Here is a 255,000-nt window from a genome sequence, read left to right as displayed (position 1 = left end):
AGCCGCACCCTTCAGCCCTGCCACCCCAAAGGGTCCCCGAGTGGACGTCAAGGTGGCCTCAAGAAGCATGTTGCCTTTCGTCCCCTTGGAGGCCAACCGGAAGCTGGAGGACCACATCAAGAGGAAGATCATTGAGAGGCAGTGGGGGGTTCCCCAAAGGGTGATGAAGTCTCTCCAGATGTTCATGCCAATGCCCCCCAGTGTAGAGGAGATGGACACAGAGAGCGAGGAGGAGAAGGTTGCAAGGAGGTCACCTTCTGTGATGGATTCAGGTCTCCACAAGCTCCCCCAAGCCCTTCGGAAGCACGTGGCCCAAAAAGCTCTCAAGATTCACCTGGGAGAGCCTGGTCCGTTTTCCACGCTGCTTCAGATGGCTTCTCTCCGAGACAGAGAAGACGGCGCCCTCCCCAGAATTATCTCCCCTGGGACAAGGACTTTGCAGCTGCGACCCAAGGAACTCTGCTTCGTGGAGATGATGGCCCTGGAGCGTGTTGAACTTAACATCAGGCACAAGGACTTGGCTCGCAAGTGGGGGGTGGTCACTTTGTACCAAAAGTCCCTCTCCCACATGTTCACAGGTGTTGAATTTCAGGTCCCCCCTCCTCCCTTACCCAGAAGGGCCCTTGGGTTGGATATCAGCTCATCAGATACAGTCTTCATCAGCCAAGGAACCCGGGAAGATCTGGAGTGGCATGTCAGAAGGAAGAAGATGCAGCACACCTGGGGGCTGGTGAGTCTCGTCAAGAAATCCCTGCAGTTGTTTTTGCCAACTGCCCCACGCTGGCACGTTGCAGGGCACACCGAGGTGATCACCCTCCCAGCTGAAATCACTTTCCTCGGGGATGCCAACCTACATGAGCTAGAGAAGAACATGAGGAAAAGAGTCGTGCTGCAGAGATGGCACCTGCCCAGGAGGCTCCGGGAGCCATTGAAGATGCTTGGCTCAGAGATGGCAGTGGTCTCAGGCCCACGTCAAGAGGTGAAGGAGCCAAGAAGGAGGACGGCTTCTTCTCCACGTCAGCTGGAGGTCTTCCACCTGCCACCACAGGGGAAAGCCCTGGAGGAGGTGAAGGTCTCTCTGGAGAAGAAGCACATGGAGATATTGCTGGGGGTGATGCCTACAGTGGCCAGACTCTCTTGGCAGCATGCAACCTCCACACCAAGGAAGCCCCTGCCCAAGCTGATCCCTCCTGGCCATAACTTCCTCCAGCCACGTTGCCGTTTCTTGCCCTTTGAACGCCCAGAAGATGTGGACCAGATTGAGCAGACCCTGAAGCACAAATGGCTGATGTTCCTCTGGGGCCTGACCACCCAGTACCTCGAAGCCCTGGGAGGGATGATGCCAAGACCACCTGAGGAGCGTCCTCTCCAGCCCAGATTGGCAGATCGCTTGGTCTTCTTAGAAGTGAAGACCCTCTTCCTCCAGGAGAATGTCAGAGGAACCTTTGAAGGACACATCCGCAGGAAGTGGCTGCAACACGAGTGGGGGCTGCCGGACGTGATCCGGAGGTCGCTCAGGGGCTTCATGGGAGGAGTTCCCTCCCCACTCTCCCCACACAGTGTGTCTCAAGTGCAGATTCTACACGAGGAGTTGACCTTCCTCCCTCAAGATTCCCGCCGGTTCCTGGAGCTCCATATCCATAGAAGAAAGCATCAGCATCAGTGGGGGTTGCCCAAGAGGGTGCTAGAAGCCATGAAGGGGCTGGGGGTCGAGTCCATCACTGGTCCTCAGTCCAAGGAAATGCAAGAGGTAGATCAGAGTCAGGTGGGCCTGGGGACCTCTGAAGCAGTGGCCACCAATGGGGAGAAGGCACCTCATCACCCATCTCCAGAAGAGATGTCCCCGTCCGAGACCCTGTTCTTTAGTGGTGAGGTGGAGAAAAGGATCCAGATGTTCTCCCTTAAGAAGTGTGTGGAGGTGCATACGGGGGTCTTCCCAGGGGTGGCCAGGCAGTCCTGGCAGCGTCTCCCTCCTTCCAGAGCCCCCCTCCCCAAACCGGCTTCCCCGAGCTCCTGGACCCCACAGCCACGCAGAAAGCTCCTGCCCTTCGTGCACGCCGAAGACATTGACCGGTTGGAGCTGGGCATTTTGCGCCACCGCTTGGCCTCCCTTTGGGGCCTGGGCAGGGCCTACACGGGAGCCATAGCTGCCCTGCAGCCCAAGCTGCCCTCCAGCCACAGAAGACCCGGAGGAGAAGAGCTCTCCGAGGAGCAGGTCCTCTCTCTGCAAGCGGAGGTCCGAGAGGCCCTAGAATTGCACGTCAGGAAGAAGAGGCTGGAGCACGGATGGGGCTTCCCCAGACTCATCCAGAAATCCCTGCAAGGCTTTATGGACAGAGCTCCTGCCCAGCCGAGCCTTCAGAAGACGGACAGCTGTGCCCGCATCCTATGCAAGGTCCCAGCCTTCCTTCCTCCGAGCACCTGCACCCACCTGGAATCCCACATCCAGAGGTGGCATCTACAGCGACAGTGGCATTTGCCAGCAAAAGCTCTAGAGTCCCTTAAGCTTCTCCATCCTCGGCCTGAGTTAAGCCCGTCTGACATGAGGAGCAGTGAGGATGGGGACATTTCCCCCTACTGTTGTGGCCAGGGGGCTGTTTCTGAGCACCCCGCTCTGGATTTGGGGTATTTCCAACCAGGAGGGGACATGGGAACTGCTGGCTCAGTGGAGGGCACCCCACAGCGGGCTGAGGTTCTGTCTAAAATAGACGCCAAAGAGGTGAATCAACTTCAAATCTACTTGTGTAAGAAGAACGTAGAGGTCCAGTTGGAAGCAGTCCCAAATATTGCCTGGACCCGGAGCTCTTCAAGGCAACGCCTCCCCAAGCAGATCCCTCCTGGCCTCAGAATGTGGCAGCCCCGATCCTCCTCCCTGTCCTTCTTCCATGCAGGGGAGGTGGAGCGGATCGAAATGGCCATTCGTTGCCACCATCTCCTATCCTTGTGGAACTTGGGAATGAGCTACGTGGATGTTCTGAGTGCTTTGCCCTTCGCGCCATTCTCCAAGCCTTTCAGGCTGAGAGGGACCAGCATTGAATTCTCAGAGGTCCAAACATCCTTCCTCCAGGAGCAGGAAAGGCAAGGGCTAGAATGTCATGTTGTGAAGAAGAAGATCCACCATGCTTGGGGCCTCCCGGTTCTTGTCCAGAAATCGATGAAGGCCTTCATGCAAGAACTTCCAATGCCCCCCACCCCACAAAGGAACCCAACTGATGTCCATGTTATGCACCAGGAGCCATCTTTCCTTCCCCAAGTTGTCTACAGCCGCTTGGAGTTCCATGTCCAGAAGATAAACTTCCAGCGGCGATGGGGGCTACCCAGGAAGGCATTAAAATCCCTCGGGATGCTCTGCCCAACAGGTGATGATGCTGAGGCGGAGAGGCCACTAACGTCCCATCTTGATCAAACCTGGAGGAACCTCCCCAGAGGTCCTAGCTTGGAGACTCCTTCAGTAGGTTGGCCTGGAGGAGCACAGAGCACGGAACGGGCCCCCGGGAGGAAAAGTGATGTATTAGGGACTTTGGACCCTCTGAACCTGAGGAGGCTACAGATTCATCTGGCTAAGAAACATTTGGAGGTCCACTACGGGGTTCTTCCAACTGTTGCCAAGGCCTCCCTTGGCCTTGCGGATGTCTATTCAAAGCAGCCCCTTCCTAAGCCGATCCTTTCTGGCCAGGGGCTGCTACGGCCTCGCAATCTTTCCCCGCTTACTGTGTCTCCAGAAGACAAGGATCGCTTGGAGTGGGTGGTCCAGAGAAACCGTTTTGCTTTCTTGTGGGGGATTGGCCTGAGATACAGGGAGGCCCTTGCCGGAATGATGCCCCCATTTACCTCCCCATTCCCCAGGCCCAGGCTGCCACAGGCGGATTTCTCAGAGACGCAGATGTTCTTCCTCCAGATGGAGGACAGAGAAGCCCTAGAGGACCACATCAAGAAGAAAAGGATACAGCACATGTGGAGCTGCCCGATTCTTGTCCAAAGGTCCATGGAGCGCTTCATGTCAAGAGCTCCCTTGTGCCCCAGCCCCCACACGGTAGAGACCAACACCCACATTTTGCTGCATGAGGTGCATTTTCTACCCCCCAACACCCAAACCCACTTGGAGCACCACCTTCAGAGGCGGAAACTGCTACAGAGGTGGGGGCTGCCCAAAAAGATCCACCAGTCTTTAAAGATCTTCCTCCCAAGAGCCCCGATGAAGGCTCCGGCTCCCCCCACTAAGGAACTTTTGGAGGGACCAAAGAATCAGCAGTGGAAACAGCCAGCAGAATCGCTTCCAAAGATGACTTCATCAGCCTCTTCTTCACGGCCAAGCAGGAATCACACCTTCCATTTCCAGGTGTTGGAGACGCCGTACCTACAAGACGAGGAAAAGGAAGTCCTGGAGTATCATATCAAGAAGAGACTCCAGCACCAGTGGGGACTGCCTGTTGTCATCCAGAGATCTCTGCAAGCTTTTGCACCCCCTTCCCTTGGACCAGTCTGTCCCCCAAAGAAGGCAGGTCCAGACGTGAAAATCCAGGTTCAAAGGCCACGTTTCCTCCCTCTGCATTCCCAGAAGAATTTGGAGGAAAGCCTGAAGAGGATAATCACCCATCAGCAGTGGAGACTCCCAAAGAAAGTCCTGGACTCTCTACGGGCGTTCTCTTCCACCACCCCAGCCAGAAGGCCACAGCCCGGTCAGGAAAAGGAAAGATCCGATCATGTTGCCAAGAAAGAGCACCTCAAAACACACCTCAGGAGAAAGTCAACAGAAATTAGCTTCCAGTCCAGGACAATCCCTGACATTTTGCTTCCTGAGTCTCTTCACAGTGAGAGGGGCCCCACAAGCACCACTCGGCCACCAGAGTCAACCTCAGCCATAAATGGTGAGGGACCCAACCAGATAACTTCTCAAGCTGAGGCCAAAGACCTTCTGGAATTCCACATCCTACACAAGAAGATTTGTCACGAGTGGGGCTTGCCACGAATTGTGCAGAAATCTCTCTCGGCTTTCTGCCCACCTCTTCCTAAGCCACGAGCTGACCAGGGATCGGTTGGGGAGCATCTGGAGACCGTGAAGGAAGATGGTGCCACCCCTGAGGAAAGCATCCTTCAAGATGATGAAATGAAACTCTTGGCGGAAAGCCAACAAGCGACAAAGGAAGAGGTGAGTGAGACCCCCCAAGACTCCAAAAGAGGCAGTGTTAGCACCAAGGCCGCAGAGATGGAAAAACTGACCCTTGCTGGTGGAATGCCAGAGTCTCCAGAAGAAATCATCTCCACTGGTGGGGACAAAGAAGAAAGCCACAGACACTCGCCAGACACAGAAAAAGAAAACGGGTTTTCTTCCAAGACTCCACAGCACCCCACAAAAACCAGCCCTCGGGTTGAAAGTCCTCAATCCGTAACCATGTCCACTACCCACCCACAGAGTCCATCAGCCTCAGAAGAAGTCAACATCACAAGTAAGAGGCTAGAAGCCATTGAGGAGGAGACACCTAAAGTAACAACTACTCTGAGTAAGAGTCTGCAAGCTGCCGAAGAAGCCAATGTGGCCGGATTGCAGATTGATGATTTGGTGGCCACTGAGACTCCATGGTCTACGGAGGCAAAAGGCCCGTCAGGCCCATGGAATGTGAATGTGTCATATGAGACCCCACAGACAGCAGAAGAAAGCAGGGCAACGGAGACCATCTTGGGGGGAGATGCTGCAGCAGAGAATGGAAGATACTCCCCAGGTACTGGTTCTCTACAGATGGAAGAGGAAGGGATCCATGGGGCTGCAGAAGAGGAAAGCACCACTGTCCATGGCCTAAAAGTTGGACCAGAGGATGTTGCTTCGGACAGCCTTCATGCCACCGAAGAATCCACGGAGGAATTAGGCATCAATAGTCCACCGTCAGCTGAAGAAACATCCATTACCAGCAAAGGTTCCTGAGCTACAGAAGGATTGGTTGAGCTACAGAGCACAGGAGAAGTTGTTGACATGCCACAAGCCACAGGAGAAAGGGCCAGAGCCAGCAAACTCCCACAAGATGAAGAAGAGAGTGAGAACGCGACGTCTCCTAAATCAGAGACCACACGGAGTCCCACCTCTGAGATTTCACTGGCCGCGGAAGGAGAGCGAGCCGTGGCAGAGAGCACAGTGGGTGGGAAAGCGAAGGATGCTGAAGTCACAGCAGCTGCTGAAGAGAGTGAGTTTCCTGGGGGGCCACATGGGGAGAAGCCACACCCCATCAAGGATAGGAGCCTTGCTGATGGCAGGAGGTCATCAACTCTGAGTTCAGAGGCTGCATCCAAAGAAGCCATCCCTTCGGACGGCCCCTCGGGCAAAGAGGGAGGAAATGCAGAGATGGGGGCCCTGTTAGCAGGAGAGGAGGGGAGACTCTCTGAGCTGCATCCGCAGTGGGTCACAGCTGCAGAGAGACGACCTCCAGCAGGAGAAGGAACGCACGGTGGAAGTGGGAGCTGCCAGGTCACCGGCAGACTGAGCCCCATGGCGGAGGACCCCCCAACTTCAGAGAGAAAGAGGATGGGTGGCAGGACTTGGGCGCAAGACACAATGGGCCACTCGGCAGCCTCCTTCGCAGGAGAAGCTCCCCAACAGACCCAAGAGTCCTTCCGGGCATTTCTGCCCCAGTCCAGATTTCATAGCTACCATAAACAACCCAGAGTCCATTTTCTTACAGAGGCCGAACTGGACTCTCACTCAGGCTCACCGAAGAGCCTCCAAACCTACCGGTCTGAAGTGCGACTCCAATTGGAGCCTGGAGGAAGAATTGGCTCCTGGGTGTCTACCTGTTCCTCTTCTCCAAATGCTCTTCCTGCCTTGGAGGCATCAGAGGGAGGAAGCAGCCAGAAGATGCAACTTGAAGAAGGTGAAGCCAGAGCCCCCAGCTCTACAGGAAGATCTTCATCACCAGAGCTGAAGGTCCCACACATCCTGTTGCAGCAGGGAAGCCCGACGCAGGACTGGCTCGCTTTTTCTGAGCCAAAAGATTATGGAAGCCCATCACCGCTTCCTCCTCAATCCAGCTATGACAAGTATGATGACGCCTCTAGGGAACGCCAAGTTTCCCACCCCTCAGAGTTTGTCTCTAGGGAGGGCGGTGCAGAATCCATGCCAAGCAGTTCCATCGAGCATTTGCTCTGGGATAAAGAGAGCTTCTCGCGGCAGCTGGAACGCGGCATGGAAGGAATGGTAAGACGCAGTGCATCTCCATCGGGAGTGAGACACCCAGGAATGCAGCTGGTGACCCGTTCTCCCTATGAGTGTGGCGCTACAGTTTGTGAAAGAGAGGTGGGTCAGAAGTGGGAGCAGAGAGAGGAAGCTTCCCCCATGGCCAGAGATGCAAGAGCCAAGTCCGTAGCATCTCAGGAAGACCATGAGACCCAGAAAAAGACCCGTCGTGCAGGAAGCATAGTACAGGATCATCTCCCAGAGCAGGAGAACCTTCTCAAACCTTCTGAGGTGGCAACCAACCTTCTGCTCAGGTCCCACGTTGTCCAGAGAGCCTTGAGTTCCTTCGTACTTCCTGCCTGTGTCATCTCCTCATATTCCACCTATGAGGAGGTGGAGGTGGGACTCATCCGGCAGGTGGGCAGAAAGCACCGGCAGCGGTTGAGTGGCCAACTAGTTGAGGAGAAGCCACTTCTTCAGAAAGAGTCTCCACCAGAACAAGGACAGGGTGTTGGAGGTGAAAGACCACTGCGGTCTGCAGCTCCATGTACTGGAGAGCCTAAGGATTGGGCTTACAGGGAGCCACCTGCACCTCCTCCATCACTTAACCTGAGTACCATCACTCTGGACCAGCAGGACCACGAAGCTTCCCAGGTAACTGGTGAGGCTTCAAGTGAAGGTTCTGAACTCTCAAAGCTATCAAGCAAGAACTTCTCAGCTGTATCTTCTTTGGAAGCAGGAAGCGAATTGCCAGCTCCCCCGTCTGATTGGCTTCGGTCAGAAACAGGAGCAGAGAGCGGGTACGAGGATGGCAGCAGTCTGGTCATCAGAGATGTTCCTCAGACCCCAGACCAGCAATCAAGGGAACAAAACCCGACGTCTTTAGAAGACCAGTCCCAGTTCAGCACGGAATGGGAGTGGGACAGAATAGGGGACTGGGCCACTGAAGACATGAATAGCGAAAGTCTCACCATGGAGGAGGAGGAGGAGAAGGAGGACAGCCATCTGACCATGGAGGAGAGGCCCTCAGAAGGGTCTTCATGGAAGGCTGAAGCCAGCTCAAGACCACAGAGTAAAAGCGCGTCATCCAGCTCCAGGAAGGAGAAGATCAAAGGTCTCTCTATCATTGGATCGATTCTGGAGAGGAAGCTCGCCTTGAAACAGGGGATGGACGTTTGGCTTCATAGCCAGGGCTGCTGGTTGACAACCTGGACACAGGAGGACAGAGAAGGGACTCCCAGGGTAGGTGGGACTCATGTCCCCCAGAGACAGACCTTTCCCACTGGACGACCGGGCTTCCACCACAGAGGCCACACTTCCACGGGCTCCTTCTCCACACATGAGAAAGCGAGCGGGTCCTCCTCAGAGGACTATGCCCAGAACAAGATCCGGGGGCCAGAAGGAGCTTTGGCCTGGGATCGGACTGGGCTCAAGACCTCAACCGCGACTTCGGTGGCCAGAAAGAGGCAGAATCTCAAGGTCCAAGGCCTAGAAAGGGCAGCTGAGAGGGGGGCTGGAGGCAAGACGCGGGGACTCGGCAGAAGGAAAATGAGGCCTGGCAAGAGGGACTTGGACACCAGTGGCCGTGGGGAGAGTTCCTCCAGCAGCAGAGAAGGGAGGGACAGCAGCGGCACCTCCAGCAGTGAAGGGCAGCCGGCCGCTCAAGAGGCAGCCAAAACGAGGGAGGGGAGACTATATAGGAGAAGGGAGGAACCCCCCCGGTTTGAGAGGACCACCCACCAGCCCCTTCCTCAAGCAGAACAGGACTACAGGGCTGGGCAGCCCACCGCTTGGGGGTCCGCCCAAAACAGGGAGGGCTCCCCAGGAAGGGGCCTTTTAAGACTGAGCCCCCGAGAATACCAAGCTGCAAGGAGGGAGGTGCCTCGCCTTGAGGACCCACCAGGAGGCGGGGGGTTTTCTGAGGCCGCAGCCCCACCAGGCAGGCCCACGGGCCCTCTTCCCCATGGGGAGCAGTTCCGCAACCTGAAAGAAAGGATCCGGTTGAGGCGGAAGGAGCTCTGGAGCTCCCCAGAGAGCCAGGACGAGAAGCCGGCGTAGCTTCTCTTTGGAGCGGCCGTGGGTGTGTAAATAGTTGGTGTTATTTTAAAAAATATCCATTAAACTTTTTAAGCGTGCACTTTGAAATGAGACTGAGGTGGCCATGCGTGTTGCATTTCGCCTCTTAATGGCCTCTCCAGATATTCGGCGATACCTGGGGGGGGGTTTCTCTTCACCTCCCTCTCTCTTTGCATTGTGAAGTACCCGTGGTTCTCCCATGAGGCCAATGTTGAGAAAAGACACGGACACGAGCTTTCTTGGGATGAGGCGACCCAGATTGGGGTCTGGTAGACCCTTTTATTGAGATAGGACAAAGGCAGGAGGAGCAATCAGCATGTGATTTAAGACAGCCTGTCAAACTACAATTGCTAATCTACTGCTCAGGGAAGTTCTGTCTATATATGGTCATATCTTGGTCAGGATGTTTTATCTTTTGGGACTGGTTTTTTCCTGTGTGGTTCAGCGTGGCTGCGCATGCCCTGTTATGCACTGGGCCATGGGTGACCGCCACACCTACACAAGGAGTTATATGACAACATTGCATCTCCCCTCGGTTTCTTTGACCCTGGAGGGAATCACTGATGTTCTCTCAAAGGGGGAAGAAACCCTCTTTTCCAGCCACCCCCCCCTGAGTTTCCAAGTCCCTCCCAATGGCTCAGTGGTGGGATTCACATTCCTTTACTACTGCTTCTGTGGGCGTCGCTTGGTGGGCGTGGCAGGGGAAGGATACTGCAAAATCCCCATTCCCTCCCAATCAGCTGGGACTCAGGAGGCAGAGAATAGATGCGGTGGTATTTACCAGTTCGCCAAACTACTCAAAATTTCCACTATCGGTTCTCCAGAACTGGTCAGAACCTGCTGAATCCCACCTCTGCAATGGCTCCTCATTCTGTGTGCCTCAGGCACCCCAAATATCTGGGCATCTCCATGCCTTTCCATTGTTCACCCCCCACCACACACACACACTTGGGAGTTGCGTCTGAAACAGGGGGAGCAATAGCCCTTAGACTTATATTCCACTTCCCAGTGCTTTACGGCCCTCTCTAAGCGGTTTATAGAGTCAGCCTCTTGCCCCCAACAATCTGGGTCTCATTTTATCCACCTCGGAAGGAGGGAAGGCTGAGTCAGTTTTGAACTGGTCAGGATCGAACAGCTGGCTGTGGGCAGAGTTAGCCTGCAATACTGCATTATAACAGGAAGGAAGGAAGGAAGGAAGGAAGGAAGGAAGGAAGGAAGGAAGGAAGATAGATATCAATAGCACTTAGAGTTATATACCGCTTCACATGGCTTTCCAGCCCTCTGTAAGCGGTTTACAGAGTCAGCCTCTTGCCCCCAACAATCCAGGTCCTCATTTGACCCACCTCGGAAGGACAGAAGGCTGAGTCAACCTGGAGCCAGTCAGGATTGAACTCCTGGCTGTGGGAATGGTGAGTTAGTCAGCAACACTGCATTCTAACCACTGTACCACCAAGGCTCAGAGGAAGGAAAAAGAGAGAAAAGGGAAAAGGAAAGAAGGGAGGGAGGGCGGGAGGGAGAGAGGGAGGGAGGGAGGGAGGGAGGGAGGGAGAGAGAGAGAGAGAGAGAGAGACAGAGACAGAGACAGAGAGAGAGAGAGAGACAGAGAGAGAGAGAGAAGGAATGAAGGGAAATATTGCAATAGCACAAGACTTACATACCGCTTCGCAGTGCTTTGCAGCCCCTCTCTAAGCAGTTTACAGAGTCAGCCTCTTGCCCTCAACCATCTGGGTCCTCATTTGACCCACCTCAGAAAGATGGACGGCTGAGTCAACCTTGAGCTGGTCAGGATCCAACTGCTGGCAGTGGGCATTCTAACTACTGCACTACCATAACTCAATAACGAAATTGCAGAGTTAGAAGGGAATTTCTCCTTATTTCGGGGTTGCGTCTCTACTGGATTAGTTCCCACCCATTGCTTCTTGTCCTGCCTTCAGGGGCTTTGGGGGTTGAGCCCCTCCTCTTTGTGGCAGCCCCTCAAATACTGGAGTCCTGCTTTCATGTCCCTCCCCCCCCAGTCCTCTTTTTCTCTGGAGAGACCCAATTCCTGCAGCCGTTCTTCCTACGTTTCAGTCCCCAAGGCAATGCTTCGGACCCCCAAGGCCTGCCCCTCCAAGCTCTTCTCTTGGCTATTGCGCCCCCTTCCTTCTGGGAGGACCCCCCCACCTTCCGGGGCTGAGATTGGCAAGCCGAGAACCCCCTGCTGATGTGGAGGATTTGGGGAGCCACAGTGTCATCCTGGGAGGAGACCCCACAACCGCCTCAGCAGGAAGTTTCCCCAAGAAGGAGAGGGAGGTGTGAAGAGCTTCTGCCAGCGTTTCACCGGAGGAGGAAAAGATGGTTTAAAAATAAACAAGCCAGGTTTACGCTTCTCCTTACGGAAGCCCTGCAGGTGGGCGCGGATTGAAAGTTTGGGCCTCACGAAGCCCACCCTCCCGCTGGCCCCCACCCAACTGCCAACCTGATTGCAGAGGCCGCCACCCCCACAGCTGGAGAGAGCCCACCGGCCACTGGAGAAAGTGGCCAAAAAGGGCTTGTTGAGGAGGCAAAGGGGTCCCCTCATTGGCCACAGAAGTGAGACTCGTCATATCTAAATTCAGGGCGCAGCATCTAGGGAAGAGCCCACATCTGGCTGCCCTTTTAGCTTCACTGGCCATTCTCTCTCTCTCTCTCTCTCTCTCATCAGCCCCTCCCTCTTTCACCCCCCTCTTCTCCTCTCTCCCACCCCTCTCTCCTTCTCTCTCTCTTGCCCCTCCCTCTCGCTCCCCCTTTCCCTTACCCCTCTCCTTCTCTCTTCCCCCTCTCTCTTCTCTTTCTCCCACCTCCTCTCTCCTTCTCTCTCTCTCTCTCTCTCATCAGCCCCTCCCTCTTTCACCCCCCTCTTCTCCTCTCTCCCACTCCTCTCTCCTTCTCTCTCTCTTGCCCCCTTTCCCTTACCCCTCTCCTTCTCTCTCCCCCCTGTCTCTTCTCTTTCTCCCACCTCCTCTCTCCTTCTCTCTCTCTCTCTCTTGCATCATCCCCCCACCTCAATTCCCCCTCCCTCACTCCCTCTCTCCTCTTTCCCCCTCTCTCACTCCCTCTCTCCTCTTTCCCCCTCTCTCACTCCCTCTCTCCTCTTTCCCCCTCTCTCACTCCCTCTCTCCTCTTTCCCCCCCTCTCACTCCCTGTCTCCTGGCCTGGAGGACTGAGAGTCTCCAAAGACATTGATTCAAGGGGTGAAAAACAACATCTTCTCTTTTTGGCAACTGCCTTGCTTGGGGTGTCCCAGCCCAGGCAGGTGAGGCAGGTGGAGTCCAAGTTGTCCCCAACCTGGAGAGGTTTCTGCCCCAGACAAGCCCTCTTGGCATGGCCTTTTTGGCTTCATTCTGCCCCTGGGCACAGAGGCTGGCTGGCTGCATTTTGCAGAGCTGGGCAGCCTGTGATGGTGTCTTCTGGCCGCACCTGGATTTTGAGGGACCTCCTGATGATCTCTGGAAGCCCCTTGAAAATACTCCCCAACGGCCCAAGAGAAGATGCCACGCGAAGGCCGTGCACCTCAATGGATTTATTGCGTTGGGCAGGGAGGGGTCAGTGCTCAGCCTTGGGCGACCTCACAGCCATCTTGGGGGTCCGGGGGTGGGAGGGTGGGGGTTGGGTGGAGAAGAGGGAGCGAAGGGAACCACGTTTCTCCTTCGGTGGTCACAGGGAGCTTCTGTCCAGAGGGCGGGAAGCTGCGGAGGAGAAAGATTGAGTCAGCCTCCAAGGGAAGTTTCACAGCACCCTACTTGTAGGCTTTAATGAGGACTAGCAACAGGCTGGATGCAGACCGTCCTCAACTTATGATTGGGGCTCTAGCTGTAGTGCTGACGGCCACTCTGTTATCTCATGTGGAAAGTGTCACCCGTGCAACGCTGGCCTTTGACATCAATACTGGTCAGCAGCATTCATGATAAAACTATGCAAAGGCAGTTTGTAGCTCCTGCATACAAAAGGCACAAATAAACTTGGCTCAAGCAGATTGTGAGGTCTCTGCTTGCCAATTGGGCCACGGGGAACTTCTTCAGCTCCCTAATTATTTCCCCAGGGAAAGACCAAGCGCTGGGGGGGTCTTCATTCAACAGAAGAAATCTGCACGAGAAAAACCACGGGAGTGCCGTTGAAAGAAGAATTGAAAGAGGAATTAAATGTGTCTCAACCTCCAGAACAGCCTTTCCCAATCTTGGCAACTTTTAAAGGTGGCTGGACTTTTGACTCCCAGCCATCTTAAATTTGGCAAGATTGGGAATCGCTGCTCTAGAATCACAAATGTCACTCTGTGTGTGTGTGTGTGTGTGTGTGTGTGTGTGTGGGGCGTGTGTGCAAACCCCCGTGCCCCCCCCCCCATGGAGAACTCACAAATGTTTTCCACTTTGCAGATATTTCTCTGTAGGATCCCTTGGGGGGTCATGCACGTCCGGGCACGGTCTTCCATTGTGTCCTGAAAAATAAAAGAGGGACTGAGCAGGGTGGGGGTGGGGGGGGTCCCCCAGCTTGGCTCCATCACCTGTAACACCCCCGCCCCCCCCCCCCAAGCAGTGGAGGGATTCAAGTAATTCAACAACCGGTTCGCCCAGAGTCAGGCTGGCCATCATGAGGGGCGTGGCCCATCCCTGTCCTCCAGCTCCACCCTCCATGCAGAACGAACTTCCCGCAACGGCCAACCGGACCAATTAATTTAATTTTAATTGTTAAATTAAAACACACACCCACACACACTATCAAAGTGGATCCTGGGCACTGCACTCTATAGAGAAACGGGCAACAGAGCGGCCAGCATGAGGGGAGGAGGAGGAGGAGCAGGGAGAGGAAAGAGGGAAAACGCCTTCCTCTTTCCCTTGCGCTGGCCGCTCCGTTGCCCGTTTCTCCATTGCGATGCTGCGCTGAGGAGCTTGCCCCACCCGCCACCACCGCCCAGATGCCCTCGCTTCCCCCGAGCATTTCTTTGCCCACCTGATTTCCACGTCCATCACACTTCTCTGTCAGGTTTCTCGCCCGTCATGTCAGAGGTGGGATTCAGCAGGTTCTGACCAGTTCTGGAGAACCGGTAGCGGAAATTTTGAATAGTTTGGAGAACCTATAAATTCCACCTCTGACTGGCCCCGCCCCAGGGGTGGGCTCCAGAGTCTGTTACTGCTGGTTTGCTCAGGGACGCGCTCCATGCATGTGTGTGCTTGATGCACGCAATGCGCGCATGCGCACATCGCAGTAGTGAAAAATTGCTTCTGTGCATGCGCAGAAACAAAACCAATAGCAATAGCAATAGCAGTAGACTTATATACCGCTTCATAGGGCTTTCAGCCCTCTCTAAGCGGTTTACAGAGAGTCAGCATATTGCCCCCAACAATCTGGGTCCTCATTTTACCCACCTCGGAAGGATGGAAGGCTGAGTCAACCTTGAGCCGGTGAGATTTGAACCGCTGAACTGCTGATCTAGCAGTAGCCTGCAGTGCTGCATTTAACCACTGCGCCACCTTGGCTCTTGGCCAACCAAGATGGCGGCACCTACACCGCCGCCAATTGAACCGGTTTTTGGGGGACATGGGCAGCCAAGTTACTACCTACTCTGCCGAACCAGTCTGAACCGGTAGGAACCCAGCTCTGCCACGCCCCCATTTAGTCTCTGGCTCCCGAATCCCAGTTGATGGGGAAGGAACGGGGATTTTGCAGTATCCTTCCCCTGCCACGCCCACCAAGCCACGCCCACAGAAGCGGTGGTAAAGGAATGTGAATCCCACCACTGAGCCATTGGGAGGGACTTGGAAACTCATGGGGGGTGGCTGGAAAAGAGGGTTTCTTCCCCCTTTGAGAGAACATCAGTGATTCCCTCCAGGGTCAAAGAAACCGAGGGGAGATGCAAAGGGAGAGGGAGGCGAAGAGACACCCAACCAAGCCAGGCCCACAGAACTGGAGTAAATTTTTTTGAATGCCACCACTGCGTCATATGCAGGAAAACAAGTTTGTGGGACTAAGAAAAAAGGTTAAACCAATCAATTCCAACTTTGCGAGATCTTTTTTTATTTTGTGAGAAGTTGGAATTGATTGATTGACCTTTTTTTTTTTCAGTCCCACAAACTTTTCTTTCCCTGCACAGGACAGAGAGAAACGTGATGGAGCCGGAAGTCAGGTAGGCAAGAGATGCTTGGGAGGAGCCAGGGCATCTGGGCGCCAGGCGCTGAAACGGGCCCGTTCCTCTCCAGCAGCTGCCCAGGCCCACCGGAGGGAAGGCCGGCTTCTACCGGCACTTAAATGCGGCTGAGGAGGGGCAGCCAGCACCCTCCGTGACCTTCTAGCGCTCCGCCGATGCTTTGGCCCCGCAGGCCAGAGGGATTGAAATGGACGCTATTCGGGTGGTTTGCCGAACTCCACAAAAAATTAGCTCCTGGTTCTGCCGAAGTGGTGCGAACCGGCTGAATCCCACCACTGAGCCCAAACCTCCAGGGACCTGCCTCTTCCTCAAATGCAGGAGGGAGGGGCCGGAAGGACCCTGTTTCTCAAGGTGTTTGGAATGGGGAGGGGCCCCTTCTGGGTGCCCCCTTGAGTTGAGCTGCGAACCCCCTTTCCTTTGGACTTGACCCACGGGGAGAGAGAGAGACTGGATCAGGAGAGGATCGTTTCATCCCCAAGAAGGACCTTGCAGAAAGTCCTCAGCTTATAACCATCTGTTTAGTGACAGTTCCAAGTTACAACAGCACTGGAGAAAGTGACTTCCGTTGGAGCCCCTACAGCTGTCCTATCCATGGTCACGGGATCAAAGTTCAGGCGCCTGACGGTCGCAGCATCCCCCTGCCGGTCACCCGATGATCCCCCTTTGCAACCTTCCCAGAGGCTTCCGACATGCAAAGTTAATTGGGGAAGCCAGATTCACTTAAGAACCGCACGATTCACTTAACAATAATTTGGAAACGATTGTGGCAAGAAAAGTCGTGAAATGTCTTCCTTAGCGGTGAAGATTTTGGGTTCAGTTGCAGCCGCAAGGCGAGGACCTCTTGTGTTCAAGCAGGGGCAGAGAGCCCAGGAGGGCTGCCCCTCCTCTCTCCCAGGGTGCCCACACCCCTACGCAAAAAAACTCGGCCCCTCTGATCTCAGCCCCTGCCTTAACACCTTCCCCCCCAGCACCACCCAGTGGAGGCCCCGGGCACTGCAGCCTTACACTCCTTCGATGAATCCGATCCGGTTGTTTTGTCTTGATCATTTCGGCCGCCGGCATCTCCTGGGAGGAAGAGCAAAGGGAGGGAGACTTTGAGGGTGGAAGCGCCCGAGAGGCATTTCTGCAATCTGCAATCGGATTTTTCAAAACCAAACACTAGTTGAAACAGCCCCGGGCAGGGAAGCTGAAAGCAGATGTGAGCCATAAACCACCCCCTGGCCTGGCCTGAACAAAACAAAGTATTGATTATTGTTAATTTTAATTTTAATTCTTTTAAAAAAATGCGTCGTTGTTAATTTTAATTGGGTTTGGGGATATCCTATTTAATTTCTTTTTTAACTTTCGTAGTATGTGTTTCTTCTAATGTTGTACGCCGCCCTGAGTCCTTGGGAGAAGGGCGGCATATAAATCGAATAAACCTCAAACCTCAACCTCAAACCCCCAGGATTTCAGGCCCCCTTGCCTGCCTTGGCCAAAATCCGATCGGAGCTGGAAAGGTGGAATGGCGGCTCGGATGCAGAAATAAACAGAGACAACCATTTGCCCAGAATGGTGTGAAGCAATGATGGTTAACCTTTTCAGCACCGACTGCTGAAACTGGAGCATGTGCGCACCAGAGCACCGGAAGAGAGCAGCTGGCTGCTGCATATGCGCAAGACGGAACCAGGAAGAACAGTTGGCGATGGCGCACGAGCCCACAGAGAGGCCTCTGCATGCCACCTCTGGCACACTTGCCATAGGTTTGCCATCCCAGGTGTAAAGGATCTTCTGCTTGAGCAGGAGACCTGCAAGGTCCCTTCCAACTCCTATCCTATCCTCCCCTCTTCTCTTCCTTCTCTCTCCTCTCTCCTCTTCCCTTCTTCCACCCCATTATTTCAGCCAAATGCCTACTTCAGCCATAAACCTCCAGTGATGGAGCACCCACAGCTTCAGGGGAATGCTTGTGCCAGGCCTGCCTGCCGGAGTGACGTGGCAGCTGCCTTGAGCTCTGCCTGATGCCCTCAAGTCCTCTCCAGCTCTCCAAGGGCCTGACCGTCCACAGAGCAGGGCCCCTGACCTTCACAGAAGGGCCCCAACCACAAGAGCCCTCAAGGCAGGGGAACTTCTCCATCTGCTGGCTGGGGCTGCACCCCATTAGGGCTGAATGTATTAGGAAGGTTGGAGCTGGTGGAACAAATTGGCTGCTGGCAGCTCCTTTCCATGTTATTCCCAACCTCTCCTGCTCAAGTGGGGAAACAAGGACACTTCAAGCATTACCTGAGCAACTTCAGTGTTTTGTTCAGCAACCCATTATTTTTACGTCTGTGTGGGCCTCGCCCTGTTTAAGCATAAGCTAGAGCTGATGGAAAGAGCTAAGGACAGATGCAGCTCAGGCGTTTCAAGAAGGGAAGGCTACACTTAGAAGTGAAGGGCTGGAAGGGACCTTGGAGGTCTTCTAGACAAGCCCCTGGTCAAGGCAGGGGTCCTCATCCTATCCCAGACAGAGGTAGGTCCAATCTTTTCTTGAAGGGATGGAGCACCCACAACTCCATGAGGTAAGCTGTTCCATCCATCCATCCATCCACCCCTCCACCCCTGCATCTCTGCACCCACCCATCCGTCCATTCATCTTCTATCTTGTCTGTCTATCATATGCCTCTTCTGTCTCATAAAATCCTAGGGCTGGAAGGGATCTTGGAGATCTTCTAGTCCAACCCCCTGACCAAGGCAGGACTCCTCATCCAATCGTTTCTTGAAAACCTCCAGCAAGAGGTTTCCAACTTCAAGAGGCGAACTGTTCCACTGACGGATGGTAATAGCAATAGCAGTAGACTTATATACCGCTTCATAGGGCTTTCAGCCCTCTCTAAGCGGTTTACAGAGAGTCAGCATATTGCCCCCAACAATCTGGGTCGTCATTTTACCCACCTCGGAAGGATGGAAGGCTGAGTCAACCCTGAGCCGGTGGGATTTGAACCGCTGAACTGCTGATCTAGCAGTAGCCTGCAGTGCTGCATTTAACCACTGCGCCACCTTGGCTCTTGGATGGTTCTGTGAGTTCACTCGACTCTCTCTGGAGTCTGGACCCTTCCCAAGGGGGTCCCAGCAGCCAACCAGCATGGCCCCTTCCCTGAATCCCAACTGCTGAGGGGGAAGACCAGTAAGGAGACCAGTAAGGACCAGTGGCCCCATCGTAGGGCAGGGCTGTTGCGGCCAAGCAACCAGAAGGGGGACTGGGCTCTAGACCAGCAGGAGACCCAGGAGGTAGCCTTGTCCGGAGAAGGAAGTTCTGAGATCTCCACCCAAGGTGGACATGGAGAGGTTCTCCATCCTGGCTGGCAATTTCCAGCAGGGTTTGGGTGAGGGATGTGTGTAAGTTACAATGGAGTGGGTGTCACCACACGGCCGTGAGTTCCTCTAAGGCAGCAGTTCTCCCCCTTGGTGACTTTAAGAGGGGTGGACTTCAGCTCCCAGAATGACCATGGCTGCTGGCTGGGGAATTCTGGGAGTTGACGTCCACCAGCAAGGTTGGAAGCGCCTGCTCTATAGGGAGAGCTGAGCTTTCTTGCATTCTGCTAGTTAGCCAAAGGAGGGGAAACCCAGAAACCGAGAATCCTGTCCATGAATTCTGGCTCGTTTTCTTGCCTTCTTTTCCCCTCCTCCTGCTCTCTACAGGAAGACGGAGCTTCACGCGGAGACCGGCTGCATTTGCCGCCTGCAAAGAATAATTGCTCTTCATGCTTAATTGACTCCTAAGAAAACATGGTGGGAATACTAATTAGAGGAAGGCAGTTGGGGGCACCAGGCTCCCCACAAGAGCGGCTGCCTTGCTGAAACGGCCGGGACTCCAGAAGGCTGTGGCTGTTTCCGTGGTCTCCAGTGCTTGGAATCGTGGCTTTGGACATGGCACAGGCCCTGCCACAGAAAAAGAGCCGGCTGTGTCCTTGGTGCTGGTTCACAGGTGACTAAAAACCCATCCGTTGCCTGAGCTGGTTGCAAAATGGTTGCAATGCCCATCTTTATCTGTGCGTGACTCAACATTCGGCTTCTGTTGATTGTTGTTGATAATCTTGGTTAGTTGCTGACAATCTTAATTCAGAGACATCTGCTGTGGGGCCAAAGAGTTCCCTGGTCCAAGAATCCAAGAGGGGATAGAAAGCTGCACTCCTGTCTCCCCCCAAGGAGACGTAGCCCAGCTTCTACCAACCATCGGCTCAGGGGGGCACACTGGAATTCCTTCCTTCCATTACTCCTTCCTTCCATTACTTACTCCTTCCTTCCATTACAGTACTTCTTCCTTCCATTACTCCTTCCTTCCTTCCATTACTCCTTCCTTCCATTACTCCATTTTTCCTTCCTTCCATTACTCCTTCCTTCCATTACTCCATCCTTCCTTCCATTACTCCTTCCTTCCATTACTCCTTCCTTCCATTACTCCTTCCTTCCATTACTCCTTCCTTCCTTCCATTACTCCTTCCTTCCATTACTCCATTTTTCCTTCCTTCCATTACTCCTTCCTTCCCTTACTCCTTCCTTCCTTCCATTACTCCTTCCTTCCATTACTCCTTCCTTCCTTCCATTACAGTACTTCTTCCTTCCATATATTACATTATATGTAATGATTGTGGAAGAAACGCACAAAATGTATTTGTAACCAATCGACACGCTTTCTACAAGATGTAACGAAAGATGATTCTTCTTTTTTGTGTCTTTTTGTTAATTAAAACAATAAAAATTTTAAAAAAAGAAAAGAAACAGAAGCCAAGACAGGGAATAAACTGGCAGGACCAGGTGAAAAACAGAATTAGAGAGTTGGAAGGGACCTTAGAGGTCTTCTAGTTCAACCCCAGTTCTAGCAGGATTCCAATATTTGAGGCGCTGCCACAAAGAAGACAGGCTCCACCTATTCTCCAAAGTACCAGAAGGCAGGACAAGAAGCAATGGACGGAAACTAATCAAGGAGAGAAGCAACTTAGAACTGAGGAGAAATTTCCTAAGAGTGAGGACAATCAACCAGAGGAACAGAAGTTGCCTTCAGAAGTTGTGGGTAGCTCCATCACTGGAGGTTTCTAAAAAGAGAGTTGTCTGAAATGGGATAGGGTCTCTGCTTGAGCAGGGGGCTGGACTAGAAGACCTCCAAGGTCCCTTCCAGTTCTATTCTGATTGATTGATCCGCTTGCTCGAGTGGGAGATTCTATACCTCTTCAGAAAAAAGAGGGTCCAATCTCTTCTTGAAAAACTCCAGTGATGGAGAAGTATACTACTTCGGAAACCAGTATTATAAACTGCTGGTCTAGCCAAACAATTACTGAACAACTTCAAGAAATTCTGAATAAATGTCACCCCCCCCCTCCCCACTCTCCAAAAGAAGGGAAAAGGGAGATCCAGCCCAGATTTCCGGCATCAATTCCCAGATCGTAAGAAGGTCACTTGGTGAGGCCCTTGAAGACAATATGGTAATTGCTGGATGACCCTCAGAAAAGGGAAGGAAGGAGGGAAGGAGAGAAGAAAGAAGGGAAGGAAGGAGGGAATGTAGGAGAGAAGGAAGGGGGGAAGGAAGGAGGAAAGGAAGGGGGAAAGGAAGGAGAGAAAGAGAGAAGGAAGGAGAGAAGGAAGGAAGGAGGGAAGGAAGGAGGGAAGGAAGGAGAGAAGGAGGGAAGAAAGGAGGGAAGGAAGGAGAGAAGGAGAGAAGAAAGGAGGGAAGGAAGGAGGGAATGTAGGAGAGAAGGAAGGGGGGAAGGAAGGAGGAAAGGAAGGGGGAAAGGAAGGAGAGAAGAAGGAAGGAGGGAAGGAAGGAAGGAGGGAAGGAAGGAAGGAAGGAGGGAAGGAAGGAGAGAAGGAGGGAAGAAAGGAGGGAAGGAAGGAGAGAAGGAGAGAAGAAAGGAGGGAAGGAAGGAGGGAATGTAGGAGAGAAGGAAGGGGGAGGGAAGGAGGAAAGGAAGGAGAGAAGGAGAGAAGAAAGGAGGGAAGGAAGGAGAGAAGGAGGGAAGGGGGGAAGGAAGGAGGGAAGGAAGGAGGGAAGGAAGGAGAGCAGGAGAGAAGAAACGAGGGAAGGAAAGAGGGGAGGGAGGGAAGAAGAAGTAGGACCGTTGTAAGATAAGATGGATCTATGGGATGTTAAGAAAGCAATCTTCACGTATATTGTCAACTGTAGGGAAAAAATTGTTATAAATACATATTATTAATAACAGGGATGAGATCATATAATTGTGAATGTATATGTGAAATTGATAAAATAAAAAATTAATAAAAAGAAAGAAAAGGTTTTCTGGCTTAAATTGTCTTGTTTTTGATTGAGCAGCTTTCTTCGTACATTGTGAAAATGCTGCATTTATCCTGCATTCCTGGCCTAAAGCGGAGCTTTTGATAAAGGGCCCCTGATTTCCAAAGCAAGGTACTGTAAAGTGGGATGACATGACAGCTCAATCAAAATGCAGCTGGCCTGAGAGAATGCAAGGTTCCTAAGCGGATCCTCCCTCAAACGAGAGAGATCCATCAAGGTAACGTCACAGGGATCGGCCCCTTCGCTTCAGTGTTCTGGGGTTTTTTCCTTTAACGGTTTGAATAATGACGCGCAAGGAAGGACTATTAATTTGCCAGAGGATACAAAAGTGAGAGAGATAGCTCATGCCCCAGGAAAAAAGAGAAATTAAATTAAAAAAGAATCAAAACCAAACTGATAGAGAAATAGGCTGAGCGTAATGAAACGAAATTGCACAAAGCAAAATGCAAATCGGGCACTTAAGGGCATAGAAATGAAATAGATACTATGGGACGGAACTGCCAGGCTTGGTAGCTTTCAACAGTTCTCAGAATAATGGCGGTGGTTAAATGGAGTAAGAGCCAGCTGGGTGATGCCACGGCAAAGAAGGCAAATGCAATTTTTAGGCTGCAGCTACAAAGATATTCTGTAATATCTAAATCGTGGGGAGGAATTGCTCCGCTGACCTCTGCCTTGGTCTAAACCAGTGTTTCTCAACCTTGGCAACTTGAAGATGTCTGGACTTCAACTCCCAGAATTCCCCAGCCAGCATTCTGGGAGTTGAGGTCCAGACATCTTCAAGTTGCCAAGGTTGAGAAACACTGGTCTAAACCCATCTTAAATTCCATGTCCTTTCCTGGGCATAAAAGGCAGGAAGGAAATTCGAACGGGTTCAGAGGAAGTGGAAATCAGGAACAGGAACTCAGCTGCGCGAAGGGGCCGAGGACCAGAGAGGGGGGTATGACAACTCTCAAGTCTGCCATCATCGTCGCCTTGCTGGCATTGCCATCAAAGGCTAGGAAGGAAGAGTGGGAGATGGGGAGGGGAAAGAAATCGGCAACCAACCTGCTTGTGAACGGAAATTGTGAGGCGGGCGGGGGGGGGGGGGGATGACAACTTGACAAAGAGCAGGAGAGCTCAGAAGTGGTTCGTTCCAGCACCCAAAGCCGTGAGAAAGAATGTGAATTACCTTCAACACTTCAGCATCCTCAAAACACCCAGGCAAGACTCTTATTGGCTGCAGGCAGATGGGTCACGGGGAAGGCCCAGGATGCGGGGAAACATTCTGCATCTTTTGAGAAATTGAGTTCTGTTGTGACTCAGCAGAAGTTTGCTGAGAGTCGAGTCGGGATGTAGGAATAACAATGCAGCTGGGTCTCCTTAGTGTGGTCTTCTGGAGATAAAAGGACTGAGGGTGCCACGCCCTGGTTGCAGAAATCAACGTTCATCGTTCATCGGTCGTGGTTTGTTTGTGAGAGGCACTTGGATAAGTGATTTGCTTTCTGTAACCCTGCATTGCTTTGTAAGAGATCTTTGTTTTGGCATTCTGTTATCTTCTTGCCAGAGACTTTATTTATGTTTATTTTTGGGCTCGCAGCCAGCGTGAGTCGAGGCTGATAAATTTATTTCCTTTTAAGCCTGTCTGACTGTCGTCTTTGAACGAGGAGTGAAGGGGGTCAGAACAGAGTTCTAGCCTGACTCTATGGCAACCAGCGTCTTTTAGGAAAAGCAGCTACCATTTCAACCCAATGGAGTCGAGGGTCTTTCTTTTCGAAGGGATCAGACTCGAGCAGGCCTGACAATAATCCTGTGATGTTGCACGGAATACGGTCAGGATGGGTTTTGCCTTCTTCTAGAGGACATGAAAGAAGGCAGAATGACAGACGTCGGACTCCACCTGAATGTTACCAGAATTGGAGCTCCTGGATAGAAGAACCAATCACCTAGTTTGTGGGTGTATGTCTGTTTGTGTGGCTCTGTGTCTGTGTGTCTGTGTTTGTGTTCCCCTTTACTGGATGCATTTAGGAGGCAGCTGAACAGCCAAATGTCAGGGATGCTGGAATTTGGATTCCTGTGTTCCAGGATGCTGCAGTTCACAAAGGGTGAACAGTCTCACCTACCAGCTGCTTGCAAGATGCCCCCTTCCCAAATGCCCGCTCTCTTGTTTCCTTTCTCCATTGTGGCTTCGGAGGGCAGCTGCCCACCCAGCCCCCAAATGCACGGCAGTTAACTGCCTTCCTAAAGCACATGGAACGTCCTTGTCGATGACCAGGCTGAATCCGAGGGAGGGGTCAAGCACGCCATCCGTCTGGGGTCCCTGCGTGCCCACAAGAGAGCCACGCCCAGCCCTCCTTGAGTCCCCTTGACTCGCTCTGAGCCTCTCAAGGAGAATCAGAACACAAACCAAAGTGAAACGGAAGGTCTCCCTCGGGAGGAGGCCGAGATCTGCTCTTAGGAGCTTCCCCCACTTACCAGAATGTTCTTCTCGGTGCCCAGCCTGGACTTCCCTGGAGCCACCTCGGGCCTTGGCACATGTGCAGAGCTGGCCTGGAGAGGGGAGGAGGACATAAGGGGGCGGTCACCAGGCAGGGGGAATCCACCCTTGCAGGAGTGGGGGTGAGGGGCTTCTGGTCCCATCCCTGGCTGGAGGGGGCAACCTCCAGGGGCTTCCACCTGCTCACTGACTCCTTGTTGCCTCAGCTGCTGCTCCCGGAGGGCCTTCCTCTCCTGCATCGCCCTGGCCAGCTTCTTCTTCTGAGGAAGGAGGGGAAAGGGGCTTAGCAACCTTGGCAGGGGGTGGGGGGGCACCCTCTGGACCAAAGAGACCCCTGATCAATCTGGGCCAGTGGGAAGGAATGGAGGAGCAACCAATGTTCCCTCTAATTTTTTTTCAGTGTGTGCGGAAAAGTATAGTATTTGAGCAGCACATTTTCATGCCTGAGCACCTGAATTTTTTTCACAGATGCTTCACAGAGCAATTGATTTATAGGATCCGAATTGGAATGGAGAAAAATGGTTTGTGTGTGTGTGTGTGTGTGTGTGTGTGTGTGTGTGTTTGAGTGAGCTTGAGGGATCCAGTAAGGGAACTGCGCCTATTTAGGAAAGAAGGTAAATTATTGCAAACATGATCAATCGAAGATAAGTATGGGGACAGGTTGGGCAGTAGAGAGAAAGTGATAAAAGAGTGGGAGAGAGGAAGAAAAAAAGAGGGAAGAGAGACAGAAAGAGACAGAGAAGGACAGAGAAAGTGACAGAAGAGTGGGAAAGAAGGAGAGAGAAAGAGAGACAAAGAGAAAGAGGGTGAAAGAGACAGAAAGAGACAAAGAGGAGAGAGAAGGACAGAAAGTGACAGAAGAGTGGGAAAGAAGGAGAGAGAAAGAGACAAAGAGAAAGAGGGTGAAAGAGACAAAGAGGAGAGAGAAGGACAGAGAAAGTGACAGAAGAGGGGGAAAGAAGGAGAGAGAAAGAGAGACAAAGAGAAAGAGGGTGAAAGAGACAGAAAGAGACAAAGAGGAGAGAGAAGGACAGAGAAAGTGACAGAAGAGGGGGAAAGAAGGAGAGAGAAAGAGAGACAAAGAGAAAGAGGGTGAAAGAGACAGAAAGAGACAAAGAGGAGAGAGAAGGACAGAGAAAGTGACAGAAGAGGGGGAAAGAAGGAGAGAGAAAGAGAGACAAAGAGAAAGAGGGTGAAAGAGACAGAAAGAGACAAAGAGGAGAGAGAAGGACAGAGAAAGTGACAGAAGAGGGGGAAAGAAGGAGAGAGAAAGAGAGACAACGAGAAAGAGGGTGAAAGAGACAGAAAGAGACAAAGAGGAGAGAGAAGGACAGAGAAAGTGACAGAAGAGGGGGAAAGAAGGAGAGAGAAAGAGAGACAAAGAGAAAGAGGGGGAAAGAGACAGAAAGAGACAAAGAGGTGAGAGAAGGGAGAAGGAGGGGGAAAGTGACAGAAGAATGGAATGGAGGGAGAGGACGCCAAGGCTGCAGGGCTCCCGCTCCTTCCTCTGGGACGTTGGCGTCGGGAAGTCCGTAGCGCGGTCTGGAAGGGATGCCGCAGTCTGGGTGACGGTGGGCGCAGAAAGCCAGCCTGGATCCCGGAGAGAGCGAGTGGAAATGGTCCCCTGGGAGTTTGGGTCCCGCCTGAACCTTCATCCTTTGGCCGCCCGGCGGGAGGGACCCGCTCGGGATCCTTTCCCTTTCCCTCCCTTTCCTTCGGTCTCCCCTCCGGTTATAAAGGCAAGAATACATTTGCATTCCCCCAACGCGGCTGGAAATGGAAGCGAAGGAAGAGGCTGAAACACCCCCCTTCCTCCCCTCGGAAGAGATTGCGGAGGATCGCCTTTTCCCTCCTCGGAGGATCCGACCTCCGTTCTTCCTCCTCCAGGGCCCTGGAAGGCGCGCAAAGGAACCCAGCGCTCTTTCCTCTCCCCCAAACTTTACGGACAGAAGGCGGAGTTGTCCTGGGCGGATTTGGGCGATCCTTTCAGTCGCTGAACGCAACCTAGGGGCTCCGGTCGCAGGTGCAAAAGGCCTCCCTATTCGGGCGGGGGGGGGGGAGACGATGCCGCTGCGCCCGGGACCCCTCCCGTCCCTCGGGGCGGCGCTGAGGTCTCTCTTGTGGGGCGGGGGGTTGCGGGGAGTTCCTGGAAGCGAGGAGGTGGGAGGGGGGGAGATAGCCAGGGTCCCGTTTGGCTCTTTCTCCCGGCCTCCAGCTCTTTCCCCAGAAGGAAACGTCTTCCTTCCTCCGCGTTACGCCGAGCCTCGTTTCAAGGCTGCGGTTTTGAGCCCAGGCAAGACGGGAACCAAGGGGGGTTTTGCACAGAGCTTCTTCAGCTCCGACAGGATTGGGGGGAATGGGAGGATTTCGATGCCTTGCGGGCAGCTGGGCATTTGCACCCCCCCCTTCCTCCCTCCTCCCCGTTGCAGCCACTGTTGGTCCAAGACGGTTTCCCTCCCCTGGGATGGGGGCTCCTCTCGTCCACCCAACTCCCAGCCGCCCCCTTCCTGGTCTTTGCCCGCTTCCCTCCTGTTGCCGCCTTCGCAGGGCTGCTCGGTCCTCCGGAGCACCGAGTTCTCTCCTCTGCTCCGCCCCAAGGCTCCCCTGGAAGGCGCCTCCCAAAAGCCACTGGGCGGCGCGCACCTTACAGGGAACAGTGGGGGGGGGGATCCCCTCCTGGGATCCGCTTCTTTCCACCTGGTTCCCGATCCCCCCTTGGGATCCCTGGCATTCCAGTGGATCCCCCCGTCCCTCCTCGTCTCCCAATGGCCTCCCGGGATCCCCTCGGGCTGAGCTCCGTCCCTTCCCGGGATCCCTTTGGCTGCTGGGCTCCTGGCCCGGCGGTTCTCCTCCTGGGCGTGGAAGGGCCTTTTCCCCGGGGTCGCCCGAGACCCCCGGGGGGAGCCTGGCAGGAGAAGCCGGGGAAGGGAGGACGCGGGCCTTCCCTTCGGAGCCTCCCCTTCAGCTCCCCGGGCGAAGCTCCGCCGCCCCCGCCAGGAGCCTCCCGCGCCCAAAGGAGCCGCCCGAAGGGAAGGGGCGGCGGGAGGGGCGGGGCCACCGCGGCTCCTCCCACCGAAGCCCCTCCCCTCCCTCCGCCTGTCCGTGTGGCTGGCTGGGGGCGGGGCGAAAGGAGGGGCCGGAGTGGGGACAGACGCGCAAGCGCAGAGGACGCTGGGAAAGCAGCTCCCTCCCAGCGAAGGAGGTTGGTGGGCGGAGCTACGGAGGCCGAGAGGGACCGTTGCTGAGGCGGAGAACCAGGCGCGGAAAATGAAATAAAAGAAAAGGAACGTGGCGGCGAAGGGAAGGCTGGAGCCCAATTTGGCGCTTGGGGGTCACCGCCGCAGGAGGAACCGTGTCGAACGACATCAGGAAGGCTGAGAACCGAACTGTTCTAGCGGGTCCCTTTCTCTCCTTTGGGGGAAAATCCACGAGGCGGTGCCTGGAGAGGAGAAGGCGGGGCTTCGCAGGAAGGAGGGGCTGGTATATGGAGCGCCTTCCCTTTCGGAACCAGAGAGCTGACGGAGGGAGCGGTTCCCTTCGGAGGCGGAGAAACCGGAAGTAAGTAGAGTCTGCTGGGACGGAGTGGCAGCCTGGGAGGGTCTCCTTCGGGTCCTCGGGAGGGGAGGCCTCGGCCTGGGCCTCTCCTGCGGTGAGGGGGACGCCGCCGTGACCCGCCTCTCTTTCTCCCCTGCAGGAGGACGGAGCAGCCCCGGGAGACGGCGGGGAAAGGCCGGGGGGGGGCCTCCGGAGCTGCAGGAGGGATGAGCCCAGCGGGAGTCCGGGAAAGGCGGCTGCCTGGAGGGCGATGCGGGGAGGAGGAAACGGGCGGAGACGCCGAGACGGGCCTGGAGGGCGGTGGGTCCTTCGGAAGACCCCGGAATCCCCAAAGGATCCAGGAGGAAGAAGAGAGATATCAGTGCCCGGAATGTGAAAAATTCTTCAAGAGAAATGTGTATCTACGAAAGCATCTAAAGGTCCATTCAGGAGAAAATCCTCATAAATGTCTGGAGTGTGGCAAGAGCTTCAGTGAGAGGAGCAACCTTTATACACATCAAAGGATCCACACAGGAGAAAAACCTCATAAATGTCTGGAGTGTGGCAAGAGCTTCAGTGAGAGGAGCAGCCTTTATGCACATCAAAGGGTCCACACAGGAGAAAAACCTCATAAATGTCTGGAGTGTGGAAAGAGCTTCAGTCGGAGGAGCAGCCTTTATGCACATCAAAGGATCCACACAGGAGAAAAACCTCATAAATGTCTGGAGTGTGGCAAGAGCTTCAGTGAGAGGAGCAACCTTTATGCACATCAAAGGATCCACACAGGAGAAAAACCTCATAAATGTCTGGAGTGTGGCAAGAGCTTCAGTGAGAGGAGCAACCTTTATACACATCAAAGGATCCACACAGGAGAAAAGCCTCATAAATGTCTGGAGTGTGGCAAGAGCTTCAGTGAGAGGAGCAACCTTTATGCACATCAAAGGATCCACACAGGAGAAAAACCTCATAACTGTCTGGAGTGTGGAAAGAGCTTCAGTCGGAGGAGCAGCCTTTATACACATCAAAGGATCCACACAGGAGAAAAACCTCATAAATGTGTGGAGTGTGGAAAGAGCTTCAGTGAGAGGAGCAGCCTTTATACACATCAAAGGATCCACACAGGAGAAAAGCCTCATAAATGTCTGGAGTGTGGCAAGAGCTTCAGTGAGAAGAGCAGCCTTTATACACATCAAAGGATCCACACAGGAGAAAAACCTCATAAATGTCTGGAGTGTGGAAAGAGCTTCAGTGAGAGGAGCAGCCTTTATAGACATCAAAGGATCCACACAGGAGAAAAACCTCATAACTGTCTGGAGTGTGGAAAGAGCTTCAGTCGGAGGAGCAGACTTTATACACATCAAAGGATCCACACAGGAGAAAAACCTCATAAATGTCTGGAGTGTGGCAAGAGCTTCAGTGAGAGGAGCAGCCTTTATGCACATCAAAGGATCCACACAGGAGAAAAGCCTCATAAATGTCTGGAGTGTGGCAAGAGCTTCAGTGAGAGGGGCAGCCTTTATGCACATCAAAGGGTCCACACAGGAGAAAAACCTCATAAATGTCTGGAGTGTGGCAAGAGCTTCAGTGAGAGGAGCAACCTTTATAGACATCAAAGGATCCACACAGGAAAAAAACCTCATAAATGTCTGGAGTGTGGCAAGAGCTTCAGTGAGAGGAGCAGCCTTTATGCACATCAAAGGATCCACACAGGAGAAAAGCCTCATAAATGTCTGGAGTGTGGCAAGAGCTTCAGTGAGAGGAGCAGCCTTTATACACATCAAAGGATCCACACAGGAGAAAAACCTCATAAATGTCTGGAGTGTGGCAAGAGCTTCAGTGAGAGGAGCAGCCTTTATGCACATCAAAGGATCCACACAGGAGAAAAGCCTCATAAATGTCTGGAGTGTGGCAAGAGCTTCAGTCAGAGGAGCCACCTTTATAGACATCAAAGGATCCACACAGGAAAAAAACCTCATAAATGTCTGGAGTGTGGCAAGAGCTTCAGTCAGAAGAGCCACCTTTATAGACATCAAAGGATCCACACAGAAAAAAAAACCTCATAAATGTCTGGAGTGTGGAAAGAGCTTCATTCAGAGGAGCCACCTTTATGCACATCAAAGGATCCACACAGGAGAAAAACCTCATAAATGTCTGGAGTGTGGCAAGAGCTTCAGTGAGATGAGCAACCTTTATGAACATAAAAGGATCCATTCAGGAGAAAAGCCTCATAAATGTCTGGAGTGTGGCAAGAGCTTCAGTCAGAGTAGCAGCCTTTATGCACATCAAAAGATCCACACAGGAGAAAAGCCTCATAAATGTCTGGAGTGTGGAAAGAGCTTCAGTCAGAGGAGCAACCTTTATAGACATCAAAGGATGCATTGTGGAGAGAAAGGGATGAAATGCCTGGAGAGTGGAGAGCACTGTTCCGTCTAAGGTGCGGCTGCGCCGCCGCGCACATTGCAAGAAAACACCGCGCGGCCGTTTTTAACTTTGCGCAGTGATTTCTGCCACAGGTTCCGGAAGATGAGGGGAATAGCTGCTGCCGGCCCTTCCTCCAACAGCGCTGCCAGATTTGCCGCCAACGCTGCAGCCGAAGTGAAGCCTCCAAAGCTCCCGCAGGCGCCCCCGCCCATGGCAGCGGCGGCGGTGCCTCCCCCTCCGCTCGGAGCACCTCAGCTGGGCTCTGGGTTACCCCTGCCGCAGCCTCCACCTCCGCGGTTTTTCAGAAGCCATGAGGCCTTTTTCCCTGCTCCCCCCCCTCCGCCGCCTTCCTACTATCTCCCGCTGCCAAATGGCTCCTCAAAAGCGTGGCGGAAGGGAGAGGGATAACACAGGGGCCAGCTCAGGTGCTCTGCGTGGAGCCTCCACACACAACCGGTGTGCTCCACAAACATTCTTGCTCACTAGCTCAAAAGGGCCCTCGCTGTTTCTCCAGGCAGCCCTCGCCCCTCCGTCCAGCCGAAGGTCGCTCCTGGCAAGGCTGGCTCTCCTCCTCCTCGTAGTGCCGTGAAATCCTTGGGTGGCTCCCAGCTCCTCTGCAATACAGCCAGTCCTTGACTTAGTCTCCACGCAGAGCACCTGAGCTGGCCCCCGCGTTATCCCTCTCCCTTCCTCCTCCGCCGTGCTTTTGAGGAGCCATTTGGCAGCGGGAACTAGTAGGAAGGCAGCGGGGGGGGGGTTTCAGGGAAAAAGGCCTCATGGCTTCTGAAAAACCGCGGAGGTGGAGGCTGCGGCAGGGGTAACCCAGCGCCCAGCTGAGGTGCTCTGAGCGGAGGGGGAGGCACCGCCGCCGCTGCCATGGGCGGGGGCGCCTGCAGGAGCTTTGGAGGCTTCACCTCGGCTGCAGCGCTGGGCAGCAAATATGTTGGTGCTTTTGGAGGAGGAGGAGGCAGCAGCAGCTATTTAGTGGCAGCGGGGGGGTTCGTTGGCATCTTCAGTGGCAGCCCTGCCTCCTGTAAAAAAAAACCGAAGATGGAGCAGATCCACGCAGATGACGTCGTTGCAACATGACTGGAGGAGGAATTCTGGGAGTTGAAGTCCACAAGGCTTAAAGCTGTCAGGTTTGAAGACCCCTGGGGTTTTTTTTTTCCTAAAGGGCTAGGGGTGCAAAGGTCTTGTAACTTGACAGCTTTAAGACTTGCGTGCTTCAATGCCAGAGTTTCTGAGCCAACATTTTGGTTGCTAAGCAGGACCGTTGTTAAGTGATACTGATATTATATAACACTTTTAATTAAGCGGGTACCTTGAATAAACATAACTTGAGTTTCAAATAATACTGATTTCATTGTAGTCTTAGGTGACATCTGTGAAAAAAATTCAGGTGCTCAGGCATGAAAATATGCCGCTCAATCACTATACTTTTCTGCTCACACTGAAAAAAAATTAGAGGGAATATTGCCTTGGGGAGGGGGTGGCAGCCCCCCTTGGCCAAGTTGTTATTCCAGCAGAAGGCTTTAAGGATTTATGAGCCAGGAAAACTCCCTGGTTTGGTTCCTTTATCTATGGGGCCTGATATTCCCCTGTAACAATTTCTTCTATGCTTTCAAGAATGTGCCTAGCTTTGAAGCCAAGAGATAGAAGCATAATGCAGCAGTGAGATAACATTTGCAGTAATGTCATCCAGTATATTAAGGTTACAATTTGCTGGGCTGGAAAACAAGTAATTTCTGACCGTATGCAATAATATAAGCAGAAGCCGACAGCAAAGCTCAATTCTTAATAAATGATTTCTAGCAGTATCTCATATCAGAAGCAAACAGCAAATATTGGTTTAATCAGTAACAATTGTATAGTAACATAAGCAATTCATAATAAAAGCAAATAGCCAATATCAATTCATATACTTCTTCATTACTATTCAGGAAACACGAAGTTTATTGCTATAGAAATGTCCAGTAAGCATCATTGTGCAAAAGGAAACAATCAGGTCTGTATGTTATTACCTTATTCTACTGTATTCATACCGTTTTCTTTCCTTTTCATCTTTACCCTATCCTTCTTCCTCTTTCCTTTCCCCTTCCTAACTTTCCCATTATTTGCATTTTTCTTTATCTTTTACACTTTGATAAAGTAACAAAAAGAAAAATCAGGTATCTAGTTATTAAGAAAATAACTGAAGAAGAGGGTGGGAGGAGACCTTGGAAGACTTCTAGTCCAACCACCTGATTTAATTTGTCAGTTTAAAAAAAGAGAGGAATATAGGGAAATATCCATGAAATCACCCAGAATGCAGGTCACCTTAATGGAGCGTCTTTTTCATTTGTTTTAGAACGGAGGTTGGTGACTATGGGCCTTTTATGACTTGGGCACTTCAAAGCCAGCATGGTTGGCTCAGGAATTCTGTGTCATGGCTGCCTCCGATCAACCCCCAGGGAAGAAAAAACTTGGCTCCATAGATTCAAAGAAAAGGGACTTTTACTGTGAAAAAACAAAGGAAAAGGACAAATTGAAACTAACCCCAGTAGCCAGGCAACCACAGTCCAATCATTGGCCAGGAATATGTTTTGGGAATGTCTCTGGTTCAGGTGCTCCGTGCCGCCCTCTTGCATGCCATTTCACGGACGGTTGGCCTTGAAGCTGTTAAACAACCCAAGCTGCCCTCCCTGATTCCAAGCCTCCCTATGGCTTCTCAGCAATTCCACTCTCACACCACCTGCACAATTCCCTTCCCAAATGCCCATCGCTCCCTCCCTCCCTCCCTGTTTCCAAGGCAGCCGGCAGCAAGCTGGAAGGAAAGCAATGTTGCTGACTAGGCTGACATTCTGGGAGTTGAAGTCCACAAGTCATACAAGGGCAACAGTTTCCCTGTTGCCCCCTGTTTTAGGGGGCAACGCAACCTATGTCAGCACAACTGGCTGATTATGGTGGATCCTGAAGAAGCTAAGAAGGGTCAGGTTTGGTTGGCAATGAGATGGGAGACCACTATGAAGCCCCAGGCCGCAGGCTGGACTGGGACCCAGAAACCCTTCCCTTTTAAGGGGAGGGGTCTCTGCCATCTGCTTTGGAGCAGACCCTGCCCATACCAGCCAGGGCTTCCTTTGCTGCATTTCCCAGCAGCTGCTCTCGGAGAGGCAGAAGGAAGCTTGGCGAGAGAAAAGCAACAGCTTCAAGAGGCCCTTCAGCAGGTGGTCCTCCATCTCTCAGGGGGTCTCCCTGGGCACTTTAGCCCTTCATCTGCTCTCCAGCGTCAAGACGGAGAGAAGCTCCGAGAGGCACATTCGGAGCCCTGGGCTGTTCGGTCTGCTGAGGCATGGCTTGAACGAGAGGTAGGGAAGTAGGACAGGCTCCAGTGGAGATGAAGAGGAGGTCACTAAACAATCTGTTGTAAGTCGAGGACTGAATATTCCACACCATCTTAAGTTGTGAGTGAAGGGGGGGAGCAGAGATGTGGCCTGGAGTGGCAGAAAGAGTGGTGGGGGGCAACTGGAGGCCCCCTTGGGTGAAGCCGGCTGGTGGCCTGAAAAACCTTGGCCGTCTCCATCTGACCTCCCTGCCAAGTGCGGAAACTCTCCTGAAATGGGAGGGTGGAGTTTGGGAGGTGGAGGCGTAGCCGGTGATGACATTTCTGCGTTGATGTCCTCCTCCCAGGAGTCCCGAAGGGCTCAGATACGATCAGGGGCCAAGGGAGGCGGGAAGCAGATCGCTGGAAAGCCTGTTGATCTTGGACGGGTCCATGCCTGTCCCTTCATCCTTTGGGTCAGCAGGGTTGGGCTCCGCTTGGAGACCCCAGCTTTCGCCTGCCGTGAAGGAGCCCTCCTCAGTCTCTGGCCTTCTGGGCCTCCAGCCACGGCCTGTCAGGCTTCCAAGTAGCACCCAAAAGTAAATCGGAGTCCGAGGCAAAGGATTCCTCAAAGTTCCAATTGATGAAGAGAGCCATGTTGGCCCATCTGGGAAAATCTGAATCTGAAAGCTTCCCGGTTTTCCCCACGCAGTTGAAAGTTCAGGATCTTGCCCCCCCCACACCCACAAGTCCATTCCATGGTCCAATCTCCCACTGCCATGCTGGCATCTTCCACCCATCCAGTTCCGGTCAGGTGCGGAGGTGCAGAGACAAAGGATAATGACCTTGGTTTTCTAGAAAGAATGTTGTTATGGCTGCATATCATCTAACTCTGTACAATCCCTCCCTCCCATTTTCCCACCATAGAAAAGGCATAGAGGAAGAATAGAAAGTGTGGCAGCCCAAAGATTCGAAAGAAAAGAGGGCTGCAGGCCTGACATGGCCTTTGCCTTGCATAAATATAAATAATAATACAAATAATAAATATAAATATAAATATAAATATAAATATAAATAATATAAATATAAATATAAATATAAATATAAATAATATAAATATAAATATAAATATAAATATAAATAATATAAATATAAATATGGATATAGATATAGATAGATAGATATAGATATAGATATAAATAATATAAATATAAATATAGATATAGATATAAATAATATAAATATAGATATAGATATAGATAGATAGATATAGATATAAATATAAATATAAATATAAATAATATAAATATAAATAATATAAACATAAACACAAACATAAACATCATAAACATAATAATAAAATAATGGAATGGAATAGAACAATACACAGCCTTTCTCTGCACCCTGTTCAAGCAGCAACTCAGGTGGTGGAAGTCGTGAGAATTCAGCACTTGGGACAGTGGCAGATCAATCACCAGCCGCCAGCTCTTCCCCCATCCACCCACCTCTTGCCAATTAATTAGCCGCCACCGGTCAGCCGAGCCAGCCAAGCTGCAGCTCCTCATCACAGGGGCCTGGAGGGCTGCTGAGGGCGGCCTAGAGATCAGGGCACTTGGGGTCGAAGGACCCTTTCACAGGGTCGCCTAAGACCACCGGAAAAGACATATTTTCAAAATAATACGGAAAACATAACATAATTTTATGGTTGGGGGTCACCACAACACGAGGAACTGTATTAAAGGGTCGCGGCATTAGGAAAGTTGAGACCCACTGCTCTGGAGCTTCATCCTCAGCACATCTGGGGGCAAATCTGGTGACCTGGAGGTTGGCAGGGCCATCCTTGGGGTGGGGGGGATTGTGTCTTTGGCCTGACTTTACTCAGAGCGTCACCTGGCTGGGTGGCCTTTAGCAGCTGAGGAGTTACAATCAGCAGGAGAGATTTAACCCACCCTGGACCAGGCAGGAGGCTCTGGATGAGGACCTCAGAGCCACGACAGACTCCCTTCCTTTTCCCTTGGGCTTCATCGGTCTTTCCGTGTCTCTGCATGGACGTTTGAAGACGGCTGCACTTCCACTCTCAGAAGGTGGCGCAGTGGTTAGGGTGCAGCACTGCAGGCCACTTCAGCAAGCCCTATGAAGCGGTATATAAGTCTAACTGCTGTTGCTATTGCTATAATAGCAACTGCTGTTGCTATTGATCTATCTATCTATCTATCTATCTATCTATCTGAGGTGGCACAGTGGTTAGGGTGCAGTACTGCAGGCCACTTCAGCTGACAGTTATCTGCAGTTCAGCGGTTCAAATCTCACCGGCTCAAGGTTGACTCAGCCTTCCATCCTTCCGAGGTGGGTGAAATGAGGACCCAGACTGTGGGGGGGAAATATGCTGACTCTGTAAACCGCTTAGAGAGGGCTGAAAGTCCTATGAAGCGGTATATAAGTCTAACTGCTATTGCTATTGCTATAATTCCCCAGCAGGCTGAGCCCATGGAGTTGCAGCCCCCCCCCCCAAAATCTTAAAAGGACGAAGGTTTCAGAGCCTTGTTTCAAGGCATCGCAATAGTGGCTACAGGTAATCCTCGAGCTACGACCACAATTGAGCCCAAAATGTATGTTGCTAAGTGAGAAATTTGTTAAGTGAGTTTTGTCCCATTTTACGACTTTCCTTGCTGCGGTTGTTAAGTGAATGTGGCTTCCCCAGGGCCTTTCCTGGTCAGAAGATTTCAAAAAGTGACCACATGTCCCTGGGATACTGCAACCGTCATAGATATGAGTCGGTTGCCAAACATTTCAATTTTGGTCACTTGACCATGGGGTTGCTGCAATGGTCATAAGTGTGGGAAATGGCCATAAATGACTTTTTTCAGGGCTGTTGTAAATTTGAAGCCACTAAATGGACGGTTGTAAGTTAAGGACTACCTGTATTTCATATTCAGATCCATCCTTCATTCCTTCCTTCCTTCCTTCCCTCCCTCCTTCCTTCCTTCCCTCCCTCCCTCCCTCCCTTCTCCCTTCCTTCCCTCCCTCCCTTCTCACTTTTTCCTTCAATCTTTCCTTCCCAGAGTCACAGACTTGGAAGGGACCTTGGAGGTCTTCTAGCCCAACTCATTACTCAAGCAGAAAACTCTATAGTAGTTCAGGTTGTCCAATCTCTTCTTAAAGAACATTGGACAATTTCTTCTTCTTCTTTTTTTTTTTTTAAATTATTTTTATTTTTATTTTTTTTTAATATATTTTATTCATTTTTCACATTCCATTTACAATCACTTATATACAGGGTATTTACTATAAGAAAAGAAAAAAAAAGAAAAGAAAAAGGGAATAAAACGAACGAATAAAAAGGAAACACAACTCATCATTCACAACCCCACCTAACCCTTCCATCCTCCATACACCCCATCTACCCCCTCCAACTTTCCTTTCTCCCTCTAACACTCCCCTCCTACTTCCCTTTCCCCACAAACCTTTCTCCCCTTACTCCCCAGACACCCTCCTTACATTCCCCTTACTCCTTCCTTACTCCTCCCTCTTCTTTCCCTCTACCTCCCTCCTCGGTGTATGCCTTTATTCGAGTGTTGTTTGATCTGATAAAAGTAAAATGAACCAAGAAAGAAAAAAAAAAAAGAAAAAACCACCGTATATAAGTACATTCTTATTCTTATTAAGACTATTTTAACACCCCCCCACCCCACCCCCACAAATCCCCATCCCCAATCCTCCCGACTTCCCAGGGCCCACACCTGGCACTACCTTCTGTCTAAAATATCTTGTATACATATGGATTAAAAAAATAAAAGTAATATGTCAAAAGAAAGAAAAACAGAAAAAAAAAGAAGAGAGAAAAAAAAAGAAAAAAGAAAAGAAAGAGAAAAAGAAACCACTCTTTGTGTTGATCTCAGCCCCCCATCTTTATCTATGCTTAAATAGTATAAATCATTCTATCTATATTTTATTCTCGTCTCTTACTTCTTTGCTATTTACCCCAACCTTCTGTAGACTCTCCCGTTCCTCTTCCTAAACCTCATGATCCCTTCCGATAAGATTTAAGCTACGTGGTTCATGTCTTATATTCAAATATAACTTTACAGACGAGTAATCAAACTTTCCCTTCTAGTAAAATTTAAACAGCGTAGATGATCTTTCTTAACCCCCTTTTCAAACATAGTTCAAAATAATCTAGCCAAGCTTCCCCTTCTTAGTAAAATTAAGCAGCGTAGATCAAATATTACTTTACACAGGAATCAATTTCTATCTTAAGATAATTCCAACCGACTTCCTCTTCTAATAGGATTTAAATGACGTAGTTCATTCCACATGCATTTTACCCTCATCCCTTACTTGTCTGATATTTACCACTATCAAATTTATACTAGCATTTGTTTGAAATGTAACTCAGAGCGATTTCAACCAACTTCCCCTTCAAATAAAAGTTAAATAGCATGGATCAAGCAGCGTAGATCAAATATTACTTTACACAGGAATCAATTTCTATCTTAAGGTAATTCCAACCGACTTCCTCTTCTAATAGGATTTAAATAACGTAGTTCATTCCACATGCATTTTACCCTCATCCCTTACTTGTCTGATATTTACCACTATCAAATTTATACTAACATTTGTTTAAAATGTAACACAGAGCGATTTCAACCAACTTTCCCTTCAAATAAAAGTTAAATAGTATGGATCATTCCACATATTCAAATAATACTTTCAGCAAGAGTCAGTTAACCTTCTATTTTAGAATAGTCCCTTCTAACAAAGTTTAAACAACATAAATCATTCCACATTCTTTTTACACTTATCTTAAGATAATCCCAACCAGCTTTCTGTTCTAATAAGCTTTAAACAACGTAAATTTTACCCTCATCCCTTGCTTGTCTGGTGTTTACCACTATCAAATTTGTGCTAACATTAATTTAAAATCTAGCTCAAAGTAGTTTCACCCAGCTTTCCCTTCTGATAAAAATTAGTCCGCTTTTTCTACCGGAGAGGGGTCTCAAACCCCCATTCAGTCCTCAGCTTTAGCAAGCATTTTAAAATGTCTAAATTCTCGATCTCCATTTTTCTGCTTCTCCGAGGGAGGAGGGGCTACCCCCTCCATCTTGCCGCCACATGGCCGGCCGCTTGCTTTCTCCTTCCGCTTGCCTCTCCTCTCTTCCAAGCGCGTCAGGAAGTCCCGCCTTCAGAGTCCTACAATAGAAATCTTGAGCCTCCGAAACAGAGTTAAGACGAAATCTTTGATTCTCAAATGTAACCGTGATACCGGCAGGGGCCTCCCATCTGTATCGAATCTGTTGACTCCTAAGCTCCTTAGTTAAAAAGGTGTAGTCCCTTCTTGCTTTCAGCATCTGAAAAGGAATATCTTTGAAAACAATCAGGTCCTGGCCGTCAACTCGGAAACTGTTATTATAAAACTTTTGTACAATCGCATTTCTAGATTCTTTTGTAGAGAAATGTATAATTATGTCCCTCGGGAACTGTCGCTGTTCCGCTATCAATGAGTTCTGGCGATAGATTTTCCGAATCTGCCAATCAAAGTTAAGTCCCGGGCTTCCCAGCGCATGGCTGAAGGCTTCAGCAAAGGTCTGTTTCAAATTCTCTTGCTCCTTTTCACGGAATCCTCTGACTCTTATTGCAAATGCCTTCCTATTAAAATTTATCATCATAAGCTGTTGTTCAGTGTCTCTAATTTTTTGTTGTAAAATTTGAATATTGGTAGTCAAATAAATTAGCCTTCTCCAGACTTTCCAATTTGTTCTCTATTTCAGCAGAGTAATCTGACAGGGCAGACACGGCTGCAAACGTATTCGCCTTCATCTGATTAACTTTAGACTTTAAATCATCATATAATTCCAATACAAAATCATTAATTTCTTGTTTAAAGGCATTAAACATTTTAAAGAAATATTCCTGTGTTAAAAATTCTCCAGTAGAGGGCATAGGAGACAAAGGCTGTGTTTCCAGTAAACATTCTTTAAATTCTTTAGACACATTTGTAGCAAGACGCTTCTTTGACCTGGGTGCCATAATAAATAAACAAGTAAGCAGCGCTTCGCTCCCCTCTATTTCCAAAGAAGAAGAGTTTAGTTTGTTAAGGAGCGGTCTGCAGGAAGATAAAACCGGCTAAGTACATCCAATATCAATCATCCACGGAGAGAAATCGCCATTTTGAAGTCCATTTAGACAAAGAACAAAGAAGTCTCTAAGACAAATGGTGCTGGTATTTAAGATCGTAATAAAAGCATAAATCTCACAGGGGTGGGACCCGCCCGTATCAATTCTAGCTTGAAAAAACTTTGTTTTGTCCTGGGGGGGGCTAGCCTGTCTAGGGCTGCCTAGAAAAAAAAAAAAGGCAGCTGAGAAGAACTGGCTGGAGATAAAAAGCTCCGCTCCGGCTGGGTCTAATCTCTTTCCACAGCCCAAAAAAAGAGAAAGGCTGTGGCTTACGAATAGACCCTAGCCTACGGAGCTATCCTCCCTGCCCCTTTCTTAGCCAAAAAGGGGTGCTATCTATGATTTTATTTAGATATACAGACCAGATCTCTGAGGAGCTCGGTGGAGCCCTCCTCGGCAACAGGCCACGCCCCCAGGAAGTCCAAATTATTTTTATTTTTTATTACACAAACAACAATGGGAAAAGGAGAGGATGGGGGAAAAAAAAGAAAAAGGCGGGGGGAAGGGAAAACCCATCTTCACATACAATATGTCGTTTAATCACAGGTGCGTCCCTACTAAGTTTATACATCCCGTATCTCTCTATTGTATATTTAATAAGCACCACAATAAGCTAGGGTTTAAAAAACAAAAAACAATAAAATAAAACAAGGGAGAGAGAGAAGAAAAAAAAAAGAAAAAGAAAAAAAGGGGAGGGGGAGGGGGGAGGCCAAAAAGGGGGAAAAAAGGGCCAAGAAGGAATAGAAAAAAAAAATGAAAAAAGAAAAAAACCATCATCACATGCAGCATGTCGTTTGATTACGGTTGTTTTAACATCTACATCTTCAAATAATGTTTACCATCTCAGATATTTCCTCTAATGTAACTAAAGGTCTCATTTTCCTTCTACCATATATATTCAATTAACATTAGCATTGTTTTCCCCCAGAGAATATACTTCTATTCATTGTTAATCTTGCATTTCATACCTTCAAACAGAAATCTTATTCCTTCATTGTTCAACAAGGCATCGCTGCCTATATATACCAGTTTTCATTTGTTCCTCTATTAGAATTGCCTTATCAGCAGCGAAATATCATTATAATAAGTTCTTAACCTTATACATTATATCACCAGACCTTATATTAGTACTTCCTTATATCATTGTTGAATTATTTCACATCATAATTATATCATCATTTACTTTTTCCAATTAAGGCATAAGTGTATCATTTTTCATTTCCAAAATTTTGTTTTTTTCCCCTTAGCCATTGATAAAACAAGTCCCATATCTTATAAAATTGTTCATCCTCTTGCTCTCTAATTTCAAATGTCAATTTACTCATTTCGGCACAGTCCATTATTTTTCGAATGATTTCTTCCTCTTTTGGTATTGTTTCATTTTTCCAGTTTTTTGCAAATACAATTCTGGCTGCTGTTAACACATTTACAATCAAATATTTTAAGTCTTTGTTGTAGGTTTCTGGTAAGATTCCCAATAAAAAGACCTCTGGTTTAAAGTCTATTTGTTTGTGTATCATTTTCTCCAACCACATGTGGATTTTAGTCCAGTATCTTTTGGCTTCAGTGCAAGTCCACCACATGTGGTAGTATGAGCCAGGTATCTGGTGACATTTCCAACACTTTTCTGATTTATTCTTGAACATTCTTGCGATTCTGGTCGGGGGGAATGCCGGACAATTTTCTGTTGCTGCTCTGGCTCTGTGGAATGAGTTACCAACAGAGATCCGGACCCTCCCCACCCTTGCAGCCTTCCAAAAGGCTGTTCCGGCAGGCCTGGGGTTGCTGACTCAAATCAGGTCAACCCCCAATTAACCCAGATGTATGTTGTGTTTTTAAAATGTTTGTATTATTTTGTATTATTTTACATTCTTCCCCTGTATGTTATTTTATTTTATTCATACTTGTAAGCCACCCTGAGTCCCCCCTGGGATTGGGCGGTATATAAACCCATTAAATTGACAATTGATTGATCAGCCATTAGGTTGCAACCTATTGGATTGCAACCTAATTTCTTGCCCTTGTGGGCTACAGGGGGCTATAGGGCAGTGGAAAGGATTTGCTAAGACTATGATTATTTCCACCTGCATCTCTTTCTCTCCAGTAACCCCACCCGCCTCCTCTGCTATTGGGCTTAGCAAGATCTGCAGGCAGGTGGCTCAGTTTCCCCTTCTCTGAAATGGGCCCCTGTGCCCTGCCTAGCTTGCCTTGACGTGGCTCCCCACCTAGTCAGTGCAGGTGTTTCTGGCCGTGACCCGTCAAAACCGCGCCCGATTAAACTGCGTCGCTGACGTCATCAACAGGGCGACAACAGCCAGCGCGGAGAAAGAAGGGCGCTTTAAATAGCGCTTTGAAAGCAAGCCGATTCAAGTTAAGGTAAGGGTTAGGTTTAGGGTTAGGTTAAGGGTTAGGGTTAGGTTTAGGGTTAGGTTTAGGGTTAGGTTTAGGGTTAGGTTTAGGGTTAGGTTAAGGGGGGTTAGGGTTAGGGTTAGGTTAAGGGTTAGGATTAGGGTTAGGTTAAGGGTTAGGGTTAGCGTTAGGATTAGGGTTAGGGTTAGGGTTAGGGTTAGGGTTAGGGTTAGGTTAAGGGTTAGGATTAGGGTTAGGTTAAGGGTTAGGGTTAGGTTTAGGGTTAGGTTAAGGGTTAGGATTAGGGTTAGGTTTAGGGTTAAGTTAAGGGTTAGGTTAAGGGTTAGGTTTAGGGTTAGGTTAAGGGTTAGGATTAGGTTAAGGGTTAGGTTTAGGGTTAGGTTTAGGGTTAGGTTTAGGGTTAGGTTTAGGGGGGTTAGGGTTAGGGTTAGGTTAAGGGTTAGGATTAGGGTTAGGTTAAGGGTTAGGATTAGGGTTAGGTTTAGGGTTAGGTTAAGGGTTAGGATTAGGGTTAGGTTTAGGGTTAAGTTAAGGGTTAGGTTAAGGGTTAGGTTTAGGGTTAGGTTAAGGGTTAGGATTAGGTTTAGGGTTAGGTTAAGGGTTAGGTTAAGGGTTAGGTTTAGGGTTAGGTTTAGGGTTAAGTTAAGGGGGGTTAGGGTTAGGGTTAGGTTAAGGGTTAGGATTAGGGTTAGGTTAAGGGTTAGGGTTAGGGTTAGGTTAAGGGTTAGGATTAGGGTTAGGTTTAGGGTTAGGTTAAGGGTTAGGTTAAGGGTTAGGTTTAGGGTTAAGTTAAGGGTTAGGTTAAGGGTTAGGTTTAGGGTTAGGTTAAGGGTTAGGATTAGGTTTAGGGTTAGGTTAAGGGTTAGGTTTAGGGTTAGGTTAAGGGTTAGGGTTAGGTTTAGGGTTAGGTTTAGGGTTAGGTTTAGGGTTAGGTTTAGGGTTAGGTTAAGGGGGGTTAGGGTTAGGGTTAGGTTAAGGGTTAGGATTAGGGTTAGGTTAAGGGTTAGGGTTAGCGTTAGGATTAGGGTTAGGGTTAGGGTTAGGGTTAGGGTTAGGGTTAGGTTAAGGGTTAGGATTAGGGTTAGGTTAAGGGTTAGGGTTAGGTTTAGGGTTAGGTTAAGGGTTAGGATTAGGGTTAGGTTTAGGGTTAAGTTAAGGGTTAGGTTAAGGGTTAGGTTTAGGGTTAGGTTAAGGGTTAGGATTAGGTTAAGGGTTAGGTTAAGGGTTAGGTTTAGGGTTAGGTTTAGGGTTAGGTTTAGGGGGGTTAGGGTTAGGGTTAGGTTAAGGGTTAGGATTAGGGTTAGGTTAAGGGTTAGGATTAGGGTTAGGTTTAGGGTTAGGTTAAGGGTTAGGATTAGGGTTAGGTTTAGGGTTAAGTTAAGGGTTAGGTTAAGGGTTAGGTTTAGGGTTAGGTTAAGGGTTAGGATTAGGTTTAGGGTTAGGTTAAGGGTTAGGTTAAGGGTTAGGTTTAGGGTTAGGTTAAGGGTTAGGATTAGGGTTAGGTTTAGGGTTAAGTTAAGGGTTAGGTTAAGGGTTAGGTTTAGGGTTAGGTTAAGGGTTAGGATTAGGTTTAGGGTTAGGTTAAGGGTTAGGTTAAGAGTTAGGGTTAGGGTTAGGTTTAGGGTTAGGTTAAGGGTTAGGATTAGGGTTAGGTTTAGGGTTAAGTTAAGGGTTAGGTTAAGGGTTAGGTTTAGGGTTAGGTTAAGGGTTAGGATTAGGTTTAGGGTTAGGTTAAGGGTTAGGTTAAGAGTTAGGGTTAGGGTTAGGTTTAGGGTTAGGTTAAGGGTTAGGATTAGGGTTAGGTTTAGGGTTAAGTTAAGGGTTAGGTTAAGGGTTAGGTTTAGGGTTAGGTTAAGGGTTAGGATTAGGTTTAGGGTTAGGTTAAGGGTTAGGTTAAGGGTTAGGATTAGGGTTAGGTTTAGGGTTAGGTTAAGGGTTAGGATTAGGGTTAGGTTTAGGGTTAAGTTAAGGGTTAGGTTAAGGGTTAGGTTTAGGGTTAGGTTAAGGGTTAGGATTAGGTTTAGGGTTAGGTTAAGGGTTAGGTTAAGGGTTAGGTTTAGGGTTAGGTTTAGGGTTAGGTTTAGGGTTAGGTTTAGGGGGGTTAGGTTTAGGTTTAGGGGTTAATTTTAGGTTTAGGGTTTACAGCGTGCTTCTCTCTCCGCGCTGTTGTCGCCCTGTTGATGACGTCAGCGATGTGGTTTAGTCGGGCGCGGTTTAATCGAGTGCGGTTTTGTGGTGGAACCGTTTCTGCCTCCCACCAGCCTTCCAAGCCGAGGCTGAGGGCTCCTCCGTGTCCTGCAGGGAGCCCGGCTGCTCAGAGGGGCCACCTCAGCTCAGGGGCTCTGGGCTGCCCCGCCCTGAGAGAGGCAGGTGTGGATTCTGAGCAGGAGCCCCAGGTAGGGAGGTTGTTTGGGGGGCCAGGGGGCATTGAGAGGGCAGGCTGCAGGGGTCCTGTCTTGGGACCTGGCTAGGAGAGTCTCAGATCCGCCATCGAATCCCTTCAGCCCTGCTCTGCTTTGCCATAAAATGCAAGGAGGGGGGTGGGAAGATAGGGAGGGGGGATGACGGGAACCAGGGGTGCTATTGAGAGAAGGACACAAGCCCGGGGGTGGAATGCAGAATGCCCATCCAAAGAGATGCCGACAGGTGGGACTGTTGCCAAAACCCCTAATTTGAACCTTTTTGGCCCTCTTGGCAAGAGGAAGGGAAGGCCCGGGAGAAAGGAAAGTGACTGGATTACATGGGAAATAGCAATAGCAGTAGACTTATATACCGCTTCATAGGGCTTTCAGCCCTCTCTAAGCGGTTTACAGAGAGTCAGCATATTGCCCCCAACAATCTGGGTCGTCATTTTACCCACCTCGGAAGGATGGAAGGCTGAGTCAACCCTGAGCCGGTGAGATTTGAACCGCTGAACTGCTGATCTAGCAGTAGCCTGCAGTGCTGCATTTAACCACTGCGCCACCTTGCTATCGGACCTGGCTACCTGAGAGACCGCCTCCTGCCAGTTACCTCCCAGAGACCTATAAGATCGCACAGACTAGGCCTCCTCTGGATTCCATCTGCCGGTCAATGTCGGCTGGCGACTCCCCGGGGGAGGGCCTTCTCTGTATCTGCTCCGGCCCTATGGAACGATCTCCCCGTTGAGATCCGGACCCTTACTACCCTTCCGGCCTTCCGCAAAGCGATTAAGACCTGGCTGTTCCGGCAGGCCTGGGGCTGTTGATTTATCCAGCCCCATCCTAAGCTATATGAATGTTGTGAAATTTTTAATGTTGTTTTTATTTTTTGTATATCCCCCCCCCACACACTTCCTTTTTTACCTGTAAGCCGCCCTGAGTCTCTTTGAGAGTGGGCGGCATACAAGCTAATTAAATAAACAAACAAACAAATAAATAAATAAATAAATAAATAAAATCCTCAGATCTGTCTTGGTGACTCTATAACTGCTGGCCTTTAGTAAAAATACCCCTTCCACAACAAATGGAGTCGAGGGTCTTTCTCTCCTGAGGGTTCAAACGGGGGCCGATCTGGCAGAGAGGCCGATCGTGGAAGAGGTTTTCAGGAAAACAATCTAGGAAAGTATAGACACCAGGTCAGAGGTGGGTTCCTACCCGTTCGCACCTATTCGGTAGAACCGGTTCGTCAAATCTACCGAACCGGTTAGAAGAGGTTCCACCAGTGGACCCAGAAAGCAGGCCACACCTACAGAAGAGCTTCCAAACATTTTTTGAAACCCACCACTGGTCCTTGGAGATGATTATTCTACACTATCATGCTCATATTTATAAAACTCAGGGCCTCTGTGAAAGGTAAGGATGACTACTGCGTTTGTGGTGCAATCAGAACATTGCGTGTGTTGAAGTTGTTTTAACGCAAACCAAAGATGCCTTTTAAAAAACAAGTTTACATCATATTAGTATGCAGGCCAGTGCTGTGTGTGAGGGGATTGGTTCCACCACAAAACCGCACTCGACTAAACCGCGCCCGACAAAACCGCGTCGCTGACATCATCAACAGGGCGACAACAGTGCAGAGACAGAAGCACGCTGTAAACCCTAAACCTAAAATTAACCCCTAAACCTAAACCTAACCCCCCTAAACCTAAACCTAACCCTAACCCTAACCCTTAACCTAACCCTTAACCTAAACCTAACCCTAAACCTAACCCTAACCCTTAATCTAACCCTAAACCTAACCTTTAACCTAACCCTAAACCTAACCCTAAACCTAACCCTAACCCTTAACCTAACCCTAAACCTAACCCTAACCCTTAACCTAACCCTAAACCTAACCCTTAACCTAACCCTAAACCTAACCCTAACCCTTAACCTAACCCTAAACCTAACCCTTAACCTAACCCTAAACCTAACCCTAAACCTAACCCTAAACCTAATCCTTAACCTAACCCTAAACCTAATCCTTAACCTAACCCTAAACCTAACCCCCCTTAACCTAACCCTAAACCTAACCCTTAACCTAACCCTAAACCTAACCCTAAACCTAACCCTAAACCTAATCCTTAACCTAACCCTAAACCTAACCCTTAACCTAACCCTAAACCTAACCCCCCTTAACCTAACCCTAAACCTAACCCTTAACCTAACCCTAAACCTAACCCTAAACCTAACCCTAAACCTAATCCTTAACCTAACCCTAAACCTAACCCTTAACCTAACCCTAAACCTAACCCTTAACCTAACCCTAAACCTAACCCTAAACCTAATCCTTAACCTAACCCTAAACCTAACCCTTAACCTAACCCTAAACCTAACCCTTAACCTAACCCTAAACCTAACCGTTAACCTAACCCTAAACCTAACCCTAACCCTTAACCTAACCCTAAACCTAACCCTAAAGCTAACCCTAAACCTAACCCTAAAGCTAACCCTAAACCTTACCCTTACCTTAAGTTGAATCGGCTTGCTTTCAAAGCGCTATTTAAAGCGCCCTTCTGTCTCCGTGCTGGCTGTTTTCGCCCTGTTGATGACATCAGCGACGCGGTTTAATCGGGCGCGGCTTAGTCGAGTGCGGTTTTGACGGGTCACGGAGGGGATTTAAGGTGGTTCTGGCAAGTGTCGCCGGCATCTTCATATCCGGTCACATGGGCAGCAAGCCACTCCCATCCGGTCACATGGGCGGCAAGCCACTCCCACAAAAGCGGCCACACCCAGAGAGTAGATTCGAACAATTTTCGAAACCCACCACTGCACCAGGTGCACCTGTGTGCATCCAAACACTCCCTTCTTGTGGCCTCACGCTTCCTCCCAGAAGGCTGGGCCTGAGCCTTTGATGCTGGCAGACCCAGGTTAGGCTCAGTTCTGCCTCCATCCTGGGAGCTGACCCTGCTGAGCTGCAATCCTTGAGTCGTCCACACAAGCCGCCCTCTGCCCAGGTCACTGCCCCGTTTCAGACCCCCTTCCCTTCCTCCAGCCCAGAGGGGCTCATGGCCAAGAGGCCCAGTGCCAGCTGTCGGGCAAAACAAACCTGCTCCTAGATCAGTGGGTCTCAACCGTCCTAATGCCGCAACCCTTTAATACAGTTCCTTATGTTGTGTTGACCCCCCCCCCCCCGCAACCATACAATTATTATAGGTTTTCCATATTTTTTTGAAAATATGTGTTTTCCGATGGTCTTAGGCAACCCCTGTGAAAGGGTTGTTTGACACACACCCCCAAAGGTGTCCCGACCCACAGGTTGAGAACCACTGCCCTAGATCTTCTTCCCAGATGCACTGCACTCCAGTATCCATAATCCCCAGCCAGAAGGATGATATGCAAATCAGAGGCGGTTGACAGAAGCCAGGCAGGAAAGAGGAGCTATGAAGGCTGTTTTACCCTATTGAGAACCTGGAGTGTGTGTGTGTGTGTGTGTGTTGCTGCAGATGGTGGCCGAGATCATCAGGGCCAAAGAGGAGCCGTGCGGGTGAAATTGGCCAGGGGGCAAAGCAGAGACTGACCTCCAGTTCCCATCATGGCGATGTTGTCCTGCGGTTTCTTGACAAATGGGACAAATTCTGCAGAAAAGGCTTAGCAGAATCAAGTTTGGCGCCAGGACTGTGAACTAGAACAAGGCGACATTGGAGCTTCCATCCCCTTGGACGCTCTGGGCTTTGCCCCCTCCCACCCTGACGGAGCGGCTGCTCGGGAGTTTCAGGCCACCCCAGACGCTCCCTGAAAAGCACGACGCATGAACTCCCTCCTTGCTGGACAGCTTTATTGGACTCACAGGCTCCGGAGGCTTACCAGGATGGCCTCCTGAGGGGGTCCCTGCAATGTGGCCCAGGTGCAGCCAGCTTTTGCGGTTTCCTCCTCGGGGTGAAGCTAAGGAAAGGCTCCCCTTTGGGCTGCTCTTCAAGGGCTACCCACAAGGCCCACGGACCATGGGTCCAAAGGGTGAGCATGAGCAGAACTGCAATGCACATGCCATGCTCCCCAGCACATAAAAAGGACCCACCATTTCAATGTGGTTGGCAGCCCCTGCGGATGCCTCTGCCATCCACCCATGGTCAGTTCTGGAGGAGGAAGATCCTGGCTGCCACCTGCTTCCTTAGTGGAGGCATCCACCTCTTGGGAAGAAGGCTTCATCCTGGCCCTGGAGCTGGTGGGCAGCATCAGCCGCAGCTGCCAATAGACAGTTTCACTTGGTTCGCCGCCTGCAGTCCAAAGAGATGCGAAGTCTCTCAAGGGCCCCATTGCCACCTTGAAGGAAGAAAGCAGAGATGTTGTCACCAGGAGGGAAAGAAGGTGAGGACGACCCCTCTGGGCAGCTGGGCCGAAGAGGGTGCGCTGCATGTGAAAAGGGTCTGGGGTCCTGGTGGATCGCAGGCTGAACATAAGCTGGGGGGGGGGGCGCTATGAGGTGGCAGCAAGAAAGGCAAGGACAGTTCCGGGCCACATTGACAGAATCAGAAGGTCAAAATCAAAAGACACCTTTGATCTTCTCGGTTCTGCATGGGGAAAACCGCTCCAGAATGCTGCACCCCCATTTCAGGAAGGGTTTGGGTAAATGGGGGGGGGGGGGAGAAAACAAAATAAGCAGAGATGGGGGGGGGGAACGGCCGATTTGCTGAGTCTGGAGAAGGAAGTCTGGGGAAGGGGGGGGGGGGCTGAAGAGGCAGAGATCAAAGCCAGGCACAGAGATTTTGGGCTTCAATTTCCAGGGAGATGATTTTGGCTGGGTATCAGGAAGAATTTCTTAAGGGCAGAAAATGCCCCCCAGTGGGCCCAAGGGAGCTTTGGGGAGAGAAAGAGCAAGAGGCTGCCAGGAGGTTCTCAGGATGGATTTTGCTCTACAGCACCCTGAATGGGGTGGGGGGGGAGAGAAGGGGCCCCAATGAGATCCAGAGTCCTTGTGTCACCTTCCGTAATGTGGAAGGAATCAGAATTCCCAGATCTGCGATGCGGGAGAGGAGTCTGCGCTTTCTCCCTCCCTTCCTGGAGAGGGTCTCTTGGCTTCATTAAGGGGGTTGCGTACCCATTGTGGGAGGGGTCCTCAGGACTGGCTGCCCTCTCGCAGATGAATCTGTACTTTGTTGATGATCTTTCTGACCACAGTTCCCCATTGTGCATGAACGCGTTGTAGTCGTAGTAGCTGTAGTAGTTGTTATATAGAGTTTCACTTCTGGAATGTTTAAAAGACACTTATGAAGAAGCCCCAAAGTCAACATCTTCACAGATTTATTTCTTTCTCTGCTGAATGTGAAACACAAATTCTGCAGCAGCCGAATTCCCCAAGTGGACTAAAGCTACCAGCAGGTAAAGACGCCAGAGATGGCGGCAAGAGAGTTTCTCTGCCAAGGAACTGCCAAGACCCAAATGGGGATCTTCGTGCCATGCAAACACGGGACTTGTGTTAAAAGGTGTGCAACAACAGCCCTCTCCGTGGGCACGGGGCTTCCCTTCAGATGTGACAAGCTTTTCACTTTTGTGCTGCCTTTGAGCCGCTCTTGACACCTCCCTCTGCTGCAGTTTCAGAGGGGCCCTGGCCTCCCCCTTCCCAGTGCTGAAAGGGGGCACCCACTTCAGGTCACCTGAAGCAAGACTACGTCTCCCCGTTCCCAGTCTGAGGCCTTGAACCAGTGCAGCAAACTGGCTCTCGCCTGGGAAATAAAGGTAAAAGTTTGCCCCATCTGGCTCCAGGGGGCGATGTTCCTTGCTGTTTCTTGGCCGAGGGAGCCAGCATTGTCCAAAGACATTTCCGTGGTCATTGGCCAGCATGGCTGTCGCCTTGAGGCCCATGGAACGCTCCTCAGAGTCTCACTTGCTTGGGGGTGTCAACCCTGACATTGTCACAGGAATGGCACCTATTTATCTAGTTGCATTTTCATGCTTTCAAATGGTTAGGTGGGCAGGAGCTGGGCAAGAGTGGGAACTCACCCTGCCTCATGGCGCTCGGGCATTGAACCCAGGCTGCCACCTTCCCCCTGACAAGCTCAGTGGCTTTAACCACTGAGCTGCTGGGCCCCCATCACCTGGGAAATAGAGCAATGGAAAAACACAGTAAACAAGTTAAACAAGGAGGGAGCAAAGGGCCTTTCATGGGTCCCAGAGAGATCGGGGGCACTGACAGCTGTTGAGGTCCTCCTTGCGAAAGAAATAGAAGATAAGAAACGACAGGAGAAAAATGCACCAAGGAAGAGCAGTCGAGCAGTTGGAATACCTCTCGGTTCATAAAACAGGCCAAACTCGGCATCTTCCAGGCGATGCAGATAAAACAACCCGCCCTCAATCCCTCCAAAGCAGCCTAGGAAGGAGCCCGGAACCAGGAAATGCAAACCTGGGCTGGGTGGTCCGGGGGGGGGGGTGTATGGAAGGGGTCGGGGGGGGGTTAAAAGTCTCCCTGCAGAGCTGCCTCCACACCTTCACTCCCAGCAGCCGAGCACTTCTGCCAGAGACCTGGAGGGAGAGCCAGGATCTCCAGTAGGCAGAGTGACTGCCTGCTTCCCCAGAGCAGCCTCCTCCACCACTCACCCTTTGTAGAGGGAACCGTCCACCCACTTCCAGACCTTTTTGTCTTTCTGAAGTCCGACCCAGAACGAATTTGAACGCGAGGAACTCTAGAAAGGAGTAAAAGTAATAAACTGGTAGCCAGCAGGGGTTTGTTAAAAACAGATCATGCCAAACCAATCTTTATTTCATTCTTCAACGTAGTGACTGAATTAGCAGACCAGAGAAATGCTGTGGACATAATATAGTTATGTAGTTTCTGTAGCTGCTCCGGCTCTGTGGAATGAGTTACCAGCAGAAATCCGGACCCTTCCCACTCTCGTGGCCTTCCAAAAAGCCACCAAAACCTGGCTGTTTCGACAGGCCTGGGGTTGCTGATTTTCTTTTTTTTTATTTTTTATTTTTTATTACACAGACAACAATGGGGAAGGGAGAAGATGGGGAAAAAAAAAAGAAAAAGGGGGAGGGGAAACCCATCTTCACATACAATATGTCGTTTGATCACAGGTGCATGATTGCTGATTTCCAAATCAGGTCCAACCCCCAGTTTAACCCTAATGTATGTTGTGTTTTTGAATTGTTTTTTTTTTTTGTTCTTTCCCCTATTTGTCATTTTATTTTTATCTTGTATTTGTAAGCCGCCCGGAGTCCTTCGGGATTGGGCGGCATATAAACTCATTAAATTACAAATTACAAGTCAACCAAGAAGACCACAACCTACTTCTTGGTAAGCTAGAAAAATGGGTTCCACCACAAAACCGCGGACGACAAAATCGCGGTCGACGAAAGCGCGTATGTGACGTCATCACAGCGCGACGAAAAAGATCGAAAAATGTAAAAATAAAGCGAAAACCTTACCGTAACCCCCCCAAACCTAACCCTAAACCTAACCCTAAACCTAACCCTTAACCTAACCCTAAACCTAACCCTTAACCTAACCCTTAACCTAACAAAAAACCTAACGCTAACCCTTAACCTAACCCTTAACCTAACAAAAAACCTAACGCTAACCCTTAACCTAACGCTAAACGTAACACTAACGCTCTAAACCTAACCCTAACCCTTAACCTAACCCTAACCCTTAACCTAACCCTTACCTTTATGTGAATCGGCTTGCTGTAATTTAATTTTTATTTCAATTTTTCGATCTTTTTCGTCACGTTGTGATGACGTCACATACGCGATTTCGTCGACCGCGCTTTTGTGGAACGCGGTTTTGACGGGTCACGAGAAAAATGGGGGATAGACAGCATCACCACCAGGTGGATTCGTAACTGGCTGACAAATCGTACTCAATGGGTAGTCCTTAATGGTACTACGTCTACATGGAGGGAAGTAAGCAGTACCAAAAGGCCCAGCACTCAATATCTCCATAAGTGACTTAGATGAGGGAATAGAAGGGGAACTTGCCAAATAGAGCCGAGGTGGCGCAGTGGTTAAATGCAGCACTGCAGGCTACTGCTAGATCAGCAGTTCAGCGGTTCAAATCTCACCGGCTCAGGGTTGACTCAGCCTTCCATCCTTCCGAGGTGGGTAAAATGAGGACCCAGATTGTTGGGGGCAATATGCTGACTCTCTGTAAACCGCTTAGAGAGGGCTGAAAGCCCTATGAAGCGGTATATAAGTCTACTGCTATTGCTGCTATTGCTATAAATTTGCGGATGATACCAAGCTGGCACGAATAGCCAACATCCTAAATGATAGGCTGAAGATCCAGATGGATCTTGACAAACGTGAACTCTACAAGGTTTGAAGAGGCAAAATTTCTGCTCATACATTCTAAGCATAAGTTGGTGCTGCTCCGTTGAGACTGGGGGTGTGAGGGGGGGGGATGTCCTTATGCCGAATCTTATGGAGGGAACACATCCCCCCCTGAGGCTCTTTGCTCCGCCTTTCCTCACCTGGGTGAATGCTTCACCCACGGCCTCCCAGAGCTCTCGCACCGACCAGGGCTCCTGGAGGACCAGCAGCTGCGAAGACTTCTTCTCACAGGCCAACTTGCTCTGCCACCACGGCTCCCAATTTTCCGACGCCCACAGGCACTTCCAGCGGAACAGTGTCCATCCGTCGGGGCAGCACCCTAGAGGGAAGGTTTGGAGGGGTGAGTGGTGTCCGCTGGAGATTCCTCGGGTCCGCTCCACCCAGGGCCACTGGAGGCCAAAAGGGGAGGAGGACTGGGGAAGGGTCAGCGCTGCTCTCACTCCATCCCGCTGCTCTGAGCTGCCATCGAAGCAGCTGTAAGTTGGCCAGGGGTGCGGGGGTGCAACCAGCATCTCCGGGGAGTCCCGTGACGAGGAGGCGGCATTTGCAACAGCTTAAGAGGAAGCTGGTCACGCTCTTGTTCCCCTGGTCCAGGCTGAGGAACCGATACTTTGGGGACGGGGTGTAAGATGCTCAGTGACGCCAGGCTCAGAATCTGGGGGCTGCTCATGCCAGGAAGTTACCAAATGTGGAGAAGCAAGCCCCCATCCCCACCCCATATGTGGGATTTGCCCACCCAGACCTCGCCTCCTGCTCAGGGGAGCCCCCCAAGGTCCCCAACCACGCAGGCTCTTCCAATGGCAGGAAGAGGGGAGCCCAGACAGAGCCCAGATCCTACCAATCTTCCGGCAGGAGGAGGCCTGGCTGAGGTTGATCTCCAGGCTGGCCCGCTCCCTCTGCAGGAGAGCCAGGCTGTGGTTGGCCTGGCCCAGCAGGAGTTCCTGGTGCTGCAGCTGCCGCCAAGTCTGGTTCTTGGCCGCCTGGCTCTGCCAAAGGGCCTCCGTGGTGGAATTGAGCTCTTTCTTGGTGGAGTTGAGTTCCTTCTTGGTGGAGTTGAGTTCCTTCTGGGTGGAGTTGAGCTCCTGCTCGGTCAGGCGCAGCCGGTGCCGGCTCTTCTCCAGGCTGGCTTGCAGGTGCTGGGTTCTTTCTCCCAGGAAGAGGCTCTTGGCCGCGTGGTCGCGAGATACTTGCTGGAGCTGCCGGGAGGCCTGCATGTCTGGAGGGAAAGTGGGCGCGGGTGAAGATCTCGTCTCCGGGATCCTGGGCTGCCAGGTGGGAGACAGTTCTCAGGTCAGCAGCCCTGGCTCTCCCGGTGGTGGTGCCTCCTCTGTGGCGATGAGCAGGAGCTGAGTGTCCTCAGAGCAGCAGTCCCGCACAGGCAGAGGCTGCCCCACAGCCTCCCATAGTGGGGCTACCCTTGGCTTGCGTGGGGACCTGCCCTCCCTCAAGTGCAGAGGGAGACACGATGACACCTCCAGGAGACCCTTCTTCTCTCCCCACCCAAGAATCTGGGCGTCTGCCCACTTGTTCCCCGGAGACTGCCGGGGTGCCGGTTTGTGCGTAAAGCAGCTGCTACTCACACTGGACGCCAAGCGTGATGTTGGTGGCCAGAAGGAAGAGGCAGAGGGCCAGGGCTCCCAGCATTGGGCGGGTTGTCACTGAAAGAAAAGTCCAGATCCTTCTTAGTGCAATGCCCCCCGCCCCCCCCCCCCCCGGCTCGGAAAATTGTTTCTTCCATAATGTGGAATAGAGGAGGGATCACCTGGTGTCTTATTAAAACAGTTGCTGCTGTTATCCCGCAGCTGAGTAAAGCTGGAATAACGTCCAGTGACATAAAAAATAATAAATCTGCAAACTTTTCTCCAAAATCTGCCCCCCCCTTTTTCGTGTAAATGTGTTTTATTTTCCATTTTCGTATAGTCACACATATACTGTACAGAACCGGGGCCATATAACATTAAACAATAAACACAGCCATTCCTCTTGTCGACAACGGTTCCACCACAAAACCGCGGAGGACAAAATCGCGCTCGACGAAAGCGCGCATTTGACGTCATCACAGCGCGATGAAAACATCGCGCTGTGATCGAAAAATGTAAAAATAAAGCGAAAACCTTACCCTAACCCCCCCAAACCTAACCCTAAAGCTAACCCTAAACCTAACCCTTAACCTAACCCTAAATCTAACCCTAAACGTAACCCTTAACCTAACGCTAAACCTAACGCTAACCCTTAACCTAACGCTAAACGTAACCCTAACGCTCTAAACCTAACCCTAACCCTTAACCTAACCCTAACCCTAACCCTTACCTTTATGTGAATCGGCTTGCTTTAATTTTAATTTTATTTCAATTTTTAATTTTTAATTTTTTTCGTCACGCTGTGATGACGTCAAATGCGCGCTTTCGTCGAGCGCGATTTTGTCCTCCGCGGTTTTGACGGGTCACGGTCGACAATACCCCCCAAAATAGAAACCCAATGTACCTCTTCGACCCTCCATACACCCTTTCTTTCACCCCCCTTCAACTTTCTCTCTTCCCACCATCATTCCCCTCTACCCTACTTCCCCTCCCCCTCTACCACTCCTCTCTCCCAGTACACTCCCTCCCTTCCTTCTCATCCTCCCTCCAATCCTCTCTCCCACCCACCCCTTTTTCTTTGTATCTCCTTTCTCCCCTTTTCTGTCGCAAACACTTTCTCCATTTCCCTCTGCTGTCTCTAGCCCCCCACCACCACCACTTGCACACCTAAACTGGACCAGCTCCAGAATAATGCCCACTTCAAACACGGCTGTGTTTCCGCTGCCAAAATAGCCTTTTTGTCCTGTCCCAAGCAGAACAATGCAAAGTGTTGACTTTAAAAAAAGTTCATCTAAGAAGCGGGAGGTGAGAAACGAAACGGGAGCTCTTCCCTCCCCATCAGTGAGAGGGTTGAGGGTCTCCGCATCCCCCCCACCCCCACAGCAGCTTCTCTTTACAAAGGCTTTTTCCTTCTCTCACTTGCTCAAAAGGAAGGAATTGGCTCCTTCAAATTTCTCACCCTCATCCCCAAAATAGGAAAAATACCTTCGCCTTTCTATTATCCAGGCTCCCTTTTTCTTTCTCTCTTTCTAGCCCACCCAATGATTCAGTTTTTGGGTATCAGAGAGGTTGCCACAAAGAGGGTGTGGGCAACCTATTCTCCAAAGCACCAGAGGGCAGGAGAAGCAGCCACGGATGGAAACTAACCAAGGGGAGAAGCAACCTAGAACCAAGGAGAAGTTTCCTAATGGTTAGGACAATTAATCAGAGAACAGTTTGCCTTCAGAAGTTGTGGGTGCTTCATCACTGGAGGTTTTCAAGAAGAGACTGGACCTCCACCTGTCTGAAAGGGTACAAGGCAGGGGTGTCAAACTGAAGGGGCCTGGATCTGACTCGTGGGGTACTTAGATCTGGTCTGCGGGTACTGACTTTACAGTGGTAGAGACCAATTTGATTCTGCACCTGATAACTGCAGCAAGACTGTTGGTGGCGCAATATTGGAAGAAGGAAGACTTGCCTACAATCCAAGAATGGACATTGAAAGTCACAAACTTAGCCGAGATGGCTAAAATATCTGCATATCTTAAAGATCATTCAAATGAGAGATATAAACGAGACTGGAAAAAATGGATTGACTATATACAAAATAAATACGGGACTAAGAAATTCCAGTTAGCCTATGCTTAAGATCAGAAATGATTTAAACTGTTAAAAGTCAGTTCAGTAAGAAGAAGCTAAGGTCAATCTAGAATGTCATTAATTTCTTTATTTCTTTTTTCTCAATAGATTTTAGACTGTGTTAGTTAAAAATCCATACCGTGTACGGGTTCTGGGAAGTCGGGGGGGGGGGAAGGAGGAGGGGGGGTGGAGGGAGGGAGGGGCACACACAACAAAAAAAATGTACTTCAATGTCTTAATGATTGACAAATGATGACATATTTGTGTTTTTTTTTTTTTTTAAAGAAAAATAAAAAAGTTCTGTTTTAGATCTGGTCTGCGGGGCTGCCCCGGAAACAGCAAAGGACCAGCCCGCAGTGCTTCTGCCATTGCAAATGGGCTCCCATTCACCCGGCCCTCCCGAGCTCCGTTTTCACTGGCAGAGGGTTGCAGGAGGCCATGGCAGCCGGAAACGGAGCTCGGGAGCCTGTTTGGGCCACCACAGGCGCCCACCCTGGCCACACCTGTTGTTGAACTGGCCACACACCCTGCCCACCCCCCGAGGTCAAACAGAACCCTGATGTGGCCCTCCATGAAATCGAGTTTGACACCCCTGGTCTAGAATCTCCTGCTTGAACAGGGGGTTGGACTAGAAGACCTCCAAGCTCCCTTCCAATTCTATTCCAATTGATTGATGCTCGAATAAAGTTTGGCTAGTTTTCCTCAACAATTTGATCCTTTCTTTGATGAACAAAATTGCAGAGGGTTATTGAATTAAATCTTTCTTTCACCTTTCATGTGAGCGCTCTCTCTCTCTCTATCTTTCTCTCTCTCCCTACCCCCTTCCCCCTCTCCTTTCCCCGGCTTTTCCTCTTTCGGTCCTTGCTGGTGGCTCCTTTTTCTCAGGTGAAGTGAGCGTGTGGCTTAGCCTTGGAGAGAGGAACCAGTTGGGCATGTGCCAGCTGCAGCCTCGTGCCAGCTGTCCAGGCATAGGCAGGAGAGGCTTCTGCCAGCCTGGAGCTTGGGGGGGGGGGGCACAGCTACTCACCTGGTCTCCAGCGATGACAGAAGGTGGCCCAGCAGGGCAGTTCTGGGGTGTTCTTCAGGGTGTCACCCTCTGCCGCCTCTTTCTCCAGGCCAAGGGGTACCTGGAGGTTCTCATAGGTGAGCTCCCCCTCATTGGGCTCTGGAAGACAAAGGGGGTCAGGAAGGAGGGGATGGAGGGGAGCCTGGAAGGACCCTAACCAGGCTGACCCTTACCTTCCCCATGGCTCTTCTCTGGAGGGCTTCTTGCAAAGCGCAGGTCAGCGTAGGTGATACCCCCAGCCATCCGGCTGCCCCCAAGGCAGCCCCGGAGCGGCCGAAAAGGAGGAACTGCAGGGCAACAAGAGGCGTCTGCTCAATGCTCTCCTGGGGAGGCAGAAAGCAGAAGTGGCTCTCTGGTGGGTGGGGAGCAGCTGGCTAAGCCCAGCCCCAAATTCCCGCAACTCTGGCCCTGTGGGGAGCCCCAAAGCTCCGTCTCCAGGGACTGAACTGCTGCCTCTGTGGACTTTCCCAGCCCAGCGAGACACGAGCGCTCGGCTTCCCCCCACTGAATGGCCCATCCCTGCAGCCTCCCAGGTGAGCCAGAGGTTCTGGGAGGGGAATCGCTTGGTTCTGCAGTGCCGTTGCTAGCTCTTAGTGACCACATCGACCTTCTCCGAGACCACCGTCCCTCCCTGGTCCTCCAGTCTCCCCCAGGGCGCTTCCATTGTCCTTCCCCCGGGCTGCTGGCCCCCCTTCCTTCCACTTTTCCCAGCCTCAGAGCCCTCTCTAGGGATCTGGGTCTTTGCAAAATGGGTCTCAAGTCATAGTTTAACTATGGCATCCCAGGGATTGCCAGGCAGAACTCTGATCTTCGGAGCGAGCTGATCCAGGGGTTTCCCAGGCCCCTCCTTGACGGCCCTTCATGATGTTTGTAGGTGGAGGCAATCAGGATAGCTGAGAACCTTCTCCTTCAGGCTTTTCCTGCCAGCTTCTCGCCTGCAGCGAATTCCTTGGCTGCCCGATTCCTTCACAATCACCCCTGCAGGATCTTCTATGGCTGGTTCTAAGGCTGTTACTGGAAGTTGCATCTCGGTCCCGTTTTTACTCTGCTCCATGCAGCCATCAGAATGACAGCATCATGAGCAAATACAGGGTATAAACATTTAACAACCATAAACTAAACTAAACTAACTTTAGCATCATCCCTCGCTTGTACTTTTAACTCCCCTTTTGTAAAGCTAACTTTAGGTAAGTTGTAACATTCCCTGTTGATTCATTCATAAGCTATCTGGAGTTTCTTAGTCCCATATTTACTTTGAATGTAATCAATCCATCTTCTCCATTCCAGCTTGTATTTCTCATCTGAATAGTCCTTGAAGTATGCTGATATTTTAGCCATCTCTGCTAAGTTTGTTACTTTTAACGTCCATTCTTGAATAGTAGGCAATTCTTCCTTCTTCCAGTACTGCGCCACCAACACTCTTGCTGCCGTTGTTAAGTTCAGAATCAAATTGGTCTCTATAAGTGTATAGTCTGTAATTATATCTAATTATACAATTTTTCTTGCTCCAGTTTTAAATCATGGCACTCTTGCTCCAGTCCAGTTCCCCTCCATCTCCCTTCTGCACCTGGGTGGAATAGGTTAGGGGAGAGTTTTCAGCCGTGTCTTTTTTGCTCTCTTAAAAGGAAGGCATCCTCAGAGGGTCTTCTGCCCCCCCCCATCACATTACCCTCAAAAGGAAGGGTGCAGTGTAGCTCAAACTCCAGAAACAATCGGCATTCTCTGCCCTGCTGCCCCCACCCTCTGCTATCAAGGATGATGAAAAGTGCTTGGTGGCGAGGGGAGGAGGAATAGGAAAGAAGAAAGATGGGTAGAGAGGGATGGGAGAGAGAGTGGGGGGGGGGGAAGGCGAAAAGGAAGGGGGGAGTGGATGGGGAGAGAGGAGTGGTAGAGGGCGAGGGGAAGTAGGGTAGAGGGGGATGATGGAGGGAAGATAGAAAGTTGGAGGGTGGTGGAAGAAAGAGGTGTATGGAGAATGGAAGAGGTATATTGGGCTTTTAATTTCTGGGGCACTGTCGACAAGAGGAATTGATGCAATTATTGTTTAATACTGTATGGTGTATACATGTGAGTGTATGAAAATGAAAATAAAATATATTAAAACAAAAAAATAAAATAAACGAAAAGTGCTTGGTGTCAGAAGTGGGATTCAGCTGGTTCTGACCAATTCTAGTGAACCACTAGTGGAAAATTTGAGTAAGTAGTTCAGAGAACCAGCAAATACCACCTCTGGCTGACCCCAGAGTGGGGAGGGAATGGGGATTTTGCAGTATCCTTTCCCTGCCATGCCCACCACGCCACGTCCACAGAACCGGTAATAAAAAAAAATTTGAATCCCACCACCATGGGAACAAAAACGTAGCTGATCTTGTAAGAGAGGATGTGGGTGTCCTGAAGGCCACCATGTGATTTCCGAAGTCCCAGCTCAGCAACTTCTCAAAGGGAAATGACCACGAAAAGAGAAGAAAGGCAAGAAGACGGAGTTCTTAGAGGAGATTGGGGGGCGACGCTGGGGGCCCTGGGAATGGTCCACCGCTGTCATGGTTGCCAGGAGGGAAGGCAAAGCCCCCATCAGGGGGGAGCTCCAGGGCCAAACCAGCAATGAAGCCCAGCAGCCATTGGGGAAGAGGCTCTGCAGCAGGGATGATAGACAAGGGGGGGGGGGGAGTCCTGCCTTGTCCACAGAGCCCCACCCAGTTATCTGCAGGAAAGCCTCCTGGATGACGTTTGTCAGCCCAACCTCTGCCTCTTCGGAGGGCCAGTGCCACCTAGGCCCATGAACCGTTCCGTGCTGGTCTTGACTTCCAGGCCTTCTGCCAGGTTTGCCATCTTCTGCTTGGAGCCATGCTGGCTTCCTGCCCTCAAAGACTAAGGGGGGTGGGAGGAAGCACGGGGGGAAACAATGGCAAATAAAACTGTATTAGTTGTGCTGGTGAAGAGGGCGGGGGGAGTGACCTCTTGATGAAGACCAGAGGAGTTTGGAACCAATGCGTGCCAGCATTCAAGGCCAGGCACACTGAGAAAGCATATGGACTACACTCAACATCTCACAGTTCTCAAAACACCTGGGTGAATCTTCATTGGCTGAAGATGAGCTGGTCATGGAGAGGGGGTGGGGGCTGGATTGAGGGGAACCGTTTTTGTATTCTTTTAGCATATAAAGTATATTTTACTAAAAAAAAAAACTTATCACTTCAACCAAATGGAGTCGAGGGTCTTTCTTTCCTAAGGAATTGGAGTGGGCAGGCCTAACACCTTCTCTCTTTTAGCAATTTTATAAGATATGGGACTTGTTTTATCAGTGGCTGGGGGGAAAAACTTGGAAATGAAAAATGTTTTACTCATGCTTTAACTGAAGGAGTTAAATGATAACACAATCATGCTGTGAAATAGATTAACAACGATACAATGAAAAACTGATACATCTATGAATTGAATATTTTAGAACTTTTTGCTTTAAAAAGGATAAGGTTAACAACGATTTTATGTATACTTGATAGAGGATTGGTGATATAATGCATAACCTTAAGAACATATTACAATGATATCTTGTTGTTGATAAATAATTTTAATAAGGGAATAATTAAAAAATTGCTATATATATGTAGCGACCACTTAGAATATTTTGTTGAAAAATGAAGGAATAAGATCTCTGTTTGAAGGTATGAGGTACAAGGATAACAATGAACATAAGCATACCTGATAGTTGATTGGTGGAATTATGCATAATTGAAAATAGTGATATACAAATATAAATGGTTGGTTTAAAAAAAAATTCTCTCACATTGGGATTATATGAAGGTATACTGTTATCAAATAGACGGTCAAGAATGTAAAGGAATTATGTTTTATTGGAAAAAAATAATACTAATTGTAATGGAACATACACTGTACAATGAAAGTGAGGCATTTAGTTATACTAGATGAAAAATCTGTGATGGTAAATGTTATTCGAGAATATGGATGTTAAAACACCTGTAACCAAACGACAGGCTGTATGTGATGATGCTTTTTTTGTGTGTTGTTTTGTTTTGTTTTGTGTGTTTTTTTATCGTTGTTTGTATGTATTGTCTGTGTAATAAAAATAAAAATATTTTTTTTAAAAAGGTTAAGGGTCCTGGAAGGGGAAAAGCTGAGGAGGAGGCAGCGCCTGTGGGGAGACACGGAGGGGATGAATCCTGCCTGAAAAATGGGAAAGCAGGCAGATGGTGGAGAGGAGGGGACAGAGATTGCTGGGAAAGGAAGGGAGATTACAGATGCACTGGGGAGGGGAGAAGCATGGGAAAAAAGCTGGATGTAGAAGAGGCTGCCAATAAACAAAAATGCATATAAAGGAGATGTTGCAAAAAAATAATAATAATTGTGCAATGTTTATCGAGTTGTATATAGTTGCAAAGATTCCAGTAAAGAAGGAAAGAAGCAACCAAGAGATAAAAACTTAGGGAAATGTTGATAGAAATTAAAAAAACGACTTTGAAATCGTCCAGGAGGAGCCTCCAGCGGAAGGAAGGGGTTTCAAAATAAAGAAGGCATGGCAGGATTTGGGATCAGTCTGAAGCTCCCCAGCTGTGGCCAAGCAGTCTTCAAGAAACATCGGTGGGGAAGGGGGATTGTGCTCAGGCCAGCCCTGCCGGCCCCTTCCTGACCTCGGTACACCCATGTTACACCTATCCTCCGCGAGTTGCACTGGTTACCGATTGGTCTCCGGATACGCTTCAAGGTGCTAGTCGTCACTTATAAAGCCCTTCATGGTGTTGGGACCTGGGTACTTGAGAGACCGCCTGCTGCCAATTACCTCCCAAAGACCCATCAGATCACACAGATTAGGCCTCCTCCGGGTTCCATCTACTGGCCAATGTCATCTGGCTACTACCCGGGGGAGGGCCTTCTCTGTGGCAGCTCCGGCCCTTTGGAACGAACTCCCCGCAGAGATTCGGACCCTCACCTCTCTCCAGGCCTTCCGAAAATCCGTTAAAACCTGGCTGTGTCGGCAGGCCTGGGGTCGATGAGTTCCCTTCCCCTCTCGATTTGTGTGTCTGTTGGTTATTTTAAATGCTTGTATTTGTAGTTCTTGTGTTTCCCTTCCCCTCTTGGGTTTGTGCGCTGCCCTGAGTCCCGCTGGGAATAGGGCGGCATATAAATAAAACGAAACCTAAACCTAAACCTCCTCTAGCTGACAGGAAGGGGCTGTATCTGACAAAGGACCAGCCCTGCCCTCTGGGGCTACCCTTTGGCCAAAACAGCCAGGATCCCCCTTTGTCTTTGGGGCCTGTTAGCCCAGGAATGCCCGCGGATTGCTCCTTGCCCTTCCCTCCCTCTTCGCCGCTAAGGCCAGGATTCTCTCCTTCTCCCGACAACTCTGCAGGTGCACGAAGGTGCCCAGACCACGAAGAAGATCAGAAGATGACCCTTTGATGAGAAGATGACCCTTTGGGAGAGTCTGCTGGAAGGAATAACCCCCCCCCCGCCCCGATACAGACCAAGAGAACGACAGAAAACAGTAGGAAAGACAGGATGGAGAGGAGAAAGGAGAGGAACAGGAAAAAGGGAAAGGCAGAAAAAGGGGGGAAGGTTAAAAAGGAGGAGAAAGGAGAGAAGGGAAGGGAGAGGTGGAAAGAAGGAAGGAGAGAAGAAAGAGAAGATAGGAAGGAGGGAGGGAAGAAGGTAGGGAAGCAAGGAGGGAAAAAGGGAGGGAAGGAAGGAGAGAAGGAGAGTAGATAGGAAGGAGGGAAGGAGGGAAGAAAGGAGGGAACGTAAGAGAAGAGAAAGGAGGGAAGGAAGGAAGAAAGGAGGGAGGGAAGGTATGAGAGAAGGAGGGGGATGGAGAGAGGAAAGGGAAGGGGAAGGAAAGGAGGGAAGGGAAAGAAAGGAGGGAAGGAAGGAGAGAAGGAGAGAAGGAGGGAAGGAAGGGGAGTGGGAAAGAAGAAACAAGGGAAGGAAAGAGGGAGGGAGGGAAGAAGATACCTAACCTTTGATGTCTATAATGATTTTGATATCACGGGAATGTCTTGAAACGTAGTCAAATGTAAAGCAAAACAGTGGATGTTGTATTGTCTTTTACCAGCTATTGGTTGTTGTATTTTTCTTTTACTAATAAAAATAATTAAAAAAGAAAAAAAAGAAAAAAAGAAAACAGGGACCCAACGTAGCTTCTACCATCCAACCTACCCAACTTTCCCCCCCTCGCCCCCCAGAAACCAACACAAAAGTGGTGCAGGGTGTGGCAAGAGCACATTTATGCAACAATCACAAGCATTTCCTCATCTGAAACTTATTTTTAGATCCTCAACCACAAGTCAACCGAAATGGGGGCGATGCCATCGGAATCCTTAAAAGCCTGCTGTCAATTCCCCGGTGTCCCCCCCCCTCCCCCAGAACATGGAGTCCCTCCTGCTTATGGCCCCCCAGCCAAATTGATCAAGCAGGTGACCAGCTGCTTCCTTTGGCTCGGGGCTGCCCCAGGGACCCCACCCTTCTGCTCAGCAGCAGCCACTTCCCCTTTCAGCCTTTAAAGCAATGGACATCGGACAGTCAGGCGGATGGAGGGAGCACAGCAGGGATTTCCTAACAGGGCTGCATTTCTCTTTGCGGGGTGGGTGGGGAGCCCTGGAACCAGACCACGGGGGTCTGCCGCATGAGCCCTTCCCAGCAATCATCAGGGAACCTTTGTCTGAAGAGGGTTTTACATTCGGAAGCTTGTGCTTGACGGAGCCCCAACAATAGCAGTTAGCAGTTAGACTTATATACCGCTTCATAAGCGGTTTACAGAGTCAGCATATCGCCCCCACAGTCCGGGTCCTCATTTCACCCACCTCGGAAGGATGGAAGGCTGAGTCAACCTTGAGCCTGGTGAGATTTGAACTGCAGAACTGCAGTCAGCTGAAGTAGCCTGCAGTGCTGCATTTAACCACTGCGCCACCTGGGCTTCTAACAAACATCCAGGGCTGCTATGAAGAATCCCCACCTGGGTGGAATCGGGACTTAAAGACTTTTATCAGGAAACAACCCCCCCCCCCCAAATTGTCAGTGAAGAGCTGCGGCAGAAGCCCAGGGAACATCTACGTTTCAGGACTGAATGATGAGCAATGATGCAAAGGAAGCTTCAGAGTTCGTTGTGCTGGAGGCCTCTTGAAATTCTGCCGGACAAATCTTGCAAGTGTTTCTTGACCTGGGAGGAGAAAATGGATCTTATTCAACCTAAATAGATTTTAGACATTTCAGCCCTAATTCAACTTATTTAATTATTATTTATCATTTATTTATTATTATATTATTTATTTATTATTTATTTATTATTTATTTATTTATTATATTATTTATTTATTATTTATTATTTATTTATTTATTATTTATTTATTATTTATTATTATTATTATTTATTATTCATTATTTATTCATTATTTATTTATTTATTATTTATCATTCATTATTTATTATTTATTTGTTGTTTTTATTATTTATTATTTATTTATTTATTATTTATTTATTCATTATTTATTATACATTATTCATTTATTTATTTATTATTCATTATTTATTTATTTATTATTTATCATTCATTATTATTTATTTATTTATTATTTATTAATTATTTATTAGATTTATAGGCCGCCCAATCCCGGAGGACTCCGGGCGGCTAAACTAAACTTAGTTTACATCTGCCAATCCCAAACCACTCTGCCCTTTCATTTAAAAAAATATATATTTTTCTGCTTCAGGATTTTAAAACCACAGGATATGGATTGATAAAGGAAGGTGTGCTCTGCTTCCTTGGCTGCTCTGCATTTCTGGAAATAATTCTGACTTCCCTGCCCTGAAGGTCCCCACGGGTGCTCTGAGGAAAGGTACACCCGGAGGACAGGAACTGTGGAGCGCCCCACAGGGAGACCCAACAAACTCAGTAAATGCCAGGGGCCCATCAGCTGGTCACCCGAGGGCCACATCCCTTCTGCTGCCATGGTGGTCTCCCACATACCCACCCCCCACCCCACCCCCCATTATCTGGTCAGGGTCAAAGCCTATTGCTACGTGGGGGTGGAGGGAGAGGGCTTCACAGGGCTCGCGGCAGCCTCCGAGGGAGCTCTGGCCCAGGATGGAGGGGCTTGGGACCACCCCACCCAGACCAGCACAGCTGCTCCCTCTCCTCTTAACGCATTTCATGATGCCAGTTTAATTTCGGTTATAATAATTTTATGGTTTGGGATTTTCTCTTAGTCTGGAACCCAGGCAAGAGATGCAGTCCAGGTTAGATGGGTGAGGATTTAGCAGCTTCTCTGCCCTTGTGTCCCACCCAGGGAGGGGCAGAAAGCCAGAGCAGAGGCCTCCCTGCTGCCCACCTTGTAGCCCAGCTCTTTCGTCTTCTCCTCCAGCATCGTGTATTTCTCCTTGTTTCGGATGAGATGCTCCTTGTCCCCCGTCCCCTCCACGTGCTTCAGTTTCTGGTGGGAGATCTCCAGCTGCTTCTGATAATGGTGGTGCTTTTCCACTTTGGCTTCAAAATGTTTCAGTTCTTCCTAAGATGCAAAACATGCCTCCATCCAAATGGGCCCCTCATCAGTCATGCGGCCACCCAGAAAGCCAGCCACTCTTAAGCCACACCAGCACTTGCCACCTTCCGCAGGGACAGCAACACAACCCCACAAACCGTCTCAGCTACAAACAGAGCAACCACTCAAGCCCTTTTCAAAGTGTCTGTGTGTGGGGGGGGGGGGGAGGCAGCCGCTCTGGTTACGGAAGACTTCCTAGTCCTGAGCCTCGGTGGCACAGTGTTTATAGAGTACAGTGCTGCAGGCTACTTCTGCTGACTGCCTACAATTTGGCAGTTTGAATGTCACCACTCTCTCGGCCTTCCGAAAGTCTGTTAAGACCTGGCTGTTCCGGCAGGCCTGGGGCTGCTGATCTGGATTGACCTTCAGCCCCACTAAGACCGAGTGCATGTTGTGTCCTGTTTTAATTTGTTCTGTCTTATATTTTTAATTTTTAATATCTTCTTTTTTAAAACTGTCTTTTATGTAAGCCGCCCCGAGTCCTCCGGGATTGGACGGCATACAAATCTATTAAAATTGACAAATTGACCAGGCTCAAGGTTGACTCAAGGACCCAGATTGTTGGGGGCAATATGTGGACTCTGTAAACCGCTTAGAGAGGGCTGTAAAAGGGTTCCACCACAAAACCGCACTCGACTAAACCGCGCCCGACTAAACCACGTTGCTGACATCAACAGGGCGACAACAGCGCGGAGATAGAAGCACGCTGTAAATCCTAAACCTAAAATTAACCCCTAAACCTAAACCTAACCCCCCTAAACCTAATCCTAAACCTAACCCTAAACCTAACCCTTAACCTAACCCTAAATCTAATCCTAAACCTAATCCTAACCCTTAACCTAACCCTAAACCTAACCGTAACCCTTAACCTAACCCTAACCCTAACCCTAACCCTTAACCTAACCCTAAAGCTAACCCTAAACCTAACCCTTACCATAAATTGAATCGGCTTGCTTTCAACGTGCTATTTAAAGCGCCCTTCTTTCTCCGCGCTGGCTGTTGTCGCCCTGTTGATGACGTCAGCGACGCGGTTTAATCGGGCGCGGCTTAGTCGAGCGCGGTTTTGACGGGTCACGCTGTAAAAGCCCCGCGAAGCGGTATATAACTCTTAAGTGCTATTGCCGTGCCAGAGAAAATACACGAGTAAGTCAGCTGAGCACTCCAAATGTGCAAACTTACAAGTTCCAGAACGTTCCCCGGACAAGGGCATTGCCTGGACATCCACCTGTTGGGGACACCCTCCAGTGGGACTCTGCACTGACCGGGTGGCTGGATTCAACGGCCCCTTCCTTTCTAGGGATCAGCCACAGGGCCGCGGGTGCTTTCAGGAGCCATGGGAAGAGTAAACGGCAGGGGCCTTTGGAGTACCTATGCCTGTCCTTAGTCTGTGGAAAGGGGCCCTGGGCGGTGCACCCTGGCGGCCACGAGCAGCCCAGCCCCGTGAGAGAAGTGCCCTCTTCGAAGGGCAGAGGTCAGGGGCAAACAGAGGCAATCAATGCACCCAGGCTGCCTACCCGAAGTGATTCGAGCTCTTTCTCTGTGAAGTTAGTTGACTGAGCCAAATCCCACAAGTCCATCACACGGGGCTCCTCGAATTCTGGAGGAGGAAAAAAAGACGGATTTTCAGGGCTGAACACAACGTCGGCCGACTCAATTATCTCTGTGTGTGTCTGCAGAGACTCCCGCAAGATGCATTTGGGAAAAAAGGCAGAGGGAAAGTGCCGAACCCCGTGGGTGACTGGCAGGGGGGGTCAGAACCGGCCTGGAAGAAGGGCTGAGACCGCCTGGCCTTTCCTGGCCAATCAGAGGTCCTCCCAGCCGGCGCCCCTTCCAGCCTCAGAGCAGCTGCAGACACACCTGGGGCTTCCTTCCAGAGCCTCCAGGCAGCCAGCCCCACACTTGGCCCTTAGGCCAACTAAGAGGGAGGAGTCCCTGGGCCTGCTGCTTGGCCGCCTCCCCCGCCCTGCCCACCACCACCTGGTCAGCCCAAGGGAGCCCCAGAGGGGGAGGGAGCGCCTACCGCTGGCAGAATCGTAGCCCTGGTGGCTGACTTTGCGCAGGCGCTCGAACCCCTGGTTGATGCTGTGCAGCTGCTCCTTGAGCTCCGAGTGTTTGCGATGCAGCAGCTCCTTCCAGGCCGCGCTCTCTTCCTCCAGCGGCTGGTCGATTGTGTTTTTGTGGACATCTGCGAGGAGAGGAGCTGGCACCAACCCAAGGCCCACCTGGGGCCCAGACCACCAGTCTCACAGCACACAGGCCTCACTAGCCCCGCCCGGATCAACATTCACGAAGGTAGAGAGAAAACACGGGGTCTCTTGCTCAGAAGAGCCATGGGGAGGGGGGGGGGCCTCCTGCCAATTCGCCAGAGAAAGGCCCTGCAAGTGGAGAGGGGGGGGGGGCTGGATCTTCAGCAAAGGTGGTGAGGACAGAAAGGGGAGCAGAGGCTCCCTTGGGCGTCTGCCCTCGTGCCAGCTCTTCTTCCTACTGGGCAGGAACCTCAGAGCCAAAGGGGAGACACGGATTCCTCCTATCAGACTGGAAAGCAGTCCCAGTCACTGGCTTCCTGCTTAGAGACTGCTTCGCTTAATGACAGAACTGCCAGTGACAACTGTAACTAAACAAGGGCCACCTGAACCAGCCGCGCGCCTATCACAGCTTAGGGGGCCCTCCCTGCCATGCTCTGTACCTTCTGTCCGACTCATGGTCTCCAGCAGGATGTTGTATTCGTGGACTTTCTCTTTGTGGTGCTGGAATTCCCTCCACAGCTTCTCCAGTTCCTCATCCGAGAACTTCCCGGAGCTTCTGGCCTGGGAGGGAGATCCAAGGGGAAGCGGGAGGGGGGGGGGGGTCACTCCCAACTCTTTCCCTGCCCAGTGGAAGAATCGCTTCTGAAAACTATTCAGTAGGATATTGAAGATTAAGATTTCCTGGGGGGAATCTAACCATTTAATATTTTAGCTTTAATTAATATTAAAATTAAGCATTAACACGAGTACTTTTAATATTGAATTTTTAACACTGCTTTTATATATTTATATGATTCTCAACAGATGCTGTATGGGATTATTGTACGGCACCCAAATTGCCTTTGGTGAGATCAGCAGCCATTTAAAGTTGATAATTAACCTCCTTGAAATTCTCTTCTCTGGAAAGAGATTTTGCTACTGGGCATCACTCCCGCCCCCCAGTTCTAAGGGAAGGGGGAGCTGCTACAGAAGGCGGGCATTCTTCTGGGCCAGCAGCAGGCAGCCCAAGGGGGACCTCCCAGAGCAGGAGGAGGGCAAGATCGGCTGCCCCCAGCCCGGTTACCGGAGTGTCCCTGTGGGATGAGAATGACGGGCACCACCAGGAATAGGCAGCCAATCTCTGCCAAACGGGGCTTTGGAGAGCACAAATCTGGGTGGCGGGGGAAGAGCATTATTGTAGCCCCTTAAGGCCCTAAACAAAAAGAGGACTCACTGTCCCTCCCAACCAGGTTATAGAGGGCAAAATGGGTGGGAAATCTTCTCTCCGCAATGCAACACAAGTTGTCCCCACAAGTATGGCTCTCCAGAATTCCATCTTGGAAACAGTAAACGAATCTCTGAATCAATGAAAACCGGAAGTCCTCCTCTAAGTCGCCCCCCCCCCCCCCCCAAGGCTCCAGACAAACCTTGTTCCAGAGTTTCTCCAGCCGGGGGTCACCAAGGCCATCCTGCGCGAAGCCTTCCTTGATGTGGTTGGTCTCCCACTGCTGCCCCTCCTTCTTCCCACTCAAGCCGTATTTAGTCATAATTACTGGAGGGAACCAAACAAGGAGGCGGTTTTTTGCACAGATCACTAACGTTTATTTTCAGTTTTGTGAAACTGGGAGTGAGCAGCCAGTGGACTCTTTTGCGGGGGGGGGGGGGGAGCATCTAGTGCTTTCTATATTTTGGGAAATTCCACCCACCAGCCATAGAGTGGACTGACCCTTAATCTGATCCACCAAACGATGTATTTTTGACAAAAAAAAGTGCACATTCAGGACCATTTCATATAGAAGGTGGCAGCTGCTGCCTTCCAAGCTACACTTGAAGTGACTGTTCTGGAAACATCCTGCTTCAATTTGATTGAATTGAATTTTATTATTTGTATGCCACCCTTCTCCGGGAGGGACTCAGGGCGGCGAACAACTCAAAAGGGGAAAAGGGGAACATAGAACAGAATACAAGTAATTAAAATAACCAAGAATCACACAACCATACAAGTCGAGAGGGGAAGGGAACTCATCAACCCCAGGCCTGCCGGCAAAGCCAGGTTTTAAGGGCTTTTCGGAAGGCCTGGAGAGAGGTGAGGGTCCGAATCTCTGCGGGGAGTTCGTTCCAAAAGGCCGGAGCTGCCACAGAGAAGGCCCTCCCCCGGGTAGTAGCCAGGTGGCATTGGCTGGTAGACGGAACCCAGAGGAGGCCTAATCTGTGGGATCTAATGGGTCTGTGGGAGGTAGCAGGCGGTCTCTCAAGTACCCAGGTCCAATACCATGAAGGGCTTTATAAGTGACAACTAGCACCTTGAAGCGTATCCGGAGACCAATCGGTAACCAGTGCAGCTCGCGGAGGATAGGTGTAACGTGGGTGTACCGAGGTGCACCCACAATCGCTCGCGCGGCTGTGTTCTGGACGAGCTGAAGTCTCCAAATACTCTTCAAGGGCTGCCCCATGTAGAGCGCATTGCAGTAGATTGGACGCAGGGGTCAGCGATGGGAGTTAAGGGGGGGACAACTTGAACTTAGGGATTTTGGCAAGTGATTCTTGGTTCTGGCTGTGCTTTACTGCAATACACTTGACTTCTATTAAACAATGCCTCTCTCAACAATTAGAGCCAAGGATCGTTTCTAATGTTTAAACTGCGGCAGGTATGACAACAATTAATGATCAACCGGTTCAGGCTTTGGAAAAAAAAATGCAGTTCCTCTGATCGCACAGCAACACTGAAGAGAATCAGTCTTAGGAGGGTCCTAAACAGCTGGAAGAATGGTTCGAGGTTCATTTTATTTATATGCCGCCCTATTCCCAATGGGACTGAGGGCAGCACACAAACCCAAGGAGGGGAAGGGAAACACAAGAACTACAATAAAAAGTACAGGGCATTTAAAACAACCAACAGCCACACGATTCGAGAGGGGAAGGGAACTCATCGACCCCAGGCCTGCCGACACAGCCAGGTTTTAACAGCTTTCCGGAAGGCCTGGAGGGTGGTGAGGGTCCGAATCTCTGCGGGGAGCTCGTTCCAGAGGGCCGGAGCTGCCACAGAGAAGGCCCTCCCCCGGGTAGTGGCCAGATGGCATTGGCTGGTAGACGGAACCCGGAGGAGGCCTACTCTGTGTGATTTAACGGGTCTTTGGGAGGTAATTGGCAGCAGGCGGTCTCTCAAGTACCCAGGTCCAGTACCATGAAGGGCTTTATAAGTGACGACTAGCACCTTGAAGCGAATCCGGAGACCAATCGGTAACCAGTGCAGCTCGCGGAGGATAGGTGTAACGTGGGTGTACCGAGGTGCACCCACAATCACTCGCGCGGCTGCATTCTGGACAAGCTGAAGTCTCCAAATGCTCTTCAAGGGCTGCCCCATGTAGAGCGCATTGCAGTAGTCCAGTCTTGGACGGATGCAGCCGGATAAATTTAGGGAACAAATGCAAATTCCCAGATTTGGGCAGGGAAATATAAAGGGAGTGGACATAAATAAATGGAATTCATCCAGAGCGGCAGTGTGCAAAACAGACCTGGGTGCCTTGGGGATCAAAAGCCATATAGAAGCCAACAGCGAATGCATCAGCATTTAAAAAGCACAAAGCGACCCCAGGTGGGTCCAGATAGGCAGAAGGCAAAGGCCTTGCGAGAGAAGTCTCCCTTCTGCTTTGCTCAGGCCACAGCAGGAGACCCAGCCAGTTCTGGCAGGAAAGACTTTGGCAAACTGAACCGCCCAAAACAGAGCCCCACCCCCCCAAAAAAAGTGGGGCCAGGAAGGAAAAATGGAAAAGACAGGCTTCAGTCCAGTTGAACTGTGCATTTAGAGCAGTGTTGTAATATAGTTCCTTGTGTAGGTGTGGGTCACCCATGGCCCAGTTCATCCCGGACATGCAGAGCCACGCTGAACCACACAGGAGAAAACAAACTCCTAAAACTCCATAACATTCTGATAGTTCATAACATAACATCCTGAGATGTGCCCTACCAATTACGCCCAGGATTTGACCATATATAGACAGAACTTCCCTGAACAGTAGATTAGAAATTGTACTTTTACAGGCTGTCTTAAGTCACATGCTGATTGCTCCTCCTGCCTTTGTCCTATCTCAATAAAAGGGGCTTCCAGACCCCCAATCTGGGTCGCTCCATCCCGAGAAAGATCGTGTCCGTGTCTTTTCTCAACATTGGCCTCATGGGCGAACCACGGGTACTTCGCATTTTTTCAAACTGGACTTTGCTTTTCCTTGAATTCATTTCGCTTCTCATCCAAGAAGCTTCCTCTGTCCTGACTGAATTGTGAGGAATGAAAGGATTTCTATTCCTTGCATTCATCTGGTCATTAGCCCTCTTTCTGAGACTCCCCAAGGGTGCTTGGAGGTTTGTATGTGCTCTTAGGGTCAACAGAATCAGAGTGCAAAGGGGTCTGGCGCCTTCTTGGAACTGATGAAAGAACTCTCCACTCTTTCAAACCAGTGGTCCTCTCTGCCCAAAGTATTGTGACAATGAAGCCCAAAGAGAAGAGCTTGTCACAAAAGAAAACAGCAAATATGAGCTAGGTAAATAAAGACATAATCCAATTATTGCTGGGAAAAAGAGACTTTTGCTGTCCTGTATTTACTTCTGAGTTACTGCTCGATTTTCCTGCCTCTCTGACCTTTAGCACCGGATGACCAATAATGAAAGACAATGCATCCTATAGTTAAACAGAACTAATTACGTTAATAGTTAATAGAACTAGTTAAAGACTTTCATCCCTCTGTTGTCTCTTAATCTTGGTGACTTTTTTGTATAAAATGTTTAACTTACACTGTTGTAATACTTTAATTACTTATCTACTTGCTCTTTTTATAATCTGTAAGCCGCCCAGAGTCCCCTTACAGGGAGATGGGTGGCAGAAACATTTAAGCAATAAGTAATAAAATAGAGCCGCCGCTTGTTCCTCGTACAGCGTCTTGAGAAGAAGAGGAGGATAGAGAATCGCCATACATGGGAGGGGGAGACCGACCATGGAGAGAAGGGCTCCATTTAAACAGGGGCGCCGAGTTGAGAGCAGCCCAAAAGCATGGGAAGGGGGGCGGAGGGACGCAGAATCCAGGAGCCCCTCAATGGGAGGGAAAGGGCTGACCTGGAAGCGGCCCGGCGGGGAAAGGGCAGCCGGGGGACTCGGGCGACGCTGGGGAGCCCAACTGCGGGGTTAAAGGCCAACCACGAAGCCCCCTCCCTCCCCGCCCATTAGCCTCCCCGGAATTAATAGGTGAAGAAGGCCGGTGAGGGATTAACTGGGAGGGGCACCTGCCAGAACCACCGGAGAAGAAAGAAAGAAAGAAAGAAGAGAGAGAGAGAGAGAGAGAGAGAGAAAGAAAGAAAGAAGGAAGCCCCCTCCCTCCCTCCCCGCCCATTAGCCTCCCCAGAGTTAATAGGTGAAGGTCGGTGAGGGATTAACTGGGAGGGGCGCCTGCCAGAACCACCGGAGGAGAAGAAAGAAAGAAAGAAAGAAAGAAAGAAAGAAGGAAGGAAGGAAGGAAGGAAGGAAGGAAGGAAGGAAGGAAAGAGGAAGGGAGGAAGGAAGGAAGGAAGGAGGAAGGAAGGAAGGAAGGAAAGAAGGAAGGAAGCCCCCTCCCCTCCCCCTTGCAAAGGACGCGAAGAGCAAAGGGGGGGAGGGGAGAGTCAAGACACGCTATCCCAGGGGTCTCCAACCTTTGGCCCCTTTAAGGCTGGTGGACTTCAACTCCCAGAATTCCTCAGCAAGCAAAGCAACGCAAAGCTGTCTGAGGAATTCTGGGAGTTGAAGTCCACCAGCCTTAAAGCGGGCCAGGGTTGGAGACCCCTGGACCAGGCCAAGGAGCTCAGGCGTGGGGGGGCCAAGGAAGGTGGGGGGGGGGGGTTAGCGGCTCCTGTCTCACCCTCCAGGCGGCGCCTCAGTCGGGCCTCCCGCTCCCCGTCCTCGTCCATCCCGGCCGCCTTCAACTTCTTCCAGCTCAGCTCGTCTTTCTCCTGCAGCCGCAGGTCGCTGTGCAGCTCGGCCAGGCGCACCGCCGGCAGCCCCACCTGCCCGCAGGGAGGGAGAGAGGCCGCCGCCGCCCCGTTAGCCCCGTTAGCCCCGCCGCCTCGCCTCCCTTCGCCGCCCCCCCCACGCCTGAGCCCCTTGGTTTGGTCCAGGGGTCTCCAACCGCCCGCCACCCAGCCAGCCACTCACGCGCTGCGCCTTCTCCCACAGCTGGTTCAGGCGCACCAGGCGGAACTCGGCGGAGGGGGAGGAGGCGGCGGCCTCGTTGGCCTCCCGCGAGTAGAGCCCGCCGCCCGCCTCCGTCCCCGCCAGCAGCAGCTTCAGCAGCAGCAGCAGCAACGGCAGCACCGGGGCCGCCATGACGCTCCTCGGACTACGCGTCCCAGCAGGCGCCTCGCCCCCTCCGCCTCTCAAGCAGGCCCCGCCCCTCATGCTGGGCGGAGCCTCGGCGGCCGCGCCACTTTCTAATAGGAGGCCGCGAAGGCTGTCGGGAAAAGGGGGAGGAGCCTCATCGCCGTGGGCGGGGCAGAAATCCCGGGAAAAAGAAGCCCCTCCCCCGGCGGCGCTTCGGGGCGGGCAGGGAGGCCCGTGGCCGGTGGGGGGCGCGGATCTGCTGGCCTTGCCGGAGTCCCGCGGGCGGAGTCCGGGGTTCAGGTCTTTGCTCCACGGGCGGAGGAGCCGGGCTGCCTTGCCTGCCGCCTCCTCGAGCCGCTGCGAGGGAAGCGAGTTGAACGGACTCCGAGCCCCACGGCACCTCCCCGGGATTGGGGGCTGGGAACGGCACCCCTCCGCCCACATCCACCGAGGGACCCTTGGACTGCCCGACCCATCAGCCACATAAGCCGGCGTGACCGGCCGCCGGGGTAGAAGAAGCACCGTGTCCGGGGTGTGTGTGTGTGAATGGGTCAGCGGGGGTGGGGGCTGCCCCTTCGGCCAGAGGCGTCGCAGGAGGCGGAGGGAGGGAGGGAGGCAGAGGACCAGAACCTTCCGTTTGCATCTCAGTTTAATTCCAAGGAAGAAGAGCGGCGGAGCTTCTCCTGGGCGTCCGCTGACCCTCCTCTTCCTCCTCCGTTCCACAGGAGGCTTTGGGGATCGGAGCCCCCAATTCCCAGCCTTTCTTCCTGGAGGGGGGGGCGGGGAGGAGCCGAACGGGGCCCTTTTCTCCCCTGCAGCAGCTGCAGCGCGGGAGCCCTGGCACTTGGCGGCCGCTGCCAGGTAAAGACCGGCCAGCCGAGGAGCCCCTCCAGCGCCAGGCACTCGGAGTCGGTCCCGTGGGGAGGGGGGGTTGGAGCGGGGAAAGGAGCGGTGCCCGGGAAGCTTTCCAGGTGTGGGAGGGGCTGCCTATCCCAACACCTGGAGCTGGGGAGGAGGAGGCCGGCTCTCCAGAGGCCAGGGGAAACTGCTGGGGAAATCTTGCCCTGTGCAGGTGGGGGTCGGGGGAGCAGCTGTCTGAAGCCCCCACCCAAGCCAAAACTCAGAGGCGCTGATGTTCTGGCTGCGTGGGTGGTGGGTTTCCCCTGCCCTCTGGGATGGAGGCACTGTCCCCTCAGGCGGGGGGGGGGGGGGACACCGGCCAGACCAGGTGGGGGGCTCCCTTATCCAGTTCTGCCAGCCTTCCCAGACTTCTGAAGCCGGAAGCACGCAGCTCCTTTGCCCCTCTGAGGATGGAAAGGCCTGGAGCTTGCAGGGGGTGTGTGGTGCTCCACCTCCCTCCAGAATGGATCTTGCAGTGTAGTCTGTGCATATTGGGGAGGGGGGGGCACAAGGGAAGGTGGTGGGGGGAGCCTTGTGAAGTGGGAGGAGGAAGACTCCTCTTCTGCATCATCCCTGGGCACCCAGGCAGGTAGGCACGTGACAGTCTCCCCGTCCTTGGCATCAGAGGCCCTGGGCCAAGAGTGGAGCGGTCCATAGTTGGCACAGAGTCCAGAGCAAGAGTGGTCCGGCTTGGGGGGGGGGGGGATGCTCTCGTCCTGGCCACCCGTCTGTCTGAAGTCCCCCTCGGCCCTTGCCCTGCATCAGCTAGTGCAGACGCTGGTGATGGAGACGCCCGTGCCGGCAGTGCCCGGATCCACCAGGCCAAGCTCCTCCTGCTCGTTGATGCAGAGCTGGTAGCCGCAGCCCTTCCGGCGGGGCAGGGCTCCCTCCAGCCCCGATGCCTCTGCCTTGGCCTGGGGTGGCAGCAAGAAGCCCACGCTGCCAGCGATCAGCATGTGCCAGATGCTGTGGATGTAGAAGTAGTTCTCCTCCGTCTCCACAAACGCGTAGAGCAGCACGGCCATGGCGGCAATCAGGGCTCCGGGCAGGAGGCAGAAGGTCCAGCGCTGCCAGGTGGGCGGGTAGCAATGCCGCCGGCGGATGCTGCGAACCGTCTGCAGGCGGAAGAAGGTTGGAGCCAGTCCTGGGGGGGCAGCCTGGCCGAGGAGTGGCTGCTTGTGCGTCTCAGCCATTCTGGGGGGCTCCGGCCCTCCCCGCCCTGCCCTCCCCTTGGTGCTCCCTGCCACAGGAGCCCTGCCCACAATACTTGCCGGAAATCAAGTCCTCCTGCCTCTCCACCCCCATGTTTGGGGGAGCAGGCGTGGCTGGGAGGGCGGGAGGCTGGGGCGCCCTAGGCTCAGCCCCTCTTTTTTGCAGGGCCAGGAGGGGGCTGTGCCCCCGAAGCCAGGCTGCCTCTTAAGGGGCGCTCCGATTCACTTCGGGTGTTCGGGGCCCTTGCTGAGCATCCAAAGGGTTTTCCATCCAGAAGCCCCACCGCCAGGCTGGGCAGCTGAGCCCAGGCAGCCCAGCTGGGGGCCCAGGGGAGGGGAGGGAGGCCGGGGTCCCTTACCCAAGTGACGGCCATGACACCCACGGCGAAGAGGCTGGGCCCCAGCAGGTTCCAGAGGCCGTGGCGGTCCAGCTGCAGGGCCATGGAGAGGAGCATGGCTCCCAGCAGGTACAGCACCTGCCCGGGGAAGCAGAGGGAGTCCCTCCTGGGGTCAGTCTGCCAGCTCAGAAGCCCCGTCTCAGGAGAGCTGGGCAGAGTGGCCCCCGTGCCTGCCGGTCCTGGCCCCTCGGGCCCTCCGCTCTCCCCAGGTCGGCAGTCCTCCCCAGCCCTCCCTGCGGCAGAAGGGCCAGCCCAGCAGGCGAGCCCCGAGCCCCACAGGTGGCTGGCAGCAGCAGCAGCACCCCTGCCAACCCTACACTGGGCTGCCTTGCTGATGTGCCAGCTCAGCACTCCTCCTCGTCCTGCCCTGCAGGGCCTGAGCCTGGAGGATGCTGGGCAGTGGTGGGTTTCAAAAATTGTTGGAACCTACTCTGTGGGTGTGGCCTCCTTCATGGGAGTGGCTTGCCACCCATGTGACCGGATGGGAGTGGCTTGCCGCCCATGTGACCGGATATGAAATTATGAATTAGTACTTAGGTCGGTCCAAGTAGCTATTCAGAAACTCTGGCATTGAAGCATGCAAGTCTTAAAGCTATCAAGTTACAAGATCCTTGCACCCCTAACCCTTTAGCACTGGTGGGTTTCAAAAAAATTTTGAACCTCTTCTGTAGGTGTGGCCTGCTTTCCGGGTCCACTGGTGGAACCTCTTCTAACCGGTCCAGTAGATTTGACGAACCGGTTCTACTGAATAGGTGCGAACTGCTAGGAACCCACCTCTGATGCTGGGGCTCTCCTGGAAGGGAGGAGGGCCCCACAGCCCCTTCCCCTTCTGACCCTGGGAAGGAGACAACGGGGTCTATTCCACACACTGGCACAACAGTACAGGGAGGGGCGCTTGCCCTGGCACCTTCGTTTACTCTTGGGGGGGGGGAGAAGGGAGGTCAAAGTTGAGATGATGACAATTTCTTGCCTTTCCTGTGGGAGCCTGGGCAGCATCCATAGTGATCCCTCTTTCCCACACAACAACCCTATAAGGCTGGGCTGAGGGCTCATTGACCTGTTTGGGGAAGTGATCTTTGGCCTCCTGGCTGAGTCCCTTAGGCCCTCATCCTTTGCCAAGATGGTCCCTATTTCCTCGGGTGAGGCATCGTCCTGCAGGGCCCTGCGTAGCCTCTCTCGTGCTCTCTGCTTCCTGCCCCAGAATCTGCCGGGATCACCGGCTCACTGCAATATGCCTGGAGGAGGAGGAGGAGCTGCTGCTGCTGCCACCCCAGGCTCTCTATGGCTCCTGCCCAGGGCCCCGAGGGCACTCCCAGCACAGCTCCCGGGGCCCCGCCTGCTTCCAGCCTGGGGAGCCCTGTCCCCTTCCTTCTCTCTACCTGTTTGATGACGGGCTGTAGGCGGGCCATGGCGATGACGGTGACCCAGACGGACATCAGGGAGCCCAAGAAGTCGCAGAATTGCAGCACGTCGTAGTCCATGATGCAGAAGACCACGATGCCCGGCTGGTCACAGGCGTGGTAGAACTGGCAGAGACAGCAAGGGTCAGTCCATCAGCAGGGGGCCTGGTTGCTTGCCCCCACCTGGGCCAGCCCCTCCAGCAGCCCTGCTGTTGTAATATAGTTCCTTGTGTAGGTGTGGGTCACCCATGGCCCAGTTCATACCTGGGCATGCAGAGCCACGCTGAACCACACAGGGGAAAACAAACTCCTAAAACTCCATAACATCCTGATAGTTCATAACATAACATCCTGAGATGTGCCCTACCAATGACGGCCCAGGATTTGACCATATATAGACAGAACTTCCCTGAGCAGTAGATTAGAAATTGTACTTTTACAGGCTGTTTTTAAGCACATGCTATTGCTCCTCCTGCCTTTGTCCTATCTCAATAAAAGGGGCTCTCAGACCCCCAATCTGGGTCGCTCCATCCCGAGAAAGATCGTGTCTGTGTCTTTTCTCCACATTGGCCTCATGGACGAACCACGGGAACGTTACACCCTGCCTCCTAGCCGGCTGGCCTTGCCCTTGGGGCAAGACCCCAGAGAGTGCATGAAGCAGGGGGCTTCACCTCAGGGAGGGGCTGAGGGAGCAGCCAAGTAACCTTGCAGGAAGGTCTGGCTGCTCTTGTGGCAGGCGGGGGGGTGGAGGATATAGAGCCCCCTCCTCAGGACTCAGAGTTGGAGCAGAGGGGAGAAGGAGGTGCCTCTTCTGATATGCCAGGCAGCTGAACTGGCCACTGTGGCAGCTGGTGGAGGGGGGGGGGTGCAGCTTTGTCAGTCAGAGAGTCTTTGGCCCAGAGGGCTACAGGGTTCCTTCGGGGCTCATCCAACTAAGAGGGTCACTGAGAACTAGAAAGAGGCTGGGAGCCCCCCCCCCTTCCACCCAGGAGGCCAGGTGGCTGACCAATCCCTGGTTTAAAGCCACTGGGGCAGAAAACCAAGTTAGAGAAGTTTGCACATCAGAGCAGGAGGCGAGTCAGAACCTCCCACCCCCACCCCGAGTGACTGAAAACTTCCAGGGAGCCCCTCGCACCTTCCTGCCCTCCCGCTCCCCCTGACCCTCCCTCTTGAGGGGGGAGGGCATCCCCAGCAGCCCTCACCGTGGAGAAGAACATGGTGAAGATGTAGACAGCAGCCTCCAGCAGGTAGCCAGTCCGCAGCGCAATGGCCACCGGTGGGACGAACATGAGGTTGCTCAGGCAGAGGAGGAGGGTGGAGAGCAGCTGGAAGCCGTAGGAGAAGGCGGCCGCATTGTCGGTGCAGCCCCAGCCGCTCCAGCCTGCGGGCGAGATCTGGCATCGGGGACGGTCTCTGAGAGGAGGTGCTCTCCCACCGCATTTCAAAGCCCATCCCCAGGGACCCTCTAGTAGGGGTCTCGCTCCCTCCCCAATCCTAGGAGTGACCAGGCAGGGGGGCGGGCTGGCAGTTGTTGGAAGAGCGGCAGCCTGGAGACTGGGCAAGGTGGGAACGCCCCCCCCACTCACCCGCTTTGCACTCGCAGGCTGCGTACAGGTAGTTGTTGGTGCGCAGAAGCTTGCACTGGCCGTAGGGGCCGCAGTCGTTGATGCAGGGTGAGAGGAAGGCACGCAGGTACACCTCCGCCGTCATGTTCCCACAGGACGAGGGCCTGCAGGGAGGAAGGCAGGTTGGGTTTGGGATGGAGGCAGCACCCTGGTGGCATCCCACCTGCTTCTTGAGGCCAATCACCCGGCCCAGCTGCCCGGAGGGAGAATGCCCAGCCAGCCAGTGGAAGAAGAGCCAAGCCTCAGGGGCAGGGCAGAGGCAGGTAGTGGGGGTGATCCAGAGCCTCTTCCAGGTGTATGGAGCGGGGGGGATATCACCCAAGAGCTGCCAGACCTCCCACTGACGGGAGCAAGAAAGGGGCCTCTTTGGGTAACAGGGAGAAACAACCTGTTGTTGTTTCTAGTTTCTTTAAAGGAAGAAAAAATGGTGTGTATGGAATAGAGAACTCGGAGAATTGTATAGAAAAGTGAACTTTAGTAAGTAAAAAACTGTTGGAATCCATTCCGTGTGTGTGTGTGTGTGCAGGGCAGTTTCTGCTGTCTGAAACACACACACACAGGGATGCAAAAACATCGCACCAGAAACATCTTTCCAGCCTAAACGGCCAGGACTCACTATGCAGCCTCATGTAACATGGACTATGTGAGCCAGCTACTCCCACACATGCCCTTTCTCCCCCCCTATGCTGTGCTGTAACTTTCTATTCCCCCTTTCCCCTCCCAATGCCATGCAGCTTGTTGTCATATAACTCCTTGTGTAGGTGTGGCGGTCACCCATGGCCCAGTGCATAACAGGGCATGCGCAGCCACGCTGAACCACACAGGAGGAAACAAACTCCATTATAGTGGCAAAATCCCACCTCTTGAATATTCAGTTAGCTATTAACAACCGATGCTAAGAATATCATGGGATAATACATGGTACATGTTTAGTTTCTGGGCCTCCTCCTCCCTAGATATTTGATGATTGAAACTGAGGAACACATTCCAAACCCAATTTGTTTAAAGTGTATGTAAAGTGATTCCCCCCCCCCATTGCCCCCTTCTCCTTGAGGAAAACCGATCCTTTGCTTATGCGTGAATAAAAGAGATCACTCCACCTTTCCGGCTGGGATGCTATTTTTGACCCACTAAGGGTCTTCGCCCGCTGGGCCAAGACCCCTGACTGTGGGAGAGCTCCCAGCAGCTTCTGTGGGCCCACGTGGCTGCCTCCTGCTAGACCAGGGCACCAGGCGCTTCCCCCACAGCTGAGCCCCTCCCTGGCAGCCCCACGGAGAGGCCCGTAGGAGCCAGGGAGCCTCCCACCCTGACAGTCACAACATGGACATCATACTGGGGCATTCTGGAAAGTTTCCACCACGTGGACTCCGTCACTCCTTCAGAGTGACCCCAACCCTCGTCCCCCAAGCAGCTGGCAGAGGGGCACCTCAGGCCAACTGGGCTTGCCTTGTTCTCTGCTGCTTCCTGGGGGGGGGGGGTGCCCAGCCAGTCTGCCCTACCTTCCGTCCGTGGTGCAGAGCGAGCGCAGACTCAGGTACCAGCTCCCCGTCTGGGGGTAGGGAATCCGCAGTCGGGTGAAGGGGGAGGCGGCGTTGATGGACAGCAGGAACCCAGCCAGCAGCTCTGCCAGGGGAGAAGCAGCGGCTGAGGGCAGCTTGCCTGCCTGCCTTGCCAGGGCTGCTGCCCCTCTGGCTGTGCAGCAAAAACCACCTGCGAGGGGAGTCCCTGCAGATGGGGGGGGAGGGGCTTCTGCCTTTACCTGTCTGGCAAGTCACCGAGGAGTCCCCTCCTGAGGCCAAGGGCACCTCGTGGTTCAGACACGCGAAGATGGTGGCATTCGCTCCCCGCAGAGAAGACTGAAGGAAGAGAGACGAGGCTGCATTTCAATGTCTCCCCTCGTCCCCACATTCAGTTCTTGTCCCTTGCTACCTCGGGGCTCCCTTTGGGGCAGAGGGTGGTTGGAAGAAGTCGGTCATGGAGGCCGTCTCTCCACCCTTGCCTGCACCTGTGCACTGGGCTCCCACCCCCTAGCCGCCCAGCTGCTTCTGCGCCTACAGCCACTGACCACTGGAGCCGAGGTGGCGCAGTGGTTAGAATGCAGCACTGCAGGCTACTTCAGCTGACTGCTAGTTCGGCAGTTCGGCTGCTCAAATCTCACCGGCTCAGGGTTGACTCAGCCTTCCATCCTTCCGAGGTGGGTGAAATGAGGACCCAGACTGTGGGGGCGATATGCTGACTCTGTAAACCGCTTAGAGAGGGCTGAAAGCCCTATGAAGTGGTATATAAGTCTAACTGCTATTGCTATATCTATCTATCTATCTATCTATCTATCTATCTATCTATCTATCCGAGGTGGCGCAGTGGTTAGAGTGCAGTACTGCAGGCCACTTCAGCTGACTGTTATCTGCAGTTCAGCGGTTCAAATCTCACCGGCTCAGGGTTGACTCAGCCTTCCATCCTTCCGAGGTGGGTGAAATGAGGACCCAGACTGTGGGGGCGATATGCTGACTCTGTAAACCGCTTAGAAAGGGCTGAAAGCCCTATGAAGTGGTATATAAGTCTAACTGCTATTGCTATTGTTGAGCTCCCACCCCAGACCTGCCGAAAGGACGCACCACATTCAGCTTCAGCTCCAGGTTGAGGATCCCTCCGCTGTCCAGCACGGGCAGGAGGTTGATGGCAAAGACGGCTGGCCGGTCAGGGGGCACCGACACGTTGGGCCCAAAGAAGATGTAGAAGTGCACCGAGAAGGTGTCCAGCTCGTTGCGCAGAGTGGGCCGGGTGGGCCAGCAGTGGTCCCCCCCTCTGGGTGGTGGTGGTGGGGCTGGGGGCTGGGAGCTGCTGGGGAGGGAGGGGGAAAGGAGGTCCGCCAGGCCCAGCCCCCCTGGGGAGCCGAAGGAGTGTGGCATGTTCAGGTGGGAGGCAGGTAGCTGGGCTTCCCCCAGGCCAGTCCGGGAACAGTCTGCAAAGACACAGGAAGGGGGGGCATTTGCATGGTGGTCCACCCAGCAGCCGCTCATTCCAGCAGCCCTCCCCCACCCTCAATAAGACAGCCTCTTTCGTTCCCCAGGAGACCTTCTGTGTTCCTGGATCCAGTCCCAGAGAAACCTTCTGCCAAGGGATCCCTTCCACATAAGGGGCAGAGAAGGGAGCCAACCGAGAACCTTGGGGTTCCCTCCCTCCCTCCCCTCATCAGGCTCCCCCACCTGAAGCCGCTCTGCCTGACTTGGGAGGAGGGAGATCAAGCGCTTTGCCACTTGGCAGTGCCAGACGGGCAGCACCCCCCCCCACTGCCCAGGCCTTCTCTGCAGGACAAGGATGGCCAGCCTCCTCCCTCCACCCTCCCTGCGTTTCTCCCAAGAAAGAACAAGATGCCATCCCTCAAGCCCCCCCTGGTCTCCCTCCCTAATCCTAAATCTGCTGCCTGGGCGGAGGGGCTGGGTGGGCCCTGGAGGACTTCCCATCCATCTCCTGGGAACAGCCAGGGGCCCTCGGTCTAGGAAACGCCCCCCCCCCAAAACCAGGTGGCCTTGCTCAGTCCCCCAAAGTCTCCCAAGAAAAGCGATTCTGCGCTGCCACGTTCCCTGCCACGTTCCCAGATGTCCCTTGAGGCCTGGAGCCGGTGCTTCCCAGCCCAGCAGCTCCGTCCCTCGTGGGCCCAAGCTCACCCTTCAGCTGCACCCCCAGCTGGAAGCCGATCCGGTCAGGCAACGGCAGAAGCTTCTCCACCAGGATGAAGTACCAGTTTTGCCAGAAGGGGCGCTCCAGCACCAGGCGGCAGGGCAGCTGCTCTCGGCAGTCCACGGCTGTGGAGTTGTGCAGAGGGGGAGCCTTGCCACGCACTCTCAGCCCCAGCGGGCAGCCTGGCGCACTCTGGTTGTCCCTGTGGCAGCTTCGCAACTGCACAAGCACCCTGGAGGTGTAGCTGGGGACAAAGACCCTGCGGGCAAAGGGCAAAGGAACCTCGTTGCCCCCCCGTCAGCCATCTTGGCTGCCCCTCCCAGAGGAAGCCTTTTCTGCATGTTGGGAGCACTGGGGGGGAAGGGAGGGCTCCCTCGGCCTTCCTTCCTTCCGAAGCCCCCTCCCGCCCAGCAGGGACGTGCAGTCACTAGAGGCAAGGGAGGCGGGGCCTCACCAGTCTCCTCAGGGAAAGGAAAGGATTTTAAATAATTTTCTTAAAATAATTAAAGCCAGGGTAGTTGCTACCAGATTTCAAGTCACAGTGGCTTGGCGTCTGCTCTCAGTATTAACTAGGAGGAGGCCAGAGAACTAGGGGCCTCTTTTGCATAAGGAATTTTTCGCCTTTTAAGAGTTAAGCAAGGGTTAATAAGCAAAGAATTCCTTATGCAAATGAGGCACGTATTCTCTTGCTTCCTGTAGAGGGCATTTTTAGAGGCTTTTTAGAGCTCTCTGGGAGCAACTAGCTCAGTCTGACAGAGCTCTGGCTTTTCAAGAGGGGAGGGCAGGGCAGGGAGAGGCAGAGTTGAAATCGTCTCTGAAACAGCTGGAAAAGGTGCGTGTGGGGAGGGGGGAGGAATTCAAAAAGTTTGATCGGAAGGCAGGGAATGGGGGGTGTATGGCAGAGGAGCTGCTTTCAAGCCTTTGGAAAATATATCCAATCCAACTTCTGTGTTTGTGTTTGAGAGTGAGTGAATGAGAGAGGGATCGAAGTTCTCTGTGTGCGTATGTCTGTTTGAGAGAAGGGGGGAGGGAGGGAGGGAGGGAGGAAGGAGGGGGAGGGAGAAGAAAAAGAATGGGAAAACTTATTTTGCAAGGGGGGGAAATGCTGTCGCTTTAAATCGGAACTGAGCGTGCCTGGCTGTGGAATTCTGGGAGTTGAAGTCCACAAGTCTAAAAAGTGCCTCACCAGGGCTAAAGCTGACCGCACGTCACTGCCCCCCAGTGACATTAGGACTTTCCCAGCAGGCCTCTTGCTGCCAACAAAGTTGACCCCAAATGACTGTCTTTCCAGGCAACTATTTTTGATCTGGGAACCTGGTGGGAGCCTGATGCCCCGGCTGGGTCTGCGGGGGCATCACTGGGGACCCCCGGCTGGATCAGTGGAGCCTCCTTCATTCAAACTTCTTGGGGGCACCCCTCAAGCCCCCTCGGCCAAAGGCACACGGGGAAAGAGTCAAAGGAGGCGGCTTTATGGGGTGGGAAGGAGCAGATCCCGCAACCCCTTCTCTGCAGGAAAGGGGTGTTTCTACCTCACGGAAGGCCCCCCCCTTCCCTCTTTCCTGGTCCTCTCCTGGGATTTTATGCTACCTTGGAAACACCTGGGACACCCCATTATTCCCTTGTGGCCCCCCTCAGAATGCCCACTCCCCACACCGCCAGAGAAGCCCCATTCCTTGGCCATGACACTCACTTGTAGAGCAGGGACCGATTGTGAGGGGAGAGGATGTGCTCAGTTTCATAGCCTGGGTGCAGCACCCCAATGCCCACCAGGCGCTGGACGATGAGCTGCGGCTGGAAGAGATACTGGCAGTCCTCTGCAAGTCCCTACGGGGGGGAAAGGGGCCCTGTCAGAAGACCCCAACCCAGGCCAGCTGTCCCCCATCCGTATGCCCAGCCTTCCAGGAAGGCCGGAAGCTGCTCTATGGGCCTCACCTAAAAGCCAGGGATGGCTCTTGAGAGAGGAGCGATGATGCAATGCCCTCCTTGTGGCTTCTCCCCTCATAAGGAACCCCTAATGTAATCCCTGCACCCCTCCTCAAAGGCAGAGAACTGCCTCTCATTCCCCACCCAAAGCCTTCATTCTGGGCTGTCTCCATGGAGGAGCAAATTGAGTGGGTCAGGGGGCTCACCCGTACGCCAATTACCCCTGCCCTGACCAAGCCTTCTTCGTACAGCCATCTCCTGGGGCTTCTCCCTCTCCAGGCATCTTTTATGGAGGGGGTTGCAAGCATCTTCTTTGGCCTTTTTCATTCCACGGGGGGGCCGTGAACTGGGCCACAATCTCCATCATCTCCACCTCGTGTAGCAGAATACCTGCCCTTCTCTCTCTCTCTCTCTCTCTCTCTCTCTCTCTCTCTCTCTCCCTCTCTCCCTCTCTCCCTCCCTCCCTCCCTCCCTCCCTCTCTCCCTCTCTCCCTCCCTGGGACTGGCTCTCCCAGATCCTCCTGCTGCCCGCACTCACCTTGACGGAGATCTTGCCCTGCTCTTTGGGCAAATGGGCAGCCAGGAACCAGTCCCCCGGCAGCGGGCTGGTGATGTTGAAGACTCCGGTGGTCCGGTTGGGCAGCGTCCAGGTGAGTGTGAGGGCAAAGGAGCCGGGCACGGCTGTGTCCCGGGGGAAGTGCATGCCCAGCGGGTTAATGACCGGTGGCGCTCCTGAGCGGAAATACCTGCTCAGAGAGACAAAGGACACAGTTGGAAGCAGGCCCTGGGTTGGGGGAGGGGTGGCCTGGTGGGAAGGGGCTGCAAGAGGAGGAGGAGGAGGAGGGAGCTCTCTCTGCTTTGGACCTGGAAAGCTTCCCTTGCCCACTTCCCTGTCCTGGCACTTCACGGGGTGCAGAGGATGGCGGGGATGCTTCTGCCACCCTTTAATCTGCCCAGCCAATTAACAAAACCAAGCATCCGGCTCCCTTCCTTCAGCGCAAACTCCCATTTCCAGAGTCTTCGGAAGCTCGGGGCCTAAAGCTTTGGGCGACCCGCGAATCCTGCAAGGAAGGCCCCGGCCATTCTCTTGAGGGCATGGAGGCCGGTGAAAGGTTGAAGATCCCCCGGACAGAAGCGGCAGCGTTACAGCGAGAAGAGAGTCTGCGAAGCCCCACAGCCGGGCTTACACCCTCGCCCGCCCGGACTCACACGGTGATGCTGCGGTCCGGGCATCGGTCCCCGAGGGTGCCGCCCTGCTCTTTGAAGGTGACCAGGTTCCAGACGGCCACCGCGGTGTCCTCCGGGATGCGGAAATGGAAGAGCTCCAGGCTGGTGAAGGAGCGGAAGGCATTCAGCTTGCGGGGCGTCCGGGTGAAGTAGTCGGTCACGAACAGCCCAGCTGGGGAAAGAGAGGCAAGGCGGGGGACGGTCGGAGGCTGTTGGGCAGGGCAGGGGCGCGAGGCCGGCCCGAGCGGCGAGGGGGCAGTTGGTTCCCCAAAGCGCCGGGGCGGGCGGCTCTTGTTCCACACAGACCTCTCCTCCCCGTGACACACGCGCACACCCCCACCGCATTCCTGTCCCAGAGAGATGTCACCCACCCATCCTGCAGGCCTGGAAAGCCTCTGGCAGCTGAAGGACAGCTAGGCGCCCCTCCCTCCCCGAGCGCGGGCCGAAGATGCGGTTAAGCGCTTTTGTCACCTGCCTTCCCCGCCTCCGCGAAATGGGTTTGCAGCGCTCCCAAGGCGACCCAGCCGAAAGTTCTGTGCGGGGAAAACTTCGGCCCAGAAGGCTCAGCAGGCCTAAGATTGGAGACGCTCCCCCACCACCAGCAAGCACACTTAGCGCCCCCCCCCCCAAGGATCAAGTGGGCCTGTATTGGCAGCAGCAAAAGGATCCTGGAAATAGCCTTTCCGGGGAAGCTTAGCAGCCTCTAGTCCCATTGCAAGTGAGGTCTCCCTAGCCTGCCATCTTCTGAGCTGGCCAAGCACCCACTCAACTCCTCTCAGCTGTCTATTTCCTCTCGCCCCCCCCCCCCAGCAACTCCCCCCAACCCTCTGGCTGCCCCAGATTATCTGGGTGGAAGGCAGGGCCTGTTCCTTTCTGCAGGGAGAGCACAGATGACGTCACCAGCCCAGAAGGTGGGAGGGGCTGCTCCTTGGGTGAGTGGGCATTCCTCACCCTCTGCCAAGACCCAGAAAGGGGACCGAGGGCAGAGGAGCCCGCTGGAGGTCTGCACACCCTGTCTCATGGCAAACTGGAAGAAATCTGTGTAGAGAGAATAGCAATAGCAGTTAGACTTATATACCGCTTCATAGGGCTTTCAGCCCTCTCTAAGCGGTTTACAGAGTCAGCATATTGCCCCCAACAATCCGGGTCCTCATTTTACCCACCTCAGAAGGATGGAAGGCTGAGTCAACCCTGAGCCAGTGAGATTTGAACAGCCGAACTGCAGTCAGCTGAAGTAGCCTGCAGTGCTGCACCCTAACCACTGCGCTACCTCGGCTCTTGTCAAGAGCATTTGTATATATATCATCATTTGTTTATTTATCAATATGAATATGCATTTAACCACTGCGCCACCTCGGCTCTATCACAGGGCAAATCACAGGGCAAATCCTTTGCCTCTGCGAGATTCTGTGTCCAGGAAGCCCGGCCTGTTGCCCCAGGTATCCCTCGATCCCCTTGGGACCCCCCCTTCCTGGAGTCAGATGGAGGTGCCTGTCAGGAGCCCTGCTCCGCAGAGAAGAGTGTTCTGCCTCCTCCATCCAGTTTACCCTCCCCCCCCCCACAGGGCCCAGTTCCCTTTTGTGCCTGGGTAAAAGTCTCAAATAGGATTGTGATCTCTATTTAATAGCCCTGAGATTTGGTCTGAAAGCTGCTTCTCTGTAACCGGGATCCATTGCTTTCTGGAGTCAGAGAGAGCAGGCAGCGCCCATCTTAGGTAGGGTTTCTCTGGGGTCAGTTTCTCTGTGGGGCTGGGGGTGGCTTTTAAGCTGTGTTTTAATGACTGTTTTTGGTCTGGGATAGGGTGTTGTTTATGGTTTAACATTCTATTGCAAGCCAGTCAAAGTCTTTTGGAGAAGGTGGCTGTAATAAATGTGAACAGCTAATGTGGAAATGGTTATTTTATTTCCCCCCGCCCCCCTGTCCTTTTTCAAGGCCAAACATGCCCAGCTTATTCAGGGAATCCCCCTTCAGGCCTCCAGCTGTGGTCACTCGCCTCCCAGGTGCTCCTGTCGGCTGTCCCAGGAGGAAGCTCCATGAGGCCTCCTCCTTCTCGGTGGTTGGAGTCTTTCGTGGACTGAGGACGTCTCCGTTTCAGAAAAGTGAGTGGGCTACAAAGAAGGGTGGGCTGCTGCATCTGCAGATAAAAACCCTCCCAGGTTCCCACCAGGTGAAAGGGTTCGAGTGTCCCTGGGGGAAGCTGAAGGGGTCATTAATCCTGGAGTCCTTGGTGTCCGCATGCAGATATTTCACGAGCTGATTAAGAAACCTTGGTTCCACCACAAAACCGCGTTCAACTAAAGCGCGCTCGACGAAATCGCGTAGCTGACATCATCACAGGGCGACAACAGCGCGGAGACAGAAGCACACTGTAAACGCTAGACCTAAAATTAACCCCTAAACCTAACCCCCCTAAACCTAATCCTAAACCTAACCCTTAACCTAACCCTAAACCTAACCCTAAACCTAACCCTTAACCTAACCCTAACCCTAACCCTAAACCTAACCCTAAACCTAACCCTAACCCTTAACCTAACCCTAACCCTAACCTAAACCTAACCCTTAACGTAACCCTAACCCTTAACGTAACCCTAACCCTAAACCTAACCCTTAACCTAACCCTAACCCTAAACCTAACCCTTAACCTAACCCTTAACCTAACCCTAAACCTAACCCTTAACCTAACCCTAACCCTAAACCTAAACCTAAACCTAACCCTTACCTTAAGTTGAATCAGCTTGCTTTCAAAGCGCTATTTAAAGCGCCCTTCTTTCTCCGCACTAGCTGTTGTCACCCTGTTGATGACGTCAGCGACGCGGTTTAATCGGGCGCGCTTTAGTCGAGCGCGGTTTTGTCGTGCCACGGGAAACCTCATCAGGGCACAGAGCACTGATGATGTGACCTCACCAGCCTTCAAGCAAACAGCCCAACACAGAGAGCGGCGGGAGCCTGGAGTTCAACTCTCGGCTAGGGAGGTTCCCTTCTGTGGCTCACCTACACTCCAGTGGCCAATGGGAGAGAAAGGCAGCCTGTCCTCAGGAGCTTCATAAGCCTGGCTTAGACTCACGCCCACCACAAGGCTCGGCCACAGTAGGCAGGAGCACCCTTGGACAGGCAAAATCAGGTTTCATGGGAAGCCCAAAGCAGGCAGAAGAACCAGGCTGCTCTGTTTCTACAGTTGCTGTAGAAACAGAAGCAGCGTTTGATTCGTTTACGCCTGTCCAGCCCAGGGGTCAATCTGAAAAAGAGACAACACTCAAATAATCTAGACCCAACTAGCTGGCTGTCTGGCAGTCTGGAGTGACATATTCACGAATAGCTGGAACCAGGCTCATGAAACCCCATTCTGATCGTCCCACAGCATCCATGGGCTTTGCAAAGCAAAGGATTCTGAGGTCATCCCTTGGCTCACACCAGGCAGTGGCGGGATTCCCACAAGATGCTGAACCACAAACTCCCCAAGGCCACTTCAACCTGAAAGGAAGGGACACGCAGGGAGCAAGCAGGCAGGGACTCCAAGCTCAGTGTTGCCACGTGCCCTGACAGGGAGGCAGCCTGGCCCTGAATTCCGAAGGGTCATTCAGGCCTGGCCAGTGCTGTCATTAGTCTTAGCCTCAAGGCCATGTGGGACCTGGGATGTCTGTCCGTGCCAATTACTTCCACTAGACCGATCCCACAGATTAGGCCTCCTCCGAATCCCATCCGCCGGCCAGTGTCGACTGGCGACTACCCGGAGGAGGGCCTTCTCTGTGGCTGCTCCCACCCTCTGGAACGAACTCCCCGTGGAGATTCGAACCCTCACCACCCTCCAGGCCTTCCGCAAAGCCCTCAAAACCTGGTTGTTCTGACAGGCCTGGGGCTAAAGAGCTGTTGCCCCCCGTCTTGAATGGTATGACTGTTGTGAGTTTTAAATTATATATTGTTATACTGTTGTTTTAAATCTTTTGTCTGTATCCCCCTCCCCGGTTCGAGTTGTGAGCCGCCCTGAGTCCCCTTCGGGGGTAAAGGGCAGCATATAAATTTAATAAACTGAACTGAACTGAACTGATGGGGAGTGGGGAGAAGCACAGGCAGGGAGGCTCTGGGGTACTAGAGGGCTCCCCCTTCCACTCCCAGCCATCAGCAAGGCATGGGACAGGTAAGCCACTGGCATCACTTCTCCAGGTGCTCCTCCTTCCACAGGTGCTCTAGAAGAAGCCCAGAATAATGGAATAGCCTGCACAAAGGCTGGAAGGGAAGCACAGAACATAGAATCCTAGGCAGGAAGGGGCCTCTAGAGGTCTTCTAATCTAGTCCAGCCCCCTACTCAAGGCAGGAGACCCTATACCCTATAGGGCGGCCTATAAATTTACTAAATAAATTTACTAAATAAATACTATCCCAGTCAAACGGTTGTCCAGTCTATTTTTGAAAACTTCCAGCGATGGAAAAGCCACAACTCGGGGGGAGGCAAACTATTCCACTGATTAATTGTTCTTGCTGTCAAAAAAATTCTCCTTACTACTAAGTTGGATCTCTCTTTAACAAGCTTCCACCCCTTACTTCTTGCCCTGCCCTCTGGTGCCCTGGAGAATAAGTCAATCCCCTCAAGTACCGGAAGATGGCTATCATGTCACCCCTAGTCCTTCTCTTTGATAGGCTAGAGTTACCTAGCTCCCTCACCCATTCATCCTATGATCTCGCCCACAATCCCTTTATCATTTTTCTTCATCTTCTCTGGATACTTTTTAGGGTCTCGGCATTCTTCGAGGTGGCACAGTGGTTAAATGCAGCACTGCAGGCTACTTCAGCTGACTGCAGTTCGACTGTACAAATCTCACCGGCTCAGGGTTGACTCAGCCTTCCATCCTTCCGAGGTGGGTGAAATGAGGACCCAGACTGTGGGGGGCGATATGCTGACTCTGTAAACCGCTTAGAGAGGGCTGAAAGCCCTATGAAGTGGTATATAAGTCTAACTGCTATTGCTATTGCTATATCTATCATCCATCTATCATCCATCTATCTATCTATCTATCTATCTATCTATCATCTATCTATCATCTCTATATATATCTCTATATGTATATGTATATCTATATATCTCTATATATTAAAAAGAGCCGAGGTGGCGCAGTGGTTAAATGCAGCACTGCAGGCTACTTCAGCTGACTGCAGTTCTGCAGTTTGGCTGTTCAAATCTCACCGGCTCAGGGTTGACTCAGCCTTCCATCCTTCCGAGGTGGGTAAAATGAGGATCCGGATTGTTGTTGGGGGCGATATGCTGACTCTGTAAACCTCTTAGAGAGGGCTGAAAGCCCTATGAAGCGGTATATAAGTCTAACTGCTATTGCTATTGCTATTGCTATTTTTGGTCATGGTGACTAGAACTGTATGGAGTCCTCCAAGTGTGGCCTCACCAATGCAGTATAGAGTGGTACTATAATTTCTCATGATGTTGGTGCTATCCTTCTATTGATGCATCCCAGGACTGCATTGGCTTTTTTGGCAGCTGCAGCACACGGCTAGCTCATACCAAAGTGGTGGTCCACCAGGACACCCAGATCCCTCCAGGCCTTCCGCAAAGCCCTTAAAACCTGGCTGTTCCGACAGGCCTGGGGCTAAAGAGTTTTTGCCCCCCTTCTCAAATGGTATGGTTGTTGTGTGTTTTTTAAATTTTGTATTGTTATGTCTCGTCTTTTTTATTCCCTTGTCTGTAACCCCTTCCCTGATTGAATTGTGAGCCGCCCTGAGTCCCCTTCAGGGGAAAGGGCAACATATAAATGTAATCAATCAATCAATCAATCAATCCCTCTCACTACTATCAACCCAGGTATCTTCTATATCTATGCATTTCATTTTTCTGCCTAAGTATTTTCTCACAGTTGAACTGCATCTTGTTGGATAGGACCCAGGTCAGGTCTGGTCTGCCAAAATCCTTCTGGATTTTGAGTCTATCATCAAAAGTGTTAGCAACTTCCTCCAGCTTGGCGTCAACTGCAAATTTGCTGAGCTTCCATCTTCTCATCTGGATCATTTGTTAAGATATGGAAGAGTCCTGGGCCTGAAGCAGAGCCTTAGGCCACCCCACCATACTCCCCTCCATGTAGATGCAGTCAGCCAGTTGGTTAACCAGTTGGTCCGCCAGTTACAAATCCATCTGGCGGTGATGCTGTCTATCCCACATTGTTCTATCTTGCCAAGAAGTAGGCGGTGGTCTATTTTATCAAATGTGTTACTGGAACCCAAGTATACTTTGCCACAGTATTTTGCTGGCCCACTAATTTAGTCACTTAATCAAAGAAGGATATAAGACAGTGTTTCTCAACCTTGTCGACTTGAAGATGTCTGGACTTCAACTTCCAGAATTCCCCAGCCAGCGAATGCTGGCTGGGGAATTCTGGGAGTTGAAGTCCAGACATCTTCAAGTTGACAAGGTTGAGAAACACTGATATAAGACTTGTCTGGCATGATCCATTTTTAAGAAACCCATGATGGCTTCTAACAGGCTGACTCCTTCAGAGATACATGTCTGTAATGGCTGCATAGAAGCTAAGAAGGGGAAGGTGGGGCGGAATCAGGGCCCAATCCATGATATCTTGGTTTGGCCTCAGGGTTGCCTTTCAGTTTGAGCAGTCTAAGAACTCTCAATGTGGAGTTTGAAATGCTCCCGTCCCCCATGGACTACTGTAACACGCTCTACATGGGGCTGCCCTTGAAGAGTGTTTGGAGACTTCAGCTCGTCCAGAATGCAGCCGCGCGAGCGATTGTGGGTGCACCTCGGTACACCCACGTTACACCTATCCTCCGCGAGCTGCACTGGCTGCCTATTGGTCTCCGGATACGCTTCAAGGTGCTAGTCGTTACTTTTAAAGCCCTACATGGTATCGGACCTGGTTGCTTGAGAGACGCCTCCTGCCAATCACCTCCCAAAGACCTATTAGATCCCACAGATTAAGCCTCCTCCGAATTCCATCTGCCGGCCAATGTCAGCTGGCGACTCCCTGGGGGAGGGCCTTCTCTGTGGCTGCTCCGGCCCTCTGGAACGAGCTCCCCAGATAGAGCCGAGGTGGCGCAGTGGTTAGGGTGCAGTACTGAAGGCCACTACAGCTGACTGTTATCTGCAGTTCAGCGGTTCTAATCTCACTGGCTCAGGATTGACTCAGCCTTCCATCCTTCCAAGGTAGGTGAAATGAGGACCCAGACTGTGGGGGCGATATGCTGACTCTGTAAACCGCTTAGAGAGGGCTGAAAGCCCTATGAAGCGGTATATAAGTCTAACTGCTATTGCTATTGCTATCCGGACCCTTACCACCCTTCCAGCCTTCCGCAAAGCAACTAAGACCTGGCTGTTCCAGCAGGCCTGGGGCTGTTGAACTATCCAGCCCCCTTCGAGGTTATGACTGTTGTTGTATTTTAAATTTCTGTTTTCTATTTTTATTTTTGTACCCCCTCCCCTTCTGATTGTTAGCCGCCCCGAGTCTTCCGGGAATAGGGTGGCATACAAGTCAAAACTTAAACCTAAACCTAAACCTAAACCATGCCTTTTCCAGGGAACAAGTCGGAGGCCTTCAGTTGGACAAACCCAAGTAAAACATGCTGTGGTAGGTAGGGGGTTTGTGCATTCAATATCCTCAGAGAGGTCAAAAAGCTGATGCAGAAATTAGGACAATCCCACAAGCCTGCAAGTTTCCTTAGGCACCAAAACAGCACCAAGAACTATCCAGGGTCATAAGAAAGATGGGGAGGGGCTTCCCCTGAAGGAGGGGGGCTTTTCCTGAAGAACCTCCACGCCCTGCAGACCCATCAGTCACATCCTTTGGAAGGGTGCTGCAGCCAAGGACTGGACTACTGCAACGCGCTCTACATGGGGCAGCCCTTGAAGAGCATTCGGTGACTCCAGCTTGTCCAGAATGCAGCCGCGCGAGCGATTGTGGGTGCACCTCGGTTCACCCACGTAACACCTATCCTCCGCGAGCTGCACTGGCTGCCTATTGGTCTCCGGATACGCTTCAAGGTGCTAGTCGTCACTTATAAAGCCCTTCATGGTATTGGACCTGGGTACTTGAGAGACCGCCTGCTGCCAATTACCTCCAACAGACCGATTAGATCCCACAGATTAGGCCTCCTCCGAATTCCATCCGCCGGCCAATGCCGACTGGCGACTACCCGGAGGAAGGCCTTCTCTGTGGCCGCTCCGACCCTCTGGAACGAACTCCCCATGGAGATTCGAACCCTCACCACCCTCCAGACCTTCCGTAAAGCCCTTAAAACCTGGCTATTCCGACAGGCCTGGGGCTAAAAAGCTACCCCCTTCTCGAATGGTATGACTGTTGTGTGTTTTAAATTATGTATTGTTGCGCGTTGTTTTAATTTTTTGTCTGTATCCCCCTTCCCTGGTTTGAGTTGTGAGCCGCCCTGAGTCCCCTTCAGGGGGAAAGGGCAGCATATAAATAAAATAAAAATTCAAACATTCAAACATTCAAGGGCACAGGGCAAGAAATGTGAGCAGCCCAGCCATGAAACAATTTCTGCAAGTTCAAGGAAGCACAGAGAATATTCCTTCACCTGAAAATGAGCTCCCTGCTGGAAGCCATCAACTCATTAAAAGTCCTGAGAGCTGACAGGCATCCCTTTCCATTGGTTGGTAGATAGGGGTACCTCTCTCTCACCCCCTGCCCTCTCTCTCTCTCTCTCTGGAGGACAGGAAGAAGTAACACTCCGGGCCTCTGAAGCTGAAGACAAGGAGGGCAGGGCCAAAGGGGAATGGTACCCCGCTAAGGTACCAGACGCTGCCTGAGAACCAGGGACTGTATTCAGGCAACGTGGGTGGAAAGGCACGGGGCCTCCTCCTCCTCCTCCTCCTCCTGCTCCAGGGCTCTTCGGGCTCGGTGGATCGGTTCTCACTCACAAACCCCCACCACTCCGCCTCCGCTGTCCTTCCCCCATGCTTCCCGCGCGCTCGCTTTTAGCCCCGCGGGGTCTTTGGCGGGCCGCCGTAGGGCTGGAAGGCCATTCCGCCTGCAGGCGCAGGGCCGCTGGGAGGCAAGATGGCCAGCCCGTTCCAGAAAGGCGCGGGATCTGCTGCGAAGCTGGGCGGAGGATGCTGCCGGGGCCCGCAGCGCCGCAGCTCCCCCAGTTTCCCGCTCCGGCGCGGCTCGCGTTCAGCACCGCGGCGGGGGGAGAGCTCCGAGCTCCTTCAGCACCAGGAGCCCCGGACAGCTCACGCCGGGCCCGCTCCCCCCGCCCCAGGGTTGCCCACCCGCCCGCCCTCCGCGCACTCACCAGCCGGCGGGCGCAGGCTGAGCCCGGCGAGCAGCTGGAGCAACAGCTGGAGCCGCCCGAGAGCCGCGCCGCCCATACCGAGAAGTCCGCGCCGGGACGGGCCGCCGCGCTCGGGCTCCCGCAGAAGTGGCCGCAGCCATGACGTCGTCGGGGCCAGCTGCCGCCCGGCTGCCGCGCCTTTCCCATTGGCCCGGTGCGAGAGGCTGCCCGGGAAGGCCGCGGGTGCCCATTGGCCGCCACAGCCGCCGCTCACGCACCCGCCGAGCAGGAAGGCTCCGCCCCTGCCACGGCCCGGGGGCCGCTGGGCTGACCTCCTGTGCGCTTGCCCGACGTGGAAGCGGCGGCGGCGGCGGCCTGGAAAGCCACGATTTGACCAGCGCGGAGCCTTTGATGCCCGGAGCGGCGGAGCCTCGGAAGAAGGAGCGGGCGGCGCAGGAGCTTGGAGATTGCCTTCCGGCCTCCCGGGGACCCTGGCAGGGAAGCGGCCACAGCGGGGGCGCAGCAGGCCTGGGGAATGGCCGCTGGTACCTTATGCAGCTTAAAACCCCATCTCCAGAAGTGGGGTCCCCCTCAACAAGGCTTTCCCCGAAGGGCTTCAGGCAGCTGTTGACTTTCCTTGACGGACTTTCACTTGTATTCAGCCACATTCTTCCCGCATCCCATTGACCTCAACTCACCTGAAGTTTTAGCATAAACGGTGACGTCATGCCAGCCCATAATTCCGTCAATCACACTGCCTGGGTGGACAGCAGAGAAACACGGATTTCCTGGAAGTGACAAGGAAACTATCCTGTTTTATCACCACAGTCTTCCCAGTCTGAGGAGGGAAACTTCCATCTCCAGAATCAATCTTATTGTGAGTAAATAGTCTATAGTCTTTATTGTCATTGTACAAAATAAATACAACGAAATTGTTTTTAGCCTCACTGGTGCAAAATTATAGCGGAAACGAAAAAAGAAAGAAAGGGGGAAAATAGTCATATGTTTCCACATGCGCATGGAGAGATTGTGGCTGTATTTAAAAGTCTGACAGCCCAAGGATAGAAACTATTTTTAATCCTATTTGTTCAGCTGGCTATTCTTTGATGTCTTCTGCCCGATGGTAGAAGTGCAAAGAGACACAGACCAGGGTGTGAATCATCTCTGAGTATCTTCCTTACTCTGCTAAAGCAGCAAGATCTGGCGATGTCATCCAGTGGTGTCAGAGAGCAACCAATGGTTTCTTCTGCCGAATTGATCACTCTCTGTAGTGCCTTCCTGTCTGCAGCTGCTAAACCAGCATACTATACTATGATGCAATATGTGAGGACACTTTCTATGGTGGACCGATAGAAAGAGGTCATCAGCCGTTGTTCCACCTGATTTTTTCGCAGGATTCTAAGGAAATGAAGTCTCTGTTGGGCCTTTCCAATCACCAGAGACGTGTTGTTTTCCCAGGTGAGATCTTGACTAATAAGCACTCCCAAGAATTTAAAAGAGGAAACTCTCTCCACACAGCCCACCTCGATATACAGTGGGGCAGGTTCCTCTCTGTGCTTCCGGAAATCTGGCACCATCTCCTTTGTCTTACTAGTGTTTAGATATACGTTGTTTTTGGAGTAAATCAGTGGGCCAAGAAAATGCGGTCCAAAGAGTATATTTAGACCTCAGTAAGGGACCTGATGAAGGAGAGCGCAGCCTGGGAACCAATCTAGCTCAGTCACCGGGACCGGAGGTGTCGTCTTCCGAGCTTGCTGGTGCCCCTCCCCAGGGAACTTCTCTCTACTTCTTGGTAAGGTAGAACAAGGTAGGACAGACATTGCAAGCACCGGATGAGCCTGTGGCCCTGAATGGAGTTGCATCTACATGGAGGGGGGGCTCCTCAATTTGCCCAGTGCTCTTCAGCATCTTTATCCATGATTCAGACCAGGGGTCCCCAGCCTGGGGGCTGTGAGGGGATTGCAACCAGGCCACGACTGGCAAGCGTGTGCGCACATCCTCACTTGCGTGATCAGCAGGCAAGCACGTGCCTGTGCACTCCCATTTGTGTGAGCGGCAGGTGTGCATGCATGCCACTTGTGCAAATGAAGTGCATGTATGTGCGGACTGCTCACCAGTTACTTCCCCTCCCCCCCCAACCAATTCTCAAAGCAAAAAACATTGGGAAATTCTGATTTACAGGAGATGAAGGGATTGAAGGGAAACTCATCAAAAATGCAGTTGACACCAAGTTTGGGGGACTAGGCAACGCTTTGGAACATAGGCTCAAGATCCAGAAAGATCTTGGCAAACTTGAGCATTGGACTCTATCCCACAAGATGCGGGTCAGTGGTGAGAAAAGTCACTTAGGCAGGGAAAAAACACACAAATGGTGGAATGACAGGTTTGAATAGTCTTCATCCAGCGAGTCTATCTTCAACTCTGAACAAAACAACAGTTACAAGCCCAAGAAGTAAAAGAATTTGAAATAAACAGTAAAAAATCCAAGATTTTCAAGTAAGCTATAAATGAATTAAGAATCCAGGTAAATTTGAATATTGACTATTACTACTAGTAACTTTTGGAATTAGTAAACAACTTTTACAAAAAGTAAACAATTCCCATGGGAAATAGAGTTATTTTGGTTATACTGGCAATTGCTTTTGGTGTAAGCGATGATTTTGGAAACCAGACAGTAGGGGGGGGGGGACTAAGGATTCTAAGCAGAAGGGGAAAAATAGAAATCTGAGATCAGGATATACAGGATGATACAAAATATTATAATAATATTGGAAATTATTTGAAATATTCTTCAAAGTTTTGAAAAAATGGAGCCAGAAGTTGCTAACTACCATATCGACGGTGTCAGTAAGGACATCTGCTTGTGGGGTCCTTTGAGCTTGTTTCAGTGGTGGGTTGCAGGAACTACGCCCCAGTATGGGCATACTGGTGCCAGCTGGGAGCACCGGGTACCATTCTGGTATGGTGCTCCGGAGGGCCCACCCGCCCGCCTGAGCTCCTTACCTGTATTTGAGCTCTTATGCGCACGGAGCGTACGTCGCCTACACAATGCTCCACCGAGCAGCTGGAGCATCACGGAGGCATGCCGGAGGTAAGGATACGTGTGCGCGCATATGGATGACGCTTGGCCACGTTGCACCATACCGGTTGCAGCGGGATCCAGAACCCACCAGTGGCTTGTTTGATTTCTTGCACACATTTCATTACCCAAATAGCAATAGCAATAGCAGTTAGACTTATATACCGCTTCATAGGGCTTTCAGCGGTTTACAGAGTCAGCATATCGCCCCCAACAATCCGGGTCCTCATTTCACCCACCTCAGAAGGATGGAAGGCTGAGTCGACCTTGAGCCGGTGAGATTAGAACCGCTGAACTGCAGATAACAGTCAGCTGAAGTGGCCTGCAGTGCTGTACCCTAACCACTGCGCCACCTCGGCTCTTCCAAACTAGGAAGCATCATCAGGGCTAGAAAGGAAGGCACTTTGCTCTCTGTTTATATGTGGGGAGGGGGTTTGCCCTGCTGCTGGTGGGAGGGTTCCTGGTGGTTCCTTGATTAGGCTGCTTGCTAATCTTGCTAAGTGCTTCCTGCTCAATTGTTTTGTCTGTGTTGGAAGTTCCTTGAGCATTGTTTACTTCTTGACTGCTGGTCTAATGTTAATCTTGGTGCTAAGTTCAGCTCAACTGGGTGTTGATTGGTGGTAGGGGGGTATTTGGATCTCTTTTCTTCTTTTGTGGCTTTTTGATTGTGTTTTCTGAATGGTATGTAGGCACTGTTTATCTCTATGTACCGTATGATGGACGATTGAGGGAACTAGATATGTCTAGTCTGCACTCTACATGGGGCAGCCCTTGAAGAGCATTCAGAGACTTCAGCTCATCCAGAACGCAGCCCCCCGAGCGATTGTGGGTGCACCTTGGTACACCCACGTTACACCTATCCTCCGCGAGCTGCACTGGTTACCGATCGGTCTCCGGATACGCTTCAAGGTGCTAGTCGTCACTTATAAAGCCCTTCATGGTATTGGACCTGGGTACTTGAGAGACCGCCTGCTGCCAATTACCTCCCAAAGACCCGTTAAATCACACAGATTAGGCCTCCTCCGGGTTCCGTCTACCAGCCAATGTCATCTGGCCACTACCCGGAGGAGGGCCTTCTCTGTGGCAGCTCCGGCCCTTTGGAACGAGCTCCCTGCAGAGATTCGGACCCTCACCTCTCTCCAGGCCTTCCGAAAAGCTGTTAAAACCTGGCTGTGTCGGCAGGCCTGGGGTTGATGAGCTCCCTTCCCCTCTCGAATCGTGTGACTGTTGATTGTCTTTTAAATTCCCTTGTACCTTCTTTGTTGTATTCCTTCGTGCTTACCTCCCCCCCCCTTGGGTTTGTTAGCCGCCCTGAGTCCCTCAGGGAATAGGGCGGCATATAAATAAAATAAATCTTCAAACCTCAACAAAGAGAAGGTCTGTGATATGGTCGCACTTGAAGGGCCGTCGCAGAGAAACAACCTGCAAATAAGGAGAAATTTCCTGGCAGTGAGAACAATTCACCAGTGGCACAGTTTGCCTCCAGAGGTTGTGGGCGCTTCATCACTGGTCCTTTCAGCAGTTCCAAGAAGGCTCCACCCCCCCATTTGCACAACTCAGGTGACCCTGAGGACACAGACAAACCTCCAAGTGGCCTCAAGGACCTTCTAAAACAGTGTTTCTCAACCTTAGCAACTTGAAGATGTCCGGACTTCAACTCCCAGAATTCCCCAGCCAGCGAATGCTGGCTGGGGAATTCTGAGAGTTGAAGTCGGGACATCTTCAAGTTGCCAAGGTTGAAAAAACACTGCTCTAAAAGGATGCGAATGAGCAGATGTCTGCAAGGAATATCTTGGCTGAGAAGTGAAATGGCTTCAAAAGAAAGCCAGAAAGTCCAGATGCCTCTTGAAAAAGCACCTTTGGGACAACCGTGGCCTGGAGGACGGAGGGGAGCGCTGCGCTCTCTCATTCACTCACTCATAAACCTGCTCTCAACCCCCTTTCGCCCTTTCTCTCCAGAGGCATCTGGACGAAGTGGGAGGAGGTTAAAAAGACGGGACGGGGGGGGGGCAGCCATGGAGGGAAGCCTGGTCGGCTTATTATTAACCTTTTCGTTTTTGCGGGCGGGGGGGGCAGCTTCCTGAAAGGCTGGGAAGGGAGAAACCCTGACCCTCACCCCTCCTCTCCTTGACTAAACATCAAAGGAACGTCCTCTCTCTTCGTGTTTCAGAGGCCGCCCACCCCTCGGAGCGCGGATTGGCAGCCAGGATGCGCGTTTAAACGTCCCACGCAGCCCAAGGTCCCTGGGAAAGGATCCCTCCGTCAAACGCCCGGCATGAAGAAGCGGGGTTTAGAGTGCTGGCGGACCAATGGCGGGAGGGGAGCGCCCATGGAGCCGAGAGAGGATGCCCGCGTTGGGCCAGCCGCGGTGGAGAGTCCGAGGAAAAGCCCCCAGCCCCACCCACCCCTTGCTGCCGAACTGCTGGTCAGCACTCCTCTTGAGGGCCAGCCATTTCCCAGAAGCCTCCGTCCCCTCGGGCGGGGATCCTGCCCCTCTCTGCCGCGAGGGGTATGGGGAGGCGGCAGCTCCATGGGGAGGTGTAGCCAGCGCTTGCCCAAGCGGGGCTTTATAAGAGCCCGTCCCGCCGGGGCTGGCAAGTCTTGAGTCCTGGAGGGCACCATGGCGATAGGCACAGCAGCGTTGGGACTCCTCGCTCTCCTGCTCGGCTGCTCCGGCAATTCTGCCGAAGCTCAAAACTCGTCGAAGGTGAGATGCGGAGTGGTGGGCGGAGGGTCCCGGCCTCCCTCGTGGAAAGCCCCCGCTGGCGTGGGCCCACCCAGGGGATCGGGCACGTGGCAGCAGCGGGAGTTTTCAGATCCCCGGAGAAAATGGTGTCAGCGCTGCCAGCCTCTCTACCTCTTGGGCAGCCGGCCTTGGCCAACGCCGCTACCTACTTCCCCTCTCTTTAGTGCGTCCTGTCTGGCAACTGGACGAACGACCTGGCCTCCACCGTGCTGTTCGGCAGCGTCAGTAACACCGGGGTCTTCAGCGGCGTCTACCAAACGGCCGTCTCGTCCTCCGGCGAAACCATCCCGCCATCCCCGCTGCAGGGCATCCAGCACCAGAGGGACAACGCCACCTTCGGCTTCACCGTCTACTGGAACGCCTCTAGTAAAGCCACTCACTACTTGGGGTGGAAGCAAATAGAAGGGGGGGGAATCTAGTGGATCTCCCCTTCCTTAGATCTGCCTCTTCCAGATCCCATCACTGAATGCCCCCCTCCCCGAGCTGCCCAAAGACTTTCCCAACCTAAAGCTAGCCTCGGTGAGGTGGGGGGGTCTTTGGGGGAAACATACCCCTCCCCAATGGAGCCCTTGGCCGATTCCTCCCTCAGAGTCCGTCACCGTCTTTGCCGGCCAGTGCTTCGTGGTTGAGGGCGGGAAGGAGCTGCTGAAGACCGTCTGGTTGCTGCGCGCGGAGGCGGCCTCCAGGGAAGACGACTGGGGAGCAACGAAGTAAGGAAAACCAGGGGCTGAACTGCTGTGCCCCCTAACTGGAAGGGCCCCCGGGAGTCTCCCCGGGGCGCCCCCTTCTTTTCCTCTCTGCCCTCCCACCCCCGAAAGTGGCTCTTGAAAGGCTGCCCCAATGGCCCCGTCCTTTCGAGAGCCGTTTCAGTACCCAGGACCGGCTGGGCAGCTCCGGCGGGAGAGGCTGGCATCAGCAGAGCCGTTCCTACCACTTTCCCCCAGCAGAGCTTTTGAGGAAGTTCCTCAGGTCCTTCTCACTGGCGAAAGGTTGGAGTGTGGTTTGGCTGGCATCACAGTCAGCTGAGCCCACAGCTGGCAACACTCTGAAAGTCTGTTGGGTGGAAGGAGGGAATATGGGGGAGGGGGGAATGCTCAGTCTGGGGGTGAACAGCAATCATGCCACCATGAATTTTGACATTTTTCCTCTCCCGCCCCCCCTGCTTCATTGTAGGGTTGGCACGAACACTTTCTACCGCACCAAGTGAGAGGGTGAAGAGAGCCAGGTCCCCGTGGTTTCTGCCTGGGGACGGGGGTGAGTCTTCCTGCCTCACCCATCAGCCACTCTTCTCCAATAAAATGTTTTCCTGAGCAGCATCAGCCTCCCTGGTCTTGCAGAAGCTCCCTGGGTGCCAGTCTTCCCGGAGATCCTGGGTAGGACCCCCATCTGGAGGGGGTGGGCTCAGGGTTCAACCACAAATCCGCGGTAGACTAAAGCGCGCTCGACGAAAGCGCGTACGTGACGTCATCACAGCACGACGAAAACGGCACGCTGTGAGCGGTAAATTTAAAATTAAAGCGAAAACCTTACCCTAACCCCCCCAAACCTAACCCTAAACCTAACCCTAAGCCTAACCCTAAACCTAACCCTTAACCTAACCCTTAACCTAACCCTAAACCTAACCCTAAGCCTAACCCTAAACCTAACCCTAAACCTAACCCTAAACCTAACCCTTAACCTAACGCTAAACCTAACGCTAACCCTTAACCTAACCCTAAACCTAACCCTAACGCTTAACGTAACCCTAAACCTAACCCTAACCCTTAACCTAATCCTTACCTTTATGTCAATCGGCTTGCTTTAATTTTATTTTAATTTTAATTTAATTTATTTTTAATTTTATTTGTCCCGCTGATGATGATGTCACGTACGCGCTTTGATCGGGCGCGCTTTAGTGGACCGCAGTTTTGACGGGTCACGGGGTTCAGAGCCAACTATGGGGTTTGAAGTCTCTACTTGCCTCTACTACTGCTCTGCCATTTACACAGCCTTTGCCCTTGGGGACCCTTGGGAACCTGCAGCGAATCCCCTGAGGATCTGACCTATTAATTTATTAGCAAACTATTAATGGGTTTTTGCAAATGAGCAATGAATTGGCTTCACCCACAGCTGATCCAACTTAATTGCTTTGTTAGCTTGACAGAGTCGTTGTTAGAACCACCGGTTAGCTAACACCTATTTCATCACTTACCTGAAGAAGCCAGAGAGGTTAACCGCAAACAAACGGTTCAGCCAAAGGAAAGTGGATTTGAAACCATACAGAAGAATTTTGCAAGTGGGCCTTTAGTGTCACGAGGAAAAGGTGGCATTTCGCTTAAGCCTTGGCCAAGAATGTCCTGGCAAAGGCCCAAAAGCAAACAGCTCAACATTAGCATGTCAAAAAAACAACCCAGGAAGTGGGGAGCTTATTTTATTTATTAATTAATTTTTATGCCACCCATCTCAATAATGCAGTGACTCTGGATGGCTTACAATGTAATACCAGTTTAAAAGTGCTAAAAAGAATTGAAACGAATAAAAACGTTAAAAGTTAAGAAGGAAGATAATGGACAGTGTAACGTTCCTGTGGTTCGTCCATGAGGCCAATGTGGAGAAAAGACAGGACACAATCTTTCTCGGGATGGAGCGACCCAGATTGGGGGTCTGAGAGCCCCTTTTATTGAGATAGGACAAAGGCAGGAGGAGCAATAGCATGTGGTTAAAAACAGCCTGTAAAAGTACAATTTCTAATCTGCTCAGGGAAGTTCTGTCTATATATGGTCAAATCCTAGGCGTCAATGGTAGGGCACATCTCAGGATGTTATGTTATGCACTATCAGGATGTTATGGCATTTTAGTAGTTTGTTTTCTCCTGTGTGGTTCAGCGTGGCTCTGCATGCCCTGGTATGAACTGGGCCATGGGTGACCCACACCTACACAAGGAACTATATTACAACAGGACAGCCTGGGGGTGAGAATGTTCTGTACCCCATCAACCCCCCCCCAAAAAAAAAGTGAATGGCTGAGGCACAATTGGGACAGATGCTGTTCCAAGAAGAGATAAAAGCAAAGGAAAAGGGGTGGGGTTTTTTTTGGCTGTGTCAGTAGTCCAAGGAAGAGGGAGGGGGGGAGTAGATCTGTTGCAAGGAGGAACCTGGGACAGTTAGCAACCAACCAATCAGCTATCTGTCAATGCCCGCAGCCAGAAGCCTTGGTATGATAGATCACGGGGGGGGGGGGGGGGGGAGAGAGGTGTTGCAGCCAAACAGTCTCGGGTGCTTGTTAGAAGGGAGGGGAGGGAATGGAAGCTCTCCTGTACCTCCCTGATAACGAAGGGAAAAGGGGGGGGGTAAGTACTCTGGCTTCATCGGAAGGGAAGGGGGGAGGAGAGAGAGAGAGAGAAAGAGAGAGAGAGAGGAGAGATAAGGGATGCAAAAAAAAAGAAAGAAAGAAAGAAAGAAAGAAAGAAAGAAAGAAAGAGTGTGGGAAGGGAGAAAGAAAGAAAAAAAGAAGGAGGGAGGGAGGGAGGGAAGGGAGGAGGAGGGAAAGGAAAGTGAATGAGATATGATGGAGAGAGAGAGAAAAAGGAGAGGAAGGAAGGACCACAAACCCTGGCACTAGATGCAGCTTAAGGGGATGCTTTGAAACAGCACAGCAATCCAGGGCTGAAAGGACCTTCGAGATCATCTAGCCCAACCCCCTGCTCCAGCAGACCTTATATCATCTTGGTTATTTTGCTGCCTCTAACAGAGAGGAGAAATTCCCAGAAAAGGGAAGGAATTTACTAGGCAAGGCTGCCATGCTGAGAAAGGCAGAGATAGTCCTTGACTTATGGCAACAATTGAGCCCAAAATTTTGGTTGGTTGCTAAGCAAGAGCATTGTTAAAGTGAATTTCAACGCATCAATCCATCGTCCAACAGTGGATGTCAATCACTGTGGGTCAGATTGAGAATTTGAGAGCAAAGGCCTGCTGGATTACCGGTGATTGACACATTCGTAAGGGAAGGGTAAGGGTACTCCTCGACTTACTGTATGTCCACCATTGAGCCTCAAATATCTGTTGCAAAGCGAGACAGCTGTTCAGTGAATTTTCACCCACTTTACAGGATGAAAAGGGGACTTATGACTGCTTTTCACACTTAACGACCGTTGCAGCATCCCCATGGTCAGGTGATCCAACTGACTCTCACTTATGACGGGCTCTGTGTCCCAGAGTCACGTGATCTCCTTTCGCGACCTGACCAACGAAGTCCACAGGGAAGCCAGATTCACTTAACGACCATGTGACTTACTTAAGAACTGCCACTAGTCGTTTAACAGCAGTGGCAAGAAAGGTCGTAAAGTGGGTGAAGGCCAGGGCAAATGCACGGGGGCGTGTCAGCCGAGGGGAAAAACTAGAGGTGAGTCCCCGGAGGAGGAACTTTGGCGGAGAAGCAGACGTGGCGTGAGGGTAGAAGCCGAAAAGTCCCATCCCGTTTCTGCATCTGATGAAGGCCAGAGAGGCCTTCGGGAGTGATGGGGGTGGGCAGTTATCCTGGCATCCTGGTCCCCCCTTGCTGACCGCTTCCTTTAATGGCGGAAAGGGCAGGAGGAGCTGCTGTCCGGGACCTGATCCTCACCAAAGGGAAGGAGAAGGCTTGAGTAAACTCCTGCTTTTTGAAAGTTTGAAAGTTTATTTATAGGCCGCCCTTTTCCCTGGGGGGACTCAGGGCGGCTTACAACTCATGGGGAAGGGGATACAAACAATGACACATAAGAACAATAAATAATTAAAAAGAACACAACATTCATACCATTCGGGTGGGGGTGGGTTAAATCTTTAGCCCCAGGCCTGACGGGATAGCCAGATTTTAAGGGCTGTGCGGAAGGTCTGGAGGGTGGTGAGGGTACGGATCTCCACGGGGAGATCGTTCCAAAGGGTCGGAGCTACTACCGAGAAGGCTCTCCTCCGCGTAGTTGCCAGTCGACACTGACTGGCAGATGGGATTCGGAGGAGGCCTAATCTGTGTGATCTAATTGGTCGCGAGGAGGTAATTGGCAGGAGGCGGTCTCTCAAGTATCTAGATCCACTACCATGAAGGGCTTTATGGGTGGCAAGTAGCACCTTGAAGCGCACCCGGAGATCAACAGGTAGCCAGCGCAGCTGCTTTGGGTTTGCACCCAATTTGAACCAGGGATATTTAAGCAGGCCACATTTGGACAACAGGCCAGGCCATCAATCTAACCAAGAATCCCTTTGGACCTTCTCAGGGTGGCCTCTGCTGCCCTCCCCAGGCTGGGCACTCTTTCCCCAGGGCGGGTCCTCGCCACCCTCCCTCCTTGATGTAGGTGCGCGTGTGGCCCGGGAGGGGCTGATTTCGGGAGGGCCCAGCCGGGGAACCCCAGTCCCGGCTGACGGAAGAGAAGCGGGAGGAGCGGAGCAACAATGCCGGAACCCAGCCGGCCGCTGCTATGCCAATATAACAAGGCTTCTGTTGCCCTGGAAACGTTTCCTCCTCCGGCCGGAGAATCCAGGCTTCCAGGCCGCCGCTGCTCTTCTGCCCGACGGGGACTCGCACGGAGGTAGAGGCGCTGCGGGATGGGTGTATGTGTGTGTGTGAGAGAGAGAGAGAGACTCCTGCTCAACCACCACCCCGGCTGCCCCGCCTGCCCCCCAAGTCGCCCTACCCTCTTCAGCAAACAGCACCTCGGGGCGTCGGGAAAGAGCTCCGTTGGCCCGCCGGCCGGCAGATCGCGGGGCTCAAGCGAGGCGGCTCTTGCGTTTGCACCACTAGATACCACCACCACCCCCGCCCACGGCGGCAGAGAGGCTCGCGGTGAGCTCTGCAGCCACGGGAGAGCCGGCAGCCCAGGGTCCCCTGACCTCTGCCCGGCTCCTTTCCCCCGAGCCCTCCCGGCGCCCTTGCCCGGGCCACGCGGCCCGCCCCATCGCCTCCCGTGCTTGTCTCCGGCAGAGTCAGCAATGGACGCGGAACCCACGGAAGCGGCAGCCTCGCGGCGTCCGGCGGTGTCCTGGAAGGCGGCGGTGGAGGAGGAGGAGGAGGAGGAGGAGGCAGCGCCCAGCAGCACGTCGCCCACGGCTCCCGAGGTGGAGGAAGAGCTGATCCTCCCCACCACCACCACCTCCCTGGGGAGCGAAGAAACCACGGTCTTGCCGCGGTCGAGCTCGTTGGAGGGGGAGGACGACCTCCCGGACCCCTCCTTGCCCTCCTCGTCCGAGTGGCCGGAGCCGCGGAGCGCCAGCCCCAGCGAGCCCTCCTCCGCGCCGCTCGAGAGCTCCCCTTTCACCACCTCCTCCTCGCCCTCGCCGCTCTCCTGGAAGGCGCCCTCCGACAGGCTGCAGCGGCGGCTGGAAGGGAGTGAAGGCCGCGGGGAGCAGCCCGAATGGACCAAAGCCAAAAAGAAATGCCCGCCGGCCAAGAAGGGCGCGCCAAGTCAGTGGGAGTCTGCCAGGGCGGCGAGCGAGAGAGCGAGCAAGCGGGCAGGCCAGAAGCGCAGCCGGGCTCCGGGCAGGGGGCAGCCGGCGGGCGGGCGGGCGGGGGAAGGAGAGGAGAGAGCGCCGGCGCCGCGGCTCTTGGCCCAGATGCTGCTTCCCTTTGGCCGCCGCGCTGGGAGCCGAGGTGGCGCAGTGGTTAGGGTGCAGTACTGCAGGCCACTTCAGCTGACTGCTATCTGCAGTTCGGGGGTCCAAACCTCACCGGCTCAGGGTTGACTCAGCCTTCCATCCTTCCGAGGTGGGTGAAATGAGGACCCAGACTGTGGGGGTGATATGCTGACTCTGTAAACCGCTTAGAGTGGGCTGAAAGCCCTAGGAAGCGGTATATAAGTCTAACTGCTACTGCTATTGCTCTGGCCGCGGAAGAGGGGGGGAGGCAGGCCGCAAAGCGGGTGGCCTCTGTCCAAGGCTCCAGCCCAGCAGAGAACAGGTGTCCCCTCTCCCGCAGGAGGAAGCTTCAGTGGCTAGGAAGGAAGGGGGGCTGCCCTTGAGGAGAAAGCCGAAACAGGATAGCAATCTCCACAGCCCCATAGCCTCCCCCCCCCCCCCGCCTTGAAGCAGCTCGCAGGCAGGCAGGCAGAAGGAACAGCAGGGGGGGGGCTGGAGGGCAGCAGTGGGGGCGAAGGCCCCTCCTGGAGCCCAACATGGGAGGCAGCTGAGGCAAAGCAAACCGGGAGCCAGGATGGAGGAGCCACTGAGGGGGGCTATTCTCCCCACAGCCTACACAGTGAGGACCATCGTGCCAGCCGAGAAGGAGGAGCTGGTGTCGGTGGCCAAGGCCATGCACCGAGAGAAGTTCGCCAAGAGCGTCAAGGAGCTCTTCCACCTGGAAAAGGAGGCGGCCCTCAGGTCCCTCCAGACAGGTGGGTGGGAGGCTCAGTGACCCACCGAGGGCAGGACCCACCGGGCGCCTCTGCCACGATGCCAGCTGCAAGCCTTCACCTCTTTCTGGGCACGAGGGCATTGCAGCCAGGAGCTGCTTTCTGGGCATACTCTGCGTGAGGAGGAGGAGGGGGGACCCTGAGCAGAGTCCAAGCCGTTTCCCAGACTGGCATCTGGGATGTGCCCCCTCTGCCCCCACCCCATGAGAGAGAGGTTTGAGGCTGCTGAGTGGGATTTGGGTTGCCTGGGGCAGGGCCCTTCAACAGCCCCCACCCCCATTCTCTGCAAGCCCACCTACTGAGCATGCCCATCTGTTCTCTTCAGGCCTCTACATCGGCTGGCGCTGCCCTGAATACCTTTGGGATTGCTTCCGGGTGGGGGATGAGTCCAGGTGCTTCTGTGGGCACCTGCTGAAGCTGCACCAGGTGTACGTGGGTGAGTAGCAGAGCAGGTGATGGGCTGGAGAGGGCCTGGCTGAGGGCGACGCCTGGCATCCTGCTCTAGATGGTAGCTGCCTTCAGGATACCCAGACAGGGGAAGGGAGCCTGCCCTTGGCAAAGAGGAGTCGGCACATTCTGTGGCCCTCTCTCCTTACCAGAGTCTTTTGCCCTCCCCAACAGCTCCCACTTCCAGGGGGCATTTTTTTTGACTGGGGGAATGAGTGTGGAGAGCTCCTGGGACAGATGTTCTGAGTTTTGCCTGTGACCGGGAAGCCTCAGCGACCAAATAAACAGAAAGCTGGGAGGAATCAGGCAGCCCCTTCCCAAGATCTGGCTCTTTTGCCTCCATAGAGGAACAGGGCTTCCCTCTGGCAGGATTCATGTTTTTGCTAAGAGCCAAGGTGGCACAGTGGTTAAATGCAGCACTGCAGGCCACTTCAGCTAACTGTTATCTGCAGTTCGGCTGTTCAAATCTCACCGGCTCAGGGTTGACTCAGCCTTCCATCCTTCCGAGGTGGGTGAAATGAGGGACCCAGACTGTGGGGGCTATACGCTGACTCTGTAAACCGCTTAGAGAGGGCTGAAAGCCCTATGAAGCGGTATATAAGTCTAACTGCTATTGCTATTGCTATTTATATCTCTATCTCTATCTCTACCGATATCTATATCTATCCATCTCTCTCTCTCTCTCCATCTATCTATCTATCTATCTATCTATCTATCTATCTATCTATCTATCTATCTATCTATCTATATATCTATATACCTATCTCTCCCTCTCTCCCTCTATCTATCTATCTATCTATCTATCTATCTATCTATCTATCTATCTATCTATCTATCTCTATATCTATATCTATATCTATATCTATATCTATATCTATATCTATATCTATATCTATATCTATATCTATATCTATATCTATATCTATATCTATATCTATATCTATATCTATCTATATATCTCTATATCTATATTAAAAAGAGCCGAGGTGGCGCAGTGGTTAGGGTGCAGTACTGCAGGCCACTTCAGCTGACTGTTATCTGCAGTTCAGCGGTTCTAATCTCACCGGCTCAGGGTTGACTCAGCCTTCCATCCTTCCGAGGTGGGTGAAATAAGGACCCGGATTGCTGTTGGGGGCAATATGCTGACTCTGTAAACCGCCGAAAGCCCTATGAAGCGGTATATAAGTCTAACTGCTATTGCTCTTGCTCTCTAATTTAATGTCCTTTCACAATGAAAGGGGACTGTTAAGCTATGGAGGGCCTTCTCTGTGGCTGCTCCGGCCCTCTGGAACGATCTCCCCGTGGAGATCCGGACCCTTACTACCCTCCTGGCCTTCCTCAAAGCAGTTAAGACCCGGCTGTTCCGGCAGGCCTGGGGCTGTTGAACCATCCAGCCCCATTCGAGGTTACGGCTGTTGTAGAATTTTAAATTGTTGTTTATTTTATTTTATTTTTTGGTATCCTTTCCCCTTTTTTATTGTGAGCCGCCCTGAGTCCCTCGGGAATAGGGCGGCATACAAACCCAATAAAATCCAAATCCAATCCAAAGGTTCCACCACAAATCCGTGAAGCCCTTATCCGCGGAGACATAAGCGCGAAGACTAATTCGCGCCGTTCTAAGCGCTAAGGAAAAGCGCGACCCTACTGCGATGACATAATCGCGAAGGGCAAAATCGCGCATTCCCAAGCACTCAGTACCCTAAACCTAACCCTAAACCTAAACCTAAACCTAACCCTAAACTTAACGCTAAACCTAACCCTAAACCTAACCCTAAACCTAACCCTAAAACAAACCCCTAAACCTAATCCTAACCCTTACCTTAATTGAAGTCGGCTTTCTGCCGCGGCGCTGTTTTAAAGCGCCCTTCTGTTGCCGCACTGTTGTCGCGGCGGTGATGACGCGCGGTGATGACGTTGCGGCTTTAGCGGAACCTTGGGGCCCCCTGGGCAACGGTGATTTTAAGATTTCAGATTTAGTTTATTTGTATGTGGGAGGGACTCAGGGCGGCGAACAGCTCAAATGGGGGAAAGGGGAACATAGAACACAATACACGTGATTAAAATAAACAAGAATCATACAGCCATACAGGTCGAGAGGGGAGGGGAACTCATCAACCCCAGGCCTGCCGGCACAGCCAGGTTTTAACAGCTTTCCGGAAGGCCTGGAGAGAGGTGGGGGTCCGAATCTCCGCGGGGAGTTCGTTCCAAAGAGCCGGAGCTGCCACAGATGTGTCTGTGATGTCACAGACTAATCCTTTTGACCGGAAGGGCCTTGCTGGGGGCTTCAGACCTTAGTACTAGCGGGACAGAGAGGTGGGATGCTCTCTGTTGCCAAGGGAAGTGCAGGTGGGGAGCCTGTGGGAGGAGCTCTCGGGAGGAGGGTGGCAGAAGCAGAGGGAAGTGGGCATCCAGGGTGCCGCATGTGGTCCTGGAGAACCAGCCCTCAGGGCCTTAAGCAAAGGGTGCAGGAAAGCCCAGTGTTGTGGACTCTATTCACAGGGTCGCTGCTGGCTCTCAGCCCTGCCTTCCTCCTACAAAGATTTGCAAGGGTCAGCAGCTCCGGACCTGCTGGAGCCCGCAGATTGGCTCGGGAGGGCGGGGGGCTTCCACTAGGGGTCACCAAATGTAACATTCCCGTGGTTCGTCCATGAGGCCAATGTGGAGAAAAGACACGGACACGATCTTTCTCGGGATGGAGCGACCCAGATTGGGGGTCTGAGAGCCCCTTTTATTGAGATAGGACAAAGGCAGGAGGAGCAATAGCATGTGGTTAAAAACAGCCTGTAAAAGTACAATTTCTAATCTGCTGCTCAGGGAAGTTCTGTCTATATATGGTCAAATCCTGGGCGTCATTGGTAGGGCACATCTCAGGATGTTATGTTATGAACTATCAGGATGTTATGGCGTTTTAGGAGTTTGTTTTCTCCTGTGTGGTTCAGCGTGGCTCTGCAACTATATTACAACATAGCACAGCCCTCCCTGCAGCAGACAGGCTCTGCCGGTGCATGGCCAGCCTTCGTCCCTTGCTGAAGCCCACAGGGCGGTTTCCCAGAGGGCCTGCAACTCCAAGCAGCCCAGATCGTGTGCACAATGCAGGGCGGCGGTGTGTGTGTGGTGTCCTTCCGCTGCAGGACCAGGTGGCAGGCATGGCTGGGGAGGCCTTTCACAGCAGACGGTGCCCATTCCTGGACTGGGGGCCACTCGTGCCCTGGTCACTGGCGGGACGACTGCAACACGCTGGACATGGGATCATCTTTGAAGTTGCACCTGGTCCAGAACTTGTCCTGGGCTCCCCCCAGTTTGGCCGTGTTACACGGTAGCTCCCAGTTCCCTTCTGGGCGCAACCGAAGATGCCATTTCTACCAGGCTCACTGCATCACACGGCAGAGGGTCAGGTTGTCGGCCCTTCCTCAGGACGGCTGCCATTCCTCTAGCCTGGGGGCAACGGGCACGTGCCAGCATCTTGCCACCTCGTGTGACCTGGGAAGCCCCCTGGGAAGCCCTGGGGAAGCCCTTTCCCCTCTTAGCCTTCCCAAAATAACGGGCAAAAGACAGAACAGCCTTGGAAACAGCCGGGCGTGGCTGTTTGCCTCCTTCTGCCCTTTCTGTCCTCTGGGTCTTCAGAACTGAGCTGTGAAGTACCCGTGGGTCGCCCATGAGGCCAATGTTGAGAAAAGACACGGACACGAGCTTTCTCGGGATGAGGCGACCCAGATTGGGGGTCTGGTAGCCCCTTTTATTGAGATAGGACAAAGGCAGGAGGAGCAATCAGCATGTGATTTAAGACAGCCTGTCAAATTACAACTGCTAATCTACTGCTCAGGGAAGTTCCGTCTATATATGGTCAAATCCTGGGCATCGTTGGGTAAGGCACATCTAGAGTGAACTATCAGGATGTTATGTCTTTTAGGAGTTTGTTTTTTCCTGTGTGGTTCAGCGTGGCTCTGCATGCCCTGTTATGCACTGGGCCATGGGTGACCGCCACACCTACACAAGGAGTTATATGACAATACTGAGCTCCTCTGGTCCCCGGCAGAACAGGCTGTGTCAGATACCACGTCTTGCCTAAAATAAAATGAAATGAATGTGCAAACTCGAAGGTCCTTTGCCTTCCTGCTTGGGGGGGGGGGGAAACGGGTCTCCCTGCCCAGGGGGTTCTCTCCCCCCCCCAGAGGAGGCTTTGGGGGCCAGAGACTCCCCGCTTGCTTTGCCGGATGACCTCCCACCCTTCCTTCCGGAACCCCCCTTTTGAGGGCCAATTCTGTGTTCCAGAGAAACGAGCCACTGTGCCCTGCACTGTGGCAGACTGCCGGTGCCAGGGGTTCCTGTTTGTTCCGACATACCCGGAAGAGGTGGGCGAATTCTGGCTTCGGCGAAGAACTGGCTTTGATGTGGCGTCCTGGCGAGCAAAATGCCGGTGCACGCACACGCACGAGGAACACTCGCCCATCGGAGCACGGGGATGCTGCGTCCGAGGTGAGCACCCCATTGGCCGCCACCCCAGGCTGCTGGCTTCTCTGGACATGCTGAGTCCCTTCCTCCTCTTAGCGAGCAGGCTGGCTCCTGGTCTCGAGGGAGAGGATGCCCCCCAAACGCCCTCTGCAATCCAATCCCCGGTGGCTACGGCTGTCCTAATAAGAGCAGCTCTCGGCCCTACAGAGCGCCCGTGTCTTAGTCTGCCTGCCAAGCCCTCCCTCCCTACTCCTTCCACCCCCGGCATCTTATCAACACACCCGGCTCCTCTGCTCCCAGCCCCATCTGGTCTTCTTCCAGGGTTTCCTCATCGTGACCCACATCGCTCACCAAGGCAGCGTCTCTCCAGCAAGTCCACACGCAAATCTCAGCCTCTTCCAGCCACTGGCACTGCACAACCCCCCTTCCCAACGACCAGGCATGAATGACCTCTGTGTTCTGCCTGCCAATGCCAAAGCGGCACCATCTCTCCCAGCTGCACGGCTAAGGAGCCCCCTCCCCCGGCTACCTGAGGCTGACCCAGGCACCGTCCCCCAGGACCCTGTCCCTTGGGACAGTTCCTCCAATGGGTCTACCCTACCAATGGGTGCCAGCTCAGGACCTTCCCGGGGGCTTCGGCGCCTCTTCCTGCCATCTGGCCAGGCGGTCTTGGCCTGTGTTCCCAGAGAGTGAAAGGGACGGAGGGAGGAACAGAGGCCCTCAATCTTGCACGAGGCAGGCCAGGCCAGGAGCCGAACTAGGAGGGTGCCTTTACTGTGAGCATTGACTTCATTTAGTAATCAGGAAAGAAACCACTGGATTGAAATCAAGTGTACTTTACTAATTATAAATGAACAGTTGCAAAGCTGTTTGCAACAGAGGCTGCCTTAGAAGGGCGTGCAACTCAGCTGGTCCTCCCAAGACCTCTGCAGCATGGCAGGAAGTCCTCCCCCCTCCCCTTCTCCAAAGGGCTCTGCGGCTGCTTCAGGGGCTGGGTGTCTCCCCCCTATGCCCCACCTGTGCCCCTCCTGTCCCGCCAGGCTGCTCCTGCATGGCCTTCGCCTCCAGCTTCCTGTGTGCGGCCTGCGACCGACGCTGGGAGGAGCACGCAACCTTCTTTGAGTCAGAGGAGACGCGGCGCCGAGGCGGTCGGCCTTACGGTATGGGGGATGGCAGGGAGGGTTACAGTGCCTCCACCCCCTGAGGGATTCCTCCAAGCCCTCCAGCTGGAGGGGGGCATCTGTCCCTCTGGCCTTGGCAAGGACCTGCCCAGCATCTTAGTAGCCACTCATGCCAAGGGCTTTGGGGCCGTGGCACGACAAAACCGCGCTCCACTAAAGCGCGCCCGATTAAAACCGCGTCGCTGACGTCATCAGCAGGGCGACAACAGCGACCGCAGAGAAACAAGGGTGCTTTAAATAGCGCTTTGAAAGCAAGCCGATTCAACTTAAGGTAAGGTTTAGGGTTAGGTTTAGGGTTAGGTTTAGGGTTAGGTTTAGGGTTAGGTTTAGGGTTAGGTTTAGGGTTAGGTTAGGGTTAGGTTTAGGGTTACGTTAAGCGTTAGGTTTAGGGTTAGGTTTAGGGTTAGGTTAGGGTTAGGTTTAGGGTTAGGTTAGGGTTAGGTTTAGGGTTAGGTTTAGGGTTAGGTTAAGGTTTAGGGTTAGGTTAAGGTTTAGGGTTAGGTTAAGGTTTAGGGTTAGGTTAAGGGTTAGGTTAGGGTTAGGTTAAGGGTTAGCGTTAGGTTTAGCGTTAGGTTAAGGGTTAGGTTTAGGGTTAGGTTAAGGGTTAGGTTAGGGTTAGGGTTAGGGTTAGGGTTAGGTTAGGGGGGTTAGGTTTAGGTTTAGGGGTTAATTTTAGCTTTAGTGTTTGCAGCGTGCTTTTTTCGTCGCGCTGTGATGACGTCAGCTACGTGGTTTTGTCGAGCGCGCTTTAGTCGAACGCGGTTTTGTGGTGGAACCTTTGGGGCTGCGGGTGTCAGGCAGCCCAGCTCCTTCCTCTCCCTCTGGCGCTCCCCTGGTCAGCTCCTTCCTCCCCCCCCCCTTCAGCAGGACCATCATCCAGGGCTCCCCCAGGGAGATCCCGTTGTGGGGCTCTAGCCACGAGGTCTGCTCCCTGCTTGTCATCTTTATGGAGGGATCCCAAACTGCCCAGGGGAAGAGGCAAAGGCAGCCGTGCCATGGCATTGTGGGCCCCAGAGGGAGGGGCTTTTTGCAGACCCCAGAGTTACACTCAGCTCAGCTGCACCGAAGAACAGAGACCTCCCACAGGGGAGAAGCCGCCTCACCCCAAGTCAGGGGGGGGCGGAGTGAGCCACAGCTGGGTGGGGGCTTGCTTACGAGCCGAAGCAGAAACTCCCTGAGCCGCAGGAAGGGCTACGCGGGGAGCCAGGTCAGGGGCTGCCCCATTCTTAATCTCACACAGGCTGTTACCTGGGGGCCCGTGTCCCCACGGCTGTCCAGGGGCCCCCCCAACACCTGTGGCCTCTCTCTCCCCAGGAGAAGCTTATGTGCCCTTTGCCGAGCTGCCCGAGCTGCGTGCGGTGGTGCTGACGGGGCGCTCTGAGGACCCTTCCGCCTCCAGGGCTCTGCAGGACCAGGCCTGTCAGGCCCTGACGCCCCCCTCCAGCTCAAGGGCTCTGCCTCTTCCCCCCCAGGCCCCCGGCGGTTCCTGCAGAAGGATGACAAGAAGGCTTGAGGCACCCTCCCCGCCCCACTTCCTGCTGCGCAAGGGAGGCACAATAAAGAAAGATGGCTCTGCGGGGGTCTTTGTGTCCGTGACTTTGGAGCCCCCCGGGGGGGGGAGCAGGCTCAGCGAGGATGCCAGGCTGAGGGTGGGATTCTGCTCCCCTGGGAGGGGGCTGGCGGGGCCTCCTCCTGTGGACATCCCCTGCTCTCACAGCCAGCCCTGCAGGGACGTTGGAGGGAAAAGAGACGGCCCTCCCCTTGAGAGAGCAGCCCCAGCCTCTGGGACTGCTCCATCATGCCCACTGCGGGTGGGCCCTGCACTCCCCTGGGGCCACAGCCACCTTCCAGGGTCGAAGGAGCCCTCTGCTCAGAGGACTCAGGGGGCTGGAGTCCGGCCTTTGTGCTGCTCCAGAGAGGCTACAGCAGCTGCCCTCTGGCCACTGGTGACTGCAGGAGTGTGATGGGCCTCCGCCCTCCCTCTAGAGGGCATCTGAGCCTGCCAGTACCGGCTGGGCTGGAAAGGCCCTTCTCTAGCAGAGGGATGCATGCAGCATTCGGCTCTCAGCTTAGGCAAAAGAGTGGCTCCCGCCCTCCCACATTTGGGTAAGGGAATTGGAGACGGGGAGGTGTCGTCATCCTCCTGCGCAGCAAAATAATGCAGAACAAATCCTTGATTTGCCAAAGGGAAGCCTGGCAGCCCTTCTCCTTGGCTGGCTCTGCCCTCTGGCTCTGACTGCCAAGTTGGGGTGGGCACAATCCAGGCCCTGGTCATTGGGTCATTCCCACGCAAAGAGCGGGAACTGGCTTTCTGTGGACAGGGGACGTGGACAGGGATTATGGATGATGCGGGGTTCTTGGGGGCATCTTCCGGAACTGGAAGCAAGCCGCCTTTACGGCAGGCAGCATCTTCTTAGGCCTCCTACTACTACCCTTTTATCCCTGCCATCCGAAGTATAATCCAGTCCACAGAGGAGGGCATGGTGCAGAAAAGGAGTATCAACATGGCTTTAACAGGCCTTGATATGCAGCAACAAAGAGCACTGTTGACAGACGAAGAGGGGAAAAGTCTTTTTGACAAAAAGAAATAAAAAAGTAGATGTTGTAATATAGTTCCTTGTGTAGGTCTGTGTCCCCCATGGCCAGTTCATACCAGGGCTTGCAGAGCCACGCTGAACCACACAGGAGAAAACAAACTCCTAGAACGCCATAACATCCTGATAGTGCATAACATAACATTCTGAGATGTGCCCTACCAATGACGCCCAGGATTTGACCATATATAGACTGAGCAGTAGATTAGAAATTGTACTTTACAGGCTGTTTTTAACCACATGCTATTGCTCCTCCTGCTTTGCCCTATCTCAATAAAAGGGGCTCTCAGACCCCCCAATCTGGGTCGCTCCATCTCGAGAAAGGTTGTCTCCTGTAGCAATAGCAATAGCAATAGCAGATTTTTATATACCGCTTCATAGGGCTTTCAGCCCTCTCTAAGCGGTTTACAGAGTCAGCATATCACCCCCAACAACAATCCGGGTCCTCATTTTACCCACCTCGGAAGGATGGAAGGCTGAGTCAACCCTGAGCCGGTGAGATTTGAACCGCTGAACTGCTGATCTAGCAGTCAGCTGAAGTGGCCTGCAGTACTGCACTCTACCCACTGCGCCACCTCTGTCTTTTCTCAACATTGGCCTCATGGACGAAACCACGGGAACATCACATTTGGTAGCAGAGGATGGTTACGTTACAGCTTTCCTGGGCTGGGTGGCTTCCTTTGAGTCCTCCTTGAGTGAAGGGCCTCCGCCTGGGGCTGCATAGGCAAGCCCCCACCCCTTTCCCTCCTTCGGCCCAAACCAGGAGGAAGCAGGAGCTGCATGGGGGCTTCTGCTCAGAGGCAGCCCTTCCTTCAGTTCTGCTTTCGCTTTTAGCCTTTTCATCCCAGAAGGCCCTTTGGGCCGTGGGGGCACAGACCCTCCCCTGTGCACAGGTCCTGGGGGGGCTGGGAACCAGTTCAGGAACTGCCTGGAAGTTGGGATGCCTGGAGAGGACCAGAAGGTCCAAGTTGCTCCCGAGAGGCAGGAGAGGGGCAGCCGGTGAAGGCTCAGAGGGGCTCAGCCTTCCATCCTGGGCTCCCGCTGCCTGCTGTGCTTGGCTTTGGGCATGGAAGAAAGTACTTGGTGCGAGGGGTGGGTGGAGCTTCGCTTGGCCGAGAGAGAAATTCCATTCTGATGGTTCTGAGCACTGAGTGGTCTGGCTTGTGGGTTGAGCTCCTGCTTCCCTCCCCACAAACTGGTCAGCATTACTTTGATTTGGACGGGGCCAGGGGGGCTGAGCCATGAGGGGAGAAGAGGGGCTCTGGGCCCTTTCTAAGCCCCGACCTACCCCTGGAGTACAGTGCTTATGTGTGTGTGGGGGGGGTGATGCTCGGTGAATGTTCTGCTCTGTTTGCTTCGGCTGGCTGAAACACGCATCGTGATGTTTTTTATTTTATTTATTTATTATTATTAAAATTTATATGCCGCCCAATCCTGAAGGACTCCCTTCCTAGAGCTGGTGAGGTAGCCGAGTGATCACTTTCCTCTTGGGAGACGGGCGAAGGAGAAAGGGAGCAAGGCAACTTTTTGAAAGCTTCTCTCAGTTGAGGTCCTTTCCTGCGCTTTGAGGTTTTGAAAAACCCTTGGCCATTTTCCTCCAGCCGCTGTTTTTTCGATTGTATTCCTATTGTTCTATTCTTCTTCTCCTCACCCTTCCTATTTACCTATCTCCTCTCCCTTATAACTATAACCATCTTGCTTGTATCTTTAAGATTTATATTGCTCTATTTTTCCTAGTATGATTTCATTGCTTATGAGTAACCTCTGACTATCACTGATTGTTTTACCTTATGATTCTTATTTTTTTAATATACTTTTTATTTTCCATTTTCATAACATATAATCCATATGTATACTATTACATAGCCAATATCCTATTGTATTAAGTAGTAATTACATCAGTTCCTCTTGTCATCAACGCCCAGAAGGATAAAAACCCATTATTGGCTCTTCTGCTCTCCATACACCTCTTTCTTCTACCTCTCTCCTACCTCCCTTCTTCCCTCCATCATCCTTCTCTGCTCTACTTCCCCTTCCTTTCTCCTTCTCCTCTCTTCATTCCACTCCTCCTTATCCTCCTCAGCTTTCCCCCTTACCCTCTCTCCTATCCCTCTCTTCTTATCTTTCTTCTCTCCTCTGTTTCCCACTCTTCCTCTCATTGGTGTATTTCCGCTTCTGAGCAAACTCCATTCTATGTTGATGGTATTTATGCTTCCATATCAATATAGCAATAGCAATAGCAGTAGACTTATATACCGCTTCATAGGCCTTTCAGGCCTCTCTAAGCGGTTTACAGAGAGTCAGCATATTGCCCCCAACAATCTGGGTCCTCATTTTACCCACCTCGGAAGGATGGAAGGCTGAGTCAACCCTGAGCCAGTGAGATTTGAACCGCTGACCTGCTGATCTAGCAGTAGCCTGCAGTGCTGCATTTAACCACTGCGCCACCTTGGCTCTAATATACACTAATATACTTAACATATCTTAGTTTTAACGAAAAAATAAGAGAAGACAGTATACATGTGCAATCATATTACTTTATTTACTCTCCTATCCCTCTCTTCCTATCTTTCTTCTCTCCTCTGTTTCCCACTCTTCCTCTCATTCACTTGGTGTATTTCCGCTTCTGAGCAAACTCCATTCTATGTTGATGGTATTTATGCTTCCATATCAATATACTTAACATATCTTAGTTTTAAAGAAAAAATAAGAGAAGACAGTATACATGTGCAATCATATTACATTAAAATCTAACACCCCTTGTCAAGCCTAATATTCATCCCTCTCTCTTCCCCCCTCTCCCCCAACCCCCCCAGCCTTCCCTCTCCTGACTTCCCAGAACCCATACACGGTATAAATCTTTAACAAAAACTAAAATATATTGGAAAGAAAGAATAAAAAATTGATAACAGCTTTACATTGAACTTAGCTCCTCCTTGCTAGGCTAACTTAAACAATTTATATCATTTCCTGATCTTCATCATAAGCTATCTGGGATTTCTTAGTCCCATATTTATTTTGTATATATCGATCCATTTTTTCCAATCTCGTTATATCTCTCGTTTGAGTGGTCCTTAAGATATGCAGATGATTCTTGATGAATGTATTTTTTTTCTTTTATGTACACTGACAGCATCTGCACCAAAGGCAAATTCCGAGGTGGCGCAGTGGTTAATGCAGCACTGCAGGCTACTTCAGCTGACTGCAGTTCTGCAGTTCGGCTGTTCAAATCTCACCGGCTCAGGGTTGACTCAGCCTTCCATCCTTCCGAGGTGGGTAAAATGAGGACCCGGATTGTTGTTGGGGGCGATATGCTGATTCTGTAAACCGCTTAGAGGGGGCTGAAAGCCCTATGAAGCGGTATATATAAGTCTAAACTGCTATTGCTATTGCTATTATGTGTCCAATCACACCTGGCCAAAAAATTCTATGCTAGGAAGCCTTCTCTTCCCTTCCCACCTGTCCGGCCCTCCCTCCTTCTCTCCAGCCCCAGCCGCCTTAAGCGGAGAATCGCCAAGAGCTGAAAGCGGAGGGGGGGGGGGGAGAGAGAATACGGCGCTTGTAGGCGGAGAGCGGGGCAGCTGGCCCCTCCCTCGCTCGGAGATCGCCCCCCTCGGGCCGCCAGGGGGCGCAGGCCGGAGCGTCGCGCGGGGCGGCTCCGGGCATGCGCGGCCGGGAAGTCCCGCACGTGCACGCGCCGATGGCGGCCTTCCCCGCGCGCTGCTCCCGGACTCTTCCCGCGCGGGGCCGCCTAGGCGCGACGGGGCCGGGCTGCGGACGGGCGGCTGGGGCCAGTGCGGGCAGGTGGGCGTAGCGGCTCCAGGTGGGCCGGAAGCCCCGCCGCTTTTCTTACCCCGCCGCCGCCGGAAGGCTCGGGAGATCTGGCTGCCCGTCGAGCCCGCTCCGCTGCCGCTGAAGCCCCCGGAGGCGGCGGCCCCATCGACGGCGCCTCCGCCGCCCCGGCCCTGAGCGCGCTGGGCCCGCAGCTAGGCCGGCTCTTCCTGGACCAGCCGGAGGCGGCCTTCGGGGCCACGGCGCGGCTGCCTGCACGAGCACGTCTACCTGGGGGACTCCACCGACTGGGTCAGCGCGGGCGGGAGGCGGCGGGCGGTTCCCTGGAGCCCTGCGGGGAGGGAAAGCGGGCCCCCGCCGGGCCCCTCCTTACCCGCCGCCCGCTCTCTTCCGCAGAGGAGAGCCGGAGGCGTCTGCGGGATGACCCGCCTCCTTCGAGCCTGGAAGGCCAGACGCGGGGCGGCAGGGCAAGTGCCCTTGGCGGGGCGAGCGGCGGGGGAGAGCCCGGGACCTGCGCTCGGCCAGCGAGGCTGCTTCCCCGAGACGCCCTCGGGATGGGAGGAGGGGGGGCGGCGGGCGGGCGTCGTGTGAGCGGCCGCTGTTCCGTCGTGCCGTTTCAGCACCGTTCGGGCCTCTCTCCGGGGTGGCCTCGCTGTGCCGCGACTGGCTGTCGGAGCTGCCCCTGAAGGTGGTGGCCGAGTGGCTCCACGAGGATCTGGCCGAGCGGCGGCGGCGCCTGTCCTTCGACGAGAGCCCCACCGGCGGAGCTTGGCCTGGCTGCCCGACGGCGCCCGCGGTAAACCTCCCCGCCGGGGCTGCCTGGTGTTCCCCAGCCGGGGAAGCGGCGGACCGGCCTCTGTATCCTGCGGCGCGAAGGGGCGGGGCGGTCCTGGGCGGCGGGACAGGCGTCCCTTCGCCGCGCGTCTCTCTTCCTTAACGGCCCCTGCAGGCTTCCAGGAGGCGGCCTTGAGGCCAGTGGCCAGCGGCGCCCTAAGACCCGAACTCCGCGGCCTCCCCGTCCAGTTCGAGCTCAATGGAGCCGTCCAGCAAGTGGCAGCCAGCGCACCTGGAGGGCAGCGGTGGGTACGGCAGGTCCCTGAGGATGGTACTGGCCCTCTGTGCCCCACCACCACCACTCTTCCCCTCTTGAAGGGTCCCTTTCTGTTTCCTCCCTCCCAGACTTCCTGGGGGTGCGCTCCGACCATTTTCTGCGGGGCCTGGAGGAAGCAGCGTGGAAAGACCCCCAGTCCTCTGCAGGTGGTTCGCACAGAAGCCCCCTGTTCTTCCATCGCAGTCAGGTAAGGGGCGTCCTGTAACGTTCCCATGGTTCGCCCATGAGGCCGATGTTTGAGAAAAGCACAGGACACAACCTTTCGCGGGATGGAGCGACGACCCAGATTGGGGGTCTTGAGAGCCCCTTTTATTGAGATAGGACAAAGGCAGGAGGAGCATAGCATGTGGTTAAAACAGCCTGTAAAAGTACAATTGCTAATCTACTGCTCAGGGAAGTTCTGTCTATATATGGTCAAATCCTGGGCCGTCATTGGTAGGGCACATCTAGAGCGAACTATCAGGATGTTATGAACTATCAGGATGTTATGTTTCTTTTAGGAGTTTGTTTTCTCCTGTGTGGTTCAGCGTGGCTCTGCATGCCCTAGTATGAACTGGGCCATGGGGGACACACACCTACACAAGGAACTATATTACAACAGGCGTCTTCTCCAAAGGGCTGGGGGGTGGGCTCTGGGAGCTTTCTGCCAGTGAGACACGAGGGGCTGGCCTCCTGCTTGGGGGGGGGGGGAAGAGGCAAGGGATCTCTGCCCTTCCCTAGCTCCGCTGTCTTCTTGCAGCCCCCACCTACCCCGGCGAGCTGTCCTTGTGCACCCTGCAAGGGGAGCTGTACCTCTGGAACGTGGAGATGGGGTGCGCAAGTGAGGCTGACTGCCTCCTTGAGTGGGGCCCACACTGGAGGGGAGGCATGGAGGGGAATGTTATGGGGTTTTAGGAGTTTGTTTTTCTCCTGTGTGGTTCAGCGTGGCTCTGCAAGCCCTAGTATGAACTAGGCCATGGGGGACACACACCTACACAAGGAACTATATTACAACAGCTGTTCTGCTGGGGGAGGCGGGGGGGGGAAATGGCCAATGGGCCTCCTGAGCGCCTGGGGGGGGGGGAGATCCTTGTCCCTGCTGCCTCTGGAAGTCCGGTGTTTGCCCTCTTGCCAGCAGACCAGCTTTTGGCTGCGAGGGGGCAGGACTGACCCCTTTCCCTCCAGGCTCCGGCGGCTGCACCAGGACCCGCGACAGCCTCTTCTTCCGGGACCCTTCCCCTTGGCGCTGGAGCGAGTTTTCTGCCCACCCACAAGTGCTGACTTTTGCCGACCACACCGGCCTGAAGGGTCTCGACCAGAGGGTGAGCTTGAGCAGGGGGGGGAGCGGCTGAGCTGCCAATCCCTCTGCCTATGAGGGAGGGTGCTGAGAAGGGCCCCTGGGCGCGGGGGGGGGTGCAGTCGCACCTAGCTGCTGACCTTCCTGGCCTGCCCCCCCAGGTGTCCTCCCACTTCGACCTCTTCAAGGTGGGGGCTGAAGCGGATTGCCAGCGTGGGGAACGCCTTGTCCTCTCCAAGCACCTGGGCCCTTCGGAGCCCTTCCACCACTTAGTGGCCACGCAGGTAACCTGGGGGGGGGTGTTGTTTGGGGGCTGTTGGGGGCAGTCTTTGCCTGGACCAGGGGCCTCAGCCTGGGGCACCCCCCCTCCCTTCTGTGCAGGCTGCCTTCCCTGGCTGCCCCCATGGCTTGGCAGAAGCAGGGGGCTGTTTCCTTGCCTGAGGGTCCCTGTGCCTAGAAACACACACACACATTAACATTCATTCACCCGCAGTTTTCGGTCTTTGTGCTGGACGAACGCTTCCCCTGGTGCCTGTCCTGTCCCTGGGAGCACATGATGCAGCGGCCACCCATCTATGCCCACCACATACCTGTGGGCCTGGCAGCACAGCCACAAGGTGCTCCTGGGTGCCCACCACTCCCAGGAGATGCTCCTGCTGCAGTACTCAGGTGGGCACCAGAAGAGGCCCTGCACCCTCCATTGGCATTGAGGCAGTCATGCCCAGTGGGGGGGGGGGAGCCTGGGTGCTGCAGGATTCTTGAGGTGGCTGGGCTGTCTCCACAGGTGGGCACAGCCTCCCTTGCCAGCTCCAAGGTGCGCCCCAGAAGCTGCCCTCCATCAAGGAGTGTCTGCCCCACTTTCCCGCGCAGGTGCCTGTGAGGCAGAGCGCCCTCAGCCAGCGGCTCTCCGTCCCCACAGCAGGTAGGGGCCGGAGGGGGGTGGGTGGAGGGGTGGCAGATGAAGGGAAACGGGCTTTGCACTCCAAGGAGGCGGCAGCAGGGAGTTCTGGGTGCCTCCTGCACCTCCAGAGGAGAAGCTGCTATCGCTCACACCCACCCACCCACCACCCACCAGCCAGATCCAAAAACCTGGGCTAGCCTCCTTGCCAATAGCAGGGCAGAACCTGGCATAGCTGGGCATCCAGCAGGCTTCAAGGATTGGCCCCCCCCCCCCCCCAATCTCATCTCTCCTCTCCCCCCCCCCCCCCCGCCCCAATCCAGGCATTGCAGCAGCCCTGGGCCAGAAGGAGGGCATTCAGACACTGCTGGTCTTCCAGCTTTCCCAGGCCGGGGACCTCTTCTACCAGCCGCTCCCCAAGGCCAATGGGGAGGCTCCCACCGACTGGAGCCAGAGACCAGTGTTGCAGGCGCCGTGATGGGCAGACCCTGCCAGGACCCCATTTCTCCAGACGGAGCCAAGACCGCTTGTACCCCGGCAGCTGCAACCCTCTACCGGCGCTGGCTGAGGTCCTGGAAGCAGGCTGCCCTGCCCACCCTGTACTGGCAGTGCCCTCCGGCCACACTCAACCAGGGCTGCCTCTTCGCCCACCGAGACCGAGGGACACGGAGGGGGCTTCCCCGTCCTCTCTGGAGGCTTCCTGCCGCCTGCGCGGCGCCATGCGGGAAGAGCAGCTCTTCTGCTCCTGGGGGGACGAGAGTGGGGTCCCTGTCCCCCGCCCACAGCTGCCCCCAGGGGAGCTCAGCCAGCGACTGGAGGTCCTGGGCGGGTGACTGGGCGGCCTGGTGGCTGGAGAGGTTGGGGGCCACCAAGGCCCGGCGACAGCAGGAGCTGAGGGAGCAGCGGAGGCGAGCCAAACGGCGCAGGGGGACGCAGAGCCTCTCGGGCAGCTTCACCTCCTCCACCAGCTACCAGTCGGAGCTCAGTGACTGGTCGGGGGACGGCAGGGCTCCCAGGCCCCCTCCCGCCCTGCCGGCGGAGCCCCCCGCCCAGGCTCCCCCCACTCTGCCAGCCGCTTCCCAGGGGACTCCCAGGAGCTGTGTCCTCGCAGAGCCTGAGCGCCCGGGGCATCCCCCACGAACGCCGCCAGACCCTGCGCAGGTACCTGGCTGTGGGACCAGCCCCCAGAGCCCCCGAGGAGCCCCTGTCTGCCAGCCAGGCTTCAGTGCGCAGCAGCCAGCGGGGACCTTCCTCTTCCCAGGGGCCCCAGCCGAAACGGGCCCGCATGGGCTTCTGAGGCGGGGGGGGGGGGTGTGTGAACTTTCTTCTGGGCCCGATGAATAAAAAGGAGTCGCTTTCTTAGCCGGGCTGCCTCGCTTGCTGTTGTCGGGAGGGGGACGGTGTAACACGTGTGTAGGGAGTGCGTCCTGCAATCTCTCATCCCACCGCTAGGGGCAGAGGTGCGGGAGTGCGCATGGCCTGCTCGAGGGGGCGGCGCTAGCAGGCATGGCGGCGGCGAGGCTAGCGGGCGGTTGCTGGTTCGCGCTGGGGCCGTCCGGGACAGGTAGTGGCGGCGGCGGCGGGGGCAGGGGCGGACCCGGGGTGGGGGCAGAATAGCAGCTCCGAGCGCCTCTTCTGAGTCTTCCGGGGGGGGGGGCTTCCAGGCTCCCCTGCAGGCGGGGGTCGCAGCGGGGTGACGGGCGCCGTCTGTCCGGCAGAGGGGCTTGAGCGCGGGCGGGCCGAGCGAGGAGGCGGAGCGGGCGCAGCGCGCGGCCGAGCAACCCGGTCCCACCGTCTTCAGCCGGATCCTGGACGGCTCCATCCCGGCGCACGTGCTCTACGAGGACGACCAGGTGGGCGCTGGCTGGGATCGGGGGTCGGGGAAGGCAAGAGGGGGGCGCGCAGGAGGCTCACCGCGCTCTCGCTCCTTTCTCTCGGGCGCCGCAGTGCCTGGCTTTTCGGGACGCAGCGCCGCAGGCTCCGGTGCACTTCCTGGTGATCCCGCGACGGCCCTTGACGCGCCTTAGCCGGGTCTCCGAGAGCGACGCTCAGGTGAGAAGGCTGGCATGGCCAGAGGGTGAAGGGCGGGTGGGCAGGGGGCGACACCCCCCCCCCCCACGAGCCTGGTGAAGGATCCGGGCTTCCCCTCCTCCCGCTTGTGGGTTGGGGGCTGGATCTTCTCCTCGGGTCTGGAGCCTGGCGGGGGAAGGGGCTCTGCGCCCCCACTCCTCCATCTCCCTCCCTGCCAGCGACCCCCCATTCCTCCATCTCCCTCTCTGCCAGCCTGGGACCTGCTGGTGGTGGCCAGTCAGACGGCCAAGGCGGAGGGCCTGTCCGAGGGCTACGGGTGGGTGAGTAGAAGGCGGCAGCCGTTTGGGCGAGAGCCGTGAATGGGGAACGGGCCACTGTTGTCCTGGGGGAGGGGGTGCTCCTCCCTCCTGCCGCCAAGGGTGCTGGCACGTGCCGGTGCCCCCCTCCAAGCCTTTCTCCCTCCTCCTGCAGTCATCAACGAGGGCCGCCAAGGGGCGCAGTCCGTCTACCATCTCCACCTCCATGTGCTGGGCGGGCGCCAGATGGGCTGGCCCCCGGCTGAACCAACCTGCGCTGTATAGGGGCTGCTCTCAATAAAAGGCCTGCGCTGGGCGGGCAGCAGGGACCCTTGGCTCTGCGTGGGGCTTCTTTCTTCCCAAAGGTTGCTTTGTGGCTGCTGGCTGAGTGCGGCTGATGGGGACCCACCCCAGAGAGGCCTCAGGGCCTGGATTCAAAAATCAGTGCAAGGAAACCTCATCAAAGTGCCCAGGAGGCCAGCTGGCAATCACTCCCCCCCCCTTCCCACAGCTGGGGCCGTATTCTGAAGTCCGCAACAGGGATGGTTTAGTTATTAATCAGATCTCTGGATGGGTTGGCATAGAACAGTGTTTCTCAACCTTGGCAACTTGAAGATGTCCGGACTTCAACTCCGAGAATTCCCCAGCCAGCATTCGCTGGCTGGGGAATTCTGGGAGTTGAAGTCCGGACATCTTCAAGTTGCCAAGGTTGAAAACACTGGCATAGAAGAACCATAAAGTCAAGACAAACCCAAAAGACGGCGCAGGAGCAGGCCTGTATGAGCAGCTGCCCTCTTAAAGCGGAGTTTCTGCCTTGGAGATGCGGGGTGGGGTGGGAAGGGGACATAAGTGGCCAGCAAGCACATAGCACCATTTGCAGAAGCACTCTGCACATGTGCCTGCCACTCACTTAAACGGAATGCATACCGCCCGCTGCTCTCTCACAAGGGAGGACGCACCGGTGCTTGCTGGCCATTCCCACGGCCCGCTTGCAAACCCCTCACGCCTACAGGTTGGGGAGCCTCGTTCAAATGGCCTCAATTGGGGGGGGGGAGATGCTTTCTGGGGAGGGGGGGGGCTGCAGTTCCAGAAGAACCCCCTTCTTGGGTCCTCCCAAGATCGCATTATTTCGTCGGTGGGAGAGCAGCTTTGTTAGATTGTGAAGTGTGGGGAGAAGCCAGGGGAAGCCGGTGGCCGCTCAGACGGCTGGGCTCTAGGCCACGGAGTCCCCCTGCCCTTGCCACGGCGTTCTGGGCCGGCTGCAGTTTCTAAATAGCCTCCAAGGGCAGCCCTGGTAGAGCACATTATAACAATCCATTTGCAAACTGACCAAGGTATTGGGGGGATACACGATGGCTTGGTCCAGGAAAGGCTGCCACGGACACAAGATAAGGGTGCTAAGCCTTCTTGGCCCGGACTGCCTCCTCCTCTCCTCCTTTTCCTTCTCCAGCTGTGAGACTGGAAGGAAACACACACACACACACACAGAGTGTGGCCCCAAGCTGCATTATGTGGTCACATTCAGAGCCAAAGACGAGGATCCCCCAACATTGGGGAGAGTCAACAGCTCTGCTCAAGTTAGGGTTGTGCCTGAGCTTCTGTCCCCCCCCCCCCCCCAGCAAAACCTCGCAAAGTCCTGGGATGCCCTTCAACAGCATCGCTTGTCTGATCCCGGGTTCAAGATACACTGCTGAGCACCGCTGACTTGTTAGAAGAGAAGGAGAGGATGAATTTTTTTAATTTGTGCCGCACTCCGGGCAGGTCAGAGAAAGGATGCCTGACCTCAGATGGACAGGTCCCCCCCGATACAGAGACCTCACGTAGGAATGAAGCGAAGGCGCTGAGAGCCTCAAGCAAGGCTGCCTCTTGCCAGCTCTGGAGGGAGGAGAATCCCCCCCACACACACACCTCCTTCCACCCCCACCCCATTTTTTATTTCATTGATCAAATGTAGCAATGCTCCTGCCTGGAAAGAGTCTCCCTAACCCAAATGCTGGCTGGGGAATTCTGGGAGTTGAAGTCCGGATGTCTTCAAGTGGCCAAGGTTGAGAAACACTGCCCTAAACCATCCTTCCTGGGGAGGCCCTGCAACTAGCTGAACCCCCACCTCTGCGGCCTTAACCATAATAGGCCGCTGGCTGCAGGGAAGCTCTGTGATGGGAAAGGGTGTCCTCTCTGCGCCTGGCACATCCCACCCCCCCCAAGCAGGCCACCATCCCAGATGGGCAGGCAAGGCAGCCTCTGAAACCGCAGGTGGGTCAGCTGAGCCCGGCTGAGTCCAAGCCACTTGGAAATCCTCAGATGGCACACTTGAGGCTCTTCCTCCCTCAAAGGGTTGCTGGTTTGGCTGCACAGATGCGAGATGGAGAAATCGGCGCGTTTGGGTACAGACAACCTCACGGGTTAACATGGCTCTCCCGCATCTCTGGTTGGGCGTGCCATTTTGTGTCCCCCTCCCCTGTCCCTCCAGCAGGGTTCTCTAGGTCTCCGCTGCATCCACTGAGCCTCTTGGGAAGAGCAGGAAGCCCCCCCCCCAACAACTAGCCATGAAAGCTGCAGGGAAGCCACTCAATCCCCTTCTTGCCTGTCAATGCCAGGCGGCAACTGACCACTTTTTAGAAGCCACCAGGTGCTCTCTGAAAGCCTCCGGACTCCTGCCAAGCAACTGGTTCAACGGGAGCTGGCACCAGCAAGCCAAACAGCTTCAGGGGGCGATCTGGCCGTTCAAAGCAGAGGCATTGTTCCAACCATAGATTTTACCAACCTCCATGAGAACCAAAATCAGCCAAGGGTGTGCTCACCTCCCACCCACCCACCCAGGCATGGGATACGGTACAAGGTGGACCTGGAAGCTGAGTTGGGGGGGGCAAGCCAGGCCACCTTCCTTTCCAAGAGTAGCCAAGCAGGAGCATGGGCTCTGGGTGCCCCCAAACCAGGCTTCTCCGTGGGCTTTTGCCATAGTTCCTGGGACAATTCTGTGGTTCCTGGCAAATGCACAGCCGGGAGGGGAAAGCGGCATTGGGATATCTCTCCCCCCCCCCCCCGGGATAGCAATAGCAGTTAGACTTATATACTGCTTCATAGGGCTTTCAGCCCTCTCTAAGCAGTTTACAGAGTCAGCACATCGCCCCACAGTCTGGGTCCTCATTTACCCCCTCGGAAGGATGGAAGGCTGAGTCAACCCTGAGCCAGTGAGATTTGAACAGCCGAACTGCAGATAACAGTCAGCTGAAGTGGCCTGCAGTACTGCACCCTAACCACTGCGCCACCTCGGCTCTTTTTTTTTTTGTAACATTTTAAATTATGAATTCATACATCAAGGGTTTGTATTAGATGAAACAAATAGTCAAGAAGGATTTTATCAATTCAATGACAAACTTGTCTGAAATGGGGAACTCATCTAAAAGTACATGACGTAAAAGCTAACAAGTGCCCCATATCATAAAAATCAAGACTATAAATGCAAAAAAGAATGTAACTCAGTTCTATTTCACAATCATAATTCTTAATACAAGTGCATAAATTTAAAGTGCCAAACGGGGCAAAACCTTGATGAATATAAGAATGGGATGAAGGACGAGGCTTTCCACACCTGGAGCTCTGCGGGAGAAAGCCAGGCATGTGATGGTGCCCACCTGTGTCTCTGTCTGAGGAGGCTGGCAGCGGGAGGGCAGACCTTTAGATATTACAGGCCTGATCTTTGCAGCCCCACCCCCCACCTTTTGATCGGTGAACCCAATTGGGGGCCCCCTAGAACTGCTTGGGCCATCCAAAGTTTGTGTCCCAGCAGCCCTGAGCACTTTTGGTCCCCTTCAGCGGAACAACTGTGCCCACCTGCGATTCAGATTCAGTAAAAAATTAGCCTCAAAGTGAAGGTAGTTCTCACTAGCATCATAGGCGGCCTTCCCTGCCAGCTTCCCACAAGGCAGGGCCAATGGGTCCCCGCCAGGAAGTCCTGTGAGATCCTGAACTGCTGGTGCTGCTGCTGAGGTCCTGGGTCTGTGATTGTGCCATTTAGCTACATAGATACTCTGGTCCCAATTACCGTTGTTAAGTGTTGTGACATAACTCCTTGTGTAGGTGTGGCGGTCACCCATGGCCCAGTGCATAACAGGGCAGCCACGCTGAACCACATAGGAAAAAACAAACTCCTAAAGTACAGAACATCCTGATAGTACAACATAACATCCTGATAGTTCACTCCAGATGTGCCTTACCCAATGATGCCCAGGATATGACCATATATAGGCAGAACTTCCCTGAGCAGTAGATTAGCAATTGTAGTTTGACAGGCTGTCTTAAATCACATGCTGATTGTTCCTCCTGCCTTTGTCCTATCTCAATAAAAGGGGCTCCAGACCCCAATCTGGTCACTCCATCCCGAGAAAACTCGTGTCCGTGTCTTTTCTCCACATTGGCCTCATGGACGAACCACGGGTATTTCGCAGTTAAGTGAGGACTATCTTTAGATAACAGAACATATCATTTTCTTTTTTTAAAGAAGTACCATAATGTATCAAGGCTGGCAGCACAAAATCTGCACAACTTTGGAGAAAAGACGCAATATCTGATTGGAGACTATGCAACTTTGGCAAAAGGTATTTCTATATACAAAGAAATTTATCAGAATTTAAGCAAGAATGGCAATGCAGATACAAACAATGTGGTTTTCTAAAGTTTTATTATATAAAAATAATTTATATGCTGCCTGACTCCCAGCCACTCAGTATGAAAGTTACAAAAAAAACAACGGAACAATGGCAAAAGGGTGAGCCTAGAAGGGGGGGGGGCTTCGGTGGTCCTTGGGTCTGGGTGCCTTTCAAAATCCGAGGATGGCAGCTGTTCAATTTCAAGAGCCGAGTGGCCAGTGGTTAGGGTGCAGTACTGCAGGCCACTTCACTGACTGTTATCTGCAGTTTGGTGGTTCAAATCTCAGCGGCTCAGGGTTGACTCAGCCTTCCATCCTTCCGAGGTGGGTGAAATGAGGACCCAGACCGTGGGGGCAATATGCTGACTCTGTAAACCGCTTAGAGAGGGCTGAAAGCCCTAAAGCGATATATAATCTAACTGCTATTGCTATTTATATCTATATCTCTATATCTACCTATATCTATCTATCTATCTATCTATCTATCTATCTATCTATCTATCTATCTATCTATCTATCTATCTATCTCTATCTATCTATCTCTATACCTATACCTATCTCTTCCTCTCTCTCCCTCTCTCTCTCTCTCTCTATCTATCTCTATAATATCTCTATATGTATATCTATATCTATATATTCAAAAGAGCCGAGGTGGCGCAGTGGTTAAATGCAGCACTGCAGGCCACTTCAGCTGACTGCTATCTGCAGTTCAGCTGTTCTAATCTCACCAGCTCAGGGTTGACTCGGCCTTCCATCCTTCCGAGGTGGGTGAAATGAGGACCCAACTGTGGGGCCAATATGCTGACTCTGTAAACCGCTTAGAGAGGGCTGAAAGCCCTATGAAGCGGTATATAGGTCTAACTGCTATTGCTAAATTATGGAGGGACGTCACTCCGGAGGGCAGTTGCTTTGGGCTCCCCACAGTGGCACTGTTGACTCCATGGCGCTCCCTTGTGCCCCAGCTGTCCACTGGCACATGGGGCACAAGGGAGGGCAGACACTTAGCACTTCTCTATACTATTTGGATGGATTTTTACCATTTACTGATAATATACTGGAGATTTTGGTTCTGCAGTGAAAGATTAATACTATCATTTGTTAATGTTATATTGAGCATCCCTTGTCTTTGTAATTCTATTAAATACTAATATTGCTTCTTTTGAATCCATGCCTTTCTTTTAAATAAACATTAAAAGCAAAAGCAACTGCAATGTACGGTGAAACTCCTTGAAATCCAGTAAACAAGTGAATTGAAAGACCGGGTTTGTGTTGTGCGAACGGGCTCTGTGGGGAGAGGGCGGGGCTGGAGTTGCGCGGCTGTATGGGGAGCCCACCTCCCCGTCCCGACTCCCGGCCTGGACTAGTCTCCTGTGCCTGTCGTCACTCGGCTAACCGAGCAGCCCACCGGGACCCCCTTGCTCCGCCCCAGCCCCCCGTCTAAATTTAGCTGCTTGGCTCGAGGCTCCGCCGCGGGAGGAAGGACGGCGGGGCGAGCGAGGCTCGGGCAGCGCGGGATGAAAGCCCTTCTTGTTCTCGTGGGGCAGACCGTGCACGGAGAGCCGCCGGATGGCGCTGCTGCGCTGCGGGGAAAGCAGAACCAGCCCCGCCGGCTCCCCGGGGGGGGGCGGTTCTCCCCCCTCCCCCTCCGCGCAGGGCTCGTCTTGAGCTGCGGGTCTCCGGCGCCTCTGCGCTTTCGGCGGCCACCCTGGAAATAAGGAGCCAGGAGTGATGCGGGTGAAGAGATGCCGGAGGTACCACACGGGTCCTCCGTGACCGATCGCCCATAGGAGCCTGGTCGCGCCGGAGCCCATGGCTCGCGTGGCTTTTGGATCGGGAGCTCGGGTGGAGGGAGGCTGGGAGGCTCTCTCTCTCTCTCTCTCTCTCTCTCTCTCTCCCTCGCTCTCTCTCCCTCCCTCCGTCTCTCTCTCTCTCTCTCTCTCCCCTCCCCCTCCCTCTGTCTCTCTGTCTCTCTCTCTCTCTCTCTCTCTCTCCACACACACACACACCACACACACCACACACACACACACCCCTTCTGACTTGGGTGGGCCTGGCCGTCGGAGGCGCGAGGACTCCCTTTCGGACGACCCCGGGCCACGCCGGGCTGCTCGTCAACGGCCTCTCGCTTGGACCGACGGCACCGTGCAGACCCCTCGCCCCGCGACCCGTGCATAAGATGGAGCCAGGTGGTAGATGCACCCAGATGCCAGAAGGCCCTTGCGGGGGCCCCGCACTTCCCCAGCCCCGGGAAGGCGGAGGCTCGCGGGAGGGGTGCCGGGGGCGCTGCGGACGTGCAGGTTGCAACGGCAGGGGCGCCTGTTGGCTGCCAATTAGGGCCGCCCGCCCGCCTGCTGCGCCCGCCCGGCTAAGAATAGCCTCGTCTGCGCTGACGGTCAAGCCCCCTCCGCCAGCCCGCCTCGCGTCACGGAACTAAGCCCGAAGGGGCGAGCAGCTCCGGCTCAGGCACGCTCCGCCGGGCTGCTCCGATTCTCCGGGGCGGCTGGCAGAAGTGCCGAGCAACCAGGCCCCATCACCGCGGCAGGCGGCTGAACGGGCTTCGGTCCCAAGGAAAGGCGGAAAAGGGGTTTCCAGATTCCTGGTTTTGGAGGCCTGCCTCGGAGCACCTGAATTGAAGGTGGTGGGCCCTTTGTGAGCTGCTTTATTTCTGAGCCCCTTAAACCCGGCCCTTTCATTCTGGGGGTCTGCTGCTTCATCGAGGGTCTGGTTCTCCCCTCCAGGGGTGAGGCACATGTGTCCAGAGCCCCAAATGCAGAGAATGAGATCAGAGCTGGCCTGGAGTAAAGGGGAACCTTTCAAGGGGGTCTACAGGGTGTAAAAGGCCAGAAGGGTCAACATGAGGATGTGCCTTGTATAAACCAGTGGTGTGACCACATCTGGAAGACTGCACAGGTCCAGGGCCCCACCTCAGAAGGAACGTTGTGGAGCTGGAGAAGATTCTTTGCAGGGGGGTGATGAAGATATGGGGGACTGGAACAGCTTGCTCGGAGGAAAGGCTGGAAACTTTGGGGGCTTTGGGCTCTGGGAAGAAGGGGACAGGATAGAAGCAGGGGGGAAAGAAAGAGGAACTATTTTCCCCTTCCAAGATGCTGGAACCAGAGGCCACCCGCGGAATGCAATCCTGGAAGAACCAGGACAAAGGAAGAAGAGGGGTTTATACATACATACATACATACATACATACTACATACATACATGTATACACATACATACATACATACATACATACAACATACATAGATATATTATTACATAGACAACACATACACACAACAATGAAAAAACAAAAAGAAAAAAAACCTCATGACATACAGCATGTCGTTTGGTTACAGGTGTTTTAACATTTATCATTCTTATACATTTATTATTTCATTTAATAGGTATAATATACAGTTTGGGTTGCTTTGTTTACCATCCCTTCCTCCTGTTGTAACACCACCTTGTTTTCCCTTTCTTTTCTCCCTTCCTCCCTTCTCTACTTTCTTCCTTCCTGCTCTCCTTTCCCTTCCTTCTTCCCTTACCTTTCTCCTACTCCTGCTCTTTCTTCCCTTCCCCTTCCTCCCTCTCCCTCCTCTTTCTCTCCTTTCCATCCTCCTCTCCTTACCTCTTTCTTTTCACCCTCTCCCTTCTCTACTTTCTTCCTTCCTCCTCTCTCCTTCCCCTTCCTTCTTCCCTCACCTCTCCTTTGCTCCTGCTTTTCCTCTTTCCCTTCCTACCCTCTCTCCTTCTCTTTTCTCCCTTCCATCCTCCTTTCCCTTTCCTTTCTCCCTCCCTCCCTTCTCTACTTTCCTCCTTCCTCCTCTCCTTTCCCTTCCTTCTTCCCGTACCTTTCTCCTACTCCTGCTCTTCCTCTTCCCCTTCCTACCCTCTTCCTCCTCTTTCTCTCCTTTCCATCCTCCTCTCCTTACCTCTTTCTTTCACCCTCTCTCTCTCTTCTACTTCCTTCCTTCCTCCTCTCCATCCCCTTCCTTCTTCCCTTACCTCTCCCTACTCTTCCTCTTTCCCTTCCTATCCTCTCTCCTTCCTTTTCTCTCTCTTCTATCCTCCTTTCCCTTTCTCCCTCCCTCGGAAGAAGAGGGTTTTTTAAAGATAGTGCACACACTGTGGAATGGGCTACTGTGGGGCAGGGGGCTTCCTGTGCTGCTTGGCCCAATTGAATGGAAGTCCTGTGAATGGGGGGCTCCTGGCCGTGGGGCTGCCTCTGGAGGCCTCTGCTGGGAGATCAGCTGGGTGGAAGCAGGACTAACAGCTACACACAGTGACAAGAAGCCACTAAGCCAAAAAGGGGAGCTTGAGGTTCATTGAGAATGCAAAGGTGGTCTGTCCTTCCTGGCTACCCTTGACCACTCTTTTCCTGGCCACCCCCACCCCGGTCTCCTTCACATGAAGTATCCTCCATCCCAAATTGGCTTGGTAGAAAACAACTGATAACTTGGTCTGGGAGCTTCTAGCAGTAGCTCAGAAGTCAGACTGAAGACTCACCGGGCTTCGTTCTGCCTTAGATTGTCCAGGCTTCCTTGATGGTTGAACTTCACCAGATTCTGGTGGCCTTTGGTCTCTCAGCAGATTACGTTCACAGTCAGCGGTTTGATTGGAAACAGAGGGGCTTCACGTGGCTGAGTGCTGTCCCCCATATTATCTTGTGTTACTTCAATATCCCTGAAATTAGGGTCAGAGGACTGCGCTGTCCTCTGATGCTCACCATCTCTTGGGTCAACTTCATATGGGTTGGAAGGCTTCTGATCTCTACTAGGTCAGTTTGTGTGTGGGTCCTCCATCTCTGGTCAGCAGACTCACGTGACGGCATCCTCCTTGGTCCTTGATCATCTTTAGGGCCAACCTCATAGGTTGGGGCTCTCCTCCTCTGGTTGATCTGCCTTGTACCAGAGTCATGGAATGAAGTTCTTCTTTGGTCTTCCACCTTCTACTGAGCTAGCCTCATAGGTTTGGGTGTGCCTCTGATCCATGTTTTCATCATCAGAATCATGTCTTGAGGTTCTTCTCTGGTGTTCACTCTCTCTGTGGTGAACTCTACGGAATTGGCCAACATCTCTAATCTCAACATTGCTTCTTGTTTGCCCTTCATCTTCTCTTTGAGCAATTTCAATTGTCCAGATTTGTCTCTGGCCATTGCATAGCTTTGTCTCCTCCCTTCTCTTTGTACGTGGCACGACATAACCGCGGTAGACTAAAGCGCGCCAACAACACCGCGCGCTAAAACCGCGATGTCAAAAGCGCGCCCACAACAGCGCGCCGACAGAAGCGCAATTTAACTTAAGGTAAGGTTTAGGGTTAGGTTTAGGGTAGGTTTAGCGTTAGGTTTAGGGTTAGGGTTATTTTTAGGGTTATGTTACAGCGCGCTTCTGTCGCGCGCTGTTGTCGCGCGGTTTTGACTGTGCGGTTTTATCACCGCGCTTTAGTCACACGCGCTTTAGTCTACCGCGGTTTTGTGGTGGAACCCTCTTTGTAGAGAGATAGTATAGTTCATACCTTTTTTTAAATGAAAATTATCAGTACTTTTGATCAGTGACGTCATCAAAGTAAACAAACCCACGTGCTGATTACGTCACCAGATCATGCCCCCTAAGCGGAAGTGACGTGCACAGCCCCACCCTCCGGATGTGATGTGCATACCCCTCCTCCCCGGCTGGGGTGTGCATAATTGACCCCACATGGTGCAGATTTCACAAGATCATAACCCTAGCCGGATATATGTTGTAATGGCCTAAGCCCATCATGATGAGTAGCCCTAACAGATAAGTTGTTGTGCAATATCCTAACCCTATTTTTCAGATAAGACGTGTTGAAACTTACCCCATCAAGAAAGATGCCAAGACTCTGTGTACATGATTAGTTTAACCCTAGATTAATTCTATGGACATTCAAGGGTGGTGGGAGTGGGGTTGTGAAATAAAAAATGTATGTCTGAACTCATATCTTGTTTATTCTGGTCATACTCTCTTGGACTATCCGATGGAGAAATCCTATCTGATTGTCTTGGTCTGATGTTCGCTTCTCTTGATTGGAGTTGTTCCCTTTCATCAACTCTTGGATCAATCAGCTGCCTTCTCATCTCCCTCTCTCTGGGTTCTGAGTAAGGTAACTGAGGCCTTCTCCTGGCAGGGCCTGGCTGAAGAGGAGCCCTTGGGAGGAGACCATAAACTATGCGGGAGCCGAGGTGGCGCAGTGGTTAAATGCAGCACTACAGGCTACTTCAGCTGACTGCAGTTCGGCAGTTCGGCGGTTCAAATCTCACCGGTTCAGGGTTGACTCAGCCTTCCATCCTTCCGAGGTGGGTAAAATGAGGACCCGGATTGTTGTTGGGGGCAATATGCTGACTCTGTAAACCGCTTAGAGAGGGCTGAAAGCCCTATGAAGCGGTATATAAGTCTAACTTCTATTATTGCTATTGCAGCAGCCAAAAAGAGCCAGCTGCACCAGCAGAGTCATCATGCTGAAGTCACCGGAAGTGAGTCCTGCTTTCTGCTGCTCTTTCAGGTTGTCCTGGGAATACTCTTTGCAGATCTCCAGCCACAGTACTGGAGGGATGCTGAAGAACAGGAAGGAGTCCAGAGGAAAGCAGAAATGGCCGGGGCCTTCGGGGCTAAATCCTATGAAAAATGAGCAGGTTTAGCCTGAAGGCTGAGGGGAGCTGGGACAGCCATTGTCCCATACTTGAAGGGCTGTGGGTGGATCACGGTTCCTTCAATCTAACTGACCTTCCGGACTTTTTCCAAGATCGCCGGCGAGCGACCAGGTGATGTGGCCCTTCATGAGATGGCCAATGGCCATTTATTTATCTGCTGGTTTTGTAGAGCCGAGGTGGCGCAGTGGTTAGGGTGCAGTACTGCAGGCCACTTCAGCTGACTGTTATCTGCAGTTCAGCGGTTCAAATCTCACTGGCTCAAGGTTGACTCAGCCTTCCATCCTTCCGAGGTGGGTGAAATGAGGACCCAGACTGTGGGGGGCGATATGCTGACTCTGTAAACCGCTTAGAGAGGGCTGAAAGCCCTATGAAGCGGTATATGTCTAACTGCTATTGCTATTTGTAATCGTCTCTATTTAAATAGGTATTAATTTGTACACCACCAAATCTTACCAAATCCTGTTGGTTTTCCTTGCAAAGGCATTGAAAAGAAAAGCTCTGGTACTATTACCACAAAGAAGTGAACACATACATAACAATAATTATTCCTAAAGTGGCCACCGAAGAGAGCAACATTAATTTAATTTAATTAAGCGCTGTATATCAGATATTAATACAATTGAGAGAGTCCAGGGATATTTCATGAAAAGAGTCCTCCACTCCTCTGCTTTCAACAATAGCAATAGCAGTAGACTTATATACCGCTTCATAGGGCTTTCAGCCCTCTCTAAGTGGTTTACAGAGAGTCAGCATATTGCCCCCAATCTGGGTCCTCATTTTACCACCTCGGAAGGATGGAAGCTGAGTCAACCCTGAGCCGGTGAGATTTGAACCGCTGAACTGCTGATCTCGCAGTAGCCTGCAGTGCTGCATTTAACCACTGCGCCACCTCGGCACAGAATCCCTGATGCCGCCAGGCTTGAAATTTTGGCCTTGGGAAACCTAGAACTACGCCACCTACGCTCTGATCTAAGCGCGGTATGCGAAATTATCCATTACAACTTCCTACCTGTGAATGACTACTTCAGTTTCAATCACAATAATACACAAGCACACAATCAATAGAAACTCAAGGTAAATCGCTACAGATTTGATTGCAGAAAATTCGACTTCAGCAACAGAGTGGTCCACACCTGGAATGCACTACCTGACTCCGTTGTTACATCCCCAACCCCCCATAATTTTAACCTAAGATTGTCTACTGTTGACCTCACCCCATTCCTAAGAGGCCTGTAAGGGGCGTGCATAAGCGCACCATGTGCTTACCATCCCTGTCCTACTGTCTCCATTCATTCGTACCTGTTTACTGTGTTCATATTATGTTGTTTTTTGTATGTTGACAAACTAAGATAAATAAATAAACGCAAGTCCTTCCCCTGGAGCCCCCCCCCTCACCTGACCCCCTGCCAGGCTGGCTGTGGCTCTATATGCTACTTTTAGAATGGCCAGCCATCCTCAGGGAACTGCAGGCCATTTAGGGAAGCCAGGGGAGGCCAATGTTGGGCCAAAGAGAGGTGCTGGCTGGTGCTAGCGCTGGCACCAGTGAGAGGATCCAGAATATCTCTCCTTCAGGAGAAGGAGAGTTGGAGTTGGAGTTTGGAGCTTATTCAATTTGTAGGCCGCCCTATTCCCCGAAGGGACTCAGGGCGGCTGAACAAAAACCAAGGGAGGGGAAATTACAAAAGTAAGACAAAGACAATCAGACAATACGAACAATTTAAAAGCACAACAGACACAGCAAATTCGAGTAGGGGGGGGGGGACTCAACCCCAGGCTTGCTGGGACAGCCAAGTCTTCCAGACCATCTGGAGGCCCGAAGGGTGGAGAAGGTCCGAATCTCCATGGGGAGCTCGTTCCAAAGGGCTGAGCAAGGACCCTCCTTGGCCCCCTAGGACAGCATGCACAAAGACACACACACACACACAAACACATAGCTTCAGCCCTTCTTCCTATTGGATAGAAGTGACCTCTCCCTCCCCCCCCCTTGCATGCATGTGCGCAGGCACACACACACACAGAGTTAGGGGACAGCCACGGGGCATTTTCCTGCCTCTCGTTAGGATAGCAATAGCAGTAGACTTATATACCGCTTCATAGGGCTTTCAGCCCTCTCTAAGCGGTTTACAGAGAGTCAGCATATTGCCCCCAACAATCTGGGTCCTCATTTTACCCACCTTGGAAGGATGGAAGGCTGAGTCAACCCTGAGCCGGTGAGATTTGAACCGCTGAACTGCTGATCTAGCAGTAGCCTGCAGTGCTGCATTTAACCACTGCGCCACCTTGGCTCTCTTCCAGGGTCCTGAGCTGAAACTCTGCCTGCACCTGTTGCAGTGGTGGTGGAGAGCTGGCTCTGAGGGCAGCTGGGACACATTCTGCAGGCAGCTGTCCAAAGGGCGTCCACACCCCACCCCCAGGCTCCCCAATCAGGCACCAGTTTTGAGGGCTGGGCATCCAGGCTGGTGGACAGAGCCCCGTGTGGGCATGGGGCAAAGATGGGGTAGGTCTAGTGGCCCTGGCAATGTCTGACCTCCCCAGGGATCCTGCTTTGGCCTTCTGGAGTTGCAGCCGCCCAATCTGAGCAGAGGCTGGGATGGCGCCGTTTGGGCCAGCTTGGCGGGCAACCTCTCTCCAGGGACCTGGACAAGGTGTGGTGTGTGAGACCCTGGGTGGATTTTTAATCCAACTGCCGTCTTGCCTTTTTTGACCGTATCCTCGCAGCCCCCTTGTGCTGAAGGCAACGGTAGCCACGACCCCTGCCCGAGGCGCGGCAAGAGACACCCGCTGGGCCTCCGCTACTGAGCCAAGGTGGCACAGTGGTTAGAGTGCTGTACTGCAGCCACTTCAGCTGACTGTTATCTGCAGTTTGGCTGTTCAAATCTCACCAGCTCAAGGTTGACTCAGCCTTCCATCCTTCCGAGGTGGGTAAAATGAGGACCCACTGTGGGGCAATATGCTGACTCTGTAAACCGCTTAGAGAGGGCTGAAAGCCCTATGAAGCGGTAGATAAGTCTAACTGCTATTGCTATTCTCGGAGGTCGCCCTGGCCAGCCTGACCGGGGAGGGGGCAAGTCCCATCTGCTGTCGGGCAGGGAGGGGGGCTGTGACCTCACTCGCTCAGCTGCGCCGGCCGTGGGGGGGGGAGAACGGACCCCGCCCACCGCTCCCCTCCTCCTCCTCCTCGTCCTCAGCCAACCAACGGCCGCTCCTTCGCTCGCCCGCTCCCCAGGGCCGCCCGCGCCGGGTTCCGCGTCTCCGTGGAGACCAGCCAAGCGTTGGCCGCGATGGAGGCGGACAGGTGAGCTGGAGCCGCCTCCCCCACCGGCCCTGCCCGCCCGCGGCTTCTGGCTTCGGGAGCGGGGCGGGGGGCTCTCGGTGCCCTGGGCGTTCTCGGCAGGGCGGTGGGTGGCTGGAGCAGCTGAGGCCCCTTCCCGCCTCCCAGCGCCCCCCACCCGCCGCTCCCCCGTCTCTTCCCCTACCAGCCAGGAGGAGCCCCGCGGGATCCCGGCGGAGACGGCCCCCTGTCCTGCGGAGAGGCCGCCGGAGCCCGAGGCAGACCGCAGACCGCAGAGACGCACCCGGTGGCTGCCGCCCTGCCATGGCGTGCCCGGGCCGTACCTGGGGGAGCTGCCGGCCGCCGATCTGGAGCCGCCCCTGCCCTGCGTCCCGGAGGCGCCGAGGGAGCCGCCCGCCCGCGGCCAGTGCCTAATGCACAACTGGCAGGAAGAGGTCAGGGCGGCGCCCTCCGCATCCCCAGCGCAGCCCCTGCCTGGCCCGCGTGGGGGGAGCTTCCGAGTGACCCTTCCCCTCCTGCCCTGTAGAGCCAGCGGGGCAGGTGGGACCAAGCTGGGGGGGGGGTTGACCTTGTGGGACGGGGGGGGGGTGGAGCATTCTTTGATTCCATGTTTGCTTCTCCCAGAGAGCCACCAATGATCTGGACCATGTGCCGAGACCCGAGTATGGCACCGAGGGCTTTTTCTACCGGCATGGCCATCCTGGCCTCCTTACCCTTGACTTCCTGGCTGGCACCCCCCACCACCACGATGAAGGACTCCTATCCTCGACCCGTGAAAACGGGGCTCCCTGTGCGAGGTGGGCAAGAGGACAGGAGGGGACCAAGGAGAGGCTCCTGAGGCCTGGAGTGGAGCCCAGGAGGGGCTTAGCGAGCAACATCTGCGCAGGGAGAGGAAGGGGTTCTCTCGGGGGTTGGCTGCCATGCTACTCCAGAGGATTAGCCAGCTGGAGTTCATTCTCCCCACCCTGGCGGCCACTTGTTTCCCACTCACTAGAAAGCCGGGCAGCCCCAATCGGGTAACCAAGGGACGGGGTTTGGCTGCTCCCTTGGGCCACCGGGCGGGGCCTTCCATGCTGTGGCTTCCGATCAGGATACAGGCAGCCCTGATGTGCAACTCTTCTTGGCCTTTCCCCCAAAACACCCCCTCAGCATGTCCGTGGAAGTTCTCGGTCATCCATCAAGTCCCACAAGGCTTTTTTCAAAAGGCAACTGGATTTTCTTGGTTTTCCTTTTGAAGACATTTTGCTTCTCATCCAAGAAGCTTCTTCAGTTCTGACTGAATGGTGGAGAACGGGAGGTTTATATTCCTTGGGGTCCTCTGGTCGTTAGTCGTCTTTCTGAGAGGACTTGGAAGACAGAGATAAACCTCCAAGGGAAAACAAAAAGAAATATCCAGTTACCTTTTGAGAAAGACCCTTTGAGTTGGCCTCCTGGGCAACTTCTTGGGTCAACAGGAACTCCTCCCGAAGATGCTTCAAAGACAGTTTGGTTTCAATTCCCACCTCCCCTTTTCCCCTCTAAAGCAGTGGTTCCCAAACTTGGCCACTTTAAGACTTGGGACTTCAACTCCCAGAATTCTCCAGCCAACTTTAAGACTTGTGGCTTCAACTCCCAGAATTCTCCAGGCAACTTTAAGACTTGTGGACTTCAACTCCCAGAATTCTCCAGCCAACTTTAAGACTTGTGGACTTCAACTCCCAGAATTCTCCAGCCAACTTAAGACTTGTGGACTTCAACTCCCAGAATTCTCCAGCCAACTTTAAGACTTGGACTTCACTCCCAGAATTCTCCAGCCAACTTTAAGACTTGTGGACTTCAACTCCCGAATTCTCCAGCCATCTCTGCTGGCTGGAGAATTCTGGGAGTTGAAGTCCACAAGTCTTAAAAGTTGCCAAGTTTGGGAACCACTGCTCTAAAGCATCTAGGGTTTATTTTGAAATTATGGGTAGTGCTCAACTTATGACCGCTTGTTTTAATGACTGCTCAAAGTTACAATAGCACCTTAAAAAGTGACTGACAGCCGGTGCTCACCTTAGAACTGATGAAGGGTCCTCGGGGGCCCTGGCACGCCCTTTGCAACTTCCCCCCAGACAGCGCCCGGCAAGTGAACTCGGCGGGAAAGGCAGAAGGGGAGGTTGCAAGTCACAATCATGTCACGGCTCTCTTAAGGGTGGATTTTCCACATCCAAGGGGGGGGGTCATAAGTCAAGGACTACCTGTACTGTAAAACTGTAGAGGACAAGCTGCGACCCATGGCGCGCTGCTCCCTTCCTTGCAAAAGGTAGATTCTGCCGACTCCTTGGGGCAGCCGAGCAGAGAGAAGAGGCAGTTTCTAGGAAGGCCTTCGGTTTCCCGAAATGGATCACGCCAGGCCCCCACAGCTCATGGAGGGGAAACGGCCATCCTGCTCACGTGAAATTCCCAGGGGGTGGGGGAAGTGGGGAGGGGGTAAGGATCAGTTGGCCCGCAGATCAGCTAGAGGGCGTCTCCAGGGCTGGAGCGAGTCCTGGAGGCCCCTGGTGGCAGATCCTTCCGGACTGTGGCTGTGAATGTGCTCCTTTTTTTAAAATGGGGAGGGGGGTGGTGGCTGCAGGTGTCCTTGTTTTTAAGACAGGTAGGAGTCACCAGACTCCCTCTGCGAAGGGGCCGAGGTGGCGCAGTGGTTAGAGTGCGTATTGCAGGCCACTTCAGCTGACTGTTATCTGCGTTCGCAGTTCAAATCTCACCGGCTAAAGGTTGACTCAGCCTTCCATCCTTCCGAGGTGGGTGAAATGAGGACCCGGATTGTTGTTGGGGGCAATATGCTGACTCTGTAAACCACTTAGAGAGGGCTGAAAGCCCTATGAAGCGGTATATAAGTCTAACTGCTATTGCTATCCCCAAGCCATCTGGGCAGCCACCTAATCCTGCCTCCATAAGCAGAGCCTGCTGGAGCCCCCTTCTGGTCCTACCTAGAATTAAAGAGGGTTTGTGGGCCGGTTGTCTCATTTGGGGGCACCAGGGAGTGCTGGTGGGGATGGCTTTCTCCCATCTCCCCCCCCTACGGAAGCCTGGGGCCCACCTTCCTGTCTCCTTCTTGGGCAAAGTCCTTCTCCAGCCTCCCCATGGATGCTCCCCCACCCAACTTGTCTCCTCCTTCTATCCCCAGGGAAACGAGAGGCCATGATGGAGCATCTCCTGTACCAGAAACACAGGTAAAGACCATGAGCTTCTCCCCCCCCCCCGCCCGCCACTTAGCACCCAGGCATTGCTGTGGGCCGTCAAGGTCAAAGAGCTGAGGTGGCCCAGTGGTTAAATGCAGCACTGCAGGCCACTTCAGCTGACTGCAGTCTGCAGTTCAGCTGTTCAAATCTCACCGGCTCAAGGTTGACTCAGCCTTCCATCCTTCCGAGGTGGGTAAAATGAGGACCCGGATTGTTGTTGGGGCCAATATGCTGACTCTGTAAACCGCTTAGAGAGGGCTGAAAGCCCTATGAAGCGGTATATAAGTCTAACTGCTATTGCTATTGCTATTGCTATTATTTATCTCTATCTCTACCTATCTCTCTCTCTCTCTCTTTCTATCTATCTATCTATCTATCTATCTATCTATCTATCTATCTATCTATCTCTCTATCTATCATCTATCATCTATCTCTATCTCTATATGTATGTATCTATATCTCTATATCTATATTAAAAAGAGCTGAGGTGGCGCAGTGGTTAAATGCAGCACTGCAGGCCACTTCAGCTGACTGCAGTTCTGCAGTTCAGCTGTTCAAATCTCACCGGCTCAAGGTTGACTCAGCCTTCCATCCTTCCGAGGTGGGTAAAATGAGGACCCGGATTGTTGTTGGGGGCGATATGCTGCTCTGTAAACCGCTTAGAGAGGGCTGAAAGCCTATGAAGCGGTATATAAGTCTAACTGCTATTGCTATTGCTATTGCTATTTATATCCTATCTCTCTATCTCTCTCTCTCTCTCTCTCTTCTATCTATCTATCTATCTATCTATCTATCTATCTATCTATCTATCTATCTATCTCTCATCTATCTATCTATCTATCTATCTCTATATGTATATATATCTATATCTCTATATCTATATTAAAAGAGCTGAGGTGGCACAGTGGTTAAATGCAGCACTGCAGGCCACTTCAGCTGACTGCAGTTCTGCAGTTCGGCTGTTCAAATCTCACCGGCTCAGGGTTGACTCAGCCTTCCATCCTTCTGAGGTGGGTGAAATGAGGACCCAGACTGTGGGGGTGATATGCTGACTCTGTAAACCGCTTAGAGAGGGCTGAAAGCCCTATGAAGCGGGTATAAGTCTAACTGCTATTGCTAAAGGCCAGCCTCTTTCCTCCAACTGGTCTGGACAGTGAATGAGAGTTGAAAGGGGTCTTCTAGTCTCAAGCAGGAGATCTTACTCCTTTCAGACAAGCGGCTCTTAGGAACCTCCAGGCAAGCAGCACCCAAAACCTCTGGAGGGAAGCCCTCCCACTGGTTAATTGTTCCGTTAGGAAGTTTCTCCTTAGTTCCAGGTTGCTCCCCCCCCCTTGGTCAGTCTCCATCTGTTGCTCCTTGTCCTGCCTTCAGGTGGTTTGGGGAGCAGGTTGACCCCCTCGTCCCTGAGGCAGCCTCACAGGTATTGGAAGGCTGCTATCGTATCCACCCTGGTCCATTAAGGTAAACCTTCCCAATTCTTGCCATCCTTCTTCACCTTCAGCTGCCTAAGAGTGTCCCCTGGAGCCTCCGGAAGGGGAAGCTGAGGAGCGAGTGGGCAGGGGCCAGCATGAAGTGGTCGGTGCGAGGACTGGGAGCAGAGGGTGGGACCACCCGGGCATTTCTTCCCTTGCGGAAGGGAAGAGCCCAGCTCTTCCAGGGGCCTTTTGCCAGGGAGCTAAGCCACAGCACCAGTGGTGGGTTTCAAAAATTGTTCGAACCTACTCTGTGGGTGTGGCCTCCTTGTGGGAGTGGCTTGCTGCCCATGTGACCGGATGGGCGTGGCTTGCCGCCCATGTGACCGATATGAAGATGCCCGACACTTGCCAGAACCACCTTAAACTACCTCACACACACAGCGCTGGCATGCATAAGAATAGGATGTCAACTTGTTTTTAAAAAGGCATCTTTGGTTTGCGTTAAAACAACTTCAACACACGCAATGTTCTGATTGCACCACAAAGCAGTAGTCATCCTTACCTTTCACAGAGGCACTGAGTTTTATAAATAGGAGCTGATAGTGTAGAATAATCACATCCAAGGACCAGTGGTGGGTTTCAAAAAAAGTTTGGAAGCTCTTCTGTAGGTGTGGCCTGCTTTCCGGGTCCACCGGTGGAACCTCTTCTAACCGGTTCGGTAGATTTGACGAACCGGTTCTACCGAATAGGTGCGAACTGGTAGGAACCCCCCACCTCTGCACAGCACCAACGTGGAAGGCTCTCCAGTCTTGCCCAAGGACCGGTGGGAGGCCGCGTTGCCCAACCCTGGAAGCTGAAAGAGCGCGAAGGAGAGAACCAGGCAGGAAGGGGCCAGAGTGGGATGTGGGGCACGGGACAGCGAAGGTTGGCCAGGCAGAGAGTGGCAGCAGCAGCTGCACAAGGGCATCGGGCCAGAGAGAACCATCTGCCAGGCAAGTGGCAGCAGCAGCAGCAGGAGGCCAGAGAAGTGCTGGGGAAAAGGAGGCAGGCTGTTCCCACCCCACCACTCAATTAGGGTTTCCTTGGGTTGAAAGAACCCCAGCAGGCCGATGGCTTCAGAAGTCTCCACTGTGGCCAGCAGACATGCAAGGACACTCCCAGGGGCCCCTGCAGCTGCAGGAGGCAGCCAATGTCCAGAGCAGGTTGGCAGGTGGAGCCCTGCAAAGGAATTCACTCCCCCTTCCCTCCTCCCACTGTGGCCTTCCCTGCTGAGAACAAGGGATTCACGCAGGGCCAACCGGGACAGGGATCCTAGGGCTGGAAGAGCTCCCTTCAGCTGCTTGCTGCTGCTGCTCTCGGACTTTCCTTGCCCTTCTCGCCAGACCAGTCGCAGGGATGGGCACGGTGGCACGAAGCCACCAGCTGTGCCAGCCCTTTCCCTGTGCCTGGGAGGAGATCCCACCCCCTCAATCGTGGCGATTGGACAGCAGAGGAGGCGGCCGAGTTAGAGCCTGGCCAAAGAGCCCGATCAATGTTTGCCCTGTTGCTCCCAACCGTTTACACGCCGGGAGTGGCCTCCTTTGAGGCTGGCACACAGGACTCCCGCAAGGAATGCTCCGGCAGTGCCAAAGCCCGCTTTCTTCGGGAAACCAATGAAAGGACCCCGCAGGTTTTTGGGTGCTCTCTTTATTCATAAAAGACTTTGGAAAAAATGATCCTCGCCCTTCTGCTCTCCGTCTAGAAAATGAACGTATAAAATCTTTCCGGGAGGAGGTTTCTACGGGGCTGCAGTGACCCCCACCAGCCTTCCTTCCCCCAACTGCTGGTGACCCCCCCCCCCCCAATTCCCTGGGTTCAGTGCCGTTGATGGTGCTGGAGATCTCACACCTCGCTTGACAAGGGAAGCCCTCTGGTCCCTGAGGTGGCTTCTGCCCCCTGGGGGGGGAGGGGGCAAGAGAGCCATCTGCAACCAGCCCCCCCCCCCCGCTTCTGCCAGTGCAGCTCTGACTCAACTGCCGTTGTCACTGTTGGTTTGCAGCACCAGCCTCTTGGCGGGCGACACCCACCCTCCGCCTGAGCCCATGGAGTCCCTCTCCATCACCCACCGGGACTACAGGCAGGAGGGCTTCCATTCTGCCCCCCTGCCCCCCACCCAGGTAAGGGGCCCCTGGCCAGAATAGCATCCACCACCCCCTCCCCTCCTGTGCTTCCTCCTCATGGCTTCCTCTCCCCTTGCAGCCCCACGACTACCGGCTGGAACAACCACAGACCTTCTGGCTTGAACATGCCCGGCAGGTGCCGGTGAGTGCCACCCTCTCCAATCTGTTGTTGCCATGCCCTTCTGCCCCCCCCTCCCATGAGGCTCATCCTTGAGAGGCTGTGAAGGACACGGCGGGCGGGCGGGCAGCCCGGGCACCTGTTGTTCCAGCAAGGGAGGGTTTGTTCTGGCCGGGCGGCTTGAACTCAGCCACGAGGACGGTGACCCATGCCAGAAGGGCAGCTCCACCCCCCGGCTGCTCTTCAGCCTTTTTACCCCCCTCCTGCACAGGGCACCTCCAGCATCCGGACTGGCGACACCCCTTTCAGGAAGTGTGCGACGTTCACCACCCCCCTCCCGGAATGCCTCGACCAGCCGTCGCTGTACAGCCCAGAAAACTGCCCCAATCTGTGAACACTTCCTTGCCGCCCCCCTGGCCCATTGGGAAAATACCAAGCTCATGCAGGCCGAGGGGGAATGGAGAGACCCTTCCTCAAAGTGTTGGTTTCCCTGTGAAATTCCTGCAAGAGCTGAAGGCCCAACCCCCAAAGCCGTTTCCAGGAAGTTCCCTTGCGCCGCCGCACCACCACCACCACCAAAGCATCCGGGCTGGATAGAGCCTTGCCATCCCTTCTCCTGCTAAATGGAGGAGGGGGCTGTTCTCCCTCTTTCCATTCGGACAAAACTGCTTGCCTGGTTCCTGAATTTGCAACCAAAGCGAGGAAATGAGCAGCAGGGCTGAAGGGCCGGCTCAGCCGGCTGAGCCGGGTGCGGGCATCGAATGGGTCCAGGAGGCCCCAGTGGGCAAGGCATCTGCAGTTGGGTCGGCAGGTGTGTTCCTGCTGCCCAGGTGTCACAGGCCAGGTGGGGAAGACCCCTCGGTGTCCAGGGCAGCAAGAGCCCCCTGCTGCTCCAAGCATAGCGCTGCCTCCCCTGGCGCAAAGCCCTCCTGGCCTGCAGGCTGGCTGCCTGGTGCTGCTCCAAGGCAGGGCAGACCCACCACCTGTCCGTCCGTCCGTTTGTTCATTTGTGGGAGCAGCTGCTCCTGCTGGGTCCCGCAGAGGGAGCCCCCTCCCCCTCAGATGACAGCCATCTTCTCTTCGCCCAGCAGCCAGTAGGTCCTCATCTTCCCTTTGCCCTGCCGGAAAGCAGACGCCTGCGTGAGGGGCCTCCTGCCCCCTTTATGACAATGCAGCCCACCCCGGAGCAGGGAAAGGGCAGCCCCTTCCCCACCCACCTTCATCTCCACGTCCCCCCGGAGCTCCAGCAGAAAGCAGCCAAACTCGTCCAGGATCTCCTTGGTGGCTGCCGAGATGTGGATCTTCAAGGCTGGAAGGGAGGGGGGGCAGGAGAGTGAATGCCCCCCAGGGTCCCCTTCCCAAAGAGCCCAGCAGCAGCGCACTTGGGGGTCTTGGGGCCCACAGCAGTGACACACCGCAATAAAGTTGATTAGACTAAACTAGGGAGGCTTTAGCTGTTCTTGTTGTGTCCCCCTCGCCCTTAAGGAGGTCCCAGCCCACTCGGCTTCTGGGAAACGGGGCAACCGTTGCACTGGAGCCTCTGCTGAAGACGAGAGGAGATCCACAAGGAAGTTGGGGCGGGGGCGCGGGCTGGAAAGAAGGTGAAGGGGGGCAGGCTCCAGAGGAGCGGGTGGTGAGGATGCACGGACCCTGCAGACAGAGCATTGGGAGGGGGGTCTCACCCTCGCCATTGGACTCCATGCGTGAAGCCGTGTTGACCGTGTCTCCAAAGAGGCAGTAGCGTGGCATCTTGAGGCCCACCACTCCTGCACCACTGGCCCTGCAGGAGGCAGAGGAGGGCGGCTGAACCGCTGGTGCTCTGTGCATGCTCAGGTGGGTGGGCCCTCGCCCGCCCTCGCCTGCTGGAGACTCACCCGAGTGGACCCCGATGCGCAGGCGCAGCTGCTCACTGGGCCGGTGCCGGATACGAAGGTCTTCACAGCCTCCAGGAGCGCCAGGGCCATGCGGACGATCTCGTGGGCATGGAGCTTGCCGTTTCGGACAGGCAGACCAGACACCACCATGTAGGCATCCCCAATGGTCTCCACCTACGGCCAGGGCCAAGGAGGAGGGTCAGACGGGGGAGGGGGCGGGCTCCCTGCAGGGCTGCTGTAGAGGAAGAGCCCCTCCCCCCAACCCAGCCAGGCTCACCTTGTAGACGTCAAAATTGTCAATGATGGCATCAAAGCAAGTGTAGAGGTCATTGAGGAGCGTCACCACCTGATGGGTGGGTGGGAGAGAGACAGGTGAGCTGGCTGGGCAGGTGAGGGGAGTCTAATCAAGCAAGAGTAGGTGGCCATCCGGGGCCAAAACCGGATGAGGCTGGGACCCTCCGCACCGCAGTTCCTGCTGATGCCCCGGGTGGAGTGTTCGACAGTTTTGGGAAAGCGAGAGACCAATTGACAGTTGAATGAGAAGCAGGGTGGGTTTCAACCGGCTCGTGGCGGTCCCTGCGTACCGGTTGGTCGGCGAACCCGGAAGTAAGTAACTTCCGGGAACGGCGAATCGCCCACCCGCCCGCCCGCGCTCCTTACCCGGTTTTGACGAGTTCTGCGCTTCCACGCATGCGCAGGACGCATACAGCGCCTGCGCGATCCTCCAGCAGCTGGAGCATTGCACAGACGCTAGTATGCATGCGTGCACCGCGCGCGTGCATGAGCCGCCGGCCCCGTTCCAACAGAACCGGTTGGAACGGGGCGAGAAACCCACCCTGATGAGAAGGACCAGATTGGAGACACTCAGCCCTGCAGGAGGGATAAGGAACCATTGGGAGGGGGATGAATAGCAACCTTTGCCTTTCCTCTGCTTCCCAATGGCTTCATTCACCCAACTCCCTAAGCCAGCACCAAACCCGATTGCTGTGTTCATGTAATATGTGACATCAAACCACTGGAGGACTGGAAAGTAGTCGCCTGATTCACGATCATTCCAAACCCCCCAAGGGGCTTAGTAAGAACGTGGCACTGAGCTCGGTGGGCTATGGTCATCCCCATCGACCAGGCGGTGAATCCTTTGGGCTCAGCATGCCAAAAATTCAGAAAAGGCCCACCTTGATTCTGTGGCATGTAATACCCCCACTCCAATTCACCTTGGTCAAAGAGGCCTCTCCAGGCCTCCCCCCCCCTCCCCCTGGACTACACCCCCAGGACCCTCAGAGAGTGGTCAACTTCCAGAGTGTCCGGAGGCCTGGCATGCCACCGCAAATGGCGTGGCGTGTACCTGTGACAGGCATTCCGTAGGTTTACCATTACTGCAATAGACCCCTCAACACAGCCACTCCACTTTCCCCAACAACCGGTACCTATGTTAAGTACTGGCCTTCTGCTTTGGACCAGCCATATTTATTGAGCCCAGGTGGCGCAGTGGTTAAATGCAGCACTGCAGGCTACTTCAGCTGACTGTTATCTGTAGTTCGGCTGTTCAAATCTCACCGGCTCAGGGTTGACTCAGCCTTCCATCCTTCCGAGGGGGTAAAATGAGGACCCGGATTGTTGTTGGGGGCAATATGCTGACTCTGTAAACTGCTTAGAGAAGGCTGAAAGCCCTATGAAGCGGTATTAAGTCTAACTGCTATTGCTATTGGTGGCCGCACCGCATGCACGGCTCCCCATCTACACTGGTGAGGAAAACAGACCTCACCCCAACTCCTCAGTGGAGGAACCTGGGAGCTCCTGACGTTCAAGGGAAACTGGCTGGTGGGAATCTGTCCTTCAACCTGCCCCAGCCAGTGGATGGGTGGGCGGCGGGTGGTGGTGGAGACTTCTCCAAGCCCAAACCAAGGAGGACCAGAGTCGGCCACATCCATTTCAGACCTGATAGGGACTACCTACCCACCTGTGCTGCAGCCTACCTGCATAGGGGTGCTCTCTGCCGACAAGGAGGTGAACCCTACAATGTCACTGAAGTAGATGGTGACACAGTCGAAGGCTTCGGCCTGCACCGTCTCGCCCCGCTTCAGCTGCTCAGCTACCGGACTGAGGGGTAGGAAGGAGAGGAGCTGCTGACCCTCCGAGCGGCCTCAGGCCACAGAGCCCGGAGGGAGGGAGGGAGGGAGGAGGCGGAAGTTGGACTCACTGGGGCAGGATCTGGTAGAGCAGATTCTCCGCCTTGCGCTTCTCCTCCAGGTAGGCCTGCGTGCGCTCTTCCACCAGTTTCTCCAGGTTGTTAGCGTACTGCTCCATGCGCGACAACAAATTGTCCAGGATGCTGGTACTTCTTCCCTGAGTCAGAGGTGGAGGGCAGGGTCCATAGTGGGGCAGGCAGGGTGGGGGAAGGGATGGGGGCCAGGACTGGGCATGTGCAAGTGCCACCCCTGAACCCCTCCCTCGGAAGCCTTTGGGTGAGAGGCAACACTGTTGTAGGTTGGGACTGTGGGAGCATCTGCCCTGCTGGAGTAGCCTCAGTTTCCACATACACCCAGCCCTGACTTCTCCTCCAGGAAGCCCACCCTTGAATCCTCTGGGTGGGAAGAGCACCCCCTCTTTGGGGAGGGGGCTATCTGTCACCGAGCCACAGAAGAGCCTGAGAAAGCTGGCTTTGGAGAGCCTCCTTTCCCTGCAGCCAGATTCCTATGCTGCCACAGGGAGCTTCCCTGGCTCCTTTGTCTCCATCTCAGGTCTCGGGGGGGGGGGCTCCCCATGGGGACCCTCAGTCCACGTTCAATGGGATAAGAGGGAGATTCTCTCCAGGGCCAGCTGGAACCCCCTTCATTAATTCATTCATTCATTCGTTATATTTATAGGCCGCCCAATCCCGGGCAGCTTCCACAGAACAAGAAAAGGAAAACAAACAAAAATAAAAATAAAAATTTGTAAGAATGTAAGAGTAGGAAAGAGGGGAGGAATCAGAAGAAGGGGGGAAGGTTAAAGGGGAGGAAGAGTAAGGAGAGAAGGGAAAGGAGAGGTGGAAAGAAGGAAGGAGAGAAGAAGAGAAGAAAGCGGGGTAGAGGAGGGAGGGAAGCAGGGAGGGAAGCAAGGAGGGAAGGAGGGAGGAAAGAAGGAGATAAGAGAAAGAAAGGCAAGAAGGAAGGGAAGAAAGGAGGAATCTAAGAGAAAAGAAGCAGAAGGAGGAAGGAGGACTAAGAGGGAATGTATAGAGAGGAAGGGGGAAGAGAGAGGAGGGAGGGAAGGAAGGAAAAAGGAGAAAGAAAGGGAAGGAAGGAGGGAAGGAGAGAAGGGGGAGGGAAGGAAGGATGGCAGAGAAGAAACGAGGGAAGGAAGAGGGAGGGAGGGGAAGATGCCTAACTTTGATGTCTATAACAATTTTGTTATTTGGAAATGTCTCGAAACATAGTCAAATGTAAAGCAAAACAGTGGCGGATGTGTATTGTCTTTTGCAATCTATTGGCTGTTGTATTTTTCTTTTACTAATAAAAAATTTTAAAAATTAAAAAAAAAATTTTTAAATTCTCCACGCGCATACGTTCAGATTGGGTTGGACCCTACATAATAAGGTCAACAGCCCCCAGGCTTGCCGGAACAGCCAGGTTTTAACAGCTTTCCTGAAGGCCATGAGGGTGGGTGAGGTCCGGACCTCTGGGGGCAGCTGATTCCACAGGGTCGAGCAGCCCAGAGAAGGCTCTCCTCCAAGGCCCCTTCAGGTACGTCGCATCTCATGAGAAGACAACCTTGGGATGGTTGCAACCAGATGCCCTGCCTGCCCTCCTGAGCAGCTTCTCCAGGCCGCGTGGAAGGAGACCTTCTACCCTTTCCCGCTCAGAGGGTCAGAAGCTGAAGCAGGAAGATCTCTCTCTCCTCTCTCTCTCTCACACACACACACACACACACCCACACACCAATCCCCCAGGGTGGGAGGAGAGGAGGCCTTACCTGTTGAACCGCCGGATGAAGGCTTTAATCTGGGCGAAATCCGGGCGCTCTGCTGGCTGCTGAGCCCAGCAGCGCTCCATCAGGAGCCAGCTCCTCGCTGTGCAGGCGGGTGTCGTGGTGGGCCGGAAGTAGGGCGGCTGCTGTTGCACACCTTCGCACAACCTCTGGGGGAGGGAGGAGTGGGGCGGGATGCACAGGAGTGAATGTGGGGGCAATGGGATGGAGGCACTGACTCGTGGGGGGAGAGGGTGACCGGCTGCTGGACAATGAGGAGAGAGAAGTGAACATGGCAATCGTGGGGGTGGAGGACGAGGGGAGGACACTGGAAAGACAGAGGTCACAGGGTCAACCTGGGTGGTCGCAGTAGCAGTCCAGCCAATGGCACAGCCAGCACCACCAGCCCTTTGCCGTTCTCTGGGGTGGAAGCCCCCAACTTCCGGCAGGCCTGGGGTCCCCTGCTGTGCCGGCAGGCCTGGGGTTGATGAGTTCCCCTCCCCTCTCGACTGGTATGGCTTTGTGATTTTCGTGTATTTTAATTATGTGTACTGTTGTTTATGTTCCCTTTCCCCTTTGAGTTGTTCGCCGCCTGAGTCCCTCCTGGAGAAGGGCGGCATACAAATAAACCAAATACAAATACAAATACAACTTGAATTCAAGCAGTGCCATCCTTTCCCTCCACCCCAGGTGTGGCCGTGGCAGCCAGAGCCCAGGTGAGCTGGTGGAAGAGGCTGGATGGGAATGGGGATCCTTCTCCCCAGGTGAGAAGCCCTTGCCTGCTCTCTGGGGAGGCCAGAAGACATAAGTGCAGCCTAAGTGTTCCCCCCCCCCAGGGAGGGGCTCCAGCCCGTGTCTCCCCGGAGCCCAGAGGCATTACTTCCACGCCTCTTCAGCAGCGCCCCTCAGATGGCCGGTCCCTCTGCTGGATCCATCCAGGCCGGAAGGCTCCTTGGCTGCAAGAGGTCAGCGCAGGGCGGTGGTGGGAGGAAATGGGGGGCCGGCTGCCTCCACTGCTGACCTTTCCTGATTCTCCGGCTGAGGCACCCTGATCAGCGCAGGCTGGAGGCCAGAGGACCAACATTTGCCAGGGAAAACTCCCAGGCTCTGGGCTTCCGCTCGGACCCCCGGCCCCTCCTCACCCTTGGGGCTGAGCTCTAGGCCCTCCACATAGAAGGCGCCGCTGCGCAGGGCGACCTCCTGCAGGATGATCCCAAAGCTGTAGACATCCGCCTTCTGCATGGCCGGCGGTGGCGGGAGCAGCGTCCCCTTCTGCAGCAGCTCCGGGGCCGTCCACAGCTTCTCTGGAGCAGGAGCCGGAGAGTCTGAGGTCAGGGGGTGCAGGCTTGAGCTTCCCCAGGGGCCACAGGGGGGCTTGCTGGGCACTCACTGGCAGAGCGCATGGTTGCTCTCGCTCTCATGGCCCTGGCGGAAGCTGGCCAGGCCGTAATCCGTGATCTTGAGCACGAAGCGACTGTCCACCAGTTGCAGGATTTGAGGCTGCCGTGGTAGCCAATGATGCTGTTGTGCAGGAAGACCATGCCCTGTGTGATGCACAGTCAGAAGCCTGGAGAAGCTAGCAGAGCCTCCGCTGGGGGGGGGGACCTCTGGGGTGAGGGAAACGGCCAGGTGTCCCGCACAATCCCCCCCTCTCGGTTGCCAGAAGCCCCTCTCCTCACCTTCACATGTCATTGATGAGGCGTAGCGGAACATCCAGTCCAGGTTGATGCTCTCGTTCTCCAGAATGTCCTGGCCGGGCCATGGGGGAAGGGGCAGAGGTCAGCTTTGGCCACAGTCCAGCAGGGGGAGCCCTGCCTCCCCCCCCCATCCTGGACAGCCACCTCACCTGCAGACTGCCACGAGGACAGTACTCCGTCACGATGCAGATGTTGGGGGGGTCAATGCACGCCCCAGAACCGGGTCAGGTGGTTGAACTGGATATCCCGCATCTGTGGGGCAGCAAGCATGGAGCGGGGGCCAGTGTCTCCCTCCCTGCAGCAGAGGCTTCCCCCCCCACAACCCCCAGAGTAGTCAGCCCCCCCCCCCAGTACATACGTGTTTGAGCTCGAACAGCACCTGCCGCGTCAGCTCAATCCGCTTCTTGTTGACGTGTTTAATGGCCACCACATTTCCCTGGAGGGCAAGAGACGAGCAGAGGGAGTTCAGCCGGCCTGACCTCCAAGGCGGCTGGGGTGGAGTGGAGGGAATAGTGTCTCTCTATTACTGTAACGCGCTCTACATGGGGCTGCCCTTGAAGAGTGTCCGAAGACTTCAGTTAGTCCAGAATGCAGCCGCGCGAGCGATATCGGGTGTATCTAGGTACACCCATGTTACACCTATCCTCCGCGACCTGCACTGCCTGCCCATTGGTCTCCGGACACGCTTCAAGGTGCTAGTCGTTACTTATAAAGCCCTTCATGGCATCGGACCTGGGTACCTGAGAGACCGCCTCCTGCCAATTACCTCCCAAAGACCGATTCGATCACACAGACTAGGCCTTCTCCGGATTCCATCTGCCAGCCAATGTCGGCTGGTGACCCCCCGGGGGAGAGCCTTCTCTGTTGCAGCTCCGGCCCTCTGGAATGAGCTCCCCGTGGAGATCCGGACCCTTACGACCCTCCAGGCCTTCTGTAAAGCCACTAAGTCCTGGCTGCTCCGGCAGGCCGGGGGCTGTTGAAGTATCCAGCCCACGGTAACGATGAATGTTGTTGTATTTTAAATTGTTTGTTTGTCTTATTTATTCCCTTCCCCTTTTTATTGTAAGCCGCCGGGAGTCCTCCGGGAGTGGCGGCATACAAGACTAATAAACATACATACAAACATACATACATACGTCTCACCTTGAAGAGTCCTGTGTTGGCAAAGATCTGATACTTGCCTGGCCGTCATGAGGGAGCCATAACTGGAGCCACGCTGGAGAGAAGCCACGGCAGAGAGTCACAGGCAACCGAGGCCGAGTGGGAAGGAGGGGGGGGAAGGACCCCCATAAAATCTGGGGGGGCTGGGGAACAGGTGGGGGGGCTGGGTCTTGGAGGGACACCCCGTGGGTGCCCCATAGTACCTACCAGCGAGAGGGTGAGTCGGCTGCCCGCTCCCTTGTGGTAGCGCTCCGAGCCCCCAAACTGCAGGTCCTCCCAGCGGATCCGCCACAGCATGCTTGCCAGCTCCTTCTCCAGCATCAGCTTCCTGCCAAGAGCCAGCTGAGCTCCCTTCCCCAAGTCCCCTGCTACTGGACCCGGCCTGGGCTCAGGGCTGAGCCTGCAGCACAAGAGCCAGAAGAGGTGGCCACTACAGCCATGCCCCTCCCCCGGTTCCTGCCCAGGGCACCCCCCTTCTCCCCCACTGAATTCCAGTGGCCGCCAAAAGCTTGCCCAGGCACCTGAAGATCAGGAAGCTGGAAACCCCAAACATGATGAAGGTCAATCCGGCCCCCAGTGCCAGGATAGCCAGGGTGCTGAGCGCGCCTACAAGGATACAGCAAATCAATGAGCGTCCCCCGCCTGCCAGCCCCCCACCCCGAGAGGCGCCCTGAAAGGCACAGGCTGGGTGTCACTGGTGGGGGGGTCTCTCTGGGCAGGGAGGGGGAATAGGTCCGCTGGGAGGGAGAGAACCAGCTTCCCACAGCAGGCAGCCCATCCAAAGGAGGGAGGGGAAAAGGGGGGGCAGTCAGGGTCCTCCAAAGCTCTCCCAGGGTGAAGGGAGTCCTATCTCTCCCCCAACACCCACTTTGTCACAGGAGGGGTCATCCATGTCAAAACAGGGGGGGTTATCGAGGGGCGGCTGCCCCTTGACCCAGTGGATGGGGCCCAGCCACTTCAGCTGCTTCTCCGATCCCACGTAGTGTCCAACCACCTGTGGGCAAAAGCCAGATGTTGCGGTTCTCCGTCCCCCTGGAGAATGAGGGGTGACTGCCCCAGACTTTTTCCCTCCGGGAGAAAGAAGGGCTAGGGAGGACCAGGATGCTGGGAGGGGGACTGGGGCTGCATGAGGGCCTCCAGCCTACCTGGTACTCGCCACTCTCCCCCTCCATCATGGCCCACAGGTTGAAGTCTGTGTCGCGGTCGTTGTTCTGATCCATGCTCACGGTGCCAGTGATCCCTGGAGGAGCAAACGCGGCCATGTATTTGGGTCAGGTCCTGGGAGCACTTGGGGCCAGCAGCGCCATCATCCTGGATGGAGCTGGGGACAGGTCACTCCCCAGGGCACCTCACCCAGGAGGCCCTGCCTGGACCTGAGACCCAGCCTCCCCTCCAGCCCCCCCCCCGTCCACCTAATCAGGTCTCTTCTGGTTCTGGGACCCCCTCCTTGCAGCCCCCGTACCCTGGAACCTGCGGCCCTTCATCTTCTCCAGAATGCGCTGTTATTGAGCCGGGTGTCGCCCTCACGGAGGGTCTCGTTCAGGGCCAAGGCGTAGAGGAGCAGCCCATCGTGGAAGCAGCCGGCCACCAGGTTCTTCTGTTGTTGGGGGGCGGGAGAACCAAGAGGGAGAGGGAGGGATTGCTCGGTGCTGTGACCAGGGAAGCCAAGCACTCGAACGGCCCAGACCTTCCCCCCCCTCCCCGTCTAGAGTGGCAGCAGGAATATGGGGTTCCTGCCCCATTAATTTAACCTGGCCTCAGTTATGTGGTACCTTTGGATACCCCAAATTCCCACAAGCAACAGAGTGTAAAGAGCAGGACCCAGCAGGCCTTCTCTGCGGGTACAGAGAGTCCCACCTGCACCCAAAAGGCAGAGGGGGCCCTTCGATCCGGAGGCTGAATAGGCAGGAAACATGAAAGGGGAACAAAATCTCTCGGCTGCCCAAAGGAACCAGGAACAGCTGCGGGTTCCGGCTCAGCTTTTGCCAACAACCCAGATTTCCTTCAGCCTGATGCCTCCCGTGCCCCACCAGGCTCTCTGCGGGAGGATCCGTCGCCAGCATCCCCCCACAGCCGGTTCACACAAGAGGCCGAACGCGGCTAAATGGCACCTGGGCTCCTGCAATCCTAAATTGCATTATCCGAGGAACACAATTGAGAGCAAGCGAGGCACTTTATTTGTATTTAGCGCATGGCAGGTGTTAGCCAGGGATCACCGAGGGGGCTGCTGCCTCTGGGAAAGGGGTTTTGGGGCATTGTTATCTTTACCCGCGGGACCCTGAATGCTGCTAGGCAATCAGGGGAAGCTCCTTTCTTGTCCCAAGTGAGGTACTGATGCCCCTCTACGAAGCCCTAGTAAGATTCCGTGACCCGTCAAAACCACGGTCCACAAAAGCGCGATCGACGAAAGCGCGCATTTGACGTCATCACAGCGCGACGAAAACATCGCGCTGTGATGGAAAAATGTAAAAATAAAGCGAAAACCTACCCTAACCCCCCCAAACCTAACCCTAACCTAAACCTAACCCTAACCCTTAACCTAACCCTAATCTAACCTAAACCTAACCCTTAACCTAATGCTAAACCTAACGCTAACCCTTAACCTAACGCTAAACGTACCCTAACCCTAACCCTTACCTAACCCTAAATCTAACCCTAAACCTAACCCTTAATCTAACCCTAACCCTACCCTAAACCTAACCGTAAGATTCCACCCCTGGAATCCTGCAACCAGTTTTGGCACCACACCATAAAAAAAAGAGGTTGAGACTCTAGAAAGAATGCGAGAAGTGCAACCAGGATATGAGAGGACCGGAGGCTAAAAATGAAACAGTTGCGGGAACCAGACATGGCTGGTCTAGGGAAGAGAAGGACCAGGGTGACATGATAGCACTGTTCTGATATTTGAGGAATAAGGATGGAAACTGAACAAGGAGAGATTCAACCTGGAATTAAGGAGGAATTCCTGAAAGTGAGAACAATCAACCCAGAAGTTGTGTCATTGTTAATTTTAATTGGGTTTGGGGATATCCTATTTAATTTCTTTTTAACTTTTGTAGTATGTGTTTCTTTTAATATGTATGCCGCCCTGAGTCCTTGGGAAGGGCGGCATATAAATCAAAAACCTCAAAACCTCAGAAGTTGTGTGAGCTTCATCACTGGATGCTTTCAAGAAGAGACTGGACTGAGCCGAGGTGGCGCAGTGGTTAAATGCAGTACTGCAGTTTACTTCAGCTGACTGCAGTTCTGCAGTTGGCTGTTCAAATCTCACCGGCTCAGGGTTGACTCAGCCTTCCATCCTTCCGAGGTGGGTAAAATGAGGACCCTTGTTGTTGGGGCGATATGCTGACTCTGTAAACCGCTTAGGAGGGCTGAAAGCCCTAGAAGCGGTATATAAGTCTAACTGCTATTGCTATTGCTATTGACATCGTCAGAAGTGCTGCAGGGTCCCCTTATACCATAAGAATGAATGCCATTCCAGCAGCAAGTCGTGACCCTCTAAATTCAAAAGCCTAACATTTCTTACATTATCCAATCCTTAATCCACATCAGGCTTGTTGCCTGGCAATATAGCTCCCAGTCGGGTAAGCCCAATCCTCCTCTTGTTTTAGCGTCTTGCAACACTTTAAGTTTTTTCTTTTTTTTCCCCTGCCAATATAAATTTCAACATCATTTTATTTAGATCTTCAAAATAGTCTTTCCCCAATCTAATTGGGATTGTCTAGAACAGTGTTTCTCAACCTTGGCAATTTGAAGATGTCCGGACTTCAACTCCCAGAATTCCCCAGCCAGCGAATGCTGGCTGGGAATTCTGGGTTGAAGTCCGGGTATCTTCAAGTTGCCAAGGTTGAGAAACACTGGTCTAGAACAAGTATAAGATTCTAGGTAAAATGTTCATTTTAATTGTTGAGATTCTCCCAATCTTTGATAATTGTAATTTTTCCCCATTTCATCAAGTCATCATGGTTACTTTAGAAGACATTATATAAGAGAGGCTCTGTTATTAAACTGGGAGAAGATTAAAAATTATATTATTTAAAAATTCCAGTCTGGATATTAACCATTGAAGCCTTTTCATATTCAATAATATACAAAAAGGAACAAACAGATATGCCGAACTATTAAATACAGAGGGTGAACTTAAATCCATTCAAGATTTGAAACAGGAAGAATCAAAATTAATTGGTATTCATATGTGCAAATACATTCTAGATACAATGAAGATCGAAAAATGGAGGTTTTTATTATATATGACTGAATTAGATAAAATCTTAACAAGTACTGATGAAAAAGTAATTAAAAACTTATAGCTACCTATTAGAGGTGAAGCTACAGGAAGACAAGTTAAAGAAACTATGTTAGCTTCGGGGGGGGGGATTTTGTGAATGGGATTGACCTAGAGAAATGGCAAAAACTGTGGACTCAAAACTATAAAATGACAATGTCAACTGCATATAAGAGAATTTGTATAAGATGTTTTAAAGGTGGCATGTCCCCAACGAGATAGCAAGAATGTCGAAGAACAAATCCGAAAAATGCTGGAAATGTCATCAGACGCCGGCTCATACTACCACATGTGGTGGACTTGTACTGAAGCTAAAAGATATGGACTAAATCCACATGTGGTTGGAGAAAATGATACATAAACATAGACTTAAAACCAGAACTTTTCTTATTGGGAATCATACCAGAAACATACAATAAAGATTTGAAATATTTGATTGTAAATGTTTTAACAGCTTCTAGAATTGTATTTGCAAAAAATTGGAAAAATGAGAAAATACCAACACAGGACAAAACTATTCGGAAGATAATAGAACATGCTGAAATGAGTAGACTTACATTTGAAATGAGAGAACAGGAGGATGAGCAATTTTATAAGGTCTGGATTTGTGTTATCAATGGTTGGATAAAAAAACTTGGAAATGAATTGTTTATTAATGTACTACCAGAAAGTTATAGTCATTGTTATGAAAGGTTTTTTGCTATGAAATAAGAGTGTTTGATCATATGATAATAAAGGATAATAATGTATCCAATGTATAAGAATTGGATGATTTGCATCCTCGTGACCCGTCAAAACCGCGCTCGACTAAGCCGCGCCCGATTAAACCGCGTCGCTGACGTCATCAACAGGGCGACAACAGCGAGCGCGGAGAAAGAAGGGCGCTTTAATAGCGCTTTGAAAGCAAGCCGATTCAACTTAAGGTAAGGGTTAGCTTTAGGGTTAGGTTAGGGTTAGGTTAGGTTAGGTTTAGGGTTAGGTTAAGGGTTAGATTAGGTTTAGGGTTAGGTTAAGGGTTAGGGTTGTTAGGTTAGGGTTAGTAAGGGTTAGGTTAAGGGTTAGGTTTAGGGTTAGGTTTAGGATTAGGTTTAGGGGGGTTAGGTTTAGGTTTAGGGTTAATTTTAGGTTTAGGGTTTACAGCGTGCTTCTGTCTCCGCGCTGTTGTCGCCCTGTTGATGACGTCAGCGACGCGGTTTAGTCGTGCGCGGTTTAGTAGAGCGCGGTTTTGTGGTGGAACCTTGAACCCTATGTATAATTGTAAGTATTGACCATGTTATACTGGAAAGATTTTTATATGTTAAATGGACTAATGATGATGTAATGAATAATTGATACATACATGAATTGAAATGTTCAATAACTCCTTGGATTAGCAATGGGAAACTATTTCTGGAGTTGAATATGCCGCATTATAAGTATTGTATACTCTATGGATGATTAATTTAGCAGTAACTGAACACATAATGCTCAATGACAAGGAGTATTTAGTTTTTAATTGTAAAAACTGATGCGTAACCAAACGACATGCTTGATGAAATTGAGGAAAGTTTTTTTGTATGTTTTGTTTTGTTTTGTTTGTTTAAAAATAAAAATAAAATTTAAAATGCTGCAGGATCTCCTGCTTCAGGGTGGGAGTTGGACTAGATGACCTACAAGGTCCCTTCCATTAATCTATGAAATTCTGCTAATCTGCTCCAAGGCTCTGGCTGCAGAAGAGCCAGAAGGCAGCAGGTGAGGGGGGGGGCTCCATTGCTGTCAGGCCCTTGGGGGAACTGAATGCAGCCGCTTGTCCCGCGGACTCCTCTGTGCTTGGGGACCGTGAATGAGCAGGCCTGGCTGTTCAGCCAACGGATTGGTCAGCAGGTGAACAGCCAATCAGGAAACAGATTTGCTCAGTGAACAATGAAGGGAGAGGTGTGAATGCAGCCCCCCCTCTTCTCCTTAAAGCCTCTTTCTGCCTGTCTGTGGGTTCCTGGGAAATGGCACAGAGGGGGGAGCCTAAAAATGGAGCAGCCCCATGGGGAGGGGGCAGGATGTGTGTGGGAGGTGGCCGCTGTTTCCTGTCTGCACCCAGAGTCGCCTCCACAGCCTGGTTAAAGGGGCCCCTGGTGCTTCCCCCCCCCCATGGGAAGGAAAAGGTTAATTGCTCACACTCACCTCTTGCAAAAGGGGAATGCACAAAAACAATCCCCTCCCCTACAGTGCTGGGAGAGGTTTTGAGGTTTGAGGTTTTATTGGGATTTATCTGCCGCCCTTTTCCCTGAGGGACTCAGGCGGCTTACACACCACAGGGGAGGGAAGTGCAAGGTCAAAACAACACTTTGTGAACAAAGAAAATAATAAACACACTTTCATTCAGCAATCAAACACTCGGGCGGGTGAATTGGGAACCTATCCCCAGGCCTGCTGGGAGCCAGATCTGAGGGCTGCGCGGAAGGTCTGGATGGTGGTGAGGGTGCGATCTCAACGGAGATCGTTCCACAGGGTCGGAGCTGCAACAGAAAAGGCTCTCCTCCGTGTGGTCGCCAGTCGACATTGACCAGCTGATGGAATTCGGAGGAGGCCCATCTGTGCGATCTGATTGGTCGATTTAGGAGAGGTAATCGCAGAAGCGGTCTCTCAGTACCCAATCCAATGGAGTGGATGGGACCCCCTCCTGCCCCAGTTCAAGGGCATCAGTTCAACAAGGCACTGCTTCTTCCGCCCCAGTGCTGGCCCAGGAGGGGGGCGTTTGCTTCCAGGCCAAACACCCTTCCCTGAGAGGTGCCATTCACCTGAGCAGTGGGGGGGGGAGGCAGGCTGCTCCTCCCTGCAAGGAGCTCAAGAGGGCAGGGCTGGTTCTCTTTCAGGAGAACGCTCCCCCCCCCAATCAACCTGGTGAAGCTTATCTTGGGGCCGCCCAGTAAGGGTTCCACCACAAAACCGCGCTCGACTAAACCGCGTCCGACTAAACCGCGTAGCTGACGTCATCAACAGGTGACAACAGCGCGGAGACAGAAGCATGCTGTAAACGCTAAACCTAAAATAACCCCTAAACCAAAACTAACCCCCCTAAACCTAAACCTAATCCTAACCTAACCCTAAACCTAACCCTAAACCTAATCCTAAACCTAACCCTAACCCTAACCCTAAACCTAACCCTAACCCTAAACCTAACCCTAACCCTAACCCTTAACCTAACCCTAAACTAACCCTTAACCTAACCCTAACCCTAACCTAAACCTAATCCTAACCCTTAACCTAACCCTAACCCTAACCCTTAACCTAACCCTAACCCTAACCCTTAACCTAACCCTAAACCTAACCCTTAACCTAACCCTTAACCTAACCCTAAACCTAATCCTAACCCTTAACCTAACCCTAAACCTAACCCTTAACCTAACCCTTAACCTAACCCTAAACCTAATCCTAACCCTTAACCTAACCCTAACCCTAACCCTTAACCTAACCCTAACCTAACCTTAACCTAACCCTAACCCTAACCCTAACCCTAAACCTAACCCTAAACCAACCCTAACCTAACCCTAAACCTAACCCTAACCCTAAACCTAACCCTAACGCTAAACCTAACGCTAAACCTAACGCTAAACCTAACCCTTAACCTAACGCTAACCTAACCCTAACCCTAACCCTTAACCTAACCCTAACCCTTAAACTAACCCTAAAGCTAACCCTAAAGCTAACCCTAAAGCTAACCCTAACCTAACCCTAAACCTAACCCTTAACCTAACCCTAAACCTAACCCTAACCCTAAACCTAACCCTAAACCTAACCCTAAACCTAACCCTAACCTACCCTAACCTAACCCTAAACCTAACCCTTACCTTAAGTTGAATCCGCTTGCTTTCAAAGCGCTATTTAAAGCGCCCTTCTTTCTCCGTGCTGGCTGTTGTCGCCCTGTTGATGACGTCAGCGATGCGGTTTTATCGGCGCGGCTTAGTCGAGCGCGGTTTTGACGGGTCACGCCCAGTAAGGAGCAGCCCTGGGAGTAGAACCCACACACAGACCTGCTTTGAAGCAGGGTAGCCGTGGGCATCTTTTATCCGGAAGGCTGATGGTAGCTGGTAATTCCTGGTCCATCGCCAGGCAGAAGTTTGGGCAGAGATCAGAGATGGGTTGCTCCCAGTTCGACTGCGTGAAGTAAAACAGTAGTAAAACAGGGAGCAAGCCACCTCTGGAGGAGCTCCTGCCCTCAGCCTTGGAGGATGGGTGTGACACACACATACCCCTCCCTCTTCCTCCCAGCCCCTCAGGTTGCTGGCTGCCTGGACCAACCGGGTCCCCTCCCCAGCCCCCCAGAGTTGGCCTTGGCTGGCTGCAGGGGTGCTGAAGAGGTTCCCCTGTGGCCTCTCTCCTCCAGAGCTTGTGGGGTTCCCCCCCCCCAGAGAGGGGGCTTTCAAAGTCCTCTACTCGGAATTTGGGGAGCTTCATCACTGGAGGCTTTCAAGAAGAGACTGGACTGCCATTGGTCAGAAATGGTGTGAGGTCTCCTCCTTGGGGGTGGGGGTGGACTAGATGACCTACAAGGTCCCTTCCGTGAATCTGTAAAGCTCACTGCAAGCCGAGGCCAAGAAAGATCCTCCCACCCCCGCATGCAGGTCTTCCCTTGCCAGCTGAGGGTCCCCCTCAAAGAGGGCATTGAAACTCTCTGGATCCCCCTCTGGAGACCCCCGCCAAGGGCACCCTGGGTGGGGAAGGGTCCCGTTCGTTCTCTGGGCTTTTATGCTCACAGATGGGGGGGGGGGTCTGACTGGACCGTCTGGAAAGCTCTCGAGTGCAGCTTTGGGGTTCCACCACAAACCGCGGTAGACAAAAGCGCGCTCGACGAAAGCGCGTATGTGACGTCATCACAGCACGACGAAAACATCGCGCTGTGAGCGGTAAACTTAAAAATAAAGCGAAAACCTTACCCTAACCCCCCCCAAACCTAACCCTAACCCTAACCCTAAACCTAACCCTTAACCTAACCGTAAACCTAACCCTAAACCTAACCCTTAACCTAACGCTAAACCTAACTAACGCTAACCTTAACCTAACGCTAAACCTAACCCTAACGCTAATGTAACCCTAAACCTAACCCTTACCTTTATGTGAATCGGCTTGCTTTAATTTTATTTTAATTTCAATGTAATTTATTTTTAATTTTTTTCGTCGCGCTGCTGATGACGTCAGGTACGCGCTTTCGTCAAGCGCGGTTTTGTCTACCGTGGTTTTGACGGGTCACGCAGCTTTGGAGGGCCATATAACATACAGCCCGTCTGCCCCCCACTGAGCCCAGCAGAGCCATCCCAGCCTAGCAGGTGAGGAGGAGAGAAAGGCTGAGGGGCTGGACAGGATGGGACAGCTTTGCAGAGGGATTTCTCCCCCCCCCCCGCAATGAGAGTGTGCGTGTGCTCCCTCATTTGAACCTCCTTGCCTTCCGATCCCCTCCAGGGAGCCCCTGCCCAGCCAGGGAGTCTCGGTGCCATCTTCCCAATGCAGCCAAGTTCCTCTCCAGAGTTGCTGCATCTGCTTCAGTTGGGCCCCCGCCAGGGACAGCAAGAGCAAAAATGGGGCCCAGGCTTCGCAGACACCCTCAAAGCAGCTGCACCCCCAAACCAAGGGAGGAAGGAGGCGGCTACCTTGACGCATCGAGGAAGGAGCCCCAGAGCCAGATGTTGCTCTGCCTCCTTCTGCCAGGACCAGGAAAGGGGAGCCGGGCCCTTTTCCGCTGTCAGGGCCTCAATCCACACTCGGGAAGCCCCGGAATGACCTGAGCTGACCTCCAGCCCTCAGGACCACAAGGAGCTGCTGCTCACTCGGTGCAAAGCCACAGCCGGCCGGCTGACCCCCGAGAGACAGAGGGGGCTTCTCCCAAAGCGGCAGAGGCGGAGGCCGGCCCTGCCACAGGCCGCTACCCGAGCAGCCTGGGAACCGTCCCACCGGCTTTGGCTCTGTGAAGCCGCGCGTGGCCAGCTTTGGCTCTGTGAAGCCGGGCGTTGGCCAGCCGCTTTGGCTCTGTGAAGCCGGGCGTGGCCAGTCGCTCTGGGCAAAGACCGCCTGTGTTGGCCCAGCCCCCGCCTGGCTCTCCTTGCCCGAGGCTCTGCAGGTGCGGAGAGCTTTGGCTGGACGGCTGTCAGGCAGCCTCCCTCCCTCTCTGTCTGTCAGAGGTGTTACTTTGGGGGGGGGTCCTCTTGCCCTGCTAAGAGCTCTGGGTGGGGGAAGGGCTTCCAGAGGGGTGGGGGTGGGGGCTTACCAGTGAAACACTGAGCTCCACCTGATACTCCTGCCGAGCCCGCAGGATCACCTGGTTCTGGAAGTTTCGGTACTCCGGAGTCTGGGGCTCATGATAGGTGATCAGTAACACCGTCTGCAAAAAAAAAAGGCCATTGGCTGAGGGACACGGGAGCCATGTGCCCCCCTGCAGGTGAGGCACCAGCCTTCTCCCTCCTGCAATCTCTCTCTCTCTCACACACACACACAAACATACGCACCATGCTCCCAGCACGTAGCTCTCTGGAAATCTCACACCAGGCTGCCAAATGTCTCCCATCTGCCCTCGTCGGGGGGGGGGGGGGAGCAGCGAGTGGGGGCTTTGCAACCTCTGGGGGCTGCTTGTGGCTCCCCTTGCCTCAGGCACAAGCCCCCTGCGCCTTGCCCACCCTGCCTGTCCCCCCCCCCCCACCTCCCCATCTGCTCCTCCTGAGCATTTCTGCAAAGCCTCAGCCTCTTTGGGGGGGGGAGGGGGAGCAAAGGCTCTTGCCATGCTCAACACGTGCATTTGGAAAGGGGGGAGGGGGCTGAGAGGAAGGGGCGAGGAACCCCGTCTGCACTTCCAGCAAGGTTTGGCTTCATCGCAGCCCCCCCCCACAAACACAAACATTTGGAGGCAAGCAGCTGTTGGCCACGTGGAGTTGGCCTGTCTGTCTGTCAGGGCCAGGGGCACCCAGGGAGTAAAAGCTCTCAGGCCGTCCAGGTGTGGGCTGGATGCTCGCCAGGGGGTTCTGCTCTGCTTTGTCCATAGCAGTCCCCGTCAGCAAGGGGTTGAATTCTTGCCCCTCTCAGCTCCTCCTGCAGAAGAGACCTGGGACTCTCCCCTCTCCTTTGCAGCCAGCAGAGGGAGGGGGCACTGGGAGGGGCTTCCCCGGGGTTTAGGCACAGACTGGGTAGCAAGTGGTTGACCCCCTGACGCATCCCCCCTGGCACTCCACACCTCAGCTCTTCTAGCCCTTGAGTTCCTGCCAGGCCCTGGGCAGAGAGAGACACGCGCAGCCTTCCTCTTTAGAGGACTGAGACCCACAAGTCCTTCCCCTCTGAGCAAGAGAAGCCCTAGGCCCAGGGAGAGACCCCCAGAGTAGAGCAGGGGGGAGGAGGAGAAGGAGGCTTCACCCCGGCCACCCAATGGACTCACCCACACTCTGACCCGTCCTTGAGGGTAGAGCCAGCCTCTCCGAAGAGCAGGCAGCGGGGCTCCCCTCTGCCCAGCCCAGGTCCTTCCGAGAAAGGCCTGGGGAGGCCCTTCCTTCCCCCGAGATGGCAGCCTCAGCATCCCTGCCGTTTCCCCACGCTGGGTGTCCAAGGGTGCCAGCTCCCTTCTCCGACTTCTGGACTGACCTGGAAGGCCTCCCGCAAGATGCCCGAGTCCTGGCCCTCCTTGCTCTGCCAGGGCTTGGCAGCCCCCCGGTGCCCGTCCTCTTGCAGGCTCTCTCCGAAGACATCCACGTAGAAGAAGACGTAGTCGCCTTGGGTCATGCCCTCCGACTGGGCTCGACGCATGACTTGGTGCAGCATCTCCAGGGGGCCACAGATGTAGATGACTGGCGAGAGAAGAAGGGCAGGAGGGACCCCCGTCTGGTCAGCCGCTTTCCCTGTCCGTCTCCCAGAACCCCGCTCCCCACGGCTGACAGTGGAGCGCCCGTGGGGCTCCCGGAGGTCTCTGGAAATGACCCCCACATTGTCATGCTCCTGGTTAGAAACGAGAAGGAGTCGTACTCCCGTGGCAAGTATCAGATGTCATTGTATTTAGTGAATGCGAAATGTCGCTTTCATTTCAATCAAACATTTATTTATTTATTTATTTATTTATTTATTATTTATTTATTTGTCTTGTATGCGCCCACTCCCGGAGGACTCCGGGCGGCTCACAAAAGACAAGGGAAAGGGGGAAAACGAGACAAGACAACGTATTAAAAACAAAACCAACATTCACAATTTCCGTGGAGGTAAATGCTTCTCAGCCCCCCCCCCCCAGCCTGATTTGATTTGATTTGATTTGATTTTGATTTGATTTGTCTTGTATGCCGCCCACTCCCGGAGGACTCCGGGCGGCTTACAATAGACAAGGGAAAGGGGGGAAAACTAGACAAAGACAACACTTTAAAAACAAAACCGCAACATTCACAATTTCCGTGGGGCTGGATATTTCACAGGCCCCCGGCCAGCTGGAGCAGCCAGGACTTGGTGGCTTTGCGGAAGGCCGGGAGGGTAGTGAGGGTCCGGATCTCAACAGGGAGGTCGTTCCAGAGGGCCGGAGCTGCAACAGAGAAGGCTCTCCCCCGGGGGGTCGCCAGCCGACATTGGCTGGCAGATGGAATCCGGAGGAGACCTAACCTGTGCGATCTAATTGGTCTGAGAGAGGTAATCGGCAGGAGGCGGTCTCTCAGGTACCCAGGTCCGATGCCATGTAGGGCTTTATAGGTAGCGACCAGCACCTTGAAGCGGATTCGGAAACCAATGGGCAGCCAGTGCAGCTCGCGGAGGATAGGTGTAACGTGGGTGTACCTTGGTGCACCCACAATCGCTCGCGCGGCTGCATTCTGGACTAATTGGAGTTTCGAACACTCTTCAAGGGCAGCCCCATGTAGAGCGCATTACAATAATCCAGTCAAATGGATTGCTTTGTCCCCAACTGTCTTGGGGACAAAGTTGTCCCCAACTGTTGTCCCCAACTGACAACAGTTGTCCCCAACTGTCCCAGCATTCGCTGGCTGGGGAATTCTGGGAGTTAAAGTCCGGACATCTTCAAGTGGCCAAGGTTGAGAAACACTGAACTAGTAACTAAGGAGGAATTTCCTGACAGCGAGGACACCAACCAGTGGAACGGCTTCGCCGTCAGAAGTTGTGGGGGCTCCATCACTGGAGGTTTTAAAGAAGAGACTGGACAGACGTTTGTCTGGAAGGTCGAGGGTCTCCTGCTTGAGCAGGGGGTTGGACTAGAAGACCTCCAGGGTCCCCTCCAGCTCTGTGATTCTGTTAAGACCACTCAGGGTCTTGAGAAGGAGAAAACCCCGAAGGGATTTCCCTACCCAGTGCAGATCTCCAGAGAAAGGAGAGGAATCTTGGATGCTCTCTGAGATTGGTTGCTTCCTTGCAGATGTTTGATTAGCCGAACCAGGTAACCCCGTCAGACACAACAAGGTTAAGGCTGGAGCAGCTGTGAGAAATTGCCAGTTAGGCTTCTCACAGGCAAATGTGGAGAATTTACTGTGCAGTTTACGAGATGCACATCATCATCTTAGCAGAAGCAATTAACCGCAAGCAGGGGAATCATGGGGCGCTAGAGCAATTCAGCTACCCAGCAATTCACTTCAAGGGGGAAAGGCCCCATTCCGGGCCCTGGAGCCCCAACAGATGGTGGAGGGGGCACCACTCCAGAGCCATTCCTTGCCTTACGCCAGAGGTGGGTTCCTATCAGTTCGCACCTATTCGGTAGAACCGGTTCGTCAAATCTACCAAACCGGTTAGAAGAGGTTCCACCAGTGGACCCGGAAAGCAGGCCACACCTACAGAAGAGCTTCCAAACATTTTTGAAACCCACCACACACACACACACACACACACTCACACAGAGAGAGAAAGAGAAAGAAAGGAAGAAAGAAAGAAAGAAAGAAAGAAAGAAAGAAAAAAAGAAAGAAAGAAAGAAAAAAAAAGAAAGAAAAGGAGAGAGATGAAAGAAAAAAAGGAAAAAGGGGACAGAGAGACAAAAGGAAGGGGAGAGAGAGAGAGAGAGAGAGAGGAGAGAGAGAGAGAGAACACATGGCCTGCAAGCCACTCCCACCAGGTCACATGGCTGGCAAGCCACTCCCACAAAGGAGGCCACACCCACAGAGTAGGTTCGAATTTTTTTTGAAACCCACCACTGCCTTACGCGAATGGCGAATGTGATCTGGATGCAGGGGAGACTGTCCTCATCACCCCCTGGCCTCCCTTCCCATCACTCTGGAGTGCTCCGGGGCTGCTCCCCGCCTCCGCAAGGAAGGGGCACCTGGTGGGCCCTGCTGGGCTTCGGGAGGAGCTGGCGTTGATCAGCCACCACTGGGAACGGGGGACCACCTGACGTGGGCAGCCTCTGACTGGGGTCTCCGGAGTTTCCGCTGGATTTTGGAGAAGCTCTGAGTGAGGAGACTGGATAAATCCCCCCCAGGGCAGAGAATGAATCTACCGAGCCTTTTATTAAGGACAGGCTGAGAAGAGCAGCCAAGGGAACCAACTCGGCTGCAGAGAGCCAGCCAGCCGACCTGTTCCAAGGGACCGGGTGCCTCCTGGGAAGTGGGAAGGAACATCTGCAGGGCTGCTGTGGGGAACAGGCCAGGCATCTCTCCCACAGTCACTAGAACTGGCACCAAGAGGGGCTTGACGGGCCCTGCAGGGCTCCCCAAGGCGTGGCCTGGCGTTATTATCTGGGTAGAGTTTGGGCCTATCAGTCCTGAGGAAGCGAGCACAGCCCCCAGGAGGTGACCTTGCCCACCAATTGGGCATGAGATCAATATTCCGGCTAAGGCCTCCTGGGAGACGGTGTGTGCATGGGCCCAGGTACAGAGATAGCCCTGATCAAATTATGCGGCAGCTGTTCCAAAAATATCAGTTAAGCTCAGGAGGACAGAAATTAAAAGATGCCCCTAGCCGAGATGGCAAAAATATGGGCATATCTTAAAGATCACTCAAATGAGAGATATAAACGAGACTGGAAAAAATGGATTGACTATATACAAAATAAATACGGGACCAAGAAATTCCAGTTAGCCTATGCTTAAGATCAGAAATGATTTAAATTGTTTAAAGTTAGTTCAGCAAGAAGAAGCTAAGGTCAATGCAGAATGTCATTAATTTCTTTATTTCTCTTTTCTCAATAGATTTTAGACTGTGTTTGTTAGAAATCCATACCGTGTACGGGTTCTGGGAAGTGGGGGGGGGGAAGGAGGAGGGGGGTTGGGGGAGAGGGTGGAGGGTGGAGGGGTATATATTAGGCTAGACAAGAATTTGGTGGTAAACTAGAATTATTTTGATATACAAGAAATTGTACTTCGATGTTTTACTTCGATAAAGAGCCAAGGTGGCGCAGTGGTTAAATGCAGCACTGCAGGCTACTGCTAGATCAGCAGGTCAGCGGTTCAAATCTCACCGGCTCAGGGTTGACTCAGCCTTCCATCCTTCCGAGGTGGGTAAAATGAGGACCCAGATTGTTGGGGGCAATATGCTGACTCTCTGTAAACCGCTTAGAGAGGCCTGAAAGCCCTATGAAGCGGTATATAAGTCTACTGCTATTGCTATTGCTATTGCTACTGATTGAGGAATGATGAAATGTTTGCCTTAAAAGAAATAAAACTTTGAAAAGGAAAAGATGCCCCCGCTGGGCTCTCTTTAATATAAGGGCCAGGGGTGGGTGGGTGGGAGAGAATCTCAAGGGCTCCGAGATACTTTTATTATAGCCCATGTAAGCAGAGGTGGGGTGCAGCTTCTGGGGCCCATTTCCTGACCGTATCTGCCCTGTGGAGCAACACCAGGGCTTGGACTTCGTCCTTGATTGTGGGAGAAGTCCATCAGCAGAAAAAGCCCTCACCGGATCCAAAGGTATCCGACTTTTGTCTCCACCCCTTCCTTCTTCCAGGAGGCTCTGGCGAAGCTGTCAGAGCTGCTGCTTCAGAGAGCTCTGGAGCAAATGGACTCCGAGGACCGCTCTCAGCTTCAGGCTGTGGCACTGAGACAGAATCAATCCTGCTCGTACTGTAGGTGACCTCTGGCAGGAGAAGAATGTGGATAGCAATAGCAATAGCAGTTAGACTTGTATACCGCTTCATAGGGCTTTCAGCCCTCTCTAAGCGGTTTACAGAGTCAGCCTCTTGCCCCCAACAACAATCCAGGTCCTCATTTCACCCACCTCGGAAGGATGGAAGGCTGAGTCAACCTTGAGCCGGTGAGATTTGAACAGCCGAACTGCCGAACTAGCAGTCAGCTGAAGTAGCCTGCAGTGCTGCATTTAACCACTGCGCCACCTCGGGTGGATGGTTCTCCTGGATCTCTCCACAGCCTTCAACCTTCTAGTGATCCTGGTATCCTTCCGAACCAGCTGAGATCTGGAGAAGAGTGGCCTTGTGGTGGCTCTCCTTCCCTCTCTGGAGCCCGTTGGTGTTTAGGGAGAGGGAGGGAACCAGCCCAAGCCTCCCAGCGCTCTATGCCTTCCCAACGCCTCCTTAGCATCTACTACATGATGCCGGTAGGCAAAGTCAATGGCATGGAGTGTCTGTTTATTTATCCATGTCTACTCCAGGTCAAGGAATGCTGTCAACCTCCTGGTGCTTGGAGGATGGTCAGAGACAGGATGATGGCTCTAAAGAACTGTCAGGTTCCGGTTAATTCTCCAGCATTGTCAGCTCCTCAAAGGAGGGGCCGCACCACTGCCTGCCCTAAGTCTGAGGGGCCGCTCTCTGAAAGATGCCAGGAGCATAGATGAACTCAACTACAAGTCATCTCCCAGGCAGCCTTAACAACCGAGAAAGGACCTGGGTTTCCTAGGCAATTGGTCAGACTCTTGGTTCAGTGGGCCCTGCAGAAACGCCCTTGTCCGTCTCTCTTGCTGCATTGCCTGGGCCCGCTGGCTCTGCCATCCAAGTGGCTCGTCTCTTCCTGCAGAACCCCAAGAGTTTCAAGGGGGTGGTTCATCACATGGTTCCACCACAAAACCGCGGTAGACTAAAGCGCGCTCGACGAAAGCGCATACCTGACGTCATCACAGCGCGACGAAAACAGCACGCTGTGAGCGGTAAACTTAAAATTAACGCGTAAATCTAAACCTAAACCCCCAACCTAACCCTAAACCTAACCCTAAGCCTAACCCATAACCTAACCCTAAACCTAACCCTAACCCTAACCCTAAACCTAACCCTAAACCTAACCCTAAGCCTAACCCTTAACCTAACCCTAAACCTAACCCTATACCTAACCCTTAACCTAACGCTAAACCTAACCCTATACCTAACCCTTAACCTAACGCTAAACCTAACGCTAACCCTTAACCTAACCCTAAACCTAACCCTAACGCTTAACGTAACCCTAACCCTAACCCTACCCTAAACCTAACCCTAACCCTAACCCTTACCTTTATGTGAATCGACTTGCTTTAAAAGCGCTTTTTAAAGCGTCCTTTTTTCTCCGCGGTCGTATTTGTCGCGCTGCTGATGACGTCACGTACGCGCTTTAATCGGGCGCGCTTTAGTGGACCGCGGTTTTGACGGGTCACGCATCTCAGGGGCCAATAGGGAGAAGGACCTGCGCTTTGGTCTGTGTATGAAGCACCAGAAGCCTCTGGAGTTCACCCTGGAGAACCAGAAAACCAGCTGCTGGGCCTCCACCTAGCCCAGCGGGACAAACCTCAAACACTTTGGAGACGCAGAAGGTCCCTGCTGAAGCTACCCAGTTGGTGGTGACCATGACTTCCTGTGGAGGCGGATGCCACAGACGGACCCCGTGCAACGGAATGGAGGCTGCCCTTCTTTTCCACTGGCATTGCCCGTCGCACAGTTCATGAGACAAGCGGGGGGGGGGGGGGTCTATCAGTAAAGGCAGGGCAAATGGGTCCCCGTCCAGTTTCTCCCACATGCTTCTGCCTTTTTCCTCCACACAGTCAATCCCCTTTCCTGCCGTTTCTCTGCTTCCTCTTTTCAGCTCCGATAGCCACAACGGTTCACACAATCCTTAGTCATTGCAGCAATTTGGCAACCGCGTTGTTCTCGTGTGCCACACCCAAAGCCTATCCAATGGGTTGGACCTGCCCCACGCAGCCAGCCTCCCCTCAAAAGAAGAACCTCAGACCCGTCCCTGAGATTCAGCCCAAGCAAGTGAGCTTAGCACAGCCATGGGTGCCAATCCCCACGTCACTCTGGTAAGCCAGCCAATGCACTGGCAGAATGGCATGGTCTCCATCCAAAGCCTGGAAAGTCTAAAGGCGAGCCTCCGCAGGCCTCCTGTTCTAGGTGGAGGGACTCAACTCCCAAGACAGGGGAGAAAAGGCAGCCCCATCCTAGCTCTATGGAAGGCCCCTCCATTTCCTTAAGACACCCCCCCCCCGACCAGCTGCCAAGCACAGGAAGATGTGGCTGTATGGCTGAGGAGGTCCATTACGGGCAACCCTGGTAAGTGCACACTGGCTTTCTCTGCTTTTAATGCTTTTCACCTCAGCTGGCTGGAATTCAGAGTGAGGCTGCCCTGCACTGGCTCCTCTGTGGCCATGGGGCAAGGGTACGAAATAGGAGGTGGATATGCCAGCCTTGTCCAGGTCGGTCGCTCTAGGAGTCTCTCTGCTGCCCACCCATCAAAGCTGCTCTGCCCTCTCTCAAGCTCCCCTCTGGGTTGGAGTGGCAGAACTGAGAGCCTCAGGCACGTCATCCTCTGGAGAGAGAGAGAGCGAGAGAGGAGAGAGAGAGAGAAGAGAGAGAAGAGGCAGGACGGAGGGAGGGACGGGAGGGGGGAGGGGGGTGCGGTGAGGGGGAAGGAAGTGGAGGGGTTGAGGGAGGAGGGAGGAGGAGGGATACACACACACCCACGAGGAGGAAGCAGGAGGCGAGGGAGTAGACACAGAGAGAGACACAGAGAAGAGCACCAGAGGGAGAGACACGAGACACACGAGAGAGAGAGAGACACAGAGAGAAGACAGAGAGAGAGAGACAGAGAGAGACAGAGAGAGACACAGAAGAGAGACAAGAGAGAGAGAGACGAGAGAGACACAGAGACACAGAGAGAGAGAGACACAGAGAGAGAGACAGAGAGAGAAAGAGAGAGAGGAGACAGAGAGAGACACAGAGAGAGACAGAGACAGAGAGAGACAGAGAGAGAGACAGAGAGAGAGGGGGGGAGAGAGGGAGGAGGGAGAGAGAGACACACACACACACACACACACAAGACAGAAAGAGACAGGGAGACACAGAGACACAGACACAGAGAGACAGACAGACAGAGAGAGACAGAGAGACAAAGACAGAGACAGAGAAAGACAGACACAGACAGAGGAGAGAAGAGAGAGAGGCAGAGAGAGACAGAGACAGAGACGAGAGAGACAGAGACACACAGAGACAGAGAGAGAGAGAGAGAGAGAAGACCACAGAGACAGAGAGAGACAGAGAGACACACAGAGAGAGAGAGATAACAGAGAGAGAGACAGAGAGACAGACACACAGAGCCACTGACCCTCATGGAGTTTTAGACCACATGTTAGGGAACCTCCTTAATTTGCTAAACGGAACCAGCTACCATCCATAGATTCTGGGGGCCAAAGAGGAGGGGAGGGGATTCCCAGACGGACGAAGCTGCCCAACAAAATTGACCAAGGGTGAAGCTTGGCCCATTAGCGGTTCACGTGAAACACAAAGGTGCGCAAACAGAGCTGGCGCCTTAATGTGTACAGAAGTCAGCCGTTGTTACTTCAAAGCACCCGAAGCTCCTGGGGAGGGGAACGCAGCGCCACCCTCCTCGTCGCTGGAGGGTTTATTTTAGCAACCGCTGCACGAAGCTTGGCTGGGCGCAGCCGGGTATCCTTGCCCCAAGCCCCTCCCCCGCTTTCTCTGGCGAAAGTGCACTTTCGTGGAAGGCTGGAGAAAAGCAAGTCCGGGGAGGGTGGGAGGGAGATCGGTGCCGGCGAGACCCTGCTTGGGGGGGGGGGACTGGAGGCTGCGCAGCTGTTAAGAGCTGCACGGCCGCCGGCGAGCCCCCTCCTCAGCCAAAAACGCCCCCCTTGCCCGGCCCTGCAGAACCTGTCGGGCAAAGGCTGTCCTGGCCGGCGCAGCGCAGGGGTGGGGTGAGTTCCGCGACGGCCGCGCCCAGACGGAGAAGCCGCCGAGCGGGGGAACGCGCCGCAGACCCGGCCCCGCGCGGGAGGGCCTGGCCGGCCCGCCCAGGTGGCGGAGAGAGCGGGAGCTCGCACCCCGCAAAGGCGTCTCCCAGTCCCAGCCGCCGTCCTGGAAGCAGCGCAGTCAAAGACGGTGTCCGGCGGGAGGGAGCCGCGCCGGGCCCCTCCGCGGAAGCCGCAAGGCCTTTTCCTTCCAGCGCCAGGACGCCGCCCCGCTCGGTGGAGGAGGGCTCATGGGGCAGAGACCTCCGCTCGGCTCGGCCCGGGCCCGGCGCTTTCCCATGGCCGGAGCCGGCCTATAGAAGAGAAAACCCTTGGGCTGGAAGGGACCTTGGAGGTCTTCTAGTCCAGCCTCTGGTTAAGGCAGGAGGCCTTAGATGTGATCCCGGTTAAAGGGTATCCAGTCTGATGGATCCCCCAGGAGGGAAGCCCTGATTGATTGTTCTCCCTGTCCAGAAATGTCTCCTTATTGCAAACTGGAGCTCTCTTGAACCACCTTCCACCCGTGGCTTCTTTTCCTGCCCTCCGAGGCAATAAGGATCCCATTTCACCAGGCTGGGCGTCTCCTCCACCGCCTCCCCCCCTCCCCACATCCTCCCCCCCCCAATTGCAGTTAGAAGCCTCCCCTGCCTGTTCCCTGTCTGGGCCTCCCTGTGGAGGCCTCTTGTGACAGGTTGCACACCTGAATACCGAAACATTCCTGAAGACTCAGCTTTTGTACTGGGTGTGAAAGGGAAACGTGGCATAATTCTGCTCTGCTGAGTCCAAGCAGCGAAACCTGGTCTTTAGAGGACTCTGGAGGGCAAATGTGATTTCTAGGATATGCAGGGAACACGTCACACGGCCTTATGGAGCCGTGAACACAAAGACAATCATCTGTGAAAGAGGATCTCCAGGGAATTGTGCACTTCAAAAGTCTGTATATCTGCCTTCCTCCTCCTTCCTTCCTTCCTTCCTTCCTTCCTTCCTTCCTTCCTTCCTCGATCAATTTATATGGCTGCCCATCACACAAGAAGCATCCAGAGCAGCATACAGGAAAAACATGTAAAAGTAAACAGGTCTAACATAGCAAGATTAAAAATGTTTCTTTTTTTTTAAAAAAAAGCACATACAAGAGGGGCACCCCAAAATCTGACCAGTACCCCAAGGCCCCCGGACTGGATGACAAAGCCAGGTCTTGAGGGATTTCTAGGAAATAAGGGATGGAGCTGACCTCCCGGTGGGGGGGGTGATTCCCATAAGGTGGGCACATGGCAGAGAAGGGTGCCTCCTTGTCCTGCCTAGTGGAGCTCCCTGCAAGACAGAAACCCCCCCCCCCACGCCAGATCTGAAGGGTGAGCAGATTAACTGGGGAGAAATGCTCCCTCAAATAACCCAGCCATAGGACCACATTCACACTATACAGTGGGACCTTGGGGGTCCCGAGTGGCTCAGACCACAAACAATTCTGGTGCCGACTGAAAAAATCGGCTAAATGTTTCACTCACATCACGAACACATCCTCGGGTGCTGAATAAACACAGCCACAGCGATCTTCCGCACCATTTTTTAGTGTGCGCGTATGTGCAATCAGTCTTGCACAACCAAATCAGGTGCCGACCGAAGTCTTGGAATGGATTACAGTCGGCAGCACCGAAAGGTCCCACTGTATGCTCAACCAGCCCAGGAAAGCCCAAAAGACATGCTAAACCTGGTTAGTTTTAACCTCAGTTAGCTACTGCATTATTCAGCAATGGTTTTAAGTCTCTTCTGCAAATAGCAAGAGACATATACTTATATACCGCTTCACAGGGATTTCTCTAAGCGGTTTACAGAGTCAGCCTCTTGCCCCCAACAATCCGGTCCTCATTTTACCAACCTCGGAAGGACGGAGGGCTGAGTTCAACCTTGAGCCAGTCAGAATCGAACTGCTGGCAGGGGCATAGTCATGGATGGATGGAAGGATAGCAATAGCACTTAGACTTATACACTGCTTCACAGTGCTTTTAAAGCCCTCTCTAAGCGGTTTACAGAGTCAGCCTTTTGCCCCCAATCCGGCTCCTCGTTTTACTTTAGGCCCAGAGCTGGGGCTCCCAACAGCATTTCCCCCTCAAGCACTCAGCCGAGCCAGTCTGGTTGTGAGGATGTGACCTGTAGTGTGGTCTCAGGAGGCAGTGGGGGCAGGATGGGCCTGGGTCTCTGCTTGTCTAAGAATGCAAGGTCCACATGTCCAAGGAAAGAAGCTCAGGGGCATCCACAGCTCAACCCTCAGCTGCAAAGGTTCTCTCTGGCGGCTGGCCTAAACTCCACCTGGAACGAACTCCCCCCGTGGAGATTCGAACCCTCACCACCCTCCAGGCCTTCCGCAAAGCCCTTAAAACCTGGCTGTTCCGACAGGCCAGGGGCTAAAGAGCTGTTGCCCCCGTCTCGAATGGTATGACTGTTTGTGTTTTTAAATTATGCATTGTTATGTTTCGTTTTTATTTTTTGTCTGTACCCCCTTCCCTGATTTGAATTGTGAGCCGCCTGAGTCCCCTTCGGGGGGGGGGGGGAAAGGGCAGCATATAAATATAATCAAATCAAATCACCTGGGGGGTGGTAATTCCAGCCAAGGGGGACTGTTTTCAGCCTCCTTTCCTCCTTGCTGTGGTGGGAGTGGACACATCAGGGTCTAGCCAAGATGTCCTGCCCCCAAGGTCGCTCTGCCCTTCTCCATGGAGGGCAGAGGTGGGCCGGGCTCAGTGCCAGGACGGCAGGTATTAGGAGAGATAAGGCTGGGCATCAGCTGAGCTGCACCTGGACTAAGTCCTCGGCACCACTGCTCTGGAGAGAAATGCCAGCTCTTGAGTTGCATCTGAAGAAATGGGAAAAGTCCTGCCAGGAAATGGGCACACCCCGGGATGTGCGGGCAAATTTACCACCCACTTTAGTAGATCTGAATGTGCTGAAGTAGCATGCATGAAACAGCCACCTGGACAGTTGTGGCTGAAATAAGGAGAGGGACAGCAAGCACTTGGCATGCACTAAACTCCAGTTTTTGTTAAACGTGGTTATCTGAACAACCTGATTTTCTAGTTTATACTTCAAAACCACAGCTAGCAACGCGCGACTGCATTCTCACAATAAAGGAAGCCCGTGGCAAGCCGCACGCATAGTGATTTCAAGCAGTGCGTGAGGGAAGGGCCTCTGGCTGGATCCAGCTTCCGCTCTGGACTTCATTGGAGCCGGGTGCGTGCAGACGCCACGGTGCACGGCAAGGGAGCACGGCAAGCCAGCGGGCCGAGAGCCAGCCAGCCTCCCTCACAATGGGAGAGATTTTAGAAAAAGGAAGCCAAGCGTCTGCCAGAGCAGCCGAAGAGTCAACTGGGTGTCAGGAGGAAGGGCGTCAGGTCAAGTCCGAGCCATTGAGCCCCGGGGGGGCAGGGGGGGTTGGACTCAAGCCAGGGACTTTTGACCAGCTGCTCCAGAGGGAGCCATCTTGGATCTCTAAGCCAACATCCTATATACGTGAAGCGAGCCGGCTTCAGTTCAGTCGGCAAGGGAGTTCCCGCTAGGACAAAAGGTTGGGGGCTCAATCCTTTGTTCCCTCGGGGAGATCACGCATTCAGGAAAAGCTCCTGAACTGTGAATGTTGCGTGTTTTAAAGTGTTGTTTTGTCTATTTATCCCCTTCCCTTGTTTATTGTAAGCCACCCGGAGTCCTTCGGAGTGGGCGGCATACAAGACCAATAAACTCAAACTCAACTCAAACTCAACTCAAACTCAACTCAAACTCAACTCAAACTCACTCAAACTCAACTCAAACTCAACTCAAACTCAACTCAAACTCAACTCAAACTCAACTCAAACTCAACTCAAACTCAACTCAACTCAACTCAACTCAACTCAAACTCAACTCAAACTCAACTCACTCAACTCAAACTCAACTCAAACTCAACTCAAACTCAACTCAAACTCAACTCAAACTCAACTCAAACTCAACTCAAACTCAACTCAAACTCAACTCAAACTCAACTCAAACTCAACTCAAACTCAACTCAAACTCAACTCAACTCCTGTGACTGGGCCGAGCTGACCCGGGCGCATCTGTGGGATGGACTGAACCAGTCTGGCCTCCGTGAAACCTCCTCTGCCCGCAAATCAGGAGCCATTAGCCGAAGTGAGGAATAGCAGAATCAGCTGGAGGCTTCAGGAGAGCAGAGAGGGCACCACAATAAGGAGAACCAGCATTACGAGGGCTGGAAGAAGCAAGCTGGACACAACGATGGGTGTTCAAGGGAGGACTTGGCTCTTCTCCTGAAGCGACCCTTCTTTGTTCCGGAAAAGGCGATGGAATCCGTGGAAGCCCACTGAATAAATTCCTCCCTCGGCTGTAAAGCTTTGTCTTCTCCTTTAAGAGCACACTGGCATAGTTACAAATCAACGAACAGCCTCAAAGCTCTCTACGGCCATTGGGATCTAGGGCTCCTGCTGCTGCTCCCTGCCTGGGTCCTGGGTTTTCCCCACAGAAAGGCCCTCTTCTGGGCCCCTTAGGTCCAGGGGTTCCACCACAAATGCGCGAACAAAAGCGCGCCTGACTAAACCGCACCGACAAAACCGCGCGACGAAGGCCCTGAAGCGTGCCAACAGAGCGCGCCAACAGAAGCACGCTGTAACGTAACCCTAACCCTAACCCTAACCCTAAACCTTACCTTAAGTTAAATCGCGCTTCTGTCGGCGCCTTTTGACATCGCGGTTTTAGCGCCGCGGTTTTTGTCGGCACGCTTATGACGTTAGCGCTTTGTCGGGTCACGAGGTCCAGGGAAGAGGGGGCTCTCCATCTTTTCCTGAGCTCAGCCCTCTCTGTCCCCTGCTCTGCCTCCTATGCCAGGGGAGGAGGCACCCAGGTGACCCGAAGGAAGCTCCGCCATTGTCCTGTGAACGGCTTCTCAGGTCCAAGGTTCAGATCCAGGGTATGAATGGGGGGCCAGGCTCAGCTCCTTGAAGGAACTCGGGAGTTCTGGAATCGCCCTGTAAGCACCATCATAGAATCCAAGCCTGCTCAGATCGGGAGGCCTGACTGATGGGTTCCACCACAAATGCGCGTACGACAAAAGCGCGTGTGACTAAAGCGCGGTGACAAAACCGCGCCGTCAAAACCGCGGAGACGAATGAGCGCTGAAGTGCGCCGACAACAGCGCGTCGACAGAAGCGCGCTGTAACATAACCCTAAAAATAACCCTAACCCTAAACCTAACCCTAAACCTTACCTTAACTTAAATCGCACTTCTGTCGGCGCGCTGTTGTCGGCGCGCTGTTGTCGGCGCGCTTTTGATGTTCGCGGTTATGTTGTGCCACGGACTGATGCCCCCCCCCCGCATCTGTTGGAAGCTCCCTAAGGAAGAGCTCACCCCTCGGCCTGTGGCCATCTCTTCCCCTGGCTACCAACCCTTCCTAGGTTCAACTCTCTTCCTTGCAGTCTTGACTCCTGGCTTCCGGCCTCAGGGCAAGAGAGAAGAACTTCAGATGCCCTTTCTTCTGCGGGCTAAGCCTTCCTCTTCGGCCTTGGTTGCTGGGCCGTCTTGGAAGTCCCCCCCTGCAGGTGCTCCCATTGGCCACTCCCTTCTGCCCAGCCATGTTCAGTCAAGGCAGAAAGGGGAGCCCTTGGAGCTGAAAGAGGAGGCTCTGCCCTCCTTCCTCATCTCGGGGGAGCTGGGAATGTCCACACTCGTAGCCTGAAGCCCTCAGCCTGGATGCTGCCTGCAGAGTCCAGAGGAGGGGCTTCAGATGCTGCCAGGGCATCTTCTTCTCTTCCTCCATTTGGCAGGCAGGGGATGGGCAGGGAGAGTGGCAGTTCTTGCAATCAGCAATAGCAATAGCAGTTAGACTTATCTACCGTTCATAGGGCTTCAGCTCTCTCTAAGCGGTTTACAGAGTCAGCCTATCGCCCCCACAACAATCCGGGTCCTCATTTCACCCACCTCGGAAGGATGGAAGGCTGAGTCAACCTTGAGCCAGTGAGATTTGAACCGCCGAACTGCAGATAACAGTCAGCTGTAGTGGCCTGCAGTACTGCACTCTAACCACTGAGCCACCTCGGCTCTATAGACCAGTGTTTTTCAACCACTGTGCCGTGGCACACTAGTGTGCCGTGACATAGTGTAAGGTGTGCCGTGGGAAAAACACTTTATATAGTCATATAGGCACAGAGTTAAAATTTTTTAACATTTTCTAATGGTGGTGTGCCTCGTGATTTTTTTCATGAAAAAGTGTGCGTTTGCACAAAAAAGGTTGAAAAACACTGCTATAGACATCCCAGAAGCCCCCAGGTCTCTTTATGAGATGGGCAGGGAAAGGCTGGGTCAGCAGAGGGGGAGGGGATCAGCAGCTGCTCCAGGAACCCCGGAGGACCATAACGTCACCCAACCCCATTGGAAAGCCATTTCAAAGGCATCTTCCACACCTCCCCCCGCATCTTTGCTATTAACCCCCCCCCCTCATACAAAATTATAACATTTTGAGCTGCAATACAAGCTGCTTATTCCCCTTGTGGAAGTTGGCAGAATCCTGTTCTCGGCCTCTCTCTAAGCCCCCAGGGCATCCCCCAGCCTTAAGATCGGGTTGCTCCTGCCTTCCTCCCTTCATTTCTCCAGCTGTGTGGATAGAATGTACACAACCTTCTAAGGGCGCCCCACACCCCACCACGCAACTGTATAAAGCACAGTGTGATGTTGGCAGTGTTGTCTCTCTGCCTCAGCCACACACTGGGTCACTGTTTCCTTGAAGCTCCACTCCAATTCCAAAAGGTCTCTCCTGGCCAGCCGGGGGCCCGCTCTCCCCCACACCCCACTCCCGTTTGATTGGTCCTCCCTAAAGGATTTGGGGCTGCCCAATCGGTTCAGTTCCCTGCTTGCTGTTGAAGGTCCCCCCAGGATTCATGCAGCTCCTGGGAGGCCCAGCTGTTGACATAAGGGGGCCTGGGTAGGAGAGCCCCCCCCCCCGCTATCCAACCGAGTCAAGGGAAGCCTGAAGCCACAGGCAGAAAATCCCCGCCTGCTTTCCCCCTCATCAGTCAGTGAACCTCTGAGCAGCTGCCCTTGTGTGCTGTGCTCAGCCGGCCGCCTTTTCTCCTTGAGTCCTGGATGAAGTGGCGCATGATAGAGCCGAGGTGGCGCAGTGGTTAAATGCGGCTACTTCAGCTGACTGCAGTTCTGCAGTTTGGCTGTTCAAATCTCACCGGCTCAAGGTTGACTCAGCCTTCCATCCTTCCGAGGTGGGTGAAATGGAGGACCCGGATTGTTGTTGGGGGCGATATGCTGACTCTGTAAACCGCTTAGAGAGGGCTGAAAGCCCCATGAAGCGGTATATAAGTCTAACTGCTATTGCTATTGCTATGAGCCCAGCCTGAGTGGTTTATGGCCCAAAGTCTTGTGCGCCACAGAGGACGACAAGACAATTCAGAAACCAGCTGAAACACCCACTGTGGAAAGTCATGCGCGCCCTCCCCCCCCGTCTTCTCCCACACGCTGCTTTTTCTCTCCTAGATGCTTCCCAGCACCTGCCTTTCTGAACAGAGACCCCCCCCCCCGGGGAGGCTGATTGCCTTGTTTCCTGGATCTCCTTAATTTGTACGTTTTCTATTGGTCACTTTAGTTGGTGTAGTTCAGTCCGCAGGGTCAGGGTGTTCGGCAAATACCGATCCCATTAGATCTCACAGGGTGGGCCTCCTCCTGCCATCTACCAGCCAATGCCACCTGGCTATTACCCGGGGGAGGGCCTTCTCTGTGGCAGCTCCGGCACTCTGGAATGAACTCCCGCAGAGATTCGGACCCTCACCTCTCTCCAGGCCTTCCGAAAAGCCGTCAAAACCTGGCTTTGCCGGCAGGCCTGGGGGTGATGAGTTCCCTCCCCTCTCGACATGTATGGTTGTGCGACTGTTGTTACTTTTATTATTTGTATTTTGTCTTTTATGTTCCCCCTTTTTTTCCCCCCTTGAATTGTTCGCCGCCCTGAGTCCTCCAGAAGGGCGGCATACAAATAATAAAATACAAATACAAATACTGATGGCCCGTGACACGACCCTTTAAATGCTGAAGAAATTCATATCGGCTCACTTCAGGTACAGCCCTGTCGGCAAGGGCTCTTTTCTCAAAGCTGCTAAGATGTGGTAACAATCTCGGCTTGTTACAGACCTTGGGTTGCCTAGGATAACATGAGCATGTTTGGAGTCAAAGTGGGCTCGGGTGCACATGCGACAATGGACTCAATTTGGGCCTGTGACCCGGATGCCACTAAGGCTGGTCATCTGGGTACTTGAGAGACCGCCTGCTGCCAATTACCTCCAACAAGCCTATTAGATCCCACAGACTAGGCCTCCTCCGAATCCCATCCACTGGCCAATGCCGTTTGGCTACCACCCGGAGGAGGGCCTTCTCTGTGGCTGCTCCGGCCCTCTGGAACGAGCTCCCCGTGGAGATTCGGACCCTCACCACCTTCAGGCTTTCCGCAAAGCCCTTAAAACCTGGCTGTTCCGATGTCCCTGGGGCTGACGAATTCCCGTCCCCGCTCGAATTGTGTGGTTGTTGATTGTTTTTAAATTTTGATTGATTTGATTTGATTTCTTTTGATGAATCAAAAAAAAAAATCAAATTGTTGTAGTTGTTTGTCTGTTGTTTTCCTCTTGTTTGTATTCCCCCCCCTATTTTGGTTTGTGAGCCGCCCTGAGTCCCTCTGGGAATAGGGCGGCATAGAAATGCAATAAATCAAATCAAATCTAGTCTATGCTTCCTGTATGTTTCTCACCAGGGCCATGGAAAGCCTCTCTGAAGCCACCATGGGCAACAGAAGCCAACATTGGTGGGCCCATTGGGAGAAGCCCTCGGAAGACTCGGGATGGAAGGAGGGGGAATGGCGAAGGAAAAGAAAGGAATGTGGGTCTGCGAAATGGGGAGGAAAAGGGGGCGAGAGTTCAACGCAGCCAAAAGACGCCGATGTGACCTTATGAAGCAATGAAGAGATGCAGGGTATTTAAACCAGAAGGGCTGAACGTGTCGGAAAGGAGGAAGTGAGGTTATGTACGGTATGTTGTGAGTGCGTATGTGTCTATTTTCATACTCGCCCACAACACACATAACGCCCTTGAATCGGTTAGAGTTATGCTTCAGTTAATGCTGATCACAGAAGAACCTGAAATTAATTTGGGGGAAATTGAGTAACATCCTGAGTTAATCTGGAAGAATTTTCTCCTAGAGGGCTGGAGTGGGTGGGGGGGACCAAGGGTACAAGAGCGGCGCGGGGAGGGCAGGGGCTGCTTGGGGAAAGAGCCGAGGTGGTGCAGTGGTTAGGGTGCAGTACTGCAGGCCACTTTAGCTGACTGTGATCTGCAGTTTGGCGGTTCAAATCTCACCGGCTCAAGGTTGACTCAGCCTTCCATCCTTCCGAGGTGGGTGAAATGAGGACCCGGACTGTGGGGGCAAGTTGCTGACTCAATTTGCTAAAAAAATTTGTAAACCGCTTAGAGAGGGCTGAAAGCCCTATGAAGCGGTATATAAGTCTAATAAATAATAATAAAATAATAAAGTCTGTTTCAGGTAGGAAAGCACAGCCGCCACCAAGCAAAGGAATATCTGGAAGCACAACAGATTCAGGCAGTTTTTGAGCAAAGTCTGAGAGATTAGTGAGGTACTGAAGGGCAACCAGGGGTTCTTGAGAAACCGCTGGAACAGCTGCCAGAAGGAAAACTATTGCTGGGTGGACTCTCCCAACAGGGCGATGGGGAAGTTGGATGTTGGGTTGCTGGGTTAAGAGTGGAAAGGCCCCAGTGCAGGTAACAAAGTTGTGGTGGTGGGAAATGAGCCGGGGTGGCGCAGTGGTTAAATGCAGCACTGCAGGCTACTTCAGCTGACTGCAGTTCTGCAGTTCAGCTGTTCAAATCTCACCGGCTCAGGGTTGACTCAGCCTTCCGTCCTTCCGAGGTGGGTGAAATGAGGACCCGGATTGTTGTTGGGGGCGATATGCTGACTCTGTAAACCACTTAGAGAGGGCTGAAAGCCTTATGAAGCGGTATATAAGTCTAACTGCTATTGCTATTGCTATTGCTATTGTTATCTGCAGTTCAGCGGTTCTAATCTCACCGGCTCAGGGTTGACTCAGCCTTCCATCCTTCCAAGGTGGGTGAAATGAGGACCCAGATTGTTGTTGGGGGTGATATGCTGACTCTGTAAACCGCTTAGAGAGGTTTACTATGAAGCGGTATATAAGTCTAACTGCTATTGCTATTATTGCTAAACGGAAGGAGGCGGTTAGGTGGCTAAGTTAACTTTGTGAGTTTTCTGTAATTCTATAATTGCAGCATTGCAATCTAGGCTTCTTTTCCCCATATTCCACCAAAGCCCACTCCTGTCTCTGGACAACCCACACCACAGGGTTGTTGTTGTGCGGGGGAAATGGGAAGGTGTGTCGGATATCTTCACCATTTTGAGTTATTCCTAAAAACAATGAAGCTGGGATTTTAACACCAGTTCCCTGGTCCTTCCTGCAGACGGCTTCTGCTGCCAGCATCTCCCGGCGGCTCCGGACTCTGCCGGTCCCCTCGTCCGCAGATCCCCTTGTGGAAGTTCCTATTTCTGATGGAAGGCGGCGCCTAAGAGCCTGAAAGCCGCCTCGGCCCTCCGGAGCCGCAGGGGCCACCAACCGCGCCTCCCTGCTCCCCCTCCCCATCCTTTCGGGAGCATTATAACCCCAACGTCCGTCGGGGCCCTCGCCAGTCTGCAGCGTCTACGGACCCGACCGCCACCCGGCCGGAGCCTCTGGGACGCTCCGCTGGCCCCAAGCTGGCCTCCAAATCCGCCGCCGCCAGCCGAGCCCGTCCGGGCTCCTCCCGGAAAGATGGAGTCGGTGGCGCAGGCAGGCAGGCAGGCAGGCCGTGGCGGCTGCCAGGTTTCCCCCCAGGCCGTCCCCGGCGGCTCCCTGCCCGCCCCAATGACAAAGCAGCTCCGCGGCCGCCAAGATGGAGGGGCGCAGCTGCAGCAGGCAGACCGATCGATCGGTGCCTCCGGGGCCGGGCGGAGACGCGCAGGGAAGCTGGCGCCGTCCAGCTGTTGGCTGCCCGGCCCCTCCCTGCGCCCGGCCTCGCCCCGGAACGCCCGCGCCCCGTCGGAGGAAGGTCCGGGCGTCGGGCAGCTTGCGCCTGCCCAAGTCAGCCCTGCGGCTGGCACGAGGTCGAGCTCTCCGCGGGAGGAGAAAGGGCGAGCCCCGCCCGCGATCGCGCCGCGCTCCGGGCGCGGGGCTGGGCAAGTCATCGCCGCCGGTGCCGCCCCCCCGTCCCGTCGTCCCGGCTCTCACCTCGCCCGTTGGCTCGGATGAACTGGACGGCGGCGTCCGGGCCCCCCGCTTCGTCGCCGGCGGCGCTGCCGTTGTCTCGGGGCGCGTAGATGTGGTAGCCGACGACCAGGCTGGCGCGGCGCAGCTCCTCGTAGACGCCCTCGATGGTGAAGTAGAAGGGCCGGTCGTCGGTCTTGCGGTCCACGTAGAGCAGAGCGGCGCGCGAACTCCAGTTGAAGTGCCCGTGCAGGTGGGCCACGAAGGCGCCCAGCTTGGGGGCGGTGGGGCCGACGCGCACCATGGTGCTAAAGTGCTCCTGCTTGCGGCTGAAGTCGGCGGCCACGGCGCCGGCGGTGAGCAGCGGGAGGCTCCAGTGCGAGGCGAAGCGGCCCACGGCGGCCGCCGGGTACACGCAGCCGGGCCCCAGCAGCACGTCCGGTTGTGGTAAAGCTTCAGGTCCACGGCCTTCAGCGGCGCCACCGACTCGGAGCAGGCGCCGTTCAACTCGGACGTGGCGTTCACCTTCCGCACCACCAGCCCGGCGGTCCGCAGCGCCGGCTCCAGCGCCTCCAGGGCCAGGTCCACGGCGGGGCCCACGCGCGGCAGCGCCCACGGGTAGCTGGGGTTGTCCTTGGGCAGCACCATGGCCACTGTCAGGACGGTCGCGGCCGGCGCGCTACCGTTGCCCATGGGCGCCGGGGAGGCGACGGCCGCGAGAGGCCCAGGCGGCCAGCAGCAGCAGCAGCAACGGGGGCAGCGAGGCCATGGGGCGGCGGAAGGAATGCGCTCGGCCGCCCGCTCGGCTCGACTCGGCTCCGCCGCCGCCGGATCCCTCTGCGGGGCGGTCTGTCCCGCGTCCTCCCCCCCCCCAAGGGGCCGCCCCAGCCGCCCACCCTCCCTCCCTCCGGATGCGTTGGCCACGCCAGGAGGAGTGGGCGGGCAGCGCCCCTGGCGCCTCCCTTGGCTTCCTCGGGTACCAGCAGCCCGGGCGAGATGGGCCGTCCGCGGCGCCCTTGCTTTTTCGGCCGCCCACGGTTCCGCAGAGGCGCCGCGCTCAGGGAAGATCCTGGGGCTTCGGCCGCACTCGTGGCGGGGCCGGCAGTGGATCCTTTCGCCCCCTCTCTGCCCCGAGAGGCTCCCCGCCAGATTCTGCCCCACTGCAGGGCGGTCGCCGCCCCCTGGCCGGGGAAGGTGGGCAGCAGCGAGCGCCCCACCGCAGCACCGCGCGGGATAGCAATAGCAATAGCAGTTCGACTTATATACCGCTTCATAGGGCTTCCAGGCCTCTCTAAGCGGTTTACAGCAGCATATCGCCCCCAACAACAATTCGGGTCCTCATTTTACCCACCTTGGAAGGATGGAAGGCTGAGTCACCCTGAGCCGTGAGATTTGAACAGCCGAACTGCAGATAGCAGTCAGCTGAAGTGGCCTGCAGTACTGCACCCTAACCACTGCGCCACCTCGGATCAGAGGCCGGCCGCTGGAGGCCTCGGCGGAGCGGCGGAAAGCATGCAAGCAGCTCCCGTCCCGCCAGGGGAGGAAGGCGGACCCTCCCGGAAAGTGCCAAGAGGGCCGTGGAGGGAAACGGCGCTCCCCGTCAGACTCCGGAGGCTGCGTGCCATCGGGAGTCGGTCTCGGAGGGAGCCGGGCCACTCCTTCTGCCAGGGGCCCGTCCTATTCCCAGCCCTGGGAAGGTTAGGTGCAAAGCCCTGGAGGGCTCCAGTGGAGGAAAGGTGGCCTAAAGGACCTTGGTGGAGATTTTCTGGAGCAGGGGAGCAGATGCCACGGTGGGGATTCCACCCGAGAAGAGAGACACAACATCTAGACACGCCCACCACCCCAAGCCTCTGAACAGCTTCCTATGAGATTAGCCTTCCCACTCCCCCAGCCTAAGGGCCCGGCTCAGCTGGAGTTAGCTGGCACCTGGCTGGAGGCTCTGTCACCTATCTTACCCAGCTGGCCATCCCAAGGAGCCAATTGGGCAGCTATGGGCACCTGGAGAAACAGCAGATCTGGGACAGTCCCAGAATGTGGACATCCCCCAGCCATCTGTTGTTGGGACCTAAGCCCTCTGTAGGAAGGTACCTCAGACCCGGAACTGCGGCTCACTGGGCCAGGGAAAAGCTGAGTAGGCAAATGAGCGCATTCTACACTCCAGAGCACACACACCGGCCCCCATTAGAGACAGGGGAAGGGCTGAACTTCCATTGTTGTATAGGTCTTAAAGGAAGTTGGCAACCCCTGGCAGAGAGGGAACAGCATCCAGATCACTGAGCATTTGGCTGCCTGGCCTCCAGGCAGATGGTAGTGGCTGGCCTCCCAGAATAAGCAGATTGGGCAAAGGATGGTGGTCGAATCAATCAGCTGGCAGCCGTCAGGTGTCCAGCCCCCAGGAGGACTTTCCTGTTGGGAGCACAGAAAGATCTGGGCAGGCTTTTGTGTCTCCCACCTCTGGACCCGGCCCCTTCTGGACCTGCACTGCAGGCCTTGGGATCAATCCGCTCCATTTGGGCAAGGTAGCCTTTCCCACGTCCTCTGGGTATGACAAATGGGTCTTGGAGACCCTCTAGTCTAGTCTTTCTCAACTTTGGCTACTTGAAGATGTCTGGACTTCAACTCCCAGAATTCCCCAGCCAGCAAATGCTGGCTGGGGAATTCTGGGAGTTGAAGTCCAGACATCTTCAAGTGGCCAAGGTTGAGAAACACTGCGTCTAGTCCAGTGGTTCGCAAACTTGGCAACTTTAAGACTTGTGGACTTCAACTCCCAGAGTTCTCCAGCCAGAAGAGCTAGCTGGAGATTCTGGGAGTTGAAGTCCACAAGTCTTAAAAGTTGCCAAGTTTGGGAACCACTGCTCTAGTCCAGCGCAGTAATGGCTCCACCTCAACATCTCCCGGGACGGATCCACTCTTGGCTGCGGGGGGGGGGGGGCGGGTGTCGTTTCCACAGCTTTTCTCTTGAGTCCTGCTTCCTGCCCCACCTTGCCAGCGTTCTCCCTAAAATGCCAATGGTGCCCAGAATAGTTTGGCTAGAGGAGAAATGTGAATCATAAGAGATGGAATGGACCTCAGAGGCCATCTCATTCATTCCTGTAGAGGGCCATCCGGCCTCTCTTTGGAGATCTCGAATCAAGCAGTGCGCTGCCACGGGTGGCAGCCACCGTGGCACGACAAAACCGCGCTCGACTAAACCGTGTTGCTGACGTCATCAAGGGCGACAACAGCGAGCGCGGAGAAAGAAGGGCGCTTTAAATAGCGCTTTGAAAGCAAGCCGATTCAAGTTAAGGTAAGGGTTAGGTTTAGGGTTAGGTTTAGAGTTAGGTTAAGGGTTAGGATTAGGTTTAGGTTAGGTTAAGGGTTAGTTTAGGGTTAGGTTTAGGGTTAGGTTAAGGGTTAGGTTAAGGGTTAGGTTTAGGGTTAGGTTAAGGGTTAGGTTTAGAGTTAGGTTAAGGGTTAGGTTAAGGGTTAGGTTAAGGTTAGGTTTAGGGTTAGGTTAAGGGTTAGGTTTAGGATTAGGTTTAGGGGGTTAGGTTTAGGTGTTAATTTTAGGTTTAGCGTTTACAGCGTGCCTTTTTCTCCGCGCTGTTGTCGCGCTGTGATGACGTCAGCTACGCGGTTTCGTCGAGCGCCCTTTAGTCGAACGCGGTTTTGTGGTGGAACCGGCAGCCACTGCCTCCCTGTCTTCCAATACAATCAGAAGGCTTCAGGCGCCGATTTCCCTATCTGGAGCCCTGGCACAGGCCCCGCTTGGCTCCTACAGAAGGGACTGCGTGTCTCCCATGGTTTCTGCCTGCCTGAGTCGTTAGGTGGGACTGGGACGCTGCCCATCCCATCCATAAAGCGGCCATTGCTGGGATCCAGGAAGGGGCCTTTCCTGCTACTCTCAAATGGTCCCAACCCCCTCTTCTCCAGAGAAGCCCTTAAGTTCCGTTTTTTCTCCCCAAGCTTTGGGCTAGGATAGGGAGCAGCTGTGGCAGGATATAGTGGTGGTAGAGAATGTGCAATTTTCCTTCTGAATTAAGCACCCTCTTTGCTGAGTGATTGGTTTCCTTTCTTGTGTTCATTTCTACTGTTAGTCATCTGGAATCAGGGAGCCTCATGAACATCTTCCATAAATGTTAATAAATAAACAAGCTCCTCCTGGTGTTTAGCCTGAACCTCCTTCTTTAGGTTTGACGTTGACGGACTGGTCCTGCTCTCTGGGCCGAGAGAATCATACCATATCCAGGCCCTTGGAACTGTTCCTCATTTGGCTCCGCTTCTCCTTCTGAACTCATCCCAAGTTCTCTCCTTTCCTTTTAGACTTGGGATAACCAGAGCTCAGCAGGCAGTCCACCATTCCGAGGGGAACTTCTCTGTTGAAAGCAGACACACCCAGGGCTGTCTACTGGTCTAGAAACTCTTTGAAACAAGAGCTTCAAAGAGTTTCCCCAACTCTTCCTCTGCCCCTGGGCAGCCTGGCTGGGCAGGGAGATGGGACATTTTGGTCACCACATTACAAAAAAACAAATATTGAGATTTGGAAAAAGTGCAGAGAAGAGCAACTAAGATGATTAAAGGCCTGGAGATTAAAATGTGAAGAAGGGCTGCAGGATTTTGGCTAAGAAAGAAGGACTACGGCAGTGTTTCTCAACCTTGGCAACTTGAAGACGTCTGGACTTCAATTCCCAGAATTCCCCAGCCAGCGAATGCTGGCTGGGGAATTCTGGGAGTTGAAGTCCAGACGTCTTCAAGTTGCCAAGGTTGAGAAACACTGGACTAGGGGGACATGATAGCAGTCTTCCAGTATTTGAGAGGTTGCCACAAAGGAGGGGGCAAACTTATTTCCTCAATCACCAAACTAACAAATTTTGTAAGAAGCTGTGGCTGTCTCTTGCGTAACAGGAGAACGGTTTAAAAAAAAAAAAGCTGCCCCAAGAATTATGGATATGGAATACAAAATGATTTAGTTATCCTTAGTAACTTGAAATGGCTGAGCAAATACAAGCATACTTTTCAAATAGCTATTTGAAGTTTACAACTGCCAAAACATCTTGGGGAGATATTTACGCGAGTGAGATTCAAACAGCTCGACACAATGGCCAGAGATGGGGGGGATTCCATTCTACACCCTACAATGGATGTCTCTGCATTTGTCTCTCTGCATTTGTGGAGCGGCAGAGGTAGAAGACCTGGCTCCATCCTATTGGAATGTTGCTTGTATAGGAAATGAGAGACAGGTACCTCGGTCCATATACCAAACAAGGGACCCCCCCTTTATGTGTGCCAGAACCCGAAAATAGCATTTAACACAGCACAATACTTAAGCAAAATGGTTCAGTTGAGATTGGCCGTGTGGGACTGATTGGGGTAGATTGCAGGGGTGACACTTGTTGTATATAGTTCCTTGTGTAGGTGTGGGTCACCATGGTCCAGTTCATACCAGGGCATGCAGAGTCACGCTGAACCACACAGGAGAAAGAAACTCCTAAAACCCCATAACATCCTGATAGTTCATAACATAACATCCTGAGATGTGCCCTATCAATGACGCCCAGGATTTGACCATATATAGACAGAACTCCCTGAGCAGGAGATTAGAAATTGTACTTTTACAGGCTGTTTTTAACCACATGCTATTGCTCCTCCTGCCTTTGTCCTATTTCAATAAAAGGGGCTCTCAGACCCCCAATCTGGGTCGTTGCTCCATCCCGAGAAAGATCGTGTCCTGTCTTTTCTCCACATTGGCCTCATGGATGAACCACGGGAACGTTACAGACACTGAAATGTAATTTTATCATTTATTTATTCTCAAATTACTGTATTTTATTCCAATTTCCTTTTAGACTGTATTTTATTCCAATGTCCTTTTAAATTGTATTTTACCATTCCATTTTAAATTGCATTTATCAAATTTTAGTCATAATATGTTTCTGGAAAACAAAATAATTTTGGATTTGCAAATAAGCCAGGAAATGGTAGCATTAAACTGAAGGGGGAAAAAAATGGTTACAATTACAAGAAGAAAATAAAATTTATGTTGCAAATAATTATTTTATCAATATTACTGTAAATGACACAAAGAGAAGCTTCTCTGGCTAAAGGTTGATAAATAATTAAAGAAACAAAATGTATCATACAGTTGCCTTATTATTATAGGCAGCATAAAAACAAACAAAAAATAAAAAAATAGAATCAGTTAATGAATTTTTCCATAAATAAGGTTAAGTTTGTGAAGCTGTAAAAAAGATAAAGAAAGCCTGGAGCAGATGGTTTAACACAGTGTTTCTCAACCTTGGCAACTTGAAGATGTCCGGACTTCAACTCCCAGAATTCCCCAGCCAGCATTCGCTGGCTGGGGAATTCTGGGAGTTGAAGTCCGGACATCTTCAAGTTGCCAAAGTTGAGAAACACTGGTTTAACATCTTATTATAAATGACATTTTTCTGTTGTGGAATCCAAAGGCAGAAGCCTAAGACAGCAATCAAGGCTCTCTACGGTTTGGCTGAAGGGCCTTCCCTCTGGAAGGGGTCTCCTCTCCTTTCCCCCCCCTCCTCCTCCTCCTCCTCCTCCTTCCCGGCATCAATTCTCCTGTATCAATCCGAGTGCCCCCCCTCTCTCTGCAGAGAGGGCCTGATAAAGGCTGCAGGAAGCCTCCACCATTTGCTTCTCCTCCCCTCCGCTCCTCACTCCCTGCCTCCTATCTACAGAGAACAATCCTTTGAGCTAGGAGAAATATTTGCACCTGGAGTTTCAGGGGCTGCAAGGGGGGAAAGTCCCTGATTAAAAACACACACACAATGGGCCGCTGTGAGTTGGGAGGTTGCAAGGCTGCATTCCTTCCCTCCCCGTTTATCTGAAACGGCCCCATTCACCTGAAAAGTCATTCCTCCTCCCCTGCACCCCCTCCTTTGGACTACTTCTGGGAAGGCAAAAGGGGGTGCCCGAGAGGCTCAGCCTTTCCCTCTTCTGGAAACTATGACTGAGAAAAACTACCAGCCGTTGGCCAAAGTCCCAAGGATGCCAGCCAGAAGATTCAGGCCTCCTCCTTAAGTTCCACAAGCAACCCCTTCCGGGGAAAAGGGCGGCATAGAATATAATCAATCAATCAATCAATCCGGGTAACGAAGAGGGAAGCCAAGGCTACGGGCACCGGGGCTTCTGCCCTAAATGTTGCTGAAGGCCTTGCCTACCCTGGTAACGGGAGGTTTGGAAACCAGCCCCTAACCTCCCCCCTCTTCTTCCTTCACTCACTGTGCCAGACCCCTTAACTCCCCTCCAACCCCTCCGGGCCTTTCCTTGCAAGGGATTGGGGCCGGGGGGGGGTTAGTCTTTAAGCCCCAGAGAAGAATTCCAGAGGAAGTAAATCAGGGCTGACCAGAGGGGGCTGATGAGAGGAAGTGGGGGATGGGACTGGACTTGGACTTAATCTTCGTAAATGTCAACGACCATAAGGCAGTGACCGTTGCATTGTGAAGGCCGGGGGCAGGACGTCACGGATTACAGCACGCCATTGGTCCCGATTTAGGGCGGCTTGTTGGGCATCGGTTATCGAGAAATGGAGTGGTTGAAGATGGTGAGCCACTTGGGATATCCACATTTTCTTTGGGGCATTTCGTGCGATTTTCCACCCATCCGGTCGCAGCGAGTTAATCGATCGGTAAGGTAATCGGCTATTGTCCATACGGCAAACGTGTCCAAACCATCTAAGTCGTTGTCTTCTTAGTAAAGTTCGATTGTAGTTTGGTTTTTACACAGCTGCAATACCGTTTCGTTTTTCCATCGGTCCCGTAGAGTTATGTGCAGAATGTTCCGCCAGAAGCCTCGCCGAGAGATGGAGAAGATGGAAGGGCCACCTTATCCGTCAAGGAGCATTGCAGGAAGAGAGTGAGGGTCCTCAGCAGCGTTGACGTGTCTCTTGGCTCCGGCCTGCAGTGGGAGAGACCTCCCCGGGGCTCACCTGACATGCAGCCCACCCCAAGGAGAGGAGGGGCTCCCCGGCTGCACTGAAAGGTTGCCTCTGAATGGCATCCCCTCCAGATGCTGAGAATTTAGTTTAGTTTAATGAAATTTGTATGCCGCCCACTCCATTGGGACTCTGGGTGGCTCACACAGGCAAGATAAAAGCATTTTTAAAAATTTAAAAATAAGAAATACAATATAAAATTAACACAACATCCATTCTGTCCAAGAGGGGCTGGATATTAATCAACAGCCCCAGGCCTGCCGGAACAGCCAGGTCTTGGTGGCTTTACGGAAGGCCGGGAGAGTGGTGAGGGTCCGGATCTCTATGGGTAAGAGACCGACAACAGAGATAATGGCAGGATATAGAGGGGTGTGGTGCTGTTGCGGGTGGATGGGGGGTTCTCAGGCACAGAAGTCCCGGATGCAGGGAGTGATTGGGATCCTTTTTGGTCAGGGTTATGGAGGAAGCCTTGGCAGCCCTTATGGATGATCTCTGAAGGGCCCATGACCATCCTGGGCCTCTTGGATCTCTCAGGGCTTGCAAGTTTGACTCTCCTTCCTCTCCTCCCTCTTCTTCTTCTCCTCTGGAGCAGGGGAGCCTCTTTCCCAGATGTTTGTTGATGCCTTCCTGCTTGTTTAGGCTCCCCTCCCTATTGCTCCGAGGGAGCGACTCCCCCTCCCTTCATCCAGGCCTTCTTGGCCTGCCGTCTCTACAGCCCCCCTCACTTGGGACACTCGGCTTCCCAGTAGAGGAAGGGAAGCTGCACCCCCCCTCCCTTGGCTTCCACCTTCCCCCTATTTCCTTCCTCTGCCCAACCCTGCCAAGCCCCCCCCCCCCGCCCCGGCCTCCCATCATCCCCTACAGGGGAAGGCAGAAGAGCGGAAGTGGTCCTCCTTCCTTGCTCCAAGTCCAGCTTGGGGAGACGGAGCATCTTGACCCAGGAAGGTGGAGCTGCTTGGAGGTTGAGAGATGGAAGAAAGGAAGAGGGGCAGCCATGGTGCCTCTCGCTGGGAGGGCACCTCATTCCCTTCTTTTCTGCCCCAAAAGCAAGCAGAGAAGTCAAGAGTTTGTGGGAATCAAAGCAAGCCAAGAAAATGTCATCATCCTCATCGTTCCCCAAAACAGGCCCTGGCACTTCGCCGCCTCCACAGAGGCGAGAGACCACAAATCCAGAGGGGTCCCTCCGTTTATTGAGTGGTTGTTTCATTAAATACACAGGAAAAGTCACACTTGTACTAGAGTTTCTTCTTTAAAAGGTAACACTAAGACTTGAGTAATTGAAAACCAAACTCTCACTGATCCAGAGGAGATCTGGGCAGGAGGTGTGAAGGGCTCGGCTGTCCTTGGAGAAGCACAGGGGGGCTCCCCACAAGGCAGAAGGGGCCCCAAACCGGTCCCCCAGGGCTACTCAAAGAAGCACAGCCCACTGGCCATCCTGGGGGGGAGGGGCCTTGCCTCCCCCAGTGGCCCTTTGTTTTCAGATGGGGGAGGGATGGAGAGCCATGATTAGTAACCTCCAGGACCAGCAGCCCAGTGGGGGAGGTCCGGGAGGTGGCAGCGGCCTGCTGAACCGCTTTCACCCTCGAGACGCCCAAAATGAACCAAGCAGACCCCCCCCCCACTCCCAAATGCCAAAGAACCCTCCAGGAGGAATAGGAGAAAGGAAAGGCAGAGGAAAATGAGGGAATGTAAGAGTAGGAAAGAGGGGAGGAATGGGAAGAAGAGGGGGAAGGGTAAAGGGGAGGAAGGTGAGGAGAGGAGGAAGGAAGGGAGAGAAGAAAGAGAAGAAAGGGGTAGGAAGGAGGGAGGGAAGCAGGAGGGAAGGAAGGAGGGAAGGAGGAAGGAGAGGAGGAAGGGAAGGAGAGAAGGAGAGAAGAAAGGAGGGAAGGAAGGAGAGAAGGAAGGGGGGAAGGAAGGGAGGAAAGGAAGGGGGAAATGAAGGAGAGAAGGAGAGAAGAAAGGAGGGAAGGAAGGAGGGAAGGAAGGAGGGATAACATTAAACAATTGTAGTTAAATGGAGGTATGATGATGGTAATATGTATAATATCTGAGTTAAAATACTTGAGTTAATATGAATTACCTTGATGACTGTGGAAGAGAGGCACGAAAGTCTTTTGAACCATACACTCCTACAGTATTAAAAAGAGAAGATTGTTATGTGTTGTGTTTGTTTTGGAAAAAAATAAAAAAAATAAAGGAAAGAACCTCCAGAGTTAGCAGGAACTGAAACCCCCCAAGACCCGGGGGGAGGGGGGGGGGCTCGTCTACCAGCTGAAGCCCCCCAAGGGAGGAATGGAGCCCACCACAGCCCCACTGGAGTCCTGCCCACCAGACCCACGGGGGCTCCGGGCCTACCCTAGTGAATGGGCCCTTTCTATCCCGTCCCTGCACTCTTTCCCTCCCCCACGTCTAGCCTGCAGCTCTCCTTCCCCCGCACTGCTGGGAATCGCGGGGGGTCGCCCTCCGGCATCTGCTCCTCAGGTCCCAGTTCCCAGGTGGTGCAGGAGAGGAGGGGGCGGCCAGGGACTGCCCAGTGGCTCCTGCTCCGAGAGTGGGGCTTCCGGGTGGAGGGCAAGGCTCCTCCTCCTCCTCCAGGAAGGCCTGCAAAGAGGGCGGGCCTCCCGCCTACTCCTCTGCATCCTGGGCAAGTGGTGGCAAGATCGCCATGGGCACACAGAGGGGCCAGGAGTTTGTGACAGACACGAAACAGCCTCTGGGTAGGGTGGAAGAGCCGAAAAATGGTCCCCGCCCTTTCAGCCTTGGCGCTGTTTCATAAGGCACGGAGGGAGGGAGGGAGGGAGGGGGAGGGAGGAAGGGAGGGGCGAGAGCTTCACTGGGTCTCCATGGTTGAGGGGAAATGCTCAGCCAGGACGGGCTGGGTCCTTGCCATCCATGGCCTCCCACAGGCTGGCACTCCGCAGGTGAGAGTCCTCGGGCTCCAGGCAGTGTCCGGAGGAGTCTTTCCGGGGCCCCCACTCCTCTCCCGCCAGCCCCTCCTGCTCAGATGGAGAGAGCGCTGCAGCTGGGCAGCTGGGAGACGGAGGTAGCTCAGCAGGGGGGCTTGTGGTGCACACCTTGATGGGCAAGTCCCACTGAAAGTGTCCACATCCATCTGCTCCACTCCTGTCCAGCTGGCGGCTTCCGACGGGTCCTTGGGAGCCACCGCGCCTCGCCTCGCCGCGTCCCGCAGAGTGACAAACTCAAAGTGGAGCCTCCACTGGAGGGACACTGTGGAAGAGAGGGAGGGAGGGAAGTGCTCAGGGCAAGGGGCGCCGGCAGGTCTGACAGGGGGTAAGGAGAGCCCCGGGAGGGCTGCCTCGGGAGCCCCCGACCCCACAGGCTCACCGACGTTGGTGCTGAATCCCGGGGCCGAGCTGAGCGGGATAGGCAGGATGAAGCTGGTGCGGGCCGTGTGCAGGCAGGACTCCTGGTGCCGGGCGTGGGTGCTGTAGGAGGCAGCCTGGCCCCTGTGGCGCTGGAAGGCCTCCTGGACACGCTCCTCCGTCTGCAGGCTCACCAGGTACTGGTGGGGACAACAGCCCGTCAGCAACGGTGCCCCCTCCCGCTAGGCAGCCCCCCGGAGGCACCTGGCCCCCCTCACCTGCAGGCAGGGCGTGTCCCCCTCGGAGAAGCTGAAGGTGCCCACCACGTCCTCCCCAATCTTGTAGACGGTCTTGAAGATGCAGAAGGTGGCCACTCGGCCCTGGGCACTGCTGATGTTGAACAAGTCTGAGGGCGGAGGGAGGGAGCTGCCCTGAGATTGCGGCCCAGCCGGCCCCCAAGTGACCCGGTAGGAGCTTATAGGGAGGGGGAGCTGCCTCCCGAGGTTGAGGAGGAGTGGTGAGGAGAGGAGTGGTGGAGGCCTTCTTGCAAAGGAACCCCTGGGAGGGGCCCCAAGTGGAGGGTACCACGGCGCCGAGGCCATGGTGGGTTTTGGAGGGGGCTGTAAGGGACGATCTTCCAGATTGGGGGGGGGCACTCACGCAAACTCCGCCGCGAAGTCACGACCGTCAGGAGCTCCGTGGCCAGGTCCGCCAGGCGGGAGGACTTCTTCAGGCCGCCCTCTTCCTCCTCCAGGAAGGGGTTGGAGGGGGCCACAGTCTCGTCCTGGGGGAAGGGGTAGTCTCTCAGCCCTGGGGAGAGAGGAAGCCAAGTCAGGAGGCCGGGAGGGCCGGAGTCCCGGGCAGGCAGGGGACCGGGGTGGGGTGGTGGTGGGGCTTACCCTGTAGCACCATCACTCGGTAAGGGGACAACGGAGCAGCTTATGGCCGAGTTCACCCGCTGGCAGCCGATGGTCAGCTTGTAGACGTACTTCACCTGTCTGGCCACGGAAGGAGGGAGGCCCGTCCACCGAAGCTCTCGCAGTAGGAGTCTGGGGGGGCGATAGGGAGGGGCCGTGGACCCAGGCCAGCTGAGAGGGAAGGGCACGACGGGTCCCGTTCTGCTCTCAGGCCCCTCCTGCAGCTCTGGGGTGTCCACCCCCCGCCCCCCTCACCCCTCAGCGCAACCCACGGGGGAAGGGAAGGCAGCGCTCACAGCTCTTGGACTCGCCAGGATCCGCCTCAAGTCACAGAAGAGGATCTTTGGGGGGTGTTGACATGAGTGCACTGACCCCGCTCCCCTGCAAACAAAACACATGTCACTAGCCCTCAGCAAGGCCTTCCCCTTCCTTTTTTTTTTTTTTTAAAAATGAAACTTATTAAGAAATTTCGTTCTAGTAGTGAAATCCAATGCAAACTGGACTTAAAGTAGAAAAAATACCAAGTAAAAAAAATAAGAATAAAAGAGAAAAAAAAATTCACGAAATGGCTTCCAACCTTCGCACAGCATAAACCAATTTAGTCACCCCCAACCCCTTGAAGGCCAGAAACATCAACCTCTGACCCCCACCCTTACAAACGACATCCCCCTCCTCCTACTCGGGTCTGGGGGCCACCAAGAAGCCCATGAAGGATTATCAGAAGTAACAGCCTTCTGATAAAAGCTAAGAGAAGCCTGGAAGACTGGCAGTCATTATTGGGGTTTTTTTCTCCCCCCGTTTTCTTTCTCTCTTCTGTTTTGGAACATGGGTCAACACTTAGATAAGGAAACCTTAACATTCCCAAATACTTGGCGGGAATTCAAATCTATTGGAAGGATATGGGAGAATGAGAAGAAGCTGGAAAGACTAGTCTTCCTCACCGCAAAAGATGATGGGGTTGGAGCCCCAAAAAATTAAAGGGGAGAAATGAAGATATAGAAGATAAGAGATAAGGACAATAGATAGTGTTTCTCAACCTTGGCGACTTGAAGATGTCCGGACTTCAACCCCAGAATTCCCCAGGCCAGCAAACGCTGGCTGGGGAATTCTGGGAGTTGAAGTCCGGACAGTCTTCAAGTCGCCAAGGTTGAGAAACACTGCAATAGATGAATTTAATAATGGAGCAAATGTGGATGAAAGTGGAAAGAAGGGAATGTGGAACAAGGGAATTCGACGAATTTGAGCTCAACCCCAGATTCCAGGACACAGAAGAGGGAAAAAAGAAATATTAATGACAATAGACGTAAGAAAGAGAATGTTTTCAGAAGCAAGATTGACAACCAAAGACAAGTTAACTTTAGTAGCACTGGTGGACAAGGAGATTTATCTGAGAGACCCTTCAAGCAACAAAGTGCGGAGAGAAGCCTATAAAAAACCTTTGTTTAAATTAAAATTCCCCCCAAAAAAATTCACAAAAAAAAGAAGTAACAGCCTACAAGTAACCTCAACAGAGTAGCCCAAATCGGACTGTGATCTCTGTCGTTGGAACAAAGCAGTCATTAAGCCATTAAGATGCCAATGTGGCCCACTTGCTCAACAACCACAATCTTGGCTCTTCTGGTTGTGGGTTGTGCAAGACTTGTAGTCCGTAAAGAGGGTGGGATCCCAGGTAAGGACCTGGGGAGGGGGGGGACGGGCAGCACAGGCTGCGTGCACAATCCTAGGGGGGGCTGCAATGCAAAGCCGTAGCTGCCCCTGGAGGACTCAGGCCCCCCCCCGCCTAACCACATGTGACCTGTAGCTGCCCCCCCACCTTCCTCTGCCCTTTGGGGCTGCCCTGTGTATGGTGCACTCGGTTGGCAACGCTGCGGGGTGTGTCGAGCAGAAGCCAGGCGTCTTCAGCACCCAGCTGCCCCAGGCTTTACCGCCAGCCCCACTGTTATAATATAGTTCCTTGTGTAGTATGTGTCATCCATGGTCCAGTTTGTACCAGGGCATGCAGGAGCCACGCTGACCACACAGGAGAAAACAAACTCCTAAAACGCCATAACATCCTGATAGTGCATAACAATATTCTGAGATGTGCCCTACCAATGACGTCCAGGATTTGACCATATATAGACAGAACTTCCCTGAGCAGTAGATTAGCAATTGTACTTTTACAGGCTGTTTTTAACCACATGCTATTGCTCCTCCTGCCTTTGTCCTATCTCAATAAAGGGGCTCTCAGACCCTAATCTGGGTCGCTCCATCCCGAGAAAGATCGTGTCCTGTCTTTTCTCCACATTGGCCTCAATGGACGAACCACGGGAACGGTACACCCCACAGTCCTGTCCCTGAGAAATGCCCCCTCAAGACCCACAGCCAGCAACCAGCCTTCACTGTCCTGCGCCCCAAAGCCTCTATGGTTCGCGTCTCTCCCCCTGCTGGGCTTCTCAACGCCTTCAGGCACCCCTGGCCTGTGTGAGGGAGCGCCTGGCGGCTCCATGAGGCTTTCCTCCTAAGGCCGCCTCAGGCCATCCTCTTCTCTGTGGGATCCCCGACGCGTGACCTGGAGGGAGCAGGGGGATCGGGGCATCCCACGGAGCGTGAGAACGGGCTCCTCCTCTTCCCAACCACCCTTGCTCCTCCAGCTCCTACCTCAGGTGCCCCCGAAGGGCCGCCTGCGAGCAGCGGGAGGGGGAGGAGGGGGGAAGGGACACAACAGGAGGGCGGCAGATCCTGTGTGGGCGCAGGGCACTGGGGCCAGGGTAAGGGGGGAGGGTCTGGGCCACACACACACTGCCTCTTACAGGAAGGCCCAAAAGGCAGTTTGGGTGCAGCCAGGCGTAGGATGGGAGGGAGGTGGGGGGGTTGCCAAGCCCCCAAATTCGCCCCTGTTGACCCACAGGGCCACCCGCGAGGGGCCACGTCTCTTTTTCCAGCACTGCTGTAATTATGACCAGTCCCTGGAACTAATGGTGATAAGTGGAGGACTTCCTCTATTCTGTTGCAACCTTGATCAAATTATATTTATATTTCTCCCTTTACTTTTAAACCGCTTTAATCTTTCGTTCATTCAAACACTGCCACAATATCACATTTCTCTTCGAGATAATGACATTATTTTCTTTCGTCTTGTAACAGTCCATTTCCCAGAAGTTCTTTAGAATTACTTGAAAAATTTAACTGCAGAAGTTTCACTACTCCAAGTTTTTCTAGATCCTTAGTCCGTGGTATAATCTTCTACGATCAAAATCTTTACTTTGCTCTTTTATTTCTCATTCTTTACGTTCTTAACCTTCTGAGTATTATTTTTTTTAATTGATTGAAGGAAAACTGAAGGCCCAAAAGCCTTTAATAGCTTAAAAGGAGTTGAATGGACAATTTCCTAAAGTCATTAGCAAGTGAAGTTGGCAAACTCCGGGTCCTTTCAAAGCCTCCGAGGAGGCTGTGAGCAAGAGGGCTGCTCCCTCTGTCTCCTGGCACTCAAAGCCCCAGAAGCCACCCCTCCTGCAGCCTGCTGGCGAGGAGCCGTCACCCAAAGCCCCTGCACTGGCGGTGATCTCCCGTCGTCTCTTTTGCCAGGGGTCCACTCACTTCTTCCGGGGCCTCACGTTCCACACTTAGCATAGCAGTTAGACTTATATACCGCTTCATGGGGCTTTCAGGCCCTCTCTAACGCGTGTACAGAGTCAGCATGTCGCCCCCAACAACATCCGGGTCCTCATTTTTACCCACCTCGGAAGGATGGAAGGCTGAGTCAACCCTGAGCCGTTGAGATTTGAACCGCCGAACTGCAGATAGCGGTCAGCTGAAGTGGCCTGCAGTGCTGCATTTAAACCACTCGGCTCTTTTTTAATATAGATAGTAGAGATATATACATATATACATATAGATATATAGAGATATAGAGATATAGATATAGAGAGATAGATAGATAGATTAGATATATTAGATAGATTAGATAGATGAATAGATAGATATAGGTAGAGATCGAGATATAGATATAAATAGCAATAGCAGTTAGACTTATATACCGCTTCCTAGGGCTTTCATCCCTCTCTAAGCAGTTTACAGAGTCAGCATAGTCGCCCCCAACCAACAATCCGGGTCCTCATTTTAACCCACCTCGGAAGGATGGAAGGCTGAGTCAACCTTGAGCCTGTGAGATTTGAACAGCAGAACTGCCGAACTGCAGTCAGCTGAAGTAGCCTGCAGTGCGGCATTTAACCACTGCGCCACCCTCGGCTCTTATGGACTTGTGGGGTGCGCTGTCAAGAGTGGCCTTCAGCGTGCCAGACCCTCGCTTGGAATACCGGCAAGGGCCTCCCTCCCTCTCCCAACCCCAGGGGTCCCCCTTTGACCCTCTGACCTCAGGCAATGGGCACCAGCCCCGGCAGAGACCCCCGCTCCCCAGGAGGCTCCCTCCTCGAGATGCAACTCACCTCTGTTGGGCACAAAGACGTCTCGTTTTCTGCCTGGGCATCGTAGCTAGTATCTTGCGAAGGTGGCAGAGCACACGGCTCTCACTGGTGTGCAACTGGCAGTGGATCTGAGCACTGGCCCAGGCCAGGATCTCACTGGAAGAGAGTAAGAGGAGAGGAATGCAAGCGAATGCCAGGCCAGGCCACTGTGAGGGTCACCCGCTGGAGTCCTGTGAAAAGAAAACCCCCAGAGGGCAAGGAGCCCTTTCTGAAAGCAAATGCCATTTTCTACATCCTCCTCCTCCTCTGGGACTATAGTGCCCATACTCTGCTCTACCCTTGCAGTGATCCCCCTTTGGATTTACGAGACAGCTTTGGAGGCTCCCAGGGTGCCAGGAGAGAAGTGTTTCTTTGTTTTATTAGTTTTGTATGCCGCCCACCATCCCGAAGGACTCCGGGCAGCTCACAATAAAACAGGGAAAGGGGAATAAATAAGATGATACAAAAAATTTAAAAATGCACAACATTCACAGATGAAGTGGGGCTGGATACTTCAACAGCTCCCCAGCCTGTCGGAACAGCCAGGACTTAGTAGCTTTACGGAAGGCCGGGAGGGTAGTAAGGGTCCGGATCTCCACGGGGAGCTCGTTCCAGAGGGGCCGGAGCTGCAACAGAGAAGCTCTCCCCCGGGGATCGCCAGCCAACATTGGCTGGCAGATGGAATCCGGAGAAGGCCGAGCCTGTGCGATCGAATCGGTCTTTTGGGAGGTAATTGGCAGGAGGCGTGTCTCTCAGGTACCCAGGTCCGATGCCATGCAGGGCTTTAATGTGGGCGTGGGGAGGGCCCTGGCCATTCACTTCACAAGCCCTCTAATTACCTTTTGCGCTGACGGCGATATCCCAAAACCCTGGTTTCTTGTGGATTATTCTCCGTTACAACAAGCCTGATGCTGCAGTGGGAGGCCTCTCTTCCGCGCACATCTAGCCGGGAGGGTCTGGGGCTGTGGCTCCGCTGGTGAGCTCCCCCCCCAGGCCCCCTTGGGAGCCTGCAGCTTGAACCCTGGGTCAGTCAGGACCCCCGAGAAGAGCCATCTGAGCTCAGGCTGCCAGGCAAACTGCTCAGGGAAGCAGAAGAAGCCCTGGACCCCCGGGGGGGGGGGGGGGGCGTTTTGGCCCGGCTTCTGCTCACTTCATCAGCAGGCGACACATTTTTTTCAAAGGTTTTGCTCCCTGAAAAACTTTTGGGGACTACGGCGGACCCTTCAAACTGAATGCAAAGATAATTTCAGACGACCGTATTACATAGAAATCTCGAGGAACGTGAAGTTAGCTTTTAAGGGCTACGTGTGTAACTGAATAATGTCTCTGGCGCTCTGCAGGATTCAACGGGGCCAAAAGGGTTTCGCGGCCGGTTGTCATCCTTATTCCTTGTCCGATTGTGCGAGGACTCTCTCTCAGCTGCGCAAGAGAGAGAGAGAGAGAGCAGCGGGGCAGGCCCCACGGAGGCGCAGCAACAGCGAATGGGTTCCACCACAAAACCGCGTTCAACTAAAGCGCGCTCGACGAACCCACGTAGCTGACGTCATCAACAGGGCGACAACAACACGGAGACAGAAGCATGCTGTAAACGCTAAACCTAAAATTAACCCCTAAACCTAAGCCCCCTAAACCTAATCCTAACCCTTAACCTAACCCTAACCTAACCCTAAACCTAACCTAACCCTAAACCTAACCCTAACCCTAACCCTTAACCTAAACCTAACCCTTAACCTAACCCTAAACCTAACCCTTAACCTAACCCTAACCCTAACCCTAACCCTTAACCTAACCCTAAACCTAACCCTTAACCTAACCCTAACCCTAACCCTAACCCTTAACCTAACCCTAAACCTAACCCTTACCTTAAGTTGAATCGGCTTGCTTTCAAAGCGCTATTTAAAGCGCCTTTCTTTCTCCGCGCTCGCTGTTGTCGCCCTGTTGATGACGTCAGCGATGCGATTTAATCGGGCGCGGCTTAGTCGAGTGCGGTTTTGTCATGCCACGCAGCGAATGTACTGCGTCAAAGGCGGAACGCTGTTTCGCGCAAAAGGCAAGGGCAGGGATGCTTCACTCCCACACTAAGGCTCTGGCCATCACCACCACCACCTTCGTGGCAGGACGACAGCTCTTCATCCCTCTGCCATAACAGAGCAAAGGAGAGAGCCACAGTAGAGGGAATGAAAAGAGCTGCAGATGGCCAATACCTGCTCTAGTTAACCCCCTTCCCGAGGCAGAGAAGTCCTTATACCATCCAGGAGAAATGATTGTCCAATCTTTTCTTTAAAAAAAACTCCAATAGCCATAATCCCAGGAGGCAAGCTGATTAATCATTCCCACTGAATTTCCTCTGGATTTCCAGATTCCATTTCCCTCTGAGGAGCTTCCTCCATGGACTTCTTCCTCCTTCCTTCCTTCCTGTATTGGGAGGCAGCTATCAGGTCTCCCCTAAGCCTTCCCTTCATTAAGCCACACTTACCTACCTGAAGTTCCTTTAGCTGCTCACTGTAATTTAGCCCCTTATAAATTATGGAAACAAGTGAAAAATAATTGAAAGATTAAACAAACTGACATTAAAATGTGATTAAGCACTGGCTACCCATTAGTCTCTGGACCGGCTTCAAGGTGCTGGTCGTTACCTATAAAGCCCTACATGCATCGGATCTGGTACCTGAGAGACCGCCTCCTGCCGATTACCTCCCATAGACCGATTAGATCTCACAGGGTAGGTCTCCTCTGGATTCCATCTGCCAGCCAATGTCGGCTGGCGACTCCCTGGGGAAGAGCCTTCTCTGTTGCAGCTCCGCCCTCTGGAATGACCTCCCCGTGGAGATCCGGACCCTTACTACCCTCCCGGCCTTCCGCAAAGCCACCAAGTCCTGGCTGCTCCAGCAGGCAGGGGGCTTGTGAAACATCCAACCCCACGGAAATTGTGAATGTTGTGTCTTTTTAAAGTGTTGTCTTTGTCTATTTATCCCCCTTCCCTTGTCTATTGTGTCCTCCGGGAGTGGGCGGCATACAAGACAAATGAAATGAATTAAAAACTGTGCTAAAACCATGCCTACGAGAGCCAAGATTATCTTTGTCTCTCTTCTCTGTACTGTTTCCAGGGTCTCACCATCATTTCTGTATTATTACTGGACCAGGAACTGAATGCGGCATTCCCGGTGCGACCTCGCTAGCACAGTATAAAGTGCTATTATCAGGCCCCGTGATTCTGATGCTGCTGCCCCTGTGCTGATGCCCCCTAGAACGACATTGGTGGTGTTTGGCAGCTGCAGGAAGCAATTACCCACCAAATCCCTCTCACCACTGCTGAGCCGGTACGCACCGCCTCCCTTGTACCTGTGCACCTGGTTTTTCCTGCCTAACTGCAGGACATTCCATTTCTCACCACTGAACTGCATCTTGTTGGATAGGGCCCTATGTGCGGGTCTGTCAGGATACTCCGGAGGCCTCTTGAGTCTATCTTCTAAAGCAGTGTTTCTCAACCTTGGTCACTTGAAGATGTCTGGACTTCAACTCCCAGAATTCCCCAGCCAGCATTCGCTCTAAAGTGTTAGCAGTCCCCCGCCCCCTGTTGTAATATAATTCCTTGTGTAGGCGTAGCAGTCACCCATGCCCCAGTGGATAACAGGGCATGCAGAGCCACACTGAACCACACAGGAGAAAACAAACTCCTAAAACTCCATAACATCCTGATAGTTCATAACATAACATCCTGAGGTGTGCCCTACCAATGACGTCCAGGATTTGACCATATATAGACAGAACTTCCCTGAGCAGTAGATTAGAAATTGTACTTTTACAGGCTGTTTTTAAGCACATGCTATTGCTCCTCCTGCCTTTGTCCTATCTCAATAAAAGGGGCTCTCAGACCCCCAATCTGGGTCGCTCCATCCCGAGAAGGATCGTGTCCGTGTCTTTTCTCCACATTGGCCTCATGGACGAACCACGGGAACATCACACCCCCCCCGGTTTACGTCAGGTCTGATCCTGCCTTTTTAGTTATCAACAATTCCAAGCCTTGTCTGCAAATTTGAAGAGCCTCCTTTCTATTCTCTCATGTAGGCAATTTATTTGTTTTTAGCTATCACATTTATATGGCTTCCCATTTCATACAAGGGATCTTTGTGCAGCGCGCAATAAAACCAACCAATATAAAACCCAATCAAAGCAATCAAATGATCATAAGTAAAAATGGATTCTGAGAGGGTTAACTGAGACATGCTCTGCTGGCAGAGGAAGACCCTGGAATTGCACCCAGAGGCAAACTGGCAAAGCGAGGAAGCTCAGGGCACAGAGGAACAGCACATGCCCGCCCAGGAACATCCCTGAGTGCCCATGCCAGTACACTCTGTGCAGTAGCCAAAGGCTGTTTGGAGGCTCCTCCAGGGCAGCGCGGAGGTGACCAAGTCAGGAGCCAGAGGCCGTCTGCTCCAGGAGTCCTGTGCCCCCAGATCTCACTCTGGGTCTATTTGGGACAGTATGACTGTTGTAATATAGTTCCTTGTGTAGGTGTGGGACACCCATGGCCCAGTTCATACCAGGGCATGCAGAGCCACGCTGAACCACACAGGAGAAAACAAACTCCTAAAACCCCATAACATCCTGATAGTTCACAACATAACATTCTGAGATGTGCCCTACCAATGATGCCCAGGATTTGACCATATATAGACAGAACTTCTCTGAGCAGTAGATTAGAAATTGTACTTTCACAGGCTGTTTTTAACCACATGCTATTGCTCTTCCTGCCTTTGTCCTATCTCAATAAAAGGGGCTCTCAGACCCCCAATCTGGGTCGCTCCATCCTGAGAAAGATCGTGTCCGTGTCTTTTCTCCACATTGGCCTCATGGACGAACCATGGGAACGTTACATATGACCCCATCCAACACTTTATAATTTATTTAAACAATTTATACGCTCCCCCATCTCAGTCTCGTGATCACAATTTAACAACCAAACGAACGATGCACTCTGCATGGGGCTCCCCGTGAAGAGTATCCGGAGGCTGCAGCTGGTGCAGAAGGCGGTGTGGCCCAGAGTCTTGGGAGCCCCTTGGGCTGCACATGAAACACTGCTCGTGTGTGGGCTGTCCTGGTTCCCGGTTTGCTTCTCGATCAAATTCAAGGGGTTGGGAGTTACCTTTGAAACCCAGGGATGTATCCGAGGAGGGGGACCAGCCCAGCCCCCTCACAGCAGTGGAAGAGGCTGCTAGGGTCGTTCCCCCCCCCCCTGTTCAGGAACAGAAGCAGGCAGGTCAAGGAGGAGAGAACGCCTTTCCTGCCCTGGCCCCCTCTCGCCCCAGAGGTGAGAACTGCCCCTTCCGTTTTTGGCCTACTGGGAGGGAATCAGAATTTTACCCGCTGGCCTGGGGCCCCGAGCGGGAGGGGGGGGGAGGGCAGTAAAAGTCCCCATTCCCACCCCGTCCACCTCGTGGCTCCAGTAGGCATGCTTATAGCACAGTTTTCAATAACATTTTAATGTCAACCTTTTAATCATATTTCACTTGTGCTTCTATCATTCATAAGCGACCTGCAGCGGGGGAGACAAGTGGCATAGAAACCTAATGAATAGAGATAAAACAGGGAGGTGAAACGGGATCCCCCAGATCCTGTCCGGGGGGATCCCGACCCTGTGGAACGACCTACCCGTAGAGATCCGGACCCTTCCCGCTCTCTCGGCCTTCCGAAAAGCCACTAAACCTGGCTATTCCGGCAGGCCTGGGGCTGTTGACTTCATGAATGAGGTCCAGTCCTACCCAGATGGGAGTGTATGGCGCATTGTTTTTTTTTAAATTGGTTCTTTTAAACTGTTTCTTTTTATTTTTAACTCCTTATTTTAACCTGTTTCTGTAAGCCGCCCGGAGTCCTACGGGATTGGGTGGCATATAAATTTATTAAAAGTTAAAGCTGTCTGGCCTCTGCATTCTTCTTTAGCTCTCTGAATGCAGCCAAGAGGGCCGGGCCCATCATTCCACCCAGGAGGCAGCTACCGGCAGCCCCTCAAGGGCCGGGTTTCGGCGGCTTTCAACCCTCAATGACACACACACACCCGCCCCGACAGAGGCTGATGCGTCTCTCCAGAGGGATCTGGGCAGACCTGACCTCTGGGCCCCATGTAACCAAGGGGAATTCCACCGAGAGAAAAGGTCGCCCTGCAGCAAGGGAAGCCCACCGCAAACCTGGCTCAAGCACCAGCAGCAGCTGAGCCCCCAGGCTGCCTTAACGGAAGGGAATAGGGGGAGGATCAGAGACCGCTGGAGGGTTAGAAGAGCCTCACGTGGAGCATCCGCCTCTGGTTGCCCCAAGGGAGGGAAGGAGCAGAGATCCTGGGAGGAGCCCAGAGGGGGAAACTAGGAGGCTCAGAGGGGCTGGAGGAGGGGAGTGGGGGGCTGCATTTGGGGGACTGAAGAGGACGGGGGGGGGAGAGGGAGGGGGGGTTTCCCAGTGTTTCAGGGGCTTCCCCATAGGAGGAGGGGAGGGCGGCTGCATCTGGGGGACTGAAGAGGAGGACGGGGGGAGAGGGAGGGGGTCTCCCAGTGTTTCAGGGGCTTCCCCAGAGGGGAGGGGGGCTGCATTTGGGGGACTGAAGAGGAGGACGGGGGGAGAGGGAGGGAGGGGGTCTCCCAGTGTTTCAGGGGCTTCCCCAGAGTTGGGGGGGCGGGGGGTCCGACCTCTCCCCTAAAGGATCAGGGGGGAGGAAGCAGGAGGAGAGAAGGGGGGAGGGGGAAGCCCACTCGGGGGACGAGCCAAAGGGAGCGAAAGGGGGGGGGGATTTCCTGGCACCCGGGACAACCGGAAGGGGCGGCTTCTCCATCCCGGGAGGGTTTCCGGAGGAGGCCGGAAGCGCGTGGGGGGGTTCCTGCCTGGGCTCGGGGGGTGGACTGGAGGACCTCGGGGGACCCCCCCCATTGGCCTAGGAGGCGGAGCTTAGGGAAGGGCCGGGAGCTGCCGGAGGGAGGGAGGGAAGGGAGGGAGCGCCCCCCCTCCCGGGGCCTACCTGGAGGCGGAGGTGGCGTCGGGCGGGAGCGGGTTCCGCAGCGTCACCAGGCACTCCAGCGCCTCCCCGGCCAGGAAAACGGCGCCCCGCAGAAGCGACGCCGAGACCTCGATCATGGCCGCGGAGGGCGGGGCCGGCCACGTGGACGCGCGCACGCGCACTCCCTCTCCCCCAAGGGGGCGGGGCGGAGGGGGTGGGCGGGGCCACCGGGCCGCCCCTCCGCCCCGCCCACTCCGCTTTCCGGCTAGGCGGCCGCCGTCGGAGGGTCCGCTGCTCCGCGCTTGCCGCTCCCGCCATGGCTGCCTTTGGGGGCTGCGCGGGCTGCGGGCGGGGCGCGCACGGGGACGGGGAGGCGGCGGCGGCGGCGGCGATGATGAGCCGCTACGAGGGCCGGGCGGCGGGGCGCGGGGTGCCGCGGTTCGGGTGGCGGCTGTGCCTGGCCCACCGCTTCGCCGAGCGCAGGAAGCCCCTGCAGGCCGGCGACGTCTCCCCCGCCCACGCCCTGCGGCACCTGGGGCTGGCCTTCAGGTGGGGCCCCTTCCACGGCCGAGGGAGACCGGGGACCCCCCCTCCCCTCCCCCGGCTGACCCTCCCCTCCCCCCGCAGGTACCTGGGCTGGTGGTACCGGAAGACGCGCGTGGAGAAGCGGCTGCCCTTCATCGACCTGCTGCACCCGCAGCCGCTGCGCCCCATCTACGGTAGGGGCCGCCCGGAAGGCCGGGGGCGCGCCGGGGCCGGGGGGGCGCCGTCCAACCGTCCCTCCCTCCTCCCTCCCTTCTCCGCAGGCTGCCCGCTGGGGGGTCTGGGCGGCGGCACCGTCACGCGTGGCTGGCGCGGGGACTTCTGCAGGTGGCAGCTCTCGCCGGGCTTGTACCAGCACCGGGCCGTGGCGGCGGACCAGGTGGGTCGGGCGGGGAAGGGAGGGGAGGGGTGGTCGGGGCTCCCCCCCCCCCGGGCGACCTCCGTGCGGCGCCCTGACCGGCTTCCTCTTCCTCCTTCCATCCCTCCCTCCCTCCCCCGCCCAGTTCACGGTCTGCCTGCGGCGGAAGGGCCGGACGGTTTACCAGCAGGTGCTCTCCCCCGAGCGGCCCAGCCGGCTGCAGGGCTGGAACTGGGGCTTCTGCGGCCACTACGCCTTCTACCACGCGCTCTACCCGCGCGCCTGGACCGTCTACCAGCTGCCCGGGCAGGAGGTGGTGCTGACCTGCCGGCAGATTACGCCCATCATCCCGCACGACTACCAGGTGAGCCTCCGGCTGGGGGTCCCGTGTGATCCGAGGGGTCGGGGAAAGGCCGGGCTGGTCGTGGCTGGAGCCTCGGGCTTGGGACTTATCGCGTGCCAACCCTTAGCCAGGGCTCCCTTCCCTGGCCCTGCAGTGGCACCACTGCCTCCTGCCCCTCCCCGCTTGGCTTCCCAACCACACACCTGCTGCAATTAAGTGCTGAGCGCTGAACTTCCAGCCCTGGGCTGTGCAATTCATAATATCCACCTGGCAAATCTGCCTGACAGGCTGAGTGATTTCCGAACTGTGTAACTTCAGGCGTGAGGTTGCAAATTGCAAAGGGAGCTGATGGAGGGCAATGGAGTTCAGGGGCCAAGGGAAGCCACGGGGGAGGGAAGACTCAGCCAGAAAGAGCAGCCTTGCGTGGGCAGGAGGTGCCCCTCCGCCTTTGAAGCTGATCATGAGCATTTTGCGTTTCCCTGGGAAAGCACAGCAGCCATGTTGCACAGGAAAACCCAAATTACACGCGCTGCCATGTTCTGGGGAGGGGGGAGTTTTGAGGGTCTTCTCATGTGCAGAGTATTGCGGGAATCCAAAGGGAAAGCAACTGGGGCGTGGATAAGCCCGAGCGGGGCCTCCCGGTGCAGGAACGGGTGCAGGCAGAGTGGAAGGTAGTCCCGGACAAAACTCCTGCTTGCCACGCCTGCCACTCCTTGCTCCAGCAGCAGCCGGACCTCCGGTACTTTCCCATGAAGAGATTCTGGGGAGACCCAAACGCCCAGAGCCCCTTCGTCTTGCTGGGGTTGAGTCCCTGCCAATTCCCCCTCCCCAACCGTCCCAGTCTCCGGGCGCTGGAGATGCTTCCGAAGATGCCCTGGCAGACATGCAAAATCGAGGGTCTCATTGCCGTATTAAAAGACCCCCATGCTGTTGAATGACCTCCCCTAGGGGTACTTGTAGGTGTGAGGGAGAGCTGAGAGACCCCAAATGCACACACACACACACACACACACGGGCCTAGGGCTCGGCCTTTCCACACACCCTCCCCAACTGATTCCAGGCAAGGAGGAGAAGGAAGAAGGTCTCAACAAGGGACACCCCCATTCCCTTCCCCCTGCAGTCAGCCCACTATGTAACTTGGTTTGTCCTCCCCCCCCCCCTTGAACTGTGAGCCGCCCTGAGTCCCCCCAGGGAAAAGGGCGGCATACAAATATTAATAAATGAAATGAAATGAATGAATGAATGATGATACCAAAAGCCTTGGGGAGGGGCCAGGGGGGCCAGGATGAAGGCAGCATCGTCATTGGTAGCTCCCCAGAGGTCACCCACAAGCATGACGGGGGGCTGTCCGTGGGGTGCCTCTGTCTCCAGGAAGCCAGCCATCCCTTTGGCAAAAGCTGCCATGGGTCGAGGTCTCTGGGGTGGGGCCCTCCTCCCAGGCCTGGTGATCGGAATGCCGGAGGAGCCGGTCTCTGGGCTCCCTGAGCCAAGGGGCCAGCAGTGGGGAAGACGCTGGAGGGGCCTGGGGCTCGATGGAATGGAAAGAAGGGGGGGTAGGCTGATCCAGAATCCAGGGCTGGGGGAGGGGATGAAAACCTGCCTATCTAGTCCTCAATCTACGACCACAACCGAGAGCAGCAATTTCCATTGCTGACCAAGTGAGTTTCATCCGACTTTACGATCTCTATCTGCCATCGTGGTTAAGTGAATCATGGCAGTTGCTAAGTGAATCATACCGGTATTAAGTGAACCTGGCCTCCCCCGTGTCTGGAGCTGGCTGGCAAAGTCGCAGAAGGGCGCCCCGTTGGCCCCAGGAGGCTGCTGCCGTCGTAAAGACGTGCCGGGTGCTGGAATCCGGGAGATGCTGGGACGGTGGCAGGAGAGAATTACCAGTCACAGGTCGTTTCTTTCAACGCCATTGCAACTTTGGCCACTGACGAAGATGGTTGCAGCTTGAGGACTGGCCTAGCCAGAACTAGGTTTTCCTTCTGGGTAGTGTGTGTGTGTGGGGAGGGAGGGATTGTTTCGCTTATTAATCTGGTGGCCCTCAGGTGCTCCTGCAGGGAAGGAGGGGCAGAGGGGGCTGGATGAGGCTGGTTGAGCCCAGACGAGCCGCCCGTCTTGCGTCCTTAGGACTCCAGCCTCCCCGTGGGCGCTTTCATCTGGGAGGTGGAGAACGAGGGGGCCGAGGAGGTGGAAGTCTCCATCATGTTCACCTTTCAAAACGGCACGGAGACCAAGGAGGACTGCCGGGGCGGCCACTGGAACGAGCCCTTCAGCGTGGAGAAGGGGGGCAGCTGCGTCCGTGGGGTGATGCTGCACCACGTGACTCCTGCAAACCCCTACACCCTGGCCATCTCTGCCCGGGAGAAGGTAGGACACCCCCCCCCCCATGGTCCATGGCAGTGCCCTTCGGGGCTGCCTCTTGCAGGCTGGCAGAGAGCCCCATTGTGGCTTCTTTGCCACACCTCTGCTCACAAGGCCCCGAGGGGGGGGGTGGCTGCCTTCCCCAGCTCTGGTGCCTCTGCGTTCTAGAAGGCCCCCTTGCTCGTACCCCAGCCCCCTCCCCGCAGCCTGTTCTGGGGCTCTCTTGTTCCTCCCCGCCTATCGTCGTCCCTGTCTCGAGGGAGGGAGGGGCCTGGCTCTTCATTCCCCTCTGTCCTTCCCTTCTCTCTCTCTCTCTCCCCCCCCCCCCAGGCAGGTGTTGCTGTTACCTACCTTACGGCCTTCAACCCTGCTGGCACCGGCCAGGAGGTCTGGCAGGATCTCTTGGCGGATGGCCGGCTGGCATCCCCTCAGGGTGAGTCCTGGGCTGTACGGTGGGCAGAGGCAGGCAGGCAGGAGGACAGGCCCCTGACGCTCGGGGCTCTCTTGCAGGGCAGAGCCCCCCCACGGAGAAGGGGGAGGTCTGTGCAGCAGCCGTGTGTGCCACCTGCGTGGTGGCCGGTCACGGTCGTGGGACGCTGGAGCTGGGCCTGGCCTGGGACATGCCTCGCATTCGCTTTGGATCGGCGGAGAAGGAGCATCGCAGGTGGGTGCTTCCTGGGGAGGGCTGGCTCCCGGGGGGCGGGGTGTCTCTGTGCTTTGGGGTTGGACCCACTTGGGTGACCCGCACAGCTCTGCCTGCGGGGAGATGCCCAGGGCTGCGCCAGCATGCCACACGCTCATGGAGCGGACCCTCGCCTGACCCAGGAAACGGGGCTTCTCTTAGGACCAAACTGCAGGGTGGGCATCCTACCACCTATGGGTCCATCCGACCCGTTGGCTGTCTCTCTCCGGCCTGTGGAGCCACACAACAGTCCCAGTTTCCCAGGCCCCCCTTGGGAAAATTGCTCCCCCCAATCCCCAGGTCTGTGTGCGGCCTGGGCCGGGCTGGCTTTGCTTCCCGACCGAGGCTCTGGATGGCTGAGGGTCCGTCTTCCTCTCTGCCCACAGGTGGTACACTCGCTTCTTTGGCAGCGACGGGAACGCCTGCCCAGCACTCTCCCACCATCTGCTGAGCCGCTACGAGGCCTGGGAGGAGAGGATTGAGGCCTGGCAGGGGCCCATTTTGGCGAACAGGTAGCGCCCTGTGGGTGGGGGTCTCCTGAGTGGCAGGAAGGGGCCCAGCGCCAGAGGTTTTTCCTGCTCTCCCTCTGCCACCATGGTCCACTCCGGCCAAACTAGGCTGCTTCTAGGCTGTCTCCTCCACCCCCCACCCCTGGTTTCCCCCCACCCCTGGCCTTGGGCTGCCCAGACTCTGTGATCATGGCGGGGGCTGCCTCCCCCATCGGCTCTGCGTTGTTTCTGCTGAAGGGGTGGCTGGGTCCCCACTCTTCCTGGGCCCCCAGGCCGGGTGGGCAGGCCTCTGGGCAGAGTGAGCCCACCTCTCAGAGGAGGACCCATCGAAGGACCCCTGTGTGCCTCTCGCAGCGACCTGCCCCCCTGGTATAAGTCGGCCCTCTTCAATGAGCTCTACTTCCTGGCCGACGGAGGCACCATCTGGCTGGAGCTGCTGCCCGAGGACAGGGAGGCCCTGCAGGAGGCCCGGGGACTCTCCCAGCTGCTCCCGGTCTTGCAAGAGTACGGCAGGTTTGCCTACCTGGAAGGTGAGGCTTCGCTTTGGGCCCCGGGGGGGGACGGGACGGATGCTGGGGAGGGGGAAGCCAGTGTGATGTGCAGCCGCTGCCGCTTCCTCCTTCCAGGCCAGGAGTACCGGATGTACAACACTTACGACGTCCACTTCTACGCCTCCTTTGCGCTCGCCATGCTGTGGCCCAAGCTGGAGCTCAGCCTGCAGTACGACATGGGTGGGTGCCCTCCCCCTTGGGCTTCCTCGGCCGGCTCTGCAGGCGGTCTGGGCCGAGGGATGCCCCCGGCAGGGGCAGGAGGGAACGCGCCTCCTTGAGCCGTGTCGAATGCTCCCGAGGGCCCGGCCTGCGCTTGGCTGGCGGCAGAGGCAGCCGGCTGGCCGATTGGACAGCTGCTGACGGCGCTTCCCTGCCCCATCCCAGCTGCTGCAGTGCTGAATGAGGACGCTCGCCCTCGGCAGTACCTCATGAGCGGACAGACGGCCCCGGTGAAGCTGCGCAACGTTGTTCCCCACGACATCGGAGAGCCAGGTAAAGCCACCCCTCATGTCTGCATGCAGGTCAGGCCTGTGCTCTGAGGGGCTCCCTCGGCTTGGGGCCTGGCTGCGTGGGGGGGGGGCTCCCTGGGGGCTGCCCCTGTGCAAGGCGGGATGTCTCCAATTTGCCCGAATGCGCCGCCAAGCGGGGCTGTTGGGAGAGGAGATTGTGCGGCCCCCGCTTCCTGTGTCTGGGTGGGCGGGAGGACGGCCCCCGAAAGGCTGTCAGCAGCTGAGAGGTTTGGGGGATATCCCCTGGGGGCCCCGCCTGGAGTGCTGAGGGAGGGGGGGAGGAAAGCCACACCGTCTCCCGCTTTCTTGGGCAGATGACGAGCCCTGGCAGCGGCTCAACGCCTACCTGATCCACGACACGGCCACCTGGAAGGACCTCAACCTGAAGTTCGTGCTGCAGGTGTACCGGGATTACTTCCTCATGCAGGACGGGGCCTTCTTGCAGGACATGTGGCCCGTCTGCCAGGTGCAGTGCAGGGGAGGGCAGGGGCTGCCAGCCCCCCCGGGGGGCCCCACGGACCCCTCCTCAGACCCCTTTGCCGCCCTCAGGCGGTGGTGGAGTCGGAACTACAGTTCGACACCGACGGAGACGGCCTCATTGAGAACTCGGGCTTTGCTGACCAAACCTATGACGCCTGGGTGGCCACCGGGGCCAGGTGAGTGACGGGCCAGGAGCCCTGCCCCCCCCACCATCCTAGGACCCCCACCCAGAAAGGCCTCTTGCTGTGGGGTGTTGGGAGTCCCCCTCCAGTTGTGGGCCTGGGGCTCTTTGGCCTGGCCGCCGTTTCCCCTGAGTAGCAGTAGGTGGTCGTCTCTCGAGGGCTTTGAAACATGATCCTGAGGACCCCCCCCCCCCAGTGCCCAGGGGAAAAGTCCCCTGGGGGGGGTCAGTCCTGGTTCTCTGGTGGCTGTCCAAGCATTCAAGGCTAATTCCTGCTTGAGTCCCACCCCCTGTGCCCTCCCAGAGGAAGGGTCCCTTGGCAGCTGAGCCCCTCGGGGGCCCTGCTACCTCCCCCCCCCCCGCCTGCCTCCCCCTGCACAGCGTCCCTGGGGCTCATGGACTCTGCTGTCTGGGTGTCTCCAGGTCCCACTTCCAACGGGGGGAGGGCTGCCCCGCTGAGGGGGCTGGGCATTCTGGTGCCCTGCCTGGATGAGGCCGAGAAGGAGGACAGAAGGCGGGTGCCCTGCTCTGCAGAGCTGGCAGGACTAAAGGGGGGTACCACCACGGCGACAAATCACGTGGCCTTGATCCACGGCTTCCGTGGCCTCTGCGCTTGTCGCATGGGGGAGGGAGGGGATGGCTTGGTGGGAAGTAGCCGGAGGCATCAGGAGGCCTGGATGCCCCTGAATGGAGGAGGTACCACTAGGCACAGGGTCCTTGGGCTGGTGTGGTGGTGGGGAGTTAAGCAAGCTCAGCCTTGTGGGATTCTGCTGCAGTCAATGCCAGCCCTGCGAGGCGGATAAGGTCAGAAGAGGGTGGAGCTCTCCTTTTAAGGAGACGGGCTCTAGGGATCAAGCCCGTGCCACGACAAAACCGCGCTCGACTAAGCCGCGCCCGATTAAACCGCGTCGCTGACGTCATCAACAGGGCGACAACAGCCAGCGCGGAGAAAGAAGGGCGCTTTAAATAGCGCTTTGAAAGCAAGCCGATTCAACTTAAGGTAAGGGTTAGGTTTAGGGTTAGGTTTAGGGTTAGGGTTAGGTTAAGGGTTAGGGTTAGGTTTAGGGTTAGGTTTAGGGTTAGGGTTAGGTTAAGGGTTATGGTTAAGTTTAGGGTTAGGTTAAGGGTTAGGGTTAGGGTTAGGTTTAGGGTTAGGTTAAGGGTTAGGGTTAGGTTTAGGGTTAGGTTAAGGGTTAGGGTTAGGTTTAGGGTTAGGTTAAGGGTTAGGATTAGGGTTAGGTTAAGGGTTAGGGTTAGGTTTAGGGTTAGGTTAAGGGTTAGGATTAGGTTTAGGGTTAGGTTTAGGGTTAGGTTTAGGGTTAGGTTTAGGGTTAGGTTAAGGGTTAGGGTTAGGGTTAGGTTAAGGGTTAGGATTAGGTTTAGCGTTAGGTTAAGGGTTAGGTTTAGGGGGGGTTAGGTTTAGGGGTTAATTTTAGGTTTAGCGTTTACAGCTTCTGTCTCCGCGCTGCTCCGCGCTTCTGTCTCCGCGCTGTTGTCGCCCTGTTGATGACGTCAGCTACGCAGTTTCGTCGAGCGTGCTTTAGTCGAACGCGGTTTTGTGGTGGAACCGATCGAGCCACCTTCCGCCCCCGGCAGTCGGCAGCAGGAACCTGGCTGAGCTGCTCCACGCTCTTTTTTCCGTGGCCCCCTGCCCAGCCCTCCTCACCAGCCCAGGGGGCGCTGCTGGCAGCAGCAGATTCCTGAGCCAAGCTGCCTGCCCTCCTGATGCCAGGGAAGAGGGCAGCTCCGACTGCCCAGCCACCTCTCTGACCAAGGCGCCTCTCGTCCCTCCCTTTGGGCAACCCCCTCCTCTTCTTTCCTCGGCCAGTGCCTACTGTGGCGGCCTCTGGCTGGCATCCCTTTGCGTGATGTGCAGAATGGCGGAGGCCTTGGCAGACGGGCCGGCCCAGGAGAGGTACTCGGGCATCCTGGCTAAGGGCACGGCAGCGTTTGAGCGGCTGCTCTGGAACGGTAAGCCTGGGCCGAGCCGGGCGGGTCAGCAGGGCCGGAAAGAGCCCCCAGCCAACCCGCTTTTTCTCCCTCGCAGGGAAGTATTACAACTACGACAGCGGCCGTGGACCCTCTTCGGACAGCGTCATGGCGGACCAACTGGCCGGGCAGTGGTTCCTACGGGCGTGTGGGCTGGGCGAGGGCCAGTCCGAGGTGAGGAGGGGGGCCAGGAGGCTTGAGGGGGGAGGGCTGTGAGCGGGGGGGGGGCAGGGGGTTTCACGAGCCCCCTCTGGTCCACAGGTTTTCCCTCGCAGCCACGTGCTCAGTGCCTTGAAGACCATCTTTGAGCTGAACGTGATGGGCTTTTCGGGAGGGTCCATGGGGGCGGTGAACGGCATGCGTCCCTCGGGGTCGCCGGACACCTCCAGTCTGCAGTCGGACGAGGTGTGGGTCGGTGTGGTCTACGGACTGGCCGCCACCATGATCCAGGAGGTGGGTGACGATGGGGGGTGGGTGGGGGGAGGCGGGGAGGGGCGGGGTGCCAGCCTGGCTGACTGGGCTTCCTCTCGCCTGGCACAGGGCCTGGTGCAGGAGGGCTTCTCCACCGCCGAGGGCTGCTACCGGACGGTCTGGGAGCGGCTGGGCATGGCGTTCCAGACCCCCGAGGCCTACTGTGAGAAGAAGGTCTTCCGTTCTCTGGCCTACATGCGCCCACTGAGCATCTGGAGCATGCAGCTGGCCTTGGAGCAGCGGGCGGCACAAGGGCAGCCCTTCCCAGCCCCACCTGTGGCCAAACCCAAGGGCCTGTGAGCCAGGGGAGACGGGCAGGCTGCCGCTCCCGCCTGGCCTTCCTGAGCCAAAGCAGGCGCACGGGGGCACCCGGTATGAAGGAAGCCCCTCCCCCCCGACAGCGGGCAAAGCAGAGCTGTTGGGCAAGGGGGGCAGCTTAGAGGTCTTGGCATTATCCAATCTTCAACACTCCCCCACCCCCAACACCCTTTGATTTGCACACAATCACGTTCTGTATAATCTGAAGTTATTTTTAGAGGGTGAATGATTTTAATTTAAATAAATAAATTAAACTTGGAAAGAAGGCTTTGCAGAACCCTTGATGATGGCCGTGGCATAGCAATAGCAGTTAGACTTATATACCGCTTCATAGGGCTTTCAGCCCTCTCTAAGCGGTTTACAGAGTCAGCATATTGCCCCCAACAACAATCCGGGTCCTCATTTTACCCACCTCGGAAGGATGGAAGGCTGAGTCAACCCTGAGCCGGTGAGATTTGAACAGCCGAACTGCAGTCAGCTAAAGTAGCCTGCAGTGCTGCATTTAACCACTGTACCACCTCTGCATACAGAGGCAGTAGGGGGCCGCTGCCCGGGTGCCCCTGGTCCGCCAGAGGTGGATCTCCTTCCTGCAGAGCAGGCTGTTCCAGGGGTGGGGTGGGGCGAGTGCTCCTCTGCATCTTCCAGGGCAGGGGCTCTGCCAGCCTGTCCAAGCTCTCCCAGGACCTCTGGAGACGGGGGGGCACCGGTGTTCGTCCTCTGGGAGGGGGCAGCGTCTAGCTAAGCAGCTGGGCTTGGGCAAGGGGGGGAGTGGCCTGCAAAGGGCTGGCATTGCCGCCTTCTGAGAACATTTGAAGTTTGCCCAGTCTTGTGTGAAGGGTGGGCTTCAGTGGCCCCCGGGGACTTCATCTTTCCCCTCTCTTTGTTTACACAAACGCAGAAGGTGGGACTCCATCTCAATCTTGCCCTGTGAAATGGGCACCCCTGCCCTGCCCATCATCGTTCAGACTGAGATGGGGCAGCTGGGACCTGGGGAGGCCGGGCCGTGTGAGTGGATCTAGAGTGGGCCTCGTTGGGAGGGGAGGAGGAGCTGCTGCGAGCCTCCTGGCAGCCGCCTGGCCTCAGCCGCCTTCAGCCCCGACCTCCTGGAAGGTCAGAGAAAGCCTCTGCTTCCCCAGGGAGGGGAGGTCACCGCTTGTGGGCATCCACGTACCCCAAAAACTGGCTCTTGGGACAGCATCCCACGCAGAGGAAAAAGGCCCAGTGTGCAGCGCCTTCTGGAGGCTGAGCTGAGACCTCATGCGGCCAATCTTCACCCTGCCCCACACGGTGTGGGGTCTGGAGCAGCCTCTTCTGGCAACAGTGTGAGCTAAGGGGAGGGGCCGAATGTGACACACACACACAGACCCTCGCCGTTGGCCAAAAGCCACCTCTAATGCAAGACGCCACCTCACCTGCACCCAGCCAGGAATCCCGGTGCTGGACAGGAAGACTGTTGGGGCAACAGGCATTTCCACACTGCCAATGGAAAGGGCCTTGCCAAGACCTCCTGCAGCTGTGGCTGCTGCTGGGGACCCTGGGGGGGGGGGAGGCTGGGTGCTCTCACTGCTTTCCAGGCTGAAGGAGGAAGAGCTCCAGGGCTGATAAGCCTCCCATCCCCTCCAAGAGGCCCTCAATAATTAAGGGAAGTGAGGTTCTTGCTGGCAGCCTCTGTGGCTGCCTGGTCAACTGGCGGGATTGCCTAGGCGTGGAGGGTCTTGGGCAGAGCCAAAGATTTATTTATTTATTTATTTATTTATTACATTTATATGCCACCCTTTTCCCCGAAGGGGACTCAGGGCGGCTCACAATTCAATCAGGGAAGGAGGTACAGGCAAGGGAATAAAAAAGACGAGACATAACAATACGAAATTTAAAAAACACACAACAACCATACCATTCGAGAAGGGGGGCAGAAGCTCTTTAGCCCCAGGCCTGTCGGAACAGCCAGGTTTTAAGGGCTTTGCGGAAGGCCTGGAGGGTGGTGAGGGTTCGAATCTCCACGGGGAGTTCGTTCCAGAGGGCCGGAGCAGCCACAGAGAATGCTCTCCTCCGGGTAGTCGCCAGTCGGCATTGGCCGGCAGATGGAATTCGGAGGAGGCCTAATCTGTGGGATCTGATCGGTCTATTGGAGGTAAGAAGGAATTGAGTCAGTGAGAAAGCCGTTCGGGGAGCGGTGGGTCGCTCCTCGGCTGCTTGGCGTCTCTTCAACGTGGCAGTTCACAAGTTCCCCATCCGGAGCGCAAAAGGGTCCCAGGTGTGTCCCCGCAGCTGTCTGGGCAGCGCTTGGCAGGCCCAGGGGGAGGGGGAGGCATTGGCTCTCCCCTTCTGAAAATGAAACCAATGCCTGGAAGAGGAAAATGGGGGCCTGCAGAAGCGCCACGAGCAGCAGCCAAGACCCTTCTCTTCCCCCCACCCACACACACACACACACACACACGGCTTTGGAGGGCGGCTGGAAGCGAAGGGGAGGAGGATTGGGGGTCTGCCATTCAGGTGCTTTAGAGGAAGGAAGGGAAGGGGAAGGCCACCACCTAGAGGCTCTTCGTTGGTGGGAGAAAGTGGGGGGGGAAGGACATTGGTGGGGGGGAATGCATTGCTGCTTGTTTGCATGCAAAAAAACTTCTGTTGCATCCCAACATAATTCAGTCACGTCGGTTGATTTGGTGTCAAACTCGTGGCCTGCAGGCCAGATGTTACCGATCAGTCTCCGGATACGCTTCAAGGTGCTAGTCGTAACTTATAAAGCCCTTCATGGTATGGGATCTGGGTACTTGAGAGACCGCCTGCTGCAATTACCTCCCAAAGACCCATTAGATCTCACAGGGTTGGCCTCCTCCAGGTGCCATCTACCAGCCAATGCCACCTGGCTATTACCCGGGGGAGGGCCTTCTCTGTGGCAGCTCCGGCCCTCTGGAATGAACTCCCCGCAGGGATTCGGACCCTCACCTCTCTCCAGGCCTTCCGAAAAGCCGTCAAAACCTGGATTTGCCGGCAGCCCTGGGGGTGATGAGTTCCCTCCCCTCTCGACATGTATGGTTGTGCGACTGTTGTCTACTTTTATTATTTGTATTTTTTATGTTCCCCTTTTTCCCACTTGAATTGTTCGCCGCCCTGAGTCCCCCCTGAGAAGGGCGGCATACAAATAATAAAATTCTATTCTATTCTATTCTATGTGACATGCCCTGCCCACACCCACCCGTTTTAGTGAAGGGGGGACGTTGCGGTATGTCACATGACAATGGGTCATCATGATTTTGACCCCCCTGCTTTAGGTGAGTTTGAGTTTGAGTTTATTGGTCTTGTATGCCGCCCACTCCCGAAGGACTCCGGGCGGCTTACAATAGACAAGGGAAGGGGATAAATAGACAAAACAACACTTTAAAATACACAACAGTCACAGTTTCCGTGGGGCTGGATATTTCGAGAGCCCCCCCGGCCTGCTGGAGCAGCCAGGACGTAACGGCTTTGTGGAAGGCCGGGAGGGTCGGAAGGCCGGAAGGGTCGGAAGGGTCCGGATCTCCACGGGGAGCTCGTTCCAGAGGGCTGGAGCTGCAACAGAGAAGGCTCTCCCCCGGGGAGTCGCCAACCGACATTGGCTGGCAGATGGAATCCGGAGGAGACCTAACCTGTGAGATCTAATCGGTCTATGGGAGGTGATCGGCAGGAGGCGGTCTCTCAGGTGAAGCAGAGTTGGGCTGCCAGCCTCCCCCCCCCCCCCCGCTGTGTGGCAATTTCCCCCAGGGTCCCTGGAGTGGCCCTCTTTGATGTCAGGCCTTGCTTGAATGACAGCCGAGGCACCGATGTCACTGGAGAAGACTGGCCAGAGCCCACGGAAAGCTTCTCCAGCTGTTTCATAACGTTCCTGCTTCCCATCATCTCCCTGACACTAAAAGTAAAGAATAATAAAAGTGAATTACGACATTAAACAATAATCGCAGCAATTCCTCTTGTCAACAATACTCCCCCCCAAAATAGAAACCCAATATACCTCTTCCGCTCTCCATACACCTCTTTCTTCCACCCCCTCCAACTTTCTATCTTCCCTCCATCATCCCCCTCTACCCTACTTCCCCTCCCCCTCTACCACTCCTCTCTCCCGATCCACTCCCTCCCTTCCTTCTCACCTTCCCTCCCCCCACCCTCTCTCCCATCCCTCTCTACCCATCTTTCTTCTATCCCACTCCTCCTCCCCTTGGTGTATTTCCACTATATTGCTGCAATTATTGTTTAATGTTGTATGGCGTTGGCTATGCACAGTGAGTACATATGTGAGTGTATGAAAATGAAAAAATGGAAAATAAAAAACTATCGCCAAAAAAAGTGAATTACGGATTCCACACACACCCCCGCCGATCAACTTAATGCTTTACAGCCAATGTGGCTGCTGTTTGCGAACAAGCCAGGACTTTGCTCCACACAATTCTCCTCGCAGCTCCCTTTCCGTTGCTTGGGGGTCTCTGGGCTTGGTGATTTCCTTCCAGGTGTTTCCAAAGAGCCTCCAAGACCACCCCCAAATAACCAAGACTTGACAGGGCAAGACCCTACAATGTAAAGGGAGAGAAACCCCATCCCTTCCTAGCCCTGATGGAATTATCTAGTTGGGTCATGAAAACGTCTGCAAGAAAAGAACCAAACTCTGAGACCACCAAGGACCCCCTCATGTCAACCCTGGGCTGCGATGACTCTCCTGCAGTGGAGCCTTTTGGGTTGCTTCTGCATCTGAAGGGAGGAGGGAGAGAAATGGGGAAGGCGGTGATGATAAGTTTTCTTCTCCCCCTCCCATGCGTTCAAGAAAAGCCCCTCGGAGACCCCTCCCGCCTGCCAAACCATAGGAGCTGCTAAAATTGCCCTTGTGAGGAGCCGACCTTCAGAGCAAGCCGAAGCCTCCCCCCCCCCCCCCCCCCGGCACCCACTGGCGACAGGCAGGCGTCTCAACCAGGGCTTCTGGCCCAGAAAGCCAAAACGTTGCTGTTCGCCCCTCAGAGCTCAAGGATGGTTGACCTAGTGGAAAGAGACGAAGGATAATAACAAATAAGGTCACACAGATAGGCTTCTTCCGAATCTTGCAACCTGCCCTTGGCTCCCCCCACCCACCCCCGCCTTCTGGAAATGGAAGCAACGCCTGGGGGGGGGGGGGGCAAAGGTTCCGCTTTTGCGAATGGCCACCTAACAAAGCATCCAAGCCCCCCTGGGGCTCCCCTATAGAGCCGAGGTGGCGCAGTGGTCAAATGCAGCACTGCAGGCTACTTCAAGCTGAGTGCAGTTCTGCAGTTCGGCTGTTCAAATCTCACCGGCTCAGGGTTGACTCAGCCTTCCATCCTTCCGGGGTGGGTAAAATGAGGACCCGGATTGTTGTTGGGGGCGATATGCTGACTCTGCAAACCGCTTAGAGAGGGCTGAAAGCCCTATGAAGCAGTATATAAGTCTAACTGCTATTGCTACTGCTAATTGTTGCTAGTCTTCATGTAAGGCCACCTGCTGCACCCCCACTCCCCGAGTGATTTGGCGGTGTTAGGGGGGGGCATGGTTGGGCCACCATGGGCACCTTAGGGTCCGCTTCCCCCCGCGGAGATCAATCGCTGAGCGAAGCAGCCCGACCCTTCGCCCCGCAGAACGGCAGTTTTCGCCAGAAACTCTTGACACATTTTCCGGGCAGAAGAGCAGACCAAGAACAAACGGGGAGCCCCGCGATGGCCTTCGCGGTCTGCCCCCCCCGCCCTCGCATGCCAAAGTCACGGCCGGCACTCGCCAGCCATTTCCCAGAAGCTCCCGTCCCCTCGGGGAAGGGGGGAAGGATGCTGCCCCTCCCTGCCGCGAGGGGTATGGGGGGGCGGCAGCTCCATTGGGGGGGTGTAGCCAGCGCTTGCCCAAGCGGGGCTTTATAAGAGCCCGTCCCGCCGGGGCTGGCAAGTCTCGAGTCCTGGAGGGCACCATGGCGATAGGCACAGCAGCGTTGGGACTCCTCGCTCTCCTGCTCGGCTGCTCCGGCCATTCTGCCGAAGCTCAAAACTCGGGGCGCGTCGACATGCCGAAGGTGAGATGCGGAGTGGTGGGCGGAGGGTCCCGGCCTCCCTCGTGGAAAGCCCCCGCTCCCAGGCTCTGCGCAGAAGGGGCCGCACCCGGTCCCGTCGCGTTGAGCGCCAGGGGCTCCGAGTCCCCGACGGCCGGACGGCCCAGCGCTTGTTCCTCTGCCGCTCTCGCTTGCTGGGCGACCGGGGCGCAGTCTTGACAGGCGCCTCGCCCGACGGGGCTTTGGGACGGGCCGCCTCTGCCACCCGCTCCCGGCGTGGGCAGCCCGGGGGATCGGGCAGGTGGGGACTCTCCCCGGAGACAAAGGAATCGCCGCTGCCAGCCTCTCTACCTGTTGGACAGCCGCGCTTGGCCAGCCCCGCGAACTGTTTTCCTGCCCCCCCCCCCGCCTTTAGTGCGTCCTGACTGGCAACTGGGTGAGTGACCAGGGCTCCAGGATGGTCATCTCGGACAGCAACAATCCCGGGGTGTTCAGCGGCTCCTACCTGACCGCCGTGGCTGCCACCGACAACACCATCCGGGCTTCCCCTCTGCAGGGCATCCAGCACCAGGCGGACCAGCGGGCCCAGCCCACCTTCGGCTTCACCGTCAACTGGAACTTCTCCGGTAAAGCCACTCACTATTTGGGGTGGAAGCAAATAGAATGGGGGGGGGGAGAGGGAGGGAATCTAGTGGATCTCCCAGAGGAGGCATGATGCCAGCCCGATTATTCCGGCTGGGGAAGTCCAGGTGGAGGGCTTTCTCTGCATTGGTTCCTGCACTCTGGAATATCCTGCCCCTCCCACCCCCCCAATGTGAGGTTGACCCCAACCCTCCTATATTTTCATAAGGGCCTAAAGACCTGACTCTGCCAGTTGGCTCACTGCCCCAGTGGAGGGATCAGTGCAGAGATTAGATCTGCCTCTTCCAGATTTTTTTTCACTCAATGCCTCCCACCCCCCACCCCCCGCATTAGCTGGAGCTGCCCAAAGAGTTTAGAGTTTTATTGATTTGTATGCCGCCCACTCCCGAAGGACTCCGGGCGGCTTACAATAAAACAAGGGAGGGGGGATAATACACAAAACAACACTTTAAAAAAAAACCACAACAGTCACAGTTTCCTTGGGGCTGGATATTTCACAAGCCCCCCAGCCTGTTGGAGTAGCCAGGACTTGGTGGTTTTGCGGAAGGCCGGGAGGGTAGTAAGGGTCCGGATCCCAACAGGGAGCTCGTTCCAGAGGGCCGGAGCTGCAACAGAGAAGGCCCTCCCCCGGGGAGTCGCCAGCCGACATTGGCTGGCAGATGGAATCCGGAGGAGACCCAACCTTGTGAGATCTAATCGGTCTATGGGAGGTGATCGGCAGGAGGCTCCTCCAGGTGCCACCGGCATGGAGTAAATCATTTGGGTGGATTGATCTATGGAACATACATCCCCCCCCCCAGTGCTATAACCCAGTTACCTACCAGTGAGTCTCTGGCTGATTCCCCCCTCAGAGTCCACCACCGTCTTTGTGGGTCAGTGTTTCCTGGACGAGGATGGAGAGGAGCAGCTGAAGACCACCTGGCTGCTGCGTGTGGAGGTGGGATCCGTGGCAGAGGACTGGGGGGCAACCCGGTAAGGAAAAGTAGGGGTTGAACTGCTTTGCCCCCTAACTGGAAGGTCCCTGGGACTCCCCCCTTCTTCTTCTCTCTTTCCTCCCCCCTCCCCAAGTGGCTCTTGAAAGGGGGCACCAATGGTTTAGTTAGTTTATTGGTTTTGTATGCCGCCCACTCCCGAAGGAGGACTCCGGGAGGCTTACAATGAAAAGGGAAGGGGGATAAATAAGACAATACACAATTTAAAATACAACAACAAGTTGTAGAGTGTGTGTCTCTCGGGGGGGGGCCATTTCAGCTCCCTGAGCAGCTCCAGCGGGAGAGGCTGGCATCAGCAATAGCAATAGCAGTTAGACTTATATACCGCTTCATAGGGCTTTCAAAGAATGTCAGACTAATTATTAATGCATTAGAATATCTGGGAAAGAATAACCAAATCCCTGCTGCGTTCATATTTCTGGAGGCTGAGAAGGCCTTTGATCGAGTTAAATGGCAATTTCTGTTGAAGATATTGCAAAAAATGCAGATAGGAGATAGCTTTTTACGGTCAATTAAAGCAATATACCAACAGCAAACAGCACAAATCATAGTCAACGGAAGTTTAACAGATCCTTTTCAAATCGGAAAAGGTACAAGACAGGGCTGTCCTTTGTCCCCACTACTGTTTATTATTATAACTTTGGAAGTATTGTTGAATAAAATACGGGGCTTGGATGGTCTAAAAAGGATCAAGATTAGGCAGCAAGAATACAGTCTGCGCTTTTGCGGATGATTTGGTCATAATATTGGAACAACCGCAGGAATCTAGTATGGTTTTAATGAATACAATTAATCAATATGGTCAAGTGTCTGGTTTTAAAATAAATTTAGGAAAAACAAAAATATTAGCTATTAATATGAATACTAAACAAAAGGAAGCATACCGCCCCCAACAACAATCCGGGTCCTCATTTTACCCACCTCGGAAGGATGGAAGGCTGAGTCAACCCTGAGCCGGTGAGATTAGAACCGTCGAACTGCTGATAGCAGTCAGCTGAAGTGGCCTGCGGTACTGCATTTAACCACTGCGCCACCTCAGCTCTTGGTAGACCACGTTTCAGAGCTTTTTTCAGGAGGTTCAGTGACAAGCTGTTGAAGTGTGGTTTGGGTGGCATCACAGTTGGGTGGGCCCACAGCTGGCAACATCTGGAGAGTTGGCATTAATTGCTCTACTCAAATTGGAGAGAAGGAGCCAGCACAGGCCCTATATTTGTATGGGGCAAAGAGGCAACCAGGGTGCCTCCCTAGGGCACACGGCCTGCCATCCTCTCGGGACCCTCCGGAGCCTCTTCAAAGGAGGCCCATCAAAGACAGCGGAGATTTCAACCAGCCTTCTTTGGGGCCGTTCCCCTCCTCAGATGGGGCCTGCAATGGGTGGCTGAGGACCCTACGGGCCCCAGAAGCAGCAACATCCATTTCCCCCTCTTTTTCATGGTCACCTGAGTGGGTGGAAGGAGGGAATGGGGTGGGTGGGGGTTTGGAGGGATGCTCAGTCTGGGTAAACAGCAATCATGCCACCATGAATTTTGACATTTTCCCTCCCTCCTGCTTCATTGTAGGGTTGGCACGGACACTTTCTATCGTACCAAGTGAGAGGGTGAAGAGAGCCAGGTTCCCGTGGTTTCTGCCTGGGGATGGGGGTGAGCCTTCCTGCCTCACCCATTAGCCACTCTTCTCCAATAAAATGTTTTCCTGAGCAGCATCAGCCTCCCTGGTCTTTCAGAAGCTCCCTGGGTGCCAGTCTGCAGGCTTCCCGGAGATCCTGGGTAGGACCCCCATCTGGAGGGGGTGGGCTCAGAGCCAACTCTGGGGTTCAAGGGCCCTTTTCTAGTACTTCCCCCTTATTTTGCCTTGGCTTGGTCCTGGGGAGAGCGGGCTTCCTCCATGCAAACAGGCTTGAGATGGGGGCTTAAGGAAGGTTGTTCTTGTGGTCACTCCTGATTTGGCCCCAAATGTGAAGTACCCGTGGTTCGCCCATGAGGCCAATGTTGAGAAAAGACACGGACACGAGCTTTCTCAGGATGAGGCGATCCATATTGGGGTCTGGGAGCCCCTTTTATTGAGATAGGACAAAGGCAGGAGGAGCAATCAGCATGTGATTTAAGGCAGCCTGTGAAATTCCCGTGGGAATTTCAACAGCAGCCTGTCAAACTACAATTGCTAATCTACTGCTCAGGGAAGTTCTGTCTATATATGGTCAAATCCTGGGCGTCGTTGGGTAAGGCACATCTAGAGCGAACTATCAGGATGTTATGTTATGAACTATCAGGATGTTATGGAGTTTGTTTTTTCCTGTGTGGTTCAGCATGGCTGTGCATGCCCTGTTTTGCACTGGGCCATGGGTGACCGCCACACCGACACAAGGAGTTATATGACAACACTCTTGTCTCTACGACCACACAGCTGTTGCCCTGGAGGACTGTGGGGAACCTGCAGCTAATCCATGGGGCAGCAGTGGGAAGCACCCTCTCCCCAGGAGTTATCGATCTGTCCTGGTAGGGCCGGGGCACCTGGCTACTTTGTGAACTGATCTGGCTCTCAGTGGGTCTCTGTACAGGACAAGCTGCTGGGGGGGGGTGTTACCCATTAAGCCCTTTGCCCGCAACCATCTCTGCCATTGGACAAGCTTAGACAGAGCGGAACCCTCAGGGTGGAGGACGAAAGGGAAAGCAGAAGGATGGCCCTGAGTGAGGTTGGAAGTGTGGAACTGAGCAGGTTGCTCTGATTGGATCCAAGAGAAGCTTTAAGGCCGGCATGCGGTGGGGCACGACAAGGTTCACTCTGGGGCCCGGCCCTCTTCATAAGTGAACCAATGGGTTATTAATATTCACCAGCATCTGCCTTCACTAAAATCCAAGAACAGTCCCAGTTCAGCCAAAAGCAGGCCAATGCTATGGCCAAGGAGCCCCCAGGGCACTTGAAAGTTTCCCAAACTTAGGAATGTATAAAAAAATCAATTTGAATAACAAATGGTTATGTTAGTACTGTCAAAAAGGATCGTAACTTATGCAAAATTATTTTTAAAGGTATTTATATTTTAATGTTTTAAATTTCTTTTTTTTATATAATTTTATTTTATTTTTGTTACATAGACAACATAATCACATAACAATAGAAAAGGAAAGGCAGAGGGAAAAGAACCCCCCCACACACACACACAAAAAGGAAAAAACAAACCTATCATCCCATACAGTATGTCATTTGATTACAGGTGCATCCCTACTACGTTTCCCCCCATACACACACCCTGTATCTCTCTGTTATTTCCCCCCATACACACACCCTGTATCTCTCTGTTATATATTTAATAGACACCACAATAACCTAGGGTTTTAAAAAAAAGGGAAAGACCCAAAAAAGGGGGGGGGGAACCATCATCACATGCAGCATGTCGTTTGGTTACAAGTGTTTTAACATCTGCATCTTCAAATAATATTTACTGTCTCAAATGTTTCGTCTAATATAACTAAAGGCCTCATTTCCATTCTACAATATATATTCAGTTAACATTGGCATTATTTTCCCCCAGAAAGTATACTTATATTCATTGTTAACCTTGCATTTCATACCTTCAAACAGAGATCTTATTCCTTCATTTTTCAACAAGACATCGCTGCCTATATATACCAGTTTTCATTTGTTCCCCTATTAGAATTGCTTATCAGCACTAACCACAAGAGGGAGCAAAATACTTAATTCGTATCCAGAGACTAAGGGAGTTCACCTTTACTTAACTTTCTTATACAATAATACAATAGCAGAGTTGGAAGGGACCATGGAGGTCTTCTAGTCCAACCCCTTGCCTAGGCAGGAAACCCTATACCGTTTCAGACAAATGGCTATCCAACATCTTCTTAAAGACTTCCAGTGTTGGGGCATTCGCAACTTCTGGAGGGAAGCTGTTCTAAAGCGGACGTAAAGTGAGATTTGGACATTAAGTGTGAAACCTACTGGGTCAGGCTGGACAGCCTCTTAGAGCCCCTTTACTTCTATATTAAAGCCACATAGGCAGAATTGCAGCTTGCAAAAGAACAGGAAGCCAGTGCCTAACCACAAGATGTCAAAAGTCCAAGGTTCAATTAAAGTTCGTTAATGACACGTACTCCATAAACAAAAGGAGAAGTAAGACCCCATCTCCTTATAAGGTTTTCCCCTCAAGGTAACCACTAAGAAATGTGTTAAGTATTTCCGTGTTGCAATGCTTTTGAGAATGTATAAGAATGCTTGCTTCGATAATTAAGGTTGTTCAGAACTTGCAATGATAAGCCATGGGCTCGCTTTCTGAACCTGGCTGCCAAAGAAACTTTTCCTGTATCCTGAGAAGTCTAAAGCCTCTCATTTTCTGCAACAGTTTCACTGATTAATTGTTCTCACTGTCAGGAAACTTCTCCTCAGTTCTAAGTTGCTTCTCTCCTTGATTAATTTCCACCCATTGCTGCTTCTTCTACCCTCAGGTGCCTTGGAAAATAGTTTGACTCCCTCTTCTTTGTGGCAACCCCTGAGATATTGGAAGACTGCTATCGTGTCTCCCCTAGTGCTTCTCTTCATTAAATTAGACATGCCCAGTTCCTGCAACCGTTCTTCATATGTTTTAGTCTCCAGTCCCCTCATCCTCTTTCTTGCTCTTCTCCACACTCTTTCTAGAGTCTCCACATTCTTTTCTACATCGTGGTGACCAAAACTGAATGCAGTATTCCAAGTGTGGCCTTATAAAGTGGTATTAACACTTCTTTGAGAGCAATTGGTCAGAAGGCTGCTGACCAATTGCTCACAAAGCATCCTATTTACAGGAATCCTATTTACAGGACTTCAGATTTACTTTTATTAACTTTTTGTGAGCGAAATACTCTTTTTCAACAGAAGACTGCTTTTATCAGGAGCTAAGACTTACTTTTACTGTTAAAACAGTCATCAATTTCTAGATTAGGCAATTTTTCCAGGATGCTTCGTTGGCACCCATGTTTAAAGATTTAAGATGTGACAGAGAGGCTTACTAAAATGATCAAGCTGACTGATTTATTTTCCATATTCTGGTTACCTAATCAACTGAATAACAAAGTTGGAAAGGATCTTGGAGGTCTTCTAGTCCAACCACTTGCTCAAACAGGAAACTATTTGATCTGTGATGGCAAATCTATGGTACACGTGCCACAGGTGGCACACAGAGCCCTCTCTGCGGGCACACCAACTGCCGCGCGTGCCTCCTGCTGGTCAGCTGGTCTTCGGGTCTTGGGGCAGGGTGCATGCGGGGGTGCGTGCACGTATGTGCGGGGGGTGGCAGGTTGCATGCATGTATTCTAGGGCCCCGTTTTGGGCCTGGAAAGCCTCCTGCACCAACCAGGAAGCCAAAGATGGGTGGGGGGCATGCAAGCCTGAGTTGTCATGCACGCATTGCATTATGGGTGCAGGCGCGTGCGCTTTCGGCATGACAAAAAGGCTAGCAAGCACTGCCCTGTATCATTTCAGACAAATTCATACACTCAATCTTAGTGGGGCTGGACCTCATTCATGAGGTCAACAGCCCCAGGCCTGCCGGAATAGCCAGGTCTTAGTAGACTTTCGGAAGGCCGAGAGAGTGGGGAGGGTCCGGATCTCTGGGGGTAGATTGTTCCATAGGGCCGGGGCAGCTACAGAGAAGCCCCCCACCCACCCGAGGAGCCGCCAGATGACATTGTCTAGTCGACGGCACCCGGAGAAGGCCCATCCTGTGAGATCTTATCCGACACTGGGAGGTATGTGGCAGAAGACGGTCTCGCAGATATCCGGGTCCTAAGCCATGTAGGGCTTTAAAGGTGATAACCAGCACCTTGAAGCGCGTTCGGAGATCGATAGGGAGCCAGTGCAGCTCGCGGAGGATAGGTGTAACATGGGTGTATCTCGGTATACCCAGTATCACTCGCGCGGCTGCATTCTGGACCAGTTGTAGTCTCCGAACACTTTTCAGGGGCAGCCCCATGTAGAGCGTGTTACAGTAGCGCATTAAAAAGAGCGTTCCAGTGTTGTTGGAGCATTCACAATTTCCAGAGACAAGCCGTTCCACTGGTTAAATGTCCTCATTGCCAGGAAGTTTTTGCTTAATTTCTTAATTCTAGGCTGGCTCTCTCCTTGTTTAGCTTTTATCCGTTGCTTTTTGCCCTGCCTTCAGTTGCTTTAGAGCAGTGGTTCCCAACCTTAGCAACTTGAAGATGTCCGGACTTCAACTCCCAGAATTCCCCAGCCAGCATTCGCTGGCTGGGGAATTCTGGGAGTTGAAGTCCAGACATCTTCAAGTTGCTAAGGTTGAGAAACACTGCTTTAGAGAATAGCTTGATCCCCCCTTTCTTTGTGGCAGCCCCTCCAATATTGGAAGATTGCTCTCATGTCCCCCCCCCTATTCCTGCTCTTCACTAGTCTAGACAAACCCCCCTTTTCCCCTTCCTCCTCTTTCATGTTGGGATGAATGATAGAAGAAAGAATGTAAATAATTACTACCTTTCCACAGAAGTACGCAGCAGTAGGGACGAAGGCCTTCTTGAAAGTATTTGGGTTTCAAAGAAAAAGAAACGGCATTGCCATTGGAACTCAGCCAAGAAGAAGGAATAGATGGACTCTATTTGCTGAGGTGTGCAGGAAACACAACATTGTAGTAATGGGGGATTTTAACTACCCTGAAGTCAATTGGGAAACCAAATCTGCAGGCAGAGCGAAGGCCAAAGCAGATCCTGACTTGCCCGGCTGACAACTTTGTCCAGGAAAAGGTGGAGGAGGGAACTGGAGGGGTTTCATTCTCACCAAAAGGGATAAAATGGTGGAGGGACTGGAAGTTACGGGGACTTTGAGGGAGAATGGTCATCTCAAACTAGAATTTGCAGGGATGGGTTGCTGTTGTGGCCCAGCAGGTGCCATTGGAGCTGCCACCAGACTACGACAGCAAGGGGCCCTCTGAGCCGGCTCTGGAAGATGTGGAGGACCCTGGACAGGGTTCTGACTCCGAGCAGGATGCAGAGAGGCTGGTTGGCCACCAGGAGGCGCCTGAGTCTTGGACCAGTGGGGAGGTGACAAGGGAGAGTGAGCTGGAGGCCAGCAGTGAGTTGTTCCTGGATGCACGCCATCGAAGAGCTACTAGGCGTCAGGAACAATTACGCAATTACAGGAGGTGATTGCACTCAGCTGGTGGTCATTAGGCTCCTCTCCAGACTATAAAAAGCTACTTGTGCACACGGCCTCTTTGCAGAAGTCAACACAGGATTGAATGTCGGAGGACAGTACTGTGAGCTTGGCAGGCTGGATTGCTGCCAAGCCTTATCTGTGTTTATTGCTGCCCAAGTTTGTCTGCCAAGGTCCTTATCTGTTTGTTTTGCTTGGCTTTCAGCCACCGAGGTGTTGGTGTCTTGCTATTAAAGTACATTCCAGTTAAGCTTGTCTCGGCATTCGTTACTGGACAGAGGAGGGGGTCAGAACAGGTTGCTGCCGGTTTTACTACTGGTTTGCAACTCACGGGTACTGTTCAAAGTAAATTGTTCTTCGTTCATGCGCAGAACAATTTACAGTGCACTGTGCACGCGTAGTCACTAACAACTAAAATAGCCGGGGTGAGGGAACCGGTTTGGGGACGTGGGTTGCTGCCAGTTCAGTTCTGAACTCCACTACCGGTTTGGCCAAACCAGGCTGAACCGGGAGCAACCCACCTCTGCGAAGGTGACTGAACCAAGTCAGACCAGTATTTTAGAGTGTTTTAAAAGAGCCGACTTGAACAAACGGAGAGATTAGGAAGGATTCCGTGAATGGAAACCCTTGAAGGAAAAACAGCACAGGAGGCCTGGGATGGCCTGAAAAACCAAAGACCTCCGAAAGCAACACCACACAGGAGGAAGAGCCGAGGTGGCGCAGTGGTTAGGGTGCAGTACTGCAGGCCACTTCAGCTGACTGTTATCTGCAGTTCAGCAGTTCTAATCTCACCGGCTCAGGGTTGACTCAGCCTTCCGTCCTTCCGAGGTGGGTGAAATGAGGACCCGGATTGTTGTTGGGGGCAATATGCTGACTCTGTAAACCGCTTAGAGAGGGCTGAAAGCCCTATGAAGCGGTATATATAAGTCTAACTGCTATTTATTTCCCAATTTATTTGCCACCCATCCCATGGATTCAGGCGATTCTGAGGGGGGGGGCAGCAAAGGGCCTTTGGCTTGCCAGAGTAGCCGTTCCCGCTTCTTCTGAAGTCTCGCCAAACACAACCGCTCCTAAACTCAGAGGAAAACACAGCTGCCCTTCTGGGAGGGGAACCTCCCCCCCCCAATTAGCCAAACCCCCCACCCACCCAGGTAGCTGTCTGGTTCCCACCAGGCATAGCTGCTCTGCCTTCCCCCTTCTCACCTGTGTTTGGCTTTCAACGAGGTAGCCGAGCCGACCTCTCTCATTGGGGGAAGGGCAGGCAGGCTGGCGCTGGCTTGCCCCTTCACCTGCCCATTTCAGCCACTTGCTGCCCCCCCCCAACTTCCTCTTCCTCCCTGCAACCCCACCCCCCAGGCAAAGTCAGCCTGTCTCCTCCTCCAATCCTTGCAGGGTTAAGTCAACGCCTTCACTTCCATCACTTTAAATTGTAAGGTTTTAATAAATTGTGGGAAGTTATCACCCTGCCCTCTCCCGGAAAAATGAAATATCCTAGGAAATATTGAAAAGGCAGAATATTTCTCTGGATGTGAAAAGAAACATGTTTTAAAAGACAGAATAGTTGCCTGTAGCTTCCTGCCCATCCCCAGCTAATGGGCCATTAAGATGGCCAGGCCAGCCCACTTTACATAATAAAGACTTCTCCTCACTGCAGCTGTAGGGGGAAGGGATATTACTCAACTCTTCACATGGCATCTGAGAACTCATCACAGCCTAGAGAGTAGCCCCCTGCATGGCCCCATGGGAGTCTGACAACCAATCAGAATACATTTCTTACACAGGAACAGGAAACAGAGAGGTGGGACTAAACAGGGTATAAAAAGCATAGCAAGCCCCTCCCTCAGCCCTTCTCTTCTTCTCCACCAACATATGAGCATGTGATCACCTTTTCTGTTCAGGGCTCAAGCCATGTGGCCCTGTCCAACAATAAACCATCTTTCCAAGCAGCCTCCATGTCTCCAGTGTCTTTTTCCCCACTTGGAGCTGAACCCAGAAGGACGTTTCTTCCAACAAAATGAAAGAGGAACCTGATCCTGTTGGAATGAATTCTTCTTTACCTGCATTTATTGCTCCACATAATCACCAGGGGCCTGGCCAGGTTCAAGGAAGCCCAGGACACATCTGCAGGCCAAAGGATGTCGGCGTGTGCTCCATGCATGTGATTTGATTTGGGGGGAGGGGGCTGGGAGAGAGTGGGGGAAGCCGGGGGAAGGTGTTCTGTGGAGGGTGGGGCCTGTAGGCAGGTGAGCATGAGAGATTGCCTGGCAACAGTGAGAGCAGCAAAGCATCCACATTTCTGGTTTCTGGCTCTTCCTGCCATCGGCAGAGGTGACCCAGAGCTTCCTGGGGAGGGCGGGGGGGGGGCAGAGGTTCACCTCCAGGGCCCTGGCGAGGGATTTTCCATGCACTGCTAGGCAAAATTGCTGGGATCCATTTTCAGTTGGGTACCAAGCGAGGTGCAGATCAACTGTTGGAGATTCCCAGGAGCAGTTGGAGAAGACCAAGTGGAGCTGTGTGTGGGGCGTTTGAGCAGAGGCACCTGTGCATTACAGCAGCGCCCCCTCCTGGCTGCTGAAGGCTACCCGGAAGTGACAGCTGGTTCTCCTTAAAGGGGGGGGGGGTTCTTGGCACCTTCCTCTCAAGGCCACTGGAGCCTCCTGGAGAATTTTCATCCAGGAGAGGCGATGTGATGTTCCCGTGGGTCGTCCATGAGGCCAATGTGGAGAAAAGACAGGACACGATCTTTCTCGGGATGGAGCGACCCAGATTGGGGGTCTGAGAGCCCCTTTTATTGAGATAGGACAAAGGCAGGAGGAGCAATAGCATGTGGTTAAAACCAGCCTGTAAAAGTACAATTGCTAATCTACTGCTCAGGGAAGTTCTGTCTATATATGGTCAAATCCTGGGCGTCATTGGTAGGGCACATCTCAGGATGTTATGTTATGAACTATCAGGATGTTATGGAGTTTTAGGAGTTTGTTTTCTCCTGTGTGGTTCAGCGTGGCTCTGCATGCCCCGTTATCCACTGGGCCACGGGTGACCGCTACGCCTACAGAAGGAACTATATTACAACAGGCGATTGTCCCACAGCTCCAGAGGAGGCCGGGTGAAGTGGACAGAGCCCCTTTTCATAGCTTTCAGGCCCGCTTATGGGGCAGGGGCAGAGGCAGCATCAGTCGTGTTTTGTGGATGACCTCTGGCGGGAGCAGGACGGAGGTAGAGCCTGCATCACCTTGAAGCCGGTCCCGGTTGGAGTCGATTGGCAGAGAAAAGTGCCCTCGTGCAGCCTACCTCTCTACTGCTGGGTGAGACCATGCATGGTCCCCATGGGGTGAGCTACCATGTATAGGTGGGTGGCACCCAGGCAGGCATCTCCATCCCAGGCCTGTGGGGGCAATATGCTGACTCTGTAAACCGCTTAGAGAGGGCTGAAAGCCCTATGAAGCGGTATACAAGTCTAACTGCTATTGCTCGCCCTATCTATCTATCTATCTATCTATCTATCTATCTATCTATCTATCTATCCATCCATCCATCCGAGGTGGCACAGTGGTTAGGGTGCAGTACTGCAGGCTACTTCAGCTGACTGCTATCTGCAGTTCGGCGGTTCAAATCTCACCAGGCTCAGGGTTGACTCAGCCTTCCGTCCTTCCGAGGTGGGTGAAATGAGGACCCGGATTGTTGTTGGGGGCGATATGCTGACTCTGTAAACCGCTTAGAGAGGGCTGAAAGCCCTATGAAGCGGTATACAAGTCTAACTGCTATTGCTATCCATGCATGCAGACTCCAAAGGCCGAGCAGAGACCAGTAACCAACTTCTGACCCTTTTGAGTTCCCATGGAAACCAAGACCAGATCCTGGGGAGGGGGGGGGTGTTGCTCACTCTGCCAAGCCGTGGGTTAGGCTCAGTTCCATGTTAGTCTCGCCCTCCTTTCACAGGCCCACTTAATCCTCTTCTGCGCCCCTCCACCCATCACTGCTCAAGGCAAGCCCTAAGAGTGCAAGGAAGACCCCGCTGGCTGCAGCCTGGAGCACAAGCCAGCCCTGGTGGGCAGCCCAGGCGAGACCCCTTTGGTCCGGGACTGCAAGGGAGCATTACAAGGAAGGCAGCTCTCTGCGTGACCCGGAAGGCCGATGCTGGGAGAGGGATGAAGTCCATGCACAAGTCTGGGGACAGTCCCAGTGGCGACGGGGACACCCCAGGGAAGCGGCTGGGGACGGATGGACCTGGAGGCGGCCCAGCAAGACGGCCACGCAGGAGGCCCATCATCCCCCAGTGGGAAAGGAGGGGCTGGGTTCCTCTCCAAGAGGCCGCTGGGGAGCCATTTATTGCTTGCCCTGTACAAGAACGTCACACAAAGCCGGACCAGAGCAAGCCTTCCTCTTCAGGCCCAGCGTGGGCCAGCCTCCGCCCTTGCCTCATGCCAGCTGGGGTGGGGGTGGGAGTGGGCTCCCAGAGAGGCAGGGCAGGTAAACTAGGATGTGGGCAAAGAGTCTGGGCAGCATCTCCTGCTGGGGCTCGCAGTGGCCCTTCTGAGCCCGGGGACGGCCAATGCGTGACCCGTCAAAACCGCGGTCCACTAAAGCGCGCCCGATCAAAGCGCGTACGTGACGTCATCAGCAGCGCGACAAATAAAATTAAAAATAAAATAAAATAAAATAAAATGAAAATTAAAGCAAGCCGATTCACATAAAGGTAAGGGTTAGGTTTAGGTTTAGGGTTAGGGTTAGGTTAAAGGTTAGGTTTAGGGTTACGTTAAGCGTTAGGGTTAGGTTTAGGGTTAGGTTTAGGGTTAGGTTAAGGGTTAGCGTTAGGTTTAGCATTAGGTTAAGGGTTAGGTTTAGGGTTAGGTTAAGGGTTAGGTTAAGGGTTAGGCTTAGGGTTAGGTTTAGGGTTAGGTTTGGGGGGGTTAGGGTAAGGTTTTCGCGTTAATTTTAAATTTACCGCTCACAGCGTGCCGTTTTCGTTGCGCTGTGATGACGTCACGTACGCGCTTTCGTCGAGCGCGCTTTAGTCTACCGGGGATTTGTGGTGGAACCGGCCAATGAGGTGAGGCCCCAATCGGAGGAGCCCCGCCAGGGCAAAGCCCCTCCTGCTTTCCTGCTGCCCCACCTCTGTCCAGAGTCTCCCCTTCCAGATCTCAGCATTTACACGTTGCGGGCAAAGCGGCCCCCAGCCTCAGTCCTCACATCTCGTCAGAGCGATGGGGCTGCAGGATGACGCTTGGGGCACCACCATCTGCCCAGCCAGGCTCCTGGTCAACAGAGGCAGGCAGGAGTGCCCTCTCCTTCCCTGGAGGAGGGTCCTTGGGGGCCGGGAGGAGCCCCTTCACGGCAGGAGAAGGGGAGTCTGAGGAGGAGCTGCCGTTGCCGGCCGAGGTGGGAGGCCCGGTCTCCAGGGTGCTCCGTGAGCCTTCCACAGACCCGTTGAGGCTTCCTGGCGCACCAAAGGCTTTGGGGGACAGAGCTTTCTCTGACGAAAGCAGCGTGGGGGATCCAGGATGGGGGAGGGACATCGTCGCTTCTGCTGGCTGCGGGGCACCAGCCAACATCTGGGAAGTCCCACTTGGCAACTCCCGCAGCTTTCGGGACAACACTGGAAGGAAAAAAAGGGGGCAGTCACGGCACTGCAGGGGAGCTGGGTTGCCCCCCTCGGGGTGTCCCCGGCGGCTTCCCCTTCCCCCGTCTCCTCCTCCTCCTCCTCCTCCCTTGGAATGAACTGCCCCCCCAAAACCTTGTGCTGCTTTCCTCCGTTTGAAAGAAGTTATCAGAAGTGGCCCCAAACCAGCTCTGTCCCTCTGGGGATGCCATCGAGTCCCTGGCCACAAAAAATATCCCTGCCGGGGACTCTGGGAGGCCCCTTGGCTTAAACCAGACCTTTCCTCTTTACGACCAGGGAAGGACGTCAACAAAGCCTCTCCTCCTTCTCCTCCACCCACGCGCCGAACTGCTCCGACCGGCTAACCTTGGCTCTGCACTGACTGAAGCCAGCCGGGCAGCTGGGAGGCCAAAGGCTGTGGGGGGTTTTAGCCCCCAGGAGTTTGCTCAGCCTTTGCAGGAGCTGCAAAAGGCTTGGGGGTGGGGGGGCTCCAGCCCGAGGGGGCTTTAAGAGGTTGCAGGGGCCGGGCCAGCCCTGGGAACTCACCTCCATGCTGCCCCAACGGTTGCTTCTGGCCGCCCAGGGGATAGAGGCTGGGCAGGAGGACCAGGCAGAAGGAGAAGAGCAGCACCTGGGCAGAAGGCAGAGAGGGTCATCAGACCGCAGCTGGCATGGCCAAAACGTGCCCCCTCCCTCCTTGCGCCTCCCCTTTCTGGCAGACTGGAGGGGTGCTTGGAAACATTTTCCTCCCTCCCACACGGAATGGGTTGATAAATCCCATGTTCGGGCTCCCAGACTGCTTCGGAAGTTTTATGCTGCATACCCTGACAAGCCTTAACTTTCTCTCACCCCCTCCCTTCTTCTTTTTCTGTTTGTTGTTTGTCTGTTCGTTTTTTTTTTTTTTTTATAGGCCTGACAGCCTTTTTCCGGGGGACGGCCGGATGTCAGCTTCTGCTTTGCTACTGCTTCAGCTGTCATGAGACGGGGAGGGAGGGTTTGGTATTTGGGAGGGGTTATTCGATGTGCTGGAGGAATGTTCTAGTAATTGCTAGATGGTTGGACTACGCATGCGTGGGTGCTTCCCGCCTGGACCAACGGCCCCGACATTCCATCTTCGTGATGCCTGTTTGAAGTTATCTCACACCTGACACTTGAAGGACTTATGATTGGCCTGAGGCTATGGTCCCAAGGGGTGGGGAATGGGCTATTCTATATATCAATTGCTTTCGCGCCTAATTAAGTACACTTTGCTTCGGCAACTGCTTGCTTACCATTTATAATTAGTAAAAGTACTTTGGATTTCCAATCCATGGAGTCTCTTAGTCTTTCTTTCCTAATTATGTAATGGAGGGATGCTGACAGCCTGCCAGAGGCCTGGAAACTCACCATGACGCAGGTACTAGCCGCAGCAGTCTTGGTGGAGGAGTGCTGAACAAGCGCTTGTAACTTCCTCAACTGCTCAAGCAGGGACCTGCAACAGAGCATGGCTGACTCCCCCTCAGCTGCACCACCGGGGGGGGGGGGCTCTCTCACTGCAGCAGGGAGCCCCCTGCCCCGAACCAGCCAAGGGCTGCATCCCTATTGAGTGGCGCAGTTTCGACCATCCTTTGATCCGCGTGTGTGGGCAAATGAAGTCCGGGGCTGCTATGGACGCCCCCCCCCCAGTTGGCCTGCAGGACCCTCAAGAAGAGGGGGGGCCTTCCCTGCCCCAACTCACCTGTTCTGCTTCTGCAGCAGCTGCACCTTCTCTTGGAGCTCGCTGTTCTGCGCCGTGCAGGCCAGCACCCTGCAGAGAGAGATGGGTCAGGGAGACGGAAGGGGGAAGCGAGGAGGGATGCCCTGCCCTGCTGCCTGATGGGGAGGGGGCTTCCCCAGGATCCCCACCTGCTCTCCAGGTTGTCCATGTAGAGCTTCTTCCGCCGGCGGCTGTCCTGGGCCGACTGCTTGTTGCGGATCTTCCTCCGGACTCGCTTCAGGACCCGCTCCTCCGCCTGGCAGCACAGGGGGTGGGGTGGGGGTCAGCCAAAGACCTCCCCCTCCTCCGAGCAGCCCCTGCCCTTCAGCCAGCCTGCCAAGGGTTTTTTCCAGCCCTCGCAGCCCTCTCCCCACGGCCCGGAGGGAGCCCCAGGCTGGCCCCTCTGCAGAGCAGGTCGCTCTGCCCCCCCCTGCCCCTCCTGGAGCCAAGAGTGGGGCAGGGGGTTTTCACTCTCCCCCCCCCGTGCCTCCGGATGTCCCGCAGGCCAGGTGAGGAGGGCCCACCTTGGTCAAGGGTAGGTGGGAGGGAATCGTGACGCCCTCCTTCTCCAGGAGTTGCTTCTCCTCATCCGTCAGGACCAGCGGGGGGAAGTCCAACTGGAAGAGCAGAAAAGGAGGTGGCTGATGAGGCTCAGGGGCTGGGAAGCTGAGGGGCTCCCAGAAGAGCGGCCTGGCCAGGCTGCTTACCTGCAGGCCTCCTCCTACCAGGGGCTCTGCCGAGAGTGCTGCCGTGGGAAGGCCGAGGCCCTCGGTGGTTTCCACGTCTGCCCACATTTCTGGAAGAGGAAGGAGAGCTATGCAACTGGCAGCACTGTGAAACAGCCACCCCACTGCCCCCATGCAAACTTCAGCCTTGTTCACACAGGACACCAAGCTGGCTAGAGCAGGCCTGGTTAGTGGGAGGCCCCAGCACATGGGCTTGTTGACAGAACCAGCCAGCAGTGTCTAAAATAGACACACCAGCAACAATAGAAAAAGAAAGGGAGAGAGGAGGAGAGAATGAAAGGAAGACGGGGGAAAGAAGAAAGAGGTAAGGAGAGGAGGATGGAAAGGAGAGAAAGAGGAGGAGAGAGGGTAGGAAGGGGAAGAGGAAGAGTAGGAGTAAGGGAGAGGTACGGGAAGAAGGAAGGGGAAGGAGAGGAGGAAGGAGGAAAGTAGACAAGGGAGGGAGGGAGAAAGGAAAGGGAAAGGAGGATGGAAGGGAGAAAAGAGGAAGGAGAGAGGATAGGAAGGGAAAGAGGAAGAGTAGGGAGAGGTAAGGGAAGAAGGAAGGGGATGGAGAGGAGGAAGGAAGGAAGTAGAGGAGGGAGAGAGGGTGGAAAGAAAGAGGTAAGGAGAGGAGGATGGAAAGGAGAGAAAGAGGAGGAAAGAGGGTAGGAAGGGGAAGAGCAGGAGTAGGAGAAAGGTACGGGAAGAAGGAAGGGGAAGGAGAGGAGGAAGGAGGAAAGTAGAGAAGGGAGGGAGGGAGAAAGGAAAGGGAAAGGAGGATGGGAGAGAAAAGGAAGGAGAGAGGATAGGAAGGGAAAGAGGAAGAGTAGGGAGAGGTAAGGGAAGAAGGAAGGGGAAGGAGAGGAGGAAGGAAGGAAGTAGAGAAGGGAGAGAGGGTGAAAAGAAAGAGGTAAGGAGAGGAGGATGGAAAGGAGAGAAAGAGGAGGAAAGAGGGTAGGAAGGGGAAGAAGAAGAGCAGGAGTAGGAGAAAGGTACGGGAAGAAGGAAGGGAAAGGAGAGGAGGAAGGAAGAAAGTAGAGAAGGGAGGGAGGGAGAAAAGAAAGGGAAAATAAGGTGGTGTTATAACAGGAGGAAGGGATGGTAAACAAAGCAACCCAAACTGTATATTATAACCTATTAAATGAAGTAATAAATGTATAAGAATGATAAATGTTAAAACACCTGTAACCAAATGACATGCTGGATGTGATGATGGTTGTTTTTTGTGTGTGTGTTTTTTGTTTTGTTTTGATTATTGTGTGTATGTGTTGTCTATGTAATAAAATATATATATATATAATAAAAAGAACCAGCCAGCTATGGAGGGGGATGGGTGCCAATGGGCCCAGCCTGGGGTGCCGGTGTGGGCTGTTTGCCCAAGGGTCGGGGGAAAGCCAGCTGGGGCACAGAGCCATAGGAAGCCCCCATAAGGCTAGCTGAGTTCTGAGAATCCAATTCCCGACCCAAGTCAAAGCTTTGTACAATGATGCCACACAGAGCATTTCATGGGCCAAACCCTCAGATGAGCCTCTCTGGATCCAGGGTGCTTTGCTCAAATTACATCCCCCCCATTTCCTGATAGGGGAGCAAGCAGCCCTCTTGCCAGACCCCTGGCAACTCTAGACGCCTGAATGTCTACATTTTGACGCTAAAAAGCCATCCGTGCCCCCCTCCCCCCCTTTTTTGGTAACAATTTTTCTCCCCTACAGTTGACAATATAATTGAAGTTGCTTTCTTACCATCCCATAAACCCATCTTATTTTACAACAATCCTCCTTCTTCTTCTTTCCTTCCCTCCTCCCTTTCTTCTCTCCTTCCTTCCCCCTTCCCTCCCTTTCTTCTCTCCTTCCTTCCCTCCTTTCTTCTCTCCTTCCTTCCCTCCTTCCTTCCCCTCTTCCTTCTCTCCTTCCTTCCCTCCTTCCTTCCCTCCTTTCTTCTCTCTCCTTCCTTCCCTCCTTCCTTCCCTCCTTCCTTCCCTCCTTCCTTTCCTCCTTCCTTCCCCTCTTCCTTCTCTCCTTCCTTCCCTCCTTTCTTCTCTCCTTCCTTCCCTCCTTTCTTCTCTCCTTCCTTCCCTCCTTCCTTCCCCCCTTTCTTCTCTTTCTTCTCTCCTTCCTTCCTTCCTCCTCTCCCCCCCCCCCCTTTTTTATTGTGCAACTGGTTTGGGAGGGAAGGGCCCAAATCCTCTTTCCAACCTATATGGCCTTATGAAACATTCTCCCATGACTTTTGGCCTGGCCGAAGGCCGCCTGAGGTGCAGAAGTCAAGGGCAGAGGTAAGAGGGGTGAGAGGCTGATTCCGGAGCCTCCTGCAAAAGCCGGGAGGATACCCGGAAATACCAAGCTATTGGAGCTGAAGGCCCCGAAGAAGAGCCTTGGAAGGGACCCTGGAGACCTTTCAGTCTAACTCCCTGCTCAAGCAGGAAACACTGGACCATTCTGGACCAATGGCTGCCTTCTGAGAAACTTCCAGCATTGCAGCATTGAGTACTTCCACATTACTGCAATGCGCTCTACTTGGGGCTGCCCCTGAAAAGTGTTCGGAGACTGCAATTCATCCAGAATGCAGCCGCGCAAGCGATTCTGGGTGTGCCAAGGCACACCCATATCACACCTATCCTCCGCGAGCTGCACTGGCTGCCCATTGGTCTCCGAGCACGATTCAAGGTCATCACCTTTAAAGCCCTACATGGCCTAGGACCCGGGTATCTGCGAGACCGTCTTCTGCCACATACCTCCCTCAGACCAATAAGATCGCACAAGATGGGCCTTCTCCGGGTGCCGTCAGCGGGACAATGCCGGCTGGCGACGCCTAGGAGTTGGGCCCTCTCTGTTGCTGCTCCGGCCCTGTGGAATGAGCTGCCCGCTGAGATCCGGGCCCTACCCACTCTCATGGCCTTCCGCAAAGCCATTAAAACCTGGCTTTTCCGGCAAGCCTGAGGCTGTTGACCCCTTGATTGAGGTCCAGCCTCCTCCTGATTGGAAGGAAGGTTGACTCAGCCTTCCATCCTTCCGAGGTGGGTGAAATGAGGACCCAGACTGTGGGGGCGATACGCTGACTCTGTAAACCGCTTAGAGAGGGCTGAAAGCCCTATGAAGCGGTATATAAGTCGAACTGCTATTGCTATTGCTAGTTTTGTTGCTCTTCTCTGCACCCTTTCTAGTCTCTTTTTTGTACTGTGGGGACCAAAACTGGATGCAGGATTCCAGGTGTGGCTTTTCCAGAGCAGGATATAGCAGTACTAACACTTGACATTATCCCTCTGTTGATGCAGCCTAGGATTGGGTTGGCTTTTTTGGCAGCTGCAGCACACGGCTGCCTCCCCCAGACACCCCCGTCCTGCACACAGTTACTACTGTTGAGCCAAGCACCTCCTGGCATTTGATTTCTCTGCCTAGATGCGGGACCTTGCTTTTCTCATCACTGAAATGTGTATTGCTGGACTGGGCCAATGCTCAAGTCTGTCAAGATCCATCTGTATCTTATCATCTAAAGCAGTGTTTCTCAACCTTGGCAACTTGAAGATGTCTGGACTTCAAGTCCCAGAATTCCCCAGTGTTGTAATATAGTTCCTTGTGTAGGTGTGGGTCACCCATGGCCCAGTTCATACCAGGGCATGCAGAGCCACGCTGAACCACACAGGAGAAAACAAACTCCTAAAACCCCAGCAAAAGCCAGCAAATGCTGGCTGGGGAATTCTGGGAGTTGAAGTCCGGACATCTTCAAGTTGCCAAGGTTGAGAAACACTGATCTAAAGTATTGGCAATTCCCCCTAGCTTGGTGTCATCTGCAAATTTGAAGACTTTCCCTTCTATCCCCCTCTTCTAAATGGTTGATGGAAAATACTGAGTAGACCTGGGATTAAGAGGGAGCCCATTACATACTTCCCTCCTCCCTGTAATTGCAGTTTCACTGAGGATTGCAGGTTGAGTGCGGCTGGTCAGCCAGTTTCCAATCCATCTGGTGGCGGTGCTGTCTATCCCTCATCTTCTATCTTACCAAGAAGTAGGTGGTGGTTTATTTTATCAAATACCTCGCTGGAGTCAGACTGTTGCAAGTGGCAAAGCGGTTTCTCCCCTCCCTGCCGGAGAACCAGAGCCGGAGCAACAGCTCTCCCTGGCCTGCCTGGGGCTCAGGTGGCTCTTCTGGCTGGCTGCGGCTGTTTCCCTCCCTCCCCATTTCTCCATCCTCTACGCCAGTGTTTCTCAACCTTGGTGGCTTTAAGTCCTGTGGGCTTCAACTCCCAGAATCCCCCAGCCACATTGAAGTCCCCAGGACTTAAAGCCACCAAGGTTGAGAAACACTGCCCCCCACCCTTCCTCTATGCTGGCTGGGGGATTCTGGGAGTTGAAGTCCACAGGACTTAAAGTCACCAAGGTTGAGAAACACTGCCCCCCACCCTTCCTCTATGCTGGCTGGGGGATTCTGGGAGTTGAAGTCCACAGGACTTAAAGTCACCAAGGTTGAGAAACACTGCCCCCCACCCTTCCTCTATGCTGGCTGGGGGATTCTGGGAGTTGAAGTCCACAGGACTTAAAGTCACCAAGGTTGAGAAACACTGCCCCCCACCCTTCCTCTATGCTGGCTGGGGGATTCTGGGAGTTGAAGTCCACAGGACTTAAAGTCACCAAGGTTGAGAAACACTGCCCCCCACCCTTCCTCTATGCTGGCTGGGGGATTCTGGGAGTTGAAGTCCACAGGACTTAAAGTCACCAAGGTTGAGAAACACTGCCCCCCACCCTTCCTCTATGCTGGCTGGGGGATTCTGGGAGTTGAAGTCCACAGGACTTAAAGTCCCCAAGGTTGAGAAACACTGCCCTACGCGGCCCAAGGAAGCGGCAGGAAGGGCCGGAGGTTCGCTCCGAGGACCAGCCCTACGGCAGCCCCCGACCCCTAACCCAGCTCAGCCCGGAACGCCGGCCAGCCTCGCTCACCCAGGTCGATGGCCACGTCGCCCTCGGAGGGCTCCGTGGGCGCCGCAGCGGCAGGCAGGGGCAAGGAGTAGTTGTGCTCCCATTCCAGGCGGCCCGAGCCAGGGAGGCTGCCGGCGGGAGACGGGCTCCGGTCTTCGGCGAGGCTGCTCTGGCCGGAGGGCTCGCCGGAGCCGTCCCATTCCTCCCCGACGGGGCTCCAGAGGCACCGCAGCAGCTCCTCCAGCTCCTCCTCCTCCTCCTGCGGGGCGAGAGGCAGCGGGAGCAACCAGCGCCAGCCGAGGGCACCGCCCGCCCGCCCGGCCCGCCGCTCACCTGCGGGAAGCCCCAGGGCACCGGCACCGGTTCGGGCTCGCTCCCCAGGAAAAGCTCCTCCCGCAGCAGCCAGTCCAGCAGGTCGTGCTCGGCCATGCCGCCCCGGGAAAGGAAGCCGGTCAAATGCCCCGCCGCCGCCGCCGCCGCCCCTCGCTCCGCCGCTCCGGCTGCTGGACGGTGCCGCCCCGCCCCTTCCAACACGGCAGAGATGACGTCACCCCAGGAAATCCCTCGCGCTCCGCCCGTATTTCTCTTGTCCCGCCTCTCTCGCGGCCGCTCACTGGCTGGTGCGGCCGTCACTCGGGCCTGGGGAAATCCTGCGGCTTCTGACGTCATGGGGCGTGGGCGCCGGCCGCTCCCTGGCGGCTCTGGGCTGAAGGCCTGACGTCATGGGCCGTCCAGTGTTTCTCAACCTTGGCCACTTGAAGACGTCTGGACTTCAACTCCCAGAATTCCCCAGAATTCAGCCCTCTCTAAGTGGTTTACAGAGTCAGCATATCGCCCCCAACAATCCGGGTCCTCATTTCACCCACCTCGGAAGGATGGAAGGCTGAGTCAACCCTGAGCCAGTGAGATTTGAACAGCTGAACTGCTGAACTGCAGTCAGCTGAAGTAGCCTGCAGTGCTGCATTTAACCACTGTGCCACCTCGGCTCAAGGGAAAAGGCAGAATGTTTCTCTGGATGTGAAAAGAAGCATGTTTTAAAAGACAGAATAGTTGCCTGTAGCTTCCTACCCACCCCCACTTTGTCAATAGGCCCATTAAGACTAGCCAGGCTAGCCCACTTTACATAATAAAGACTTCAGCAGCAGCTACAGAAAGGCACGATAATATTGGCCTTTTACTCAACTCTCCACATGGCATCTGAGAACTCATACTTGGATTCAAAAACACAGCCTAGAGAGTAGCCCCCTGCATGGCACCATGGGAGTCTGACAAACAATCAGAATACACTTCTTACACAGGAACAGGAAACAGAGAGGTGGGACTAAACAGGTTATAAAAAGCCTAGCAAGCCCCTCCCTCAGCCCTTCGCTTCTTCTCCACCAACATTGAAGCATGTGATCACCTTTTCTGTTCAGGGCTCGAGCCATGTGGCCCTGTCCAACAATAAACCATCTTTCCAAGCAGCCTCCATGTCTCCAGTGTCTTTTCCCTCACTTGGAGCTGAACCCAGAAGGACGTTTCTTTCAACACCAGCAGGGAAGGCTGCAAATGGTGATCACGACTGTGGCTCGCTGGTGCGCCTGGATAGCAATTGTGTGACAATGCGGACATTGAAACAGCTGTCATTCCGAGGATCAATCACAAGCGCCCCTCATTCGGCTCCACTGTAACTTCACATATTAATCAGTTATCAACAGAAACACTTCATTAGTTGCAGTGAGCAATGCATCATCTTCATTTTGTTGGTCAGATCCCACGCCCAGGAATGGGTTCAGCTCTGGCAACAGCATTTAAGAGAAGTGGGAGTGAATTCAAAGAAGGGCAACGAAGCTGAAACAAGGAATAGAAACCAGTGACTGTGCAGGAAAATGGAAGGGAGTGCAGGATCGGATGGCCAGCAGAGACTCAGAGGGAAGGGTGGCCAGAAGGCTTCTCTTTCGTCATTCTGGTGTGGATTATTTTTTTTCTTGTGGTAAAACATGAAATTGGATTGAGTAGGCTTTTGGTATACACGAGTGGTGGGATTCAAATTTTATTACTACCGGTTCTGTGGGTGTGGCTTAGTAGGCGTAGCAGGGGAAGGATACTGCAAAATCCCTATTCCCTCCCGATCAGCTGGGACTCAGGAGGCAGAGAATAGATGGGGGTGGTATTTACCGGTTTGCCAAACTACTCAAAATTTCCGCTACCAGTTCTCTAGAATTGGTGAGAACTTGCTGAATCTCACCTCTGCTCTGTTCTCTTTGATTGCTTCAGATCAGTTTTTTTAGTTTGCAATGTACTATAAGACACAGTGTTAGAACAAGAAAGTTTTAAAATGGAATATGGAGCCGCTAAGCAGTGTAAACATGGTACTGTACTTTTAGAATGCAGCCGCGTGAGCGATATCGGGTGTACCTAGGTACGCCCATGTTACACCTGTCCTCCGCGAGCTGCACTGGCTCCCTATTGGTCTCCGGACCAATTCTAGCTGCCGTTAACACGTTTACAATCAAATATTTCAAGTCTCTATTGTATATTTCTGGTAATATTCCCAATAAAATAATCTCAGGTTTATGCAACAGAGCCGAGGTGGCGCAGTGGTTAAATGCAGCACTACAGGCTACTTCAGCTGACTGCAGTTCGGAGGTTCTAATCTCACCGGCTCAAGCTTGACTCAGCCTTCCATCCTTCCAAGGTGGGTGAAATGAGGACCCAGACTGTGGGGGCGATATGCTGACTCTGTAAACCGCTTAGAGACGGCTGAAAGCCCTATGAAGTGGTATATAAGTCTAACTGCTATTGCTAAAGTCTATATGTTTCTGAGTCATTTTTTCCAAGTAAGTGTGGATTTTAGTCCAATATCTTTTTACTCATGTCCACCACATATGGTAATATGAACCTGGTATCTGATGACATTTCCAACATTTTTCTGATTTGTCCTTGAACATTCTTGTTATTCTCGCTGGGGGTAAGTGCCACCTGTAAAACATTTTATACAATTTTTTTTAATATGCTGTTGACATTGTCATTTTATAATTTTGTGGCCATAATTTTTGCCATTTCTCTAAATCAATTCCATGACCAAAATTCCCCCCCCCCACAAGCAATAATAGTTTTTTTAACTTGTTCTTCTTCTAGTTTAACCTCTAATAAGTATCCATTTAGTTTTTTAACCACCTTTTCATCAGTACCTGTCAGAATTTTATCCATCAGTCATTTTATCATGAAAACCTTCTATCTAAAGATAAAATCTTTATCATATCTAGAATGTATTAGCATATGAAAACCAGTTCATTCTTATATCTTGTTCTTCTAATTCTTGCATACATTTAAGTTTACCCTTAGCATTCAATATTTCACCATATCTGTTTGTTCCTTTCTGTATATTATTGAATATGAAAATGCTTCAATAGTTGATAACCAGACTGGAATTTTTAAATAATGCTGCCTTTTAATCTTCTCCCAGTTTAATAACAAGGCCTCCTGTATGTAATGCCTTCCGAAATAACCGTGTTTTATAGCAATAGCAGTTAGATTTATATACCGCTTCATAGGGCTTTCAGCCCCCTCTAAGCGGTTTACAGAGTCAGCATATTGCCCCCAACAACAATCTTGGGTCCCCATTTCACCCACCTCGGAAGGATGGAAGGCTGAGTCAACCTTGAGCCGGTGAGATTTGAACCGCCGAACTGCAGATAACAGTCAGCTGAAGTGGCCTGCAGTACTGCACCTTAACCACTGCACCACCTCGGCTCATTAATTATAATTTCAATAGCATACATTTAAAATTCAGTTAAAATCCAGTTAACCAAGATGAAGGGAGAAAAAGGAAGATGGGGAGGATCTGGGGGACTTGACTAATACATTAACTAAGATGCCATTCTCGCGTTGGGACTGGCTCATTGGGTTATATTTCTTTACTTCTTTGCTTAATTTCTATAGCTGCCCAACTCAATCAGGTTTACCCTGAACCCAGGGGCCATGAAGGGTTTCCAACACCTTGAATTGGACCCGGAAACCAGTGCAGCTTGCGAGCAGTACCGCATGGGCCACCCAATAACTGCTTTCCCAGGTTCTTAGTGTGATGTTGTCTCTGCAGCTTTGGGTTTTCTTTCCCTGCAGGGCAGCCTGAGCAGCTAAGGGGTTCTGAAGGTCGTAAAACCGACCCATGACAAGCACCATTAGAGCCCCTAAGGGCCCTCTTCCCTGGTGGCCTTGAGTCAGTCCACCAGCAAAGCCCTTCATGGTATTGGACCTGGGTACTTGAGAGACCGTCTGCTGCCAATTACCTCCCAAAGACCGATTAGATCCCACAGATTAGGCCTCCTCCGAATTCCATCCACCGGCCAATGCCGACTGGCGACTACCCGGAGGAGGGCCTTCTCGGTGGCTGCTCCGACCCTCTGGAACGAACTCCCCGTGGAGATTCGAACCCTCACCACCCTCCAGACCTTCCGCAAAGCCCTTAAAACCTGGCTGTTCCGACAGGCCTGGGGCTAAAGAGCTTTTGCCCCCCCCCTCGAATGGTATGGTTGTTGTGTGTTTTTTAAATTTTGTATTGTTATGTTCGTCTTTTTATCCCCTGTCTGTACCCCCTTCCCTGACTGAATTGTGAGCCGCCCTGAGTCCCCTTCGGGGAAAAGGGCAGCATATAAATGTAATCAATCCAATCCAATCCAACATCATCAGCATCTTGCCCACGGGTGTGTTTTTCCAAAGCGCTTCCTCCGGGTGTGGCATGAGTTGTCAAGGGGCCTCCAAAGCAGCCTCCCTCTGTAGCTACTGCCCAAGGGAGGGAGGTGGGTGCCTGCTCTGGTGGGGCAGCCCGGGAGACCCTGCCCAGGTTCTCCGCCCTTCCCCACAAGGACAGGCACCGGCACGGACTCCAGCAGCACAGAAGGGGTGGGGAGGAGACGCATTCCGTTGTTCTCCACTCAACTAAAAGCAACCAAACCGTGAAACCTCTAGAGCGGTGGTCTCCAACCTTGGCAATTTTAAGACTTGTGGACTTCAACTCCCAGAGTTCCTCAGCCAGCAAAGCAAAGCTGGCTGAGGAACTCTGGGAGTTGAAGTCCACAGGTCTTAAAGTTGCCAAGGTTGGAGACCACTGCTCTAGAGCAGTGTT

At 53.7% G+C, this 255,000-nt stretch overlaps 13 protein-coding genes, 2 long non-coding RNA genes and 1 pseudogene across 15 annotated transcripts in view; 10 read left to right on the top strand and 6 right to left on the bottom strand.

Annotated features, from left to right (window-relative positions):
• LOC116523665 overlaps positions 1–5,920 on the top strand; it is a 7,277-nt gene extending 1,357 nt beyond the window's left edge. Inside the window, exon 1 of the mRNA XM_032238792.1 lies at positions 1–5,920. This exon is cut by the window's left edge and continues 1,357 nt beyond it. Coding sequence (XP_032094683.1) covers positions 1–5,920 — 5,920 coding nt within the window.
• A 21,360-nt stretch (positions 5,921–27,280) lies between these two features.
• Positions 27,281–28,094, top strand: LOC116523658. The gene is made up of 2 exons (XR_004257097.1): positions 27,281–27,694; positions 27,831–28,094. It is a non-coding gene; the product is annotated as an uncharacterized LOC116523658 (long non-coding RNA).
• A 1,897-nt stretch (positions 28,095–29,991) lies between these two features.
• On the top strand, positions 29,992–34,047 carry LOC116523654. The gene is made up of 3 exons (XR_004257096.1): positions 29,992–30,104; positions 32,032–32,096; positions 32,439–34,047. It is a non-coding gene; the product is annotated as an uncharacterized LOC116523654 (long non-coding RNA).
• A 14,087-nt stretch (positions 34,048–48,134) lies between these two features.
• Positions 48,135–58,544, bottom strand: LOC116523652 (B-cell differentiation antigen CD72-like). The gene is made up of 8 exons (XM_032238780.1): positions 57,580–58,544; positions 57,368–57,505; positions 54,223–54,300; positions 53,481–53,858; positions 52,783–52,961; positions 50,906–50,991; positions 49,410–49,556; positions 48,135–48,634 (listed from the first exon to the last, which is right to left on the bottom strand). The coding sequence occupies exons 1-8, from the start codon at positions 57,647–57,649 to the stop codon at positions 48,616–48,618; spliced, it is 1,095 nt and encodes a 364-aa protein (XP_032094671.1). The 5' UTR covers positions 57,650–58,544; the 3' UTR covers positions 48,135–48,615.
• Positions 58,545–64,256: 5,712 nt separating this feature from the next.
• Positions 64,257–74,564, bottom strand: LOC116523659 (alpha-2-macroglobulin receptor-associated protein-like). The gene is made up of 8 exons (XM_032238785.1): positions 74,356–74,564; positions 74,063–74,207; positions 69,605–69,729; positions 68,639–68,759; positions 67,973–68,137; positions 67,467–67,549; positions 65,743–65,919; positions 64,257–64,574 (listed from the first exon to the last, which is right to left on the bottom strand). Exons 1-8 carry the CDS (start codon positions 74,524–74,526, stop codon positions 64,509–64,511), a joined length of 1,053 nt encoding a protein of 350 aa, XP_032094676.1. The 5' UTR covers positions 74,527–74,564; the 3' UTR covers positions 64,257–64,508.
• Positions 74,565–75,118: 554 nt separating this feature from the next.
• Positions 75,119–96,286, bottom strand: LOC116523653 (transmembrane protein 8B-like). Its single transcript, XM_032238781.1, has 13 exons — positions 96,144–96,286; positions 86,868–87,057; positions 86,197–86,404; positions 85,426–85,559; positions 83,723–83,994; positions 82,670–83,016; positions 81,814–81,910; positions 81,554–81,677; positions 80,016–80,158; positions 79,632–79,810; positions 78,409–78,555; positions 76,991–77,107; positions 75,119–76,535 (listed from the first exon to the last, which is right to left on the bottom strand). The coding sequence occupies exons 1-13, from the start codon at positions 96,217–96,219 to the stop codon at positions 76,182–76,184; spliced, it is 2,388 nt and encodes a 795-aa protein (XP_032094672.1). The 5' UTR covers positions 96,220–96,286; the 3' UTR covers positions 75,119–76,181.
• Positions 96,287–101,821: 5,535 nt separating this feature from the next.
• LOC116523664 (avidin-like) lies at positions 101,822–103,154 on the top strand. Its single transcript, XM_032238791.1, has 4 exons — positions 101,822–101,908; positions 102,112–102,313; positions 102,537–102,657; positions 103,121–103,154. The coding sequence occupies exons 1-4, from the start codon at positions 101,822–101,824 to the stop codon at positions 103,152–103,154; spliced, it is 444 nt and encodes a 147-aa protein (XP_032094682.1).
• A 4,735-nt stretch (positions 103,155–107,889) lies between these two features.
• On the top strand, positions 107,890–115,407 carry FAM221B (family with sequence similarity 221 member B). The gene is made up of 5 exons (XM_032238790.1): positions 107,890–108,361; positions 109,143–109,286; positions 109,630–109,736; positions 114,026–114,227; positions 115,244–115,407. The coding sequence occupies exons 1-5, from the start codon at positions 107,890–107,892 to the stop codon at positions 115,405–115,407; spliced, it is 1,089 nt and encodes a 362-aa protein (XP_032094681.1).
• Positions 115,408–121,678: 6,271 nt separating this feature from the next.
• LOC116523662 (TATA box-binding protein-associated factor, RNA polymerase I, subunit C-like) lies at positions 121,679–125,620 on the top strand. Its single transcript, XM_032238789.1, is given in 10 exon segments — positions 121,679–121,782; positions 122,218–122,534; positions 122,537–122,566; positions 123,621–123,693; positions 124,046–124,070; positions 124,072–124,182; positions 124,319–124,441; positions 124,651–124,876; positions 124,942–125,079; positions 125,379–125,620. Coding segments are annotated over 10 exon segments (1,302 nt in total). The 3' UTR covers positions 125,534–125,620.
• A 154-nt stretch (positions 125,621–125,774) lies between these two features.
• On the top strand, positions 125,775–127,723 carry LOC116523661 (histidine triad nucleotide-binding protein 2, mitochondrial-like). Its single transcript, XM_032238788.1, has 5 exons — positions 125,775–125,873; positions 126,774–126,908; positions 127,003–127,117; positions 127,345–127,410; positions 127,558–127,723. Exons 1-5 carry the CDS (start codon positions 125,775–125,777, stop codon positions 127,665–127,667), a joined length of 525 nt encoding a protein of 174 aa, XP_032094679.1. The 3' UTR covers positions 127,668–127,723.
• Positions 127,724–141,863: 14,140 nt separating this feature from the next.
• SPAG8 (sperm associated antigen 8) lies at positions 141,864–149,275 on the top strand. The gene is made up of 8 exons (XM_032238786.1): positions 141,864–141,989; positions 142,174–142,420; positions 142,611–142,783; positions 145,135–145,251; positions 146,561–146,650; positions 148,643–148,760; positions 148,843–148,905; positions 149,153–149,275. Exons 1-8 carry the CDS (start codon positions 141,976–141,978, stop codon positions 149,273–149,275), a joined length of 945 nt encoding a protein of 314 aa, XP_032094677.1. The 5' UTR covers positions 141,864–141,975.
• A 664-nt stretch (positions 149,276–149,939) lies between these two features.
• Positions 149,940–189,972, bottom strand: LOC116523655 (atrial natriuretic peptide receptor 2-like). Its single transcript, XM_032238783.1, is given in 29 exon segments — positions 149,940–149,999; positions 150,099–150,190; positions 150,564–150,647; positions 150,741–150,809; positions 150,812–150,929; positions 151,033–151,101; positions 152,732–152,855; positions 152,956–153,096; positions 153,200–153,205; positions 154,710–154,860; positions 155,846–156,005; positions 156,090–156,187; positions 156,190–156,289; positions 156,405–156,452; positions 156,550–156,616; positions 156,618–156,652; positions 156,759–156,836; positions 157,544–157,583; positions 157,585–157,616; positions 157,769–157,889; positions 158,083–158,167; positions 158,426–158,555; positions 158,707–158,801; positions 159,024–159,062; positions 159,065–159,158; positions 168,082–168,195; positions 169,440–169,642; positions 189,243–189,662; positions 189,665–189,972. Coding segments are annotated over 29 exon segments (3,120 nt in total). The 5' UTR covers positions 189,912–189,972.
• Positions 189,973–200,163: 10,191 nt separating this feature from the next.
• Positions 200,164–213,011, bottom strand: LOC116523657 (annotated as a pseudogene).
• A 62-nt stretch (positions 213,012–213,073) lies between these two features.
• On the top strand, positions 213,074–222,396 carry LOC116523656 (non-lysosomal glucosylceramidase-like). The gene is made up of 17 exons (XM_032238784.1): positions 213,074–213,379; positions 213,458–213,549; positions 213,637–213,752; positions 213,877–214,095; positions 216,208–216,447; positions 216,772–216,874; positions 216,952–217,105; positions 217,510–217,635; positions 217,987–218,162; positions 218,259–218,363; positions 218,568–218,675; positions 219,007–219,158; positions 219,242–219,348; positions 221,182–221,324; positions 221,401–221,516; positions 221,604–221,795; positions 221,883–222,396. The coding sequence occupies exons 1-17, from the start codon at positions 213,147–213,149 to the stop codon at positions 222,111–222,113; spliced, it is 2,613 nt and encodes an 870-aa protein (XP_032094675.1). The 5' UTR covers positions 213,074–213,146; the 3' UTR covers positions 222,114–222,396.
• Positions 222,397–228,562: 6,166 nt separating this feature from the next.
• On the top strand, positions 228,563–231,368 carry LOC116523649 (avidin-like). Its single transcript, XM_032238778.1, has 3 exons — positions 228,563–228,767; positions 229,635–229,755; positions 231,335–231,368. The coding sequence occupies exons 1-3, from the start codon at positions 228,599–228,601 to the stop codon at positions 231,366–231,368; spliced, it is 324 nt and encodes a 107-aa protein (XP_032094669.1). The 5' UTR covers positions 228,563–228,598.
• Positions 231,369–241,889: 10,521 nt separating this feature from the next.
• On the bottom strand, positions 241,890–250,404 carry LOC116523650 (cyclic AMP-responsive element-binding protein 3-like). The gene is made up of 9 exons (XM_032238779.1): positions 250,227–250,404; positions 249,915–250,152; positions 244,963–245,051; positions 244,780–244,872; positions 244,405–244,511; positions 244,238–244,306; positions 243,907–243,991; positions 243,067–243,151; positions 241,890–242,517 (listed from the first exon to the last, which is right to left on the bottom strand). The coding sequence occupies exons 1-9, from the start codon at positions 250,320–250,322 to the stop codon at positions 242,108–242,110; spliced, it is 1,272 nt and encodes a 423-aa protein (XP_032094670.1). The 5' UTR covers positions 250,323–250,404; the 3' UTR covers positions 241,890–242,107.
• Between the last annotated feature and the right edge of the window lie 4,596 nt (positions 250,405–255,000).

This window comes from Thamnophis elegans, unplaced genomic scaffold (assembly GCF_009769535.1).
Source record: "Thamnophis elegans isolate rThaEle1 unplaced genomic scaffold, rThaEle1.pri scaffold_85_arrow_ctg1, whole genome shotgun sequence".
Taxonomy (NCBI): domain Eukaryota; kingdom Metazoa; phylum Chordata; class Lepidosauria; order Squamata; family Colubridae; genus Thamnophis; species Thamnophis elegans.
The sequence above is the reverse complement of the archived record's forward strand: the minus strand, read 5'-3'. Positions and strand labels throughout refer to the sequence as shown.

Excerpts from the sequence above, each read along its gene's own strand:
- LOC116523652 (XM_032238780.1), bottom strand. The coding sequence starts at position 57,649 with ATGGCTGGGGGTATCACCTACGCTGACCTGCGCTTTGCAAGAAGCCCT. Across the intron at positions 53,859-54,222 it reads CATCACGCTTGGCGTCCAGT|ACATGCAGGCCTCCCGGCAG; the intron begins GTGAGTAGCAGC and ends CTTTCCCTCCAG. Across the intron at positions 49,557-50,905 it reads GACGGTTCCCTCTACAAAGG|AAGTGAAACTCTATATAACA; the intron begins GTGAGTGGTGGA and ends TAAACATTCCAG.
- LOC116523659 (XM_032238785.1), bottom strand. The coding sequence starts at position 74,526 with ATGGCGGCCCCGGTGCTGCCGTTGCTGCTGCTGCTGCTGAAGCTGCTG. Across the intron at positions 67,550-67,972 it reads GGGCTACGATTCTGCCAGCG|AATTCGAGGAGCCCCGTGTG; the intron begins GTAGGCGCTCCC and ends TTCCTCCTCCAG. Across the intron at positions 64,575-65,742 it reads CGAAAGAGCTGGGCTACAAG|GTCAAGAAACACTTGCAAGA; the intron begins GTGGGCAGCAGG and ends TTCTCCTCCCAG.
- LOC116523653 (XM_032238781.1), bottom strand. The coding sequence starts at position 96,219 with ATGGGCGGCGCGGCTCTCGGGCGGCTCCAGCTGTTGCTCCAGCTGCTC. Across the intron at positions 83,017-83,722 it reads GCTGGGGGTGCAGCTGAAGG|ACTGTTCCCGGACTGGCCTG; the intron begins GTGAGCTTGGGC and ends GTGTCTTTGCAG. Across the intron at positions 76,536-76,990 it reads GTGTCATGGCCGTCACTTGG|ACGGTTCGCAGCATCCGCCG; the intron begins GTAAGGGACCCC and ends TTCCGCCTGCAG.
- LOC116523664 (XM_032238791.1), top strand. The coding sequence starts at position 101,822 with ATGGCGATAGGCACAGCAGCGTTGGGACTCCTCGCTCTCCTGCTCGGC. Across the intron at positions 101,909-102,111 it reads AAGCTCAAAACTCGTCGAAG|TGCGTCCTGTCTGGCAACTG; the intron begins GTGAGATGCGGA and ends CCCTCTCTTTAG. Across the intron at positions 102,314-102,536 it reads CGTCTACTGGAACGCCTCTA|AGTCCGTCACCGTCTTTGCC; the intron begins GTAAAGCCACTC and ends TTCCTCCCTCAG.
- FAM221B (XM_032238790.1), top strand. The coding sequence starts at position 107,890 with ATGGACGCGGAACCCACGGAAGCGGCAGCCTCGCGGCGTCCGGCGGTG. Across the intron at positions 109,287-109,629 it reads CCTCAGGTCCCTCCAGACAG|GCCTCTACATCGGCTGGCGC; the intron begins GTGGGTGGGAGG and ends TGTTCTCTTCAG. Across the intron at positions 114,228-115,243 it reads ACGGGGATGCTGCGTCCGAG|GCTGCTCCTGCATGGCCTTC; the intron begins GTGAGCACCCCA and ends CTGTCCCGCCAG.
- LOC116523661 (XM_032238788.1), top strand. The coding sequence starts at position 125,775 with ATGCGGGAAGAGCAGCTCTTCTGCTCCTGGGGGGACGAGAGTGGGGTC. Across the intron at positions 126,909-127,002 it reads TGCTCTACGAGGACGACCAG|TGCCTGGCTTTTCGGGACGC; the intron begins GTGGGCGCTGGC and ends CGGGCGCCGCAG. Across the intron at positions 127,118-127,344 it reads CGACGCTCAGGTGAGAAGGC|ACCTGCTGGTGGTGGCCAGT; the intron begins TGGCATGGCCAG and ends TGCCAGCCTGGG.
- SPAG8 (XM_032238786.1), top strand. Across the intron at positions 142,784-145,134 it reads AACGGGGCTCCCTGTGCGAG|GGAAACGAGAGGCCATGATG; the intron begins GTGGGCAAGAGG and ends TTCTATCCCCAG. Across the intron at positions 148,906-149,152 it reads AACATGCCCGGCAGGTGCCG|GGCACCTCCAGCATCCGGAC; the intron begins GTGAGTGCCACC and ends CCTCCTGCACAG.
- LOC116523656 (XM_032238784.1), top strand. The coding sequence starts at position 213,147 with ATGGCTGCCTTTGGGGGCTGCGCGGGCTGCGGGCGGGGCGCGCACGGG. Across the intron at positions 213,550-213,636 it reads GCCGCTGCGCCCCATCTACG|GCTGCCCGCTGGGGGGTCTG; the intron begins GTAGGGGCCGCC and ends CCTTCTCCGCAG. Across the intron at positions 217,106-217,509 it reads GCGGAGAAGGAGCATCGCAG|GTGGTACACTCGCTTCTTTG; the intron begins GTGGGTGCTTCC and ends CTCTGCCCACAG.
- LOC116523649 (XM_032238778.1), top strand. The coding sequence starts at position 228,599 with ATGGTCATCTCGGACAGCAACAATCCCGGGGTGTTCAGCGGCTCCTAC. Across the intron at positions 228,768-229,634 it reads CGTCAACTGGAACTTCTCCG|AGTCCACCACCGTCTTTGTG; the intron begins GTAAAGCCACTC and ends TTCCCCCCTCAG. Across the intron at positions 229,756-231,334 it reads GAGGACTGGGGGGCAACCCG|GGTTGGCACGGACACTTTCT; the intron begins GTAAGGAAAAGT and ends GCTTCATTGTAG.
- LOC116523650 (XM_032238779.1), bottom strand. The coding sequence starts at position 250,322 with ATGGCCGAGCACGACCTGCTGGACTGGCTGCTGCGGGAGGAGCTTTTC. Across the intron at positions 244,873-244,962 it reads TGGTAGGAGGAGGCCTGCAG|TTGGACTTCCCCCCGCTGGT; the intron begins GTAAGCAGCCTG and ends CTGCTCTTCCAG. Across the intron at positions 243,152-243,906 it reads CGGCTAGTACCTGCGTCATG|GTGCTGCTCTTCTCCTTCTG; the intron begins GTGAGTTTCCAG and ends CCTTCTGCCCAG.